Source organism: Hyperolius riggenbachi, chromosome 7 (assembly GCF_040937935.1).
Source record: "Hyperolius riggenbachi isolate aHypRig1 chromosome 7, aHypRig1.pri, whole genome shotgun sequence".
In the NCBI taxonomy this organism is placed as follows: Eukaryota; Metazoa; Chordata; class Amphibia; order Anura; family Hyperoliidae; genus Hyperolius; species Hyperolius riggenbachi.
The window spans coordinates 257,755,121-257,972,540 of NC_090652.1; the positions used below are offsets into that span (position 1 = coordinate 257,755,121).

The 217,420-nt window shown below is 44.0% G+C and overlaps 1 protein-coding gene across 3 annotated transcripts; it reads left to right on the forward strand.

Moving 5' to 3' along the window:
• The first annotated feature begins 258 nt into the window (after positions 1-258).
• Positions 259-147,227, forward strand: LOC137524987 (bile salt export pump-like). 3 transcript variants are annotated; one of them, XM_068245590.1, is made up of 31 exons: positions 259-378; positions 523-741; positions 15,804-15,894; positions 34,032-34,123; positions 44,817-44,835; positions 49,922-49,957; positions 53,348-53,396; positions 56,982-57,223; positions 57,337-57,424; positions 61,359-61,492; positions 63,668-63,839; positions 63,947-64,071; positions 66,680-66,854; positions 68,485-68,598; positions 69,976-70,086; positions 71,347-71,472; positions 76,180-76,383; positions 111,943-112,113; positions 115,902-116,103; positions 116,840-116,921; positions 118,129-118,261; positions 121,624-121,791; positions 126,633-126,737; positions 126,829-126,990; positions 130,090-130,293; positions 132,745-132,986; positions 134,807-134,963; positions 137,564-137,761; positions 139,980-140,186; positions 141,931-142,077; positions 146,698-147,227. In XM_068245590.1, exons 4-31 carry the CDS (start codon positions 34,054-34,056, stop codon positions 146,896-146,898), a joined length of 4,044 nt encoding a protein of 1,347 aa, XP_068101691.1. In that variant the 5' UTR covers positions 259-378; positions 523-741; positions 15,804-15,894; positions 34,032-34,053; the 3' UTR covers positions 146,899-147,227. The 3 variants fall into 3 exon arrangements, with proteins under 3 accessions (XP_068101691.1, XP_068101690.1, XP_068101692.1); XM_068245589.1 differs by lacking the exons at positions 259-378; positions 523-741 and adding an exon at positions 13,712-13,801; XM_068245591.1 differs by lacking the exons at positions 259-378; positions 523-741; positions 15,804-15,894 and adding an exon at positions 13,712-13,801.
• Positions 147,228-217,420: the final 70,193 nt, after the last annotated feature.

The following is a 217,420-nucleotide window of genomic DNA, read 5'->3' on the forward strand; positions in this document are numbered from 1 at the left end:
TTTATAAAGCGCCAACATATTACGCAGCGCTGTCATGAGGCGCCTGTAGGCACGTGCCTACAGTGCCTTATGGTAAATCCAGCCCTGCTCCTTTGTAAAAATGTTGGAAAAGAGATGACTTAGAGGTGACCTCTTTAAAATGTACAAATACATCTAAGGACAATATTAAAGATTAGCAAATTCATTTTTCATATCTAGGTTGCCGGCACAAAGGACAGCTTCACTACTTGACAACTGTACAAGTCAATGCACCTCCTTGTAAAAACTCTGATTTGGGAGGCGAGAGAGTGAACAGATAGCAGCAGGGAGTGGAAGTGGAGAGGCTGGTCATATCCAACTCCCTATTTAGCACTAGATAACCAAAGACACCCAAGAGGGGTGAGTAATACTTTGTCATCTATGATTCTTGATGCAAGGGAATGCCACAGGGGAACAGACATAGGACACCCAGGGCATTACATCAACGTGATGCTCAGTGCTCATCGACTGCTGCGGACTAATATTCACGCTCTTTTGCTACAGCTGGAGGCAGAGCTAAATGGTGCCACCTGACGAAGCCCGAAACTGGGCGAAATGCGTCGATGGGAGGAGCTGTGATGAAAGGCTGGCCTGGGACGACCTCACTTTGAAACTTGTGTTCCCACTCCCAGCAAAGCTACAGGAGCCTAGCGGGCAGAGCATAGGGATACCGAACAATCCTCCACCAGTGGTCACACTGAACCACCCAATGGGGCCAGATCGGTGAGACCATTCTAAATGTGACTATATATCACGGGCACAATACATGCTATACACTGCTGCCTTGTTCACTAACACGCTAAATGACCTACAAGCTTATACGCTTACGCTAACAGCGCTGCTTCATCCTGCTGGGATGGCCTGCTTGCTTACTACCTTCTAGCATACTTGTGGGCAGAGTGACGTTGTTTTGACAAGGGACTGGCAGCACAGCCTGATGGTATACTATGCAAAGTCTGCCCCGTCTATCTATAGCTTGGCAGCAGTGGCGTAGCTAAGGCACTGTGAAAGTTTTACATGGGGCCCCCCAAGCACTATATACTGTACATAACAATTGATACGGTATACCAAACCAATATAGGGCATCTACAGTGTCAGGGGTGCAAGAAGGGGATGGGGAACAGTGTGTTAATGATTACTACTATTAAAAGCATCTATAGAAATGATTATTATTACCAGCACAGGACCGATAAAGAGTGAATACTGTGGTTGAGGCAGGGCCCCTCTGTCCCAAGGGCCCCGATGTGGTCGCTACCTCTGCAACCCCTATTGCTACGCCACTGCTTAGCAGTCAGACAAACATGATTACTATGGGAACTGTAAACTCCACGGTTGGTTTAAGTGACAATGGGAACTTGCTGCAGATCTGACTACTACAGAGGGCAGACGTATGTGTTCGAGGTGCGGGACACTACCAATAGCAGTCCCTATTACAAGATATTATGCTTGATATAACCCTGGGGGTCCCCCTGGTCTGAGTGGGAGATGTGTGCATGATATATAGTGCGGATGGGGTTGACCCAACTCTATATCATCATTGTATTTTTAATGGTTTTAGTGTATGTTCAGTTCAGTGGAGCTGCATATATGGTAATATACACTGTATGTATTTTTGCACAATAAAGTGATCTTTTCTATTTTTTCAAAACTGTTAGGCTCATTACCATAAACATTCTTTGCCTTGAATCTCGGCAGAGCTAAATGCAGCAACGCACCACTGTGAACAAAGCCTTAAAGAGGAACTCCAATGAAAATAATGTAATAAAAAAAGTGCTTCATTTTTACAATAATTATGTCTAAATGATTTAATCAGTGTTTGCCCATTGTAAAATCTTTCCTCTCCCTGATTTACATTCTGACATTTATCACATGGTGACATTTTTACTGCTGGCAGGTGATGTTCGTGAAAGGAGATGCTGTTTGCTTTTCTTGGCAGTTTGGAAACAGCTGTGAACAGCTGTTATTTCTCACAATGCAATGAGGTTCACAGACAGGAAACTGTCCTGACATCACAATGTGGGAGGGGTTTCACCACAATATTAGCCATAAAGACCCCCCTGATGATCCGTTTAAGAAAAGGAAAAGATTTTGCATGGGGAAGGGGGTATCAGCTACTGATTGGCATGAAGTTCAATTCTTGGTCACGGTTTTTCTTTAATGTAATTGGAGTTAAGTGGCAGTTATAAACTGGGCAAAGAAGCCGCAAACACAGCAGCAAATCAATTCTATCCACCTGTATGGGATCTTGTGCAAAATACCTGGACATCAATGTCCCTCTGCTGTTTTGTAATATCAGTTCCAAGAGCCGAAGCTTTGTAGAGAACATATGGACGGTGACCCAGCGGTCAGTGCCCCGTGAAAAATCAATGTTTTCATTTCAGTGTGCTGCTGTGTAGGTAAACCTTAACCATTTACCAGCTATAAGATCCTTCCTCTAACTATAGGAGTCGGGAAACATCTGTTTTCAACTGTTACGTTTGCAGGATTTCACAGCTTTTATTTCCAAACTCAAAAATAGTGATGAGCACAAATTTCGCACAGACGTATTTAGACTTAAGACGTAATTTCGAAATTCGTTATTACAATGCAAAATCATAATGTGAAATTTCAGGGAAAATTGTAATTCATTTTGTCTGTAATTTCAATTATTTGTAATGTCATGTACATTTTTGCATAATTTTGTGCAGACTTTAGCGGTTAATAGCAAAGTCCCTATCCAGTTTTTTAAAACGACTTTGTAGTTGTAGCAGTGATTTTTTCAACCTTGTAGTTTTTGAGAAAATCGATTTTAAAACTGCAAAGAAAAATGTTTTTTAAACTGTCATTTTTCTGAGTTTAAAAATCATTTTTCTTTGCATTTTTAAAATCGATTTTCTAAAAAACTACAAGGTTGAAAAAAATCACAGCTGAAGTCGAAAATTACGTAAAATTACGAAAGATTTTTATAAAATCAATAGAATTTACAAATTGTAATTATGTATACCGTATAAGACGACTGGGTGTATAAGACGACTCCCCAACTTTTCCAGTTAAAATATAGAGTTTGGGATATACTCGCCGTATAAGACTACCCCTCTTCCAACGCACACCGAATTAAAATAAAAATGTAAAAAAATTGTATACTGGTGCTGTGTATGAACAGATACTGGTGCTGTACTGTATATGTTACCCAGTATATAACAGTATATAGTCAATTGACTTGTTGCATTGGTCAACTCTCCTTAAGTAGACTGGTCAGCTGTCCTTGTCTACCTGTTTATCAGAGCTGTATGGAAGAATAGATTGCGCTCCCTCAGCAGGGAGATCTGAGAGGCGGTAACAGGATAGGGCGTATCACCCGGCATCAATGTCACCCGGCGTATAAGACGACCCACAACTTTTCAGAAGATTTTCAAGGGTTAAAAAGTAGTCTTATATGCAGGAATATACAGTAGATGTAATTTTGAAAATGTTAATTAAATTTTGCATAATCATAATTAGCTGATTACGATCATCTATGATTAAAGAGGAGCTGTCAGCCATACTATCTCAGGAAAAAAAACAACAAATATATAAGTAGATAAATACTTGCTCTACTTACATAACATATGTATTGCCCAGGTTATGATTCCTGTGAATTTTATAAAGGAAAAGTAGAGAATCCTATTCTAGACAGTTTCCATATTTACTGTGGCTATTTTGAAGCCATTTGTGATGTAATATCCACCCTTAGTCTCCTCTACCTGATTTGCCCACCCTTCACTATAGAAAGTGCATTGTTTCAGCCTGAGAAATTTTAGTCAATCAGAGAGGAACAGAGGTGTGGGAGGGGAAAACAGGAGGGAAAGAGGCTTCAGCCAGTCAGGCTGCATTAGTTAAGTCTGAGGGGAAGTAGAGAAGCAAGAAAAGACAACCCAGCATGCCCTGCAACTTTTCTTTTGTGTACCAAATTTTCTGTGTACCAAATAAGAGTCAGGTAAACTGGGGAATGATAATTTATCAAAAAGAAAAGTAATACAGATTTTAGCTTTTGGATTGCCTGATTAGCATCCTTATTACTTGTTTACCAGATAAAAATAAAGAATTGATTTTTATTTTATGCCTGAAAGTTACTCTTTAAAGACATAAATGAACACATTTGTGTAATTAACACATAGATGAACGTTTTATAAACTACAAAGTGTTACATGATGCATCCCTTGCAGTCACTGCTGACAAATCGCTTAGAGACTGAACTTAGGCAGGAGGTGAGCTGTTATGTAAGCTAAACCTCCCTGCAATTCAGAACTAAATAAATACTGTAAACACAAATAACAGAAGCATTGCCCTTCCACCTTAAAGTGGTATGAAACTCAGCATTTCTTCTTTGCTCTAAAATATTATTTACAGCATAAAATCTACTACCACAAAAAAAGAAAAAAAATTGTAACAGAACAGCATTCAAACAGTTACAGTGGAGGAAATAATTATTTGACCTCTCACTGATTTTGTAAGTTTGTCCAATGACAAAGAAATGAAAAGTCTCAAAACAGTATCATTTCAATGGTAGGTTTATTTTAACAGTGGCAGATAGCACATCAAAAGGAAAATCGAAAAAATAACCTTAAATAAAAGATAGCAACTGATTTTCATTTCATTAAGTGAAATAAGTTTTTGAACCCCTACCAACCATTAAGATTTCTGGCTCCCACAGAGTGGTTAGACACTTCTACTCAATTAGTCACCCTCATTAAGGACACCTGTCTTAACTAGTCACCTGTATAAAAGACACCTGTCCACAGAATCAATCAATCAAGCAGACTCCAAACTCTCCAACATGGGAAAGACCAAAGAGCTGTCCAAGGATGTCAGAGACAAAATTGTAGACCTGCACAAGGCTGGAATGGGCGAAAATGGAAGGAGCACAAAATGACCATCAATCGACCTCGCTCTGGGGCTCCACGCAAGATCTCACCTCGTAGGGTGTCAATGGTTCTGAGAAAGGTGAAAAAGCATCCTAGAACTACACGGGAGGAGTTAGTGAATGACCTCAAATTAGCAGGGACCACAGTCACCAAGAAAACCATTGGAAACACATTACACCGCAATGGATTAAAATCCTGCAGGGCTCGCAAGGTCCCTCTGCTCAAGAAGGCACATGTGCAGGCCCGTCTGAAGTTTGCCAATGAACACCTGAATGATTCTGTGAGTGACTGGGAGAAGGTGCTGTGGTCTGATGAGACCAAAATAGCTCTTTGGCATTAACTCAACTCGCTGTGTTTGGAGGAAGAAAAATGCTGCCTATGACCCCCAAAACACCGTCCCCACCGTGGGGGTGGAAACATTTTGCTTTGGGGGTGTTTTTCTGCTAAGGGCACAGGACAACTTAATTGCATTAACGGGAAAATGGACGGAGCCATGTATTGTGAAATCCTGAACGACAACCTCCTTCCCTCTGCCAGGAAACTGAAAATGGGTCGTGGATGGGTGTTCCAGCACGACAATGACCCAAAACATACAGCAAAGGCAACAAAGGTGTGGCTCAAAAAGAAGCACATTAAGGTCATGGAGTGGCCTAGTCAGTCTCCGGACCTTAATCCAATAGAAAACCTATGGAGGGAGCTCAAGCTCAGAGTTGCACAGAGACAGCCTCGAAACCTTAGGGATTTAGAGATGATCTGCAAAGAGGAGTGGACCAACATTCCTCCTAAAATGTGTGCAAACTTGGTCATCAATTACAAGAAACGTTTGACCTCTGTGCTTGCAAACAAGGGTTTTTCCACTAAGTATTAAGTCTTTTATTGTTAGAGGGTTCAAAAACTTATTTCACTCAATTAAATGCAAATCAGTTGCTATCTTTTATTTAAGGTTATTTTTTCAATTTTCCTTTTGATGTGCTATCTGCCACTGTTAAAATAAACCTACCATTTAAATGATACTGTTCTGAGACTTTTCATTTTTTTGTCATTGGACAAACTTACAAAATCAGTGAGGGGTCAAATAATTATTTCCTCCACTGTATACACAGCACTTTCTTCTTCTGTGGAAAGCTCCTTGCTACAGTGGGCAGCTTCTGGCCTCATCCTAAGAGGTGATAACGTTATCTTTTGTTTATATTCCTTTGTTAGCTACAAATAGTATACAGCCAGCAGCATGCTGAAACTGAGCTGCACTGAGCCTAGACAAAACAATACAGAGGTGCCAACAGAGTAAAAGTATCAAATTAAAAAGGTATTAAAAGAGGGGCAAGGGTGGACTTACCTCCTCGACAAAAGCACAACTATTGTATAAGATCAAGAAAAACGGTATTTATTCTTACTCCAAAAACAGTTTGCAACGCGTTTCACGGGTCTCAAGCCCGCTTCCTCAGGCAAAAATACACAAAGAGCAACTTTCAAGTTGTGCACGCTAGTGAAGCGCCTCTGCACTGAGCTGAGAAGCAGAGAGGGGTGAGACATGATTACTAGATAGATTTTAATATATAAATACAGCAATGCAATGAAATGCAAGGCAGCTTTCAGAGCAGATAAACTGTACTTTGGGAACTTGTAATTTGTAAACAGGCAATATTACTTGTGCACAAAAGCAAATATGGTAACTCAATGGGTAATAAAAAGTAGGAAAACACATTTTTATTGACTGTTATGTCAGTCAGAGTTTTAACCCACTTTAAAGCAGTTCACACATGTTAGCAAAAGGGGCATCATAGCCTTCCCCTCTAGTTCCAGAGATATGTTCTCACCACTGGTGGCCATGGGGGCTCTTCCAGTTAAACCCTGATGCCCAGCATGGAGCCCAATAATAGGAGCTTGGGTTTATGGTAACTGATCACCCTAAAATCAGAGACATCAGTTAAGAATTCCAATCTGGCTAAAGTGTGTTTCTTGAGAAACCAGCCCACTTCATTACCTGTATATTTGGAGGAACTAGTGGTAGGGCCATTCCTGGGCAGAGGCTGTCCAGGCAAAGGCCTGCAGTGGCCTCTAGCATACAGGATGCAATACTGCGCCCTCTGTATTAATGAAACTGCTTCAGTCTATAGTTCACACCACAGTATCTTCCACCATTCATAGTGCCCCTGGGATGTGTTGGAACTTTGTAGTGTCCTCTGTAGTGAAATCCTTAGCTGATTCTACTGCCCTCATGCTCTCTCCCACCCCATCCCTCCCTTTCTCCACAGACTGTGCATGAGTTGAAGGGGAATAAGTACAGCTTGTCCAGGATTTATACTGAATAAAGGTTCTTAGGGCAAAGTCATACAAGTGACTCCATCATAGTAGCTCAGTCACCATAACTAGTAGCTGTGTCTAGACTTAAGAGTCTTGATCCTGCAGAGGCTTCCCATGCTGTCCTCCTTTGCTGCAGGAGGGCCTCCTGCACATGGTGACTGCGATCCTCTTCGTGCACAAGCATGGCCAAGCTGCACCTCTGCAATCATGCCTGTGCCTGCACAGTAGCACAGAGCCACCCATGCATGGGTGGCTCCGGCATACGGCACAGGGACAGCCTTGCTTAGTGTTGGGCGAACACCTGGATGTTCAGGTTCGGGAACGTTCGCCGAACATGGCCGCGATGTTCGGTATGTTCGGGCCGAACCCCGAACTCCCCGAACATCCCGCTTTTGGGGGCCCTATGGGGTTGCAGGCATAAGGGGGGAGCATGCCCCGATCGTGGGGGGGGGGCGGAAATTCCCCCCACCCCCTCCGCTAGCGCTCCCCCCTCTGCCCGCTTCCCCATACAAAAGTTTAAGGAAAGTATAATAGTACCGGTGGTAGTGGCTGGCAGTGGCACTGTGAAGTGAGTGAGGAGGAGGAGTCCGGAGAGTGACGCGTTGAGGGAGGCCGGGCAGCGGGCGGTTCAGCGGTAGTACCCTTGTGGTACTTCCGCCCTTTCTCTGACCTCACGTCCTCTGCATACGAGGGTACGCGTCACGCGTACCCTCGTATGCGTCATCACGCAGAGGACGTGAGGTCAGAGAAAGGGCGGAAGTACCACAAGGGTACTACCGCTGAACCGCCCGCTGCCCGGCCTCCCTCAACGCGTCACTCTCCGGACTCCTTCTCCTCACTCACTTCACAGTGCCACTGCCAGCCACTACCACCGGTACTATTTTACTTTCCTTAAACTTTTGTATGGGGAAGCGGGCAGAGGGGGGAGCGCTAGCGGAGGGGGTGGGGGGAATTTCCAACCCCCCCCCCCCCGCGATCGGGGCATGCTCCCCCCTTATGCCTGCGACCCCATAGGGGGGCCGTATTCGGCCAAACAGGGCCCTGTTCGGCCGAACAGGGGCCCTGTTCGGCCAGGCATTGAGCCGTTCGGGCGAACCCGAACAGTTTGGCTGAACACCACCAGGTATTCGGCCGAACTCGAACATCACCCCAACAGGGTGATGTTCTGCAGAACCCGAACAGTGGCGAACACTGTTCGCCCAACACTAGCCTTGCTCACTAAGGGCTTGATTCACAAAGTGGTGCTAACCTAGTTAGCATGCCTAAAATACTTTGGGCGTGATAAGTAGGGTGCTAACTAGGTTAGCACCGTTTTGACAATAAGATTGCGCGCAGAGTCCCGCGCACAAAACTTTGCGTACGCACAGCGCGTTGCGTGCGACACGTCGCATCCGATGCCCTTATAAGGTCGCATGGGGTGCGACTTTAAAGCCGCACCCTATGCGACCTTATAGGGGCATCGGATGTGACGTTAAAGTCGCATCGCGGTGCGACGTGTCACACGCAACGCGCAAAGTTTTGCGCGTAGGACTTTGCGCGTGAGTTGATTTTATCACGCCTAAACTGAGTTTAGGCGTGAAGGGGGGCTTTTCACAAGCATGTTAACAGTTAGCACTGCTTTTGTGAATCAAGCCCTAAGTATGGAAGTGCTTGTGCTTGAAGATAAGAGTGGTCGCTAACATGAAATCCGACAAGAGTTTTGGATTTCTTTGGGAGTCCTCACCCGTCAATGGTGGACTGGAGGATGGTGTAGGAAGCATCTGCAGAGTCCAGAGGCTTCCCTCTCCTTATATAAGTATTTCACTTTCGAACTAATGTTCGCCTCGGGTACACTTTTAAATACTTTTAATGTTGGTAGTAATAACAGATAGTTGCTAGCACTACAAGTGCTCTCTAGAGCTAGTGACTAATTGCAGCAAATACTTGCTATGATTGCTTTCTAACTGATGTGAGTCACTCTTCTGACATGGTCTTAACTGCACATGACTGCTATAATGTAAACACTAGGGATGAAATTTGCTGCAGCATGAATTTGCCAGTGGAAATCTTTTCTGCCATAATGCCCAGCATGACCTCTGACCTGAATCCAGCTGGCCAATAAGGATAAAGTTCCCTATGGTAACCATGGATGTGTTCCCCTCAGGGGAGGACTGGCCAGAGGGGAAGGAGGAGATTTCCCCCCAGGATGCCTCTCATTTCATGATTTAGGGCTGGTAGAGGGCCTGGTGCATTCATGTTTTTGTATAAGGCAATGTAAACCCCTAGGCTGGCTGACAGAAATAAATGCCCAATTACAGTGCAATTATAAGATGGGCAAGCTGGTAAATATACACAGCATGATGCAGATCAGAGGCTTGCCTGCAGGGTCCGTGGGAAAAAACCTGTCTGGTTTCTCACCATTGTTAAAATGACTGCATGTGCACAGCTACATAAGGTTTTGTCTAGGTTGAAAGGTTTTCAACAGTCCCTAAACTCCAGAAGGGCTGCATGAAGACAGTCCCTAGACTCCAGAAGGGCTGCATGAAGACAGTCCCTAGACTCCAGAAGGGCTGCTTGCAGACAGTCCCTAGACTCCAGGAGGGCTGCTGGCAGACAGTCCCTAGACTCCAGAAGGGCTGCTTTCAGGACTTGTGTGAGAGATTGACATGGACAGGAGTCATATTACAGGCAAGTAGCTTCAGTGTGATGTGGCTGCAATACAGATAAACTCTCTGCTCCATCTCAGGCTATTCTCAGTCTCTCTCCCTCATTCACCTTGGGCTGCCGTGAAAACGGGCCTCTAGTTTGTGTTTTCCATGCAGGCCAAAAGGTCCCAGTCCTCCCCTTGTTCCCATTATCCTCTTTGGGACAGACTGATTTGTGAATGCCAGTGGTTACAGATCAGAGGTCATGTTAGGCATTATGGAATGGATATTCACCGCTGGCAAATTCCACCCCTAATGAACACTAATTTACTACCTTTTCAGCAAGGGTTTTGAAAATGTTCCAACCAGTAGCAGGCACGTTTTAATGACTCCAGGCCATGTTTGCAGAATCCCTTATTTCCTCTAGTGTTCTTTGTGATATTGACAATAATCTTCTCAGATCAGGTCCGATGTTGCTTCTGCATATTACACATATTATCGTAGCACGATTACCATTTGTAGTTTGAATCTGAGTGTGCTGACATGAACTTTACACGAGAGGTCACAGCAGAGAGTGAAGAGGGACAGGTTCACAGAGCAGATGCTGAGTACGTTCACCTTTTGCACAATCATTTTTACTTTTTTCTTGTTTTCTTCTGAAATAAGTCCACATGACTGGAATACCTGGAGCTCCTGTACATGATTTTTTAGCACGTGTGTTCAGAAGAACAGAGAATAGAAATAATTTAATAGAAAGATCTTGTAAAAAAAGATGGAATTGTTCTAATAAACAGTACCAGGATGTGGCAAGAAAAGTACCGCAGACATTGATAGCTAAAAAATTCTCAAAACATGTACCGTAGTTGTATTCACCTGGTAAAGGAAAGCTGTGCTTGCAAATTACCAAGCAATGACTATAGATGATGTTTACCTAGACCATACTTTGTCTGTGGGGGTGTCTAAAGGCTCTGTCCTTGGCCCCTTCCTCTTTTCTATCTACATGCACGGTCTTGGCAACTTAAGCAACTTATTTTGTTTTCAATACCACTTATATGCAGATGATCCACAACTGTACCTCTCAGACCCCGATCTTAACTCTATCCTCACATGTCTTGCTGACTGCTTGTCTGTACTGCTATATATTCTTCAATGACCTCTCGCTTCTTAAATATGAGTAAAATAGATATTTTTTCCACCTTTTCTATGCACCTCTCTATCTGATATAACAATAAATGTTAATAACACTCTTATAACTTAAGTGGTGCATGGTGCTTAGGGGTAGAGGTAATATTTGACTCGTCTCACTCTTTTATCCCTCACACTCACTCCCTAACCAGCTCCTGCCATCTCCAATTCAACAATATATCTCAAATCCAACCTTTTCTCACTCAGGATACTACTAAAATGTTAGTACATGCTCTTGTAATGCTCGCCATCTCAGATCTACACATGACCTTTTTTTGTCCTTCTCTATAAACATATTCTCGCATTCGTGTATAAGATTTTTGGCACGTGTTTCATTCCTCTTTTGGAATCCCGTGCCGCATCTCCATCTGAAACCTTCAAAACCCTCAAAACTCACTTGTTCCAACAAGTAAGTTGTACTTTTCACTAGATAACTTAAAAACACACTGTCTTAGGTAGGTAGGTTGATTGTGGGTATGTTCAACATGTATGCACTCACTTGGCGGTCACCTCTGCTGGTGGCAGCGACATGGTGCGGTTTTTGCGCTGTACCACACCGCGTCACGCCGCCTTGTCTCTCATAGCGGTGCACCGCACCATCGCACCACACCACTCCCAATAACGGACCTTTTAACGAAGCACATCTTTAACGTGCCTACCTTCCTTACACAACACCCAGGTTCCAGCTGCTACCCACTCCTCCTGTACACTTCCTTACGGAGACTCCCTTTGCATTATGGTGACCTGACGTGGCACTCACATAGTGATCAGCGCTATGCAGCGATCTCATCGCGAATCGGCGAGTTGTGACGCAGCAGTCAAAGATGAAAACGTATCTCTTAGGATAAAACTCAAGATAAAAAGTGAAATGAATTAGTGCCCTGGTCTCCCAGAGTGCAGTGGAATGAAAAGGCTGCATAACTAAATAGCCTAGACTAAACATCACTGGGGGTTCCATACCATACCAGTATACAGTAAACTATACATATAGGTAGTGTTCCTGATGTTGAAACCAGGGTAATTGACATAAAATTGTGTATCCTGAATAATTTAGTACATTCAACTAAATGCAGTTATGGTGCCTGTTTAAAGGACAGGTCCGAGGTTGAAAAAAAAATTACTTACCTGGGTCTTACTCCAGCTACTGGCAGCCTATCTGTCCCTTGCCGCAGCTCCACTCCCAGACGGTGTCCCTGGGCCCCCTCCATTGCAGATGCCAACCTCATAGAAGTACTGCACCTGCGGAGAATGCTCCTGGCTACGCGAGCGCGACCACGAGCAGCATGGCCGCATGCTCGCGCAGGCGCAGAAAACATCTGCAACGAAGGGGACCCCGGGCTACCGGCTGGGAGCAGGGCTGGGGCGAGGGACAGATAGGCTACCAGGGGCTGGAGGAAGACCCAGGTAAGCAGATCTTGTTTTTTTTTTTTTTTAAACCCCGGATGTTTCCTTTAGTTATCTACTGTATATCCAGTCTTCACTCAAAAGAAACAATTACTGTATATTCCTGCATATAAGACTACTTTTTAACCCTTCAAAATCTTCTGAAAAGTTGGGGATCGTCTTATACGCCGGGTGTCATTGATGCCGGGTGATACGCCCCATCCTGTAACCGCCTCTCAGATCTCGCTGCTGAGGTAGCGCAATCTATTCTTCCATACCGCTCTGATAAACAGGTAGACAAGGAGAGCTGACCAATCCACTTAAAGGGAACCTAAATTGAGAAGGATATGGATTTTTCCTATTACAATAATACCAGTTTCCTGACTCTCCTGCTGATTCTGTGTCTCTAATACTTTTAGCCACAGCCCCTCAACAAGCATGCAGATCAGGTGCTCTGACTGAAGTCAGACTGGATTAGCTGCATGCTTGTTTCAGGTCTATGATTCAGCCACTACTAGAGCCAAAGAGATCAGCAGAACTGCCAGGCAACTGGTATTGTTTAAAAGGAAACAGCCATATTCCTCTCAGTAACAAGTCAATTGACTATATACTGTTATATATTGGGTAACACACAGTACAGCACCCGTATCTGTTCATACATAGCACCAGTATATAATGTTTTTTTAATTTTTATTTGGTGTGCGTTGGAAGAGGGGTAGTCCTATACGGCGAGTATATCCCAAACTCTATATTTTAACTGGAAAAGTTGGGGGTCGTCTTATACACCCAGTCGTCTTATACACCAGAATATACGGTAAATGAATAAGGACCCTTGTTAGATACAGCTCACATTTCAGTTCGGCTTTCCTACAAGCTTTGTATCTCATAGACACAGATTCTATTCCATGTCCTGGAAAATAATTATAAAAATTATAATTATTTCTAATCATTATATGTAGCCCCTGTCAAATAAGTTCAGGCTAATATCCTTTAACAAACTAATCTGAACTTCTATCACCATTCTGAATGGTTCAGTTAAACAGCTGGGGTATTGTAACCGAGGTCACTGCCAAAATCTCTGGCCACTATATTTGTCTATATTTTGGCTGTGTGATCTGAACTCACACTTACTGAATGGAGAGATACTGCAAAACTATAACTGTACAACTATACAGTGATCACTATTCGTGCAACCATTGAACCATCAGAGAGTCATTGAACTGTCAAAGTTGTTCGCTCGGCCATTTACCTTTCTACAAATACCTAGTATACCCTTTAAAACTTAACTTCACTTTGCTGTACTGTCAGTCGCTGGAAAGATACCCGTTATGGACATACTTATCTGTTTGTAGCCAATCTCAGGCATAACTGTATCAGTGCGGACAGATCTCCACTGCAGCTCAGGTAAAATATGCTTTGAATGTTTTTAAAATATATATATTATGATAATTTTTATTTCTTGTTAATTTACATTGATGATATTTATATTTTGTCAATAATTTATATTTAACTATCTACTCTATCTTTTAAAAGTAAATACAAAATCCTGAGTCACATGTTTTGTGCTCCACATACTTACATAGATTATATTCTGCAGCTTTTATTTATATCTCAAGAGAAATCTGCATTTTTTTTTTCTTGAGCCATTTTTTATTGTAATATTATTTCATAATAATAATAAGAATATTTTTTACATAGCTCCAAATAATTAAACTAATGTAGAATAATACAGCATAAAATAACATAAAAATATCTCAGGAATATAACTGCAGAATATACTCATGCATGCAGTATGTGGCGCACAAAACATGACTCAGGCTTTTGTATTTACTTTTGTAAAATAGAGTAGCTAGTTAAATATAAAGTATTGATAAAAAATACAATTCAACAATGCAAACGAACAAGAAATAATAAAATGTTTTTAGAGTGAAATTTAGCCAAAAAAAATAACATTTAAAAAACGTATTTTCTTTGAATGCATTTAAGTCATTATATTTTAGTTTTCATTTTTTGTAATTTATTTTTTTGATTCACACTTGGAACATAATTTTACATTTATAGATGTAAGGCTTGAATTCACTGCTAGGTTCTTATTCCAGGATTAAATTTGTTCTCCAATAATCACAGTGTTTGGGACAAATGTAAGTCAATAGTACATAGCTTTTTGTTGATGGTTTTGATGCATGATTGTGCTCTTGGTTGTCAGCCATAACAGAGTGGCACAATGCCTATTAATTCCAAATAAACAAATAGGAAAACCACACAGAGGCTTGTTTATAAAAAAAAGTTAAAAATAATGTTTACTTCATTTGTATTGGTTGTAAATGAAAATACAAAAGAATTAAGATCCTTTTAGCTTCCTCCCATACTTTTTTTTACATCTCCTCTCTTGAAAATCTGTTTAATAGTTTATTTTTGCCAACCTACTAAAGCACAAAGCAAGGGTTTTTGTTGTTGTTGTTTTTTTGTGTTGTTGTTGAAAAGTAAATCATTGTGGTCAGCATGCTAATATGAACACATCTGAAATGCAAGGAAAATGAAAAGCGGTGATTTCAGTAGAAAGCGGCAAGCAGAAGCTCAATTGACTTGTATTGAGGTGATCACAAAATGTGGGGATACATTTTGAAAAAAGGGGCACAGGAGTATTTAGGAAAATCCCCCCTCCCCTCCCACAATTTATATTTTACATTGGTGTAAATATGGTGGCGGGAAATTGCACAATGAACAAAAAACTTGTAAAATTCGAAAAAGAGTAAAATATCAATATTTACAACTTTTTAGCCCTTTTTTTAGCACACTTTTAAATGCAATGCACAAACAAATATATTTTTTTCACATTCATAAAATATTTAATGTTGACTGTAAAGTGGGATATTTTTTTTTTTATAGCTTTGTGGCCAAAAGACAGATTGCTTCTTCAGAGGCACACAATAGCACTTCAGAGGCACACAATTGCTTCTTCAGAGGCACACAATTTGTGATATATATTATAAAAATCATGTTATCAGGACCAGGTGAAAAAAAACATAGACACACTAGACCCACAATCAGGTTCCCTTCACAGATAAATAGCTAAAATTGACTCTAATGTGGAGGGATGAGGAGGAGAAAGGGTCATGATAAAATGCGATCCATTTAGCAAACATGACCTGCTGTCTATGTATCAGACTGGTCAGTGCATATATGCAGTAACATGGGCAGTAAAGAGAGCAGTAACTGCACTCCAGCAGTGGACCTGTGGGAGTTGATTAACTAACCACTGGGAGGAGGCGCCTCAAAAAGTATAAAAAAAGTTAAAAACAAATTATACACAATTGGTGTTTTTGAATAAACTAAATCTTGTTATTATTTGGTGATTCTCATGTTTGAGGTAAGTCCTCCTCTTACCTTTTAAACTGTTTTTAAGGTCGAGGTTGGCTCCTGACAAAGTGGTCACGTGGACCACGCCACACGTGGAGCACTCCTGTCTGCCTCTCCTCACCCCGACTCTGACCTGGGTATGTCATTTTTTGATTATTCATTAACCATTAATTACTAAATACACTTTGATGAGCATATTTATTTATTTATTTTGTGTTGTGCTTGTACTAGTGGTGATTTACTCTCTTCCCTTATTCACATTTTTGACTTGGGTCTATGCTACCCCTCTTTTGGATCAAATAATCCTAAACAGCCCCTAGGGATCACTCGGGAAGTGAAGTAGTTTTGATAAGTTACTACCCGCATTATATTTGTATGCAGGGGTAACTTTCTTGGTGTTATGTGTACCAATTTTAGCTGGTTTCAATTGTTTGTTACTTATGATTCCATTTGAATAAAATGTGTTACTTTTCATACCCATTTTGTGGTGCAGATGGTTTGTCAGAGCTCCCTTTTCTATTTACTGCAGGGGTTCTAACATTACCAGAGTAAAAATCAGGGTTGGGTATTTGAATGGGAGCAACACGAGCTGTACTAACTTTAGTTTGACCCATATAAAAGAAATCCTGGAGTGTGAGCAAACTCTGGATCTCCTGAAAATGAAGGACATTGTTCTAATGGGGTATTGGGGATGTCCTCCTCATCATTCATGAAATATTTCCTCACCATTACATTTCTAACAAATGTATTTGTATCCAGAATGGTGCAGAGCAAATTAAAATGAGACAATAGGGCATACAACAGAATCTGAGAGAGATCCCTGATCTTGTCTGGAGTGAGAATACGATATGAAAGATTCACATTTTTGAAAGGTTTGGTTTGTCTTTTTAATTTTATGTAATTTACAGTATGTGTTTACATCTTGCCCCTCTGCTGGGTTTCTTTTGACCCTGTTCTTCTTATGTGATTTGCCATTTTTTTCTGCACTTTGTAATTAGAGGGGATGATCTGTGATGAATCCAACTGTCTCATGCAGTACCCGACACAGAGATTGGAATGGAGAACATTGGCAGAACAGGACTCCTACTGCTCTCAGACAATTCTGAAGTGTCAGATTCTGAACTCGAATTGTCCGGGGAGCTAAAACTCACATTTTTGGGTTACCTGGGTTTCCTAAGTGTTGACCTTGAGGACTGATAGATTGTTTCCCATTGCCCTTATTCATAGCCAATCCCGTTTTTTGTAGTCCTTTCTAATGGTTATTTTTGTTTTTTTGAGCAAGTCCCCTTTAAGGGTTACACACCCTTGATGTGAAGGGATTGTATTTTTGCACTTAAAAAGAAACTTCAGCCTAAACAAACATACTGTCATTAGGTTACATTAGTTATGTTAAATAAAATAGATAGGTAATATAATCTCTTACCCACACTGTTTTTAAAGAACAGGCAAATGTTTGTGATTTCACGAGGGCAGCCATCTTTGGTTGAAAGAAGGTGACAGGGAGCATGAGACACAGTTCCAAGTGTCCTGATCACCCCTCCCAGTTGCTAGGAAATTAGAACAACAACATCAGAAATCCCATCATGCTTTGCACAGCATCAGGGAAAAAATACTCAGGGAGTTTTCTTTGATGGGGCGGAGCTTAGCTTCTGTGTAGCTAAAAATGAGGCTTTGGTAAGAAAAACAAAGTTCTGATGCTGTTAAACTGTTAAAGAAACCCCAAGCCTTTTCAGTGCTGCTGAGTAGATTTTTAGTCTGAAGTTTCACTTTAAATACTGGATGTGTGTCAACCTAGACTTACAACTACGATTAAGGGGTGATTGTTAGCCCAACAAAGGTAAGCTGATTTTAGTCATGTGCTGTAATTGTACCTTCTGGTTGTGGTTCAACTAGGTAGTGTACTGGTTACAGTCTAGTCTTCCATGTTTTTGAATAAAGTTAGTATTTTCTATGCTACACAGTGATGCTGCGGACTACTTTTGTATCACCAGTTTATACTGAGCGGTGGTATGGAGGAAGGGTATGGCCATTTGACCTGTCTTTCATTTTCAGCTGATGCTTGGAAAGAGCACGCTGGCAGGAAAGTCTGAAAAGGCAGTACTCTTGTCCTGCATGTTTGTTCCAGATCAGGTGTTTACTTGACAATAACGATGAACCGACATCTTGGATTTGCATTGTTAAAATTGTTATAAATAAAAAAAAAAGAACAGACTTCTTGGTCTTGTCCGGTGTTTCCTCACAGTCCCACAGAACACCAGATGTACACACACAGGTGGGGAATAAGATTACATGGCACCTTAAAAAAAACTCCAACAAAACACAGAGACAAAGGAAGTCCAAATGGTACAATAAATGCTTGAGTCTAGGAAATTCAAGAGATTGAATGGTACTCTAAAAGTGAGGCTGCTATGTGAGCATCCAAGCAGTAAGGCAAGTAGAGATTTTGAACCCGTCTCCACTCAATTGATCCTGAGGTCTTCTTGTGTGGTTGCTCTCTTAGAAAAAGTGAGGATACCAGCGAAGCCAAAAGGGCCTGGGGATCAGTCCCTTCCGGCTGAGGGTGAGAAATGTAGTGGGGGAAAGAGGCATCCAGGTTGAGATAAACTAAACTAAACACAATAAAATAGAAAAATTCAGAAGAGGCTTACCTCAAAAGATGATACCACGTATAATACATTTAAGTTTATTCAGACAATGGCAAACAGTGGTGACTTGTTTCATGGACTCTTCTTCAGGCCAGTAATTCGTGCCAGTATAACAATGTAGCTGAACTTTTGAGAGTTGTTTTTCAACATCTTTTCTCAACCTTGGCTGTTTCCAATACCAAATGCACACAGTGGATGCCAGTTTGTTTGATTGTTTAATGGATTATTTTGGGAGGTGGAAGAGGGAGGAGGGGGCTGAGCACATTACTGACTTAAGGTTATGTATAGATTAATTCTGTGTTTGCATTGCAATGTGTCATTTACAAGCTCACATGCTGCTGTCAAACAGGCCTGGATTTACCTCACTGGAGCCTATAGGCACAGATGTCCTGGCACCATAGACTTCACCCTTCATGAACCTACAAACTCCCACCGAACCATAAGTGTGCTGGCTGGCCCAGCTGTCACTTCTCCCTTACATCCCTCGCTACCTCAGTATTAAGTAGATAGAGGCGCCCCTGAGTGAAGGGAGATCGTGTCAGTAGAATGCTGAGTGCAGGGTGAGTAATCTATGAAGACTCTGCATAGGGAAGGAGAGAGGGACACACTCCGGGAGGGGAGGGAGCCACCTTTCCATCATCATGCGCCTTTAGGCAAGTGCCTACAGTGGCTTATGGTAAATCTGCCCCTGCTGTCAAATGAAGCAAGATAACCTGCCGGGGGGGGGGGGGCGTGTCCGCCGGAAGATCACGCAGGACGTCTGAACCCAGAGCTCCGTAAACCCCCCGGCCCTAAGCGACTTTTAAGCAGACCAATCCGCACCCAAAATACCTCAAAACATGGAGGAACTAATGGAGATGGAGGCCACCAACAAGCGGAAGAAATCCACCTCAAAGCCGCAGAGAATCCCAGAGATGTTTGCCGGAGCACAAGCTAGGTCTGCAAACAAAGATGGCGCCGGCTCCCGCTCCGGCGCGCGCATGACAACAGCACTAGAGGGCAGTCCGGCAGATACCTCTAATCCTACCCAGCCGCACACACCAGAGACTGGAGACTCTTCTCCGGGCACAGCTTCTCCGGATTCCAGAAGCCCAGTGAAGTCCAAACTCAGGCTCTCTCCGCAAGAGGACCAGGTAGGATCTAGGGCTACTTCTCCCACGACCGCAGCCGCAGCTGTCCCACCCCAATCACTGGCCACACTAGGGGGATCCCTGGAATCATTTCCCACAAACGATCAGGGAGTAACCCAAGCCTACATGAAAGACTTGATTCTTTCCCTAAAACAATCTCTCTCTGCTGATTTCGCTGCAGTCACGGGCCACCTTCAGCAATCCATTAACACTTTAGGAGACAGAGTCTCCACAGTGGAAGAGAGCGTGACTCTGCTAACCTCAGAGCACAATAAGACTGTAGACTACATGGAGGAGAATAACACTGATATCGCTTGGCTTAAAATGAAGGCAGCGGATTTAGAAGACAGGAATAGAAGATCCAATTTAAAATTTAGAGGAATTGATAAAGCAATTCAACAGCCTCAGCTGAAACAGTATGTACAAAAACTCATACACACAGCTCTGCCACAGCTAACAGAGCTAGACCTAGCTATTGAGAGAATCCACAGACTGCCCAAACCTTACTTTCTGCCAGACAACATCCCTAGAGACGTTATCTGCAAATTTCTATTTTACCCCACTAAGGAGTCCCTCCTAAACTACCTCAAAGAGCAGGGAAACCTTCCAGATCCTTACAAAAATATAACACTCTTCTCCGACCTTTCTCAGGCCACACTGAATAAGAGAAAATCTCTGCTGCCTGTCACCAAGGCGCTACGAGACCATAATATACCCTATCGATGGGGGTTCCCCACCAAGCTAATAATCCAGAAAGCAGGCAAGATTTTCACCATAACAAGCATAGCAGATGGCACCAAACTGCTTTCCTCCTGGAACATGAAGACAGCAGAACCGGCTCCTAACCCTAAGAGATCTTCATCATCTGCTAAAGTCAGGCAGGATTGGCAAACGGTATCCTGAGGGGAACCACGGAATCACCCCAAACCAACCAGAGCTAACAAATGAGGATTTCTCTCAAAAGAATAGAGGAGTCTCACCCTGTTCCCCCACAAGGAGTTTTTCAGAGCAGCCCTACGCAGCTAAACACACCTATTAACGTTTTAATAAGTTTGGTTATTCTCTTAAGCCTTGAGCTAGTTATAGATATTCCCAATCCAGATCTGCCTCTTCCCCTATCCCCATTTCCCCTCCTACACGGCCTGAATAAAAAAACACCTCTAAGCTACCGAACCGGTGAATGTGTGAAAGGTAATTACGGACACTATCACCCACCTTTTAAAAAATGCTAATATGCACTTCGCTGAATACTAAAGGTCTTAACACTGCGGTCAAGAGACACTCCCTATGGAAAGAGGCACTACGGTTGCATTCAGACATTCTCTTTATCCAGGAAACCCATTTCCAAGAAGGCAAGGCGCCCCCTTGCCACAATTCCAATTACCCACAGATATTTTGCAGCAACAATGGGAAAAGAAATGCGGAGTGATGATAGCATTCCACAAAGACCTAGATGTCCAAATCTCCCTCACAGAAAAAGACTCCCAAGGCCGATTTATTCTAATACACTGCAAGATTAACAACACTCCATACACGTTGCTGAATTTATATGCCCCGAATCAAGGCCAGCTGAAATTCATCAGGAAACTTTTAACAAAGATAGTTAACTCTAAACCACCAGGTCTAATAATAGGAGGAGACTTTAATTCGATATATGATCCTAAGATAGACTCTACCACAAAATTAAATCATCAGCTACATTGGCAACTGTATTAACAAAACTGGACCTTTATGACCCCTGGAGAGCCTTAAACGGTAATGAAAGAGACTTCACGTACTTTTCTCAAGTACACAACTCATATTCCAGGATTTACTTTTTTTTAACGGACAGATATACACTACAGAAAATCTCAGAGGCCAAAATTCACAACATTACATGGTCAGACCATGCCCCAGTATGTATTAAAATTGACTTATCTGCTCCCAAAAATCCAAGACCCCCCTGGAGATTAAACACTTCATTGCTACTGTCTGAAAAAAATAAGAAATATATCGCTGATCAAATAACAGAATATTTTTCCCTAAACTCAGGGAGGGAAGTTGGAGAAGCTACAACGTGGTTTGCGCATAAGGCGGTCCTAAGAGGCATTTTGATTAAACTAGCCTCACAAACCAAAAAGGCCCAACAAATGGAGATTACTAATCTGCTTACGTCCATTAAAAAAGCAGAATTAGCCCACCAAAAAAATACCACCCTACCCGGCACCCAAAATTTATTCACCCTTAGACAAAAATTAAGAGAGGCACTGACGGTGGATTATGACTTCCGACTAGCTAGACTCAAGCTGACCCAATATCACCAAAGTAATAAAGCTAGTCCACTATTAGCAAAAATTATCCAAAATAGACAAGCTAAAGCAAAGATACGTAAACTAATCCACCCATTTACAAAAGCTACTCTAACCAATCCCCAACAAATAGCAGATGCATTTAGTGACTTTTACTATGCTTTATATAATCTGAAAGAGAGCTCTACTACTCCACAGCCTACAAGTACGCTAATAGAGAGCTTTTTATCAAAAATCAAATTGCCCTCCATATCGGAAGAACAAAAATTCACCCTCAATGCTGAAATATCAGTCTCAGAAGTCCTAAACACAATCCGAAAATCTAAAGCAAATAAAGCCCCAGGCCCAGATGGGCTCCCAAATGAATATTACAAAACATTCGCCCCTACCTTATCTCCTAAACTATCATCCCTATTCAATTTCTTTATCACATCAGGCCTAATACCTAAGGAAGGCACAAATGCTATTATCACAGTAATCCCAAAACCTGGGAAGGACCACACTAGCCCCTCCAACTTCCGCCCCATATCACTATTGAACTGTGACCTCAAATTGTACTCCAAAATATTAGCCAACAGACTGTTTCACATTTTGCCTCAGGTTATCGCACTAGACCAGGTAGGTTTTACAGGGGGCCGCCAAGCTGCAGACGGTACTAGAAGAATCATAAACATACTTCACTCGTTGGGCTCTGGTGGAAGGCCTTCTCTGCTTCTAGCTTTGGACGCAGAGAAGGCCTTTGATAGAGTCCATTGGGAAATTCTGAGCGAAGTCTTAACGAAATTTGGAATACAAGGCTCGTTTCACCAAGCAGTCATGGCCCTTTATAAAACCCCTTCCGCCTCAGTTAATGTCTCAGGCTTTCTATCGAAACAATTCCCCATTACAAACGGAACAAGGCAGGGCTGCCCCCTTTCCCCCTTAATCTTCATTTTAAGCATGGAAACCCTAGCAGAAGCCATAAGATCGAACCCAAACATTGAAGGAGTACAAGTAGGGACTTTATCCCCGAAGATTAGTCTCTTCGCAGATGACGTTTTATCATCAGTTTCAAACCCCCTATCCTCCTTAGAACACATTACGGACACCATAAAAGAATTCTCAAAAGTCTCCCTATACAAAATAAATGAAACTAAATCCTCCCTTTTAGGGATTAACATTCCCAAAGTACTAGCGAACAAAATTACAAACAAATTTCCATACCCTTGGGCAAAAAAAAGTATTCAATACCTAGGCATCCAAATCCCTCCCACCCCAGAAGAATTATATAAAGTGAACTTTCTCCCCCTACTAAAAGAAATTAAAAAGGAACTAACTCGCCTAGCCCCCATGGAACTCTCAATATCAGGGAGAGTCACAGCCTATAAAATGGCAATCTTTCCCAAAATCCTGTATTACTTTAGAACTCTCCCCATCCCCCTACCAGCAAAGTTCTTTAAAGAATTAAACCTGCTAGTCAACCAATACCTCTGGAAAGGGAAAAAACATAGACTTTCGTTCCAAATTTTGACAGCCAACACCTCAGAAGGAGGATTTGGGTTACCCAATCCCATATTTTATCACCGAGCGGCCATTTTAGACATGTCCCAATTCTGGTGGCATAATACCCCAGAAAAGTATTGGGTCAACATAGAAAACACAGTCAACACAGGAGACCTCAAAAGCCTGATACAATTATCCTGGTTAGGATTACCTATACATATTAAACCACATCCGATATTACAACAGACAATACACTCATGGGAATATGTTAAAAGAATGCCCAAAAACAAACCCAAGCCATTTCCCTTGACAGACCTACCTCTCTCAGCACTTAAACTGACGATTCCTAATATATGCTTGAACAATTGGATTCAAGCAGGTATTTCACACTTAAGGGACTTACTCACAGAGAAGGGCATCCACACCTTCGAATTTTTAAAATGGAAGTACAAACTCCCTGCTAGTGAATTATACACTTATCTACAAAATCAAACATCTACTAGACTCTCATAAATTAAATACTGAAACTATCCCCCAAGATATTTGGGACTTCCTCACCACTCCTAAGCTCCCCCCCAAGGGGGGAATCTCCTTCTGGTATGCGTACATGAACAATAACGCCTCTCCAGCATTCCAGAAACATATTAAAATATGGGAAAGAGATCTCCAGGGGCGTAGCAATAGGGGGTGCAGAGGTAGCGACCGCATCGGGGCCCTTGGGCAAGAGGGGCCCCGAAGGGCCCTCCCTTAACTATGGTATTAGCTTTCTATTGGTCCTGTGCTCATAATAATCACTTCTATAGATGCTTTGAATAGTGGTAATCATTAACAAACTGCTCCCCATCCCCTTCTTGCACCTCTGATACTGTAGTTGCCATTGGCAGGTTTTGGTGCGCTGTATCAATTGTTATGTATAGAGTGCTTAGGGGGCCCCATTGTAAAACTTGCATCGGGGCCCACAGCTCCTTAGCTACGCCCCTGGAGATCTCCAAACTAAAATTGAACCCACAGACATTAAAAAAGCACTTTTTCATTTGAAAAAAAACTCCAAATGCATTAGCCACACAGAAACATATAAAAAGGTGCTATATAAATGGTACCTCACTCCACGAATCATGGCCAAAATAGCTCCTCAAAACTCACCTGAATGTTGGAGAGGTTGCACCCATACAGGATCCATACTACACCTCCTATGGGAATGCCCCAAAGTAGTCCCATATTGGACAAAGATATTTAAACTAATTGCTAAATTAACCAAAACGCATACCCCCCCTGATCCAAAGTTAGCCCTATTCCTTCTGAATATAGAGCAATTTCCCCAGAAGCTAAGACTGGGCATCACACATATCATTTGCGCAGCCAAACACCTACTAATCTCTAACTGGCGCCAACCAGATATCCCCACCATGACACAAACCACCAATTTAGTCGATTACAACCTAAAAATGGAACGGCTAGGAAGAGCAAGATGTGATCAAGCCCTGTGGCGGCATGAATGGTCTTTTGATTGGAAACTAGCTCTTTCCACCTCAACCTAAGGATGGATAAGAAACCATATGGTAATCAGGTCCGATCACACACACACAGGTTACACCAAATACTTACAGTGTAGGATACCTATTCCCCCCCCCCCCCCCCCCAGGCCACCCAGAGGCCTTACCCTAACTAACACACCCACCCCTCTCCTCTGATAGCAGATCTCAGAGGCACATCCCAGTCTACCTGTTGATTTCAGGCCAGAGACTGAGTTCCCTACCTCTACCTTTCAATATAAGCAAACTCAGGACAAGGCGAAAACTTATCTTTGATTAGCGCAAGCAAAGGGCTACAATACTACAATAGTAAGATCATACTAAGGAAATAAAGCTGGTGAAAACTTATCCCCACGGATCAATTTTTAGTTTTGATTCTCTAAAGAAACTTGCCTTATTAACATGTAGTGATACGCTTTCACAGTGAGAATGTTGTCTTATCACTCTAGTCCTTAAAGAAAACCTGAACTGAAAATTAAAAGTCAAAATAAGCATACACAAGTCATACTTACCTCCCGTGTAGTCTACTCCTCAATCTCTTTCTCCTCTCCCGTGTCCTGTTTGTCCACTGTGATCAAGGGAACTCTCCGTCCTCCATTTTGAAAATGACCATTACCCCATAATAGTTTTCTGGTCAGCACACTGTTAAACTGTAACATCGTCCACTTGAGCCATAGGGAAACATGGACATTACCGGGCACATCAGTTGTCCACTCAGCTATAACTGACAGCAACTGATATATAACTGACAGCAACTGATATATTTCAGTTCTGACAAAATGTTCTCAGAACTGGAAGGGATCATTGTCAGAAGAAAATTGTGAGCTTCTGAGAGGAACTGATGGCAAGGTAACTATTTAATGTTCATTTGAAGTTACCTCGTGTGTTTATTTAAAATAATTTTACTCTGTACAGGTTCCCTTTAAGTTATCCCCTCTGTAGTTATTCTCACATGCAGTAGATAGGGAAGGGAGGAGTACACGCAGGCATGATGTAGCTCCAACCCTCCTGCTGCAAGAACAATTACAGCTAGCCTGTGTAGGGCAGCCAGGGAAGGAGAGAGAGAGGCTGTGGCTGCGTGTGTGTGGCTGGGTCTCTGTGTGTTTCTGTGAGTTTGTGTGTACGAGCGCGTGTTCAGGGATGAGCATTGCTGGGCAGTGCCTGCACAGTCTTCTCCAACCCTTCTGACCAGGAAGTAGCTTTGGAGGGTCGGTATACAAAAACAGAGGGTGACGGAGGAAAACGGGGGGGGGGGGGGGGGGAGCGGTGGGCATGAGGAGAGCTCACCACACATGCCTGCTACCCCATTTTGGATTTCTTTTATGGTATAAGGTATCCTTTAATATAACATCTGGAGCCATATGCAATTCACTTTTTCACCTCAGTTTTCTCCTAGGTGATAATTTTAAACTTGTCAATAAAATGCCTTTTAATCCACCAGAAAGCAAGAAAATACTCAAAATTATTTTGATAGAACTATTTCACCTACTTGTTGGTACTTTTTTTAGTTAAAAAGTGCCAAAAAGTTATTTTAAATTGAAGATGAAAAATTATCTCCTGGGAGAAAAGTCAGGTGAAAAAGTGAATTGCACATAGCCCAGTATATTAATTCACTGAGAGGAATGCAAGTGATAATAACTGTAAAGTGTGCAAGGAATGGTCTGAGCTGTCATTAAGTTGAGTGTTACCACATCCTACAGTGTAAAGTTTTGGATTAATTTTATGGGCTGAGGTATCCTTTAAAGGATACCCGAACTGAAATGTGACATAATGAGATAGACATGTGTATGTACAGTGCCTAGCACACAAATAACTATGCTGTGTTCCTTTTTTTCTTTCTCTGCCTGAAAGAGTTAAATATAAGGTATGCAAGTGGCTGACTCAGTCCTGACTCAGACAGGAAGTGACTACAGTGTGACCCTCACTGATAAGAAATTCCAAATATAAAACACTTTCCTAGCAGAAAATGGCTTCTGAGAGCAAGAAAGAGGTAAAAAAGGGGAATTTCTTATCAGTGAGGTTCACACTGTAGTCACTTCCTGTCTGAGTCAGGACTGAGTCAGCCACTTACATACCTGATATTTAACTCTATCAGGCAGAGAAAGAAAAAAGGAACACAGCATGGTTATTTGTGCGCTAGGCACTGTACATACACATGTCTATCTCATTATGTCAAATTTCAGTTCGGGTATCCTTTAAGGATTTAAGCCATAACTTTAGAAATCACTCCTTAACTTAAGGACAGAATCCTTATTTTAAGGTTTGCCTGGGGTAAATTGCTTAGTAAATACTAAATGCACAGAATTGTTATTAAAAACAGGATATGAGCATAGCGAATTTTGGCCATAGTCTGCTTCTCACAGAAAGTGTACTTGTTTATTTATGATTATCACCAAAATGAGAAAAGGGGAATAATTTTACAGTGAGGCTAGATTCACATTGGGATGTTGCGTTTTTGATGCAACTTTAAAGTCATAACGCAAAGTTACAATACAAGGCGCCAAAAAAGTCGCAACGTAGCATTACCATCGCATACAGCAGATACAGTAGAAAATACAGGCAATGAAAAGTATGCTTCCATGTCATTACTGAGCATGTGCAAACAGTCTAACGCAGCTCATAACGTGTTTCACGCACTGCATGCAGTACTTTCACTTAACGTGCAGAGTTAGACACCGATGCAACGTGTGCACTGTGAACGAGGAATTGATTTTTCATTGCACTGCGTTATTCTGCGTAGAGATGGCCCAAACCTCCGATTTTAGGTTCGCGAACCTCCCGCAAAAGTTCGGTTCTCGCAAATTTTCTCGAACCGCAATAGACTTCAATGGGAGGCAAACTTGGAAAAGTAGAAAAATTTATGCTGGCCACAAAAGTGATGGAAAATATGATTCAAGGGGTCAAACACCTAGAGGGGGGCATGGTGGAGTGGGATAGACACCAAAAGTCCCGGGGTAAAATCTGGATTTGACGCAAAGCAGCGTTTTAAGGGCCGAAATCACATTGAATGCTAAATTGCAGGTCTAAAGTGCTTTAAAACATCTTGCATGTGTATACATCAATCAAGAAGTGTAATTAGAGTACTGCTTCACACTGACACACCAAACTCACTGTGTAACGCACCGCAAACAGCTGTTTGTGTAGTGACGGCCATGCTGGACTGGTGCGCACCATGGCCAGAGTGCAGGCCGTGGCGGTTTTCAAACCCATATGGTTGCCAGGCTGAGGTAGCTGAATGACAGAACAGTGACTGCCCAGCTGATCAAATTTGGTCTGTCCACAATGAAGCAACGACCTTATTATCTTGGGTGTGCCCCCCCCCCCCCCCCAGACACTCATATAGCCGGCGGTCATTGCTTCATTGTGATACGCAAGCCCCTTCACCGCGACAAGGTAATGATCACGTTGGGGAATTGGCACATGTACATGTCTTTTGTTTTGTTGTTGCAGCCGCAGTGCAGCCAGAAAAATTAGGCAGGCATGTACATGCACCAGAAAAATCATTATAGTGGCCGCTACTAGCAGCGGCCTTAAAAATTCAGGAATCCGCCTGGAGTCCTGGACACTGTTGGTGGTGGCGGGGAAGGCAGTCAAGCGGCCTGCAGGCAGAGATGCTGTGTGGGGAGCGACTTAATCTTGGGGCAGGCAGTCACACGGCGTGCAGGCAGAGATGCTGTGTGTGAGGACTGACTTAGTCTTCAGGCAGGCTTGACCGTGCTTTGCAGACCACGTGGTCAGATGATCCCTTGACCCAAAGCTGTGTGCCAGAGATGACACCACTTGCCTTTCAACATCACGATACAGTTTGGGTATCGCTTTTTTAAAAAAATAATTGCATATCTTCCACTGCGGTGTGTGAATTTGCTTTTGTGTGCTGCTTTCCCTCAGGTGGTCATCCCATTGCAGTTTGTGCTTTGTAATCATGTGCCTTCATCGGGTAGTTGTCCCTACGCGGGGCTTGGTCTTTCCACGGCTCAATTTTCGGTGGCAGAGAGTACAGATGGCATTGCTCTCATCTGAGGCAGACACACAAAAAAATGTCCACACTGCTGAGCCCTGGGGTGATGGCACTTTGGTGGTGGTGGCCGACTGAGTGTTAAGTGGAGTGCCAGAATAAGAGCAGGAGGAGGAAGATATGTCACGCTTCCGTTAGGGGTGCTCGGATACCCCTTTTCAAAATCTGAATTGATCCAGATCCGGATACCCAGATATCCGGATCCGGATCGGATATCCGAATCCGAACTTTCAGATATCCGTGTTCATGTGGCTATCCAAACGCATTATCTGGGCTATCCGGGCGGATTCGGATATCCGAATAGAAAAAACGGAAGTGGACTTTAAATTGCTTTAAAAAGGGTTTTTAGGGTAATTGAGGCATGTATCATCATTATTTTTTAATGGGAAACACTAATTGATGATGTAGGGACTTAAAATCCCCCCCCCCCCCCCCCAAAAAAAAAAAAAAGTACTGTCAATTAACATCAGGCCTAGGTTCCAGACAGCAGTGGTGCAGCCCACATTGTGTCCAAAGTCCAACCGCACAACTGGGACATGACAGTTTTCAGCCCAGACACCTCCAAAAAATTATGCAGCAATTGTGTTAAGGGTTGAACATAGGTGGTATCAGCACAGCAGCAGTGGCCTGTGGCACTCTGGCGGTGGGAGCAGCAAAGGCAACAGGAGCAGGGCAATGCAGCAGCAGCAGGTGTAACGTGTGCCAGGAGCATGTTGGACGTGTCCAAGTGCCACGTGACACGTGCCAAGAGCCACGTGACACGTGCCGAGTGACAGTCAGACGGCAGAGGAGAAAACACTAGTGCACACTAACTGTCACCCTGGCACTGCTCACAGCACAGCACAGCAGTTCTGTAGAAAGCTATTACAGTAGTACTACTACTCTAACAACTACTAGCTAGCGCTGAATGCAGTACTACAGTACTCACTACACAATAACACAGTAATCCTCCTATTCTCTGATCCCTAACCTAACCTAAATGGTAGCTAGCTAAGGCTAATAGCTGGCCAGCAGGCAGCAGCTGGCCTGGTCTGTGCACAGCACACACACAGACACATAGCAGCTGCAGCAGCCCTGAGCACACACTCTGACTGTCACACAATGAAATCAAGCTAATTAACAATACAACAATAGTGTAGTGATAGTGAAGGGGTTAATCACTGAACAGTTTTAGAATTATCACTGTAAGTACTTGCTGCTAGGCCAGCAGCACTGAAGTACACACTCTGACTGTCTGTCACACAATTAAATCAAGCTAATTAACAATTTAACAATAGTGTAGTGATAGTGAAGGGGTTAATCACTGAACAGCTTTAGTTGGTTTATCACTGTGTAAACACTTGCTAGGCCAGCAGCACTGGAGCATGTCTCTCAGTGAGCATTCACAAGCAAGGAATGATATATCTCATCATGGCAGCCTTTCTGTGATTGGGTGCCAGGGCTTAGGCTGAGAGCCCTCTGATAGGCTCAATGAGGTGAGGTGGGGCTGGCCAGGGTTCCCCTCTGTGATTGGTTGCTAGGGCTTCTGCTGGGAGCCCTCTGATTGGCTCCAGGACGTCATCTCCTTAGTTACAGTATTTCGGATCAGGATATCCGCAATATCCACGGATATCCGCGTTATGCGGCCAAATATTCACAGATAGCTATCCGGATTTCTACAGAATTCCAGAATCCGAATCCGAATCGGATAGCTGAAAAAAGTTCGGATATCCGGGTTACCCGGATATCCGAAATCCGGATGAGCACCACTGGCTTCCGTGCAGAAGCTGAGAAAGATGGGGTGTTCTGTGTTAAATAGTCAACTACGTCCTGACAATATTGGGAGTTGATGGCACGTGCCTTCTTCTGAACACTGTACTTTGGTCGCAGGCCACACGAAATAACGACAGCGCGACCTTGAACAGACCTGCCAGGTGGCCTGCCTCTGCCTTTTGTTTTGTCCATATGGGGGGGATGAAGTGAAAGGTATGCACTGACTTGACTAATACAATGTGCAGTCAAGCACACAGGTGCAGTTAACAGGTATGCATGGAGTGGTATATCACACTGCGTAAGCTCACGTAGGTAGGTGGGTGCACTAAAGTGAACAACAGGTAATAGGTATATGCAGTGATGGGTATTACATGTGCACCTGTCACACACAGACAGGTACTGGATAGGCACAGTGACACTGCGTGAGCTCGCGTAGGTAGGTGGGTGCACTGAAGTGAACACAACAGGTAGTAGGTATATGCAGTGATGGGTATTACATGTGCACCTGTCACACACAGACAGGCACAGTGACACTGACTGACAGGTCTGTATATAATGCAAGTGGGCCACACACACAAAAAAAATAGATCACAAGAACAAGGTTATCTCTCAAAAGAGCTGTTGAGGGATGCTTTTTTAGCAATAACAATCAGTCAGGAGCAAGCTAACAAGCCTACAAGAGCTTACTAAAGGTGGCCACTAACTGTCCAATTTCTAGCGAAAAATCGTTCGAGTGATCAGAAATTCTGATCGGACGAAAAATCGTTCACTACACCATCAACTAACCAATCTTTGCTTCCTATCTATCACGACCACCAAGAAAATCCAAATTTTTTCGTTCGACGAAAATTCATTCGGGCGACATTTTTTTATTCATTCATAATCGATTGTGTCCACCAATGGAGATTATTTACAACCAATCCGATCAGAATTTCTGATTGCTCAAGCGATTTTTCGCTAGAAATTGGACCGTTAGTGGCCAGCTTAAGCTTTCCCTATGAGAGTTTGCAGCAGCTATCCCTTCACTAATTACTGCAGGCACACGAGTGAGTCCAATGCCTGACGCTGCCTGCCTTTCATAAAGGGGGGGGGGGGGGGGTGGGGCTCCAGGAGGGAGTGTAGCCTAATTGACTATAATGTGCCTGCTGACTGTGATGTAGAGGGTCAAGTTGACCCTCATGATGCACTATGGGGGCGAACCAAACTTCCGGAAATTTCCCGGTTCGCCGCGATTGCGAAACACGGAAGTTCCCCGGGTACCGTTCAGGCCATTTTTGCGCATGACCCACTGTGAACTTAGCCTCAAACATCTGTTTAGGTGGCAATGTAAAAATTGGATTTAACTTTGCAGAGAATTCTTTTCCCTTCCTAATGTATATTTTAAAATAGAATTTCACCAACAAGGTCACTAAAAACAGTACAATTCTGATGGTGCTTTTACGCATTCCTTATACTACTCTAAATGTATTCTTCCTTTTTACCAATTATTAACCATTTCAGCCTGCGGGTATTTTTCACCTTATGGACCTCCCATTCATTCCACAATAACTTTATCACTTCTTATCACAACAAAATGATCTATACCTTGTTTCTTCCGCCACCCATTAGGCTTTCTGGATGGTACATTATGCTAAGAATTCTTTTACTCTAAATGCATTTTAACAGTAATAATATGTAAAAAATTTAAAAATTCATTTCTCAGTTTTCAGCCATTATAGTTTTAAAATAATACATGCTACTATGGATAAAAGCGGGACACTTTATTTGCCCATTTGTCCTGGGCATTACAACATTTAAAATATGTCCCTAGTACAATGTATTGCGACAATACTTTCTTTGGAAATAAAGGTGTATTGTTTCAGTTTTGAGTCCGTCACTAATTGCCTAACTGTTATTTGGGAGCTATGTACAGGCTGACCTATTGCCATACTTCATTCTTACAGGCCATGCTTCAATTTAATTTGGACATAACCAATTCAACCGAGACTTCACTTTACCTTTTTTGGATGGGGCAATCACTCACCCTACCCCAGGGTGGATTTCAGTGTTGTAGGTGCTGTTTTCCCTATATACACCTCTGTGCAGGTCAGATGTTTCTAAGCAAAATCTGACAAGATTAGCTGCATGCTTGTTTCAGGTGTGTGATTCAAGCACTACTGACCAGAAAGATATGTTGGCTTGCCAGGCAACTTGTATTGTTTAACCACTCAAAGAAAACCCAATTGATGGGAAAAAAACGATGTATAAATCATTTTGGTATGATAAGTAGTGATATATGTTATTGGTGAATGACTGGGGGAGTGCTGGAATGTGAAAATTGCTCTAGTCAATCAGGGGAACACAACCTGTAGTGGTGAAGTAGTTAAAGGATACATCCAGGCAGTAAAAAAACAAAACAAAATCCACTTACCTGGGGCTTCCTCCAGCCCCTGGCAGCCGTCTTGTGCCCTCGCCGCAGCTCCGGTGGATCCCAGTCTTCTGCGCTGCAGAAGCCGACCTCACCAGGTCGGCTTCCTGGTCGGCTTCTTGTGCGCTCCAACGCACGGGTCACGTGTTCCGGCTGACGTCATCAGGACGGAACTGCGCAGGCACAGAACTACTGCGTCTGCACAGTACAGACCTGATGACGTCGGCCAGACCATGTGACCGGCGAGGCGAGGGCACAAGACGACTGCCAGGGGCTGGGGGAAGCCCCAGGTAAGTGGGTTTTGTTTTGTTTTTTTACTGCCTGGACCTTCCCTTTAAAAGGAAATAAATATGGCAGCCTCCATAAGTCTCTCACCTTAAAGAGAACCAGAGGTGTGTTTAAAGAATGTTATCTGCATACAGAGGCTGGATCTGCCTATACAGCCCAGCCTCTGTTGCTATCCCAAACCCCCCTATGGTCCCCCTGCACTCTGCAATCCCTCATAAATCACAGCCGTGCTGTGAGGCTGTGTTTACATCTGTAGTGTCAGTCTCTGCTGCTCTCCCGCCTCCTGCTTAGCTCCGGTCCCTGCCCCCATCCCTTCCCTCCAATCAGCAGGGAGGGAAGGGATGCAGGCGGGGACTGGAGTTCTGCAGGAGGCGGGGAGAGCAGCAGACTGACACTATAGAGATAAACACAGCCAGCTCTGACAAGCTGTTTGTCAGCAGCGTGGCTGTAATTTATGAGGGATTGCAGAGTGCAGGGGGACCTTAGGGGGGTTTGGGATAGCAACAGAGGCTGGGCTGTATAAGCAGATCCAGCCTCTGTATGCAGATAATATTCTTCAAACCCACCTCGGGTTCTCTTTAAGTTCCTTTTAACATACCCTATAAATAACATTTATACTATTTGGCAAATAAATTACCTTGAAAAAGTATGCAGGTCATTCATTTAAACTGCTCTGATCTGATTACTTGTCTAATACTTTGTGTATAACTGTGTTATTGCCTTTCTACCCCGCAGGGTCTGGCTATAAGAGAGCACCATGTCAGTCACCTTAAAAAGCATTAAAAAGCTTGGAGAAGAAAACAGGTCATTTGAAAATGATGAATCAGGTACAGTAAATGTATTGACAGACTTATACAAGACAAACAGTGGGTGGCTGGGGGCATATTGTCAGATTGATTCTAGGAAAATGTAACATGTACTTAATTGAAGTTATTTAGATTGCAGTGGAACACCAGAACATGAATTAGAGAAGATAATTACAAATAATAGATGAATGTTGATATGGACCATAAAGACAGGAACCTGAGGGCAGGTCCCTCACACTATTGTTTCCTGTAAACAGTGCACTGGTTCAACAAAACAACATGTACTTGTTGGCTGTACTTTGTGTGCATTTGTATAGTGATATTATATCTATTGTTTTATTCATAAGCTATTTATGTGTGTCTTCTTGCTTTTATTGCACTCTGTGTAGCCCCACAGAAGATGAGGATTCATAAAAAAAATAATTATGGTACTGCTCTACAGATCAGTTGGGCAGGATATTAAAATGGCCACAAGATGGGGCTATTGAGCCGTTAGGCTTAATGTTGTTAGTGGCCATGCTGGAGGAAGCCACAAGTTGAAGCTGTTACCAGCAGAGCTGAGGCAATGTTCCCACTGTGCTAAACGCAGGCGGTGTTGCGCAATCGAAAGTAGAGGTAAACGGCCATGTTGACAGTTCCAATGATTTGTATAGGATCTGTTCAGAAATGTCGATTTGCAAGGGATCCACTGTGTCCATTGCAGTGAGCAGATCCCACAATAATTCCTAACACTGGACACAAGTTGGACATGTCATAATAGCAATGCTTTCTTTGTATGACATGTCTGATGCATTGAACAAACCCAACACTCTAGGATCAATAGTTCTGTATTGTGGATAGAGGTGTACCGAACGGTTCGCCGGCGAACGGTTCCAGGCGAACATTGGGGGTTCGCGTTCGCCTGCGCCAGGCGAACTTTTCCGGAAGTTCGATTCGCCCCATAATGCACTATGAGGGTCAACTTTGACCCTCTGCATCACAGTCAGCAGGCACATTGTAGCCATTCAGGCTACAGTAAGCCCTGGAGCCCCACCCCCCCTTATATAAGGCAGCCTCCGGCGGCCATTACAGTCACTCGTGTGCCTGCTAGAGAGAGGAAAGGGACAGCTGCTGCAGACTTTTTCTCTTAGGGACAGATTAGTTAGGTTCTAGGCTGCTTTGCTTGTTCCTGACTGATTAATATTGCTTTTAAAGCACCCAGCAACAGCTCTTTTCAGAGCTCAACCTGTACATTTTTTTTTCTGACACTTTTGTTGCATGCACAGCCTTGCTAATTGATAGTGTGTGTGCCACTGCCAGCAGCCCAGCACATTCAGTGACTGACTGCCTGTGTGTGTGACAGGGAGCTGCACATTGTACTACCCAGTACTGCATATACCCCAGTACCTGTTGTGTTTACTTAACCCACCTCATCACTGCATATACCTAGCTTTGTGTTGAGTGAACCCAGCTCACTGCATTTAACTACCCAGTACCTGTTGTGTTTACTTAACCCACCTCATCACTGCATATACCTAGCGTTGTGTTGAGTGAACCCAGCTCACTGCATCTAAGTCTAACTACCTGTTGTGTTGAGTGAGAACCCACCTCACTGCATCTTAAGTACCTTTACTGTATACTGTTCAGTGAACCCAGCTCACTGCATCTAACTACCCAGTACCTGTTGTGTTTACTTAACCCACATCATCACTGCATATACCTAGCGTTGTGTTGAGTGAACCCAGCTCACTGCATCTAACTACCTGTTGTGTTGAGTGTGAACCCACCTGGCCACCTCACTGCATCTAACTACCTGTTGTGTTGAGTGAGAACCCACCTCACTGCATCTTAAGTACCTTTACTGTTGAGTGAACCCAGCTCACTGCATCTAACTACCTGTTGTGTTGAGTGTGAACCCACCTGGCCACCTCACTGCATCTAACTACCTGTTGTGTTGAGTGAGAACCCACCTCACTGCATCTTAAGTACCTTTACTGTTGAGTGAACCCAGCTCACTGCATCTAACTACCCAGTACCTGTTGTGTTTACTTAACCCACCTCATCACTGCATATACCTAGCCTTGTGTTGAGTGAACACAGCTCACTGCATCTAACTACCTCTTGTGTTGAGTGTGAACGCACCTGGCCACCTCACTGCATCTAACTACCTGTTGTGTTGAGTGAGAACCCACCTCACTGCATCTTAAGTACCTTTACTGTTGAGTGAACCCAGCTCACTGCATCTACCTACCTGTTGTGTTGAGTGTGAACCCACCTGGCCACCTCACTGCATCTAACTACCTGTTGTGTTGAGTGAGAACCCCTCCTCACTGCATCTTAAGTACCTTTACTGTTGAGTGAACCCAGCTCACTGCATCTAACTACCTGTTGTGTTGAGTGTGAACCCACCTGGCCACCTCACTGCATCTAACTACCTGTTGTGTTGAGTGAGAACCCACCTCACTGCATCTTAAGTACCTTTACTGTTGAGTGAACCCAGCTCACTGCATCTAACTACCTGTTGTGTTGAGTGTGAACCCACCTGGCCACCTCACTGCATCTAACTACCTGTTGTGTTGAGTGAGAACCCACCTCACTGCATCTTAAGTACCTTTACTGTTGAGTGAACCCAGCTCACTGCATCTAACTACCTGTTGTGTTGAGTGTGAACCCACCTGGCCACCTCACTGCATCTAACTACCTGTTGTGTTGAGTGAGAACCCACCTCACTGCATCTTAAGTACCTTTACTGTTGAGTGAACCCAGCTCACTGCATCTAACTACCTGTTGTGTTGAGTGTGAACCCACCTGGCCACCTCACTGCATCTAACTACCTGTTGTGTTGAGTGAGAACCCACCTCACTGCATCTTAAGTACCTTTACTGTTGAGTGAACCCAGCTCACTGCATCTAACTACCCAGTACCTGTTGTGTTTACTTAACCCACCTCATCACTGCATATACCTAGCCTTGTGTTGAGTGAACACAGCTCACTGCATCTAACTACCTCTTGTGTTGAGTGTGAACGCACCTGGCCACCTCACTGCATCTAACTACCTGTTGTGTTGAGTGAGAACCCACCTCACTGCATCTTAAGTACCTTTACTGTTGAGTGAACCCAGCTCACTGCATCTACCTACCTGTTGTGTTGAGTGTGAACCCACCTGGCCACCTCACTGCATCTAACTACCTGTTGTGTTGAGTGAGAACCCCTCCTCACTGCATCTTAAGTACCTTTACTGTTGAGTGAACCCAGCTCACTGCATCTAACCCACCTGGCCACCTCACTGCATCTAACTACCTGTTGTGTTGAGTGAGAACCCACCTCACTGCATCTTAAGTACCTTTACTGTTGAGTGAACCCAGCTCACTGCATCTAACTACCTGTTGTGTTGAGTGTGAACCCACCTGGCCACCTCACTGCATCTAACTACCTGTTGTGTTGAGTGAGAACCCACCTCACTGCATCTTAAGTACCTTTACTGTTGAGTGAACCCAGCTCACTGCATCTAACTACCTGTTGTGTTGAGTGTGAACCCACCTGGCCACCTCACTGCATCTAACTACCTGTTGTGTTGAGTGAGAACCCACCTCACTGCATATAGCTAGCATACCCCCGAGATGGACAAAATGGACAAACCAGGTAGAGGAAGAGGTAGAGGCAGACCCAGAGGAAGGCCACCAGGCACCGGCAGGTCTGTGGCTGTGCGAGGTGGTGTTGCTGTGATTTCATGCGGACCTGCCCCAAAATACAGTGCTCAGAAGAAGGCACGTGTCATCACTTCCCAAAATCGTGAGGAGGTGATTGAGTATTTAACACAGAACACCTCATCTCCCGCAGCCACCAGCGCTACAACAAGCACCACATCCGCTGCATTTGACACTTCGCAGGAGTTATTTGGTGGTGGTGGTGAAATCACTGATTCCCAGCCACTACTGCAACAACAACAAGAAGGCGCAGGTACACCACCTCATACGTCTGAGTTAGGTGGCGATAGTATGGACGTAACGTGTGTGGATGGGGATGATGGTGGACCACCTGAAGTTGGTGCACTTGAGGAGGTGTCTGAGGAAAGTGCAGCTGGCCAGGAGGATTATGATGACGATTATACGGATACCACATATGTTCCCGGTAGAGGAGATGACCAGGGGGACAGTTCAGAGGAGGAGTCAGAGAGGAGTAGGAGGAGACAACTCCATGATAGAAGCAGAGGGAGCTCGTCCTTAGAAACAGCTGGGGGCAGTGTCCGGTGCCATGTATCGCCAGCTATGGCCAGGGAGCACACATGCCCTTAACGTCAGCTGCTGCTGATGCCACCGTAGCGCCATCACCCCAGGGGGGCTCAGCGGTTTGGAAATTTTTTCACGTGTGTGTCTCAGATCGGAGCAAAGCCATCTGTTGTCTCTGCCAGCAAAAATTGAGCCGTGGAAAGGCCAACTGTCACGTAGGGACAAGTGCTTTACGAAGGCACCTGGAGAGAAGGCACAAACAGCTATGGCAAGAACACCTGAGGAAAAGAAGCACCCCTCAAAAGACAAGCAGCGGAGAACAACCGTGGCAGCCGTCACAGGGGGCTTCTGCTGCTCCACGTTCCCATGGTATTGTTGGTGGCTGGGGGGAGGAAGAATGGATACACTTTTAAACAATTTAAAAATACAACCATCTAAACTTTCAAACAATTTAAAAATACAACCATCTAAACTTTCAAACAATTTAAAAATACAACCATCTAAACTTTCAAACAATTTAAAAATACAACCATCTATCATTTTCAAAAAATTTAAAAAAAGGGCAAAAAAACTTGCCCTCCGTAAAACATTCTTGGCAAATGCTTTCGACTTGGTTTGTCTTCCGCTGGCTCAAGGGTCCATCTGACCACAGATGCCTGGTCTGCAAAGCACGGTTAGGGCAGCTACAGCATGGGTCTCAGCAGGCTCCCACTTCGGGCCGCAATCCAACCTTCATTCCCCGCGGTGACAATGGCAGACTTGCCCTCCATAACGGATTCCCGTTAAAGGATTTAAAGTTAATTCATTTCAAATACACAGCAGGGCCTCGAAAGTCCGCCTCCTGTATTGTTATTTTTGGTCACTACCTCGGGGCGGGCGTGCATGCCTACCTGCTGCCCACCTTGGATGTGTAGTGGTAGCAGTTTCTCAGGCTCCACACCGGATTCCATCCCTCATTCCCCGGCCATTACCCGGGGTCACAAATGACAGACTTGCCCGCCTCCATATGATTCTCGTGAAAGGAATGTGGTGTCATCTTTGCCCGCCATAACTGGTTCTCGTTAAAGGATTTAAAGTACATTCATTTCAAATACACAGCAGGGCCTCGAAAGTCCTCCTCCTGTATTGTTATTTTTGGTCACTACCTCGGGGCGGGCGTGCATGCCTACCTGCTGCCCACCTTGGATGTGTAGTGGTAGCCGTTTCTCAGGCTCCACACCGGATTCCATCCCTCATTCCCCGGCCATTACCCGGGGTCACAAATGACAGACTTGCCCGCCTCCATATGATTCTCGTGAAAGGAATGTGGTGTCATCTTTGCCCGCCATAACTGGTTCTCGTTAAAGGATTTAAAGTACATTCATTTCAAATACACAGCAGGGCCTTGAAAGTCCTCCTCCTGTATTGTTATTTTTGGTCACTACCTCGGGGCGGGCGGGCGTGCATGCCTGCCCGCTGCCCTCCTTGGATGTGTAGTGGTAGCCGTTGCTCAGGCTCCACACCGGATTCAAACCTCTCATTCCCCGGCCATTACCCGGGGTCACAATGGCAGACTTGCCCGCCTCCACAGGATTCTCATTGTAGCGGTACTGAACAAGTACACAGCAAGTAGAAAATGTAAATTAAAAACAAAACGTAAGCTTTTTAACAATGCCATGGAAAGTTGAGAAGGAAGTCACACATTACCTGACATCACTGAGTGAGGAAGAGCAATCACGCCATGTTGCGCAGTAGTCCAGCATGGCCGTCACTACACAAACAGCTGTTTGCGGTGCGTTACACAGTGAGTTTGGTGTGTCAGTGTGAAGCAGTACTCTAATTACACTCCCTGTTTGATGTATACACATGCAAGATGTTTGAAAGCACTTTAGGCCTGCAATTTAGCATTCAATGTGATTTCTGCCCTTAAAACGCTGCTTTGCGTCACATCCAGATTTTTCACCGGGACTTTTGGCATGTATCCCACTCCGCCATGCCCCCCTCCAGGTGTTAGACCCCTTGAAACATCTTTTCCATCACTTTTGTGGCCAGCATAATTTTTTCTATTTTTCAAAGTTCGCCTCCCCATTGAAGTCTATTGCGGTTCGCGAATTTTTCCGCGAACCGAACCTTCTGCGGAAGTTCGCGAACCCGGTTCGCGAACCGAAAATCGGAGGTTCGCGACATCTCTAATTGTGGACATTCAATCGTATCCGCTGTTAACATGCACTGTATTACCTGATAAAGTGGGAATGGAGCCAGATCGTGGAATAGTAGCCCATCCCTAGAAAAAGAGGCCTAGTTTACACAAATGATTTTCCGGAGAGCTTCATGTTCGCTCATGGGCATGAACAAAAGTTTACACAGCAGCATAAACAATAGATTGGTTGCCAAGGGCTATTTAAAGAGAAACCGTGACCAAGAATTGAACTTCATCTCAATCAGTAGCTGATACCCCCTTTCCCATGAGAAATCTTTTCCTTTTCACAAATGGATCATCAGGGGGCTCTGTATGGCTGATATTGTGGTGAAACCCCTCCCACAGGAAACTGTGAGGACCATGGTCCTGGCAGTTTTCTGTCTGTGAACCTTGTTGCATTGTTTTACTATATACAGCTGTTTTCAACTGCCAAAAAAAGCAAGCAGCATCTCCTTCCAGCGACATCACCTGCCAGCAGTAAAGCTGTAGACTACGTCAGCACACCAGTCTTTGATTTATAATGCAGCGCACATTTTATTGTGCAATATTCCACGTAATATCCGACAATTGTTACGGGGGCCATGCAGGGTCCCCCTTTCTCAAGTCATGCCGCATGCCTTGAGAAAGGGGGACCCTGCGTGGCCCCCGAAACAATTGTCGGATATTACGTGGAATATTGCACAATAAAATGTGCGCTGCATTATAAATCAAAGACTGGTGTGCTGACGTAGTCTACAGCTTTGTGATAATCTAGTGGTATTGCCTTACCACATGTCAAGCACCCGAAATAGGAAGGTGTGCCAGCTTCATTTCTCATATATACTGCCGGCAGTAAAGATGTCGCCATGTGAATGTCAGAATGTAAATTAGGGAGAGGAAACACTGATTAAATCATGTATACATAATTATTGTAAAAATGAAGGCCCAAACAACTAACCTTCTCTTCCTCCGATACAGGGGACTATGCTTTAGATCAGGTCTTTTAGTGGCTACACTTGTTATGGGTGTGAAGATCATGATGGCCACATTTGTTTTATGATCCTTGTGAGATGGGCCCCCAGGCCCTGAAGGGCATCAAAGGGAGGCAAGGGAAAGGGAGTGAACATTGGGGAGCCCCATCAAAGTTTTGCTGGAGTCCCCCATGAAATGTAGTAGTTACACCACTGATTACAAGCTTGTTTAAAGAAGGAATTATGCTTGCACTAGATATTATTTTGAATCTATAACTAAGAATCCTCCCAATAAGCTAATCACTTTCACATACAGGGGTTGATTCACCATAACAAATAGCATGCCTTATCACTTATCAGACCTAACATGTCTCATGCTTATTAGAGTTAACATACCCTATCAGAGTAGCATAGCGAGTGCTACGAACGTATGCCTGCTAATTGGCAATGATGAGAGCTCCACTCGTCCTGCGTGTCCAATCACTTTAAAGGACATTATCCCCGCACTTTGATTGGCCCAATAGGCTGCCTGTCACCCATATTTGGGTTGGGAACATGTAACGGAGCAATATAATAGTTGAGAAGATTGGGTCGATATCTGACAGAGAATTGCCAGCTGCTCAACCAATGTTTTTGCCATGAAATCGGCCTATAAGGTTCTGACCAAGTGGCATTTAGTGCTAGCTAAGCTCGCAAAATTGTCCCACATTTGGTGGAAATGCCCGCGCCTTACCCGACTTTGGAGTAGGACTTTCGGCCTCCTGCAATCCCTCTTCCACATCACCTTAAGGAAAGACCCTTGGGTGGCCCTTTTTCATGGCAAAATAGATGGTTTAACTGAACTCCAGAACAAACTGTTCTTATCTACTAAAATGACAATAGCAAAAAACTGGAAAAAGACACCTTCTAACTTTAATGAAGTTAAAGCTCGTATGTCAGAGTTCATGGTGAACGAGAAATGTACCAGCATCCTCTGTGATTCACATAAAAAGTTTCCCCAGATTTGGCAGCCTTGGATACAAATAGAATGCCCTGGTCTAGATATGGATTTAATCTCTACATATTGAACACTTGTACTTCTTTGGACTCATCCCTTCCTGCTTCCTTCTCCCTCTCCCCATTTCCTTTTTTCTCTCTCTTTTCTCCTTCTCACCCCTTGAGGTGGGCACACCAAGGAGTTGGGAAATCTTTTTCCCATCTCCACCTCATCCTTAATCCCTTTCAGGGCTACAGGTCCCCGGCCCTGACAGCTGGTGGACCCTCAAGGACCGTTGTTTGTTTGCTATGAAGTTTTAACGTATGTGATTGTCACTCTGACCTAGGCTCCCCAGTACATGATGCTTCGCGTTGCTGGGGTGTCCTTAGTGTCACCACCTTTGATGTGTTTAAGCTCCCCTGTGTGGGAAGCACCCTCTTTCTCACGCACGTGTACTGTTATTATTTTCTGTTTGTTGTTCAATATAAAAATTCAATAACATATTGAAACCAAAATTAGATTAAAAGAATAAAAATTTCATGGACTCTGATTACCAAGTTTTCTGAGGGGAGGTAAGTCCACCACTACCTCACCCCTTTTTATGCTTTTAATATACTTTTATTCTACATTGGCACCTCTGTTTGACCATACATCCCTTTAAATGTTGTTTACAAAAATGTTCAGGCTACAAGGGTGAGCTTTGACCTGGGCTAATGTATACTTTAAAAGGACCTTGACCGAGAAACTGTATACTACTTTCAGATGTGCTGGCAGTGTTATTCCAGGTACATAACTATGTCTCTTGGAACAATGATGACCTAAGTTACAACACTCTGTAGGTCCTTAACCCCATATGTTAGTTTGCCATAGTTTCTCCTGTATGTATGCTAGTCCCAGTACCTTAGAGCAGAGATTCTTAAGCTTTTACAATTACAGATGCTTAAAAGAATTTTCAATATGCAAAGTCTGTTTTAATCATCATCATTAGGTACCAGTATGACTTCAAAAACTAGTGATCGTGTTTATAACCTTTGCAGCAAAGGACAGTTAAAAAAAAAAAAGTAAAGGTATTAATTACATGTATGTCAGCAGAAAGCAATGTTTCTCTGGTACTCTACCCCATGTGGAAGAAGGAAATTGGGGCGCCTTCGGCTAATGGACAATTTGGGGACCCCGTAGGCGCTAATGCAAATATCTGTAATAGGGAATCCATAGCAGAATTGTGGGTGCCCGGTAAATATCGTTTTGAAAATTAGAAAGTTATAATTTTTCAAATTTTTATCCTTTTGAAAAGTATTTGTATTTTAATTTCTTTGTCTTTTTTGTATTAACAAAGTATTCTTATTTGAAAATCATGTTTTTGAAATGTATCATTTTTAAAATTATAGGTTAGGAAGGGAGGTTTTAGAGTTAGGCGTCAGGGAGGGGGAGTTAGGGTGAGGTGTCAAGGTGTCGAGATGGGGGGTTTTAGGATTAGGCATCAGGAAGGGGGGGTTTTAGTGTTAGACGTCAGGAAGGGGGGTTTTAAGGTTACGCATCAGGGAGGGGGGTTTTAGGGTTAGGCGTCAGGGAGGGGGGTTTTAGGGTTAAGCATCAGGAAGGAAGGTTTAAGGGTTAGGTGTCAGGAGGGGGGATTTTAGGGTAAGGCATCATGAAGAGAGGTTTGAGGGTTAGGCGTAAAGAGAAGGGATTTTAGGGTTAAGCATCATGAAGGGGGGTTTTAGGGTTAGGCGTCAGGAGGTGGATTTTAGGGTTAGGCATCATGAAGGGGGGTTTTAGGGTTAGGTGTCAGGAAGGGGGGTTTTAGGGTTAGGCGTTGGGAAGGGGGGTTTTAGGACATCGGTGCAGGGGGGCTTCTGTGTAAGATGAGGGTTAGGTTTAGTAAATACTGTATCAGTAAGATTTACTGTTTTACTATCTTCATTACCACTGTAAATGTTTTTTCGTTCTCATCTGGCGCCCAATTCACAAAGATAGTTTTTGTTTAGACTTATAGCGGCCTCACCCGGCATCCATTTTTCCTCGCTCCCTTATTTCATACGTGCCCCCATGTTACATGTCATCGTGGGGTCACTTTAAAGTGGGGAACACTGGATAGACTACAGGTGTGCGCAGAGAAGGTATAAAGAATCCTCATGTGTATTAGGACCCTGACAATATTTATCTGTTCAAAAAATACACGTATTTTAAAAGTGAAAAATAGGAAATTAATTTTAACTAAATCATAATTCTGTCAAATGAAGCAGTATTAATTGTGCTGCTCTCACTGCCATAATTAGCACTAATAGCAGCTGCACCAACGCAAATAGCCTTGCAGTTCTGTTTATTTGCCTAAACCAGCTATAATTGCCACTATATGACATATGATGTAAATAATTTACTTTTATTTTCCTCTCCACAGATAATTTAAAGAATAATGAGTAAGTATTCATATTTAACTTTAAATTAATGTTAAAAGGCTTCCTAATAAGCAGCAATGTAATAAGCACCATCTTTTAGCTGCTGTGTAATGCAACGGAATGACAGTGCTTGTAAGCACAGCTATAAAGCAAGCGGTTTGGGCACATTGGCTGCCTGTCACATCTCGGCTATCCATAGACCGCAATCTAACTTTGTAGCTATTGGGACTTGATGTCCTAGATTTTGACGCATATTAGGCTCAACACACACCATACAATCTAGGTTGTTCAATCTTACCACTTTCATGTAGTATAAGAGCTTATCCAATCAATCATCCAAGGTATTTTCAATCTGTTGGCCCTTATACTACATAGATTTGGTAAATCTGTACAACCAAGATTGTATGGTGTGTGTTGAGCCTTAGTACTTGGCTAACAGATAGTTATGTGCTCAGCTATCATACAGCCAATATAACATTTTGTGCCAAAGCAGTTGGAATAACGGGGATGGGGCTTTGCTCGGGACAGAGTTTGGCTGCACTGTAGCCAAACTCATATAGGAGCTCAATGTGAGTTTTACTTGGGCCCCCTCAACCCCTCTGTACATTACAATTGGTATGGAGCACCAAAACCTGCCAAGGACAACTGCAGTGTCAGAGAGGTGTAAGCAGGGGGGGAGAACAGTCTACTAATGGTTACAATTAATCAAAGCACAAATAGAGGTGTTCATTACCAGCACAACACCAAAAGAGAGCTAATAAAGTGGTGGAAGAAGGGCCCCTAGTTGGCCCCACTGGTCCAGGGTCCCTGGTGCGGTCACTACCTCTGCATCCCCTATTGCTACGCCATGGCTAACAGCGAGAGGGAAGGTTACTGTTAGGAGTAGAGAAGTGGTAGGTTAGTGTTAAGAGTCAAGACTGAGGGTAAGGCTAGGATTGGAGTCAGGGCTGGATTTAGGCCAAGGCCACCTAGGCCATGGCCTAGGGCACCACAGGAGCAAGGGTACCAAAGCAGCAGGCTAAACTGGTGCAGCATTTGCAAGCTTGCAAATGCTGCAGTGCAGGGAGATCAGGCAAGTGCCTGATTGCGGTACTCTGCTGTCAGCCGCCTGTGCAATGGCTGCTCTGCTCTCTCTGCACGTTGGCGTTGTAGCTGGCGGCTATGGACTTGGACAGCATTGCAGAGTTACAAGCGGAGGATGTGGAATAGTAGCCGCCAGTCGCCCACATCTCCGCTTGTCTCCAACGTAGAAGCTTCCTCTTCCCGACTGACTCGATGGTAACATGCTGGCAAGTCACAAGTGAGAGATGCTGGTTGGAAGGACAGATGTACAGCAGCAGCTGATGGAGGGGGAGGGGAAGGGGAAGAGGAAGCTTCTGCGCTGGAGACGAGTGGAGAGGTGACACTGATGGCTACTGCGGGGTGAAGGCAAGCTGGCTACCTATACTTAAAGGTGGGAGTGGGAGAGGGAGGGATTAAGGGAGTCATCTAGCTACCTATGCTTGAGGGGGATGGGTCATCAGGCTACCTACACTAGAGGGAAAGGGGAGGGGTCATCTGGCTACCTATACTGAAGGGGGCGGCTGGTGACAGTAGCCTTGGGCGGTAAAGTACAAATCTGGCCGTGAGAGGTTAGTGTTAGGCGTTAAAAGGGGGAAGGTTACTGTTAGGAGTGGAAAGGTAGTAGATTAGTGGGTTAGGAGTCCAAAGGGGAGGGTTGGGATTGGAGTGGGAGTGCTGGGTGTTAAAAGAGGGAAGGTTAGTATAAGGATAGAAGTGAGAGGGAATATAACAGGAAATTGCTGAAAAAGCTACTTCAGCAATAACTTTCCCCTCAAAAAACGCACCTTAGGTTCACGTCAAGGGCTAGTTTGTGGTAAAGGTTAGACTCAAGGCAGGATGGCCTTGATATTAGGAAGGAAAGGTTTAAACCATGTGTGTTAGACTAAGACCTCTTTTCCACCTCAGTTTTCTCCTGCCGGATGGCCAGGGGCGCCTCTAGCCATTTTGTCACTCCAGGCAAGAAAACCTGTGGCGCCTCCCCCAACCCCCCCTCCCCCATGAAAATAATCGCAATGCGGCAGTGTTTCACCAGAAAATAATCGTATTGCAGCAGCGTTTTACCAGAATATAATCGTAATGCAGCAATGTTTCACCAGAAAAATATTCATAATGCGGCAGCGTTTCATCAGAAATGACACTAATTGCAGCAGCGTTTCAACGGAAAAATACACGTAAATGCGGCAGCGTTTCACCAGAAAATACACATAGGCAGGGCTCAACTTTCATGAGGCAAAAAGGGGGACAGAAGGAGGCACAGGGGGACTGAATAAGGCACACATAGCGACATAGGGAGGCACAGGGGGACAGAAGGAGGAATGAGGGTCAGAGTAAGTCACAAAGGAGGACAGAAGGAGGCACAAGGGAACAGAAGGAGGCACACAGGGGACAAAAGGAGGCACTTTGGGCAACAAAAGGAGGCACAATGGGGGACAGAATGAGACACAAAGGAGGACAGAAGGAGGCACAGGAGGACGGAAGGAGGTACACAAAGGGGCAGTGGGTGGTACAAGGGGACAGAAGAAGGCATGAGGGCCAGAAGGAGGCAAAGCAAATGACATGAGGGCCAGAAGGAGACACGGGGGGACTGAAGGAGGCACACGGTAACAGAAGGAGGCACAATGGGGGACAGATTGAGGCACAGGAGTAAAGAAGGAGACACAGGGGGACTAAAGGAGGCACACAGGGGAAAGGAGGAGGCACGATGGGGGACAGAAAAAAGCACAAAGGGCAGAAGGAGGCACAGGGAAACAGTAGGAGGCACAAAGGGAAACAGAAGCATGCACAAAGGGGAACAGAAGGATTCACAAAGGGGGACAGAAGGAGCTACAAAAGGGTGACAGAATAAGGCAGAGGGGGATGTAAGGAGGCACAGGGAGACAGGAGGCAGAGGAGAACAGACAGAACCACAGGGAGACAGAAAAAGGCACAAAGGGGCACAGAAGGAGGCACAGGGGGACAGAGGAAGACGCAGGGGACAGAGGTGGTACATGGGGACTAAAGAGGCACATGGTGACAGAAGGAGGCGCATGAGTACAGAAGGAGGCAGAGTGGGACTGAAGGAGGAACAGGGGGGCAGAGATAGCACAAGGGAACAAAGAAAGGCACAAGGGGACATAAGGAGGCACAGGGGGACAGAAGGAGGCACAGGGGGACTGAAAGAGGCACATGGAGGCAAAAAGGGAGACAGGAGGTATAAAAAGAAACAGAAGGACAAACAGGGGGTCAGACATGGCACAAGGGACTGAAGGAGGCACAAGGAGACAGAAGGAGGCACAAAAGGAACAGAAGGAGGCACAAAGGGGAGGAAAAGGATGTACAAGGCACAGAGGGACACAGTGGCAGCTGCCAGCAACTTACGCTAAGCAGATGCAGCAGAAACAAGTAATAGAACAACTGTGGAGGTGGGGCAAAGTCAGGGGGCGTGGCTTCATACAGGGGCGTGGCTTAATCCAGCAAAATGGCGCCCCCAGGACCAATGGCACTCCAGGCAATGGCCTGTACTGCCTATGCCTAGAGGCGCCCCTGCGGATGGCAGCGTTTGGTACCACAACTTTTGTCATATTTGATAGACAGTGGCATCACTCTGCGGTAAAAAAAGTTTTATGTTGCGGGTGAGGGGGGCATCTCTACGGGGGACCGCTTGTCAACCACCTGGGCCAAGCACTAGCAAGCGCTCGGACTCTGCTTAAAGATGTTTGTAGAAAATAGGCTTGAGAGCTGGGAATTTGGTGTTTGTGGTTCTATGTGTGAAAGGAAATGTGGGGTTTGGGGGTGGAGCATCTGTGTGTGGTGCAGTGTTTATGTGGGAGTCGTGGGTATCTGTGTGGAAGAATGTGTATATGGGGAGGGGCTGTGTAAGAGAGGAGTTATGAGTGTGTAAGGGTAATTTGTAAGAGTAGACCAGAGGTGCCCACACTTTTTCGGCTTGTGAGCTACTTTAAAAATGACCAAGTCAAAATGATTTACCTATGTACAATTTTAGGAGCACAACTGTATATACAGAATGGAAAATGTAGTGTGGTCGGGATCTACCACGGAGTCCTTCGCGATCTACCAATAGATCGCAATCTACCCAACGGGCACCCCTGGAGTAGACACACCTTTTTTGTGCTCTCCTCATCTCTCTCTCAATCCTCCACCTGTCCATGCATCGTCTATACCAAACTATGAAAAAGGACACTCATCTACGAAAGAAAGAGAAGGTTAGCCTTATGAAAATGCTTTATTTGGCTCAGTGGAATATAATCAGAAGGGGGAGAGTGTTTCAGGTAAGTAGTATTTGCACTAAGACCCATGGCCAGAGCCCTTTAATGCTTGTTTGAGCTAGAGATGGTTGTACTGTCTGATGTACCTATTAGCTGTTTATAGTTAAGAACCATTGCCTGCACTCCTGTAGGGGTAAACTGGGCAATCTCCATAGGGCCTCTGAGCGCTGCTGGGTCCCCCCAAGTCCTCCCCAACTTTATTTTGAGACCTGGGGCCCCTACAGAGTTTTTGACAGCGTAGCAACTCACCTGTCCCTGCTGCCTGGTTACTCCATTAGTCCATGAGTTCCCAGAGATGGATATAGATGAAGTGGGGCCCTAGGCAAGGTAGTAGCTTTGGGGCCCCCCATTAGCCACTTTCATAAGCTGCGGTATAGAGGGGTCAGACAAAAAGGCAAGATGGGCCCCTTGATGCCCACTATGCCCCAGGCACTTGCCTTGTGTATGATCCTGCTCTGTGCGTTCCCATCTTCATCTCTGCTGGCTACATCTTCTCAGTGATCTGGCGGGATGTTGTTACATAATAACATGAGTCGGGTCACAGAGGAGAGGTGCCCCCATGAGGATGAAGATGGGAATGCATTAAGTGACGGAGGAGTGTGCCACAGGGGCAAGTGAAACGCTTTGCTCGCCCTGGGGCCCCGGGGGTGGTTCAGGCCCCCCGCCCAAGGATAATTTATCCCAGGGGATCCATTGTATCTAGAACCGACACTGTCCAGCACAAGGCTTTGTAAATTCAATTTTTTTTATTATACTGTTTCTTTTTCTTTTCTATGCAGAGAGAAATATGAAAATGGCTCAGCAAAGAAGAAAGAGTAAGTATCGGCAGCATGTTAGAAATGTCTTAATAAGTGCGGAGCTCTTGTTATTCCTCCATTGTTCTCTGCGAGACATCTGCTCACATAGGCCACTCATTCAGCCCCAGGGAACACAGTTTTCAGCTCATGACGTATTTCATTTTTAAAAACTATGCAGTGCTTGTAATATTGTGTGGGCAGAAAAAATACAGAACATGCTGCATAAAGGAGCCCATTGGCATGTTATGTAGCCTGGCTTAAATAACCAATACTCTCCCAACAAGCTAAACATCAACACTGGGAACAATAGTGCAGGCCGGAATTATACTTTTTTCGCCCCTAGGCCAAGTAAATTGTGGCTCCCCTTTCATGTACAGCAGCGCTCCTCCCATTCCATGTGCCGCCGCCCCTCTTTCATGTTTATTATCTCTGTACTGCAGACCCTCTCTTTCATGCACAGCCTGAGCCTTGGTGGCCTTTCCAGAAATCCGGACCTGATCAGGTGCATCACATGCCTAACAACCATAGTTTACTGTGCTGGACTTTTAGGTTAGCGATATACAGTGTATGTCTATGGCAGGTTGTCTCAGCCATGTTTCCGTAGGACCCCAAAGCTCCTTCAAACCCTCCAGGGGTTTCCTGGCAATATACCTTTCGGTGATTGATGAGTCAGAGGACCCATGAAGGTGTATTGGCTCAGCTGAAAAGGGGAAACGTTTCTACTGTACCACTTTGGCTCTTCTCTTTCCTCTTTACATATTGGCCTCGATTCATAAAGCATTCCCGCATTCGGAAATGCAAAAAAACGCTCACTTTACCGACCACACACCAAAATATGCATTCATAAAGGCTTTTTCCGCATGAAAAGCCGACATTTGCGAGCAGAGTGATCAATCACCGCCTTGCGCGGTGATTATCACAGCAACAGTAACAAATGTCAATTCATAAAGATTAGAGGTAGCGGTATGCGGACGGGTATTACCGCTACCTCTGATGTGGCGAGAAGCGTGCGGAATCCGTTGCAGTGAATGGGACAGACCTCCCAAGCAGCTGCAGAGAGAACACCGCACGGAGGGATTCCGCCTGCTTCCCCTGTTTCCGCACGTCTCCCGACAGCCTAACGCCTGCCTACAGCGGAGTATCTCCGCACGTATATCACAAGTAGCTAAATTTTTATGAATTACCACCCTGAAGGCGGAAATACCGACAGCGGTGTTTCCCCGCTCGACTTTCCCCGCTCGCAGGCAGTTTTATGAATCGAGGCCATTGTCTGCCCATCCCAAGTTCCAGCATCCCTAGTCCTTCAATATTGTCTGCCCATTCCAAGTAGGGATGCTCATTCGGATTCCGCGGAAATGCAATTTCCGAAATTCCGATCGGAAATTGCATTTCCGCATCGGAATGCGGAAATCCGTAATGCAAGTGCGTTAGGCGGATTACTGTAATGTAAAATGCAGAAAATCTGCTTCTGCCTATTTTCTGCATTTACATTACAGGAAAAATCCGCCGACTTTAACGGTTAATAGCAAAGCCCCCGTATGTCCTAGAAACACCAAATTTTCAGGGTTTATTAAACTGAATCTTCTGAATAAGATGCAAAAAGTTTTCAAAAAGACCTTATAGTTTTTGAGAAAATCGATGTTAAATTCGGGCAGAATTTCCGCGATTTCTGGCGGAAATTCCGCATTGGAATGCGGAAATTGGTAGCGGAAAGCGGAATCTGTATTTGGCAATGGCGGAATGCGGAATTACAGCGGAATCGGAAATTGGCATTTCCGACCATCCCTAATTCCAAGTTCCAGTATCTAGTCCTTCAGTACTAGTATATGGTCATGTGACTGTTGCATCACATGGTACACAACCATCATGCCATGGTGATGAACCAATGTGCTGAGGTGGAAACTGAAGCGAAGACAGGTGTGCAGCAGAATAAGAGGAGATAAAAAAAAATTAAGCAAGCAATTATAACCAATGTGCTTATAGCAATCACTGCACAAAGATGAGAGGCACTAAAATGATGAGCACTACAATTAGAGGCACAACAAACAGAACTTAAATAGAAGAAGGGGGAGGTGTGTTAATATAAATAGGCAAAATTGCACACCAAAATAGTGGATACTATAACAGCATTACAGTAGGGGTCAGTACAATAAGACACGTTGGGCTTAATTCACTAAGGCAAATAGCATGCCTTATGCCTGCTAACTGGCAATGACGAGAGCTCCACTCATCCTGCCCTGAGCCCCTGCGGGTCCAATCACTTTAAAGGACATTATCCCCGCACTTTGATTGGCCCAGTAGGCTGCCTTTCACTTGACAGGAAACTTGACATGCAGCCTACTGGGCCAATCAAAGTGCAGGGATAATGTCCTTTAAAGTGATTGGACCCGCAGGGACTCGGGGCAGGATGAGTGGAACTCTCGTCACTGCCAACTGGCAGGCATAAGTTCGTAGCGCTCGCTATGCTACTCTGATAAGGTATGTTAACTCGCATAAGATGTGTTAACTCTGATAAGGCATGCTATTTGTCTTAGTGAATCAAGCCCATAGTAATAAAAAGCACTATGATGCAGAAGCAGTACAATGAGGAGCATTAAATGGGGTGATATAATATGAAGCATTTATATAATATAATAGTGGCGTATCTTAAAGGTGTCACTCTTTTTTATCTCGAAAAGTTGTGTAGCATGATCTAATAAGGGCCCCGTTAACAGTGGTGCATTTAGATGCGGAGTAACCTCAGCTTTGTAGCGCGGCTTAGCGCGGCTTAGCGCACTGCAGTGTACCACCTATTCAACGTTCACCGTGCGCCAATAGCTTTGCAGTATAATGGGTAGCAGTATGGAAATGCACACATTAACAGGTACAGCGAAGCATACTTTCCATTGACTGTATGCTTCACTGTATGTGACGCAATTTGGCCATAACATGTGGCACACTTTTTCGTTCTGTTCTGTCATACAGGGAACACAATGCAATGTCACACTGTGAACATGGCCTCATGCTAACAAATCTTTAACTAATCTAAAACCTAGGTTCTCAACAAGTTTTACCCATACCCCAGGGAGTACTTCTGATGGGTCCAGGGGGATAATTAGGCTTGATATATTCCATTAAGTTTAACAAATTTAGAGTTTCAGAAAATAATACATCTTTTTTCCCCTCTTTTAAAACTTATGTAAACAACACCAAACTAGTGTTTTCATCAATTAAAGGCAATTCTAAATGCTTGTAAACTGTTTAAAAAAATAACCTTGTATAACTATAAAATATATCTGTATGAAGGCAAAGATGAGATGATCTTTACCATACAAGGGGGAACTTAGCCAGCACAGGCTTATTAAAAGGGGTACACACCAATAAGAAGTTGAGAAACACTGATCTAGACTATTTAACCTCTTCTCCTAGGTCTAAAGAAAAGCCTGATGAAAGTATACGCGTTGGCTTCTTTCAACTGGTAAGTTGTGCTTGTTGGTTCTATATGTATATATACTGTATATAGTGATTGTAGCCTTAACCTGCCCTTCATCATGACACAAATCCCTTGCCCAACATTAAACCTCACAGCAGGCACAAATGTTTTCCTAGACTCAATTTGCTCAATTGTTCATTTTTTCAGGCATCACCTAGTGTGGCTGCTATTTCTAATTCTAATGTTTATGCTGCAATATACCAAATTTTTCACCCCTCTGCTACAGTGGATACAACTACAATATTTTAGGCTGCTGCCTGCCTGCCACCTTTTGAAGGCCTATGCTACAGTGCCCGCAACTAACATGTCATGAAAGTTGAAAGATTCAAAAATGTAATAATTTCATATAACAAATGTAAAGCTTTGGTATACAATGCTGGATATTTTAAGCATTTCCTACAGTGGTTGCAGTGTAATCTTAAGTGTTCCACCTGCTGCCTTCTCCAGGCCTATGCTACAGTGCCTGCTGCAACTAACGTCAAAACTTTAAATTGTAACGATAAATTAATACAAATTTTAAACTTTGGAATACAACTGCAGATATTTTAGGTCTCACCTACAGTGGAGGAAATTATGTTTAGGTTGCCACCTGCTACTTTTTCCAGGCTTATGCCACAGTGCCTGCAACTAAAGTGTTATTAAAATCTGTGGACCACCACAAGTAGATCCTACGCTGCACTTGTGGCTGCCTAAGCCTGATATGGTGTAGGATTTACGCCACCTGCTTTGAACGCTCCTGATGTGATCATGCGCACCCAAGAGGGGAGATTAAGCTGTCATATGACAGCTGACATCTCTCCTCACTGATCAGGAGCCATGGTGATTGGCTCCTGATCACGTGATCACAATGATCGCCGGCCAATCATAGTGATCACAGAAAGCAGTGGCGGTAGGAAGGGAAGAAGAGGACCAAGATTCACTTTCCTACCATTCCCCAGCGATCATCGCTCCCCTCCGCTCTGCCCAGCATCTCGGCTCACTCTGTGTTGAGTATCTGCCCCGCCTTGATGACGTCATCAAGCTGGGACCCAGAAATTAGCGGTAGTACAAGCAGGGATGCCGGACAGAGTGGAGGGGGGCAGAGCTGTTTATTGCTGGAGCCTGGAAGGTGAGTAAAGGCTGCTGGCTATACTGGGGACACCTGGCTATACTGGGGACACCAATGCCTAGCTATCTATACTGGGGATAAGCCTCCCACATATGTAAAATGCGTTGATCTTTAAGGGGGGTTGGGTAGCTAGTCCCCAGAAAGTTAAAGAAGAAACATTTTGATGACATAAAATGTTTTAAAATCTCAAAGATAAATTTGCAATACTTTATATTTTAGGCCTCTCTGAGGACTGGCGTTCTTTTAAGTTGAGCAGGAAGGATGGTGCGGCTGTAGAGGGAAGTCATTGGCAACGTGGCATGCATTTCAGGCCTCTCATACAGTGGATGCAATTAAAATGTTTACCAGTTGACATGACGTATTTGAAATGTAAAATATTGACGCCTCAAAATGTTTAAAAATGTCATAGAAAAAATTGACATTCCCCATATGTTAGGCCTCTCTGAGAACTGCATTCTTTTCCGATCAGGCAGCAAGGATGGTGTGGCTGTAGAGTGGGCTTGGTGGCAACATGGCACATTCAGCAGAAATATTTGACATGTTTAAATTGTAGGTCACAAAAAAGTTTTAAAATGTAATTGATAAATTTGCAATGACACACATTTCTGGTCTCTGCTAAAGTGGCCGCAAATAATTTTTAGGCTGGTAACCACAGTGGCTATTCTAAAGCTCTTCATTTGAAAAATATAGAAATTATATGTGTTTTTGGAATTTACACATGAAAAAATACGTATTTTTTGCAGATTATTTCGCCATTGATCCCTCTTCACCATGCCACTGTCCAGGTTTTAGTACACTTGTAAACCTTTTTTAAAGTGAACCAGAAGTGAGAGTGATATGGAGGCTGCCATATTTATTTCCTTTTAAAGAGACTCCGTAACAAAAATTGCATCCTGTTTTTTATCATCCTACAAGTTCAAAAAGCTATTCTAATGTGTTCTGGCTTACTGCAGCACTTTATACTATCACTGTCTCTGTAATAAATCAATGTATCTTTCCCCTGTCAGATTTGTCGGCCTGTGTCTGGAAGGCTGCCAAGTTCTTCAGTGTTGTGTTTCTGCTATGAACTCCCCCTTCCAGGCCCCTCTATGCACACTGCCTGTGTGTTATTTAGGATTAAAGCAGCTTCTTTCTTCTCTCTTATCTTTTACAAGCTGGATAAATCGTTCTCTGAGCTGGCTGGGCTTTCACATACTGAAGAATTACAGACAAGGGCAAAGCTGTTTGCAGGAAGAAACAAGCAGCCTGAAACTTCAGTGCATGAGAACAGGGGGAAAGAAACACACAAATGATCTCTTGAGATTCAAAAGGAAGGCTGTATACAGCCTGCTTGTGTATGGATGTATTTTCTATGTGTGGACATACTGTACATCAACCTACTTCCTGTTTTGGTGGCCATTTTGTTTGTTTATAAACAAACTTTTTAAAACTGTTTTTAACCACTTTTAATGCGTCGAGGAGCGGCGAAATTGTGACAGAGGGTAATAGGAGATGTCCCCTAACGCACTGGTATGTTTACTTTTGTGCGATTTTAACAATACAGATTCTCTTTAAGGGCCCGTTTCCACTAGTGCGGTGCGAATCACCGGGATTCCACCGCTGACGAAATCGCATGCGGATGCGATTCCGCGTGCGTTTTTTGCCGCGATTTCGCATGCGATTTCGCATAGGCAGGGTATATGCGAATTTAACCATTTCACTGCCTGGTTCAATTTGCATTAGTTTTCGTGCGAATTCGCACGCGAAATCGCGGCAAAAAACGCATGTGCGTTTTCCCTATTAAATACATAGCCTGCGAATCGCCTGCATTCCTCACACAGGCGAATTCTGCAGGCCCTACCGTGCAGAAAAATCCTGCACAGAAAAACGCACCAAAAAACTGACAAGTGGAAACAGTCTCATCCACTTGTATTGGTTATGCGAATCCGCATGCAGACAACGCATGCGGATTCGCTCTAGTGGAAACGGGCCCTAAGCAATACCAGTTGCCTGGCTGTCCTGCTGCTCCTCTGCCTCTAATACTTATATACACACACATATACTTTCATATATAACAAGTATATGCTAACCAGGAGTTTCTGGCAATATTGCCAGATATGATGAGATTAGCTGCATGCGTGTTACTTATGTAATTCAGCAAAATAAATCAGCAGGGCTGCCAGGCAACTAGTATTGTTTAAAAGGAAATAAATGTTTAAGCCTCCATATACCTCTCACCTTGTGTTCACTTTATAGAAATTTCAGTTGTAGAGATGCCCTGAAGGATTCAGAAGTTTGCCAGAAATTAAAGTCAACGCAAACCGAAATCCCAATGTTCGGCCATCATGTATGACAATTTCTGATGTAGTAAACTCTGCTATAGCAAACGACTTGGTCCGATCCCTTGCAGTTTACTATAAAGAGATTCTACTGTAATGTGCTTATATATTGGATGTTCATTAATATTTGTCATATGCTTCCAGTTCAGATTTGCCTCATGCTCTGAGACCTGCATGATGGTATTTGGCAGCATTGCATCCGTGATCCATGGGGCAGCACAGCCGTGCATGCTGCTGGTCTTCGGCATGATGATAGACACATTTATATTGTACGATATTGAACTGCAAGAATTGCGTAACCCAAACAAGACCTGTACAAACAACACTATCACCTGGCTTAATGGAACCTGGGTACAGAGAGAAGAGAATGAGACTTTGGGGTGTGGGTGAGTGATCATTTCTACTATGAATTATTCTATCTAGTTTGTACTTGCTGAAACTTTGGCATCACATTTTGTCCCATTATCGCGTCTCACTGTCTCACTCTGTTCCCTGACAGAATGCTGAACATTGAATTAGAGATGACCAGGTTTGCCAGCTACTACGCGGGAATTGGATGTTCTGTCCTAATTCTTGGCTACGTACAAGTAAGTCTCATTATGGCTGGCCATCAGAATGGCCGAGGTATGTTGTATATTTTTAAGAAAAACAAAAGTTTGCTTTCTTAAAACAGAACGAATTTGCGATAATTCAGGTTGGAGTGAGCTTGAGATGTCTCCCAGGGCATCACTGCTGAATATATGCAAATTAACCATTGTTACCCTTAGAAGCTAAACACCTCCAGAACCGCTGGAATGTAATGATGTGTTAGCTTGTTAATTTGTACAGAGCCATAATAACCCAACATGCATACAGACTGTTTCGGATTGTTTGATCTTCATCAGTGCATGGCATGGATTAATTTGGCTCTATGGAGTAGGGCTTGTAACACCGAGAGGTACAGACTAACCAGCAAGCTCATGGTGAACCAGAACTCATTGGAGTGCGAAAATCGACATGCTAAAGTGCAGTTAATTACACTTAATTTCATTTTAATCAAATTCATTAGTATGTATGGAAAAATGGAAATGTGAAAATTCGCATTAAAGTGGGAATAAAATAGGAAAGATCAGATGCAAATGCAAATCGCAAAAAATAAAAAAAAAACAGAAAAAATGGAAATCTCAGGGATGGTGGTGGTGGTGGCCATACATCTAGCAATTTGGTGGCCGATCATTTAATTTGATAACTATTATCGAATCGCATGCAAATCTACACAAGCATGCCCGACACATGACTCGACCAATTTCAGCCCAAAATTGGTCTAATGTATTGATCGAACATACTGGGAAATCTCGGGGCGACGTGGTCAAGCCAGTGTGTGTTGGTAATGGTGTGCGATATCGGTACAAGCAATACAGTTTCCTAAATGTAAATATGGACCCTGTGCTTTTGCATTAAAATACTTTACCTGTCCGCTGTTGCCTGCTGCGTTGCTCATCTATCTTCTGCATTTCCACCCCACGTGGCTTCTGCTTATGCCATATTACACGTGGGGCCGTGTGTGACATCACACACTTGCCCTCCACAAGCTATGTGCCATTAGCCACTTGGGGGCGGTAATGTGGAAAATGAATTGGTACCATGGCAGGCGATAGCGGACAGATAAAGTATTTTACTGCTTGAGGGGGCACATTGACATTTGGGGTGCGATGGAGAAGGCAAGGTGGCAGATACGGCATCACTAGGCTGATTCCCAAGAGATTTAATGCTGAAAGAGAGAGATCTGTCACTTGGTAGAATCTACTCATACATCACTAGATGCATGGGCAACTTAAAGAGGCTCTGAAGTCTCTTTTTTCCCCTGCTTTTGTCTTATAATCCTCTTCAGCATTAATGCCCCAGTGAAATCGCCTCATCCCCGTGGCAGATGGGTGATTTATTAGTGAGAAAGCGACCTGCAAAGTTGTACGACTTTGCTGGTTGCAGATCATGCTGCCCTGACTCGCAATGCTTCTCTTCTTGGAGAGGCTGAGCTTTGAGCTGTAGCTCAGCCTCTCCGCAATCAATCTCTGTGAGTCTCCGCCTCCTCCCCGTCCCTCTCAGTGAAAGAAGACTGAGAGGGGCGGGGAGAGGCGGTGATCTGCAGAGATTGACTATGGAGGAGGCAGAGCTACTGCATACAGCTCTGCCTCATTGAGGAAGTAAAGCCCTGCGAGCCACGGAGCTCTGCAGGGCTAATCCTCTGCCCTAAATCACCCATTTGCTGCGGGGATGCAGCGATTTCACTGAGGCATTCATGCTGAAAAGGATTATATGAAAAAAGCAGAGTCTCTTTAAAGGGAACCTAAACTGAGAAGGATATGGATTTTTCCTTTTAAAATAATACCAGTCGCCTGACTCTCCTGCTGATCCTGTGTCTCTAATACATTTAGCCACAACCCCTCAACAAGCATGCAGATCAGGTGCTCTGACTGAAGTCAGATTGGATTAGCTGCATGCTTGTTTCAGGTGTGTGATTCAGCCACTGCTGCAGCCAAAAAGATCAGCAGTACTACCAGGCAACTGATATTGTTTAAAAGGAAACATCCATATCCCTCTTAGTTAAGGTTCCCTTTAAGTGTGAAGGCACCCTTAAAGTAACCGTTTCAAATTTTTCACACAATTATCGGAAGTAAACTCAGATTAGTGAAGTTTTTATCTTGGCTTGTTTGCTCTGTCTTATCAAGTTTCATCTACTGAAGACTTTGGTAGCCTATGGCTCGGTCCACAATGCAATGCAAAATAGACATTTTTTCTATCCATTTTGCAGAATTGCAGCAAAACGAAAAACCTGACCGTAAACAGATCATATGGTATTAATAGACTCCATTAACACTTGTCAAATGGATCTTTTGCAATAAACACAATGCAAATTCCTGACCTGCACAATTTTTTCATATAGAAAAAACATTTCCCATAGTGGTGCTCCGGACTCCAACTGGACACAAGACTCCATAGGATCAAACACTACACTATCCACTCTGAATGGGCCATTTTTGAACTGAGTGGCCAGTTTTATACTTTTCCTGCCCCTAGGCCCCATTTCCTGCATCCATGTGCAGCAGCCAGCCACCCTCCTATTCCTTGTGAAGCCCCCTCCATCTATGTACAGCAGCCTCCTTCAGTTATATAGAAATTCCTTGGACAGCAGCTCCTCATTTCCATGTGTTGCTTCTCATTTGCAACCTTTCTATTTAATTTTCAGGCATCTCTTCTATATGCAGCAATCCCACTTCCATGTCCAGCTGCCCCTTGGCCAGCTGCAGCCTAAGGACTGGGCCTTTGTGGCCTTTCCTGAAATCTAGCACAACAAGAGACCACACTCTTACCTCGTTCCTTTGACTAACAAAATCTAAACACTAATCACAAACTTTCACCTGATCCAAAATTTGTATTTCCAACCTCACAGTTTCCTTCCTCATAAGTCCATTCATTGACCCAATTCCAAGCTGCATACCATTTGCATATAACTCAGAATAATTTGCAGCTTATTGAGCATCTCTAACCAATAAGGTTACTAGAGACAGATGGGGTGGGGCGTTTCAGAGTCAAATAAAATAAAAGGTAATTCACAGATCTTAATTACCATTTGCAGTACCTACAAATTTGTCTGTTGGCAACCATGAATAGAATTAATTAAAATAAAGTAAGAAAAAAAAGTATACAGAATAGTAGGCCTGAACGATTTTAGGAAAAAATTGAATTGAGCGATTTCTGTCTGAAATTGCGATTTCGATTCTATTCACGATTTCCTTCAAATCAAGCTTTGTTCCCCCTCTTTGCCTGTTTGTTCCCTCTCTGTCCCCTTGTCTCTCTTCGGGCCCCCTTTGCCTCTTTATGCCTCCTCTAGGTCTCTCTCTTGCCTCCTTTGTGTCTCTGTGCCCGCTGTTTCTCTCTGTGCCTCCTCTGTCCCCCAAGCTGCATCAGTTCTGGACATAGCTTCAAGCATGAGTCCAGCGATAGCAGTCTATCCACTTTGCCTCCTGCAGGCTCTAATGCACGGAATACTTCCTGTATGTCATGTGACATACAGGAACCCGGAGTTTTGCCAAGCACAAGAGCCGGCAGACGGTGATAGAGGACAGACAGCATTTGACTCGTGCGGAAAGTATGTCCAATGCTGCGGTCCGCACGAGTCAGGACTTTGGGGAAGTTTGAAGCCACTTCTTCAAACTTCCCCATGTGGAAATGACGGGATCGCGATAATTGCCGCTTTGACGATTCCGAAATTGTGATCTTGGTGATCGCCATTTCGATTTAAATTCGATTTATCTTTCAGGCCTACAGAATAGGGGCGTTATCACTTGGGAAATTGAATATTTACCAAAATAATAATACCAGGGAAATGTACAGACACTAGTCAAATACAATCCTAGTTAAATATAATGCTGGAAACCATACTGTTGGAATCTATTGGTCATTTGCTGACAATAAAAATGATAATGTCTTCACGGATATGCTACTTTCACACTGCTTTGTGTCATGCTCTTCCTACCATAGATTGCTTTCTGGGTGACAGCTGCAGCTCGGCAGATCCAAAGAATAAGGAAGCTCTACTTCCGCAAGGTGATGAGGATGGAGATTGGCTGGTTTGACTGCACCTCTGTTGGAGAGCTGAACACCCGAATGTCCGAGTAAGTCATATTACTTTCTGAGAACCTCAGGTTTTAATGTGTCCAATGCATGTTTGAATGCAATGAATAATAATTATTAGTAGTCTTTTAAAGGAATACTATCGATACCCAAGTGTTCTAAAATGACAATGTACAAATAATGTCTAAGTAGCTGTGTAAACATTTTCCTACTTTTCATGTTAAATATCAGAAGCAAAAGCTGTAATTTATTGAGGGTAGGATTTATCTATATTGGGACAAATCAATTGCAGAAGGGGTGTCTGCTTCAATGCACAGCCAGAGTTGCATATCAGACTACAGAAAGCAAATATCAAACATATCAAACTCTGAAAGCAAAAACAGTATGAAAAAGCTGTGACAATTAGTTACATTTCCTCTGCTCTCTTCCGACAGGTCAGTCAGAAACACAGGACACAGAAGCTGCAGCTATTAAGAGCTATCTCTCTCTCTCTCTGTCACACACAGAGCTACACATAGAGTTAACTGATCAAGTGTGAGGGGAATTTCCCCTCTCCTCATGGCTCAGTCAGCGGTCAGTTTTGGCGTCAGTAAAGTTTGAATGTATTTTGATAACAGTAAACAAAGAAGTTGCTACTGAAATGTATACACCAGTACTTATCAGCACTTCCCAAACAATTCTTGTGTCAATTGAAAAAAATATGTGAATCGATAGTATTCCTTTAAGCTGCTAGCTGTCTAAAACCTCTATTCATGTGATGTTGGTGAAAGAACTAGTAGGCACCAGCTTTCTGTTCATTTAGTATAGCTAGTATAGCACTTCTTGACAGAGATTAAGGTGTAACCCAAGAACTTGTATATAGAATGTATTTGTGCTTGTTACCTGTAACAACCACATTTCCAGTCTCATTTAAAAATCTATATGGTAAAATTGACAATTAGAGGCAGGGCAAACATTCAGGGGAACCAGCAGTGATCTTCACATTCAAAGAGGAGGTCAAAAGCAAGAGACAGTCTTCTTGTGTCCATCTACATCAACAACAGTTTTACAACATAAACTAGAAAGCCTACAGGCCACAGAAAACTACACTAAACAGTAACTACATTAAAACAGGTATAAACACCAAATCTTGCTATGCCTATGTATACATCGAACATTCATGATAATCAAACTTTAACATCAACAGCTTTTTTAGAGATGGAAGGGGAGGAACAAGGTAGTGTGTGTAAAGGGGATATTAGCATTAAGGTAAGCTTAAGTATCTGGCCCAAGATCCCTATAGCCTCTCAAATTGGTTATGTTTATTCAGTCCACTACTGGCCATCAAAATTTTTGTCCCTAGCCTTCACAGGGTTGTACATTCAGTTTTTCCCCTAGCTCTGGCAACGTTCTGCTTAGCAGTGACCACTATAAATAAGACTAAACGCCGCCGGTTGGTAGAAAGGTTGGGAACAATTCTAAGAAGTAGCACTGTGCAAGGGTTTTCATGGATCAAAACAGTAATCAATGAGTGAAGAAGATGTCCATGAATCATGGACCAAAAAGGAAAGAGCTTAGGACAGGACCACAATGTATTAGCCTTATCTCTTTTCCCTCCACAGCCTCCTCTGAGATGGACCCAATCATACCCAATCATATCACAAGCCAAAGTGATGTTTTGGGAGGTTCACCAGATGTAGGCCAAGGGGCTCTCATTGGCCAGGAACATGTTGGCTTTAAAGCCCCTACTTCCCTTAATGTTTGTAAAAGAACCTCCTCTTCTTCCAAGCACTCATGTAACATACAAAAAGAGTCTTGAAATACCTTATTTTAACACAATCATGTGTCCGACTGTCCCACATTTGTTTCATCAAAAGACTGGCGAGCTCCCTTGGACTTGCTCTGTATCTTGCCAGTTGAAACCATGTCAACCCCCCCCCCCCCCCCTTTCTTGAAACTTCTAAGTTTATTTGATATGAACAACCATCATGAGATTTACTGTAACTAATCATCATGGCAGTGCAACTAAACTTATTTTACTTTTAGCACCTACTGTGTTTCCCCTAAAGTAAGACATCCCCTGAGAATAAGCCCTAGCAGGAATTCCTAGCATGCTTGAGATATAAGACATCCGTGCAGACAGCTCTTCACACCTGTGTGTGTAATGAAAAGGATTTCTTCATATATTTTCTGAGTTTCATACACCTTACATATTACTCCCTTTTGTGTTTCACCAGTGATATCAATAAAATTAATGATGCCATTGCTGACCAAGTTGGGATCTTCATCCAGAGGTTTACCACATTTATTAGTGGCTTCTTATTAGGATTTGTTAACGGTTGGAAGCTGACATTGGTCATCATCGCAGTGAGCCCACTCATTGGTGTAGGAGCTGCTTTTATGGCGCTGGTAAGAATGTCTCTAGCCAATCAGACAGCATAACCATACCGTAGGTACACTATTTACTTGAATGCTCTTCAATGCCTAATTCACTTTGTGCATGTTTATTTTTCCAGGCTATTGCAAGACTGACTGGCAGAGAGCTGCTAGCCTACGCTAAGGCAGGAGCGGTGGCCGATGAGGTTCTGTCTGGTATTAGAACTGTAGCAGCATTTGGTGGAGAGCTAAAAGAAGTCGATAGGTTTGTGCTGCCCGATTTTCAATAGATACAGTTTTAGTGGGGTTGATTCACAAAGATTATTATTTCGTGAACTACTGCATCTTACCTTACTTATTTTTCACCCGAACTATATAGAGAGCTAAGATAAACTGGTAAGGGACCCAAGGCACTAAACAGCTGTAAAGTTACCGTGCATAGGCTGCACTGGGCAATTTTACCAGTACTAACATTTTGGGAACATCACCTGTTAACCCATCAGCGCCATCCACGCCAATCAAGGATCAAGGATTAAAGTTAATCTCAATCAGTAGCCAATACCCCCTTTCACATGAGAAATCTTTACCTTTTCTCAAATACATCATCAGGGAGGAGTCTGTATGGCTGATATTGGGGTGAAACGCCTCCCACAGTGTGATGTCATGACCATGATCCTGACAGTTTGCTGTCTGTGAACCTCGTTGCATAGTGGGAAATAACGTTTTTTTTCAACTGCCAAGCAAGCATATCTCCCTCTGTGCATAGAAATAGTTAATGAACATTCTGTACAGATCACTTGGCAGAACTAAATAAGTCACCACCAGTGATAAATGTCAGAGTGTAAATCAGGGAAAGGAAAGATTTTACAATGGGCAAACACTGACTAAATAATCTATAATTGAATACTATAAACAATAAGCAATTTTATTTATTAAGTTATTTTCACTACAGTTCCTCTCTAATGTTCATGGTACTAATGGATTAACAATAGGTGGCCCTCCCTCTGTGTTAGTACCAGTAAAATTACAGTGTGCTGCCTGCCCATGGTAAATTTACCACTGTTTAGATAAAGAGAGATAAATAATGAGTTAAAATAGATAAGGAGACGTAAGTTGTAAGTTCGTGAATAACGTGAGATAATTCATGAGATAAGTGTTGTGAATCAATGCCAGTATATTTAGTTAATATAATCATTGCAGATTTTACTTTTTTCAATGTTGTGGTCTAGTTGTCAATTGAAGTCAAAGTTACAGCTCTCCACTAACTTCTTGTGTGGTATAATAATTCCCTTCCCTAGGCTTGAGTGTGCCAACTCACGTATGTGGTCATTGCTTCCTGGGTGGATTAGAGACGGTGACGGCAAGCTTAGCTTTCTGCACTAGAGCAGAATGTAAACACAATTAGATGTGTTAACACTAGAAGTGTTTTTGTTACCAGCTCTTCCATAAGCTATGGATAGAGCACTTAAAGGGACACTGTAGGGGGGTCAGGGGAAAATGAGTTGAAGTTACCCAGGGCTTCTAATGGTCCCCCACAGACATCCTGTGCCCCTGCAGCCACTCCCCAATGCTCCGTCCCCGCCTCTGGTTCACGTCTGGAATTTCAGACTTTAAAGTGTGAAAACCATTGCGCCTGCACGGCTGTGTCCTCACTCCCGCTGATGTCACCAAGAGTGTATAACACAAGCCCACTATGGTCTGTGCCTGCGCCATGTGCTCCTGGTGACATCAGGGGAAGCGAGGACACAGCCATGCAGGCGCAGTGGTTTTCAGACTTTAAAGTCTGAAATTCCAGAAGTGAACCGGAGGCGGGGCCGGAGCATCGGTGAGTGGCTGCGCGGGCTCAGGACGTCTGCGGGGGACCATTAGAAGCCCCGGGTAACTTCAACTCATTTTCCCCCGACCCCCTGCAGTAGCCCTTTAAAGAGGAACGTTAACTAAGCATTGAACTTCATTCCAATCAGTAGCTGATACCCCCTTTCCCATGAGAAATATTTTCCTTTTCTCAAATAAACCATCAAGGGGGTCTGTGTCTCTGATATTGTGATGAAACCCCTCCCGCAATGTGTTGTCATGACCAATATCATGACCATTTCCTTTCTTTGAACCTCGTTGCATTGTGGGAAATAACAACTGTTTCCAAGTGCCAAGCAAGCAGTATCCCCCTCTGTGCATATGCATATTTATAACAAAATAAAACAACCTTTTAGCATATCACATTGTTAGTGGGTGTGGCTATAGATGATGGCAGCTGGTGCTGTCTAGTTTTTTTTCTTATCTGTCAGTAGTAAAGATGATTACATGCAGGCTGATTGTGGATCAAACAACATTAACCAATTACATGGCGAACATCAATCATTTCTTGGTCTCGTCTATTCTTTAACTTCTCACTTTGCAATGCATTGATTTATTTTTCCCCCAAATACTATTTTTTGGTAAAGTTCCTCTTTAAGCTCAAGACAACATAGACAGCATTTTACTATCAACAGCTTTACTATCTAATGAAAACAATGATATATTCTGGAGGTGCTGTGTTCTAGAACGCATGAGGCTCCATGGCCATGTTTTGATGGGCCTCCGTCCCGTTACAATTCAGTAATGAATCCTTCCCTCTCTTTTCCCTTTGGATATAAGTTGACCCAGCAATTTATAGTCACACCCTAGGATTTTTGATCAGTACAAATGAGGTGTGAATTATGGATAAAGCTAAACACTCCTTGCCTCCAGGTCCCTTAGTGGCTGCTATCACTGCATTCATGCACCTGATGACGAGTAGATAGTGGATCTTAGCCTGGCCACTTTGCTTGCTGTACTGTGCCATTTATTTCTATGACTGTAGATAGAGTTTAAAGCTTGCATCTTGTTCCTTCCAGGTATGACAGAAATCTTGTGTATGCTCAGCGCTGGGGAATAAGGAAAGGCGTTATCATGGGATTTTTTACTGGATACATGTGGTTTATCATTTTCCTCTGTTACGCTTTGGCATTTTGGTACGGCTCCCAGCTGGTTCTTGATGAAGAGGAGTACTCCCCTGGAAACCTTTTACAGGTAAAGATTGAGTTCCAAAAACTACATCAAAATGATCAGAAGTTTACTAAAAGCAACATTTCTGTAAAGGGCATTCAGTCATAAGAACCAGTTACAGATTAGCTCTTTCCTGAAGAATTGGGATAAACAAATGTTCTCAACAAATGAGTTGCAGATCATGTACACCATAAGGAAAGTCTATCTGCTTTCCTCCATATAATATTATGTTCCCAAAAATGACACGATACTGTACCTTGTATGAGTGGTCCCTCTTCTTTCTTCCATATAACATTGTGCTTTGTAACAAATGATGTGAAGATACTGTACCCTGTATCAAAGATCCTTCTTCCTTCCTCCATATATAATATTATGTTGAATGTTCCCAATAAATGGGATACTGTTTCTGATATAAAAGTTACATTCTACTTCCCCAAAGATTGTGGTGAAGATACTATACCTCATATAAAAAGTCAGTTTTTTTTTCTCCATATAACAATATGTTCCCAAAAACGAGTTAAAGGGAACCTTAACTCAAAAAAAACCATGAGCTTCACTTACCTGGGGCATCTACCAGCCCCCTGCAGCCATCCTGTGCCCTCGCAGTCACTCATGACTCTTCCGGTCCCCCGCTGCCAGCTAGTTTCATTTTTGGCTGGGAGTCGGCCGCCCGCCATGCATACCTTTTTTACGCATTCCCGCTGGTGTAGGAAGCTATTGCATACATTAACAAGTACATTTTACGCGTCACAGGTGCAATGCGTCAAAATGTACACATTGCACCCGTAACGCGTAAAAATGTACTTGTTAATGTCCGCAATAGCTTTCTGCACCAGCAAGAATGCGTAAAAATGTACGCATGGCGGCCGGCTGACTCCCGGTCGGCAAAAACGAAACTAGCTGGAAGCGGGGGACCGGAGGAGCCATGAGTGACTGCGAGGGCACAGGATGGCTGCAGGGGGCTGGCAGATGCCCCAGGTAAGTGAAACTCATGTTTTTTTTTGAATTAAGGTTCCCTTTAAAGCGGAATATAACCCTGCATTTCAACTTTGCTCTAAAACATTATTTACAGTATATTATATGCAACCAACATTTTTTTTTAATAGACCAGCATTGGAAGGGTTACACAGAGCTTTAAAATTCCTGGAGATTTCTGCAGACCCATCCGAAGCTGACATAGATACATTTTGTTTACATAAATGTATCTAAGTGTTGAATGTGACTCACTCTCTCTCACTGAGAAGGAGCTGGAGGACAGCCAAAGAGTGTGTAACATTTCTCAATAGATACATGTGACTAAATAGAATGTAACAATCTGAACTTCTGCATATCTCTCCACGGAACTTTAAACCTCTGTGTTTAACCCTTCCAATGCTGGTCTAGTAAAAAAAATGCTTTTTGCATATAATATGCTGTAAATAATGTTTTAGAGCAAAGTTGAAATGCAGGGTTATATTCCGCTTTAAGTCCAATAAAAGTCCAGTAAGAAGATAGTGTGTATAAAAAAGGTCCATCTGCATTCCTGCACCTATAGCCATTAATACAGTATCATGTTTTATCTAGTTGGATGTTTGAATCCGGAAATGTGCATGCAAGCTCGTGCTTATAAGTGATGATCCAGGACAGGATAACATACCATGTATTTTTATCCCAGGTATTCTTTGGTGTGTTAGTTGGAGCTCTGAACCTTGGACAGGCATCCCCCTGCTTACAGGCCTTTGCTTCAGGACGTGGAGCAGCCACAACTATTTATGAGACCATCGACAAGGTACATTTAGTGACTGACACCAGAATATCAGATGTGCCAACTGATTGGTTTGTCCCAAAATGTGCTAGGAGCAAGTATAATAGCCATAATTGGCTACCAATCAAACTTTTTCATTCAGCGGGGGAAGCTGGGTCTAGCACATCACTAAACGATTAACACAGCAGCTAGGTTAAGTGGATCAGTGAATAGCAACTAATGATTTGGTGATGCAGTCTCCCCTCCACTGGAACTGACTCCTTTAACTAGTCCGCCTGTCAACCACACTTACCCTTTTTAGGCACAACCTAAAAACTTTTTAAGCAACCATACTCTCTCACTTAGACACCCTGGCAACTGACCACCACTTTACCATCTCATACACAGTTTTCTTTCCCCTATAGTCATGGCCAAATTTTAGGCAAGGCCGCAAAAGCCATGGCCTAGGGCACCAGGAAACAAGGGATGGGCTGTGGGCAGTAGGGTGGCAGTAGCAGTTAGCCTTCCGCACATTCATCCTGCTACACAGAGTTTGACCATAGCGGTGGGCAGCTACCAACAGCCGGATCTGGCACTCAGGGATGAAGAGTCAGCAAATGGGCACATACAGTGTTCTCTGAGCTGATGGACATTCACCGAATGTGTAGCACGCCAAGAAGCTTACAATCTAATCCCTGCCATTGTGTCACTAACTGTCCTCAAAGGAGCCTGCAATCTAATCCCTGCCGTGTAGGGGAGGGGGAAGGTTAGGATGTTTTCAGTCCTGGGACAGCTGGTGATAGTGAGCCTTGGGTGGTAAAAAATACAAATCTGGCCTTTCCTATATTCCTTTCCCTTAACCCATCAGAGTATAAGGCTTATTGGCCAGGGCTCTTTTTCTCTTTTGTTTCCTAAAGCTGTATAATGTGCATACATACTGTATCTTCCACCCTTACTGTATGTATCAGATGTAATCTACTATTGTCTTGCATTGTTAACTGTTGTATTGTTTATATTGTAATGTCATATCTTGTACTCTGCTGTATAGTAGGGATGAGCAGAAATTACACCTATGCGTAATTACGCATCGTAATTCGCATTTACGCATCGTAATCGTAAAGTGAAATTTCGGGTAGAAGCGTAATTAATTTGGTATGCAATTGTCGATATTCGTAATTACGTGTGAATTTACGCGTCATTTACACAAAATTTTGTGCTGACTTTGGCAGTGAATAGCAAAGCCCTCTTCTTGCAGAGCCAAATACTATTCTGCTAACAAGAAATCCCAGCATACCCCTTAGGGCAATCTACTACAATTTATATATAACCTAAAAATTCCAAGTTGTACTTTATAGTCTCCAATCAAGAGACAGGCAAATGTCAGTAGAGCCTCATGTGATGCAGGATGTCTTTCTTATGCAGGAGCCAAAAATTGACTGCATGTCTGAAGAGGGATACAAACTGGATAAAGTCAAGGGAGAAATTCAATTCCACAATATCAACTTCCACTACCCATCCAGACCGGAGGTCAAGGTAAAATGCAGAACCGAACAACACAATGATATGCTCTAAGTAAGAATGTTTGATTAAAGTTCATACACACCTAACAACTGATGCTGCCTGTCAGGGATCAGGACCTTGGGCGACATCGCTGGGCCGGCCTGTACAGACACATCAGCTGAGTAGCTGACAACACATTCCGTTGCTATGCAGGAGGGTGGATGGACGATGGAGCAGCGGTCGTATGATGGGTGGGGGAGCAGAATCTTCACAGAAGTTGGCCGTTGCTCGGCTGAGTTGATCCCCCGGGCGGATGGCTTGCCAAGCGGCCGTGGCTGGTCACGGGCCTCTGTACACATGCCTGACTATAGGCTGAGGAGGTCGTTATCGGCTGCCTCAGCTGACTTTAGTCAGACGAGACTTTTAGAGTTATCCATTAATATACTGTGCTCTTCACTAAGTTAGTTGTACATGGATAGAACATAAAGGCTAGGCTGTAAAGCAGGAACGCAATACAACAAATGGGAAAGTCGCGCCACATGTTCTCTGACCATTGCGTCTTATACAACGAAGCATACACTCCAAGCATGCATTGTGATGTAATGACCTATTTGGCTGCAGTAGTGTCTAAATAACACCAGAAACAAGCATGCAGCTAATTTTGTTAGATCTGACAATAATGTCAGAAACATCTGATCTGCTGCATGCTTGTTCAGGGTCTATGGCTGAAAGTATTAGAGGCAGAGGATCAGCAGGACAGCCAGGCAACTGGTATTACTTAAAGGACACCCTAGGCAAAAATAGACTAATGAAATAAATGACTTTTTAAGATATTCCACAGTTTTATTTTATGTTTAAATCTCCTTTTATGTTTTAACTGTTTTATTGTTTTTGCTCAATAACACATTCATTGAAGTATGCCAGAGCTAAAATCCTTGAACTATTGATCCTTTTATCTCTTTCCTGCTCTCAGAAGCCATTTCTTCTAGGAAAGTGTTTTATAGTTGGAATTTCTGATCAGCGAGGGTCAGACTGTAGTCACTGTAGTCAGGACTGAGTCAGTCACTTACATAACTGATATTTAACTCTTTCAGGCAGAAAAGAAAAAAAGGAACACAGCATAGTTATTTGTGCGCTAGGCACTGTACATACACATGTCTATCTCATCATGTCACATGTCACCTCAGGTATCCTTTAAAAGGTCATAAATATGGCAACCTCCATATCCCTCTCACTACAGTTGTCCTTTAAGGTTATTGACATGAGTATCTCTTTTTTGTTTCCTTTCACTAGATTTTGGATAAACTTAACATGATCGTCAAGTCTGGAGAAACGACAGCCTTTGTTGGTGCCAGTGGAGCTGGAAAAAGTACAACAATTCAGCTCATACAACGTTTTTATGACCCAGATGAAGGCATGGTAAGCAGTCTGTCAAATATACCTGCATATTTAACAACAATAAAAATTAGATAAAAGCTTGAGCCAACTGATGCTGTATGTAAAGATTTAAAAAAAATACATAGATGATACAGTCACCTGACCTTAATCCAATTACATTTCACTTGTTGAAGAATAATCATCAGACAGAAAAGGCCCGCAAACAAACTGAAAACAAACTGAAAACCGCTGCAGTAGAGCCCTGGCAGTGCAGGTGATGCCAATGAGTTTAAGGCTGGTTTCACAGTGGGACGTTACAGGCGCACGTTAGAGCAGCCTGTAACGCACCCCACCGCACAGCAATGAAAAATCAATGGGCTGTTTACAGTGCCCACGTTGTGTTACTTAGTAACGCTGCGCCATAAGACAACGTACCGCATGCAGTACTTTATAAGCGGCAGAGCCGCGTTAGACTGCTTGCACATGCTCAGTAATGTTGGGGAGGAGCGGAGAGCGGCCAGGCACATGGCTAATTAATATTCACTGCACTCAGTGACGTGCAGTGTTTACTTCCTGGAGCGGCCGCTCTGTGCGGCGATTGGCCGGGCGGGATCACGTTATGCCACATGCGTCCAAGAGTACGCATCACGGCATCACGGACGCCAGAGTGAGCTGCACAACGCGGCTCACTCTGACGTCCACACCAGAGAGCACCAGGCGTTGTGTTAGGGGCATGTTATGCGACCATAACGTCCCCTAAAACGCAACATCCTACTGTGAAACCAGCCTAAGACTTAATACACTGAAGCGTAAAAAATACCTTATGCTATAATGAATTGTAGGTGTTATACGGATAATTAATAGAACAATAGTAGCAAAGAAAAGAGTCTCATATTTTTATTTTCAATTATATAGCTTTTTTTTTTTAATAACACTGCATCATTCTGTCATATTTGCTTTTTACAAACTACACTCTGCATATTAAAGTAGGAAACACAGCAGAGGTAATGTCCCTTTGAACTCCCCTGCAGTGAAATCTTATCTGAAGTTGTATTTCATTGTTTCTTTGATCTATAAGTGCTGCAGAAAACAGCATTGCTCTCTGACTAAATTAGTCGGAGAGCTCAAAGAATCTCTGTTGTATAGATAACAAGTGAAGTTTCTTAACTCTTCCTGTACTGGAAACAATATGACACTCATAGCTGTGCTACTAATGTTCTATTTCTTAGCAGTACTACACATACAATTCATTATATCATACGTTTATTTTCACTTCAGATTCCCTTTAAGGCTATCATTGCCAGCAAAGGGTTTTCAACCAAGTATTAGAAATGAACATTTTATTTCCAGTTATTTAATTTGTCCAAATACCTTTGAGCCCCTGAAATGAAGGGCACTTTCTTTTTCGGTGGGAAGCCAAAACCTGAATCCGAAGCTGAGGTAGTCATTACATTATCTTGTTTATCTTTCCTTATCTGCCACTATTAAGGTAGCCATACACTGGTCGATTTGTCATCAGATTCGACCAACAGATAGATCCCTCTCTGATCGAATCTGATCAGAGAGGGATCGTATGGCTACCTTTACTGCAAACAGATTGTGAACCGATTTCAGCCTGAAACCGTTCACAATCTGTTGTGGTGGTGGTGCTGCTGCCGCCGCTCCCCTCCTCCTGCGCATACATTACCTGCTCTGCCGGCGCGACTGCCCCTGGTCACCGCTGCTCCGTCTCCGCTCTGGTCTCCAGGTCCAGCATGCTTTACTTCTACTTCTACGGCGCCCTCTACTGTTTAAACTTCCTGCCGGGCAGGAGGAACTGAAGCATGCCGGAGATCAGAGCGGAGACGGAGCAGCGGTGACCGGGGGCAGTCGCGCCGGCGGAGCAGGTAATGTATTGCCGCTCTATTGCGTCTGTCGTCGGGCACTCGAACGCCGCTAGCGACGCGCTCCCTACCCGCGGGCGATCGACGGTAATTTTCCGCACGGAGCGATCGACGGGATCGGACGAAATGGATCGAAATTCGGCGTGTAGCGCAAACGATTGGCAGCAGATTCGATCCCAGTGATCGAATCTGCTGTCGAAACGGTGGCAAATCGGGTCAGTGTATGGCCAGCTTTAGTAAACATTCCTGGCAGAGTTTTAGCTTTAAGCAGGCCATACACTCATTAGATTAGCAGCAGATAGATCATCAGTTAGATCTCTGATCTATCTGATGTGTTTAGGAACATTTTTTACTAGGAACAGATTTCCAATAGATTTCAGTATGAAATCTATCGAAAATCGATATGATGGCATTTTTTTTTGCCATCAGATTTCCATTAGGTCCAATGCAAAATGATAAACCATCTCAACCGATCGATCGATTGGTCAATCGATTTGCGATCGATCGGCCGATAATCAGCTCAGTGTATGGGCACCTTAAGACAAGCAGAATGTGTACACAGAAGACACATTCTCAGTGGATACAAAATAATATACTGTATAAATACAGCAGCTATTTAATACATTACAATGAGGAGTTAAACCTTACTTTGGGAACTTGTTATCTGTAAACGGAAGATAATACTTGCACACAAAAGCAAATATGATAACTTTATGGGTAATAAAAAGTAGAAAAACAGGTTTTTATTAAATGTTATGTCAGAGTTTAATCCTGCTTTAAAGTAACCCAGAGATGAAAACTTCTAAAGATTTAATACTTATCCGGGGCTTCTCCAGCCCCAGAAGGCTCGTCTCTGAGTCCCACGCCATCTATCGTTCAGCCGCGATCAGTCCCGGTAACAGCTCAGTTGCGTCCAGTCTTGGTCTTGTGTGCATGCGCACAAGAGGCTCAGAAGACCCAGACTGGACGCGACTGAGCTGATACCGGGGCTAAATGCAGCTGAACGGCAGCCTGCAGAAGGACGGCGTGAGACTCAGAGACGAGCCTCCTGGGGCTGGCGAAAGCACCAGGTAAGTATCAAATCTTTAGAAGTTTTCATCTCTGGTACACTTAAAGTTTCTTTTAATTTCCTTAAATATTAAAACTTGTTGTTTGCATGCATAGTTTTGAATATCTTTACATCCTACTGAAGGAAATGAAGGTACCTGCTAAGATCTATTGCAGAGCCTGCGTTTACATGGTTACATAGTTAGTTTGGTTTAAAAAAAAAGACATCTGTCTATCAAGTCCAACCAGAAAATAAATAAATACATAAATTAAAAAAAAGCAAAAAAACACCAACCTGAACCTGCACATATCACAGTTGATCCAGGGGTAGGCAAAAAACCCTACAAGGCCTGGGCCAATTAGCCTAAAAGGGAAAAATTCCTTCCTGAATCAAGATTTCAGTCAGATAAATCCCTGGATCTCTTCCGGGACTTACCTAATAATTATAAACGTGGATGCCCTTCAATGCAAGAAAAGCATCCAAGCCCTCTTTAAATGCAGATATAGAGTTTGCCATAACTACTTCCTGAGGTAAGATGTTCCAGATTAACCACTCTCACTGGGAAGGACCCCTTTCTAAATAGATGCCAAAACTTTTTTCCTCCATACGCAAATCATGTCTCCTTGTCTGTCATACAACCCTAGGAACAAAAAGCTCATCTGCCAAGCTTTTGTATTGCCCTCTGATGTATTTATACATGTTAATCAGGTCACTTTTCAGTCACCTTTTTGCCAAGCTAAATAAACACAGTTTGTCCAGCTTTATTAAAAAGAATACAGGCCATGCCTAAACTGAGGACCACAGCTTTTAAAGTAAACCAGAGACGAAGCACCCTCATGTATTTTACCATATAGATCAGTGGGAACATTAGAGAAAACACCTACCATGCTTTCTGTTTCATTCTGCACTGCACAGCCTGCTTCTAAACAGCCCTGATAAAATCCCCGACTGAGCATTCAGTCTGGCTTTGCTATAATGACTCAGCTATAATAATTCCTGAGCAGAGCCAGCAGGGGGCAGGCTTGGACTTGAAAAGACATGAGAGAACACAAACTGAGCTATAAATATTCCTGAGCAAAAACAGACTGAATGCTCAGTCGGGGATTTTATCAGGGCTGATTAGAAGCAAGCTGTGCAGTGCAGAATGAAACAGAAAGCAGGGTAGGTGTTTTCTCTAATATTCCCACTGATATATATGGTAAAATACATGAGGGTGCTTTGTCTCTGGTTCCCTTTAAGAGTATTAAAAATAGAACCTTTGCAGGGTGGCATCTTTTAAAGAATGTCTATAGCCTACCAAACCTCTCTGTCGGAGAGTATGTGCAGAGTACCACATGTTAGAATCTTTAAAAATTCATCTCAGCAATGGAGCTGTATGGGAGACCTTCAAAATTTTACCCTTATTATATTTTCCCACAGTCCAGCATCCTCCTGCCTATGCACTTGCCTAAAGCAAGGTACACAAGCAAGATGACACTTGACTGAGGTTTTCATTTAGGACTTTATTGAGGGTGCATACAGTAGACAACCGACATCACCAAAAGGTCTACCCAACTGTTGTGTGCCGTGTGTCGTCCCTCCTCCCCTCTCCATAGCAACAGATGCACAGAGCCCTCTGCCTCGTACTGTCAGTGAGGGATCATGACCCGGCCCCTGCAGGCATTAGTAATCAAGTTTGTGTACCTAGATTAACTTATGTTATTTTAAACAACTTGTGTTATTGAAGTAAAATGGATGTTCCGTCAGATTGTGTTTTTTCCAATTGGTGCAGTTTAAACACATGTAAAGTGAGAATCCCCTGTACTTTCACTCTTCCAGGTCACGCTGGATGGGCATGACGTACGCTCTCTGAACATCCAATGGCTACGCTCTCTGATTGGTATTGTTGAGCAAGAGCCAGTCTTATTTGCCACTACCATTGCAGAAAACATCCGCTTCGGCAAGGAGAATGCAACCATGGAAGAGATCATCAAAGCAACCAAAGAAGCCAATGCATATAATTTTATCATGGAATTACCACAGGTATTTTGTTTTGTAATTTTAAGTGTATATGCACCTTAAATGTGCTGGGATAATATTCTGGAACCTGTTCCGTGTTAAAAGTGGGTTTCGCTTTCAATGAAATATTACTATAAACCTAATATTAAAGAGAGTAACCGAGCAGCTTGGGGTGACCCAAACCACTAGGAATGTATAGGGGGCTAAAAGAGACCAAAAAGCCCTCCTACTAGAAAGCAACGCTTGGTGTAATTCGCCTTCTTAAAACAGAAGGAAACTTGCAATAATTCAATTATAAGCGAACATTTGTGGTTACCCACAATGCACCACTACTGAATATACAAATGATTTCTTTTTGCCCCTGTAAACCATGCTAGCGTCCATAATGGCTGGTGTATAGCAAGCCTATAGCTTTTAATTTTACACAGTCATATCAACCACACATGTAGACAGCCTGTTTTGGACTTTTGGTCCTCATCAGTACATGGCAGGGATTGATATTGCTGTATGGGATAGGGCTTGGACCAGTACAACAGAGTAGCCAAGCAGCTCGGGGAGACCCAAACCACCAGGAATATATAGGGGGCTGAAAAAGACCAAAAAGCCCTCCTACTAGAAAGCATCGCTTGGTGTAATTTGCTTTCTTAAAACAGAAGGAAACTTGCAATAATTCAGCTATAAGTGAACACTTGTGGTTATCCACAATGCACCACTATTGAATATGCAAAGTATTTCTTTTTGCCCCTGTAAGACAGGCTAGCATCCAGAACCACTGGTGTATAGCAAGCCTACAGCTATATAATATTAAAGGGAGATTATACTTCTTAAACTTAAATTTCAGTAACTACTCTTAATTATACAAAAGAACATTTGAAAGCAATCCCATCATTCTCTGTGTAAAAATGGTTACTTTCACTACAGAGAACAGTACAGGCGTGCTTATCTATGGCTAATGGCAAATAGCTGGCTGAAGCTTTCTGAAGCTTGTGCCTTCACTCTTTAAAAAAAAATGGAAATGCTCTTCTCCATTTCTGCTGATTAGAGTTGGGCCGAACGGTTCGCCTGCGAACGGTTCCATGCGAACTTCCGTGGTTCGCGTTCGCGTCCCGCAAGCGAACTTTTGCGGAAGTTCGGTTCGCCCCATAATGCACCATGAGGGTCAACTTTGACCCTCTACATCACAGTCAGCAGGCCCAGTGTAGCCAATTAGGCTACACTAGCCCCTGGAGCCACTCCCCCCCTACTAAAAGGCAGGCAGCGGCGACCATTACGGTCACTCGTGTGCCTGCATTAGTGAGAGTAGGGCGAGCTGCTACACACTCTCTCATAGGGAAAGATTAGTTAGGCTTAGCTTGTCCCTGGCTGCATACCTGTTCTGTGAACCCACCACTGCATACCTGTACTGTGAACCCACCACTGCATACCTGTTCAGTGAACCCACCACTGCATATCTGTTCTGTGAACCCACCACTGCATACCTGTTCAGTGAACCCACCACTGCATACCTGTTCTGTGAACCCGCCACTGCATACCTGTTCTGTGAACCCACCACTGCATACCTGTACTGTGAACCCACCACTGCATACCTGTTCTGTGAACCCACCACTGCATACCTGTTCAGTGAACCTGCCACTGCATACCTGTACTGTTCAGTGAACCCGCCACTGCATACCTGTTCTGTTCAGTGAACCCGCCACTGTATACCTGTTCTGTTCAGTGAACCCGCCACTGCATACATGTTCTGTTCAGTGAACCCGCCACTGTATACCTGTTCTGTTCAGTGAACCCGCCACTGCATACCTGTTCTGTTCAGTGAACCCGCCACTGTATACCTGTTCTGTTCAGTGAACCCGCCACTGCATACCTGTTCTGTTCAGTGAACCCGCCACTGTATACCTGTTCTGTTCAGTGAACCCGCCACTGCATACCTGTTCTGTTCAGTGAACCTGCCACTGTATACCTGTACTGTTCAGTGAACCCGCCACTGCATACCTGTTCTGTTCAGTGAACCCGCCACTGTATACCTGTTCTGTTCAGTGAACCCGCCACTGCATACATGTTCTGTTCAGTGAACCCGCCACTGCATATCTGTTCTGTTCAGTGAACCCGCCACTGTATACCTGTTCTGTTCAGTGAACCCGCCACTGCATACCTGTTCTGTTCAGTGAACCCGCCACTGTATACCTGTTCTGTTCAGTGAACCCGCCACTGCATACCTGTTCTGTTTAGTGAACCCGCCACTGTATACCTGTTCTGTTCAGTGAACCCGCCACTGCATACCTGTTCTGTTCAGTGAACCCGCCACTGCATACCTGTTCTGTTCAGTGAACAGTTTGGTGTGTCAGTATGAAGCAGTACCTTAATTACACTACCTGATTGATGTATACACATGCAAGATGTTTTAAAGCACTTTAGGCCTGTCATTTAGCATTCAATATGATTTCTGCCCTTAAAACGCTGCTTTGCGTCAAATCCAGATTTTTCCCGGGGACTTTTGGCGTGTATCCCACTCCGCCATACCCCCCTCCAGGTGTTAGACCCCTTGAAGCATCTTTTCCATCACTTTTGTGGCCAGCATACATTTTTTTTTTTCAAAGTTCGCATCCCCATTGAAGTCTATTGCGGTTCGCGAACTTTAACGCGAACCGAACCTTCCGCGGAAGTTCGCGAACCCGGTTCGCGAACCTAAAATCGGAGGTTCGGCCCAACTCTACTGCTGATATGACTCAGCTGTTGCCAAGGAGTAGGGGTGGAGAAGGAAGCAACATCAAAGCATCCTGCTTTTGCCAATTTGACAAATATTGTACTGCACTTTGCAGTGAAACTATACGTTTTTACACAGAGAGAATGTGTGGAATTGCTTTAAAATGGTCTTTTATGTAACTAAGAGTAGGTATGGAAATTATTGTTTTGGGAGTATAAAATCAATTCTTTACTCTTTAAAAAATAGCAGTAAGCGCAAATTGCACTTTTTACATCCATGGCTACAGTACTTTGGAGTACAGATTTGCTTAGAAAAAGCCATCTTGCTGTATGAGTAATTAGCTGCAGACAGCAGGATAACTTAGTAGATACTTTGTACACCTGCACTAATTGCTGTGACACAACCATTTGGCAGTTTCGGCTAGAAACACTTTCCAATAGTGCAGTTTTATATGCACATAAAAACAATGTAAATGAGTTGAAATAATTTCTGCCATTAATGCTTACATTGTCCCGTATAGTGCTTAGTAGAAGGGATTTCTTTTTTATTCCATTAAAATTGAAATTTCCTTTTGATGTCACCTGAACTCAGGAAGACTTTTGCAGACAAGAGGTATGGATGAGTTCCCTTTACAAAGAGAACCCCACACACACTCTTTGTTTGCACATTTAATGCTGTTTTGAAAAGATAGTGTCTATTTTCACAGTCACCAAGGGCTTGATTCACTAAGACAAATAGCATGCCTTATCAGAGTTCACATCTTATCAGAGTGTACATGCCTTATCAGAGTAGCATAGCCCGCAGGGGCTCAGGGCAGGGTGAGTGGGGCTCTCGTCATTGCCAATTACCAGGCATACATTTGAAGCGCTCGCTCTGCAACTCTGATAAGGTGTGTTAATCTGATAAGGCATGTTAACTCTGATGAGTTGTGTTAGGTCTGTTAAGACATGCTATTTGTCTTAGTGAATCAATCCCCATGTGCTTCTATGGTCAATGCTGACAGTGCTTACTCATTTCTGTGTACTTCTAAACATATATGATTATTCTAAGCTGTTTTTACAGATGTATAACTGCAAATGCAAATTTTTGACTGACTATTTTCTTCCTCATATTTCTTTTACTGCGTTTGTACTCCTCCAGCTAACATGGATTGGATAGAAACTAACATTTTTAACCCACTGACATTACTTATTATTACATTATTTGGGTCAAAGGCAGAGTGGATAACTAAAAATAAATCGTTGTATATGTGCGCTCAACACCAATGTACAACCTGGAAAAAAAACATAAAAATGCAAAATAAGAAATCAGAAAGTGCGGACTACTCAAAAGTCCCTAAAAGTTCCTAAAAATAAATTGTTGTATATGTGCACTCAACACCAATGTACAAACTGGAAGAAAAACATAAAATTTCAAAGTCAGAAAATCAAAAAGTGCGGACTACTCAAAAGTCCCTGAAGCCAAGTCCAAAAACGTATCTATATGTCCATGGGTCGCAGCATCAATTCATCAGGCATATGATGTACTCCTTTCACTTCATCCAGACGCTGCGCTCTTATGTACTCCAGAAGAGGTCCCTCTTCAATATAGTACTCAAAATAAAGAAAAATACCATAGCGTGACTCTGTCTCAACATTAAATTGTCCTTTACATCACACCAGTGCTCCAAACGGATTATCTGTGCTCAATATCACCACCTTATAGGTCTCACAGGTTCTCACCAAATAGTGCAGCTGCCAAGCCACAGACAGCAATAAAACATTTGTGGCTCTGGAGACTCCCACTCTCTCCCTCAGCGTGCAAGTGCTTCTTACTATCACACGTGGCCTCTCACCTTATTAATATGCCATCCACATTATAGGACAGCTCATGCACTTATTGCTCGAAGTCTGAAAACTCCCAAGGCAGCGGGCTCAGCCAAACGGATCATCCAAGATGCAGCAGACTGAATCTAGTAACTAAAAAGCTTCTCATAGCATAAAACTGTCACGCTATGGTTTTTTTGTTTCTTTTTCTTTATTTTGGGCACTATATTGAAGAGGGACCTCTTCTGGAGTACATGAGAGCGCAGAGTGGATAACTGTATAGTCAATAAGGAGGTGGGAGATAGTTTTTTCTTTTTTAATTATATGATACGGTAGGGTAGACATTTTCTTTTTTAATTGTATGATTTGGTATGTAGTTCCCCTTTAAGGCCTAGGACCCAATAGAGTGCTTTCAGCAGCGTTTTATACTTTCTAGGTCGCTATGGCAATGAAAGTTGATGTAGTTGAGCCCACTGGAGTGATTGCAATTTGGCCAAATTTCGCAATCGCCCTGTCTGCACTCTTTGGCTAGCGATCACCATTCAGGCCAGTTTTACATCTGGCCAGAGCATTGTGGTGCAATGATCTGACCTCTTGCATCCTACCACAACTCCCAAAAAAATCGATTTATACGATTCAGTAGCAGAATGCGGCAAAATGGTCATATGCATAGCACTGCCCTCCGCACACCCCTCGCATGACCCCCGCACAACCTTTGCTGCCCATCACCACCCCTTGCTTAGTGACATACTCTCTGCTAGACAGGAAGTACGTGACTGGGATTCCCAGCTTCCCCATCGGATTTGCCTGGTTCCACACATGTGCGCCGCACCGCCAACAAATTTTAAATGTATGCGTTGCACATTGACTTCAATGCATTCCCCCGTGGAAGTCGCACGAAAAACCGATGTTGACTTTGCGGCGGGCCAACACAACACGTTTAGTGTCTTGGGCCCCATACACTTTTTTTGCTGTTGCGTTACTCTTACATGCTTGCAGAAATGGTAATGCAGAGCACAAAAAGTGTATAAGTGTAAAAGGGCCCTGATCGTTAAGAATAGGATCGCTGCAAAATTGCTTTCAAATCACCATCCATAGTGATTGCAAAGCGATTTTGCAGCTCTTGAACTACCCAGAACTACCTGCTTTCCCACAATCCCCTGCAGGACAAAACTGAAAATCGCTAATCGCATTTGCTTTTGCAATCTTTACCACTAAAATAAAATCGCTATAAAATTTATGGGAATCGCTGCTAAAATTGCTTTAAAAAAAGCTAGCAAAAACGCTGATTGATTGTGACTGCAATCAGCGATCTGTAGTGGGTCCCAGGCCAGGTTTTTTAGCTTTCTTTTTATATAAAACTTACAGCCCCCCTTGAAATGTGAGACTAAGAAACACAATTCTCAGGGTCTCATCATCATGTATAAAGAATGCTGCTCAGAGAACGGGAGCAAAAGCAACCAATCAGGTTTCACCTACTGAAAAAAAAAGCCATAATTGTGATTGGTGGTTCTAGGCCACTGCTCCAGTTTCGCTACAATCCTTTTTGCAGTTGGGTTTGATGAATGATCTTTTCAGTGCTAGGAACTACCTAATAGGGAAGGTCAGTAAGATGCAAATAATTGTGGATTGCATGTACAGTATATGCAATTCGAAATTGGACCAATTAAACGTGTCAGGAATTGAATTAAATTGGCCTAATTCAAAGCTACGGTGAGGTATAGATAAGGCAGACATAGGCACTCATACATGGCCATGGACACTTCCAGGGGAGGGATTTAATTGCCTGACAGTTAAATAAAAAAGGCATATCAATATGGAGAACGCAGGAAGCTTCAGAGAGTGGTGACTCTGAAAACCTCTAACATTAATTTTAATTTTACATGAAAAACTCACTTCAGGTACTGCTTTACAGGATAGGTGTAATTATCATGCCACCCATCCTTGATATGACCTCTCATGGCTTTAGGATGTTGCCTCACTGTAGCTTTGTTCATGGATGTTTTTAGGCGTAGGCAAACCAGGCATACCTGGAGTTACAACTGTAGCAGGGGGCACCATAGAGCTATTCTTAGCACAATGTAATACTTAAAGAGACTCCGTAACGAAAATTGCATCCTGTTTTTTATCATCCTACAAGTTCCAAAAGATATTCTAATGTGTTCTGGCTTACTGCAGCACTTTATACTATCACTGTCTCTGTAATAAATTAATGTATCTTTCCCCTGTCAGACTTGTCGGCCTGTGTCTGGAAGGCTGCCAAGTTCTTCAGTGTTGTGGTTCTGCTATGAACTCCCCCTTTCAGGACCCTCTCTGCACACTGCCTGTGTGATATTTAGATTAGTGCAGCTTCTCTCTGCTCTCTTATCTTTTACAAGCTGGATAAATCGTCCTCTGAGCTGGCTGGGCTTTCACATACTGAGGAAATTCAGACAAGGGCAAAGCTGTTTGCAGGAAGAAAAGAGCAGCCTGAAACTTCAGTGCATGAGAACTGCAGGGGGAAAGAAACACACAAATGATCTCTTGAGATTCAAAAGGAAGGCTGTATACAGCCTGCTTGTGTATGGATGTATTTTCTATGTGTGGACATACTGAACATCAACCTACTTCCTGTTTTGGTGGCCATTTTGTTTGTTTATAAACAAACTTTTTAAAACTGTTTTTAACCACTTTTAATGCGGCGAGGAGCGGCGAAATTGTGACAGAGGGGAATAGGAGATGTCCCCTAACGCACTGGTATGTTTACTTTTGTGCGATTTTAACAATACAGATTCTCTTTAAAGGATTTCTTATAGCCAACTGATTGCCAGCTAATTGAACTTAGAAATGAATGGTTGATAATTTTAACACCTAAATAGGCACTGTTGTGTCGATTGTTGCAACTCTGGTTGTATTTCCTGGAAAATATTGTAATATGTAAAGACCCAGGTTGTGCATAAACAGTATAATGTTTTGTTTTTTTCTCAAATAAGTTTTTATTCAAGTTTTATAACAAATAACAAGACAGTAAAACAGAGAAAAAGTTTGGAGCATCAGATTCACTGTGGTTACAGTAGTGTGATAGAAACATACAAATTAACATTTCTCGAAGATAGAAGATGACGAGTCTCTTTATGCTGTGATGAGCAAGTAAGGGTGACCTTACATAGGTAGTCCGTCTGATTGATACTTAGAGGTATGTGTCTCCAAACACTGGGAACAGTGGGTCCTAGATGATTGCTCTAGCATGAATTGCAGGTCACTAAAAAGTCTATACCCAATAATGTTTATGTTAATCATCCTTATTGCGTAGGCCGATGCTCCTGAAAGGGAAGAGTAGCAAAAAAAAAAAAGAGAGAGAGAGGGCATAGAAATGGAAGGGCAAGGTTAGGGGGGGAAGGGAGTTGGGGTGGAAGCGCCTAGAGCCATACTGTCAAAGTTAGGGAGATCTCCTTACTACATATGGTAGAGTCCTAATCTAGTATCACACTCTGGTCAAGAGGAAATGAAGGTCAATCCCCTTTCAGAGTCCCTGAAGTCTATCCACACTGCCCATCTCCTGGTAAAGGCCTCTGCGCTATCTTGTACAGGTGTATATAAATCCTCCATACGCATAATATTGTTAAGTTCCTTAAACAGTTCTGCGATGGTTGGGATTGTGGTGGATTTCCAGTACCTGGCTATTAGTAGTCTGGCTGAAATCAGTAGTTGAGGAGTTAAGGATTTTTTAATAGTGGACGATCTCCCAGGGAGTAAAGTAAGTAACGCTGTCGAGGCCTTTAGGGGCAGAGATGTGCAGTAGAGGTGTTGGTGGATTTTAAAAACCTTTTCCCAGAATATCTGAATTAAGGGACAGGCCCACCACATGTGGAAGTATGTACCAATTGCCTGTGAGCACCTCCAGCATAGGTTTGAGGAATCTTTATTGAATTTGGCTACCTGAACTGGGGTCCGGAACCATCTTGCATATATTTTGAAATTTCTTTCCTGGAAGTTTAGGGAAACTGAGGATTTGTGGGTTAAATTGAATATTTTTTCCCAATCCTCTGCAGGCAGGGGCTGGCCCAGATCACTGTCCCAGGCATCTGTTAGTTTCAGGAGGTCCTTTTCGCTGTTGGCGCATACAAGGTGAGTGTAGATAAGAGAGACTTTGTGTTCTAGAGACTTAGATGATGTGCAAAGGCGCTCAAAGGGGGTTAAGTTTCTATGTATATTGGTCCTAGCTGTCAGGAATTTGTAAAACTTTGAGAGTTGTAACCAGGATAGCCAACCAATGTGTGGAGGAGCATCACGGTTGCCCAGGCTATCTTTGGAGATGAGTTTGCCCCCTGCTATAATGTGTCTGAGTTGGGGCCAGAAGGTTCGGTCCCAACCCAGTATGGAGCGCTCCCCGACACCCACTTCCAGAAGAGGATTGTCTAGTAGTGACATAAGTGGACTGTGTTCAGTAGATAGCTTCAGGCCCTCTCTGAGTTCGAACCATCGTTTAATGACAATTATTGACCAATAGGCCAAATTTTCTGCGTCCAACTTAGTAGTTTGTGGTGTCCATAGTAGGGCTCTGGGGTCTAGGTGGGATAGGTCTGTTTCAAGGGAGACCCATTGTTTACTTGTCCTGTCTTGGAACCAGTTTAAGATGTGGGTAAGTATTACCGCATTGTAGTAAGCTTTTATGTCTGGCAGGCCCATACCACCTTCAGACTTAGGTCTGGGGAGAATTTTGAATTTTGTCCTGTGTGTTTTCCACTGCCAGATAAAATTTAGCATTAAGGATTGGAGTTTTTTAAGATATATAGCGGGAAGATTGATGGGTAAGGCTTGTAGGGTGTAGAGAATTTTGGGTAGGGTGTCCATTTTAATTACATTAATTCAGCTGGACCAGGAGAGTTTGAGCTTGGACCAATTGTCTAATTCTTGTTGGAGTTTAACTACTAATTTGGGGTAATTAAGGTGGAAGAGCTGTGAGGGATTATTAGAGATGAGTACTCCTAGGTATTTAATGTGATTGAGTTGCCAACGAAATGTGAATGAGCTTTGAAGATTATTTACCGTGCGTGTGGGTAGGTTAACATTAAGAATTTCTGTCTTGCTGATATTAATTTTGAAATTGCTGACATTCCCAAACTTTTCTAGTTCAGTTAGGACATTGGGGAGCGCAATGTTTGGGTTGGAGATATATAGTAGGAGGTCGTCTGCAAACAGGGAGAGTTTATAGTGCTGATTATTTATGCGTAATCCTTGGATCGATGAGTTTTGTCTAAGTGCGATGGCTAAGTGTTCCAGGCAGATCACATAGAGTAGAGGGGAAAGGGGGCATCCCTGTCTTGTTCCATTTGCTATTTGGAAGGCATCCGACAGGGTCCCATTTATTTTAATTTTTGCGCTAGGGTTCTTATATAGGGACATAATTTTATTTTTACAGTTTGCTCTCAATCCCAATTGCTCTAATGATAGCTCAAGGAAGAGCCAGTGGACCCTGTCGAATGCCTTCTCAGCATCAACTGACATGACACATAGAGGGGAGTTTGTTTTTTTAGCATAGTGAATTAAAGAGACTGTTTTTAGGGTGTTGTCCCTGGCTTCTCTACCCATAACGAACCCCGATTGGTCTGTGTGGATGACTTCTGGAAGCAGGGGTTTCAGTCTTTCAGCTAATAGCTTGGCAAAAAGCTTCAAATCGATGTTAATCAACGATATGGGTCTGTAATTAGCACAGCTATTACAGTCTTTACCTGGTTTGGGTATTACAGTGATATGGGCGGTTGATGTTTGTGGCGTGAAGGTATGAGACTCGTCGATGGAATTAAAGGTTTTAAGTAGGATTGGGGATAATAGGGAGCCAAATTGTTTATAGAAGGGGCCTGTGAGCCCATCTGGTCCGGGGCTTTTCCCTTTTTTTAGAGCTCTTATACCGGTGGTCAACTCATCCTCAGTGAATTCTTCGTCTAGGGCCTGGAGGGCTTCTGTGGATAGTGTAGGAAGGGGAGTGGAGTTGATATATTCTGATATTTTCTCTTTTAGACGGGCCTGTTCCATATTATGATATTTGCCTTTGATGTTATATAGGGAGGAGTAGTAGGTGTGGAATTCTTTGGCTATTTCAGAAGTCTTATGTTTGGTTTGGCCTTTAGGGTCCCTAATGGAGAATATGTTTGTGGAGGAAGGGTTGGGATGTAAATATTTAGCTAGGAGGGTGCCACACTTCCCACCTTGATGAAATAGAGTGCTGTGAAGTCTCTCTCTGGCCGATAGTGTTTGTTGATCCAGAATGGCTAATAGTGAATTACGGGTTTTGGACAGTTGGAGGTCTTTTGTGGGAGTGTAGCTATCCTTAAGTTCTTGTTCTAGTGTGTTGATGTCTTTAAGAAGGTGGGTAATTTGAGCAGACCGCTCTTTTTTGAGTCTGGCGCCATGGGAGATAAATACTCCTCTGAGGACGCATTTTAAGGTTTCCCATTTAATCGTGTCGGGGGTTTCATCAGATGAGTGTTCAAGATAGAAATTTTCAATAGATTTTTTAATGTCTGCGACGCATGTGGGGTCTTTTAACAGGTTATCGTTTAGTCTCCACTGAGTTTGGGGACTAGCTCGCTTGCTTGTGGAGAATGAGCAAAAAATGGGAGAGTGGTCGGACCAAATTCTGTTGCCTATAGACGCCTGGATGTCCTCTTCTAGAAGCTTTTGGGAAATGAAAATATAGTCAATTCGGCTATGGGTATGGTGAACCGAGGAGAAGAATGAATAGTCCTTCTCTGTGGGGTTGAGGATCCTCCAGGCGTCCACCAGGCGAAGAGAGTTTAGTTTAGTTTTTAGGTCTAAGATGGTAGATTTGGGGAAAGAAGAGCGTTGTGAGGAGGAGTCGAGTATGGGGTTAAAACAAAGGTTGAAGTCGCCACCTAGTACAATACAGCCTTCGGCAAAATTAGTTAGTTTGGATAGGTAGGATGAGAGTGTTCGTCCTTGGTTTGAGTTAGGGAGGTACAGGTTTGCTAAGGTGTATTTAATTTCATTTATTTGTACTATAAGAAAGAGGTACCTTCCCTGCGAGTCAGAGAGTTCCTTTAAAATTGAGATATTTAGATTTTTGTGGAACCCTATTGAAACCCCTTTGGCCTTATTAAGGGGGCTGGTACTATGATACCATCTGTTGTAATATCTTGTTTTGAATGTAGGAATGTATCCTTCTTTAAAATGCGTTTCTTGTAGAAACAATATGGAGGTTTTAAGTTTGTGCATATGATGGAGAACTTGTGCTCTTTTAGTAGGAGAATTAAAGCCCTTAACGTTGTAAGAAGCAATCTGACATCTATCCATTTATGTTTTCAGTAAGGGATTTGGGTCGTAGTATTTCGATAGTAATGGTAGAAGGAGGTGTTTTCTTGAGATATACCAAGGGGTGCTGGCGCCAGTTTGGAGGGGGGGGGGAGGGGGGGGGGGAAGAGAAGTAACCATTGAGTGCCTATGGCAGAAAAAAATACAACATTTAACTATCAACAGAAAAATCAGGCGAAAGATCGTCCTGAATTGTAGTGAAGTAAACTTCAGAGAACACCACACAGGTGATGCAAGCAGCACCCGTGCGGTGTACGATTTGGTGGGAGGTGGAAGCATAACACCGGGAGCAGAGACTCCCAACAAGCCCTGACTAATCTTTAACACATGCAATCTCGAACAGCTCTTGTTTGAGTTATAACAGTATAAAGGGAACCAAACATATGGCGTATCCAGGGGGAAGGACACTGAATCCTTGTGGGATCTTACAATATCCTGAGTATGGATGGTCCATGTCTCAGTTTCTCAGAAAAGCCTCAAACTGGTTGATCGTTATGTTATTTACTTTAAACCAGTCAGGATTTCCACTACTTGCCTCGGCCGAAGCAGATTATCAGTTATGACTATAAAGGAGACTGGAGTCTCATATCAGTACAGAGGCATCAGATTTGTTTGATACCACGTCAATGGGTGGGGAAGTGACTGATAGTGTGAACTGGTATAAGCTTATAGGCTGAAATGATTCGTAGTCCAAATTGCTACAGTCCCTACCCCTGGAGTGCCATCATATTACTGTAAAAAAGAAAAAGAACCAGAACCATAGTTTGTACCCCCAGTCATTAGGACGTGCGACACTCTGATTCTCGCAGTTCTATGACCAGGGGGGGTCAAAATGGGGGTGACGTTTTATAGTATTGAGGTTGACATTTGACCCAATGACAGAAATTACAAAGTATAATGGTGCAGCAGCATAGTACAGAAGAGTAACAGAAATTCAGCGATTGAAGTTAGATCTTTGCGATCTATTTCTATTTGGGACTCTCTTCCATTTCTCCCTCTGTGGCATGGCCAGGGTTGTTGTTTAGATTGGCCACTCTTCAAGCTCTATTTCAGGTAGATCAAAAGTATCTCTAACTTTTTGTAAATCCTGGGGAGAGTTAAAGGTGATGGAGTTACCCTCTTTGCTTATGTGTACAGAAAAGGGATAACCCCAGCAATATGGAATGTCCCGGTCTCTGAGGGCTTCAAGCAGAGGTTTAATGGCTTTCCGCAACTGTCAGGTTAAACTTGAGAGATCAGGTAGTAGATGTATTTTCGCGCCATCAAAGTCTATTTCCCCCTTCGTGCGTGCGGCCTGCATGATTGCTGCTTTTTCTTTAAAATAGTGGACCCTGCACACAATATCTCGAGGTCTGGTTGGGTCGGTACTTGTGGGCCCTGCCGTCCTATGTGCTCTGTCTATTTCAATTTTGTTTCCAGCTGGTGCGCCTAGGAATATATTAAAGACGGCCTCAGCTGTAGCCATTATGTCGGGTGCACGGGTGGACTCAGGAACACCTCTGATGCGAATGTTATTTCGCCTTTGACGATTTTCTAAGTCATCAATTTTCATGTATAGGGCCGAGATGTGCCCAGAGTGTGCATTGATAGTGGTTTGCTGGTTTTTTAGGTTAGTGTTAGTGTCCTCTTGTTGCTTCTCTACATCTTCCACCCTCTTTGTCACATGGCTGAAATCATGGCGAAATTCCACCATCTCTTGCTTATAGTTCTCCATTATGCGAGTAACGCAGTTCTCGAGATCCTGCTTGGTCGGCAGAGATCTGATGTATTCATGTAAGTCTACTTCGATATAGGATTCGGCTCCATCAGAAGTAGGGGAGAATGATGAGGGCAGGGTATGATTTGGTGCCCGTGGGGAATGGTGAGGCGTGGAGGCGCCTGAGGTGCCATTACTAGTAGTGTTCTGCATGTGCTGCGAGTGTGCAGGGCTCGTACCTTGTTTCTGGTGTCCTCCCGCGTTCTGCAGTCGGCTCCCCTTCACACTGCCCGGGGATGGGGCTAAGCTGTAGGTGTTAGAACCTGGTTCGTCATTAGTATGACTATTGTTGGTTGGTGTCTGTGCGCTTTTCGGAGAGCTCTGCGGGGTGAGCTTGGGCGTCTTTGCTCCCCCGCGGCCATTTTGGGAGCCTGGTGCGCAGCGGTTCGTCTTGCGGAGGATGTCTCTGCAGAGCCGGGGTGTGCTATCATCTGGTCTTCGCTACCTGGAGAGGGAGCGGAGCAATGGGGGCCCTCGTCAGGATCATGGGGGGGAGATCTTTTGTCTGCGGCACGAGGGCTTCTTTCTGTGGATCCGCTTGGCGCCTCCGCCATGGTGTCGGCCTCCTGTTCTTGAAGTCTCCTTTCGAGCGGGCGAAGGAACCGTCTGATCTGGGAGTGAGACGGCTTAATCTTTTTAGCTTTGCTTTCTTTCTTTTTGCTGCTGCCCATTAGCGAGTTTGGTTCAGGTTGGAGCTGTATAGAGCCGTTACGGAGTCAGGGCTGCGGGAGCTCTCAGTAAAAGCGTCCTCACGGGGCCATTAGCAAGCCACGCCCCAACAGTATAATGTTTTAAAAGTGGATACACACCCTCACAAAAGAGAGAAAAGAGGGACAAAAGGTGCTTTGCCTGGGGCGTAAAGATGTCCAGAAACAGCTGCCTTGGCTGTGGTACACATGAGGGTAATACGGTAAGTGAGCAGAACATAACAAGGATTGCCAAATGATTGGCGGAATAGTGACAACCTGGATTTATTACATTTTCTCCTTGGGGATTCATGTTAGTAACTACGTGTACATGACCAGGGCCGGATTTAGGCCATGGCCTAGGGCATCACAGGAGCAAGGGCACCAAAGCAGCAGGCTGAACTTATGCAGCATTTTCAAACTTGCAAGTGCTGCAATGTAGGGAGATCAGGTAAGTGCTTGACCATGGTACTCTGCTGCCAGCCACCTGTGCAGTGGCCACCATGCTCTCTGTGCGCGTTTGCATTGTGGCAGGCGGCTATGGACTTGGGCAGCATTGGAGACAGAGGGGAAGAAAAAGCTTCGGCACTGGGGACGAGCTGAGAAATGAGTGACACTGACGACTGCTGTGGTGTGAAGGCAAGCTGGCTACCTATACTGAAAGGGGGGAGTGGGAAAAGGAGGGATTAAGGGAGTCATCTGGCAACCTATACTGCAGGGAAAGAAAGGAGGGGTCATCTGGCTACCTATACTGGGGGGGGGGGGGGGTCATCAGGTTACCTTTACTAGAGAGAAGTGGGGAGGGGTCATCTGGCTACCTATACTGAAGGGGGGCGGCTGGTGACAGTGGCCTTGGGCGGTAAAGAGTACAAATCCGGCCCTGTGCACGACTACTGTCTAAGCAACTTTTCAGCCTTTCTTCCTACAATCTGAAATCATCCAAATTTGGGTTTCAAGTTTTTTAAAGAGGATCTGAAGTGAAAATAAACTTATGAAATAATGCATTGTATGTTTAGTACAGCGTTAGTAGCATTAGTAGCAGAGAAACAAGTCTCATATTGTTTCTAGTACAGGAAGAGTTAAGAAACTTCAGTTGTTATCTATGCAAAAGAGCTTCTCTGAGCTCTCTGACCCAACTTGGGTCAGAGACAGTACTATTTTCTGAAGCAAATCAAAGAAATAGTGAGACACAGTTTCAGGTAAGGTTTTTACTGCAGGGAAGTTCCAAGGGTCATTAGCTCTGCTCTGTTTCATAGTTTAAAATACAAAGTGTGGTTTGTAATTGCAAATATGAGAGAATGATGCAATAATATGAAAAAAACTATATAAACTGAAAATAAAAATATTAGACTTTTCTTTGCTACTAATGTTCTATTAATCATTCGTAATACATATACAATTCATTATATCATAAGGGAAAGAAGTGGTCCGCAACAACATCTCTCCAAAAAGTTCAACTTTTATTCAGGACATGTCCTCAAAGCAGATAAAAAGTACAAATGCTGACATGTGAGCTATGATTAAAGGCTGAACAGCCCGAAACATGTCAGCATTTGTACTTTTTATCTGCTTTAAAGTAAACCAGAGACGAAGCACCCTCGTGTATTTTACAATATAGATCAGTGGGAACATTAGAGAAAACACCTACCATGCTCTCTGTTTCATTCTGCAGTGCACAGCCTGCTTCGAATCAGCCCTGATAAAATCCCTGACTGAGCATTCAGTCTGTCTTTGCTATAATGACTCAGCTATAATTATACCAGGGGGCAGGCTTGGACTTGAAAAGACATGAGAGAACACAGACTGAGCTATAAATATTCCTGAGCAAAGCCAGACTGAATGCTCAGTCGGGGATTTTATCAGGGCTGAATAGAAGCAAGCTATGCAGTGCAGAATGAAACAGAAAGCAGGGTAGGTGTTTTTTCTAATGTTCCCACTGATATATATGGTAAAATACATGAGGGTGCTTCATCTCTGGTTCACTTTAAGGACATGTCCTGAATAAAAGTTGAACTTTTTGGAGAGACGTTGTTGCGGACCACTTCTTTTCCCTTTGGTTACTTCATTGGGCCTGGCTGTCTATGGTCCAGCACTGCTTTGCAACAGTGCAGTTGAGCAGTGAATTTTTCCCTTCATTTCATTAGATCATAATTGTTTTTTTTCGTTTCACTTTTCACTTTCGAGTCACTTTAACAATAATGGACAATTAAAAAAAAAAATCCAGGTTAGGTTTCTCAGAGCACTGATTTTCTTAACTCTTGTCTTAGTAAATGAAACCTCTACTCATTCTCGTCAAATATGGACATGAGACAAATTGCATTTTAATATTTGCATTTTATTGGAATATAATAATAATCTTTTCAATAAGGTATCATAGAATTATTTCACTTCACGTTTTACAGGAAAAAGCAGGTTGCAGGGGCAAAAATTAAAACTATGAAAGAACACCATTTATACTATAGACTTAGAAGCTACACACATTAAAGGAGTACTATGATTAAAAAAAAACCTGTACTTTTTGAAATACAGGTTCATTTGTCACAGAGTAGAATACTTTATAAATTACTTCCTTCCTATGTAGCTGTCACTTAGAGAAAGTGTTTTTATTTTGAAGTGTCTTATCTCTAACTGACAAGTTTTGGACTAATCCATCTCCTCATGGGGGGTTTTCAGAGATTTCTTTAATTTCAAATGCACTTATCTAACAACGGTTGCTTAATAGAACTGCCAGAATAGTACTGGCTCGCAGTAGGCTGTCTGACATCTTTGTAGATATCATTGCCAGAGAGTGCTTTTAAAAGAATACAGGGAACCTTAAGGTTCCCCCAAGAGGAGAAGGTCTGGCCCAAAACCTCGTGGTTACTTACTGTAAGTGAAAGAACATAGGAATAAGGTCCTTTACAGAGCTTTTTACTCAGGAACAATTGTACATCTTAAATGTATATGTACATATGCATTTTAAATGTTACACTTGCCATTATAGTGCCCCTTTAACGGATATTCCAGAATCAACAATCTTATATTAACTACAGACCATATCACAGAATGCTACGTAAAGATCAAAGCTATACGCCATGATTTCATAAAAAATAAGTTTTGGATAATATGCACAGGGTTAACTTTTTTTTTCTTTGGGGTGGGGGAGACATAATTGTATTATCTGTGTTCCCACTGCAGATGTTTTGGCCAACCATCTGTCCTTTGGACTTCCAGGGAGCATTGTGGGTTTAAAATGAAAATGAGCAGTGACAGTGACAAAAGGTGAAGATAGTGATGGTCATGTCTTGGAGAACTCATGGAGAGGCATGTGATGAGTTTGATCAGGTGATAGATTTTACATCTCTGATTTGCTAGTCATGATCATGTGCTAAAGCTGAATGCCATCACAGCAAATCAGGGCTTTGCAAATCTACCAAATCAAATGTTTTTCCATGAGTTATCCTAGACATGACCATCACTAGTGAAGGACAACAATGTTATTTCCTTTTGTCCCTCACTTCTAGAGAGACCCCACTGCCCAGTTCTCACAGACTCTGTGCAGCTCTCTAGAGATATTTTGATGTAACCCCTTTCCAAACTATCCAAAACTAATTTTTTTTTTTTCTGGAGTTGGACTATAACTGCTGGCAAAGCAGATTTTTGTATTAACTTCCCTTTATACCCAATACGTTTTACATTAATTAAACTGCTTATAACAACGTGAGATGTTTCAGTGGAGCAGCTAGCTGCTCGTTATCATTAGCTTGTGGCAGTTCCAGAGGTTAAGCTAGCTCCTGGTCTTCTGTAGGATCCTCTGCTTGGCTCAGGGATTCTGCCGGTTGCTGCTCTGTGGTTTCGTCTGTTGAATTCCCTTCTAAATTTGTTATAGGCTCCACGGCTGCATAAAGTGTTGGTTCATCTCCAGAAACTGATGACTCTTCTGCAGAAGACCCTGATTCCTGGGAAGAGTTCTCTTCTGAATTATTTTCCTTGCCTTTCTTATTCTCTTTGAATTTTTCTTCCTCGCTTGATGATGATGATGATGATGATGATGATGATGCATCCTCTTTAAATTTGGCACATCGTTTCTCTCTAGCTACTTTGTCTGCATGCTTTGTTTGTTTCTCTTCAGCTGTCTTAAGTCCTTTTTCTCCATTAGCAGAGTGTGCCTTAGTTCCCTCAGAACCTCGGTTCTTCTTTCTCTCACCACTGTGGTCGCCATTGTTTTCCCTTTCCTTATCACCCTTGTGTTGTCCTTCCTTTTCTCCTGATTTCTGCTTTCTTTTACTATCTTTCTTTTGACCTTCTCCTGGCTCTTGACCTGCTTTTTCCCCTGGTTCTTGCCCCTTTTTCTCTCCTTTTTTATGACCCTCTTTTTCTCCCTTGTTTTCAGATTTGGCACATCGTTTCTCTCTAGCTACTTTGTCTGCATGCTTTGTTTGTTTCTCTTCAGCTGTCTTTAATCCTTTTTCTCCATTAGCAGAATGTGCCTCAGTTCCCTCAGAACCTCGGTTCTTCTTTCTCTCACCACTGTGGTCGCCATTGTTTTCCCTTTCCTTATCACCCTTGTGTTGTCCTTCCTTTTCTCCTGATTTCTGCTTTCTTTTACTATCTTTCTTTTGACCTTCTCCTGGCTCTTGACCTGCTTTTTCCCCTGGTTCTTGCCCCTTTCTCTCTCCTTTTTTATGGCCCTCTTTTTCTCCCTGGTTTTTAGATTTGGCACATCGTTTCTCTCTAGCTACTTTGTCTGCATGCTTTGTTTGTTTCTCTTCAGCTGTCTTAAGTCCTTTTTCTCCATTAGCAGAGTGTGCCTTAGTTCCCTCAGAACCTCGGTTCTTCTTTCTCTCACCACTGTGGTCGCCATTGTTTTCCCTTTCCTTATCACCCTTGTGTTGTCCTTCCTTTTCTCCTGATTTCTGCTTTCTTTTACTATCTTTCTTTTGGCCTTCTCCTGGCTCTGGACCTGCTTTTTCCCCAGGTTCTTGCCCCTTTCTCTCTCCTTTTTTATGACCCTCTTTTTCTCCCTTGTTTTCAGATTTGGCACATCGTTTCTCTCTAGCTACTTTGTCTGCATGCTTTGTTTGTTTCTCTTCAGCTGTCTTTAATCCTTTTTCTCCATTAGCAGAGTGTGTCTCAGTTCCCTCAGAACCTCGGTTCTTCTTTCTCTCACCTCTGTGGACTCCATTGTTTTCCCTTTCCTTATCACCCTTGTGTTGTCCATCCTTTTCTCCTGATTTCTGCTTTCTTTTACTATCTTTCTTTTGACCTTCTCCTGGCTCTTGACCTGCTTTTTCCCCAGGTTCTTGCCCCTTTCTCTCTCCTTTTTTATGGCCCTCTTTTTCTCCCTGGTTTTTAGATTTGGCACACCGTTTCTCTCTAGCTGCATGGTCTGCATGCTTTGTTTCTTTCTTCTCAGCTGGCTTAAGTCCTTTTTCTCCATTAGCAGAGTGTGCCTTAGTTCCCTCAGAACCTCGGTTCTTCTTTCTCTCACCACTGTGGTCGCCATTGTTTTCCCTTTCCTTATCACCCTTGTGTTGTCCTTCCTTTTCTCCTGATTTCTGCTTTCTCTTACTATCTTTCTTTTGACCCTCTTCTGGCTCTTGACCTGCTTTTACCCCAGGTTCTTGCCCCTTTCTCTCTCCTTTTTTATGGCCCTCTTTCTCCTCCTGGTTACCATATTTGGCACATCGTTTCTCTCTAGCTACATTGTCTGCATGCCTTGTTTGTTTCTCCTCAGCTATCTTGAGTCCTTTTTCTCCATTAACAGAGTGTGCCTTAGTTCCCTCAGAACCTCTGTGCTCCTTTCTCTCCCCTCTGTTGACTCCATCGTTTTTCCTTTCCTTATCAACCTTGCGTTGTACTTCCTTTTCTCCTGATTCGTGCTTTCTCTTACCATCTTTCTTTTGACCTTCTTCTGGCTCTTGACTTGCTTTTTCCCCAGGTTCTTGCCCCATTCTCTCTCCTTTTTTATGACCCTCTTTTTCTCCCTTGTTTTTAGATTTGGCACATCGTTTCTCTCTAGCTATATGGTCTGCATGCCTTGTTTGTTTCTTCTCAGCTGTCTTAAGTCCTTTTTCTCCATTAGCAGAGGGTGCCTTAGTTCCCTCAGAACCTCGGTTCTTCTTTCTCTCACCACTGTGGTCGCCATTGTTTTCCCTTTCCTTATCACCCTTGTGTTGTCCTTCCTTTTCTCCTGATTTCTGCTTTCTTTTACTATCTTTCTTTTGACCTTCTCCTGGCTCTTGACCTGCTTTTTCCCCTGGCTCTTGCCCCTTTTTCTCTCCTTTTTTATGACCCTCTTTTTCTCCCTTGTTTTCAGATTTGGCACATCGTTTCTCTCTAGCTACTTTGTCTGCATGCTTTGTTTGTTTCTCTTCAGCTGTCTTAAGTCCTTTTTCTCCATTAGCAGAGGGTGCCTTAGTTCCCTCAGAACCTCGGTTCTTCTTTCTCTCACCACTGTGGTCGCCATTGTTTTCCCTTTCCTTATCACCCTTGTGTTGTCCTTCCTTTTCTCCTGATTTGTGCTTTCTTTTACTATCTTTCTTTTGACCTTCTCCTGGCTCTTGACCTGCTTTTTCCCCTGGCTCTTGCCCCTTTTTCTCTCCTTTTTTATGACCCTCTTTTTCTCCCTTGTTTTCAGATTTGGCACATCGTTTCTCTCTAGCTACTTTGTCTGCATGCTTTGTTTGTTTCTCTTCAGCTGTCTTTAATCCTTTTTCTCCATTAGCAGAGTGTGTCTCAGTTCCCTCAGAACCTCGGTTCTTCTTTCTCTCACCTCTGTGGACTCCATTGTTTTCCCTTTCCTTATCACCCTTGTGTTGTCCATCCTTTTCTCCTGATTTCTGCTTTCTTTTACTATCTTTCTTTTGACCTTCTCCTGACTCTTGACCTGCTTTTTCCCCTGGTGTTTGTCCCTTTCTCTCTCCTTTTTTATGGCCATCTTTTTCTTTTTCTACTCCACTTTGTGTTTTTTTCTCTACAGTCTTCTCATTTTCTCCATGTTTCTGTTTATTCATCTTTGTTACTTTACTACTCCTTTCACCATTCTTTTTTTGTTTCTTCTCCACAGCTCTGTTCTCACCCCCTTTTCCACCCTCAGCCTCTCTGTTTCCATTTATTGTTTTTTGCCCTTTCTCCTTTATCTTTTCTTCTGCATTTTTATCTTTTTTCTTTGCTGCCTTCTTGCGTTTTTGCTTTGCTATATTTTGCTCTTTTCCTTCTTTTATTTCTTGATCTTTTTCCTTTGATTTCCCTTTTCCCCTTTTCCTCAGTTTTGCCTTTTTCTTTTTGGCTACACTTTTACTGTGTTTTTCTTTTGCTACCTCAGACTCTTTTGTTCCCAAATTAGGTTCTTTTTCGTTCGCTTTCTCTTCAATTTGAATGTTTGCATGTTGATCACTTTGTACGTTATTCAGGACCTCTCGTTTGATCCTGTGTTCTTGTGGATTGTTGTTATTGGTGACAGTTGTGGTTGCCTCTTCATTGTTATTTTCGCCTTTATGGTCCTTCTTTTCCTTATGTTTACATTTCTCTTTACTGGCATCCTTCTTTTTATTTTCCCCAGATTCCCGTCCTTCCTTTTCTCCTGAATGATGACATTTCTTTTTACCTTGCTGATGCTTTTTATTTTCTTTAGTGTCCTTCTGTGGCTCTGGAGTTTGGCTGACCCTTGTGCCTCTCTTGTTTCTTGAATTGCAAGATTTCACATTGTTTTCTTCACTACTAGGTCCATCATCTTCATCACTTTGTTCCTCTTCAGAACTATCATTTGCATCTCTTTTATGTCTTGAATTACCAGATTCCACCTCTGTTTCTTCCTCCTCAGAGCTGTAATGTTCATCTAAATTATCTTCATCACCACTTGTTTCCTCCTCATCGCCATATGCAAATTCATGTTCACGGATATCTCGTCCACGTCTTAGCTTACATGTATTGTTGCCATTCTTCTGAAGTGTTTTCCCATCCGTGCCTTCCTTTGCATCCACATCATTTTTGCTGAAGACTTCTGAATTTGATCCAGACTTGTTTTTGTGGAAATCTGAAATAACAGATGTATAGCCTTATTAGTAATGCTTTTTAAGTCGACTTGAACTCAGAAGTTCCTCTTTGCTCTAAAAGATAAGCAAAAACATTATAACCGTTACAGGAAATAATTTCCTTGTTACGAGTTACAGAACTCCTGCAGTAAATCTGCAGTTTGTCTACTTTCTGCGTTCATGGAAGCAGACAAAGGCTTGACATCCTATGTTTACATATTAAATGTGTCTGCGAGGACTGCCAAATTTCTGTGCTGACACAAGCTGAGATATCAAACGACACTTGTGAACATAGTTCCCAAGTGGCCCACTTTTGAAGGGACAAGTCCTTCTTTGGGGACCCAAACCCTCTGTCCCTCTTTTTTCCTCATTTCTCCCTTTTTCAAGACTGATGTACAGATCTATGTAAATATATGTATTTTTCTATTGAAAATGCATTAATTATGGTTACTCTAAAATTATTACCATTGTTTAAAATTAAATATTTCTTATTTTCAAACATTAATATGAAGGAAAATTAACCAGGATAGAAAGCACCAGTGTGGTTTGAATTATATATATATTTTTCATATGAAATTTTTATGGTATTTGTAACAAGGGGTGTGTCAGGGGTGTGGTTAGGGGTCTAACATGGACATGGCTTAAAGCGGATCTGAGCTGAAAAACTAACTATAACAAGTAACTTGTCTATACATCTTATCTAAAGTTTAGATAGTTTGCACAGAAAATCTAGCTGCAAACAGCTTCAACAGTATATGATTATTTCTTCCTGTGATACAATGACAGCAGCCATCTTCTGCTTGTCACATTACACAGGCAAGCTTGCATGCATCTCCACCCCTCAGCCTGTGAAAACTTCACTCCCCTCTCCTCCTCCCTTCTCCCCTCTGCCTCTGAAATCTCTAGCTAGTAACACCTCCTCCTCCTGCCCAGACTGAGCTCCCATAAGCCCTTGCTACATGGCTCTCAGAGTGCCAAGGCGCTGGAGGAGCTGTGAGCGAGGCTTGTTTAGTTTATAGGAAATTAGAGTATTAAAATAAAAAAAATAGTATTTGGCTTGAGGAATGCCCTATAAACTATATGAAAGGAACACAACTATGCAATGAGTAAAAGTTTATCTCGGATCCACTCTAAGTATCGCTCTTGCTTATATCTAAAAGCTGGGAGGTATGCATGTGATTACTTACAGATGAGGGAGATTTAGACAGGCTCTCCTCCTATAAACCAATAACTAAAAAAAAGGAGCATCTTCTATTCCTCCTGCAGCGCCACCTTGAGTCACATTTTTTGGCATTCTTCCGAACCATGGATAACTACCCACAGATACTCCATTGTAAGCTGCTTATTACTTACTGTCCTGATTTAGAAAAACTTAAACTAAAGACAAACAATGAAAGAAAAATACATTCTCCATGGCAATCAATCATTAAATCTTGTTTCGCTTCAATAAGAGTTGGCAGTTCACAAACACCACAAAATAAATGGATTGTTTTACTCCATATATTCACAAGCAAACGAGTGCCAACCAATGACAGTTTTACATACTATGTGTGTCTCCTGAAAGGACCACTCCCGTGAAAAAAGTAAGTCATTAAAATCTGACAGGTTTTGAATTAGTCCTTCTCCTCATGGGATATTCTCAAGGTTTTCTTTGTTTTCAAAAGCAATGGCAGTTGCTAAGTCTAACTGCCAAAATAATGTGCAAGTGAGTAGGGAGGGTGGTTAGTATCTTACTATTTTGGCAGTTAAACTGCCATCCAGGAAATGCTTTTGAAAACAAAGAAAACCCTGAAAATCCCTCATGATGAGATGGACAAGTCCAAAACTTGTTGACTCTGTCAGATTTTAACAGCTTAGTTCTTTGCTGCAGTGGTCCTTTAAGGCTATGCATGTAATGTGCAAAACCGTTGTTGGATGGGGTTCTTTATCTGCTGATGGTTTGAAGTAAATAAAGTTCTATATATTTAGCAGAGAGCATGAGATTGTCACCTTTCTTTTGAGCTACTGTGGATTCCTCCAGAATATAAATCTCTGCAAGTGTAACTGTCGGGGATAAAATCAAGAATCAATTCTTCATTTTTATCTGGTAAACAAGTAATAAGGATACTAACCAGGCAATCCAAAAGTTAAAATCTCTATTACTTTTCTTGTTTATAAATGATCATTCCCCAGTTTACCTGACTCTTATTTGGTACGTTGCCGCACAAAGGAAGTTGCCGGGCATGCTGGGTTGTCCTTTTTTGCTTTTATACATTAGTTAAGTCTGAGGGAAAATAAAGAAGAAAAAAAAGACAACCCAGCATGCCCTGCAACTTACCAAATAAGAGTCAGGTAAACTGGGGAAGGATCATTTAACTTTTGGATTGCCTGGTTAGCTTCCTTATTACTTGTTTACCAGATAAAAATAAATAATTGATTTTTTATTTTATGCCCGACAGTTACACTTTAAGGAACTCCATTATACACAAAGTCTCTCATTCCAACCTCATGAGCTTTAAAGCCCCATACATACACTCAACAGCGGTCTTTTATGCAGCACAATAGCAAAATACTTTTTTTAGTTGATTCACAATAAAAGTCTTTTGACAATTGTGCTGCATAAAAGACCGCTGTTGAGCGTGTTTATGGGGTTGACTACCTGATGTGCAACTAACCAATTTTGACTATACCCAGTAGTGCAAGGGCATAGCAATACCCATAGCAGCCATAGCAGTTGCTATGGGACCCTGGAGCACAGGGGGACCAGGGGGTACTTGAAGTATTCATCATTAGCTTTCTTGTGTTCCTCCATCCTATGAATTTGTCTAAGTGCCCATGGACTATATTCAGTGTAGATTGCATGATAATGTAAATTGCCCAGTTAACTCATATCCATAGGGTGGGGCATGTGGCATTGCTCAAGAATGTCTGCATCCAATGGCCCCATGAAAGTTTTGCTATGGGGCCACATAATCTATAGCTTTGCCTCTGCAGTGGTGCATTGAACTGTCGGAAAGATGGGAAAATCAACATACTGACAAAGGTGCCCATACACACATCGAATTTACAATTTGACTCCCTGAAGATCCAATCACTATGATCAAATGGGGGTGGAGAGTGGTTATTTTAAAAGTTTGATTGATTGAATTTCAATCGATTTTGACCAAAAGTCGATGGAAAGTTTTGATCAGACAGGACGGAAAATGTAGGTCGATCAGGGGCCGGGCAGGAGCAGCAGTCGATCGACGGCCCATAAACTTGCACTGCTTCGATGCAGTGTAACGCTGCAGTTTGATCGATTTTCAACAGGTTCCCTAGATTCCAATTGATGTGCTATGTGTGGTAGGAATTGATTCCCTTCAGAAACATTACGTGGAAATCTATAAGTGTATGGCCAGCTTAAAGAGGAACTGTAACCAAGGATTGAACTTCATCCCAATCAGTAGCCGATACCCCCTTTCCCATGGGGAATCTTTACCTTTTCTCAAATAGATCATCAGGGGGTCTTTGTGGATGGTATTCAGGTGAAACCCCTCCCACAGTGTGATGTCAGGACCTAGGTCCAGACAGATTCCCTGTCTGTGAGCCTTGTTGCATTGTGGGAAATAACAGCTTTCTAACTGCCAGCAACCAGTATCTCCCTCTGTGCACATGTATATTTACAAAAAAAACAACCTTTTAGCCTGTCAATGTGATAGGCTAAAAGAGGTTGTGGTTATTAATAGAGATGGCCCAGCCTTGGAGAACTCATGGAGAAGCACATGATCAGTTTGATCAGCTGATAGATTTGTAGGGCTCTGATTTGCTGGTCATAATCATGTGTTAAACCAGGAAGTTATCTCAGCAAATCAGAGGCTTACAAATCTGTCAGCTGATCAAACTGATCATGTGCTTCTCCTTGAGTTATCCAAAGCTGGGCCATCTCTAGTTATTTACAATGGCCATTGGTGCTGCCTGTTTTTTTTCATGTTTGCCTGTAGTAAAGATGATGACATGCAGGCTGATTGTGGTTCAAACAACAGGAACAAATTACATGGCAAATATCAATCATTTCTTAAATCTCTTCTATTTCTTAAATTCTCAATTTGCAATGTATTGGTTTATGTTTTTTTCCCCTTTTCGCAAAAGTTCCTTTTTTATTGTTACCACTGTAGACGTGCTGCTGCTTTCTACTGTGATCAGTAAAGGTAGCCACTAACGATCCAATATCTAACAAAAAAACGTTTGATCGGATAATTCTGATCGGAAGTAAAACATCATAATATATCGTTCACTACACCATCAACGAACCAATGTTTGCTTCCTATTACACTCTAAACACTATGCTGAAAGCATACACAACACTATGTATGCTTGTTGTAGAGAGCTATAGAGCTATATACAACTTAACTTATAATAAAACATTTAAAACTTCAGGTACAGCCTGTATTGCCTATATACTGTAGTTTACTTAACATGTGACATAGGAGGTAAATATATGTCAGAACACCCTATTAGGTGTAAAGTTTTATATAGCTCTATAGCTCTCTACAACAAGCATAAATAGTGCTTCCCATCTATTACAACCGACATTAAAATCTAAATTTTGGTTCAACGAAAATCCAGTCGGATGTTTTTTATAATCGTTCGTAACCAATTGTTCCCATCAACAGACATTATTTACAACCAATCCGATCAGAATTATCTGATTGCTTGAACGATTTTTCACTCAAAATTGGACCGTTAGTGGCCACCTTAAAGAGAAACTCCAGTGAAAATAATGTAGTAAAAAAGTGCTTCATTTTTTACAATAATTATGTATAAATGATTTAGTCAGTGTTTGCTCATTGTAAAATCTTTCCTCTCCCCGATTTACATTCTGACATTTATTACATGGTGACATTTTTACTGTGGGCAGGTTATGTAGCTGCTCCTAGCTGTTTTGGGTGTTAGAGACAGCTGTAAACAGCTAATTCCTGTCTGTGAACCTTGTTACATTGTAACAAACTGCCAAAAGTACCGCGGTACTCAGAGCTTCTTGTGGGAGGGGTTTCAGCACAAAATCAGTCATACAGCACCCCCTGATGGTCTGTTTGTGAAACGCATTATATTTATCATGTAAAAGGGGTATCAGCTACTGATTGGGATAAAGTTCAATTCTAGGTTGGAGTTTCTCTTTAAGAAGACATGGTTACTGCTGTTTGGTCAGCTCACCATCATTCCAGTCCAAAGCTACTGTCTTATAGGCTAAGCTCACATGAGCAGCTGACAGCAGCAATCTAACTGCCTCTTTACTACTTTCAGCTGCTGCCATGTTCAATAGGCAGCAGATAGAAGCATTGCCATTCCTCTTACATAGAACTTGAATCTGAACCGTTTCTGTGGGTATTCACACTTCCTGAGCAGCTGAAATGCATAGAACATAAGGGTTCCTTTCATCCACCTGTCTAATCTATCTGGGGATACGGATTGGTTGTTGATTGGTTTACTAAAGGAAACTGTCAACATTTGTTAAAAAAAGTCTAAACTGGCTTCATAGAGCTGGCAGCTTTTAATTGCGTAGTCTTGAGACTACTTACCAGAAAACTCTTTAATGCATTTGAACCCACAGCGGATTTGACAACACATTTCTTTGTCTTGGCAGTCTGCGTCAGAAGAGCAGTCTGGCTTTGTGCACGGGTTGGTCCAGTTTTTAAAACCTCCCCCAGTGTGGTTTCTTTTGCAGAAATGGGAGGAGCCATTTCCGTGCTTGTGGGATTCCGTGCCATTGTGGTGTTCGTGGAATTTTGGACATTTTGGATTTGTCTTTACACCTGAAAAAAACATACATGTCAATTTATTATTTTGTCTGTTGTCTGTTTTAACTGTTGTTACTAGTGATTTAGAACAGATGTAAAGCCAATCAAACAACACAACCCAGCAGCTCCGTGAAGCTGCCCGCCCCCCTTACAATCATCACAAATAACAAAAAATCATGCTTGGTTAATGCTACATTTGTGCCCATTTGTGCTGCAAAAATTAAAATTTTGTGCAGCTTTTGTTTTACAGATAATTGCATTTATTTTTTCCAAAACAATACCAACACCAAGCCCCCATACAACAACCTACAGGCATGAAACTGGTATGGTTTGGTAGTGCTGTGTGTGTGCTCATTTTTGCTGCAAAAATCATCTTACTATCCTTTATAGTTTTTGAGATATTCAAGTTTTTATATAGGTCAAAAGTTCACTCAGCCCCCCCCCCCTTACAACATTGCAAAGGCTGAGTGAGGCTGAGTGTACATTTAACCTTTATGAATTGTGAATATCTCAAAAACTATAAAAGATAGAAAGATGATTTTTGAAGCACAAATGAGCACATGCACAGCACTACCCAACCATACCTGTTTTAGGTCCGTAGGTTGTTGTATGAGGGCTGGGACATATTATAGTATGGGAGAAAATAATCTTCAAATGGAAAGAAGCACAAATGTTATCTTTATGTGGCACAAATGGGCACAAACGTAGCACTAACCAAACATGATGGAATTTTTATTTGTGTTTATTGTGGAGGAGGGGGAGGGAGGGCAGCTTCCTGGAGTCAACCCAGCACATAGCACATATGTAATGTAACAATGCTGTAGAACTTTGAACACATTTTATTTTCATTGTGATATGGGAAGGCTTTGAACCACATTTACTGCTATCAGGTTTTCCACTAACTGCCAGCTCTTGGTGAAAATGTGGTACAGGACAGAGGTCTCAATTTATGCCAGGGAAGTGATCTCAGAAGGACTCATGTAAATCTATTTCACATGAATTCAACTGAGGTTTCACATTGAAAATCACACTAATTGCTATAATTGTGTCCCACGTGGATAATTTAATACTTTAATCCTTTTCAATCCGATGTCCAACATTGACATTTTTTTCCCATAGCACCAATGTCAGACATGGTCCAACATAGGAAAAAGAGGCTGCTGATAGATGGCACTGTTGTTAATAAAATCCGTCACAGCGCCATCTTGTACAAATCAGAGTGCCTGACTATGTCCGATACTGTGATCACCCATCTCTCACGCCATACTGCCCCATTTTTGCCCATTGTCTGGTTGCCACTGTCTGATCTGGTTCAGCACAGCATCCCACTATGTGGATCATACTACACTTTGATCCCCTCAATTAGCATGCAGCGTTGCATAGCAGGATCTTTACGCTAGCAGGTGCAGAAAGAGAGCAACCAAAATTGCCTCTGACCCCTTTCACCCAGCTCACTCCATCTTCCAGCGCATGTTTTCAGGAGTAAGATTCCGGTCAATCGCTACCAAAACCTCCAGACACAGGAACAGCTTTTTTTCCTCAAGCGGTAGCCATACTTAATGCTGAACCATGTTACAGCTGCTAGGACTTGATAGTAATCAGCACAGAACTGTAAATGAACAATTCTCACATTGCTTACTGCCACTATACTTGCATAAATGTCCTTGACTTGTAATATACACACTGTCTGTCCTTGTATTGTTTTTCTTTGCGTTTGTTAAGCAACTGCTAAGACAAAGTCCTTGTAGGTGCAAACTTACTTGGCGAAATAAAATTGATTCTGATAATAACGATATTACTCGGGCACTCTTGCACGGGGGGTGGAGCTACAACTTTTGAGGGGGTACGGACCCAGCTCCACATCTCTAATGCATCCCCTTATGCCATTAATGCCAGCACAGTGCCTCCGGAGCCCTCATCCCGATATGTTTTCCTGGTCACCAACGTCCCACTCAACACCCTGGAAGAAATTACGGTAGGTGCTGAGGGGGACATTGGTGGTCAGGAAAAAGGATTGGAAAGGGTTAACATTCTATAAGAGTTCTATAAGGGTGAATGAAAGACGGAACCTTTCTACACAGTTATCAGTAAAGCGAGTCCGCAGTGAACATGGTGTTCCAGGAAAATAATATACCTCACTGTAGTGAGCAGAAACTACAATAATTGCTGTATAATTTGCATGCAAATGAAGGGTAAGATCTGCTTTATCTATCTCAGTTGTGTTTGCCAGCTGAGGTCACATTGCTCTGAGTAGCAGTGTAATGTCCTGCCACTAACAGCGTAAACCACTAGTAGTGAGAGCTATGTACCAATCTCAGTGACTCTTTGTAGAATAATTGATGTCAGCATCGACCTCTGTAGAGAATTAAACCTCACTGAATCTCTGTAGAGTTTCAAACCTTAATAAATCTATGTTGACAATCAAATGTTAATGAATGTATGTAGGGTATCAAATCTCAGTGAATCTTTGTAGAAAACCAAATCTTAGTGATTCTCTGTAGAGAGCTAAGTCTTACTTAATCTATGTGGAGAACCAAAACTCAGTCCATCTTCATGGACTACCAAATCCCCATGGATCTCTTTAAAGAACCAAAATGTTTTGAAGCTCTGCAGAGAAACAAATATATGTGAATCTCTGCAAAGTGCCAAGACTCACTAAATCTATGTAGTGAACCAAATCTCAGTGAATCTCTGCAGAGAACAACATCTTAGTGGAGCTCTGCAGAGAAATATAAAAATCTTAGGAAATGTCTGTAGAGAACCAAATCTCAGTGCATCTCTACAGAGAAAAAAAGTGTCTGTAAATCTCTGTAGAAAACCAAATCTCAGGGAAACTCTGTAGAAAACCAAAGCTTAGTGAAACTATGTAGGGTACCAAATCTCAGTGAAACTATGTAGAGCATCAAACTTCAGTGAATATCTGTACAGAATTGAATCTCAGTGAATCTCTAAAAATACAGAATGCCCTGTAACTTCAGGAAAGACAAGACTTTGATGTCTTGTGTATTATTGTTTTCCCACGTTTCAGCACCCTCAATAAACCTGCAAAATAAGATGTTTTAAACCATATGTGTACATAAAAACTGGCTGATCTGGTATAACGTATAACTTGAATCTGTGTAAATTAAATATGCATAAAATTAGAACCTCCCATACAAAGACAAGACATAAGAGACTCTCTCTGCCATATTGAAGCCATGCAGGTTCTGCATCAGTAGCTTACACAGCAGTATGAGGCGGTAAATGACCACAAGGCACAGAGTGAATCTTATCTTATCCCTGGTGGGTGGTGCCTGAGACAAAAATATAAGTGCTTCCCGCTTTGATCACTGCTGTGTCCTGTTCTGACACATATCCTTTTTATAGCATTTTTGAGGTATTATTATGTCACACCACAGGAAATTCTCTGAGCCAGGAATTTAAACCTGCAGACTGACAGAACAAGGGCTCTGTGTCAATCACCCCTGAGTAACCAAGCAACTCGGGGTGACCCAAAAGCACTAGGAAAGTATAGGGGACTAAAAGAGACCAAAAAGCCTCCCTACTAAACAAGCCATGCTTAGTGTAGTTTGCCTTCTTAAATCAGAAGGTACTTGCTATAATTCAGATTTAAGTGTGTAACTGTGGTTACCTACAATGCACACTGCTGAATATGCAAATCTCGTTGTGCCCCTGATAGGGGCGTAGCAATAGGGGTAGCAGAGGTTGCGACCGCATCAGGGCCCTTGGGCCAGAGGGGCCCTGAAGGGCCCTCCCTCAACTTCAGTATTACCTCTCTATTGGTCCTGTGCTCATAATAATGACTTCTATGGATACTTGGTAATCATTAACAAACTGCTCCCCATCCCCTTCTTGCATCTCTAACACTGTGGTTGTCCTTGGCAGGTTTTGGTGCGCCGTATCAATTGTTACGTATAGAGTGTTTGGGGGGCCCCAATGTAAAACTTGCAGCAGGGCCCACAGCTCCTTAGCTACACCACTGGCCCCTGAAACCAAGCTTAAGAGCCGAACTGCTGGTGTATAGCAAGCCTAAATCCATCTTTAGTACAGAAAGCTCTCTGTTGACATACTAAGGACCACACGGGGCCCATTCAGTGGATGCAGTCCCTCCCCAGTGTGTCTGAAATACTGGATCTGATTTACTGAAATAGGTGCAAATAAAGCTACGACAAAATTGAAACAGTTCCTTGGAACAACCAATCAGGATCATTTTTGTCATTCAATAGCTGAAATTTGATTGGCTGCTCTGGGGAACTCCATTGCTTTTGCTACAATTTTCTATGCACCTGACCTAAGTAATTAATCCACATGAATGAACAGCAATGCAATACCAAGGCAGGATGATTCACACAGTAATGCAGGGAGCAGTGTGCAAAGTGTGACCACTAATTTACATTTTGTTGCTTTATTTTATTTCTAGCGATGAGCCGAAATTTCGTGTTTTCATAAATTTGCAATTACAACACCAAATTAAAATTTGGAAGTATCAGAAAATTAGAAATTTAAATTATTTTGTGTTCAGTTTCGAGTTACTCATAATTTCGTAATTTCTTGTAAAACAATCGTAATTTTGTATTTTATATGAAAATTCATCCCCAAAAACGTAATTACGAAAATATCATCACAGAAATGATCATAATTAGAAAAACAATTGGAATGACAAAAAATTGTGTATGGTCATAATTATACAAAATGTTCTGCATCACTTTACGAAGTATATTTTTCACTATACTCACTATCCCTTAAAGGCAGTTAAGATAAAAAAAGTCTAAAATGTCTAAATAAAAGTCTAATGACCATCCAACAATTTTTACATGAAGTTAAGTAGCCTATAAGTATGTTTTGGAGAGGAACAACCACAAATAGACACAGAGAGAATATAAAAAGTTTGTGCAAATAGTGCCCCTGCTTTAGAGTGGATGTCATATAAGTGATGGGCCCATAAGCAAGTGATGTAACTCTCAAAGGCTTCATGAAAGGCTGCATGCATTCTCCAGTAGGTACTTACCACCATTAGGAATGGTGTTTGCCGCCACTGCCAATAGCAGCAGGGAGAAGATGAGGAGCTTCATCCCTATGGACTTCAACACCTTGCAGTATGTGCAGATGTTGTTCCTTAAGGGAAATTAGCTGTCTTCGATCTGATATCACCTTGTCACTTTCACTGCTATTTATACCTGGCCTGAACCTTTGTTGTCGTACTTGTGTCGCACACACAGGACCTCCCCTGTAATTTATGTATTATCTCAGGTCAGAAACCCATCATTAGAGACTGGTAATAAGAAGTGCCACTTTCCTGTAAAAGTCACACCGGGCATTGATGTCACTCTATTGAATACTCATGTTTCGTACATTGCCTTTTTAATGTAAACATCCACTTTTCACAATTAACACTTTCATATGTTTTGTTTTCCTTTGGATCTTAAAGTGGGACCCAAAGCAATGTTTCTTTTAAGGAAGCATTGGAAATGTCAGTGTAATATGGAAGCTGTGGTGACTGCTGGGCAGGGGAGTAACTACAAATCATGGGACCTCTCAACAAAACCTTGATGGGGCCTCCCAATGTTCAGACCCTTACCTTTGCCTCCCCATGGTGAACCTCACAGCCCTGGGGCCCATCTTGCAAGGGACTTCACACCCATAACAAGTGTAGCCACAAAAACACCTTATCTGAAGGATGGCCCCCTTTATTGGAGGTAGTGAAATAATGGTTGGGGCCCCCTTACAGCTCTTGGCCCCTCTGCAGTTGCAGCCAGGAGCTGCTCCTCTGTAGTCATAACTATGCTGCTGTGTTACCTGGGTCTGGCTTATGATGGTTCTCAAAGATGGAGAACATTAGATAATGTATGGCAAACCAAGCCTGGATTAATTGAATTGCAGATCGTTTCTTAATCTTCTTTTATTAATGCCCCCCCCCCCCCCCCCCCAAAAAAAAACATGCCACACTTGAGATTTTGAAGCACTCCATACTGGAAGATCACTTGGTCTCTGTAATATAGCCTTGCTGTCACTCTGTCTCTGTTTCATGGTCTATTTCCACATTGTCTCTGTAACATTTGCACACGGTCATTCTGTCTTTGAAACATTACCCTAAGGTCAACAGGTCTCTGTAACATGCCAATGTGCTTACACCGTCTCTTGTAACATAGTACTGTAATTTCTTGGTCTCTGGCAGTAGCCATAACTTTTAGTTATGCCACTATCTGGAAACGTGTTAGATTCTGTATTACTTTTAATGTCCTCGTTGGGTGGGTTTACCCTCACTTCCTGTTGTGAATTTGAAATTTCTATACTTGTCACCAGAACAGAATCTCCATGAGGAACCAGTCATAGTGACAGTTGTCAAACATGGTATTTTACTTTCCCTGGAGGAAATTCTCACTGACTTTTATATGACTTTGGGACAGGAAGAGAGGGGAAATCTTTCCATTCTTTATAGCATTGAAGTGTATCTCTAGTGATAGGAAAGTGTCCATAGAGGTCTTGGTGTAGCTACGTGGAAATCAAAAAATCTAAAATGAAATGTAATAATATTTCTTTGTTTTTTAACTAGAGTTTGCAATAGTCAGAAATGCCAGTTTTCGACTCCAACCAATTTCTGCCTTCAGAGAATTGTTTTTCCGCTTACTGATTTCTGCAATCTCCGATTGGCATAAGGTCGGAGGATGCCGACCTGAGGTCCTATTCTGTCAGGTAGCCTCTGTTCTTCCCGTCACTGGTGCGGTAGTCCTGAGGGTCGTGACCTGGCAAGCACCAGGCAGCAAACTAGTCTGCTACCCACTAGGGGTGACAGCCCATCAATCCCTTGCGGAGTGTGCTGGTGAAGACCCGTGCTTGCATAGACCCCACGCCCCGGGGCTGCTCGCCCCTTTATACCAGTGGCGGGATCAACTGAACCCCAACAGTTTGCAAGAACCCTGACACTTATCTGCTTGAAAATATAGTAGATAAGTTGACTGTATGAACATAACTGTGTGGTCTCCTAAAGAGAACACAGCTTGCCTTCACCTCCCTTTATCCACTTGCAACAACTCACATATGAACTGATGCACTAGCAGAGGGATGGAATTATTCCACACAGTAGAAGTGTGAATGAATGCATTGGGCATCCTGCAGCCTAGTAGACACTCCTATAGCATATGTATGCACTGGTTTAGAAAAGCTGGGCACCTGAAATCACATGACCAGTATTTTACAATAAAAATAATTATTTTGGCTTTCTTAAAGTTGGCAGATATACATTATTCACCACTGCAGGGAGTGAAAGAGCAAATCATCGTGCAAGCTGTCCATACATCTTATACCGTCATACTAACAGTTTTTATGTGGATGACAAACAACAAACAAGCACCTCGGGTCGGCGGTGGAGAGTCTACATATTGCTGATGGGGGTCCCTTTTTAAATTTGAGCACCGCCCTCTTAAGGTTCCTCTTCACATCTATGATAACGAATTATTTAGTACTGTAATTGACAATTTTTTATTGATTCGTAGCTAACTGGTAACAGGTGTTGTGTGTCTCTATTTGAACGCTCTTATTTACATTCTTAGCAATTTGACACCCTTGTTGGAGAAGGAGGTGGGCAGATGAGTGGAGGACAGAAGCAGAGGATTGCCATTGCCCGAGCTCTGGTCAGAAATCCCAGAATCCTCCTGCTTGACATGGCCACATCTGCTCTGGATAACGAGAGTGAAGCTACTGTCCAAGAGGCATTAGATAAGGTGAGTTTTTTTTTAAATTAAATTATGTTTGAAGCTTATAAAGTCTGAATGTACTGTTCAGTTGCTTTAGTATAGGGGTGTGCCTGGAGCTTCTTCTTCTTTTACTTTTCCTTCTCTATATTTCTTTTCTCATGTGTTTCTTGATATCTTCTTCTGGTGCAGGCTATGTGGTTCATGCACTATCAGAGGATGGTTGCAGTTACAAACTGTATATCATAGGAACATATGCAATTACCTTTTTCTCCTGAGTTTTCCCAATCAGCTGATTTCGTCACGCGGCTCTGAGAGCCGAGCACCGAAACTGGGCGCCCCATAGCAGCAATGCTATGGGCGTCTGTGTTTGCACTGGGCGCGTATCGGTAATTTGGGGCTCTGGCGGCTGCCAGACCCCGCATTACATCTCCCTCCTAGTTGCGACAACTCGGAGGGGGGATAGTATTTAACGCCGCCTCTGAGTTTAGCGGCAGTGGTGAAAGACGTAATTCGACTCTCCCCGCGCTGAACCGAGCGGCACCGATATACTATGCACCCAAGTTTTCTACTAGCCGATATTTTCAAACTTGTCAATAAAATCCCCTTTAAGCAATCAGAAAGCAAGAAAATACTCAAAATAATTGTTATAGTACTTTTACACCTACTTTTCAGTACTTTTTAAGTTGAATAGTGCTGGAAAGTTATTTTGGAGAAAACTCAGAAGAAAAAGTTAATTGCATATGGACCATTGGCCCTTATTCAATTCCCTTTTCCCCAAAGTTTTCTCCTATCATCCTATCATCCTTTTCTTATCACTATGCAATTGAAAAAGTACCGAAAGGTAAGTGAAAAGTACAGTAATGATTATTCTGAGTATTTTCTTGCTTGCTGCAGCTGGTGGATTAAAAGGCAAAAAATGCAGTTTATTTTGTAGGTGTGAAAATGTCACCTAGGTCTAGGAGAAAACTTTGGGAAAAAAGTGAATTGAATAAGGGTCATAATGAGATGTACAAATGTTACAATGATGTCCTATATTTTTTATATTGTTACATTGTAGCAAATCCAAGTCACTAGCTAATAGGAGTGCTATACTGTATATACTTGAATCCAATAGTGTGTATATTACTGGATAGCTAAGTTGTCATTATCAAGCTCAAATTATTTGACTTTCAATCATAACCTGGGCCTGATGCAATACACTCTAGTAAAGGTGTCGTGTGAAGGGTAAAACTTTACCGAAGTTTACTGCATCAGGCCCTAAGTTCTTCTGCATTTTTGTAGAACTACACAGTTTGCTTTTCTCTATTTGCACAACAATAAAAATGTTATAGTTTAAAAAAATAATATACAGTATAACAAGACACTTAAAACAGGGGTAGAGGCGCCCAATGCATAAAAGATAGGCTAATAAGCTATTATTCTTATAAACAGGAAGGGAATCTTACCTCTCTTGAAGAATTTGGACCAGTTTATAGTCTTTGACAGAGAGGCGCTCATGCTTGCTACACAGCCATAGCAGTTAAGGCACCTGTTTTTTTTTCACTGACCTGAGGAAGCGGGCAAGTGCCTGCGAAACACGTTGTCAATTTTATGTGCTTGAATAAAAGACCTTTTTTCAATAAACTGGTCCAAATTCTTCAAGAGAGGTAAGATTCCCTCTCTGTTTATAAGAATAATAGCTTATTAGCCTATCGTTTATGCATTGGGCGCCTCCACCCCTGTTTTATGTTTCTTGTCATACCTCCTTTTAGAGGTGAGAGTTTTTTAGTTGTCCAAAAGAACTTCCAGAGTGTGACCACCCAATTCCTGTCACAGACCTGGGAAACCGAGCGGGGATGGTTAATTTCCCGCCTGCAGGGATTTGCAACCCACCTGCAAGGATTTGCAACCCACCTTTGTGAGTATATACATCCTTGGCAATTTGCTTTCCTGAATCTTGCACGACTCTGCAGCATTAGCCTCCTGGTCTCCTTTTGTCTTTCAGATGAACCTGGGGCTGGTACAATCACAGGAACATCGACATAAGCTATGCAGTATAACAGACAGATTCTTTTTTTTCAGGCTAATTGAGACACAAGTGTTTAGTTATTGCAGTTCAGATTATTTGTGATGGGGCTTATTTGTTCTGCCCATGTCAAATCCCAAGGTAGACCTTTCAACATTCTTGTTCTTGTTTTCTAGTAGATCGTTCACATCTAATCCAAGTAACCCAGTGCAAATACAACTTTGTTACCTATTAGAAACATGTCCTCTATGCCCTTCCTATTTTAGGCCAAGGTGGTATAAGGTCAAGCAAATACATTGATAATAAGTTCTTTAAAAAAATGTATGTGTGGCTGGCAACTACCATATTTGAATGGTAATAAAGGAGAAATGTGTTCTAGTTATCACCAATATGTTTATAGTGTTTTTTTTTCTACATTTTCTACACAGGCGCTTACTCCTAAAGGTTCATACACACCTACCAACTATCTGTCCAACTATCTACCAAACTTGTCTGTTAAGCCCCATACAACTTTTGTCGTGAAATAACTAAAAAAAAGTATTTTGCTATTGCTCAAACAGCTAATAAGACTGATAAGGAGTCAATCCAACAGTTGGATTGACTTCTTATCAGCCTTATCAGCTTTTTGAACAATAGCAAAATACTTTTTTTAGTTGTTTCAACTTGCTTCACAACAAAAGCTTCTTTGACAATTGTGCTGCATAAAAGACTGCTGTTGAGCGAGTGTATGGGGCAGATAGTTGGCCCGATAGTTGGTAGATGTTTATGAACCTTAAAGAGAACCTGAGGTGGGTTCTAAGAATGCTAACAGCACACAGAGGCTGGGTCTGCATATACTGCCCAGCCTCTGTTGCTATACCGATCCCCTCTAAGCCCCCCTGCGCTCTGCTATGCCCCCATAAATCACCCAGCCGTGCTAGGGACACACAGTACATGCAGACCCAGCCTCTGTGTGCTGTTAGCATTCTTAGAACCCTCCTCGGGTTCTCTTTAATGCATTAATAGTTGTGAAGTTACTGTTTATCAGATCAGATCATTTCATGTCCAGCAGGCATCTAACAGTTGCCAATACAAAATATGGGTACTCTGGAACTGAAGTGGTGAGTTGGGCGTAGGATGCACTGCCACCCGATACTAGCTTGTAGTCAGCTACAGTAGTACGCAATTGGCTACTGCATAGGTTAAAGTTAGACTAGCAGATCGGCTATAAGTAGCCAATCAGATAGTACTTACAATAGCCAATCGTCTACCACATCAATTTGTAATTTAGTCATTTGAGCACCACAGGGTTAGTGTTAGGCATTAGATGGGAAGGCTAGTGTTAGGCATTAGTAGGGGAGGGTAAGTGTTAGGCATTAGGAGAGGGGGTTATTGTTAGGTATTAGTAGGGGAAGTTAGTGTTAAACATTAGAAAGGGAGATCAGGTTTAGGCTTTACTAAGAATTATTAGTAATGGTTAATGTAAGACATTAGCAGGGGAGGTCAGTATCAGACATAAGGAGGCAGGTTAGTGTTAGGCTTTAGGAGGGGTGGTAAGCGTTAGGCACTACTAGACTGGGTTAGTATAAGAAAAGGGGGCCAGCTAAGTCTATAGTAAAATATCAGTAACATTACATTACCAATATTTTAACTATTAGCATCACCTGGTGCCAAATTAAACTGGCACCGCTGCTGCAGTACCTACTCCTATTTATGGGGTCTCTATGAGTCTAACAGCCACACACACAGGGAAGAATTTAAAGTGGTATTCTTCTTTTGCATATTGTATGTTGGAATGCACAGGTGGTTTATTGGAAAAATTGTGTTTTAGGTTCGATTTGGTCGCACCACGATTTCTATCGCACATCGTTTGTCCACTATCAAAAATGCTGACGTCATAATTGGCTTTGAACGCGGACGAGCTGTAGAGAGAGGAACACATGATGAGCTGCTTGAAAGGAAAGGGGTTTACTTTATGTTGGTGACATTACAAAGCCAAGGTGACAAAGCCCTGACTGCGATGGAAAAACAAGGTAGGTCCTAATATGAAATTAAAATATGCTTGGCATTAAACGGAAACATAGATAATTTGTTATTTTCCATAACATCATTCGTTTTATTCCATGACATATGTAATACAACACATAAATCTAAAACAAAATTGTGTCCATAAGCGCACTGTATTTTATAAGTACTACCAAACAATATTAAATAGATCCATCCAAATCCATTGAGTACTAAACCACCATTGCAGGTATATAAACAATTTGCCAGCCTCCAATAAAGTATATTGGAAAGCTGAGCATTTGAGACGCAACATGTTTCGTGAATAAGCTTTCACTTCATCAGGGGAAGAGCACAGCCCTAAGGTAAACTTCAGTGGTATGGTCCTAAAAAAAACACAAGAGGTGCATGTTTATATGAAAACTAAACACCTGGAGAAAACCAAGCATCTCATAGATACCAAAGTGGATTAAGTTATAAAAATAACCTCAGTCAGACTGTTACTCATTAGCCTAGGGGTGTACCCATATGGTATCTTTGTTGTATGACCCACTGTGGCCTACAGGCAGTAGATCAACATGACCGTCAGGCAAACAGAATTCATTTTAGGACAAGGATGGCAATAGTATACATCTGTCAAAATCTCTTAGTAAAAATTGGGAATGATGCCTTCACACTGTGTTAGGTGAAATTATATTTTCATTATCAATTTAATATTAATATATGCAACAAATGGCTTATAATTCTTGCTTATTTTTTTCTTAGACACAGAAAATAAAGAATTTGAAGAGCCCAAATTGGAGGCACTTCAGCCCCTGAAGAGAGGCAGTTATCAAGCAAGTCTGCGGTAGGCTTAGCAGCATAGTGGCTCAGTAAAGTTCATAGTGTGTTCCAACAACAAACAGCAGTGCAAAAGACATACATGCCCTACTGTGATAATACGCTCTGCTCATGAATACCCTCTATACATCTGTAAATAATTATAAATATATACTTAAGCTCTTGTGACACTGATGTAATGTGTGACACCCAATACCTTGTAATAATTTCTAGGAAAAGGCAGATTTGAGTTAAGAGCAGTATAGGCTGAAAGGTCACCTAAGATAGGTACAATTACACATTATAGCAGTTTACTCAATGTAATCTATACATACGTCACACAACGTCAGTTCATAAAGCTTAAAAAAACGTTCTTGTTAAATTGGAATAATTCCTTTATAGGTGACATTTTAACAGTTACCCTAAATAGTATATAAAGATAGTTAAGAAAACTCAATTGGTAAAAGGAAGATAATTGTATTAATATGCATTTTTTTTAAAAATAAATAGAATAATGATTTGATGAGCAAAAATGCCGGTATTCTTTTCAGATTAACTGTCGCAAAAAAAATGTTAAAATCCTTTCGAGCAAAAATGCCATAAAAAAATTTTTTGCAATAAGTTTGTGATATTGTCGTATTTTTTGTGAATTGCGGCACTATAAATAAAAGTTTTTGTGCTTTTTGCAAATTTTCAAAGTAAAAATAACAATTTTTTTTTCAAATTTGTTTCTATTGACCATTTTGTGAAAATACAATGTATTTTTGCAAACATTTTCTCGAAATTAAAAATAGAATTGTCAATGTGAAAATTCCCAAGCAACACTGATTAACTCCTTTAGATGTACCTGAACTCATTGTTTTCAAAAGTCACTCCCCCCCCCCCCTTTCCATTCATACACCGGCGTCAAAATATTTAGCCTAATTCCCTAAGACATCTCCAACATATCCATACACATATACTATTAATATCTTCTCCTGAGTTTTCTCCAAGAAGATATTTTCAAACCTTATCAATAAAGTACTTTTAAAGTTCCCACCAAGCAAGACATTTTTCAAAATAAGTTTGTTTTACCTTTTTATCTATTTATTTTTTTTTGTTGCAAAGATGGATATATGTACCGAATATCTATGTATAGTGTTATAAATGTATAAATGGTAGCTGTCCATAAAAGGATAATAAATAATTGCATTATCTAATTGTGACTTTTATTTCTGATTATTTCCTTCCTCCAGTGCTTCTATTCGCCAACGCTCCAGGTCTCAGCTGTCCAACATTGTCCCTGATACCCCGTTTCTGTCAATAACTGATACATCTGAAGCTCTGCAAAACATGGCCCAATACGAGGAGGCCAGGAAAGCTAAAAAGGTGAGACTGGAGACAAAAACTAGGCAAGGAGAGGAACAGGTTGTGTACTCCATATTTGTGCAATTAATTTTACAACCCACTGGAGGTTTAGGAACTCTCAAATTGTCCAAGAACTTTGAACATGTGGCTCATCAGTGTGTTAATTGACATTCTCATCACTGTGAGTTGTATACTGACAGTATTCCAGAGGATGCCTCTCTGTAACCAAAAAGGAGGCTCCCAACTAGCCTCCCAGAGCCTTCCCATTAGTTTATGGAGTCAAAGCTATTAGTTGAAGTTCAGCAATACTTGGCTGGAAGTCGGCATTTCACAGTTAAGTCTTTTGCTTCTTTTTTTTCCCCCAAAAAGGGTGTTTATTTGAATCAATATAATAAAGTAGAAATACAGTTCACATACATCTTATGTATTTACAACATGAAGATACTGTCAGTGAAACACGATTTTTCCACATTGCTAATCATAAAGCATATCAACAAGCCTTATCACGAATACACTTATGAATTATATATCAACTTCTTAAAGGAATATGCAACTTGCATCAAAAACTATTATAGCAAATGTTTAAAACAAATCTAGAGAAGGCTGCCAAGTCTTTTGCTTCTGCACTCATGCTTTCCTTTGTTATGCCCTGCCTCTGTGCCACACATCTCTGACATTACTTTAGCCTCAGCTACAGTATATCTAAGTCCTTTGTGACTTCATCTAAGCCACAGGGATGCAGATATACGTATTGTAGCTGAAGCACAGCTGTGCACAATTGTGCCGCTCCTCCAGCACTATCTGCTTCAGCACTGATTGGTGAAAAGGAATATACGTTCCCTGAGTCAATAAGATTGATTTTTACCATTAAAAATACTTTTATTTTCTCAGTACATTGTGAAAAATAAATACACACTGTAGCATTATTTTAGAATCAAATAAAGTTTCATAAAGTTTTGTTATCACAAAGTTTTGCGATAGATGGTAGAAACAGCCAAACAAAATTTGTAGTTGTTATCTACAGTAGCGCTTTTTATCTTTGAGCTGAAATTGGTAAAACTAAGAAATAATTTGTTTTTTTCCTATTTTTCCCATTAAAATGCATAGAAAACAAAATTATTCTAGGGAAAAATTACATACAATGAAAGTCTAGTTTGTCTTGAAAAAAATGATATATACAGTATATTTCATTTAGGTGTAATAAGTAGGGATACCGTTATAGCTGATTAAACAGGGACATAGCTAAAATGTCAAAACTGCTCAGGTCCATTAGGAGGAAACAAGGTCTAGATGTGAAATGATTAAATAACAATTCTAATCATAATTGGTGGTTGGGCGTAGCATTTTAGGATGCAGGAAAGCATTGTTTGGGATTGTAGACAAGTGGTGGACACAGAACTCTTTCCCAACCCATGCAAAGCACCCTTCTGCATGTGAAGGGCAAGAGACATGTCCCCTCTTCCTTTGCCTAGGAGAATATGGGGTAGCTACTAGCTAACTACCACTACACCTGTTACAATTACGATCTCAGCGGATAACTTGTGGTGGGATCTTGAAGCCCGCTAACAGAAGGAAGTTCCCAGATATCTGCCACCCTCAGGGTTTTGTAGAGTATGAGTCCAATAGTAGGGGATTCACATTGGTCTACTGGTCTGATCAAAACCTCCTCAAGAAGGGTTCTCACTGGTCCAGATGAAAGGACCAATCTGGATCTTTGGTAGCAGATATAATGATGCTTTTGCCAAGGCTCCCTTTTCAGTATTTTGACAGTTGATATAGAGGATCTTTAATCAGGTTTTTAAGAAACAACTAAGACTTTCAGCAGGTGGGACACAGAAGTAGCCAATGATTTTGGCAGGAAACATAAAGATTTTGTTCTTTTTATTTGGGAAGGAGGGGGAGTGTTTGTTATTTTTCAAGACCTTTTTTATGTCCATGTACCTTTATTTTTGAGTGATTGTGGGAACTGCTAGGGAATACTATTCTAATCCTCTTAATGTTTAGTCAGATTATTTAAAAGGACACAAGCATGCAGTAGAGCAAGTGTTTCAGGTGTTTCTGACATTATTGTCAGATCTGACAAGATTAGCTGCACGCTTGTTTGTGGTGTGATTCAGACACTACTTCTGCCAAATAGTTCTCGCTTCAGGTTCCCTTTAAAGTTCCAGGTGCGTAAGAATTCACACAGCCATCACAAGCATTCATTTGACCATTGAATTAACCTTTAACCTGTGTAAAATTTAGTTTTTAGCACCTGTCCCTAGTCGATTAAAGTTCATCCGAAATGAACTTTTATACATTGCATAATTTTGTTCCTTACATATAGTTTATAGGGCATTCCTCAAGCCAAATACTTTTTTTGTTTTGTTTTAATACTCTAATTCCCTATAAATGAAACAAGCCTCGACCACAGCTTCTCCAAAAAGCCAAGGTGCTCAGACCCATGTAGCAAGGGCTTATGGGAGCTCAGTCTGGGTGGAGGAGAAGGAGAAGGTTACTAGCCAGAGATTTCAGAGGCAGAGGGGAGATTACTAGCCAGAGATTTCAGAGGCAGAGGGGAGGGGGGAGTGCATTTTTCACAGTCTAAGGGGTGGAGATGCAGTTGCAGATTACCTGTGTAATGATGACAAACATAACATGGCAGCTCTCATTGTATCACAGGAATAAACCATATTAAATGTTGAAGCTGTATGCAGACAGATTTGCTGTGTAAACTATCTAAACTTTAGATAAGATATATAGACAAGTTACTTGTTATAGTTCGTTTTTCAGCTCGGATCCGTTTTAACAATATCTCCTTTTGAGCTGTTAATCAAGTAATGCATTTCTCTAGTCAGACAACTTCTACATTTGATGATCAATGTTGACAAACATGGAGAACACAATTATACTAGGTATAAAATAACAAATGTTCCTATTCATTGATTATTGGTAATTCATGAAAATGTCATGAAGTTCTCCTTTAGGGCAACAATGCCTCTAAAATTTAATACATCTGTGTTGTTGTGGCTGGTGTACTGGTTAAGGGCTCTGCGTTTGACATGGGAAGCCAGGGTTTGAAACCTGGCTAGAGTCAGTACTCAAAGCACTCAAGAGCTGCAGCCACTAGGGGCCACTCAAGAGGCCCAACGGCAGTGTTAGAGAGTCTTGCCTTGAACTCCTTACTGAATAATTCAGTAAGGAGTTCAAGGCAAGACTCCCTTACACTGCAGGGTGGCCTCTTGAGTGCGCCCCTAGTGGCTGCAGCTCTTGAGCGCTTTCAGTCCAACAGGAGAAAAGCGCTATACAAATGTTAGGGTTAGGTTAGGATTATGCAATGTGTTTGAATTAATAAACAAGCCTTTACTTTGATTAAAAAATTGAAAACATCTGCTTTATTTCAGCCGGTAATTGAAGTTGAGGAGGATGAAAGTATAGAGCCGGCTCCTGTGGCCAGAATCCTGAAATACAATGCCCCGGAATGGCCTTACATGTTATTTGGCTCAGTGGGAGCTGCGGTCAATGGTGCGGTCAATCCTCTATATGCCTTGCTTTTCAGTCAGATTCTCGGGGTAAGTTCTCTCCTTCATATGCAGTGCTTGTCTTCTTTCTAATGTGTCACACTGAATGGTGGATGATCTACATTTTGTTTAGCTGTGAAGTCAACATTTGAAGGGGACAAATACCAGGACCCACTAGTGTAATATGTCAAAGTATCAAATGATTTGTAGAGATTACTCACATGTTTCTGGTTGCAACAAATGTAACCACCAACATGGCTTGGATTTCCCTCCTCAGTTTGGTCTTGTTAGGATTGGATCTCCATTGGTCGATCTTCTGTTGATTAGGTCAGCCCCCAAAGGGGACTTAACTACAATGCAATCTCCCAACAGAGGTGTAAAATAGTAATAACTAGAAGGTGGAGGTGCCCAAAAGTAATAAAGTAATTAAAAACAGTTTAAAAAGGAGAAGCGTCGGTTGGCTTACCTCTACTGTAGAATATAGCAACAAGTAAATAGAAATTCAAAAAGTTTATCACACAGAAATACTGTATGGTCATACAACAACATTTTGCTCACATTCCCTGATGCCTCAGACTAGAATTCCTCAGACAGTGCAGCTGTGGTGAACAGACTAGCACATTGTCTAAACTAAGCCATGGTGTAAATAAACTTCTTTTTGCAATTACGTATAGTGTAAATAATCGTTGAGGTAATCCACTTGTTGTCTTATTATTTTTGTTTCAAGCATTTTTTCGGTGCCTCTTTCCCCATTGTAATTTACCGTTCCTCATTGGAGGGAATCTGTTTTCGGCCCTAATACTTTTTATCAGGCTGTTGGCCAATAAATGTTTTTTCTAAAGGGAGTGACAACCAGAAGGAGTATCCGGGACACCTGGGTGGTTTCTCCACGGGCCTAATGCTAGGTACACACTATGAGATTTTCTGGCCGATTTACTGTCAGATCGATTATTTCCAACATGTCTGATCTGCTTTCCGATCGATTTCCGAGAATTTTCCGATGTATTTCCTATTGAAGTGAACAGAAATCTAGCAGAAAAAGCTCAGAAATCGATCGGAAAGCAGATCAGACATGTTGGAAATAATCGATCTGACAGTAAATCGGCCAGAAAATCTCATAGTGTGTACCTAGCATAATGGCCGTTGCTCTAATAAGCAACCTTTCTTTGTTATTATTGTGAGTAATGTTCTGACTTTCACACTAGTCTTCTTTTATTTATTATTATATTACACCATTTGGGTTCCTGTTGTCTCTGAGTTCTTTTTTTATAAGGTGCAGTCTCATCTTATTGCTCCTGTTCACTGCAATGAATTGTTAATTAAAGGACAACTGTAACAATAGGCAGGGCCGAGCCTGGGCGGGTGCAAGGCACCCAGGCGCCTGCCTCTGAGAGGCGCCGTCCGGCGTCGCTCTCCCCCTGTGGCCGCCGCTCTGCCTCTCTCCCTCCCGCAGCAGGTGCACTGGCGCCGCGTCAGACCTCGATCAGGCGGCGACCAGTAGTGCGGGCGCTAGGACCTAGCACGCCGCACTGATATGCGGAAGTGACATCACTTCCGCATATAGAGCGGGTGCATCTGGCGCCCTCTTACTGGTTGGGTCGCCCGCTGATCGAGGCCTGACGCTGCTGCAAGGTGAGGGCGGCGGCGGCGGCGGCTAGGGAGGGGGGGGGAGACTGTCACTCACTCACTCACTCACTAAAGGGGGTCCCTGTCACTCACTAAAGGGGGTCCCTGTCACTACATCTTCTGAGCACATATACCCCCTGGCTACATCTACTGGGCACATATACCCCCTGGCTACATCTACTGGGCACATATACCCCCTGGCTACATCTACTGGGCACATATACCCCCTGGCTACATCTACTGGGCACATATACCCCCTGGCTACATCTACTGGGCACATATACCCCCTGGCTACATCTACTGGGCACATATACCCCCTGGCTACATCTACTGGGCACATATACCCCCTGGCTACATCTACTGGGCACATATACCCCCTGGCTACATCTACTGGGCACATATACCCCCTGGCTCCATATACTGGGCTCATATACCCCCTGGCTCCATATACTGGGCACATATACCCCCTGGCTCCATATACTGGGCACATATACCCCCTGGCTCCATATACTGGGCACATATACCCCCTGGCTCCATATACTGGGCACATATACCCCCTGGCTCCATATACTGGGCACATATACCCCCTGGCTCCATATACTGGGCACATATACCCCCTGGCTCCATATACTGGGCACATATACCCCCTGGCTCCATATAGTGGGCACATATACCCCCTGGCTCCATATACTGGGGACACTGGCTGTTTGTCATTATGTGCATTTACTGGTGAAAAGCAGTTTCTTGTTATGTGCATTTACTCTTGTTATGTGCATTTACTGGTGAAAAGCTGTCTCTTGTTATGTGCATTTACTGGTGAAAAACGGTCTCTTATGTGCATTTACTGGTGAAAAGCTGTCTCTTATGTGCATTCACTGGTGAAAAGCTGTCTCTTATGTGCATTTACTGGTGAAAAGCTGTCTGTCATTACGTGCATTTACTGGTGAAACGCTGTCTCTTATGTGCATTTAGTGGGGAAATTTTGTCAGTAAATGTTTAGGTATTTGTCAGTAACATGGCAGGACATGGTTGTGGTTATGTGGTTGGGCGTGGTTAATTTAACCACTCCCATAGGCGCCAGAGAAAATCTTGCACCCAGGTGCCAGGCACCCAAGGCTCACCCCTGACAAGAGGGATATGGAGGCTGCCATATTTATTTCCTTCTCAGCAATACTAGTTGCCTGGCTATCCTGCTGACCCTCTGCCTCTAATACGTTTAGCCATAGACCCTGAACAAGCATGCAGCAGTTCAGGTGTTTCTGACATTATTGTCTGATCCAACAAGATTAGCCACATGTTTGTTTCTGGTGTGATTTACACTCTAGTGCAACCAAATAGACCAGCACAGCTGCCAGGCAACTGGTATTGTTTAAAGGGGAACTTCAGCCTAATCAAACATACTGTCATTAAGTTACATTAGTTATGTTAATTAAAATAGATAGGTAATATAATCTCTTACCCACCCTGTTTTAAAAGAACAGGCAAATGTTTGATTTCATGAGGGCAGTCATCTTTTTGGTTGAAAGGAGGTGACAGGGAGCATGAGACACAGTTCCAACTGCCCTGTGCGCTGATCACCTCTCCCAGTTGCTAGGCAACGTGAATAACAACATAGGAAATCCAATCCTACTTTGCACAGCAGCAGGGAAAAAAAGCCCAGGCAGTTTTCTTTGATGAGTGGAGCTTAGCTAAAAATGCAGCTAAATGCAGCTAAAAATGATGCTTTAGTAAGAAAAAGAAACACCAAGCCTTTTCAGTACTGCTGAGTAGATTTTTAGTCCGGAGGTTCACTTTAAAAGGAAATAAATATGTCAGCCTCCATATTCTTCTCACTTCAGATGTCCCTTAAAGCTACTGGTTTCCGCGATCAGTTGTTAGTGCTAGTGGCTATGATGAGGAACCAGTTGCTGAGATTTAGTTGCCTGTGAAACATGGCCCTTGGTTGTGAAACATGCTAGTTTTGGTGTGTTCTTACCTATATGTATCATTTTACAGAATTACAGATTGCCCTTCAAGCTCATGGTGAACCAAAACTCCTAAGAATGTGTAAGGTGCTTACACATGCCAAGGAGGGGTAGGACTTTTAGTAAGGAGGCTTTTTTAGTCTCTTTCAGCTCCTTACACACTACTAAGAGTTCTGGTTCACCATGAGCTTGCTGGGTAATCTGTAACTCTGGGTGTTTCAAGTCCTACCCCATAGAGCCACATTGATCCATACCATGCACTGATGAGGATCAACCAATCCGAAACAGTCTGTATGCATGTTGGATTAGTGTGGCTTTGTAATATTAACAATCTGACACATCATTGCATTGCGTCCCAGCAAATCTGGAGGTGTGTTTAGCTATCAGGAACAACAAAGAGATAATTTGTATATTCAGCAGTGATGCATTGTGGGGCACCTCAAAGGCTCACTCCAACCTGAATAATTACAAATACCTTCTGTTTTAAAGTTAATGGGAACCGCATTTTTTTTTTAAAAAATGAAGCAAATACTTACCTAAGGAGAGGGAGGGCTCTGGGTTGTATAGAGCCTTCTGTCTCCTCTCTCGGTGCCCTCTATTCTGTGCTGGCTCCCCCCCATTTCAATCCCCAGCCAAAAGGGTATTTGGCAGTCTTCGGGAGCCGTGTCCTCCCGAAGACGTGTGGCTCCATACTGCACAGGCGTGAGCGTGCAAGAGAGCGTGCTTACGTAGGTGCAGTACAGGGCCGCCCTTCTTCAGGAGTACTTGGGCTCCCTGAAGACTTCTGAAGCCTCCTTCGGCCGGGTAAAGCAGTATTTGACTAATTTAGTCAAATACTGCTACCGGGCGAGCCAGCACCGGAACGAAGGAACCAGTAGAGGAGCCGGAAGGCTCTATAGGACCCAGAGCCTTCCCTCTCCTTGAGTAAGTATCTGTCTCATTTTTTTAAATGCGGTTCCCATTCACTTTAAGAAGGCACATTTCTGTTCATCATTTTACAGTACATGTATGAAGTAAGCCAACCTTTTCTCTAGCTAAGCCCCATCTACATGATACAATTTTTTGTGCGATTTGATCGGATCGAATTCGATTGATCCATTAAATCTGACATGTCCGATCGGGATTCAATTCGATTTGATTCGATAGTGTGGTCAAATGTCATTGCAAAACAATGGCAAATTGATCACCCTACCGAATGAATCATGTCGGATTTAATCGATCAATCTAATTTGATCCGATCGAATCACACAGAAAATTGTATCGTGTAGATGAGGCTTTATATACATATGTATTATCTTTCAGACATTCTCACTGCCAGATGAGGAGGAACAAAGGAAACAGATTGATGGCATTTGTGTGCTCTTTGTACTTATCGGATGTGTATCTTTATTGACGCAGTTCTTACAGGTAATTATTATTTACTTTTGGCATTAGCTCAGTATAGCAGAGCTCTGAGCGTTCTTTAGCTTTGATTTCCTGTTACTGTGTCCTTCTCCAGGGCTACACGTTTGCCAAGTCAGGAGAGCTGCTCACCAGAAGGCTGCGTAAGATCGGCTTCCAAGCCATGCTGGGCCAGGAAATTGGATGGTTTGATGACTCTCGAAACAGTCCTGGAGCTCTGACAACAAGACTGGCAACGGATGCATCTCAAGTGCAAGGGGTAGGAAGCCTGCAGTCTTGCTAAACAGTTGAACAGTTGGTTGGAGCGGAAATAAGCCTGGAAACGTCCATAATGTTTTATCACCACATACAGGGGTGTCAGTGTAGGACTAGGAATGAAAAGCAAGGGCTCAGCAGAGACCAATGTCAGTGAAAGCAGTAAATGTACAGTATATTCAGTAAAATATTAATTAGATTCTTACATAACATTTAGAAACAAAAACACCCATTATTACTGAAATTCACAAGTAATATTTGTGAGTGTATATATGGTACCCTAAGAGGCGTAAGTAATAAAAGGGCGCCAGGAAAGCCGATAGTAGAATATTGGTAAATCTACTGATATTCTACCATATTGTGTAAAGAAGGATAGTAAAACATCGGTATCAAATACCGATATTTTACTATAGCTAGACCTAACTCTACCCACACACAGATTACTCCCCCCTGCTGCCTAACCCTAACTATCCCCCCCCCCCCCCGCGCACAGACACCCTTTCTGACACCTAACCCTAATCACCACCTTACACACACAGACACCCTTACTAAGGTCTAACTCTAACCACCCCACTCCACTTCCCACACAGACATCCTTTCTGACACCTAACCCTAAGCCCCTCCCCCCATACATACACCTTCCTGACACCTAACCCTAAGCCCCCCCCCCCTGTACAGACACCTTCCTGACACCTATCCCGAAGCGTCCCCCGTACAGACACCTTTCTGACACCTAACCCTAACCACCCCCTGCACACACAGACACCCTTACTGACGCCTAACCCCAACCACGACACCCCCTTTTCCTGCTGAGATACCCTTCCTGACACCTACTCCCTCCCACCCTGCACAGACACCCTTACTGACCAGCACCCCCCCCCCCCCACCTATCCTTAAACAACCTCTTCCCCCCATGGCCCAACCTTTACTGCCCCTCCCCCCCCCCCCCCCCCCCACTGCCAATCACTGCAAAAATAAATAAAAAAAAACATACACTGAAAAAACAGCATTGAGGGATAATTGGGCTGTAATTTTACAGAGCCTGTTTCACAGGCTCAGTATTCCTTTCCCTCCCTGTCTGGCAAATAATGAGTGATACATTTCAGCAGCAGACCTTCTGTAGTAACAGCCCTTCCAGATCCACCTCTTCAGGAACATTACTGTGGTGACATTTGGAATAATTGTTCGCTGTGCTTATATCATTTACATAAAGCGTAAATTAATACCTAGCGTAATCTCTATTAGAAAGCAGCCTGGGTTGTTAAAAATACAGGATTACTTTTCCCATGCAAAAAGGGTTGCGTCACAGAACAGATAAGCAAATCTCCACGTTATACGTAAAAGCAAACAGCAATCACAAGTGTGTGTAGAAAAATAAATAATTTTTTGGCTTTTATTGATGTCCCCATTCACACAGGGAATCACAAAACGTTAGCAAAATTAGTTGCGTTCTGCAAATGGATTTTCCTGTAATTTTTCTGTACAGGAAAGCGATTTTGGAGTGATTGCATATAAAGAGGCACTCCGGTGAAAATAATGTAATAAAAAAGTGCTTATTTTTTTTACAATAATTATATATAAGTTATTTAATCAGTGTTTTCCAATTGTAAAATCTTTCCTTTCCCTTATTTACATTCTGGCATTTACCACATGGTGACATTTTACTGCTGGAAGGTGATGTCAGTGGAAGGAGAAGCTGCTTGCTTTTTTGGCAGTTGGACCCAGCCATAAACAGCTGTTATTTCCCACAATGCAATGAGGTTCACAGACAGGAAACTGTCAGGACTATGGTCCTGACATCACACTGTGGGTGTGGGTGTGTGTGTGTGTCTAGGTTGCAGGGGGGGTCACCACAATATCAGCCATACAGAGCCCCCTGATGAACTGTTTGTGCAGAGGAGGAATAAAAGGCAGAAAACCGAGAGCCCAATATAGTGTAGTATGTATTGGAATGTGGGAGAATGTTTGTGCAAAGGAAAAGATTTCTCATGGGAAAGGGGATATCAGCTACTGAATGGGATGAAGTTCAATTCTAGGTCACAGTTTCTTTTTATAAATAAGATGCAAAATTGCAACAACAAAAAAAAATGCTGCATGCACCATAGTTGTGAGATTTCAGCTATTAGCTGGCAAACGATACAGTGTGAACACAACCATTGATGTGCATTGCCATAGCTCAAGCTAAGATCGCTCGTAAAACGCTTCAGTGTGAATGCGGTCGATGGATAACAAAAAACAATGCATTCAATAGCAGATAGTAAGGCTCCATTCATGCTTGGAATCCCAAACATCGATCACAATCGCCTAGCGATTGTGATCATGATTTTGCATTGTGTATTCAATTATTTTACAGCGATTGCGTCTAATGATTCTTATTCCAGTGAGTGAGAATCGCAACTCAATCGTCGGGACAATGCTACATGCTTGCGATCATCGGAGCAATCACCGCAGTGTGAGTAATCCCTTGGGATTACTTGTGCTGCACCCAGAGCCGGGACAAGGTCCTCCAGCACCCAAGGCTGAGACAGCAAAGTGCGCCCCTCCATCCCTCCCACCCCATCCCTCCCACACTGATTGCTATCACACTAAGAGGCACCCCAGGGCCCCCAACACCTTCATCTCTAGTTATCTGGCTTGCAGTCACTGCTATGTATCCCCTTTTCTTATTTCTTTCTGCTTCATACACAATTAGGAATGACAACTGAATGAATTGTGCGCCCCCTCCTACACTGCGCCCTGAGGCTGGAGCCTCTCTCGCCTCTGCCTCGGCCCGGCCCTGGCTGCACCACTTTGCTGATCGCCGGCGATCAGCAAAGCGCGATATGTGGGCTGAAAGCACCCGAGTGTAAATAAGGCCTAGGTCTGTACACACTGGCTGTGTTGCGCTGCAATTTAAAATCCATACTAAATACTAAAAAAAAGCCATACTAAAATATCGGTGTTTAATACCTATAATTCTCACTTTAATAGTAAAATATTCGCATTAAATACCAATATTTTACTATCGGCATTACTGGGCGCCAAACACCCGTGTGCCTTTTTTTGATGTATGTGTTTGTGATGGATAGGCTATCACTAAGAATAAATGATCTTTGCATTACAGGCCACCGGATCGCAGATTGGCATGATCGTCAACTCTCTCACCAACATCGGCGTGGCCATCATCATCGCCTTCTACTTTAGCTGGAAGCTCAGCCTGGTCATCACCTGCTTCTTGCCCTTCCTGGCATTATCAGGGGCCTTCCAGGCCAGAATGCTCACCGGCTTCGCCAATCAGGATAAACAAGCCATGGAATCAGCAGGAAGGGTAAATGTTTTTGTTTGAAAATGTAATTACAGTAACGAGACAAATATGTCTGTCTTCTGCACACAGAAATGCCAGGTGCTGCCCAGGAGGTAATTGGAGAATGTAAGGGATCCTAGAAACCTGGCCAAAGTTCATTAAAAAGGAAAAATCATTAAGACGTATGCAGATGTAATTGTTCATCTGCTTCTTTTCTAACCTTTCAGGAGAACTCAATTTGGTCTGATATGACCTGATTATAGCCTCCTTCTACCTGAAAGCTGGTCCTACTGTATCTGCAGGATCCCATACTGTAGGTTCCCTCATTTTTCCCAGCATCGCAGAAGTTAGCAAATTCAGTTCATTATGTTAGGTCTAAATCCATGACTATTGTCCTACCAATAATGGATCACAGTGATCACTAGTTTCTTTCAAATCCAGGCTACTTAAAGTGGAACTAAACTCCGAACTTTCTCTCTGCTCTAAAATAAAAATTAGTCACAGCATGATAACCTACAAAAATATGGGAAAACAAATTCTTCATTAGTATTTATGGAAATCCTAGTTTTACTTGGTTTCAGAAGGCACTGAAAGGGTGAAGCTTTGGGCTGTGTCCCACTTGGGCGGAGAAGGGACACTGCAAGAGCTTTTTCTAAGCGCTTGTGATTTTAAAAGCTCTTGCTAATGTAATGCTATGTGTGTGTTCTCAGTTGAGCGACGTGATTTTGTAAAATCCCCCAAAGCATTGCATTAGCAAAGAAAAACAAATAGACACCGGCAAATTTGGGTGAACCATGCACCGCCATAGGCCCTAATGTGAATTACGGCTATAGCGGTGCTCGGAAGCTAATTTGGGCGCCGCAAAAGACGAAACCCAAATTACTTTACAAACAGTGTAATTCGTCTGCTAGCTGGCAGCCGAATTGCGTCTTTCCCCAGTGTTCATGATGGCCTGAAGGTGTACAAATTGTCGCGTCACTGGTGAGTTGGGCGCTGGGAAAGCCAAATGACACCTCTCCCGACTGCCGCAAAACTCCTCAGCAGCATTAAAAACTATCCCCCCTCTGAATTGTCGCAACTCAGAAGGAGATGTACTTTGGAGTCCGGCAGCCGCCAGAGGCTCGAATTACTCTTACGCGCCCCATGCAGCATAACATTGCTGCTATCGGATGCATGGTCTTGGCGCCCAGCAGTGAGCTCCATGCACTGAAACCACCTGCTTTGGCCTGGAGGGGGAAAATAATTATCACCACCGGGACTTTTGCAGCAGCAGGGTGAGCCGATTTTCAGCTTCATCCTGCGTCCAAATTTGCCAGCGCCGTTTTTACATGTATGCTTGCCTTAGCAATAACTTTTCAAATCAATTAAAAAGCTCTTGCAGTGTGAACCAGCCCTTTTTTCCATTTTATGCTCATCGTAAAACTGACAGTGAAGGGCTCCTATTTTATAAATAGAATCCCCTTCACACTTGTCCCACTTCACACTTGTCCCTCTGCAATGGATCCGCAGGATCTGTTGCAGTAAGCGGACCACACTTCTGTGTAATCTGTGATAATCCCAGGCAGGCGGATGCGTTCTCCTGTATAGCCTTTGGTGGGACACATCTGCCCCGAGCTACAGCAACACCACAGTGGGCTACAGCCTACGTGTCCCTCAGCGGAATCACCTACGAAGGTCAACCGCTGTATATGGGAATCTGTCATGAAAAAAAAAAACTTACTGCACAAAAAATATACTGTCTCCTTTATTTAATTTGTGTTCACATTCATTAATAGTGTTGGCACAAAATTTCTTTCTTTGACAGTGTTCCTTTAACTAAATTAGGCTTTGTTCTCATCTAAAATCGAAATCGCTGACGGCAGCGATTTTCGATTGTTTTTTTTCCCACTCCCGGAGTTCTACTGCGCGATACGTTTTTGTGCAAATCACTTTTGTAAGTGCTTTTCCAGAGCGATTACGTTTGTCACTTCCTGAACTCTTTGACATGGAAAAGAATAAATACAATGTATTTATTCTTAATAACTCAAACGCAATCACTGCATAAAGTGATTTTGTGAGCGTTTAGCGCTCTTCCTATACCATTAGAGCAAAATCGTCTGAAAAATGGTACAGGCACTGCTTTGCGGAGCACAAAGCAGACGAAATGCACTGATATGAACCTTCTCATAGGGAATCGTTGCACCAGCGTTTTGTGGGTGATTTGGAAAATCGCCTGCGCTTCAAAAAAGGTTGAAAATGCCCTAGATGTGAACAAGCCCTTACTCAGCTCCAGAAGTTTGGTTGAAGAAGACAAACCAATGCCTCCTCACCACCCGTTATGGCTGATAGCGCTTACTCTACTCTGCTTTGAAGCACTACTATGTCCAGTTTTTAGGTTGTTCATATCCTCTGGCATTTATGCATATTTATAGCCTGATGTGTGTATGAGATCACCAATTAAACTGTGTTGTCCTAAAAACAACATCTGTGTTGTAGATTTCCAGCGAGTCTCTAGGGAACATCAGAACCATTGCTGGTATTGCAAAAGAGAAGAGATTTATCGAGATGTACGAGGAACAGCTAGAAGCCCCCTACAGAGCGGCAATCAAGAAAGCCAACATCTATGGACTATGTTTTGGCTTCGCCCAGTGCATTGTCTTCATTGCCAATTCAGTGTCCTACAGATATGGAGGGTATCTGGTGGAAATGGAAGGTCTCCACTACAGTTTTGTATTTAGGTACAGTATAGATTTATGATTTGTAAGTTGCAGGAGTTCCCAGCAGTGGATGTGAACTTTCAGAACTTTCAGAATCTAATAGTTTCCCAGATTGCTGATCCTTTGTCACAGTAGTATAGTACAGTAGGGACTTGGATATCTCACACTGGCAGGGGTTGTCTGATGTCGGATATGTGTAAAATGGGCCTCAGCATAACACTAACCTCTCCCCTGAGCATCCAGGACTCTACCAACTGGCAGTCGCAACCAACCAATAGTAAACAAGGGAAGTCATGGGGACGTGCCTCTCTCCCTCATTATGCCGAGCAGCATGCTGGTCAGGGGACTCATCAGTCAGGTGCTGTACAGAGAATACAGCAGAGCAGCAGTCAGCTGTAAACGTGAAGAGGGTTAAGAAATTTCCGCTGCATGCTGCCCTGCATAATGAGAGAGAGAGAGAGGCATGCCCCATGGCTCCCCAGGAAACTTAAAGTGGATCCGAGATGAACTTTTACTCATTGCATAATTGTGTTCCTTTCCTATTGTTTATAGGGCATTCCTCAAGTCAAATACTTTTTTGTTTTTGTTTTAATGCTCTAATTCCCTATAAACTAAATAAGCCACTCCCACAGGTTTTCAGAGAGCCAAGGCACTTTCAGACAGTAGCAAGGGCTCATGGGAGGAGGAGGAGGGGAGGTATTACTAGCCAGAGATTTCAGAGGCAGAGGGGAGGAGGGAGAAGGAGGGGGATTAGTTTTCTTGGCTCAAGATGCAGATAAGCCTGCCTCTGTGTAATGTTTACAAACAACATGGCTGCTGTCATTGTATCACAGGAAGAATTATTCGTATTCTATTAAAGCTGTTTGCAGATAGATTTGCTGTGTAAACTATCTAAACTTTAGATAAGATATATAGACATGTTACTTGTTATAGTTAGTTTTTCATCTCAGATCCGCTTTAAGTACCATAAACGGACTACAAAAGCATTTCTTGGGTCTTTTGCAGAAAATGATCATTTGTATGTGTATGCCATCATTAGTATGGTCCATCAATGGATGCATTCTAATGAGGACCATTGCAGTGCATTGCAACACTATGGCAAAAAAAGTAAGCAGTTAACATCTGACAACCGAAAGGTCTTGGACCAGTCCATCTCCTCATGGGGGATAATCTTTTTTTTTCAAAAGCATTTCCTGAACAGCATGTGGCATCCCAATGCACTGCATGCAGTGCATTACTGTAAAACGCGCACATTAACAGTGACACATACTTTTCATTAACTGTATGCGCCACTGTATGCGACACAATACACGGATAATATGCTGCATGACTTTTCCGTTGCGTTGCTTTCCTGCTTTTACAGGGAACACAACACCCACTGTAAACGTAGCCAGAGTCCTAATACTGCTTTGATTTTGCCCTACCCAGTGAACAAGTTAAAGCAGATCTGAACTCGGAACGTCCTTTCCGCTCTAAAAGATACACAATAGCATAATAACCTTTAAACAAAAAATGTGGTTTGTTATTATAACTAATACAATTCCTAAAATAAATCTCCACTGTTTCTCCTTCCTGATTCATGGAAGCAGACATATTTTTAACATCCTGTGCTTTCAAATGAGCTGCCATCTCTACCATGGCAGTCATGTGACACAGGGAAGAGATCAAATTACAACTTGTGATTAGATAAATGAAGGGGAATTAAATAGGCTAAACTCTCTAAATACATACAGGGTGCATCTCTCTATTTTCCTTCTGTCCTGAGCAAGAGTTCAGGTCCATTTTAACCTCCTGAGACTGATTATCACTGCTATTAATATTGGTTTGCTATGTAACTGCAGAGTGATATCATCAGTGGTGACCAGTGGAACTGCTTTGGGAAGAGCTTCATCTTATACTCCGGATTATGCCAAGGCCAAAATATCAGCCGCACGCTTCTTCAAACTAGTGGACCGCATTCCCAAGATCTGCGTCTATAAAGATGTAGGAGAAAAATGGGTAAGCAGCTTTTTACTAAAACATTTCGAAAATAAATTTAGAGAGAAGCATTTATGTAATCCATTTAATTAGCTGGTATGCAAATAGTGCTTCAGATAAGATCCTGTGATGACAATAAGCAAACAATGATAGGTGCTTAATAAACAGTCCTGAACATGATTCAGTTGTAGGTGTTAAGAAACTGACTTCAAGCATATAAATTATCGCCCTGCATCGCGCACAGTTTAATTAAGCTGTCAAATTAACAACCTTGATGGCCATGCAAATTCTAAATTCAAGTTATCAGCTTGCATATTAAAAAGCTGCTAATAGGCATATTGGTGGACAATTTGTAATGCTTTTGTCAGGCTTTCTTCAACATCATGGATCACTTATAGCAAAATGCTTTAACCTTTTAGCAGCAAATTTATTTAGAGGCGTGCAAATGCTACAGGCCAATTTGTTTAAGTACATTGTTTTTATTTCTTCTTTGTTACATTTCCTAGCTTCTAATTAGTACTGCTGTAATGTGTATTTATGGCCACTTGTCACTAGGGGGCAGTGTGAGACAATAACAGACGACTTTTAATTTTCAATTTCTATATCTGATAGAAGAGAGAGACATCAAAGCATTGCAAGAATTTACGACACAACGAGAAGAAAGAGTTATCTTAAATGAGATAACTCTATTGAAGCTACTAATGGGTTAACACCTCTAGATCAGTTTCTTACTTTTTCATTGCGTTTATTTATTTACTTTATTGTAAATTTTTATTTAAAAAAAATCGCCATGCCCTCCACAACTTTCATAACCATTTTTCTCTCATGCTTACCTAGTTTTTCATGTCCAAAGTATTCACAAAGTGCAACAAAAGGGAGGTGCTACAAAGTCTCTAACGGAACTGAAGTAGCCCGAGCCAAAAGCTGGAGATAGCCACCTCCTACCAGGGGACCTGGTACTGTCAAATCAGTTCAGCTGGCCCACATGCCATCTGAACAATAGTAGCCCCCATGGTCCTTGGCATGTGGCGTGCTTTGCAAGAGGCTGGCAGAAATCTTCCCTCCCACTTGCACGGAACCCTTGTGTTTGTCAAGGACAAAGGGTTCATCTCCACCTTGGAGCCCAAGAGAAAGTACTTGCACAAGTTGTGGCAATAGAGCGCAGGAGGTGACCAATGATCTAATCTGGAAGAATCGCAACTGCTGCTTCTAGTGCTGCCTTCATTATATAATGCTGCTCTAGTGCTTCCTTCATTAGAGTATGCCCTCGCCAGTGCTCCTACCATAAAAATGTCTTACTTCCCCCCCACAGCCTCAAGTCTGGCATGCTAAACAATGCATTATATGTTTGTAATCACATCCTGTTCCTGCTCCAGACGGTGTTTTCCTAGTCGTATATGAAGCGTTCAGCCTTCTGTGCTAAGATTTGTAAACACATAAGATAAAAGTCAGCTTTGGCCGATGATCATTCACCTATCTAGCGGGTGTACGGTGAAGGCCTGACATTAGCTCAAGGATCCAACATGCTGGATCCTAAATGGCCCCCGACGCTCAAGCGTGTCCAATCGCAATGCTATTTTCATCCCCCCTGAACAGGGGGACCAGCAATTACTCTGGAAAGCCTCAGTAGTTAGCCAAAACGTTCCCCCAGCACACCTGGACCCATATGCAATTCACTTTTTCACCTGAGTTTTCTCCTACGAGAAAAAAATTTCATCTCCGATCTAAATTAACGTTTTAGCACTTTGCAATAAAAAAAAGTATCAAAAAGTAGACAAAAAGAACTATCAAAATTATTTTGAACATTGTTTTGCTTGCTGATGGTTTAAAATTCATTTTATTGACACGTTTAAAATATCACCCAGGAGAAAAGTCAGGTGAAAAACTGAATTGCATATGGGCCCTGGGCCCTGGACCCATATGCAATTCACTTTTTCATCTGAGTTTTCTCCTAGTATAAAAATGTTCATCTTTGATTTAAAATACCTTTTTAGCATTTTGCAATGGGAAAAAGTATCAATAAGTAGGTATAAAGTATTATCAAAATTATTTTGAGTATTTTCTTGCTTGCTGGTGGTTTAGAAAGCATTTTATTGACAAGTTTTAAAATATCACCTAGGAGAAAACTCAGGTGAAAAAGTGAATTGCATATAGCCCCTGGACTGAAGTCATAGGCCCACATGCAATTCACTTTTTCTCCATAGTTTTCTCCCAGGTGATATTTTTAGACTTGTCAATAAAATGCCTTTTAAGTTACCAGAAAGCAAGAAAAGGCTCAAAATAATTTTGATAGTACTTATTCAGCTACTTTTTGGTACTTTCTTTGTAGAAAAGTGCTGGAAAGTTATTTAAAATTGAAGATGAAAAATTATCTCCTAGGAGAAAACTCAGGTGAAAAAGAGAATTGCATATGGCCCATGGTGTCCCAGGGTACCATGGCAACCACTTTGGAAACCACTAGATTAATTCTTGAATTCAGATGCAAGTAAGAAAAACAGTTTCTATGACCAAGATAAGCATGTAACGCAGCCTCTCAAAGTGACTCTCAAGCCATGTTTTTACTTTATGCATTTTATTGAATGATCCCACTGGAGTCATTATAATGTCAATCTTGTTCCCAGAATGATTTCAAAGGAAGCATTGAGTTTACGGACTGCAAGTTTACCTATCCCACCCGTCCTGACATTCAAGTACTGAATGGCCTCAATGTTTCGGTCAGGCCAGGACAGACATTGGCATTTGTGGGCAGCAGTGGATGCGGCAAAAGTACCAGCGTCCAGCTTCTCGAGAGGTTTTATGATCCAGACAAGGGCAAAGTGGTACGTAGAATGCTCTCTAAAGAACATTTTCTCTCTCTCTCTCTTATACATACTTTGTGATTTATAGTAATTAAGCAGACCTTAATTACTGAGGCTTTTGAAGGATACACAATAGAAATTGGCACCCATCTAAGCATAAAACAGACAACCCACAGTAGTGTGAGTGCTAACAAGTTTAGCACTGCTCAGCTATTCACCACACCCAATCCCATGTGTGGACCACTCCCAAGCTAGGACCATGTCACCACCCCCTTGGTCTGGCTGGTTCTAGCTCCCACAGGCTCATTTTAGACCAGGGGTCTCAAACTGAAATGCAAAAAGGGACAAAATTGAACACTGCGACCAAGTCACGGGCCAACCTCAATATATAATGGCCCACTTCCTTCCCAATACAGTTCCCTGGTGTCTAATGGCCCCCATCCCTCCACTGCACAGTTCCCTGGTGTCTAGTGGCCTGCCTTCATCCCCTATACAGTTCCCTGTTGTCATGTGTTCTCCCTCCCCTATACAGTCCCCTGGTGTCTAATGGCTCATTCCCTCCCCTATATAGTTCCCTGGTGTCTAGTGGCCCCCTCCCTCCCCTATACAGTTCCCTGGTGTTTAGTGGCCCCTCTCCCTACTCTATACAGTTCCCTGGTGTCTAGTGGCTCTCTCTCTCCCCATATACAGTTCCCTGGTGTCTTGTGCTTTCCCTTTCCCTCTCCAAATAGCTACCCCTGGTGATCTAGGGCTTCAACTCCAGTATAGCTTCCCTGTTGGTCTAGAGTTGGCCAAGCATAATGCAAATATATTTGCTGTCTACCAGAAACTAAAGGTGACCATATATGATGCAACCAAATAGATTAATTTTCCAGTTTTTCAAGAAAAATTATTGATTGTATAGGAAAGTAGAACATTTAAAAAAAAATGATTTGAGAAAAAAAAAAATGTTTTCCAAATTTTTCAAAATTTCTGATTGGATGTGTTTGAAAAATCAGTTAGAAAAATACAAAAACTTAATGTGTTATTTAATCATCTTTTAAAAACATTTCTGAAAAATTGGTCATAAGTGGAGGTATAATGGTAAAAATTTTAAAATTATTAAATTTAGCTGAAAAATTGAACAGATTTCTCTGGTTGATAATGATGATTGTAAACTGCTAATTACGATTATGTAAAATGTTAGCATACATTGATTACGCATATTCCAGTCATAATTTTGCATAATTATGCATACTTTTTAGTGGTTAATAGCAAAGCCCCCTATAAGACCTTTTTGTTTTTGAGCAAAACAATTTTAACATTCAAAGGAAAAGAGTTTTTAAACTCAGTAAAATTACATTTTGCCAAATAAAAAATTATTTTTCATTTGAATTTTAAAATTGATTTTCTCAAAAACGGTGTTTTTTTTTTTTTACTTGCTCCCACTATTCCCACTATTAGCATGCATTGCAGTTTTGGTGATGATAACAAGCATGTGGGGGGGGGGGGGGGGCTTTGCTCTTAACCGATAAAGTAGGCATGAAATTACGTGAAATACGTGAAATTACAGTTCCCAATTACAATTACAAACTACTTTTTTTCCAAAATTAGGATGCAAAATACCGATTAAAGGATACATCGGGCAAAATGGTGGCATAAAAACACATACCTAGTCCCTTAAGGCCTGGCCAGCAGTGTTGTACCAGATCCTCCATTTGCCTCCGAAAAGCTCTATATTTCCTCTATCTGGTGGCGCCGTTTATCTTGTAGGTGTCCATGGCCGCACTCCTAGCAACCTCCTCCCTCCTGCGTGCGCGCTCACAGCACATAGATCTGTGAATGTGAAGACTCGCCCTGAGTGTGAGGCGGCGTAGTAGGGAGGAGGTTTCCGGGTGCGCAGCCATGGACACCTAAAAGATAAACTGCGCATGTGCGCGGCATGTACAATATTCAAGCTGCACATGCGTGGGGTGGAATGTTTCCGGTTCTCAGGTCCTGGACCGGACCAGATAGGGGAAATGTGGAAGGTTTTGGGGGGACAATGGAGGACAGGATCTAACACTGCTGGACAGGCCTTAAAGGACTAGGAATGTGTTTTTATAACACCAATTTGCCAGACGTATCCATAAGTGAAATTCATGCTCATCACTGCTGGTCGGAAAAAAACATGTATTAATCATGGCCACCTTCACACTATTCAATACACAACGATTTCTTGTTCTTCTGACAAATGCTACATTTCCTCCTATTTGCACAGCTCATAGATGGCCACAACTCTAAGAACATCAACGTTTCATTCCTCCGCTCCCAAATCGGCATTGTCTCCCAGGAGCCAGTGCTGTTTGACTGCAGCATTGCTGATAACATCAAGTATGGAAACAATGCCCAGCAGGTGTCTATGGATAAAGTTATAGAGGCAGCAAAGAAGGCTCAGCTCCATGACTTCGTAATGACTCTTCCAGATGTGAGTATTGGGCTGCGGAGACACTGCTTCCATTGCACCCAGAGCCGTACTGCTCATCATTGTAACCTGACAACACTGGAGTCATGAGTTTAGCTCCCACTAGGATGTGCACTTTATTTATATTGACACATAAAAAGAAGTGAGAGGGATGTGGGAGCTGACATATGTATTTAACTAGTTAACCACTAAGGGGTTTTAACCCTTCTGGACCAGAGCAATTTTCACCTGTCAACACTCCTCCCTTTCATTAGCCAATAATGTTATCACTAATTATCACAACAAAATGATTTATATCTTGTTTTTTTTTGCCACCAATTAGGCTTTCTTTGGGTGGTACATTTTGCTAAGAATTATTTTATTCTACCTGTTTTTTAACTGAAATAATAAGAAACAAATGAAAACCATTCATTATTTTTCGGCAAATATGGTTTTCAAATAAAACATTGTACCATAGATAAAACTACACATTTTATTAGCCCAGTTGTCCCGGTTATTACAACGTTTAAATGATGCCCATAGTACAATATATAGCAAAAATATTGTATTTGGAAATAAAGGTGCATTTTGTCCGTTTTGTGTCCGTCACTAATTACAAACCCATATTTGCAAAAATAACTGTAATATACCCTCATGAAACGCATATTAAAAAAAAGTTGAGTCCCTAAGGTAACTATTTAGGGGCTTGATTCAGTAAGCTTAGCGCTGCGCAACAGCGCAAGTTAGCTTCTGTTATATGCGCTAGTGAATCAGAGGGCCTTAATTTAGTGTCCATGAACTCCAGGTGCGCTACTGGCAGCGTAGCGTGTGTAATCAGGGAACGTGCACTCTGTACACGCTATGCTGCTGAATTTCAGCATAGCGAACGCTAGTAATTAACGTCGGCTCCACTACTCCTGCCCCGTTACCATTCACTGATCTCTGTACTAACGGGTGGTGACGAGAACGCATCTTATCAATGCCAGTTGCCTGGCCGTCCTGCTGATCTACTGCCTCTAATGCTAGGTACAAACGATACAATTTTCTGTTAGATTTACCTGCCAGATTGATTTTTTTCAACATGTCCGATCTAAATTTTGATCGATTTTCGATCGATTTTCCGATCGATTTCCATTCACTTTTCGATCGGAAAATCGATCGAGATTAAGATCGGATATGTTGAAAAAAATCAATCTGGCAGGTAAATCTAACAGAAAATTGTATAGTGTGTACCTAGCATAATACTTTTAGCCATAGATCCCAAACAAGCATGCAGATCAAATGTTTCTGACAAAAATATGTCAAGATGAACTGAATGCTGGTTATAGGCGTGTGACACCATTGCAGCAAAAGAGATCAGCAGCATAGCCAGGCTATTGGTATTATTTAAAAGGAAATAAATATGGCAGCCTCCATATACCTCTTGCTTCAGGTGCACTTTACGTTTCAGAGATGCCAAAATGAAATAAAATAGTTAAAAACTGTTTAAAAAAAAGACATAATCCTCTCAAAAAAAGCGCTGAAGAATAAGATAAAAAATTATAGCTTTATTATTCAAAAAACAACTCTCATAGAATGCAACACGTTTCTCAGGACTAGGTTCCCACTTCATCTGGCAAATATAGAGGCGATGGACTTGCTTACAGCTCTTTTTGAGCTTTCTATCTCAATATTAAGTTACTCATTTAATCCACTATTTATGTTTGGTTTGTCATAATAATGCAGTTTTGTATTATACCAATGACTGGGATATCATTTCTCGTTACAGAAATATGACACCAATGTTGGGGCTCACGGCTCTCAGCTTTCTCGCGGACAGAAGCAGCGGATTGCGATTGCCAGAGCAATCATAAGGGACCCCAAAATTCTACTTCTTGATGAAGCAACGTCTGCGCTGGACACAGAGAGTGAAAAGGTGCGCAACTAAACTTGAAGCGCAAATTAATAGAGTGAAATGTAATCAAAAATATATATAAAAAAAATTACAAAAAGGAAAATTGTTATGCAGCATAAAGATCAAGTACGATCCTTTATTTGGCAAGTGCGGTCTCCTGAAGCTGCATATGCATGTTAGATTTTAGTCACCTGAGAGGCTCATTTCTTATATCGTGTTGGGTGAAAATCCAGCATGAGTACTACCATCCACAATGCCATTGGCCTTCCCTTCAATGTGTACTACTGAAGTAAAGGCCAAACATATAAACAGAGTGCCGCAGTAATTTGGGTGCCAGAGATAGCTGCTAGTAGAATATCTGTTACATTACCAATATTCTACTATTGCGCAGTGGTAATTCCAATAGTAAAATATTGGCAATTTTTACTGATATTTTACAATCACTAGTCCTAACTTATTCTAACACAAGCCCTCCCTCAACCGACGCCCACCCTAACCAACCCCCCTGCAAAATCTGACGATATGCCTTTGACCAGGGGCGTCGCTAGCCCTGTTTTAGGGGGGCACGTGCCCCCAATCTGTCCTGGGGTGCCACGGATCTCCGCCCGGCCGCCCCCTCTGTCAAGACTCAGCGGCTCCCTCCAGCCGCCGCGTCACTGACAGTCTCAGACCTCAGGATCAGGCGGCGAGCCGGCGACCAATCGTGCGGGTGCTAGGACCCAGCGCCCGCACTGATATGCGGAAGTGACATCACTTCCGCATATCGAGCGGGTGCGTCTAGCGCCCGCTCGTACATCTGGTCGGGTCGCCGCTGATCCTGAGGTCTGCTGAGAGGTAGGGGGGGAGCGGCGGCAGCGGCAGCGGCTAGAGGGGGGGGCCTCCCTGTCACTCACTCACACACTCACTCACTCACTAAAGGGGCTCCCTGTCACTCACTCACTCCCTAAAGGGGCCTCCCTGTCACTCACTCACTCCCTAAAGGGGCTCCCCTGGCACTCACTCACTCACTAAAGGGGCTCCCTGTCACTCACTCACTCACTAAAGGGGCCTCCCTGTCACTCACTCACTCCCTAAAGGGGCTCCCTGTCACTCACTCACTCCCTAAAGGGGCTCCCTGGCACTCACTCACTCCCTAAAGGGGCTCCCTGTCACTCACTCACTCCCTAAAGGGGCTCCCTGGCACTCACTCACTCCCTAAAGGGGCTCCCTGTCACTCACTCACTCCCTAAAGGGGCTCCCTGGCACTCACTCACTCCCTAAAGGGGCTCCCTGTCACTCACTCACTCCCTAAAGGGGCTCCCTGGCACTCACTCACTCCCTAAAGGGGCTCCCTGGCACTCACTCACTCCCTAAAGGGGCTCCCTGGCACGCACCCACTCCCTAAAGGGGCTCCCTGGCACGCACTCACTCCCTAAAGGGGCTCCCTGTCACTCACTCACTCCCTAAAGGGGCTCCCTGTCACTCACTCACTCCCTAAAGGGGCTCCCTGTCACTCACTCACTGCCTAAAGGGGCTCCCTGTCACTCACTCACTCCCTAAAGGGGCTCCCTGTCACTCACTCACTCCCTAAAGGGGCTCCCCTGGCACTCACTCACTCCCTAAAGGGGCTCCCCTGGCACTCACTCACTCCCTAAAGGGGCTCCCTGGCACGCACTCACTCCCTAAAGGGGCTCCCTGTCACTCATTCACTCACTAAAGGGGCTCCCTGTCACTCACTCACTCACTAAAGGGGCTCCCTGGCACTCACTTACTCCCTAAAGGGGCTCCCTGTCACTCACTCACTCCCTAAAGGGGCTCCCTGTCACTCACTCACTCCCTAAAGGGGCTCCCTGTCACTCACTCACTCCCTAAAGGGGCTCCCTGTCACTCACTCCCTAAAGGGGCTCCCTGTCACTCACTCACTCCCTAAAGGGGCTCCCTGGCACGCACTCACTCCCTAAAGGGGCTCCCTGGCACGCACTCACTCCCTAAAGGGGCTCCCTGTCACTCACTCACTGCCCAAAGGGGCTCCCTGTCACTCACTCACTCCCTAAAGGGCCTCCCTGTCACTCAATCACTCCCTAAAGGGGCTCCCTGGCACGCACTCACTCCCTAAAGGGCCTCTCTGTCACTCACTCACTCCCTAAAGGGGCTCCCTGGCACGCACTCACTCACTAAAGGGGCTCCCTGGCACTCACTCACTTCCTAAAGGGGCTCCCTGTCACTCACTCACTCCCTAAAGGGCCTCCCTGTCACTCACTCACTCCCTAAAGGGGCTCCCTGTCACTCACTCACTGCCTAAAGGGGCTCCCTGTCACTCACTCACTACCTAAAGGTGCTCCCTGTCACTCACTATCGGGGTCCCTGTCACTCACTACCTAACTGGAGGCGCCTGTCACTCACTAGCTAACTTGGGGGTCCCTGTCACTCACTACCTAACTTGGGGGGCTACCATATTAAGGGGGCATTCTGCCTATTTATGTGAAATGCTGTCTATTTATGTGCCTCATGACTGCTGAATTTGTCTTGTTGGGGGCCTCATGATTGCTGAATTTGTCTTGTTGGGGGCCTCATGATTTGTTGGGGGCCTCATGATTGCTGAATTTGTCTTGTTGGGGGCCTCATAATTTGTTGGGGGCCTCATGATTGCTGAATTTGTCTTGTTGGGGGCCTCATGATTTGTTGGAGGCCTCATGATTGCTGAATTTGTCTTGTTGGGGGTCACATGATTGCTAACTGCGAGACTATGGGAAAAGCTGAATCCTTATCATATGAGACAATAGCATTAAACCTACTTTTTTAGCGTTTTAAAACAGAAAATAAAACTGGGAGGTTCTAAAAAATTGAATACATTTTTCAGGAGTAGGATGGATGAAATTGTTTATCTTCACAGTTTATTTTCAACTTGGATTTTCCATAATGTTCATGTATGAGTTAAAACGTTTGTACAGTATTTAGTTTAAATTGCTGTTGCCACTTTGCGATAGATAAGTGACTTTTGGGTTGCAGTTTGGGCACTCGGCCTCCAAAAGGTTCGCCACCACTGTCCTAATCTGATGTCCCACCATTGCTAGGTTCATGTAAATTTGTCTCCACCCGTTACCACACCTATATTCTGGTCCATGGCCCACCAATTTTTTGGTGCGGCACGATAATCACGCCGCACAACGTGATCGTCATATTTTTGGCACGCTAGCTGCAGTGTGCTGAATTCTGCTGCCTACAGTATGTACAGTATACGCTGTTCTCTAGTGCTTGCACTGTGTGCTGATTTACCTCCAGTGTGTACAGCGTAAGGTGTTACTCTGTGCCTTTATTGATTGTAAACCAGCTGTATTGTATGCTGATCCCTGCTACTTTCAGTATGTACAGTATTAGCTGTAAAGCCTGGTACACACATACAATTTTGATTAGCCAATTTTAGCTCTGTTCATAAAATTCATTGTCTGTTGGCCCACTTACTGCACGGGGGTGGGAAAATTGGGGGTCAGTGATTGACCAATTAAAATTGTATGTGCATATACATCTTTGATCTATGCCTATACTGATTGTAAATGATCCAAATAAAGGACAGGGGGCTCCGTCCAATATTTCGATGGGCAGGCCCGTTATCCATAGCTTACACCGCTGCTAAGTTCATGTACATTTGGCCCCACCCATGGCCACGCCCACTCACCTCATGGCCACGCCCATAAGTTTTTTATGCATGTTGGGTAATTTTATCTGTAGTTACAGTTATCCTTTAGGCCGGTCTTACACTTGTTTTTTTGCATTGTGGTGGGATGCTCCTGCCGCATCCCACCGCAACAAACTCACTCATATGACTCTGCAGCAGAGTGCGCCTACAAGGTCAAATGCATAGCGCCGCCCCCCCCCCCCCCACTCAGTGACGTACTGCTGCTGGGCAATAGAGATGATGGTGAGCTGCTAGCCGGCAAACATCTATAGGCAGCCTGGCCCTTTGCTACTTCCGGGTCGCAATATCCTGCAGTAGTACGCATGCCCTGGCCAGGACATGTTTATTAGTACGCATGCCCTGGCCCGGCAGTACGCTTCCTTGATTGCGCACCTCATCACGTGATGTTGCACTCATGCGCAAAGCGTACCCGGCCAAAGGTGCACAATGAAGGACGCGCACTGCCGGGACAGGGCATGCGTACTAATGAACGCGTCCGGGCCAGGTCATGCGTACTACTGATGGCCATTGCAACCCAGAAGTAATACAGGGCCAGGCGGCCCATAGCTTTGTGGCGAGCAGTTCGCCTGCATAGGCAAGATGCTCGCATACATCACTACTGGGCAGGAAGTACATCACCAGGATTCCCGTTGGTGCTTACACTTACTCCGTCGCCCATATAGTTTCATTACCCCAAGCACCACGCATTAAGTACAGCGCTTGCGATAACGCACTGCAGGCTGTGCGTCGGGATTGCAGCAGATTGCATACTTCCGACCCAAAGCAACACCGTAAGTTTGAATGGCCCCATTCACTTGCAATTTCTATGGCGTCACCCTGCGGTAAAACAGGGCATTGTAACGCTCTCTTGCAATGCAGGTGTAAAAGGGACCTTAAACAAACAAACAAACAACATTGTATGTAGCCCTACTTACCATTCACTGAGCTGCGTTGACTTAATTCTTCCTTCCACCTCTGGTTTGCAGACAGTACAAGCTGCCCTGGACCGAGCGAGAGAAGGCCGAACATGTATTGTCATCGCCCATCGGCTGTCCACCATTCAGAACTCTGACATCATCGCCGTCATGTCCCAGGGATTAGTGATTGAAAAAGGCAATCATGACGAACTCATGGAGATGAAAGGAGCCTACTATAAACTGGTCACAACTGGAGCACCAATCAGCTAATACCCAGAGGTGCAGCTGTACCAATTATAGGCGTGCACAAAAACTGTAATGGAAACTGTAAAAGGACATCTATTAAGAGAGATATACTGTGAGAACTGTAATGGCCTGAACATCTATCCTAGACACTGTGTGTGACAACTGTGTATCAGTGCAGTCACTGCTATCACATATTTCCTGGTTTACAAGTGCTAAACGGGTACATGATACTAAAATACTGCTGGGTACCATTTAATGTTAGCAATACATTTAGTGAAGTAGTGATGAAGTGGCCACTGCCATGTGACTGTACTGACAGGATGCAAGATTGATATAAAGGCTTATTGCAGATCCTTCACTGTCTTGTCTACTACTTTTCCTAGTGGTTCTGGGTCACTATGAGCGGTTTGGGTATTTCTTTTGCTTCAGATACTGAGGTAGGCCATGCCATGCCAGTGCATTTACCTTCAGCAAATGGCAAGGCCGGATTTATACGTCTTGTGCCCCTAGGCCAAGTATGTTGTGCCCCTCCCTTTATTATGCAGCAGCGCCCCCTACTCCCACATTCCATGTGCAGCCCACTCTTCCATGAGTGCCATCCATGTAATGCTCCCCTCTCTTTTATAAACAGCTCCCTTGGGCATCAGTTTCCCTTTTTTTAAACACTTTTTCAGTGGACACAAACTGTGGTGTTTACCTATGGTGAGGTAAGTCCACCACTTCCTCCTTCTTTTAAACAGTTTTTAAAGATTTTATCCTAAATTGGCACCTCTGTTATGTTAAGCTATGTAACAAGAATGTGTTTTTATTTAAAGGTTATTATGCTGTTGCTTTAGAGCAGAGAGATCGCTATGAGTCCCTTTAAAAGGGTTAAATGCCCATTGATCTGATTCCGTGTCTACAACAGTTTGGGAAAAAAAAAGTTAATTCAACTTTAAACCAATGGTTTTTATTAAAACCTCCATCAGACGTGAACTGACATTCTGGCATTTAGTGGCAGTTTAATGTTAATTATTAAGGGGGCACCTTCATATTCAGATTTGGCAGTTTGGTATTGCTATGTCTGAAGACGTTTTTAAATCAGTGGCGTGATCTGGGGCTATCATCAAACTAAATCATCCTTTATGGAACAATTTTGCAAAGTATATTTAACTTCATATAACTTTTGCACATTGTATGCAGGACTCTACTGCAGTGCTGAGTCATAATGGTGTCACTGTACAAACACTGGCACAGATTTATGGAGACATTTTCTAATAAACTAGGTGAAAAATTGGTTTGATCACAGCAGCCAATCAGTTTTGTAGATGTTAAATTAAACAAGCTTCTGGCTGGTTATCCTGCTGCGCAACAGCCCCCTGTGTGTTTCAATTTGCTTTGCATCCTTCTTGATAAACCTGCTTTACTATTCAACCAGGCTTCCCACATTACTCTGTATTCCATCCACTAGACTAGTTAATTAATAAATTAATTGAAAACAATTGGACCTAGAACTAACCCTTGTGGGACCCCACTGCTCACAGTTTCCCATCCAAAAATGATCCGCTTACCAACAATCTTTTGTTTCTGTCCAGTGGCGTAGCTAAGGAGCTATGGGCCCCGGTGCAAGTTTTACATGGGGCCCCCCAAGCACTCTATGCATAACAATTGATACAGCACACCAAAACCTGCAAAGGACAACAATAGTGTCAGAGGTGCAAGTAGGGGATGGGAAACAGTTTGTTAATGATTACTACTGTCTAAAGCATTTATAGGAGTGATTATTACCAACACAGGGCCATTAGAGAGCTAATATCGTGCTTGAGAGAGGGCCCCTCGGGGCCCCTTTGGCCCAAGGGCCCTGATGCAGTTGCTACCTCTGCAACCCCTATTGCTACGCCACTGTTTCTGTCCCTTAATCAGTTCTTTATCCACATCCACACATTTCCCCTAGTCTCTGCATCCTCAGCTTCTGCACCACCCAAAAAATAACTTTTCAACGTCTAGAAAATAAAAAAGTGCTTAAAAAGTAGCAAGTCTGACACCATGTCATAAGTCATTATTTATCTAGGGGTGTGTCTTCAGCTCAAAGGAGCGATTACAGCGCCCAATGCCTCTGTGACTAAAGAGAGAGGGTTCCAGACTGACTGTGCTTGTGCAGGCAGATGTAAATCACAGAAAATAGGATGAGGATCTATGAATTGGTGCTGCAGGCATTTTCCTTTTTTATTTTACAAAAAAACTACAGCTTTTTTGTTTTGGTTTTAGAAAATATTTTTGTGCATAATATAAAATAATGCTTATATATAGGAAGTGTTGGGGAATCAAATTACATTTGTATGCCGTGCTTAAAGAAAACCTGAACTGAAAATTAAAAGTCAAAATAAGCATACACAAGTAATACTTACCTTCCATGTAGTCTACTCCAGTGGTTCCCAACCTTTTCTGGCCCGGGGAACACTTTCTGACCAAATTTTTCTCCGGGGAACGGCGGGGGGGGCGCCGGGTGTTTGCGCGACCTAGTGGACAGTGCCGTGCGCAGCAGGTTATGGGGGGGGAGGGCTGGGGTGCGGCTGCATAGCTAGCACAGTTGCCCCAGTATAGGGAGTTTAGTTGCCTCAGTATAGCTAGTATAGTGCCCCAGTATAGCCAGTATAGTGCCCCAGTATAGCCAGAATAGTACCTTAACAGCGGCCGCTCTCCCCTCTCCGGCGCGTGTATTTATTCAAGCAGTGTATCTCCCGGCTGCTCTGTGTGATGCGGCATGAAGCAGAGCAGCGGCTTCCTGTAACAGCGATATGTTTTGCCGTTACTATGGTAACCGAGCCCTGCTTCCTGCGCATCACACACAGAGCAGCTGGGAGATACACTGCTTGAATAAATACATGCGCTGGAGAGGGGAGAGCGGCCGCTGCTAAGGTAATAAAAGCGGCGGCCGTGGGGACGGGCGGGAGGGGGGAGGAAGAGGACAGTCCTGCGTCCCGCGGACCACAGGTTGGGGATCCCCACACGGCACACCAGGCAACATCCCGCGGCACACTACTGTGCCGCGGAACAGCGGTTGGGAAACACTGGTCTACTCCTCAGTGTCTTTCTCCTGTCCCACTTCCTGTTTGTTCGCTGTGATCAAGGGAATTTTTCGTCCTCCATTTTGAAAATGGTCATTACCCATAACAGCTTTCTGGTCAGCACACAGTTAAACTGTAACATCGCCCACTTGAGCCATAGGGAAACATGGACATTACCTGGTACATCAGTTTTCCTCTTAGCTATAACTGACAGCAACTGATATTTTACTGACAGCAACTGATATATTTCAGATCTGACAAAATATTGTCAGAACTGGAAGGGATTATTGTCAGAAGAAAATGGTGAGCTTCTGAGAGGAACTGATGGCAAGGTAACTATGTAATGTTCATTTGAAGTTACCTCATGTGTTTATTTTAAATATTTTTACTCAGTACAGGTTCTCTTTAATATTTATAAATTAAGATTCAATATTGACCCACCACAACACAAGCTTTTTAATAGATGCAAATCTATTTTAAGTTCTAAATACACAATGTTTCTGTACAGGTGTTTAGATGTCTTCTTCTTCATAAGAATACTGTTTTATATGATTTGGTATATGTTTACTAATACTGATAATAATATAAGAGAACTATTAAAAAAATACTCATTGACTTCTGATACACATTGGGCTCTATTCACAAAACCTCTCATAAATTACTTATTTATCATCTAATTGATAAAAATAACCTTTCAGCACAATTACAAGCAAAATAACCACTCAAAGTAAGTTGTTCCTGATTAATTTCATTTCAACATTACTTTTCTTACCTTGGTTAAATTATATTATTGCTCTTTGGGAGCATAAAAATGTAACAGAGGAAAACAGGTGAAAAGGCTTTATGAATTATGCCCATTATGTATTTTAATTGTTAAATAGATAATAAATTTAATGTTTGAAAAAAAAAACAGTTGTCATCTTGTTTCTTCAGACGATTAGTTGAATGGATGCACACTAACCACATTCTTAGTATTATTTGTGTCAAATTGAATTATATTCATGCACATTAACATGTACAGATATTCAGTGCAAATTAAGTTTACCAGGTATGGTATACGCAACTTATGTAAGAAGTTACGCAAATAGCATAACTCGCTTTATACATGCAACACTTACATTGCCTCACAGGGCCGGTGTTTTGCCTCACGGGAAGGGTTTTTAAACCCTCTAACTTCGCTCACCACCATAGTGGGTAAAATGAATTGCAGCAAAACATGAGGAAAGGGTCAATAGTAATATTTATTGAGCTACAATCCTGTTATAATAATTATCTAGGCTTGCAGAATCATAGTTACATTGAATTTGAGTAATTAGTGAGCATCAATATTATTTCTTACGGAGTATTGCAGCATCACCAAGAGAAGATCGGGGGACCTCAGCGACCTCGGAGGGGAAGTACCTGGCTACACCAACAGACGACTGTCTCCTCTGTAAAGATCCCTTTGTGATAGGCATGAACAGAGTGTATCTGTGGGCTGAATGCAGCGCCTGTTTTCTAAAGGAAATTGGCAGGCTGCACCATGTGCTGCGAAATATTATTACATCTTAGGCCCCGTTCACACTTGCGGTTGTTTGCCAAACGGACCGGATGACCTGACCGGATCCGGACCGGATCCGGATCGGAACCGTACGGTTCTGATCCGGATCCGATCCGGATCCGGTCAGGTTGCATCAGGTGTTCATCAGGATGCGATCCGGATCCGTTTGGCAAAAGTAACGTAAAAAACAAAAAAAATGTTGGGGTCTGGGAGGTCAGCAGAAGGGGGACCTGTGGAATCAGGCCCTCTGCTGTTTAGCACTCACCTCCACCTGCGACATGCTGCCAACATCTCCGGATCCGGATCCAGCTGTGCTGCTCCACTCCAAAATGCTTGCCCAAGTGTCCCCATCCAATATCGCCGCAACAATCCGCATAGGAAGTGGGGTAGAACATCCGGATTTCTCAGCCAGTGTGTTGTGCGCTCTCCGGTTCCCATTGGTTTGTATTGGCCGTATGGTGCAGTCCGGCTCCGCCCCGGATACGGCTGCCGGAGGAGCCGGATCAAAAAATAGCGCATGTTGGAACGGAGGCCGGAGTCCGGATCCGGCCCGGCTCCGGTCCGGCAGAACGGACGCATGTGAACGGACGCATAGGCTTTCATTGCTATGCCGTGCGTCCGTTCCGTCCGTTCTGCAAGCGGTGTGGCTCCGGCACGGCGATTCCGGACGGCCACCGCTAATGTGAACCGGGCCTAAAAGAGAACCTGAACTGAAAATAAAAAGTCAAAATAACCACACACAGGTCATACTTACCTCCCATGTAGTCTGCTCATCAATCTCTTTCTCCTCTCCGGCATTCTATGTGTCCACTGTGATTGATGGAATTCTCGGTCCTCAATTTTGAAAATGGCCATTACCCCATAACAGCTTCCTGGTCAGCACACTGTTGAACTATAATATCACCCACTTGAGCCATAGGGAAACATGGACATTACCTTGCACATTCAGTTGTAATTGACAGCAGCTGATATATAACTGACAGCAACTGGTATATTTCAGTTCTGACAAAATCAGAACTGGAAGGGATCACTGTAAGAAGAAAATGGTGAGCTTCTGAGAGGAACTGACGGTGAGGTTAGTATGTAATATTCATTTAATTTAATTTTAAATTATTTTACTCAGTTTAGGTTCCCTTTAAAAGAAATATATATAAATATAGCAGTGTGAAGAAAAGGAAATCTCACACTCACATACTATGTCACAGACAAAAAGAAACTTAAAACATTTGGAGGCTTAAAATACTAGTAATTGATTGCAAAGCTGCACTATGCATTGTCTCCACATGGTGGTGCTGGAGTACACCACAAAGCACTACTTTGGCAAGAGTATAGAGCAGGCGAGTAACTGTTGATGGAGACAATTATGCTCAGGCAATTATATTTTTTTTTCACTATGGTAAACATGAGTAGGCAGCAATGTGTTCCAAGTGACACTTGTAGTTGCATATGGCACATTGTATCCAGAGAAAGAAAAGCTGGAATAGCGAGAACTCTGCTCTGTCTGATGGGTTGTATGAGCAGTAATATGATACATTGCTGGTTCCTGCAAGCATGATAGCAGATGGACAGTTAGAACATAACTGTTCTAAAGGGGAACCTTGTGAAATGCTGGCTGTGGAAGGTGGTGGATTTCTTCATAGCAACTGTGAAACAAACCTTGAGGCTAGGTGCACACTTAGCAGAAACGCTAGCGTTGCGGAAAACACTGTGTTTTTGCCGCTAATGGAAGTCTATGGGCCGCAGGAAGAAATGCTTACCAAAAACGCATATGTGTTTTCAATGTGTGCGTTTTCAAAAACACTGGTTTTGTTGCATAATATGCAAAAACACATAAAAACCGCACATAATGAAAGTCGATGGAAACGCAATGGTATGCATTTTTCATGCGTTTCCATGCATTTTTCTATGCGTTTTTGTAAAAAAAATAGTTTTGTGACGTATTTCCGCTTCCAGTTGTCTTCCTATTAATTTGCATAAAACGCAATTGTAAAAGGCATATGCGAGCCGCAAACGCTTTAAAACGCACGCAAAACGCTTGAAAAATGCATCTGCGGTAAAGGAACGCTAATACAAACGCACCAAAAAGCAGCAAAAACACACACAAAAAATAATATACACAGAACATAAAACGCAGTCTTTCATGTTATCTTATGTGCTCACCTACCCTAAGGCTGCTTTCGCAGTGGGACGTTACAGGCGCACGTTAGAGCAGCCTGTAACGCAGCCCACCGCACAGTAACGAAAAATCAATGGGCTGTTCACAGTGCCCATGTTGCGTTACATTGTAACGCTGCACATCAAGACAACGTACTGCATGCAGTACTTTATACGTTATACACATGCACATGCTCAGTAATGTTGGGGAGGAGGGGAGAGCGGCCAGGCACATGGCTAATTAATATTCACTGCACTGTGCAGTGTTTACTTCCTGGATCGGCCGCTCTGTGCGGCGAATGGCTGGCGGGACCACGTGATCCTGCATGCGTCCAAGAGTACGCATCACGGCATCACGGACGCCAGAGTGAGCTGCACAACGCGGCTCACTCTGACGTCCACCTCCAACCCCACCAGGCATTGCGTTAGGGGCACGTTATGCAACCATAACGTCCCCTAAAACGCAACGTCCTGGTGGGAAAGTAGCCTAAAGGCCACTGAGCAGTAGGGATATTTCTTTTTTTGTAAATTATCCTCCCCATAAGAGAGGTTCGTAATGTAGTGTGCCGTTGGGAGGGTGAGCCTACCACTTACCTACAGGGTGCTGCTCCTCTGCCCCCCCTCCCCCCCTGCGCTGTTTTCTCCTAGTTCTCCTAGACCAACCACCACTGAACCACATTTTGTACTCCCCGGCAGTGTCTCTCGCTGTGTCGCAGCAGATGCAAGAACATCTTTCTACTCGGATCCATGGACTTCATCTCCTGGCATGGACGCAAGAGTGAGACACTCACGCAAAGTACAAAATGCAGTTGGAACAATATGCCAGTCGGTCATGGAGAAGATGGCAGTGGCACTTGAAATTGGGTTTTTGTGAACATTTTCAGATCAGATTTTTCTGCCTTTTTTAAAATGAATGGCAGTGCTGCTTTTTGTGTGTATCCCTGTAATAGGAAGCGTCTGTGTAGATAAGACAAGCATAAGTGCTTACTTGGGTATAGGCAAAAAGAGAACGTTCAGAGGCCCAGTTCATATGTGCTCCTTCCTGTTCACTGGGCATGCGCAGTTCCTGAACTTGTGCCTGGGCAAGTTCTAGACTTTTATTTTGGTTTGGGGGGACAGAAGAGGTGGGAAGCAGGTATTTATTTATTTTTATTTAATGTACAAAGGTGTGAACTTAGTGGAAAATATGTATTTAGATTTTTGGATGTATTTTTTTTTCTATCACTAAATGTCCTCACACTCATCAGTCTCTTTGCTTTGAGCAGGCACTCAGTGCAGTTACAGGAAAAATCATTAGCTTCTTGTTGAAGCCATGATTTGTGCCTTGCAGGCACTTTAATTGGTTCAGGGAACATTTCTTCCCTGTCACCAATTATGGCTCTCCGACACCCGATGGGTACCCATGGGGGGGGAGGGGGGGGGAGAGGAACGTTTTAACCACTTGAGGACCACAGTGGTAAACCTCCCTAAAGACCAGGCACATTTTAACTAAAATGGCCACTGCAGCTTTAAGGCCAAGTTGCAGGGCCGCACAACACATTACACGAGTGACTCCCCCCCCTTTACCCCCCACTAACAGAGCTCTCTGTTGGTGGGGTCTGATCGCCCCCCAGGTGTTTTTTTTTTTTAAATAAATATTTCTTTGTGTGTTCTTTTTACCAAAAAAAATGAATTTTTTTTGTTTTGTTATTCCCTTCCCTCCCTCCCTGCATCCAGCCAATCCTGTGATCAGCTGTCATAGGCTTCTGCCTATGAGAGCCGATCGCTCTCTTGTCCCCCAGGGGGACAGCCATGTCACACGGCTGTCCCCAGTACAGCGCTGCTGCTGATCGCAGCACTGTACTATGTGTTTAGACGGCGATTTCGCTGTCTAACAGTCTACCGAGCGCCGATTACCGCTCGGAGACTAAAGAGGGGGCGGAGCTCCGCCCCCGAGCAGGAGATGCGCGCGCAGCCTGTGCACGATCTCCTGCAAAACAGAGCCCCAGGACTTGACGCTCATCGGCGTTAGCCGGTCGGCAAGAAGTTAAAAAGTGTGGTCCGTTAAAAAGGACCAACAGGATGTTTTAAAAGGGCGCATCATCCTGTAGTGGGTAAAATGTTTCCTGGCTGTAATGCTGGTTGTCTGGCTATAGCATGTTCTGAGTCTTTCACCTGTAACAAGTAAACAGATCAGGAAAGTCAGAACACCTGATCTGTATACCTTAATCAAGTAAGTGATTTATAAACTGTAACTTATAGCCGGAAGTTTACAATAGAAAACAGTAGCTTCTAAACCATGCTGCATTTATACTTTTTGACCTGTAGACCAAAGACGTTGAGCTCCCTCCACCAGCCCTGCATGAGCAGCTTCCTTCTTCAACATCCTGCAATTCAACTCTCTCTTGTTGCAGCCTTCCTAGTGTCATAGGCATATTATTGATTAGGTATTAAACAACATTCTTTACCTCATAGGTTATTGATTAGATCCAGAATTGATTGATTAGACCCCCTCAAACAGTCACTGCTCATATCTCTCAATATATATATTGCTTTGAGTAAAAGAAGAGAACAATCCTGCACTGCTCCAAGGCCTTTTTAATTGTATTTCAGTCAGTAAACATCTTCATCCATAAAACATTCAGGTTTTTCACAGGAAAGCAAACATAACTGACATACCCTGTTTTGGTCCTGGCTGTGGGGCAATGTGGGAGTGGCAGCGGCCCGCCTGACGACCGTTTCGCTCTGAGTGAGCTTCCTCTGAGGCTCCGTGCGCGCAACATATCCCAAACCGGGGGTTTTTATCCTGGTGTACTGGTCCGGGACCCGTTCTGGATGGGGGGATTTCTTCCGATATTTAAACGATGGAAAAGAAAATATGCAATTTACTTATGAATTTAGCACAGAGAAAGTGGCCTATCTGGACCTGGAGTTGGTTATTGGAGAAGGAAAAGTAATATCCAAAGGCTATAAAAAACCAATTGGAGGCAACCTTCTATTACACAAAGAAAGCTACCACCCAGAACACACCTTCAAATCACTTCCGTATGGACAGTTCCTAAGATTAAGACGAAACAACACCCAGGATAAGGACTTTATGGAACAAGCAACAAAGTTGAAATTGGATTTGGAGAAAAGAGGTTATGAACCAGAATTGTTGGAAAAAGCTTTAGAAAGAGCTAGGAGTAAGGATAGAAAGGATTTGATAGGACAAAAAACAGAAAAAAGAGAACAAGGAAGGGTAGGTGAGGAACATCGATTGACGTTCTCCTTTGATTATACCCCCATGCATAAGGAAATAAAACAAAGTATCCTAAAAAATTGGAAAGTGGTGCAGAGAGATCCAGTCCTAAGAGAAATATACAAGCAACCACCTCTAGTAACCTTTAAAAGAGCAGCTACTTTGGGGAATAAATTAACGCCATCAGAATTTAGAACACCCAGAGAAAGTATGTGGTTGGAGAAATTACAACAGAAGGGAAACTATAGATGTGGCCGTTGTTCATTGTGCCCACAAATGCAACCGGGGAAGTATTTGAAAGTTGGACCCATAGAGAACAAAACTAAGGATTTTATAACATGCAGAACGAAATATGTGGTCTACATTATTTGGTGCCCCTGTCATAGATTTTATATTGGTATGACGACAAGGGAGATGAGAGAACGCATCCAAGAACATGTGAAATCAGTGAAGACAGGGAGAGGGTGCAGTAGATTGATCGAGCATTGTAGAAAAGAACATAATTGGGACTCTACATGTTTATCCTTTGCAGGCTTAGAAATGGTTCCCATTCCAAACAGAGGGGGAAACAGAGAACAGTTGTTATTGAGGAGGGAAAGTAGGTGGATAGTGAACAGTGATGCCATGGGACCTCTGGGCCTAAATGACCATTTAGATATGCAATGTTTTTTGGATCCATAAATAGAGATAATTAGGGGTTGGTTTTTTGTCTAAGAGATCTTTAGGATTTGTTTTTAACAGTGATGATAATGCATATGAGTGGGGGAATATGGGAGTTATACATTTATCTTGGTCAGTAAGTATCCAGAACAGGATTTACGTAATAATAATGTTATGTAAGAAATGTAACAGATAACACCTGTGTATGCCCCTTTAGCTGGAGTTCCCCCATAGAAAACAAATAGAAGAAGAAAAGTATAGTTAAATTTAGAAGTATATGCATTGAATTCTATAAAGTTTTATTTATCTATATAATTTAGTATTGGTTTTAGCGTAATATTGAAATAAAGATATATTCTTTTTATATAATCAGTACTACTGCACAAGATATATATATACTTGGTCCTCTCCTGTATACTTAAGCACCACCTAGTGTAGGATGTTGGGACTTCGAGAATGTTGCTCACTAAGTCCCAGACATTGCATCTGGATGCACTTCCTTCCCCTTTCCGGATGCACGTTTGTGTACGCCACGTGGTACGCGTGTACGTAACCGGGAAGTGGATTAGAGCTTGTGCATGCCAGTGTGGAACGCATTTGGCTTCCTGGTGGGGCGCATGCGTAGCACGCGTCATTACGTACGCGTGTCTGCGCATGACGCGGACAGGACGTTATGCGTAACAGCGTCACGTGCCCGCGACACGGAAATGCTGCTAGTCAGTATAAAAACCCCCGGTTTGGGATATGTTGCGCGCACGGAGCCTCAGAGGAAGCTCACTCAGAGCGAAACGGTCGTCAGGCGGGCCGCTGCCACTCCCACATTGCCCCACAGCCAGGACCAAAACAGGGTATGTCAGTTATGTTTGCTTTCCTGTAAAAAACCTGAATGTTTTATGGATGAAGATGTTTACTGACTGAAATACAATTAAAAAGGCCTTGGAGCAGTGCAGGATTGTTCTCTTCTTTTACTCATCAGCTGTACTATATCTAGTTTACCTATCCATGCACGCAAAAGGCTATACCCTGCACCCTGATACCATATAGAGGAGACCCTCCCCCAAGGCTGATATCCACTGTGCCAGCCCCTTTTTCACTCTGTTTATTCATATATATTGCTTTATACTGCTTATTCTCTTTTGTAACATGCTGCAATTAATTTAGCTATGTCAGCTCTGTCTCAACACTGGAACAGGAGACAAAAATATAAGCAAACATTGAAACTTTGAAGGTCAGTTACAAGGTACAAGACATTGTGTGAAATGCCAATGCTGGCCTGACATCGCAAGACACTGAGCTCATCAGATAGCTCCATATTTAATTATGTACACCCCTAACACATCTCTTAATAATTATGTACACCCTCTACTAATCAAAACCCATCCCTTAAATGAATAAACATTAATTGTTACGTCATGTAATCTATAAAAATCAAGGGCTGCGTCCCCAAGAAAGCACTTGTTAATTATGAATCTTATAGATATGGTCTGCGTGTCTGTGTCTGATTCAAGGTTTCTAAATGCATGCATAGAAGCTGATTAACAATTGATTTGGAGCCTTGGATAAATCCATCAAAGCGGTGTTCCCCGCTATATCACTAGAATTGCCTCCATCTTTTATGTTCAGTAATTTTAGCAACCCCCTCTTCACTGTTCTGGAATGTTCCATAGGCCTTGGGCCCTGCTTGTGTATGAATTGTAACAGGGCAGTTTCTAGGCTAAATTGCACCCAGGGCGAGGGTGTAAAAATTGTGGACTCGGGAACCCTTACTCTTTAGGAACAGAAACACAGCCACAGGTCACAAGTAGATCTGTCTACTTTCTAGTGACCAGCCGCTCATCCAGGAGGATGAAAGAAAACACCCAGGTGAGGAGAGCCCGGAAAGCTGACTCCTCCATGGGCACCGTGTACTGACAGCCTGCAGTACCGCTACAGGACATCAGGTGTCATTACGGGGTGGTGACGTGATGATGACTTGAAGTCTGACGCAGGCAGCCTAGGAGGAGTCAAGGAGGGTGATCATGTTGGTAATCTTCTTTCTTCTTCCATTTGGCTGCACTGCTCGTCACCAGCTCCCTAGCGGTAATGTCCTTCTGCCTGCGCCCCCCTTCATCTACTCTCTGGTCTGCGCCCAGTGCGGTCGCCCTGCCCGCACTGCCCAAGAAACTGCCCTGAATTGTAACCCCCACCCCCTCCATTTTGACTGTTTTGGAATGTTCCCATAGGCCTTTGTCCATGCTTGTTGTGACTGAATTGGAGCCCCCCCCCCCCCCCATTGACTCTTTTGGTATGCTCCCATAGGCCTTGTTCCCTGCTTGTGACTGAATTGTTGCCCGCTCCCCCAGATTTACTTTGACTGTTTTGGTATGTTCCCATAGTCCTTGACCCCTGCTTGTGAATGAAATGAAGGTCAGCAATTTCCTTTCTATATCTCTAAATAAAGGTTGTATTTTGGATGACCTGGCACATGTTTTACTGTGTGCTTTGTAATTTATTACTTTGAAATATCTGCACGATTACCCAGTCTGATCTTATTATGACCATTAAGGCTCTATAATACATTAGGAGCCTCAAGTAAGAATGATCTAATGATATTCTCCTCCAAAGACTCATAAGGGAAGATGAATGATCAGCTGCTATCAGCCTTTAGCTACATAATCAGGTAATTGATTTTTATCCTAAGCACAAGTTGTGTCTGGGCTGATAATCACAGTACATCCGGGATCCATGCACAGACACACAGATCATTAGCCGAATCTGCCATAGTGGCGGGATTCTGGAAAACGTGATACTGTCTGGGGGAGGGCATGCGATGACAGCCATTTACTAGAAACATTACAATAGTAAGGTTTGGAGAAACGCTCGTGCCAAGTAATAATAGTGACGTTATAATGTTTGGTCTGCAAAGTAATCCCGACATGTAAAGCTGAACTGAATTTCCACCCTTTAAAATCTGATTCCAGTACAAAATGCTATTTTAGTTTTAGTGGTAGTGATAGTGTGGTAGTGCATTACACTTTTGGATTTTTATTACTGTTTTGGAAACTGTGAAAACTTTTCAAGCGTGACAAAGGTAGCCCAATGACAAATTAAGATGAAAAGGGTCCCTAGGCAAGGTAGTAGTTTTGGCTCACCCTGGTCCTTTTGGCAATCTGAGGTGGGAGGTGCGATACAGAAATTGACAGTTGGGCCCCCTGACATGCACAAGGCCCCAGGCACCTGCCTAGATTGCCTTGTGAATGATCCTGCTTTGAGGTAGACACAAATAAAACATTTTTTGTACAATGGGAAAGAATTACAATTTCCTGCAGTGTGTCCTGGGGATCACCATATGTAAGCATATGTAAGTTGCAATGCTTGTGCTGTGGATCACTGTGGAAACAGGTGAATAAGGCCCCACTATAGCACTAATGCTGTAGTGTGTGGGGTGCGTTAGGTAATGGGTAGGATGTAGGCACCCAAAGTGTGTTCTATTTTAGTATTTTAAAATACAAATAAAAAAATTATGTAATAAAAAGAGAGGTAATTGCTTCTCTCTCCAGAAGATATAGACATCAGTTCAAATGGAAAAAAGTTTTTATTCACGGGTCACGGGTCATGGCCTGCTTCCTCAGGTCAATACAAAATGCCTTGATAGCATAGGGCAGTGGTCCTCAAACTAAGGCCCGCAGGCCAAATGTGGCCCCCTGAGGCTTTTTTACTGGCCCCACACACACAAAATGTATTACATATAGATACAGTCAGCTAAATATTGCTGGTCCACATATAGAATAGCAGTGCTGGCACCACCCATCCACATGGAAGCCAGAAAGCAGTAATTCACTGATTTCCGGTTTCAATAATTTTTATTGAAACCGGAAATCAGTTTTATTTTTGTTTTAATTCACTGATTTCCAATCAAATTCCACATTGGGTGACACTGCTGTCCACTGCAGGTTGTCACCTGGGTATGCTTCACTGTCTGGCCCGCAAAGACTTCGACATCATTTTATGTATACTCCGGCCCCTACACCACAAAAAGCAACAACACATCAGAACAACAGGGTCAAAGTCAGTCCCCAAAAGTACTGTTGTGATCAGGATAAGTCCTCAAAAGGTTATTGGGGGTCCCTAGGTGGTGAACTACAAGTAGCAGAGCACATAGGAAGCAGATACAAAGCACAATACCAAACAAACAGAATCTCTCTCTGTTCCTATATCTGCAGCAGCACCTGTCCCTACACTAACTAATGCAGAATGAAAAATGACTGCTGGTATAGTGCCTTTTAATGGGGGGGAGGAGTGGTCTGGGAGGCAATCTGGTCTGATTGGCCATCCTGTCCCACCTGAAGTCAGGGTGAAGGTTCGAAAAAGGGCACTATGGGAAAGTATGGGGTGGGGCATCGTTTGCACTTCTAACGAGGATGCAAGTAGCGCATGTTTCCCGGGAACCGTTCACCGACAAACATGTAATGCCATCAGGATTTTGGAGTAGTTTAAGTGAGTTTGGGCCCAGAGAAAACAGTGGTGTTTTTGGATCATGTGTATACATAGTTTCTTCTTTGCACGTGTGTATGCAGCGACACATTGTCGTCACAGTCAGACAATGCTTTTCAGAAGAGTTTTTGAGCTTATTGGTTATGTCCACCAGTATCCTGCTTGTTTTTTCTAAATACAGTACTACTCGCAGGCCCGAAGGTCATGCCCATGGGTACAGATGTTATTCCTATTGAATGCCCAGTACTATGGCACTTCACAGAGTTCTCCTTTAATAGAAATATAACAACATCACTGTGCCATTTCTCCTGAGTAAAATAACACAGAAGGGCATTGTAAGATTTAAACTAATGGGAAAGGTTTCAGCTAAGGGCGCTGGAACACAGATTTGGACCTTGTCTGATACCATTACGCCACCCGGGAGAGCAAAACCACTTTATCAAGCCCTATTGATATAACAGCCTTCATTTGCTTTATTGCTGAGACTCTGGATGGATTCCAGTGGCTTTCATTATCAAAGCTAAAAGGATATAGAATAGAAAAACCTCAGACAGATACCTTGAGTTTAATATCTCAAAGGGCATATGAGGAAGCATAAAAGAGGTATTATTCAGAGCTAATAATGATGTTTAAAAAAGTGATGCCATTCAACAAGTTAAATCATCTTGAGTGGTTGTGGTCAGCTCGTTAGATATACAAGGCCTTGAGTGTGGCCCCTGACATCACCTGGGGGGGCGCACATTATATTTCCAGTTGCCAATGACTGATCCTGGCTTTGTGACTTAGCTATGGCCACCATTACTGCAACCTCACATTAAACGACCATTATCGCGAAAACTAAAAATTTAAAATACACGTGTATGTACATTTCTCCCAGATTAAAATCAGATCTGACAGATTCATGGCACGTCCATTTCCTCATGGGTGATGTTTTGGGTTTTCTTTATTTCTCAAAAACACTTATTGAACACTGGTTGTTGAGTCCAACTGCCAAAACAGTGTGCAAATGAGTTTGGAGGCCAGCCCCCACCACTGTGTGTGCCAGCTGCTCCCCCTCATCATTTTGGGGCACCTATAACAGGCTATCTATTCTGGGGGCACCTATAGCTGGCTCCCTATACTTTGGGCACCTATGACTGGCTATCTATACTGGGGGCACCTATAACTGGCTATCTATACTGGGGGCACCTATAGCTGGCTACCTACACTGGGGGCACCTATAGCTGACTAACTATATTGGGGCATCTATAACTGGCTACCTATAGTGGGGGCACCTATAGCTGGCTGCCCATACTGCCCATAGTTAGAGGTGCCCCACCCAGGGCCGGGCCGAGGCAGAGGCTGGAGAGGCTACAGCCTCAGCGCGCAGTGTAGGAGGGGGCGCACAATTCATTCAGCTGTCGTTCCCAATTGTGTTTGAAGCAGAAAGAAATAAGAAAAAGGGGATACATGGCAGTGACTGCAAGCCAGATAACTAGATATTAAGGTGTTGGGGAGTATGGGGGCCCTGGGGCACCTATTAGTCTAATAGCAATGAGTGTGTGATGGCTGGGGTGGGAGGGATGGAGAGGCGCACTTTGGTGTCTCAGTCTTGGGTGCTGAAGGACCTTGTCCCGCCTCTGGCCCCACCTATAACTGGCTACCTATACTGGGGGCACCCATCGCTGGCTACCTATACTGGGGAAACTTATAACTGGCTACCTATACTGGGACACCTATTGCTGGCTACCCAATACTGGGGGAACCTATAACTGGCTATCTATATTGTAAGTTGTTTTGTTTTTTTAATATCCTGCCTGGCCTGCCTTTCCAATTACTGTTTTTTTTGTTTTTGTTTTTGGTGGTGGTGGTGGAGTTGAGGGGCACATCCAACGTTTTTTCGAGGGGCCCAGTGATTTTTAGTTACGCCCCTGCTCATTAGGATCCAGAGGCTTCCCCCTCCCGAGGTAAGTACCTCCCAGGGGCACCGTTTTTTCTTACTGGTGTTCTTGAAGGACCATATTATTTACTGGCTTAAGGTCTTCAATTTTTATGAGACTGTAGATGCTGAACGGGTTCTTTGTCAGAGTCAGGCTGAGGCAGAGGTGAGAGAGGCACCAGCTCTAGGTGTAGCGGTGAGAAAGGGGGGGGGGGGTAAATTTGAACAGTTGCATATCAGACCAATGTCACATTGCACAGCCCTGTGCCGGCATCCCCTGCTGTCAGTAGTCTGATCAGAAAGAGTGTTTGGGGCGGACAGGAACCTCATTGTCCACTCTGTTATGCAAGAGGCGCCACCATAAAGTTGGTTGAATGTGTGGAAATGTACTTCTGCTTTAGTGATTTTTGCATGCACGGGGGCTTTGCTGTTAACCAGTAAAGTTGACTTTTGTTTCAATGCAATTTTGCCAAATTTGTCCAGTTCAATCAGGTGTTTTTCAGGTCGGCAAGATCCGAATTCGAACAGCCATATTCAGGTTGCATATAAGGGCAACCTGAATTCAAAACACCGACAGTAGTATTTAAATGCCACATTTCCTTTCAGTCTAAAACAAATATTGTGTTCTTTCTGCTTGTAAGTTCATTTTTTTTTTTTAAACATTCTTTATTTTTATTTTTCAAGAATTTAAGATACAACACGAAAGGTATACAGAAATACAAAAATACAGGAAGTTTGTCATAACAGGCATCCGTACAGGAGTTATTAGAGAACATTTCACTTAAAATAATGTGCGTCTATATAACTACATCCTTAATCATTAAGATGCGAAATCAGGCCACAGACCAGCATGGCCCGTAGTGACATCTTAGTGTACCTGATGAACCATATGAGTAAACAGAGATTACAGATGATATAACTGTGTGTGAGTGGGTGTCTACTTAATTGCTTAGAAAAATCAGGTGGTCCTGGGCCCATAAGGGAACATACACCAGGAACCATCAGTACTTTAAGATTACGATTGTGGGCAAACCAGTCACCAGCTTCAGGCCCATTCAAATGGATCTAGGCTAGACTGAGAGGGACGCCGTCCGTAGGTGAGGAGAACAGACAAGCATACCCATCAGTCCAGGCAATCTCCTGATTTCTGTTAGACAGCTATGACTGACAAGGTGACAGAGAGAGAAGGGAGAAAGGAAAGAGGTTAGGGAGCATAGAGAAGGAGACAAAGTTAAGAGAAAGGTATAAGATGTGTCAGAGGACCGCCCCGCGACGCCGGCTCTCGTTCCCCGAATGCCCAGGGGTTAGTGCATGGGCGTCATGGGGGCATAAACCTACTTGTTTGGGGGAAGGTTCAAATCCAGCATAACTAGCTAGTATTTGGACCATTTTACTTTGCATACATCAATTAACCCCATGATCATGCACAAGGGACCGATAATGATCAGATTCCTTAAACTCAAACCAGCCATACCAAGTCTTCCAGAATTGTTCGTGTTTATCGTGTATAGTTGCAGTGAGTTCCTCCATATACCTAGTCTGGTCAACCTCACGCAACCATTCCAAGATTGTGGGGGGCTCTGTGGATTTCCACTTTTTTGCTATCATGGCTCGAGCTGAGTTTATTAGATGTCTCGTGAGTGTTTTCTTATATTTACGAATAGACCAGGAGTTATGATGTAATAAAAAAAAGGCTGGTGAATCTGGCGGAGAGAAGTCTGTCATTTTGTGCATCAGGTCCCTTATGTCTGTCCAATATTGTCTAATTTCACTGCAAGACCAGAATATGTGCAGTATTGTCCCTGTATCCCGCCCACATCTCCAGCATATGGGAGGTGTCCCAGGAAACATCTGATGCAGCCTAGAAGGTGTGAGGTACCACCTTGTGAAAATTTTGTACCCTGCTTCTTGATTTTTGGAGGAGATAGAGGATTTGTGGGAAAAAGTGAGGATCTTCCCCCACTGTTTATCAGAGAAAGAGCATCCCAGGTCCTGTTCCCATTTCTCCTTATATGTTGAGGCAGGTGCCTCAGGGTTGTTCAGAAGAGAGTACATGAAAGATATCATACCCCTCATTGCGCCCTCCCCCTGGCAGGTTTGTTCGAGTGGTGTTAGGGGTCTATTAAAACATTGTTTAGTGCCTTGGGACAGAATAAAGTGCCTAAATTGCAGCCAGGACCAATGATCTAAAGTTGGTGAATTAAGATCCTGTCGTAGCCTCTGTAGTGGGACCCATTGTCCCCCCTCCAGAAAGCTTTGCGCTCTTAGGTTAGTGCATTCACGCCATGAAGGGTAGCTTTTAGGGGAGAGTCCAGGGGGGAAGCTAGGATTGTCCAGTACAGGGAGCAAAGGCGAAGGCCAGGGCGATATAGCAGAGTCCTGCCTGAATTTTGCCAGGGTTTTAAGTGTCTGGGATATTAGAGAAGCTGCAGGGTCCAGTCCTGTGGGTGACAGGGCCGACCAGGGGGACAGTGCCAGTCGTCCTTTCATTAACTCATTCTCCATACCCACCCACCGTTTAAATTGTGAGTGCCTGTGCCAATCTATTATTCTGATTAGTGTGGCTGCTGCATGGTAGAGCTTTGGATTTGGAACAGCCATTCCTCCTAATTCTTTAGGAGCTGTTTGAAGGGCATATTTAAGTCTCGGTTTACGGCCGTTCCATATAAATTTCGAGAAAGTTTGTGTAACTGCTCGAAAGTATTGGGCCGGGATAGAAATCGGCAGGGTTTGGAATAGATAAAGTAAACGGGGCATAATTGTCATTTTAATAATATTGGACCTCCCAAACCATGAAAAGTGAGGTTTGTCCCATTGATGTAAGTCTTGTTTAATACGTTCATGAGTGGGTATAAAATTGGTTGTGAATAGATCTTTTGGGTTCGGGGTGATCAGTACTCCTAGATATTTCAGGGCGTTCTTGGGCCATTTAAAAGGGAAGTTAGATTGTAGTGTAGACTTCAGATCTCTAGGGAGTAGGACACCCAATGCTTCGCTCTTGTCATAATTAATAGACATATTTGATAATTGGCCGTATCTTTTGAATTCTAATAGTAGGTTAGGGAGGGATATGTGTGGATTTGTAAGATAAAAAAGCAAATCATCCGCGTAAGCAGCTACTTTATGGGACGAGGAAGGGAGAGAAATACCTGTAATGTCGGGGTTGTTACGGACTGTGCATAGAAACGGTTCTAGGGAGAGGGCAAAGATTAGGGGGGAGAGTGGGCACCCCTGTCTGGTCCCGTTCCGGATATTGAACGTTTCAGAAAGTACCCCGTTCGCTTTCACTTTAGCATGAGGGCCCGAGCACAAAGCCAGTATCCGCCTACGCATTTTGTCACCCAGACCCACCTGCTCAAGGGTCAGGTCAATGAAGTCCCAGTCCACCCTATCAAAAGCTTTTTCAGCATCTGTAGATAATAGCATGGTGGGGGTGGACCGGGACCTCACCCAGTGGAGAATGTCTAGTGTACGGATTGTGTTGTCTCTCGCTTCCCTCCCTGGTATAAAACCAACTTGGTCCGGGTGTACCAGATCGGAGAGGAGCGGCGCTAATCGATTGGCTAGTATTTTGGCATATAATTTGAGATCTACGTTTAAAAGGGATATGGGTCTAAAGCTTTGACATTGTGAGAGATCTTTTCCAGGTTTTGGTAGGACTGAGATATGTGACTCTAGCATCTGGGTCGGGAACCGATTCTGTCCAGGGGGCGATTCGGTGATAGCATTGAAGGCTTTTAACATGTGAGGGAGTAGTACACTGTTGAATTTTTTATAGTATTCAGGGGTATACCCGTCTGGGCCCGGGGCTTTGCCATGGGGGACCTGGGACATAGCTATAGCCAGTTCATCCGCAGTGAAAGGCTCTTCAAGGTCTCTGACTTGGACATGCGATAGGGATGGTATACCTGATTGCCGAATGTATTCTGCTGCCCTTTCTCTATTGCTTGTGTGGTTAGTTTTACATGTGGAGGGAGGGAGATTATATAGTTTGGAGTAATAATCCCTGAAGGCTCCTGATATCTCTTCATATTTGTGTAACATCTTTGAGTCCTTGTTCTTAATGCCTGCAATGTAATTAGAAGTCTGTTGAGTTTTTAGGGCCCTGGCTAGGATAGTACTGCATTTATTCCCGTATTCATAGAAAGTGCGACGGCATCTTTCTGCTGCGTATTTAGCTTTGTGGAATAAAAGATTTTTAAGGGACTCCCTCTGTCTTGTAAGGTCAGTTAGGACTGTTGAGGATAGAGTTTGCTTGTGCTTTAATTCCAGGTTTTTAATGGAAGTTAAGGTATCTTGTATCTCCTTTTCCCGTGCCCGTTTCCTTCTGGCTCCTTCTCTAATTAGTAGGCCTCGCGCATAACATTTGTGAGTTTCCCACAATACCAGCGGGGGCGTATCCTCTTTGTTATTAATTTGGAAAAATTCCTTCAGGTCACTTTTGAATTTTTGAAAAAATGTTTTATCTTGGAGTAGTGAGTTATTAAGGCGCCAAGAAGGTGAGCCTCGTCTGCATTCTCCTAAGGCAAGATCTACTGCTATTGGTGCGTGGTCTGATAGAGAGATGTTGCCAATTGAGGGGGAGGCAGAAGTTGATAGTAGATTATGAGATATAAATATATAATCGATCCTGGAGTATGAGCTGTGTGGGAATGAGAAGAATGTGTAATCCTTTTGAGTAGGATTATGTACTCGCCAGACATCAATTAGTTGCATGTTGTGGAGGAGGGATTTGCATTTATGAAGGAGCCGTCTGGAGATCGGGAATTTTTGGGATGAAGAGTCTAAGATGGGGTCTAAAGTTAGGTTGAGATCTCCCCCAATAGCGATGCTCCCCTCTGCAAATGTAGATAGTTTAGATAAGAAGGTCTGGAGGAAGGAGACTTGTTGGGTATTGGGCGCGTAGTAAGAGCCAATTGTTATTTTGTGGTTGAACACCATGCCCTTTATGAGATTAAATCGGCCCATTGGGTCAGTATATTCTGCGGATAGGAGGAAAGGGGTATCCCGTGATATCAGTATAGCTGTACCCTTTGTTTTAGTGTCCTGTGGGGCGCTATAGAAAGCGAGCTTATAATATTTATTTAACAATTTGGGTGGGTTAGGGCCTTTGAAGTGGGTTTCTTGTAAACATACCACGTTAGCTCTTTCTTTATGGCACATATGAAGGATAGAGGATCTTTTTTCAGGTACATTGAGCCCCCTAGCATTCAGGGACAGCATCTTAAGTGATTGATGGAATATGGGTCAGCACGGAGCGGGCCCCCCGACACATAAGGGAGCAGATTAGAAGAGCAGATAGAAGGGTGAAAAGTAGAAAGAAGAAAAGTGACAGGAATACATATGAAACAGGGCGTGTAAGAAACCACGCCATTAACGGTAGGAATATACAAACAGTATAAAAATTACCTGGAGACCACATAGTGGCCTATATGTTGATGTGTATTAACACTTCTGATAGGAAACCTAAGTTCCTAAATACTTGGCACCTGCCGTGGGGTAAGAGAGACCACACCTATGAAGGCTGTGCGCCCCTGGACCCCCGGCGCGCCCGTGTGCGTTAAACCAAGATTCATGAACGTATTTTCTAGCCTACATAACATATACTATTTACTCTCTCAAAGGAAAATAAGATGGTTTATTTAATACCTTCCTCATAGCCAAGAATAATTAAAGTCTAAAGTTTTATCCCCCGCCGCTCCCCCGTCCCGAGCCCCTCCCTCCAACCTCCCCCTCACTACTCTCCAGAAGTAAGTTGACTGTGTGCCCTGCACATGTGAGTGATGCTTCCATAAGGCCATGAAGGGGTGTGCACCACCTGTTTGATGATATAGGAAAGTTAGTGCCTCTCCCCCCCCCCGGACCCCCCCGGGCTAGGTGCCCCATTTCACGCCCCCCAGGCCAGCAGCGGCGCCCCCCCGCCCCCCCGCGGCCCGCAAATGCGTACCCCAGGAGGGCGGGGGCGGGCAAGCCGCCACCGGGAGGAGGGCGCGGAGGCCCGTCATTGCAACTGGAGGGGGACCGGGGGAAGCAGACAAAGACCCCCGGCAGGGCTCCCAAATGCCTCACGATACTAAGCACAAGTCACTCACCCGATATCTACCCTTCCCCCAGGCCTCCCATCCATCCTCTCCCCTTATGGAATGCATAATTAGCACGGTGCACCCCCCACTGGTCCCATATATGAAACGACTGCCCCCCCATGGGATCATTATATAACAGCTTCACCACAATACCATGGGAGTTAATAAAGGACTATTTTTTCCCCCGCTAACTATATATTGACCTACTGCATTGACAATTCATATAGTTCAGATAGTGCAGCATAGATAATCTAGAAGACAGTGATATATTTAAAGCAAACCTCCGTATTCCGCTGTAGGTCCGAGAACATTTTATACACCCTGTAATCTGATGCGAATGGTGGGAAACAGTCGTCTCCCAAGTTAAGGCTAGGGGGGCACATGGGGGGACAGTCCGTCCCATGTCCTTTAAGCCTGTGTACCCTGTGGGTGTGAGATAAGCATTGGCAGATTTTAATAACCCCCCTCACGGGGCGGATAGACGGAGGCTCAGGGTCCAGGACATAAAGTACCGTGCTCGGCTCATGCCTCCAGATGCGAAATCCACTCGAGGTAGTGGGCAATAGAAACCAGGTGACTGATAGTCATGCAACAGTGGGTCCAATGAGGGGCGGACAAAGACCATGTGATAGGGGCAATAGGAAGGCGCGTTGTTTCCGCGTAGAGGGTCAAGGCAACGACTACCCTTCAACATCAGTTTATTGTGAAAAGTGCAGCCAAGGGGCCTCGTCCGCAAAATCAAATGACAAGATCCCGGGTGGGGGGGGGAGAGCGGGGCATCACCGGGGGCATAGGAAGGCACACAATATGTCAGTATTCAACAGTACTCACATGGCCTTAGCGGCGGGGCCCGCGTTTTTTTTTGTGGACGGGCAACTTCCAGTGTGTCCGGGTCCCATTCAGGTAATTCCACGGAGTCCATAGAGAAAGCTTTGAATAGATCAGATAGCTCTGTCGGATGGCGTAGGGTGAAGGACTTGGAGCCATATTTCATGACCAGCTGAAAGGGAAAGCCCCAGTAATATGTCGCTCCCATATTCTGTAGTGCTTGAATCAGAGGCTTCAGCGCTCTACGTTGAATCAGCGTGGAGGGCGCCAAATCTTGGTATAGGGTGATCACAGCTCCCTGCCATGTAATTGCTCCTGCGTCACGGGCGGCCTTCATGATGCTATCTTTCTCCGGGAAATTATGCAGCCTGCAGATGATGTCTCTCGGAGGCTCGTTGTCCTCAGGCATGGCCCTTAGAGCTCTGTGAGCTCGATCAAACTTCAGGCGTTGGTCTACTGGGCGATTCAACAGGCCATTAAAGATAGAGCGTAATGTAGTCGCGATGTCCTCTGCTGAGACCGACTCAGGTACCCCGCGAATCCTTATGTTGTTGCGGCGGTTTCTATTTTGGAGGTCCTCCATCTGTGTTCTCATGGCACGATTATAAGTGACTTGCTTTTCTTTAGCTTCTTTCAGCTGCGCCACTTCGGTTCGTAAGCTCTCCACGCTGCTCTCTACTGAAGAGACTCTATCGGATAGGCCTGTGATGTCTGTGCGGATGGCGGCTATCTCCGCTTTTGTAGATGTAACTATCCGTTCAGTCTGTTCAGCTAGGTCCTGTTTAGTTGGAAGGCTACGGAGGTACTTCCATATGTCTTCAAGGTTACATAGCGCCGAAGGGCCTGACTTGAAAGACGTGGAGGTCTGAGAGCTGGAGGGCGCGGTATCCGCCATGTTGGAGGCCTCCGTAGCTGGGGTGAGCGCTTGGAAATAGCGGGTCACCGGTCTCTGATTCGGAGTTGGAGGGCACCGGTCAGTAGCTGAAGTTTTCTTATCGCCCTTCATACCACTTTGAGCACTTGGAGAGGGAAATTTCTCGGCTAGGACAGCTATGAATGCACACGGGGCCGGGAGCTCAGCACACGCACGTCCTTACTCCTCCATAGTTGGCTCCGCCCCCCGTAAGTTCATTTTTGAACCACGTCAGCCTGAACTCTGAGTATATGAGACTTAAATAAACCGAGGGTGTAAATTAGCAAACATCCTCACGAGAAACCTTTTGTTGTCCTGTTGTGATTAAAGTGTACCAGAGCTGAATAAAGAAATAAAATCGATACTTACCCACTTCTTCCTCCAGCAGCATAAACACGTGTGAGTTTCCGCATGTGCAACAGACCCAGGCTGACGCGACTGAGCCTATTACTGGGGCTGACTGCGGCTGAACGGGAGACCGCAGGAGGATGCCGAGAGACTCGCACGTGTTTATGCTGCTGGAGGAAGCAGCAGGTAAGTATCGATTTTATTCCTTTATTCAGCTCAGGTTTACTTTAAAGCTAAATTCCCATATTTAAATAAAAAAAAAAGTCAGATACTCACCTAAGGAGAGGGAAGACTCGGTCCTAATGAGCCTTCCCTCTCCTCTCCCCATGCCCCTGGTGCTGCGCTGGCTCCTCTGTTCACATCCCCCGCCGAGGGGACTTCGGAAGTCTTCGGGAGCCTGAGTCCTCCCGAAGACAGGCGGATCCACACTGCGTATGCGCGAGCACGTCAGAGGGCGCTCGCGCGTGCATAGTTTAGAGCGGCCCGTCTTCGGGAGCGCTCAGGCCCCCGAAGCATTTTCCAAAGCCTCCCTTCAGCCGGGAAACAGCGGTATTTGACCAACAGCTACGGGGGAGCCAGCGCAACAGCAGGGACTGGGAGAGGAGAGGGGATGCTCTATGGAACCCAGAGCCTCCCTCTCCTTAGGTGAGTATCTGACTTTTTATTTAAATATGGGTTCCCATTCACTTTAAGGCATCTCAATGACATTTATTCTTGTATTTGCTATACAATATATGTACCGCCTTTTGATGGTGAACGTATATAAGCTCTGTTTTCTAATGTTTTGTTAGCATACAGGATTGGAGTCTGAAGAAGGCTTATTAGCTGAAAGCTTACTTTTTAAAGAGCCTCTGAAGTCTCCCTAAAATGAGGTTTTTATTTTAAAAACCTCATTAACATTATCGCCTCTCTTAAAACGCTGCAGAACCGCGGCTGGAAACCCCCGTCCGATCACCCCAAACTCATGGGGTACATGGTAGGCAAAATCCACGACTTTCTTGGTTGTGGATTTGGCTGCCGCCTCTATGCGCATCAATCAGCGCGTATCTCCGCCTCTCCCCCACCCCTCTCAGTGAATGAAGACTGAAAGGGGCGGGGCAGAGGCGGCGATCCGGGCTGATTGACGCGCATAGAGGCAGAGCTGCGCTGCCTCTATGCGGAAGGAGCCCGCGATTGTACCCCATGAGTTTGGAGTGATCGAGGGGGTTTTCAGCCGCGGTTCTGCAGCGTTTTAAGAGGGACAATAATGGTAATGAGGTTTTTAAAATAAAAACCTCATTTTAGGGAGACTTTAGACTCTCTTTAACTCTTGTTTGTTTGTTTGAAGTTAAGCCTCTTTCAGACAGATGACGGAACTGCACGCTTGCAGAGCAGTTCAGTGTTCCATCTGCTACCCAGAAGTGCAATTCGGGTGCAATTTACTGTTCATGCAGCTGAATGGTAGTGGTTGTAACACCACGCATGTTAGTGCTTGACATGCATTGGTCTTACCTAGTGGAAGATGACTACAACATGTTGTAGCAAGCATGTTGCATGTAGCAAGCCGGTGCAGGAGAGCAGCTGACAGGCGGTGATAGAGGCTCAAGTCAAGTTGAACCAAGTGAGGTGTTTAAACTCCAGTCCATACACATGCAATCCAATCCAGACTCGACTCGTTTGTAGCTGTATAACCGCTATTTATTGCAAATAAATTCCACAATTGGTTCTGAAGAGTCGAGTCCGGATTCAATTGCATGTGTATGGACTTTAGTTGTTTGGAGGCTTGATGTACCTTCCACCTTAATCTGTGACTCCTCGTGATACAGTGTCATTAGCTGAGGCTTGTGGACTGTTCACTGTTTGTGTGCTTAAAGGGGAACTTCAGCCTAAACAAACATGCTGTCATTAAGTTACATTAGTTATGTTAATTAGAATAGATAGGTAATATATTTTTTTACCCACCCTGTTTTAAAAGAACAGGCAAATGTTTGTGATTCATGGGGGCTGCCATCTTTCTCATGGGGGCAGCCATATTTTTGGTTGAAAGGAGGCGACAGGGAGCACAAGACACAATTCCAACTGTCCTGTGTCCTGATAACCCCTCCGAGCTGCACACGCTAGGCTTCAAATGTCAAATTCAAAATGTAAAAAAAAAAGAAATTGCACCAAAACAGCAGAACAAGAACAACAACGTCAGAAATCCCATCATGCTTTGCACAGCATCAGGGGGAAAATGCTCGGGCAGTTTTCTTCTGTGCAGCTAAACATAGGGGTTGTATAAGAGAAACAAAGTTCTGATGCTGTGAAACTGTTAAAGAAACACCAGGCCTTTTCAGTGCTGCTGAGTCGATTTTTAGTCTGGAGGTTCACTTTAAACTCCAGCCATCTTATTAACAGAAGATATTATAAACAATCCTTTTGCTGGATCATCAGGGCCGGATTTAGGCCAAGGCCACCTAGGCCATGGCCTAGGGCACCACAGAAGGAAGGGCACAAAAGCTGCAGGCTAAACTGGTGCAGCATTTGCAAGCTTGCAAATGCTGCAATGTAGGGAGATCAGGTGAGCAGCTGACCGCAGTACTCTGCTGCTAGCCGCCTGTGCAGCAGCCATCTTGCTCACTGTGCTGGTGACAGTGGCCTAGGGCGGTAAAGAGTACAAATCCGGCCCTGTGGATCATTGAGCATCCCTGTGATTTCCAGCTGGGAACAATCTTCATACATCAAGCTCATTGAGTTATATGTGGCATCCAGTCACAGGAAATTTGCTGACACCAGGAGTGTAAAAACATAAAATGCTTTTATTGAATATGGCTTAAAATAGCACACATTTCAGCTCTTTTGAAAGCTAATGATCATGCTAGTCAGCTGCATGTGTAGCTGCATTTTATATTTTTCTTCTCTAATCATGTAAAATGTCTCTATTCATTATGGAAGGAGATATGTATTTACATTGCTTTTAATTTTACCCCAATGCTGTTGCTCTCGGTGTGCTGTTCCCTGTATCCAGGACATGTAAGGAATATATTTTTTGCATTGTTATTATAATTATCAGTGGTGTAGCTACAGAGCCATGGGTCTCTTTGCCAATTTGACACAGTCCCCCTCCTACCCCAACACCGTTTGTTTAATAATCGCCTTAAAAATACCCATTCGCTATTTGACTGTGGTGCAGATCATCCCGCAATCTACCCAAGATCGACATTATGATCAAGATCGTGAATCTATAAGGGAAAAAATTGCTTGTACGAAATGGGACGTCGCCTGTGGCTCAATCGCTTGACAACCGCAGTGCTGTGGTTAACCACCATTTCTATCCAACTAGACATTTTTTATCAATTCTAACATCTAATTGGGCAAAAATGTTGGATAGTGTATGACATACTTTAGGAGCACTGTCCCTAGTGCCAAACAGTGCCAAAGAGTTGAATGCTGGGAGTTCTTTTTATCTATAATATATTCCTACTCTTCCATTTATTTCTCTGCCAGCTGCTTATCAGAAACTCCCTCTGATTATTTGTGTTTACAAGCAAGGCTGAGGTGACTCAGTGATTGGATGTGTAAACAGAAAAAAGACAGTGCAGTTGTTAGTATACAACACCTCAGTGGGAGTGTCTGAAGACTCTGGGAGGAGGGCAGCTAATGAATACACAATGAGCAAGAGAAGGGAGGGGGGAAACAAGAGTCAGGGAGGATATGATGTCAGCATTAGCTTGGCAAGATGGCCACTGCCTAGAATAGGATTTTCTGCTTTTCCTTTGTAAAATTCACAGGAATCGTTACGTGGATAGCACAATACATCTGTTATGTAAGAAGTAGAAGTAGTATTTATCTACTTATATATGTGTTTTTTATTTCTAGGTTAGCATGCGTGTTGCTTGTTCTTTAAGGCAAATAAGCTGTGCAAAAGCAACCTCATCAAATCTTAACTGACACCATAACTGCTCAGGCTCTGTTCATTCAATGCTCTCTGTTCATTTCATGCTTCTATCCAGCTGTGCACAGCAGCCGTGGCTGGTAGAGGTCTGGGCTTTCAGTACTCCTCCAGTACACATTCTCTGAAGCGCTTCTGTATCTGCTTCACACAACCAAACAGGAGCACAAATTACACGGAACACGTAATTGACAGAGCATGTGCCACGCCTTCGAATCTCTGTGCAACTAGATCTAGTCAGAGACACAAATGGGGGGCAGAGCCACACAACGGAGGGGAGCCCATCCAAACCGGGACTAGGTAAGTATAAGCACCCCATATTGCACAAATTGTCAAATGTACTTTAAAAAATATCGGGTCACTTCAGGTGCGTTTTAAGTACTTCTCACCAGGAAGCCACCATTAGAAGCATCTAGTTCCACTTAGGGATGAATATTCATTTCCAACAAAAACATTTGGGGCTCCTCCTGGATTTGTTGGGAAAATCCCTTATATATGTAAATATGACAGGATTAATCTGCACAGCATTCTGGTCACATATGACCTTTCTCAAGTGCTGTACAATGAATTGTACTAAAAATGACATATTGAAAATGATTATTTGTTACATTTTCTAAATGATTCAGTCAGTGTTTGACCATTGTAACATTTTTCCTCACCATGTTATGAAGTCAGTAGAAATAATACCTGGTCTCCATGAATGCTCTGGGAGGAGAACTCCACAGAGCTAAGCAGCCTAAGCTGTGACATCCCTGGTAGGGCAGGGCTACATGCCAATATATGGCAATATATAGATATAGGAAGTGTTTCTGATGCTGACACCAGAAAAAAGAATGGTAAAAGTGGATATCCTGAATAATTTACTACATTTTACTATGTATCACTACAGGGCCTAATTAAACATCATATATAGCTTAGCAAATACGTTTTGCATGCCTTTTTGTACAAAATAGATACTGCTTTTTTTCACTTGATTGAGAAGGCAGATTAATAATGGTTGAGGTGACCCAGCAGGGAAGTCCATAGGACTGCACCCTCTCGAACTCCTAGGTTTTGGATAGGTTGTAGTAATAATATGGCCACACTATTTGACCAATTAGAATGCTTTAAGTTTTAGACATTGCTGTGATTGGAGAACTTTTCCCTATGGACCTTCTCGCTGGGTCACTTCAACCATACTAGCTCCAAAACACAAACACATGAAAAACACTAATGCAAACATACCGTATTATTCGGACCATAAGAAGCTCCGGACCATAAGACGCACTCAGGTTTAGAGGACAAAAAACCGGGGAAAAATAAAATATACTAAACCTGGTGCATCCATGGTGCAGGGGCATCTTATAGACCTTTTTTGCCCAATTATTTTGTCCTATATGTACTTCTTGTGTGCCCCAGCATTCCTCTTGTACCTTTTGGTGTCCTTCTTCATCCCCCTGTGTCCTCTGTCCCCCTTTCTCATTTTCTGCCCCCTTGCATTGTCCTCTGTTTCCCTCACTCCTTCTTTGTCCCCTGGGTTGTCCTCTGTCCTCTTGTATGATCTTCTGTCCCCCTGGGAAGTCCTCTGACCCCTTGATGTCCTCCTCTCCCCCCCCCCCCCGGGCCATCCTCTGTTCCCCCTGGGTCGTCTTCAGTCCACCTGTTGTCAAATGTACTCATGGATAGAAAGGAGGAGAGGCGTTCCCAAAATGTGGCTGCAGCCCAGCTGTGGGTGATCTGTAGAGTTGGGCCGAACCTCCGATTTTAGGTTCGCGAACCGGGTTCGCGAACTTCCGCGGAAGGTTCGGTTCGCGTTAAAGTTCGCAAACCGCAATAGACTTCAATGGGGATGCGAACTTTGAAAAAAAAAATTTATGCTGGCCACAAAAGTGATGGAAAAGATGTTTCAAGGGGTCTAACACCTGGAGGGGGGCATGGCGGAGTGGGATACACGCCAAAAGTCCCCGGGAAAAATCTGGATTTGACGCAAAGCAGCGTTTTAAGAGCAGAAATCACATTGAATGCTAAATGACAGGCCTAAAGTGCTTTAAAACATCTTGCATGTGTATACATCAATCAGGTAGTGTAATTAAGGTACTGCTTCACACTGACACACCAAACTCACCGTGTAACGCACCGCAAACAGCTGTTTGTGTAGTGACGGCCGTGCTGGACTGGTGCGCACCATGGCGAGAGTGCAGGTTTTGGTGGCTTTACAGCCCATATGGTCGCCTGGCTGATGTAGCTGAATGACAGAACAGTGACTGTCCAGCTGATTTGGTCTGACCACAATGAAGCAACGACCTTATTATCTTTTGTGTGCCCCCCGAGACACTCATCTAGGCGCCGGTCATTGCTTCATTGTGATACGCAAGCCCCTTCACCACGGCAAGGTAATGATCACGAAGGGGAATGGGCGCATGTACATGCCTTTTCTTTTGTTGTTGCAACTGCCCGCAGTGCAGCCAGAAAAATTAGGCAGTCATGTACACGCACCAGAAAAATTATTACAGCGGCCGCTGGTAGCAGCGGCCTAAAAAATTCAGCAATCCGCCTGGAGTCCCGGACCCTGTTGGTGGTGGCGGAGAAGGTAGTCAAGCGGCCTGCAGGCAGACATGCTGTGTGGAGGGACTGGGAGCGACTTAGTCTTCTTGGGGCAGGCCAGGTAGCCAGTCACACGGCGTGCAGGCAGAGATGCTGTGTGTGCGGGGACTGACTTAGTCTTGGGGCAGGCAGCAGCCCTCCGGGATCCATGCCTCATTCATTTTGATAAAGGTGAGGTACTTAACACTTTTGTGACTTAGGCGACTTCTCTTCTCAGTGACAATGCCTCCAGCTGCGCTGAAGGTCCTTTCTGACAGGACGCTTGCGGCAGGGCAGGAGAGAAGTTGGATGGCAAATTGGGACAGCTCTGGCCACAGGTCAAGCCTGCGCACCCAGTAGTTCAAGGGTTCCTCATCGCTGTTCACAGCAGTGTCTACATCCACACTTAAGGCCAGGTAGTCGGCTACCTGCCGTTCCAGGCGTTGGTGGAGGGTGGATCCGGAAGGGCTACGGCGAGGCGTTGGACTAAAGAACGTCCGCATGTCCGACATCACCATGAGATCGCTGGAGCATCCTGTCTTTGACTGCGTGGACACGGGAGGAGGATTAGTGGCAGTGGTACCTTGCTGGCGTTGTGCTGTCACATCACCCTTAAAGGCATTGTAAAGCATAGTTGACAGCTTGTTCTGCATGTGCTGCATCCTTTCCACCTTCAGGTGAGTTGGTAACAGGTCCGCCACTTTGTGCCTGTACCGAGGGTCTAGTAGTGTGGCCACCCAGTACAGCTCATTCCCCTTGAGGTTTTTTATATGGGGGTCCCTCAACAGGCAGGACAGCATAAAAGACGACATCTGCACAAAGTCGGATCCAGTACCCTCCATCTCCTCTTGCTCTTCCTCAGTGACGTCATGTAAGTCAACCTCCTCCCCCCAGCCGTGAACAATACCACGGGAAGGTTGAGCAGCACAAGCCCCCTGCGACGCCTGCTGCGGTTGTTCTCCTGCCTCCATCCCCTCCTCCTCCCCCAAAGAAACACCTTGCTCATCATCCTCTGAGTCTGACTCGTCTTCTGCACACGACTTCTCTTCTTCCTCCTCCTCCCCCCTCTGTGCTGCCGCAGGTGTTGAGGAAACAGCTGGGTCTGATGAAAATTGGTCCCATGCCTGTTCCTGCCGTAACGGTTCCTGGTCACGCTCATTCGCAGCTTCATCCGCCACTCTACGCACAGCACGCTCCAAGAAGTAAGCGTAGGGAATTAAGTCGCTGATGGTGCCCTCACTGCGGCTCACCAGGTTGGTCACCTCCTCAAACGGCCGCATGAGCCTGCATGCATTTTTCATCAGTGTCCAGTTGTCGGGCCAGAACATCCCCATCTTCCCAGACTGTTTCATTCTACTGTAGTTGTAGAGGTACTGGGTGACGGCTTTCTTCTGTTCTAGCAGGCGGGAGAACATGAGCAGGGTCGAATTCCAGCGAGTCGGGCTATCGCAAATCAGGCGTCTCACCGGCATGTTGTTTTTCCGCTGAATTTCCGCAAAGCGTACCATGGCTGTGTAAGACCGCCTCAAATGCCCACAGAACTTCCTGGCCTGCTTCAGGACATCCGCTAAGCCAGGGTACTTTGCCACAAATCTTTGAACAACTAGATTCATGACATGTGCCATGCAGGGTATGTGTGTCAGCTTCCCCATATGCAAAGCGGCAAGCAGATTGCTGCCGTTGTCGCACACCACGTTGCCTATCTCCAGGTGGTGCGGGGTCAGCCACTCATCCACCTGTTTCTTAAGAGCAGCCAGGAGAGCTGCTCCAGTGTGACTCTCCGCTTTGAGACAAGACATGTCTAAGATGGCGTGACACCGTCGTACCTGGCATGTAGCATAGGCCCTGCGGAGCTGGGGCTGTGTAGCTGGAGAGGAGAACTGCCACTCAGCCAAGGAGGAGGAGGACAGCAAAGAGCATGTAGCAGGAGGAGAGGAGGTGGCAGGAGGCCTGCCTGCAAGCCGTGGAGGTGTCACAATTTGGTCCGCTGCGCCCTGCTTGCCATCGTTCACCACCAGGTTGACCCAATGGATCTGTGTACGTAATGTAGCGGCCCTGCCCGTGCTTGGCAGACCAGGCATCCGTGGTCAGGTGGACCCTTGACCCAATGCTCTTCGCAAGAGATGACACCACTTGCCTCTCAACTTCACGGTGCAGTTGGGGTATGGCCTTTCTCAAAAAATAAGTGCGGCCTGGCATCTTCCACTGCGGTGTTCCGATGGCCACAAATTTACGGAAGGCCTCAGAGTCCACCAGCCGGTATGGTAACAGCTGGCGAGCTAACAGTTCCGCCACGCCAGCTGTCAGACGCCGGGCAAGGGGGTGACTGGCCGAAATTGGCTTCTTCCGCTCAAACATTTCCTTCACGGACACCTGACTGCTGCTGTGGGCAGAGGAGCAGGAAGTGCTCAAGGGCAGAGGCGGAGTGGAGGAGGGTGCCTGTGAAGGTGGAAGGGAGAAAGCGGCAGAAGCAGATGATGCACCTGAAGGAGGAAGAGGAGAAGGAGGGTGACTTTTCTTTTGTGTGCTGCTGCTGCTTTTGCTCAGGTGGCCATCCCATTGCTGTTTTTTGCCTTTTCTCCAGGTGCCTTCGTAAGGCACTTGTCCCTACGTGAGTGTTGGCCTTTCCACGGCTCAATTTTTGTTTGCAGAGCGAACAGATGGCTTTGGTCCGATCTGAGGCACACGCATTAAAAAATTTCCACACCGCAGAGCCACCCTGGGATGTGGGCACTATGGGGACCTCAGCAGCTGATGCTGAAGGGCAAGTTGGCTGGCTGTACATAGGTGGCGATACATGGTGCCAGACACTGCCACCAGCTGTTTCTGACGAAGAGCTGCCCCAGCTTCTTTCAGCAACTTCTCTCCTCCTACTACTCTCTGACTCCCCCTCTGAACTGTCCCCCTCTTCATCTCCTCTATTGGGAACATACAGAGGATCCCTATCATCGTCATCATCGTAATCATCCTGCCCAGCTTCGCTTGCCTCAGAAAAATCCAAACATGCACCATCAGTAGGTCTTTCATCCTCCTTACACGTTACATCCATAGTGTTGCCGCGTAACTCAGACATATGAGCTGGTGAAAATTCATCTGGCTGTAACAATGGCTGTGCATCAGTGATTTCAACACTAAATAATTCTTGCAAAGTGTCAAATGCAGCGGAAGTGGTGCTAGTAGTAGCGCTGGTGGCTGAGCAAGATGAGGTGTTCTGTGTCGCTAAATACTCAACCACGTCCTGACAATCTTGGGAGGTGATGGGACGTGCCTTCTTCCGAGCACTGTACTGTGGGCCAGGTCCACACGAAATTACATTTACACGACCTCGCGCAGACCTGCCGGGTGGCCTTCCTCTGGCTCTGGCACTACCTCCTCCTCTACCTGTTTTGTCCATATCGGGTATGCACGGAGTGGTATATCACACTGCGTGCACTCACGTAGGTAGGTGGGTTCACTTAACTGCACAGGTATGCACACTGATGCGGTGGGTTCACTGAACAGAACAGGTATACAGTGGCGGGTTCACTAAACAGTACAGGTATACAGTGGCGGGTTCACTGAACACAACAGGTATGCAGTGGTAGGTTCACTGAACAGAACAGGTATACAGTGGCAGGTTCACTGAACAGAACAGGTATGCAGTGGTGGGTTCACAGAACAGGTATGCAGTGGCAGGTTCACTGAACACAACAGGTATGCAGTGGCGGGTTCACTGAACAGAACAGGTATACAGTGGCGGGTTCACTGAACAGAACAGGTATGCAGTGGCGGGTTCACAGAACAGGTATGTAGTGGCAGGTTCACTGAACACAACAGGTATGCAGTGGCGGGTTCACTGAACAGGTATACAGTGGCGGGTCCACTGAACAGAACAGGTATGCAGTGTCAGGTTCACTGAACACAACAGGTATGCAGTGGCGGGTTCACTGAACAGAACAGGTATACAGTGGCGGGTTCACTGAACAGTACAGGTATACAGTGGCGGGTTCACTGAACACAACAGGTATGCAGTGGCGGGTTCACTGAACAGAACAGGTATACAGTGGCGGGTTCACTGAACGCAACAGGTATGCAGTGGCGGGTTCACTGAACAGGTATACAGTGGCAGGTTCACTGAACAGAACAGGTATACAGTGGCGGGTTCACTGAACACAACAGGTATGCAGTGGCGGGTTCACAGAACAGGTATGCAGTGGCAGGTTCACTGAACACAACAGGTGTGCAGTGGCGGGTTCACTGAACAGGTATACAGTGGCAGGTCCACTGAACACAACAGGTATGCAGTGGCAGGTTCACTGAACACAACAGGTATGCAGTGGCGGGTTCACTGAACAGGTATACAGTGGTGGGTCCACTGAACAGAACAGGTATGCAGTGGCGGGTTCACTGAACAGAACAGGTATGCAGTGGTGGGTTCACTGAACAGGTATGCAGTGGTGGGTTCACAGAACAGGTATGCAGTGGTGGGTTCACAGAACAGGTATGCAGTGGCAGGTTCACTGAACAGGTATGCAGTGGTGGGTTCACTGAACAGGTATGCAGTGGTGGGTTCACTGAACAGGTATGCAGTGGTGGGTTCACAGTACAGGTATGCAGTGGTGCGTTCACAGAACAGGTATGCAGTGGCGGGTTCACAGAACAGGTATGCAGTGGCAGGTTCACTGAACACAACAGGTATGCAGTGGCGGGTTCACTGAACAGGTATACAGTGGCGGGTCCACTGAACAGAACAGGTATGCAGTGGCGGGTTCACTGAACACAACAGGTATGCAGTGGTGGGTTCACTGAACAGGTATGCAGTGGTGGGTTCACAGAACAGGTATGCAGTGGCGGGTTCACAGAACAGGTATGCAGTGGCAGGTTCACTGAACACAACAGGTATGCAGTTGCGGGTTCACTGAACAGGTATACAGTGGCGGGTCCACTGAACAGAACAGGTATGCAGTGGCGGGTTCACTGAACACAACAGGTATGCAGTGGTGGGTTCACTGAACAGGTATACAGTGGTGGGTTCACAGAACAGGTATGCAGTGGTGGGTTCACAGAACAGGTATGCAGTGGCAGCCTGGCAGGTTCACTGAACAGGTATGCAGCGGTGGGTTCACAGAACAGGTATGCAGTGGCAGCCTGGCAGGTTCACTGAACAGGTATGCAGTGGTGGGTTCACAGAACAGGTATGCAGTGGCGGGTTCAATAAACAGGTATGCAGTGGTGGGTTCAATGAACAGGTATGCAGTGGTGGGTTCACAGAACAGGTATGCAGCCAGGAACAAGCTAAGCCTAACTAATCTTTCCCTATGAGAGACAGTCTGCAGCAGCTCGCCCTACTCTCACTAATGCAGGCACACGAGTGACCGTAATGGCTGCCGCTGCCTGCCTTATATAAGGGGGGTGGGGCTCCAGGGGCTAGTGTAGCCTAATTGGCTACACTGGGCCTGCTGACTGTGATGTAGAGGGTCAAAGTTGACCCTCCATGGTGCACTATAGGGCGAACCGAACTTCCGCAAACGTTCGCCTGCGGGACGCGAACGCGAACCACGGAAGTTCGCATGGAACCGTTCGCAGGCGAACCGTTCGGCTCAACTCTAGTGATCTGTTGTGGAGGGCAGAGGACACAATGGGTGGGCGGCAGATGCAGACAGTATCTATGTGGCCCGCATACTCCTGTGTCACCCCAGCAGCCTCCTCTGTGTCAATCACTGCCTCTAAGCCATCGGAGGTCGCAGTGTCCACCCAGCTTCCATGAATATAGGGAAGATTTAAATTACAGTTCTTCAATATCACAGGACCCGAAGGGATCAGGCTCTGTCTTTGGACCTATCACTGCACTTGCTCAAACCTCAGCTATGTGGCTATGTGGGGTCACATTCGGACCATAAGACATACTCCCTTTCCCCCCCACTTTTGAAGGATAAAAAGTGCGTCTTATGGTCCGGAAAATATGCTATAAAAATGCAGAGAAAACCGCAGAAACGCACATTGCATAAAACGTATGGTTATCTGCGCAGACAAGTGTGGTCCATCCTTTTGGCTGAATCCTGCTTGACACATAAGAACTTACTTATTTTTCTGGAAAATTTTGGAAGTCAATGTAAATCTGCTACGATCAGAAAATGACGAATTGGAGTCAGAGTATCTGTCAGTGCATTCAGCTTAATTATACAGATGTCAAGTAGCTCAGATTTTATCTAAACACAGAAATGTAGCGCAGAAGGCATTTATTTTTGGCTGTGCAGCTGTAATTCGGTTTCTGGAAACTTGTCAAATCTTCACTTTAAAAATTGCTCTGTCCAATTATTGTTGGAAGATAATATTCAGCTTTATGCATTCCAGAAATTACGACATAATTGGAGATGCAGGGTGTTTATAACAATATTAACCTGTAGGTAAAAGGGTGGTTTGGTGCTTAGGGCTCTAATTGCAGTGCTGGTGTTCAGCTGCAAGGGTTTTAAAGGATACCTGAGGCGACATGTGACATGATGAGATAGACATGTGTATGTACAGTGCCTAGGACACAAATAACTCTGCTGTGTTTCTTTTTTTCTTTCTCTGCCTGAAAGAGTTAAATATCAGGTATGTAAGTGGTTGACTCAGTCCTGTGTGACCCTCACTGATAAGAAATTCCAACTATAAAACACTTTCCTAGCAGAAAATGGCTTCTGAAAGCAGGAAAGAGATAAAAAGGGTTAATAGTTCATAGATTTTAGCTCTGGCATTCTTCAATGAATGTATCATTGAGCAAAAAATAATAAAACAGTTAAAACTTAAAAAGTAGATTTAAATATAAAATAAAACTGTGGAATATCTTAAAAAGTCATTTTTAGGAGAAGGAAGATAGATACAATCGTTTATTTCATTCGTTTATTTTTACCTCGGGTGTCCTTTAAACTTTAAAGGGAACCTAAACTGAGAAGGATATGGATTTTTCCTCTTAAAATAATACCAGGTGCCTGATTCTCCTGCTGATCCTGTGTCTCTAATACTTTTAGCAACAGCCCCTCAACAAGCATGCAGATCAGGTGCTCTGACTGAGGGTCCATTTCTACTTGTGCGGTGCGAATCGCGCGGGAAAAATTTGCATGCGGGTGTATGCGAATTTTCATGCATGAATGACGCTGTATGCGAATTCAACCATGCAGTGCCTGTGTGCTTTTCCACTGATTTCATGCGAATTCGCGTGCAAATTCGCATGAAAATTCGCATACACCCGCATAGCGGTATGCGAATTCTGATGGCTCTGCCATGCGGATTTTTCACGCGGACGAAAACGCTCAGAAATCCTGACAAGTGGAAACAGTCCCATCCACTTGTATTGGCTATGCGAATTTGCATGCGGCAAACGCATGCAAATTCGCGATAGTGGAAACGGGCCCTGAAGTCAGACTGGATTAGCTGTATGCTTGTTTCAGGTGTGTGATTTAGCCATTACTGCAGCCAAAGACATCAGCAGGACTGGCAGGCAACTGGTGTTGTTTAAAAGGAAATATCCATATCTCTCTCAGTTTAGGTTCCCTTTACTCATTATTATCTGTATCCAAACTGTTCCTGATTGATCCCGTTGTCGGTTGGATGGGAAATATGCATTATGTGTACCCAGCATGATGTCCTACCATATTGTTATACTGTATTGTGCGTGGCTGAGGGAGACCTTTCAGAAATCCTCTCCTTGAAAATCATGGGTTTGCCCCGGAGAAGTGAGAGCACAGCTTCTGCTGCATTTACACACTAAGCTGGGGTAGTGTCAGCCAGAAGGGGTTGTGCAATGAACTGCGACAGGATCAGTGGGTTGTTTGTATCTCAGGGACTCCCTGTATTATGCATCCACCCTATACAGCACATGGTTTATATTCTCTAGTGTTTGGTGGTTGTTTGACAAAAAAGGCTTGAAATGCCCCTGGTAGCTCTACTGATCTATTTGGCTGCAGTAGAATCTGAATCACACTATAACAAGCATGCAGCTAATCTTGTCAGATCTGACAATAATGTTCGGGGGCTATGGCTAAAAGTATTAGAGGCAGAATTTCAGCAGGATGCCAGGTAACCGGTATTGTTTAAAGGACTTTAAAGGATGTGAAAAATAAAAGGTTTTTTACTTACCTGGGGCTTTTTCCAGCCCCTCGCAGCCGTCTCAGTCCCTCGCCGCAACTCCGGTGGTCCTTGCTATCCCGCCGCCTGCAATGATGGCTACCTGGCTGGATCAGCTCTTCTGCACCTGCATGGGCGCTCGTCCACGTCATCTGGTGCGCACTGCGCCTGCACACAACTATAGTGCCATCGCAGTATGCATTAGATGACGTGGGTGAGCGCCTGGGCAGGCGCAGAAGAGCCGACCCCCCCCCCTCCCGGAGGGTCGCCATCATTGCAGGTGACCAGCAGGGACAACCAGGAACACCGGAGCTGCGGTGAGGATCTGAGATGGCTGCCAGGGGCTGGAAGAAGCCCCAGGTGAGTAAACAACTGATTTTGTTTTTCATATTGGAAGTCCTTTAAAAAGGAAATAAATATGGCGGGTGCGATATACCTCTCGATTCATTTGGCCTTTAAAACAATTTAGTGCATTCACCCCAAGATAGCTGTAGTCTGTTGTAAATATATTAAACTATAACTCAGTTAGATAAATTAGACTGTGACCTCCTTTTAGGGGCATTTAAGGTGCCCATATATTCCTTGATTTTCCATCAAGCAATTAAAGAGACTCTGAAGCCTCCCTAAGGCCCAGTGCACACCGAAACCGCTAGCAGATCCTCAAAACGCTAGCGGTTTTTGGAGCTGATTTCAGAGCGATTCTAGGCATGTTTAGAGAGGTTTTCTAAACATGCCTAGCGTTTTTGGCAGCGTTTTTGTGTAGCAAATTACAAATATTGTTACAGTAAAAGCTGTTACTGAACAGCTTCTGTAACAAAAACTCCTGGAAAACCGCTCTGATCTAGCTTTTTCCAGAGCTGTTTGCGTTTTTCCTATACTTTACATTGAGGCAGAAACGCTTCTGCAAACCGCAAACGTGCAGCAGGAGGCAAGTTTGTGGTTTGCTAAAAACCTCAAACCTCTGGTGTGCACCATCTCATTGAAATACATTAGCCAAGTGTTTTCACAGGTGGGTGGGGTTGGAGGATCGCTGCTAAATCCACTCGGTGTGCACTGGGCCTAAATCACTGTTTTCACTTAACAATTCTGTATTATTGCCCCATCTGAAACGCTGCACTCCTGAGGCTGAAATCTCAATTAATCCCCCCAACCCACATAGCAAAATTCCACTACTTTTCTGGTCATGGATTTTGCTGCCCAGGGGAGGCAAAGCTTTGGGCTGTAGCTCTGCCTCCAGTCGCTTCAATCAGCGCTGATCTCTCCCCGCCCCTCTCAGTGAAAGAAGACTTAGAGAGGCAGGGAGAGGCGGAGTAGAGGCAGAGCAACTGCACAAAGCTCTGCCTCTACAGGAAGCGATCCCCTAATCTTCCCCGGGGGATTTTTGAGAGTGCAGCAGCGGGGATGCGGCATTTCAGGTAGGGCAATCATGCCTAACAGGATTGTGTAATAAAAACAGTGATTTAGGGACGCTTCAGACTCTATTTAAGTGATCCATTTTATAAGGTAGTCAACAATGTCGGGGTCGATCTAAGAAATCGATCGACTGGGGGCCCACCCACTGCAAGTAAGATTCTATGCAATTCTTCACTAATCGAGCTTAAAGATGCTGTGCCTCTATTTTCTGAAACCAAAAATTGGTTTTGCGTCTATCAATATCAAGTGAACAGTAGCCGATTCGTTCAAGATCCACCAATATTTAGTGCCCTATCTAATCAAGTAAATAATAATCTCCAGTCAGTCTCTCTTTCTCTTTTATTTTCTGCTTATTTTGGGAAGTCTTTCAGGTATTAGTAATAACACTGACATGTCAGTGGAATTCCAAACAATATGTAGCTCTAGAGTGTATTTATGTGACTAAGGTGACAGCACTGAACTTTAAGTTCGAAGGACTGATGTGAATGTTCCTTTACATTTTGAGTTCTGTGTCCGTTATTTTTTCAGTAATTGCATAGTGCTGACACATTAGCGTTTTTAAAGGATAAGCGAGGTGACAGAGCTGCATAAAAGTTTTTACCTTATCTGCTGCATAAGCTATCTGGGACGCGGACTGCATCCTCCTTTTCCCCCAATTGCCTCCAACAGTCTGGACCGCAGCTTTGTCGCCTTGCTTATCCTTTATGGGGACCCTATAGTGTATGCAGCATATGAATGCACTACTGTATCCAGAACAAGTGTTTATTAAAGTACTAGTGACCTTAGCCCGTTTAAAAACGGGGTAGGTCTGTCACAAATCCGCCATGCGCACGCCCGTCGTGCGCACGCACATCCCGCGCCCACCGCACGCGCGCACACACAAACCCGCCCTTTCTGACCCTGTCCTCCTCTGGCTCTCGGCAGTGTCTCTGCGTCTGTCCCTGCACATGTGCAGTGCAAAAAAGCACTGACACAAGGTCGGACGCAGGGACACTTGGAAATTATATATAGAGATTCCTGTTGTGTATTTTAGTGTGCCTGTTTAAAATAAAACCACTGCATAACTCACCTACTCCGGGTTCCCATTGCTGCTTCTTTTGTCCTGTCAGCTCTCCCATTCCACTGCAGTATCCTTTCGTAAATGCCAGCATCTTCACAGCAATTTCACTGACTCGGGACACGTGCCCCTAAGGGACTTAATGCTAGATGGGACCTGAATTTGGTCACCTAGATCTAATACTATATGAGGCTGAAGAGTATTACCCTTGGTAGTTATTGTTTCTAATTTACATCTAGTTTATACCTAGATTCTCTTACAATACCATTTGTACCTGCTGTGTATTGCACCTTTTGAGATCATGTGTGTACTTACTGTACATATAAACAGTGGCTTGCAAAAGTATTCAGCCCCCTTGAAGTTTTCCACATTTTGTCACATTACTGCCACAAACATGAATCAATTTTATTGGAATTCCACGTGAAAGACCAATACAAAGTGGTGTACACGTGAGAAGTGGAACGAAAGTCATACATCATTCCATACATTTTTTACAAATGAATAACTGCAAAGTGGGATGTGCGTAATTATTCAGCTTTCCTCCCCCCCCCCCCCCCAAGTCAATACTTTGTAGAACCACCGTCCCTATCCATTGAGTTATGTCCCTGCTGTCACAGGTAATGCACCACAATAGACCACAATGGCCACTGTGAATGTGGCCTTAGCCTAGGGCATCGAGACAAGACATCAAGTGATGTATGAGCAGATTGACCATATAGACAGATCTCTCTGATTCAATCTGATCAGAATGGGATCTGTTGCCTGCCCATACACAGCAGTCTGATTTCTGATAGATTTCAGCAGGAGATCTATACCCAATCAGCCTAGCGCCACCCTCTCCATGTAGAGATAGCCCGAACAGTTCAACGGCGAGCAGTATTCTGCAAACATGTGGTGTGTTCGATTAGCCCCCTATACATTATCATTGAGCTAAACTTTGACCCCTTACCTCACAGTCAGCAGACACATGGTAGCCAATCAGCTAGCACCCCTTCCTCGATCCCCCACCCCCTATCAAAAAGCAGTTGTGGTGACCATATTGGATGAATTCTCTGCTGGCTGATGACTGTTAGGCTCAACACACACCATACAATCTTGGTTGTTCAATCTTACCACTTTCATGTAGTATAACAGCTTATCCAATCAATCATTCAAGGTATTTTCAATGTGTTGGCCCTTATACTACATAGATTTGGTAGATCTGTACAACCAAGATTGTATGGTGTGTGTTGAGCTTTAGTGAGAGCAGGGACAGACTTGCTGCAGATAGGTAGGGAAAGCATTAGCTAGGCTTGTGTTCTTGTTCCTCATTTGCTGTGAAAGCACTCCAAACAGCCCTATCGGTCTCCTGTGTTTTTTCTTTTTTTTTGTATGTGGCACTCCGGGACTCCACAGCCCACTGACACCCAGAACTGTGTGTACAATACTGCTGTTGCTGCATTAAGTTACAGGCACAGAACCACTCCAGTGCATTATTATTTTACTGTGTTATTGCATTTCTCTGTTTGTGACACTCCACAGCCCACTGACACCCGGAGCTGTGCAAAATGTGATTCATGCCCTTTAAGGATTAAAACCCGACTTTGCGTCAACTCTGCAATTTTTGGTGAGACTTTTGGCATGGATCCTCCTCTGGCATGCCCTATCCAGGTTTTAAACCCCTTAAAACAACTATTTAAATCACTGTTGAGGCCTTTATGTTTTAAAATTCGCATGCTCATTGTAGTCTATGGCGGTTCACCAAATTCGCCTTTTCACGAACAGTTTTTTTCACAAACAGAAGATTTTTTTTTGTTTTTTTCTTTTGGACCTGAGCTCAATGTATTGCCCAGCCTATTAGATGCATTTCACTGCAATGCTCCTGTGGCTTTGGGCCCAAGTTTGCATCATAGTCCGTATATCTTTAATTAACTCTCATATAAAACCAAACACCTAAAACCTTCTATTCCACACACATACCCACATGAAGCACGATATACACAAAGGTTCGTACACCCAATCACTCACTCATAGCTATACAGAACAAAAAAAAAAGATATACAGTGGGTTGCAAAAGTATTCAGCCCCCTTGAAGTTTTCCACATTTTGTCATATTACTGCCACAAACATGAATCTATTTTATTGGAATTCCACATGAAAGACCAACACAAAGTGGTGTACACATGAGAAGTGGAACGAAAATCATACATGATTCCAAACATTTTTTACAAATAAATAACTGCAAAGTGGTGTGTGCTTAATTATTCGGCCCCCTTTGATCTGAGTGCAGTCAGTTGCCTATAGACATTGCCTGATGAGTGCTAATGCTAATGACTAAATAGAGTGCACCTGTGTGTAATCTAATGTCAGTAAAAATACAGCTGCTCTGTGAGGGCCTTTAGCGATTGTCTAAGAGAATATTAGGAGCAACAACACCGTGAAGTCCAAAGAACACACAAGACAGGTCAGGGATCAAGTTATTGAGAAATTTAAAGCAGACTTAGGCTACAAAAAGATTTCCAAAGCCTTGAACATCCCACGGAGCACTGTTCAAGCGATCATTCAGAAATGGTAGGGGTATGGCACAACTGTACACCTACCAAGACAAGGCCATCCACCTAAACTCACAGGCCGAACAAGGAGAGCACTGATCAGAAATGCAGTCAAGAGGCCCATGGTGACTCTGGACGAGCTGCAGAGATCTACAGCTCAGGTGGGAGACTCTGTCCATAGGACAACTATTAGTCATGCACAGTACAAAGTTGGCCTTTATGGAAGAGTGGCAAGAAGAAAGGCATTGTTAACAGAAAGCATAAGAAGTCCCGTTTGCAGTTTGCCACAAGCCATGTGGGGGACACAGCAACCATGTGGAAGAAGGTGCTCTGGTCAGATGAGACCAAAATGGAACTTTTTGGCCAAAATGCAAAACGCTATGTGTGGCAGAAAACTAACACTGCACATCACTTTGAACACACCATCCCGACTGTCAATTATAGTGGTGGCAGCATCATGCTAGGGAGGTGCATCTCTTCAGCAGGGACAGGGAAGCTGGTCAAAGTTAATGGGAAGATGGATGGAGCCAAATACAGGGCAAACTTGGAAGAAAACCTCTTGGAGACTGCAAAAGACTTGAGACTGGGGCAGAGGTTCACCTTCCAGCAGGACAATGACCCTAAACATAAAGCCAGGACAACAATGGAATGGTTTAAAACAAAACATATCTATGTGTTAGAATGGCCCAGTTAAAGTCCAGATCTAAATCCAATTGAGAATCTGTGGTAAGATCTGAAAACTGCTGTTCACAAATGCTGTCCATCTAATCTGACTGAGCTGGAGCTGTTTTGCTAAAAAGAATGGGCAAGGATTTCAGTCTCTAGATGTGCAAAGCTGGTAGAGACATACCCTAAAAGACTGGCAGCTGTGATTGCAGCAAAAGGTGGTTCTACAAAGTATTGACTCGGGGCTGAATAATTACGCACACCTCACTTTGCAGTTATTGATTTGTAAAAAATGTTTGGAATGATGTATGATTTTTGATCCTCTTCTCACATGTACACCACTTTGTATTGGTCTTTCACGTGGAATTCCAATAAAATTGATGCATGTTTGTGGCAGTAATGTGACAAAATGTGGAAAACTTTAAGGGGGCTGAATACTTTTGCAACCCACTGTAACTAACAGTAGGTCAAAATCAGAATGAAATCCTAGAGAATTTAGGTTCACATACATAGTCTCCTAATTTGGCAGGTGAAGTTACAGCGTACCCAAACCAAATATCTCCAATTTTCCCCCCTATTATCGCTTCTGATGCTTTCCATTCCCAGAAGTCCATTTACACAGTGTTGATCTCCCATTCTTGTAGCAGTTCCTCCCATATACTGTATCTCTATACTCCTGTACTTTTCACGCTTCCCCCATCATTACTTCATCACGTGTACCTAAGACTACACTCATATTGCTACACCACTCTTCTATAGTTGGATTCTATGTTCATGACATCTCTAGTGCCATGTCGTACAATCGCTCACGGTACCAGCAGACATGGCGGTGATAGGGGAGGAGGCTGGGAGTCATGCCAGCAGAAAGGGGAGTATTTAAAATACTGCACACAGGCACAGGAGGACATTTTACACTTGGGGAACAGCGTCAGTCATCGCAATGTCTAACGCCGTTACAGCCACACACCTAACTGAATACTTTTCATTGAGATTTTTCTGCATGTCCGATTGATCGATTTCGGCTGAAAATCAATTGAATCATCAATCGGGCGGACATGTTGCAGCACCGACTTTCATCCCATTCAATAAAATTATCTTGTTAGATGGTCGATCGGCCTGCAAAATCGCTAGATGTATTGCCACTTTAAAAGATTCTGCTTCTTATCAGTGTTTTGTTTGTACATGGAAGGTGTAAATCTGTGTTGATGGAATTTTCATGCAAACAGAAAGCGGTCATGAAATTAAAACGTCATTCCCTTCTATACATCACCTCACATCTCCTATAATTCGATCCTGCAGAAGAATACGGACACCCGTTGTCTATAAGTGGGTTGAGCTCATTTGGGAATATCTCTCATTATCACACAAAACTGTGGAATGCCCACTCAGTTGAAAATGAAGTTAGCATAATGACTTATAGCAACAGTTAGTAATGACCTCAGCAGAAAACCAGTATAACCAGTATGATGTATAACCCCTGTCAATAGTGGAAGTCAATGAAGTTCATTCTTTGCACTGCATTAGTGAGCTGACTTAAGCTGTCAACACTGGAAAAACGATTCCACTCCAATTGTTACACATGAACTTTTGCATTGCAATGGAGGGATCTGCACAGACCTCAACACATTTTAATGCTGATTGGTCAGCGTTGAAACGTGAGAGTGTCATTTAAAGATGAAACCTCTGCAGCTGTCCTTTTCTTCACTATACTGGTTGTTGCTGTTCAATCACCATCAGTCAAGTCTGACTCTTTGCAACCCCATGGACCACAGCAAGGCACCCCCTCTACCGTCTCTTGAAGCTTGTCCAAGCTCATGTTTCTGGCTTCCATAACACCATCTAGCCAACTCATTCTTTGCCGCCTCCTTTTGCCCTCGATCTTTCCCAGCATCAGGGTCCTCTCCACTGAATCCTTCCAATGAACAGTCAGGGTTCATTTCTTTAAAGATTGACTGGTTGGATCTTCTTGCAGTCCCAGGTACTCTTAGAAGTCTTCTCCAGCCCAGAATTCAAAGTCACAGATTCTTCATTGCTCAGCCATCCTCATGGACCAACTCTCACAACCATATATTACTACTGGAAATACAATGGCTTTGACTATTATCTCTGCTTTTTATTATATTGTCCATGTTTGTAATTGCTCTCCTTCCATTGAGTAAACCTCTTTTAACTCCGATATTGCTTCCATTCGTTCCCCCTCTATATGCCAGGAGGGGATGCGTCACTCCTGATGCCATGATTTTAGTTTTGTTTTTTTTTTTAATGTTGAGCCTTAAAGAGAAACTGTAACCAATGATTGAACTTCATCCCAATCAGTAGCTGAATCCCCCTTTCCCATGAGAAATATTTTCCTTTACTCAAATAGATCATCAGTGGACTCTGTATGGCTGATATTGTGGTGAAACCCCTCCCACAGTGTGATGTCAACACCAGGGTGAAATAACAGCTGTTTCCAACTGCCAAAAATGCATCATCTCTTTCCACAGACATCTCCTGCCAGAAGTAAAAATGGCGCGAAAGGATAAATGTGAAAATGTAAATCAGGGAGAGGTTTTACAATGAGCAAATACAGACTAAATAATTTATAAATAATTAAGCATTTTTTCTGTATGTTATTTTCACTGGATTTCCTCTTTAAGCCAACTTTTGCACTCGCCTCTCTCACCATCATCGGGATGCTTCTTAATTCTTCGCTTTTTTTCATCCACGTATCTGAGGTTATTGATGAATGCTTCATCAGATCACTAGTTCTGCTCCCCCCTCAGGTTGCTCAAAGTGAACAAGTGTCCCATTCATATTAAGAACAAGTGAGCTTATTTGATCAAGGAAGTCTCCATCATTGGTCTTTGAGGATCACTTAATGCTTCTGATCTCCAGTATCTAATGATACTTTTTTGGGACAATCTATGTACAGACCCGCTTTTCATCTATCAGCCAAGCAGCATGTTCTGCTCTGTGGAGAGAGAAGGCTAGAGATGTGCTGTAACTTGCTTTGGGAACATCAGTCATGAGGAGGCAGAAATCTGACCATGCAGAACGCTACGGGAGGACACTTGTACACACTTCAGTATTGTGGTCGAAATGATCAGAAACGATAAATTCAGACAAGAAAGACTAAAGTGTGTAGCTTTAGCTGTGAAGTAAGCACAAACAGGATAAAAGGATAAAAATTTGCATGTTTCAGCTTGTCGGCTTCACTGGCAATATCCACTAGTTGACAGATTTGACACCATCAAGATTGTGATGCTCAGAATTCTTAAGCCTTGTATGAGGACTGTCAGCTGGTAGGGACTGAGGCTTAATCACTCGAACAACAGTTTAGGCTGAGCCTGTAGATATGCGTTGCTAGCTTGTTGGCTAGCAATGCGTTCTGTTGCTATGCAGAGTGGAGGAGAGCTGATAGAACGAGGCATGGCGGACAGCAAGGTGCACAACAGAGTGGCATGGAGCGCATGGAGCACACAGGAAGTGCTAATGAAGATTGGGGGCTGCTGTACACACCCTAGGTTGTTAGCAGAGGAGACCATGACCAACTGCCTTGTGAGCCTTGTGGCAGGTTCGGTTGCTATGAAATGAGGGGAGAAGAGCCAACGGCATGGCATGCAATGGATCAGCCTCGGGTTGGAAGGGTGAGTAGGAGAGCAATGCCCTTGATCTGCACTCAGCCGAGATGATCCACCAAGCAGATTGCTCACCAATGCTGTTGTACACATGCTAGAACAAGCTAGGGTGCGTTAAAAAAGCCTTTACAAAGGAAGCAGAGAAACGTTTGAAGAGACGGAAATAAGATACTGTAACTTGGCTTCTCAAAGTATGTGTAAAACAAATTATGGATGTTTTTATTTCTTCTGGGCCGGGTTTTCTGATGGCCTAGGATGGCACCTAGTGGCTTAAATGGTCAACTGTGCCTACAGTTCTTGTCGGGTCACGGCTTGATGATGTCATCAAGCCGTGACTCGGAACTTAATGGCAGTGCAAGCGAGGATGCTGGGCAGAGAGGAGGGGGCTAGAACTCCTCATCGCTGGAGCCTGGGAGATGAGTAAAGGCTGTTGGCAATATGGGGGACACCAGGCCACACAGGGGACACCATGCATAGCTAGCAATAGTAGGGATCTGGCTGCCCCCCCCCCCCTTCCCCGCCTGGAAAATGGCCTGGTCTTTAAGGGGGGGTTAGGGGTTAATTAATTCTGGCAAATTTGGCAAGATTAAACAAATTCTCAGAATCTAAACAAGTAATTATATTAATGTTCCATATCTACGTGAAGAAGTGGATAATAATTTCATTGAACTAAGACTGGTCAATCAAAGTCAGTGTAAATGAAAGATGTTTTTAGAAACTGCATCCCAATATTGAAATGGATTAAACAGTGTTGAAAGGTCCTCTCCTAACTTTGGAATGCAGACCCCTCTTTAAACAGTCTGATGCCCTGTAACGACCCTCTGCCAATGCCAGAGTGTGCCTTCCCACTGTAACATCACAAAAAGTGGACCTGGACAAAGAGTCTCTGGAAAGTTAAAGCAGGACTCTAATTCCAACAAATGTACAGGATGCAGTGAAAAGGTTGCAGAGACTGCTGGTATAACAATGTGCAGTCACACAGGTGCAGTGAAAAGGTTGCAGTGACTGCTGGTATAACAATGGGCAGTCACACATGTGCAGTGAAGGGTATGCAGTGACTGCTGGTATAACAATGTGCAGTCACACAGGTGCAGTGAAAAGGTTGCAGTGACTGCTGGTATAACAATGGTATAACAATGTGCAGTCACACAGGTACAGTGAAAGGTATGCAGTGACTGGTATATAAAACTGCGTGTGGTCACACAGATGCAGTGAAAGGTATGCAGTGACTGGTATATAAAACAGCGCGCGGTCACACAGGTGCAGTGAAAGATATGCAGTGACTGGTATATAAACCAGCATGCGGTCAAACAGGTGCAGTGAAAAGGTATGCACAGACTGGTATAAAATATCAGCAAGGAGCAAGCTAACAGGCCTCCTAACTATCGCTTTCCCTATCTCTCCAATGTCTCTCCCTTCTCTCACTAATACAGCGGCATACCGAGTAAGAAAATGGCCGACGCTGCTGCCTTATATAAGGGGCTCCAGGAGGGAGTGTAGCCTGATTGGCAGCCATGTGTCTGCTTACTATGATGTAGAGGGTCAAAGTTTAGCCCAATGATGTAGTATAGGTGGCGGGTCGAACGCTCATAAAGTTCACATTTCGACACGAACGCTAACCTGCGTTGTTCGCCTGAACAACTTCGCATGCAAACCATTGGGGCCATCTGTATTCAGAAAAGAGTTAAACAAAAGTGGATTTGCTTAACTGTTTCTTTCAGGTTGTGTCCTTATATAGATTAGTGGTGGCACTGGCAAGCAATTTGATTTTATGTGTGTGCGCCCCAGTTTTCTGTTAGCCTGCTCTCAACTGGTATATAGATTATGGTCCCAAACTCTGGAAAGTCTATGTTAGAGGTGTGACAGGGGACTTCAGATTTATGACAAACATGACTTCATAATAAAATTGAGAAGGCAACCAAGATCTACAGGGCTGGGTTTTCTCTGATCAAACACTACTTTATTTTTACGGTAAACCTTATGAAACAGCCTGGTTACAGCCTTATTCTTACAAAACAAATTGCTTTTATTTCGATGGTATTGTGTCAAAGACACAATGGTCTAGGAAGAGGATCACTATGACAACCAGGCAACTTTATTTTTTTCACAGTGAATTAACACAGCAGCATCACCAAAGAGAGAAATGAACTTAGAGTCCTACTAGAGTCACACTTGCTGGCAAGGATTCTTGGCAGACCATCATTTTTAATTTGTTGGTGGAAAATTACCATAGAACACGACCATGTTATGCCTATCTATGCACCCCTGGTGACTCAGTTAATGGATTGAATATAGCAGCAAGGAGAATAGATAAATCCACATCCTCACTCGCTAGTCTCCTTCCTTTATTAATACACCAGAGCTAGCCAGATTACAGGTAATAAATTGAGACGAAAAACATAACAGGTCAAAAAGTAGTAATATATTACATAATAATCCTTTCATTAGTCTCAAAAAACGCACAAAACACGATGTCTTCCACACCAGATGGGTAATTAAAAGCAATTAAAATCTGTGCTACACCCCATTGAACATATGGGTATAAATATACGTAAGTAGACATAAGTACAATAGCAAAAAGAATAATAGATCACTCATATGAACAATAAATGGTGCATGACAACATTGAAAGCATAGAGTACTGTGGAAGTGGTCGGTATTAAAAAAATAAATAGCTCCAAAGTAGAAAAATCAATTTTGCTGCTCCACTATGAAGTGTTACCTGCTACAAAAAAAGTGTGAAGGAATGCATGGGGTCAGCAGGCAGTGGTGATAGGGCAAGGAGGACGCTTCATGTGTATTCTGACAGTAACCGACACTCCATCAAAGGAAACCCCCAACATTATAAAGAAAGAAATATTCCGTTTGACAGTTTTGCTTCAAATAACCCCCACAAAATGCAAACAATGGGATTTCTGATATGTTTTTGTGTTTTTTATTAACCTCTTCAGAACCATAGGCTTACACCCCCCTAGTGACCAAATCATTTTTTACAATTTAGGCCACTGCAGCTTTAAGGGCTCGCTTCAGGGCCGTACAACTCAGCACACAAGTGTTCCCCCCCCCCCCCCCCATCCTTTCTGCCCAACAACAGAGCTTTCTGTTGGTGGGCTATAATTGCTGCAGGGATGTTTGTTTATTTTTTTAAATTTATTTATGGTTGTTTTTTTCTATACATGTTACTATTTTTTAATGTATTTTTTCCTATCCCTAACACCCCCCTCCCCCCCCGCACTGGCCAATAACAGTGATCGGCTGTCATAGGCATTAGCCTATGAGAGCTAATCGCTTTTGTGCCTCTACAGGGGACAGTCAAGTGTCATGGCTGTCCCCAGTACAGCGCCTTAGATCGCAGCGCCAGTGCTGCTCATCAGGATACCGGATATCCGAATAGACTCGGATATCCGAACTTTTTAGGCCTATCCGATCGGATCCGGATTCCGGATAGCTGGACGGAAATCCGGATAGCTCTATGCGGATAGTTGGTCGCATAACCCGGATATCCGCGGATACCGGTCGGATATCCGAATCCGGGTACTGTAACCATGGACATAATGTCCATGACGTCATTCAGCCAATCAGAGCGCTCCCAGCCTAAGCCCAAGCACCCAATCACAGAGGGGAACCTTGGCCAGTCCCTCCTGTATATAAGGAGGGGGCCATGTTAAGAATCTCGTCCTTGCTTTGTGACTGCCACTGAGATAGTTTGTCCAGTGTGTTTGGCTGAAGCAAGTACATTATCCCAGTGATAACCCAGCGTTTTAACACTAAAACACCTTCTGTTTTTACTGTTTTACTGTGTTGTAGTTAGCTTAGCTAGTCTGTGTAATTTGTTAGTGTCAGTCAGTCTTGTCAGTCAGTCTTTCAGCTGCAGCAGCTGCCTGTGCCTGCTACTAGGTCCTGTGTCTTTGTGTGTGCTGTGTCTGTGTGCACACACTCCAGGCTCCTTGCTGCTGGCTGGGCTGCTATTACTATTGCTACTGTGGTTTTATATTGTGTAGTTGCAGACAGTGCTAGTACTACAGATTATTGCTGCTGTGCTGCTGTGCTGCTGCTGAGTGAGCAGTGTCAGTGTGTTTAGTTGTTGTACTCCTGTCTGTCAATCTGCTGATCATTTCCAAGCCCGCCGCCACCCGCCAATAATTAAAGTGCACCAAGTACCCCACACACATCATCTGTGACGTCGACTCATCAGTGACAGTGAGTCTTGTACTATGTCTGGCACTGGCAGTGTGAGACGGGGGAGGGGCAAGGCCAGAAGGAGAGTGAGCAACATTGCGGCCTCTGGCAGCAGTTCTGCCGCATCAGGCATTCCGCCGCTACCCACTGGCAGTCACGCTGCAGAGACGCAGCAGCGTGTTGCATCAATTTTCAAGCAGGGTCAGCGGCGCAGATTGGAGGAGAAGGACGCCGTGTCTGTGATGCAGCAGATGGCGCATGACGAGGAGCAAGCCAGTGACAGTGAGGCCACCACCACCAGCCCTAGCCCTAGAGAAAATATTCTCAGCAAAATTGGCTTTACAGAAGAGTCTGAGATGCTGACAGTAATTGTTGGGGGGGAGCCCGTCCATGATGTGTCAGCAGAAGAGGAGTTTGAGGCGGGCTCATCATCCCAGCAGTTTGACGAAGGGGAGTTTGATGATGAGGTGAAGGACCCGGACTACCAGCGACCGGAGGGGCATGTCAGCTCTGACTCTGAGGAGGAGGAGTCAGTGTGTATGGCACGCAGGTTGAGCATTGCAGGGATTGGCAGGAGCAGCAGTGGGCATGGAATACGTGACCCGCAGGCTGCTGCTCCATCTGTCAGTGGCACGACTACCACCAGCCGCACCACTCAACCCCAGGCCCCAACCACCACCGGGAGAAAATCCACAGCAGCATCCCGTTCTGAGCCACGTAAGGGAAAACTCCAATCCCCAATATGGCAGTTTTTCCATCTGCCCTCACTGGATAGCAAATTTGTAACGTGCAAATTATGCCATGTGAAGCTGAGCAGAGGGTCTCACCCCTCCAGTTATGGCACCTCCAGCTTCATCAACCATCTGGGCAATAAGCACAAACCTGAGCATGAGGAATTCAAGAGGCTGAAGGAAGCTGGCGCTGGCCCTTGCAGAGGTTAGAGCACTATAACCAGCTTTGCCACTCCTGCTGACACTGAGGCCTGTTCAGGCAGCCAGTCCTCCTCAGTGGTCTCCTCTGTTCCCTCCTCAGCTTCCTGTGCAAGCCTAAAACGCCCCCACCACCAGACCCTGCTGAGTGACTCTTTTGTGGTCAGGGCTCAGCCTCCCGGCAGCCGTCGCATACGCCAGCTGAACGGCTTGCTGACACAGGCCATGTCCTCCCAGCTCCTCCCGTACTCGTTTGTGCAGGAGGGGAGCCGGATGCGTGCGCTCCTGCAGTGCGCAGCGCCGGATTGGCCAATCCCCAGCCGGCACTACTTCGCACGCAAGGCCATCCCAGCACTGCACCGCTTTGTGAAGGCCAACGTGGAGCGTGGGCTGGATCATGCACTTGGTGCGCGCGTCCATGTGACAATGGACTCATGGAGCAGCCGGTTTGGGACAGGCCGCTATTTGTCCTTCACCGCGCACTGGGTCAGTTTGGTAGAAGGGGGTGAAGAGGAGACAGCAGCGTCATCACCCCGGTGGGTGGTGCCACCCCGCAGCAGGGTCAGGGGAAGTGCAGCAGCTTCCAGCTCTGATCCGGTTCCATCCGCCGCCAAACACCCCGCCTCAACAGCAGCGTGAAGGCCCACCACTGCCAAGCGCTGCTGCAGATGGTCACGGTGGGCAAGAACAAGCTGACGGCAGACCACGTCTTGGCCAAGCTCCGAGAGCAAGAGAGGAATTGGCTGACCCCCAGAGGCCTCAGAGTCTGAGAGGTGGTGGCCGACAATGGGGCAAACTTGGTTGCCGCCATCCAGCGGGGAAACCTCACCCACATCCCCTGTCTGGCCCACGTCCTGAACCTAGTGGTGCAGAAATTCCTGCACACCTACCAGGGGATGGACACTCTTTTGGGAGCGGCAAGGAAAACGGTGGGTCATTTTCGCCGCTCGGGTGGTGCCACAGCGACCCTTACAGCCGTGCAGCTGGAGCTGAACCTCCCACAGCACCGCCTCATTATAGACGTTCCAACACGCTGGAATTCCACCCTGGCGATGTTGGAACGTCTGGTTGAACAGAGGCGGGCTGTCAACCTGTACCTGGCCAGAGCCACCATGGATGCCAACTTGTTGGGGACCGGCACCACCCACCTCCCAGACATCATCCGCCCTGCTGAGTGGGGAAAAATGCAGCTGGTGTGCTATGTGCTGGCACCCTTCCTGGAGGCCACCAACATGGTCAGCCGGGACCATGCGTCGCTGTGTGAGTGGGTGACCATTGTGTGCATGCTGGACAAGGCCCTCGATGCTCTGCTGGAAGTGGGAGAGGAAGCCTTGATCCAGCAGGAGCAGCAGCAGCACACTTCACAGTCCACCTCTGTGCAGCAGGAGGAGGATTCGGAGGAGTTGGAGGAGGACTTGGAGGAGTTGGAGGTCCCTTACCTTGAAGAGGAGGGGGCACAGCGGAGTGCAGCTGCAGTAGTGCGGGGGTGGAGAGAGCAAGATGAGGCTCCGGAATCAGAGGAGGACGACAGCACTGTCAGCGGTGCAGAAGATGATAGGTCAGCAGAGATGGCAGCCCTCTTCCCCATGGCAGTGCACATGCTGCAGTGCCTGCGCAAAGACCCAAGGGTGAAGGAGATGAGTGCTCGGGAGGACATCTGGATCACCCTGATGCTGGACCCAAGGCTGAAGGGGAAGCTGGCTCAGTTCCTGCCTGTAGGAGGAGACCCTGTGCGCCGAATCAGGGACTTGCAGCGGATTCTGGTTCGGCGCTTGGAGAAAGCCTTCCCCCGGACTCCCACCCCCCCTGCTGTCTCAGTCCAGCCAGCACAGCAGCAGGTGCCTGCATCCAGCATCAGCAGGCGCCCAACAAACCTGCTGTCTCTGACAAAGGCGCTCTATGCCACACCAGTACCGCTGCCTACAGAGGAGGTGCCTGCAGCAGCATCCGGCTCTCAAAGCCAGAACCAGCACCTGACCCGGATGGTGGCCGACTATATGGGGTCCTATAGCGGGCTTGACACCGACACCCCTGTGGACCCCTTGGAGTACTGGGTGAAGCACCTGGATATCTGGGGCGAGCTGGCGCAATACGCCCTGGAAGTGCTGTCCTGCCCGCCTTCCAGCGTTATGTCGGAAAGGTGCTTCAGTGCGGCCGGTGGTGTGGTCACTGAGAAGCGCTCTTGTCTGTCAGGCCAGTCTGTGAACAGACTGGCTTTTTTAAAGATGAACGAGGCTTGGGCGGTTGGTGAGTTCCTGGCCCCTGTTGTTGGCAAGAGGGGTAAATGAAGTGGCTGAGTGGTAATCACTATGCCTGCTTCACCACCCTTTACCACCACAACCTCCTGACTCCATCTTCATGAAGCCAGGTTCTTATTTTTTGAACTGTGCCGTGGTACCTGCCATGGTCAACTATCTAAACACAATAGCTGTGTAATTTTTTTGGAGGTGTCGGTGCTGTCCGAGTTGTGGGGACTGGAAGGCCCCAACTGCGGCAGTACGACCGCTTCCTGGAACCTCTCCTAATTTTTTACTGTGCCGTGGTACCTACAACAGTGCCATGGTCAACTATCTAAACACAATAGCTGTGTAATTTTTTTGGAGGTGTCTGTGCTGTCCGAGTTGTGGGGAGGCCCCAACTGCGGCAGTACGACCGCTTCCTGGAACCTCTCCTAATTTTTTACTGTGCCGTGGTACCTACAACAGTGCCATGGTCAACTATCTAAACACAATAGCTGTGTAATTTTTTTGGAGGTGTCTGTGCTGTCCGAGTTGTGGGGAGGCCCCAACTGCGGCAGTACGACCGCTTCCTGGAACCTCTCCTAATTTTTTACTGTGCCGTGGTACCTACAACAGTGCCATGGTCAACTATCTAAACACAATAGCTGTGTAATTTTTTGGGAGGTGTCTGTGCTGTCCGAGTTGTGGGGAGGCCCCAACTGCGGCAGTACGACCACTTCCTGGAACCTCTCCTAATTTTTTACTGTGCCGTGGTACCTACAACAGTGCCATGGTCAACTATCTAAACACAATAGCTGTGTAATTTTTTTGGAGGTGTCTGTGCTGTCCGAGTTGTGGGGAGGCCCCAACTGCGGCAGTACGACCGCTTCCTGGAACCTCTCCTAATTTTTTACTGTGCCGTGGTACCTACAACAGTGCCATGGTCAACTATCTAAACACAATAGCTGTGTGATTTTTTTTGGGAGGTGTCTGTGCTGTCCGAGTTGTGGGGAGGCCCCAACTGCGGCAGTACGACCGCTTCCTGGAACCTCTCCTAATTTTTTACTGTGCCGTGGTACTTACAACAGTGCCATGGTCAACTATCTAAACACAATAGCTGTGTAATTTATTTTGGAGGTGTCTGCTGTCCGAGTTGTGGGGAGGCCCCAACTGCGTCAGTACGACCGCTTCCTGATACCACTCTGATGTTGATTGACAGCCATTTTTTTTGGGGGGGGGGGGGATTTTAAGTCCACTCCCCACATCATCAGTGTTTCCCTTTTCAAAATTATGATGCTACATGCCTCATATACCCTAAAAAACCTTTTTAAAGCAATTTAAAGGCCACTTCCGGGATTAAACACGGATATCCGAATCCGATCGGATACTAGGGTCGGATATCCGAATCGTATTCGGATCGGAAAATTTTGAATTTGGATATCCGACCCGGATCGGATAGCGGGGTATCCGGATCCGAAACGGATCCGGATTTTGAAAAGGGGTATCCGAGCAGCACTGCGCAGCGCTGTACACTGTAAATAGACGGTGATTTTGCCGTCTAACACTAACAGTCTCCTAGTGGCGATCGCCGCTGGGAGACTGATGATGAAGTGGGCTCCGTCATTCAAGGGGAGATGCATGCAAAACACGCCCCCCAGGAATTGAGGCCAATCAGCGTTGGGCGGTCCTGGGGGAGGCACCGCGCTCACGCCCATCGGTGTGACGCGGTCGTAAGGCGGTTAAAGGACACCTGAAGTGAGAGGGATATAACGGCTGCCATATTTATTTCCTTTTAAACAATATACCAGTTGTCTGGCACTGGCAGTCCTGCTGATCTTTTAGACATCAGTAGTGTCTGAATCACACACCTGAAACAAGCATGCAGCTAATCCAGTTAGACTTCAGTCAGAAACAGCTGATCTGCATGCATGTGCAGGGTCTATGGCTAAAGGTATTAATTATGCTAGGTAGACACTGAGATTTTCTGGCAGATTTACTGTCAGATCAATTATTTCCAACATGTCCAATCTGATTTCCGAACAATTTTCGATTGTGTTCCGATCTATTTCCAATTATAAGTCGGAAAGCGATCGGAAAATGATCAGAAATCAATCGGAAATCAGATTGGACATGTTGGAAATAATAATAACAGTAAATCTGCTAGAAAATCTCATAGTGTGTACCTAGCATTAGGCATAGGATCAGCAGGCAATTTGTATTGTTTAAAAGAAAATAAATATGTCAGCCTCTAAAGCCCTCTCCCTTCAAGTGTCCTTTAATTATCTTGAACCTGAGTATTTGAGTACCTACAGGCTTCTAGCTACATAGTCCATTTTTAAAGACACTGACCAGAGGTATTATGCAGAGAACTGAATAACATGTTGTATTTTTAAAGTGTCCAATAAAATCATTATTTATTCTTTTTTTCATATGAGCTATCGCTCCTAGTTTTAAACACTTTTTTTTAATCAAACACCATTGTCTGTGGAGCACCACCTCCATCCTCATATTGGTAAGGGAAATTACTGTTACCCTGATGATTGTTTAGTTATTTTTGTACCAAATCTAAACAGTGAAGCCAGTAAAGGTGTTCCTACTTTTGGTGGTTAAAAAAAAAGTGGGCACATCTGACTATCTATAGGAACCCATCTATCTATAGGGGCTGATGGGGGACACATTTGGCTATCTATAGGGGCTAATGGGGACACATCTGACTATAGAGGCTAATGGGGACACATCTGACTATCTATAGGGGCTGATGGGGACACATCTGGCTATCTATAGGGGCTAATGGGGACACATCTGGCTATCTATAGGGGCTAATAGGGACACGTCTGATTATCTATAGGGGCTGATGGGGACACATCTGGCTATCTATAGGGGCACATCTGACTATCTATAGGGGTGATGGGGACACATCTGGCTATCTATAGGGGCACATCTGACTATCTATGGGGGCTGACGGGGACACATCTGGCTATCTTTAGGGGCACATCTGACTATCTATGGGGGCTGACGGGAACACATCTGGCTATCTATTGGGGCTAATGGGGGCACATTGGACTATCTATAGGGGCTTATGGGGGCCCATCTGACTCTCTATAGGGGCACATCTGACTATCTATAGGGGTGATGGGGACACATCTGGCTATCTATAGGTGCACATCTGACTATCTATGGGGGCTGACGGGGACACATCTGGCTATCTATAGGGGCTAATGGGGGCACATTGGACTATCTATAGGGGCTAATGGGGGCCCATCTGACTCTCTATAAGGGCACATCTGACTATCTATAGGGGCTGATAGGGGCACATCTGACTATATGTAAGGGCTTATGGGTGCACATCTGAATATTTATAGGGGCTAATGGGGGCCCATCGGACTATCTTACCTCCGTAGATATTTACTTCTGTAGAGGGGAGCCTCTGGATGATCCAGAGACTTCCCACGTCCCTCCAGACTCTTATGGATGCTGGGACCTCCTAGGACTTTGTGGCCATGCTCCTGTACATGAACAAATGCAGCCACACTACCCTCACGCAGCAACATGGATACGCTCAGGCTTCATCGGAAAAAGCCAAATCTAACCAGATTTATGCTACTGCGTCAACAAGGACTGGTCAATAGTTTTTGGGAGGTCCAAGCACTGGAATAGCCCAGTGAAGAAGGATGGGGGGAAGCCTCTAAATTATCCAGAGGCTTCCCTCTATTGAGGTAAGTACCATTTGGGGCACTTTTTTCACTTCAGGTACACTTCAACAGTATAGCGCAGTGGCTATAGAATGATGATCAAATCTGGTCTCTTTGATCGGAGTGGCACTTCTTGGAGAGCACAATATGACTTCACATTGGTGGGAAGGGGGCAGCCCCTGTGACTGCAGGGGGACCCAGATGTGTGTGTGGGGGACCCAACTACTAGCCTTCCCTTTCTATGATACTCCAAATTAGGTGTTTTTGTGGCTACACACATTATTGGAGTGAAGATCTTGATGGCCACACTGTGAGGGTCAGCAAGAAGGGGCAAAGAAAGAGCATGTGAACATTAAGGGGCCACCTTCAAAGTTTGTGCTGGGGGCCCCCATGATTTGTAATTACGGCCCTGACATTGGTGCTATATTCTTGATATTTCTATTATAAAAATACTTTCGCACAAAACTGACGGCCAAGCTGAGCAGGGTGACGGGCCAGTAAAAGAGCTGTCTGCAGGAGAGCAGAGGAAATGTTTCTTGTTTGTAGTGGTGTGTGAAATCTGGCATCACAGCTTTATATAACGCTGTAGTCTCGCCCCATGCAAAGAACATCACTTGCAGTGTAAAATTGAAGCACCCCTTCGCCAATGAATTGCTGGAATACTGCTACAACCTATACACAACAAATTACAGCTTTTGCCACTGATATTAAACCTCCCTCGCGTTCTGGACGAGCTGAGCTCGTCCAGTAACGCCGCTGTGCACCGATAGGCTAGCTACATGATAAAAAAAAATTGTGGCGAAAAAAACCCTCCCGCGGCCGCAGGAATCAGAACGCCCAGCAGGTCAATATGAAAAGTAGGAAACCGTTTTCACAGCTACTTAGACATTATTTGTACATTGTCATTTTAGAACACTTGGGTACTGATAGTGTTCCTTTAAAACCTGATGTTGAAAGAATGATGACGTCATCAGGATGTACAACTCTTTTAAAATGTATCTGCAACCTTTATTTTCTAAAAAATTTTAAAATGGAATTATTCAGGTGAGGGCCAGGAATGTGCAGCATTTGGAGAACATTTCCATTTGAGGGAATTTTGTGTATTCTGTGTATGGAATATCAGTGAATATTTCTTGCCCTCTGTTTAGCTTTTCTCCTTGTCAAGGCACAAGATAAGGGAGCGGATGAGAATGTGTACTTCATCCAGCCAGATAATCCTCCATGGGATGAATATGTATGGGCCTTCCAGGAGGGATGCTGCTTGATGTCTGGATATTGAGAAGCTCGCACAAGACATGTTTTGTTTGAATGAGATCCTGTCAGGCTGAAGAGGAAACGATGGCCTTTTTAAAAATTGATGTAACAAATGTAATTGCCTTTTTGTAATTTAATATTATTCGGATTCCTTTCCAGTTTAATCTTCAGCCAGACATGATTTTCTGTAACTGACCCAAAAATGAATATTTCTCTTCCTCGCTATAGGGAGGGTCGGCCAAAAGCTGACTATTGTGAACCGCTGCCACATTCGATTAATCTGATTTTAGGAGCAGTTAGTTTGCATGACATTTGCATTATCTGAGAATTATTAGCATCTCGTTGACAACTCCATTAGAATCATGTCCAAAGTAATGACACTTCTACAAGCAGGGTGGTTCTAGACTTTTTGCTGCCTGATGCAAACTTGTGAGGACGCCTGCTTCCAGACCTCAGATCAGCGGCAACCTGTATGTGGCACAGTGAAGAGGAGAGTGGTTGCCATAGCAGCACGTATACAAATAGTGCTTCCTGTGTACAAGTAATAAGGGAGCCAGAGAAATTTCAGTACTGGGAGATGCGGCTATTGGGCGTTAGCTATTAATACCAATGGTAAAAATATTAGACTATTAGAATAATTGTGACAGTACTTTTTCACCCACTTTTTGGTACTTTTTCAATTGCAAGTGCTTAACCACTTAACGACCGCCTAACGCCGATAGGCGTCAGCAGGTTGCAAGTGGTTTCCCATGGAAACGGCCGCTCGTTCGAGAGGGTGTCTCCGTGAACAGTCTGCGAGCCTCCAATCACGGCTCGCAGGCTAAATGTAAACACGCAGGGAAGAAATCCCCACTGTTTACATCATACGGCGCTGCTGCGCAGCAGCGGCGTAGAGGAGATCGGCGATCCCCGGCCTCTGATTGGCCGGGGATCGCCGGCATCTGATAGGCTGAACCCTATCGCAGGCGGCGCCGGACGGATCGCTGTCCTGTGCCGCCCACGGCATGAGGGAGAGGGAGGGAAGGAGAGGGAGGGCGGAAATCGCTGCGGAGGGGGGCTTTGAGTAGCCCCCCCCTGCAAAACAGAGATAGCCGGCAGCGATCAGACCCCCCCAGCAGGACATCCCCCTAATTGGGAAAAAAGGGGGGAAGTCTGGTCGCCCTGGCTGAAACCTGATCTGTGCTGTGGGCTGGAGAGCCCATGCAGCACAGATCACTCAGAAAAGCGGAAGCAGGAAATTTGGGCGCATGAGGCAGGTGGACAAAAAGGGCGCCGCCATTCACTACCATAATAAATATCGTTTAATGGGCGCCCAACAGGAAAAAAGGGCGCCGGTGAAAAATAACGTTTTAAAAGCGGCGCCCGGAGACTTTTAATGTTTTATAACTGCTTCTCATGATTACCCATTATTTAATGATTTATAATTTTTTAAACATTATTTTTAAACAAAAAACAGTACAATATTTTTTTTAAACATTACTTTTAAACGAAAAACCGTACATTTTTTTTTAACATTTTTAAACGAAAAACCACACCATATTTTTTTTTAAACGTTATTAATGCCTATCACAGGGGCATCTTAGGTTTAGGCACCACCAGAGAGGTCTTAGGTTTAGGCACCAACAGGGGGGTCTTAGGTTTGGGCACCAACAGGGGGGTCTTAGGTTTAGGCACCACCAGGGGGGTCTTAGGTTTAGGCACCAACAGGGGGTCTTAGGTTTAGGCACCAACAGGGGGGTCTTAGGTTTAGGCACCAACAGGGGGGGTCTTAGGTTTAGGCACCAATAGGGGGGTCTTAGGTTTAGGCACCAACAGGGGGGTCTTAGGTTTAGGCACCAACAGGGGGGTCTTAGGTTTAGGCACCAACAGGGGGGTCTAGGGGTTAGGGATAGGTACAGGGAGGGTTCTGTGTGAGAGTAGGGTTAGGCATAGCTTTAGTAAAATTCTTATTAATGTTTTATAAAACGTTATTATAAATTTCACTTTCTTAAACAGGGAAGATTAACGTTTTTAAAATTGCCGATTTCATACACATTATTTAATGATTTATAACTTTATAAAACATTATTTTTAAACGAAATATAGCACACATTTTTTTAAACGTTATTCATGATTATCATTTAAAACCCTGCGCCCTTTTTTCCCGGCGCCCTTTTTTAACGTACGCCTGGTCCTTAAGTGGTTTAAAGTTGTTTCAAATAGAAGATGAAAAATTATCTCTTAGGAGAAATGGGCCCATATGCAATTAACTTTTTCTCCTAGGTTATCTCCTAGGAGATAATTTTCATATTCTCTTGTACTAGTAAGAACATAATCTAAATGTAATAACCAAGATTGATAAGCAAGCAAAATTTGTGGGTTTAACCTGTAGTACTAGTTAGCACAGTTTATTGTGAAGCTATAAAGGATGGAAATGGAGAAATGGAGAAATTGTGTGTTTTATTTTCTTCCCTTATCTTTCCTTTAAATTGCACTGAAAATAAGGTAATTACGAAACAAAATTATCACCCACTATAAGCCTAATCTGTCCTGAAAAAGTAATAAAAATATATAGATAATTTGGGTGTGATATGCAGTAATAAAGTTATTGGCAAATGAATGGGAGCAGAGCTGATATGTGAAATAAATGTTGTACAATAGAAAATTGTTTTTGGAAGAATTTGATCATTTCATTTTCAGTTATCTTTGTCGGTAGATTAGATAGATAACGTACTCCAGTGTGATAATCATTTACTCCTAGCATACAACGTGAGAGAACATTATTCAAGTTGAAAACAGTTCTGGCAGTTTGCATTGCTTTCAGTTAGGATGCAATGTTTAAATTATGCAATGTTCGAATTGTGCACATATTGTATTTCTACAATGCAGTTCTCGTGTAAAGTGAGTGTTCCCTGTAGTGCTACAGAAGCTCAAATCACCACAGCAGACTGTGCTAAAACCTAGCTTAATTCTACATGACATGAAGGTATACAGGATGACACAGTCACACCTATGACTGCTGGCAGATATTGGGGGACACCTATGACTGCTGGCAGAGATTGGGGGACACCTATCCCTGCTGGCAGATATTGGGGGACACCTATGACTGCTTGCAGATATTGGGATCCATCTATAATTGCTGGCTGATATTGGGGGACACCTATGATTGCTGGCTGATATTGGGAGCCATGTATGACTGCTGGCAGAGACTGGGGGCATGCCCGTTTCTTGGGCCGTGCGGGGAGTGCCGCCGCCCGGGTCGCTGTTGGGAGGGGGGCGCTGTAATGGAGAGGGGAGCCGGAGCCGCGGGGAGGGCAGCCCTCCCTCTCCCTCCCTCTCCTGGGCCGCTCCCCGTGCTCCCCCCTCAGACGCATACTCTGGCAGGAAGCGCCGCTGTTTACAACTAGAGATGTCGCGAACCTCCGATATTCGGTTCGCGAACCGGGTTCGCGAACTTCCGCGGAAGGTTCGGTTCGCGGAAAAGTTCGCGAACCGCAATAGACTTCAATGGGGAGGCGAACTTTGAAAAATAGAAAAAATTATGCTGCCCACAAAAGTGATGGAAAAGATGTTTCAAGGGGTCTAACACCTGGAGGGGGGCATGGCGGAGTGGAATACATGCCAAAAGTCCCTGGGAAAAATCTGGATGTGACGCACAGCAGCGTTTTAAGGGCAGAAAACACATTGAATGCTAAATTGCAGGCCTAACCTGCTTTCAAACATCTTTCATGTGTATACATCAATCAGGGAGTGTAATTAGAGTACTGCTTCACACTGACACACCAAACTCACTGTGTAACGCACCGCAAACAGCTGTTTGTGTAGTGACGGCCATGCTGGACTACTGCGCAACATGGCGAGATTGCGCTTCCTCACTCAGTGATGTCAGGTAATGTGTGACTTCCTTCTCAACTTTCCATGGCATTGTTAAAAAGCTTACGTTTTGTTTTTAAATTACATTTTCTACTTGCTGTGTACTTGTTCAGTACCGCTACAATGAGAATCCTGTGGAGGTGGGCAAGTCTGCCATTGTGACCCCGGGTAATGGCCGGGGAATGAGGAGTTTGAATCCGGTGTGGAGCTTGAGCAACGGCTACCACTACACATCCAAGGAGGGCAGCGGGCAGGCATGCACGCCCGCCCCGAGGTAGTGACCAAAAATAACAATACAGGAGGAGGACTTTCGAGGCCCTGCTGTGTATTTGAAATGAATTAACTTTAAATTCTTTAACGGGAATCCGTTATGGAGGGCAAGTCTGCCATTGTCACCGCGGGGAATGAAGGTTGGATTCCGGCCCGAAGTGGGAGCCTGCTGAGACCCATGCTGTAGCTGCCCTGACCGTCCTTTGCAGACCAGGCATCTGTGATCATATGGACCCTTGAGCCAGCGGAAGACAAACCAAGTCGAAAGCATTTGCCAAGAATGTTTTACAGAGGGCAAGTTTTTTTGCCGTTTTTTAAAAAATTTTGAAAATGATAGATGGTTGTATTTTTCAATTGTTTGAAAGTTTAGATGGTTGTATTTTTAAATTGTTTGAAAGTTTAGATGGTTGTATTTTTAAATTGTTTGAAAGTTTAGATGGTTGTATTTTTAAATTGTTTAAAAGTGTATCCATTCTTCCTCCCCCCAGCCACGAACAATACCATGGGAACGTGGAGCAGCAGAAGCCCCCTGTGTTTCTCCGCGGCTTGTCTTTTGAGGGGTGCTGCTTTTCCTAAGGTGTTCTTGCCATAGCTGTTTGTGCCTTCTCTCGAGGTGCCTTCGTAAAGCACTTGTCCCTACGTGACAGTTGGCCTTTCCACGGCTTAATTTTTGCTGGCAGAGACAACAGATGGCTTTGCTCCGATCTGAGACACACACGTTAAAGAATTTCCAAACCGCTGAGCCCCCCTGGGCTGATGGCGCTACGGTGGCATCAGCAGCTGACGTTGAAGGGCATGTTGGCTGTCTGGCCATAGCTGGCGATACATGGCGCCGGACACTGCACCCAGCTGTTTCTGAGGATGAGCTCCCTCTGCTTCTATCATGGAGTCGTCTCCTCCTAGTCCTCTCTGAATCCTGCTCTGAACTGTCCCCCTGGTCATCTCCTCTACCGGGAACATATGTGGTATCCGTATAATCGTCATCATAATCCTCCTGGCCAGCTGCGCTTTCCTCAGAAACCTCCTCAACTGCACCAACTTCATGTGGTCCATCATCCACATCCACACACGTTACGTCCATACTATCGCCACCTAACTCAGACGTAGGAGGTGGTGTACCTGCGCCTTCTTCTTGTTGTTGCAGTAGTGGCTGTGAATCGGTGATTTCACCACCACAACCACCAAATAACTCCTGCGAAGTGTCAAATGCAGCGGATGTGGTGCTTGTTGTAGCACTGGTGGCTGCGGGAGATGAGGTGTTCTGTGTTAAATACTCAATCACCTCCTCACGATTTTGGGAAGTGATGGCACGTGCCTTCTTCTGAGCACTGTATTTTGGGGCAGGTCCGCACGAAATCACAGCAACACCACCTCGCACAAACCTGCCGGTGCCTGGTGGCCTTCCTCTGGGTCTGCCTCTACCTCTTCCTCTACATGGTTTGTCCATTTTGTCCATCTCGGGGGGATGCTAGGTATATGCAGTGAGCTGGGTTTACTCAACACAACAGGTAGTTATGTGCACTGATGAGGTGGGTTAAGTAAACGCAACAGGTAGTAGGTATATGCAGTGAGCTGGGTTCACTCAACACAACAGGTAGTAGGTATATGCAGTAAGCTGGGTTCACTCAACACAACAGGTAGTAGGTATATGCAGTGAGCTGGGTTCACTCAACACAACAGGTAGTAGGTATATGCAGTGAGCTGGGTTCACTCAACACAACAGGTAGTAGGTATATGCAGTAAGCTGGGTTCACTCAACACAACAGGTAGTAGGTATATGCAGTGAGCTGGGTTCACTCAACACAACAGGTAGTAGGTATATGCAGTGAGCTGGGTTCACTCAACACAACAAGTAGTTATGTGCAGTGATGAGGTGGGTTAAGTAAACACAACAGGTAGTAGTGGGATGCAGTGAGCTGGGTTCACTCAACACAAAGCTAGGTATATGCAGTGATGAGGTGGGTTAAGTAAACACAACAGGTAGTAGGTATATGCAGTGAGCTGGGTTCACTCAACACAACAGGTAGCTATGTGCAGTGACGAGGTGGGTTAAGTAAACACAACAGGTAGTAGGTATATGCAGTGAGCTGGGTTCACGCAACACAACAGGTAGTAGGTATATGCAGTGAGCTGGGTTCACTCAACACAAAGCTAGGTATATGCAGTGATGAGGTGGGTTAAGTAAACACAACAGGTAGTAGGTATATGCAGTGAGCTGGGTTCACTCAACACAACAGGTAGTAGGTATATGCAGTGAGCTGGGTTCACTCAACACTACAGGTAGTAGGTATATGCAATGAGCTGGGTTCACTCAACACAACAGGTAGTAGGTATATGCAGTGAGCTGGGTTCACTCAACACAACAGGTAGTAGGTATATGCAGTGAGCTGGGTTCACTCAACACAACAGGTAGTAGGTATATGCAGTGAGCTGGGTTCACTCAACACTACAGGTAGTTATGTGCAGTGATGAGGTGTGTTAAGTAAACACAACAGGTAGTAGTAGGATGCAGTGAGCTGGATTCACTCAACACAAAGCTAGGTATATGCAGTGATGAGGTGGGTTAAGTAAACACAACAGGTAGTAGGTATATGCAGTGAGCTGGGTTCACTCAACACAACAGGTAGTTATGTGCAGTGATGAGGTGGGTTAAGTAAACACAACAGGTAGTAGGTATATGCAGTGAGCTGGGTTCACTCAACACAACAGGTAGTAGGTGTATGCAGTGAGCTGGGTTTACTCAACACAACAGGTAGTTATGTGCAGTGATGAGGTGGGTTAAGTAAACACAACAGGTAGTAGGTATATGCAGTGAGCTGGGTTCACTCAACACAACAGGTAGTAGGTATATGCAGTGAGCTGGGTTCACTCAACACAACAGGTAGTAGGTATATGCAGTGAGCTGGGTTCACTCAACACTACAGGTAGTAGGTATACGCAGTTAGCTGGGTTCACTCAACACAACAGGTAGTAGGTATATGCAGTGAGCTGGGTTCACTCAACACAACAGGTAGTAGGTATATGCAGTGAGCTGGGTTCACTCAACACTACAGGTAGTTATGTGCAGTGATGAGGTGGGTTAAGTAAACACAACAGGTAGTAGTAGGATGCAGTGAGCTGGGTTCACTCAACACAAAGCTAGGTATATGCAGTGATGAGGTGGGTTAAGTAAACACAACAGGTAGTAGGTATATGCAGTGAGCTGGGTTCACTCAACACAACAGGTAGTAGGTATATGCAGTGAGCTGGGTTCACTCAACACAAAGCTAGGTATATGCAGTGATGAGGTGGGTTAAGTAAACACAACAGATACTGGGTATATGCAGTACTGGGTAGTACAATGTGCAGCTCCCTGTCACACACACAGGTAGTCACTGAATGTGCTGGGCTGCTGGCAGTGGCACACACACACTATCAATTAGCAAGGCTGTGCATGCAACAAAAGTGTCAGTTTGACACACAGTAAAAAAAAAAAAGTACAGGATGAGCTCTGACAAGAGCTAGGGTGCTATAAAAGCAATAACAATCAGCCAAGGAGCAAACTAAGCAGCCAAGAACCTAACTTATCTGTCCCTAGAAGAACAAGTCTGCAGCAGCTGTCCCTTTCCTCTCACTAGCAGGCACACGAGTGAGTGTAATGGCCGCCGGACCCTGCCTTATATAAGGGGGGTGGGGCTCCAGGGCTTACTGTAGCCTGAATGGCTACAATGTGCCTGCTGACTGTGATGCAGAGGGTCAAAGTTGACCCTCATAGTGCATTATGGGGCGAATCGAACTTCCGGAAAAGTTCGCCTGGCGCAGGCGAACACAAACCCCCAATGTTCGCCTGGAACCGTTCGCCGGCGAACCGTTTGCTACATCTCTATTTACAACTCACCTCCCTGGCTCCAAGTGCTGCTGTCTCGCCACAGGTCTCCTCTCTGTATACACGCTGATACACACGCTGCCGGAAGCAGCGTGTGTATCAGCATGTAGGCAGAGAGGAAAAGACCGACGGCGAGAGACGAGCAGCGCTTGGAGCCAGGGAGGTGAGTTGGAAACAGCGGCGCTTCCTGCCTGAGTATGCGTCTGAGGGGGGAGCACGGAGGGCGGCCCAGGAGAGGGAGGGAGAGGTCGGGCTGCCCTCCCCGCGCCTCCGGCTCCCCCCTCCTTTATGGGGGACAGCTACCTATCTAACCTACGCTGGGGGGCACCTACCTAATCTAGCCTATGCTGGGGGGCAGCTACCTAATCTAACCTATACTGGGGGGCAGCTACCTAATCTAACCTATACTGGGGGGCACCTACCTAATCTAGCCTACTCTGGGGGGCACCTACCTAATCTAACCTACACTGGGGGGCAGCTACCTATCTAACCTATACTGGGGGGCAGCTACCTATCTAACCTACACTGGGGGGCAGCTACCTACCTAATCGACACTGGGGGGCAGCTACCTACCTAATCTAACCTATACTGGGGGGCAGCTACCTATCTAAACTATACTGGGGGGCACCTGTCTAATCTAGCCTATACTGGGGGGAGCTACCTAATCTAACCTATACTGGGGGGCAGCTACCTATCTAACCTACACTGGGGGGCAGCTACCTATCTAACCTACACTGGGGGGCAGCTACCTACCTAATCTAACCTATACTGGGGGGCACCTACCTAATCTAGCCTACTCTGGGGGGCACCTACCTAATCTAACCTACACTGGGGGGCAGCTACCTATCTAACCTATACTGAGAGGCAGCTACCTATCTAACCTACACTGGGGGGCAGCTACCTATCTAACCTACACTGGGGGGCAGTTACCTACCTAATCTACACTGGGGGGCAGCTACCTATCTAATCTAACCTATACTGGGGGGCAGCTACCTATCTAACCTATACTGGGGGGCACCTGTCTAATCTAGCCTATACTGGGGGGAGCTACCTAATCTAACCTATACTGGGGAGCACCTACCTATCTAACCTACACTGGGGGGCAGCTACCTATCTAACCTACACTGGGGGGCAGCTACCTACCTAATCTAACCTATACTGGGGGGCAGCTACCTATCTAACCTATACTGATGGGCACCTGTCTAATCTAGCCTATACTGGGGGGGAGCTACCTAATCTAACCTATACTGTGGGGCAG

Excerpts from the sequence above, each read along its gene's own strand:
- LOC137524987 (XM_068245590.1), top strand. The coding sequence starts at position 34,054 with ATGTCAGTCACCTTAAAAAGCATTAAAAAGCTTGGAGAAGAAAACAGG. Across the intron at positions 53,397-56,981 it reads GCGTTGGCTTCTTTCAACTG|TTCAGATTTGCCTCATGCTC; the intron begins GTAAGTTGTGCT and ends ATATGCTTCCAG. Across the intron at positions 140,187-141,930 it reads TCGTAATGACTCTTCCAGAT|AAATATGACACCAATGTTGG; the intron begins GTGAGTATTGGG and ends TTCTCGTTACAG.